The sequence below is a fragment of the Drosophila ananassae genome, chromosome XL (assembly GCF_017639315.1).
Source record: "Drosophila ananassae strain 14024-0371.13 chromosome XL, ASM1763931v2, whole genome shotgun sequence".
NCBI lineage: Eukaryota > Metazoa > Arthropoda > Insecta > Diptera > Drosophilidae > Drosophila > Drosophila ananassae.
This window is the reverse complement of record NC_057931.1, coordinates 8,428,163-8,657,815: the sequence shown is the minus strand read 5'-3', so window position 1 is coordinate 8,657,815 and position 229,653 is coordinate 8,428,163. Positions and strand designations below refer to the sequence as shown.

Here is a 229,653-nt window from a genome sequence, read left to right as displayed (position 1 = left end):
GCACCACAGCTGCCGGACTATAGCTGCGAGAGCGGATGAGCTGCGAGAGCCAGAGTTGGTGATGCGACCAAAAGCAGCAGGGTTGGCTGCGTTTGCGCAACAGAGACGAAGAGAGAACAACGCCGCCACGCACTCACATGAATGTACATGTACTCATCTCATCTGCTCTCTTGCTCTGGCCCCCATTGGAGGCTAAGCCATGGGCCCCAACCAAAGAGGCTGTCGGTCTGTGTGACTCAGTGCCAGTTGTTCTTGTTGTTGTTGTTGTTGGTTGTGATAAGCCGCTGTTTTGATTCTCAAGTCAATGAAATTATATTATTCTCTGCAATAATATCTAGTTTAAGAATTAATATATTTCTGGCACTTGCTGAACCTACAAGTCATATGCGAAAATGCAAAAAAAGAAAGAAAGAAAGAATGGCAAAGAGGGGAAAGTCGTCTATCTTTTGTATTTCGCTTTATTTGTTTATTTTATTGTAACGGTTGCAAACACATGGCTATAAATAAGTGACAATAGTGTAGACTTATTTATTTGCGTTATTCGTTGACTAATCTTTAGTTTAAATAATTGCCTATTTCGGGCTAAAATGACGCATAAAAGGAAACGGCAACATACGGCGATAAACACGCAACGCCACAGATAAGAGGGGGGGGAAAATGTTGTTGGAGATGGAGAGAGCGCAGCATAAAAAGAAAACAAGAGACACACACACCCATGCACCCATACACCCATACAGTAGCGCAGTTACACAGACAGTGGAGTCAATGTTTGGGCAACTGGTCAAAAAGGAGTGGCTCCAACGTCGGTGACGTCGCGCCCAACCACAGCCCCAGCTCCTGCTCCTCTCCATCTCTCCAACTCTCCATTGTATCTGTTTGCCGCATTTGGCTTTGCCTGTCTCTTCTTCTTCTTTTTTTGCCTTTTTTTCTGCAATTCGCTGAAGAAGAAATTGAAATCGCAAAGAAGAGCGCAGAAAAGTCAGAAAAATTGCAACAATTCCAAAAAAACTCAATTGCAGAGAAGGTCTTGAAATTGGAGTACGAGAGTAGATTTTATGGTGGGAACAAAATAATTTCAAAAAACATCAAGTTTTCTAAAGGAATTTATTAAATAAGAGTTGTAGTACAGACAGAGATAAGATTAGAAGAATTTTAAGATAGATTATAAGATATATTATGAGTATTTTATTAAATAAGCTTAAAATAAATACTTTATAAGACTTTAGACCTTCTTTTCTACTAAAATATTAAGTTCTAACTATAACTATATGATTCATTAAAGTATCTTAAAGATTCTTTATGTTTATTTTACTTTTTCCATAAAAAATAAACAAAACCAGACCTTATTTGTTTATTTGCTTTATAAACACTTCTGTTTTGAAAATGAATTTTTAATAAAATATCTGTTGAATATTGTATCTGTCGTTTTCAAGGTGACTCATTTCCAGAAGAACCATCTTTCATATGTTTAAAGTTTTAACTGAAAAATAAGAATTCTTAAGGTTTTCTGTCGCAAAAAAAAAAAAGAAAAAGAATAAGAATTCGACGACGTCATCGAAAAATTCCACATTCTTCAATCAACTTGCGAATATCTTTTTTTTTTATGCTTCTTCGCCTTCCAGCGAGCTGTTCTTGAGAGAGACTCCAAGATAGTGTGTGAATGGGACAAAGATAGTGGCAATCTTATCGTGCCGCTGCTTGTATAGCTGTCTTTTGAAAATTGCCCCGACTAACGGTGAACAACATAGAGAGCCAAGAACGGACTGGAATACTGGCAGGCTGGCAGGCAGGCAGCAATTGCTAACAACAGGTGGAAATTGGCTTTGAATTGCTCCGAATATGGCTAGTTAGCATTAGTGGAGACTATCAACTAGTTCTCCACCTCGATCCTCATTTCTCGAATCTCGAATGTATCAATTATGTGTTTGGTATTTAGCGTTGATCTGGCCCCGGCTTAATGGCCATAACTTGTGTGTCTCTCAGTTTGTGGGCCACATAACTGTGGATAAGTGTTGAAAAATGCAGTGTTGGGAGGGATTTGTCTAAGGGATCTGCTGAAAACTTTAAACAGTGTTGGGAAGGATTTGTCTGAGGGATCTTCTGAAAACTCTAAGCAGTGTTGGGAAGGATATTATAAAGCATTTTCAAAATGTCTTCCTTTTTCTAGGGATCTGCACTTGAAATAAGAGTTTTGAAACTTAAACCTTAACGGTTTATCAGTTCCAGATCTCAATTCAATTAAAAACCTGTGGGGGAACTCCAATTTATTCTATTGATGGATCATAATTTCTTATCCCATGTCTTGGCCTCTTCAAGTTCGTTTCTTGACTGTTTTTTTGTCTTCGACTCTTAAGTTGGCCAACAAATCGCTGAAATTTCCCCAGGCCAATAGCTTTGACTTTTTTCTTCGTTTTTGTTGACCTTGTGGCTGTTGAGGTTAAGTTGAAACAGGTGAGAGAGGAGATGCTGGTGTTTATTGAAACTAGAAATACTTAAATGGCCAAAAAATACAAAAAAAAAAGCGCTTTGCTGTTGTTGACTTTGAAACCGCTATAAAAAAATATACATACATTGTATATATGTTTCTATATAGCCATGATCAACGACCTTTCTCCAAAAGTACGTAACTAGTCACGTTTTCTACACTCGCAGAAAAAAATAATAACCAACAACTTGTTAAGCGACTTGGGCCCAAAGCCATTGTCAAGGTCATTGAATGTGAAAATTTTCGTAAATTTTTCGCAATTAATTTGTTTTCTTTCATTTCCATTATAATTTTGCACACGCTGCTGCGTGCGTGTGAGTATGATTGCCATTAACATGCACGCACATGCACGCTGCCAGAGTTGCCATACCATACCCCCTTCTCTCTCTCTCTCTTAACAAACTTGGCATTGCAGTTAACCGCTTTTGGTCAAAAGTTGCAAACACATTTTCACTCAACTCCTCCTGCGCTTTTTGGCCATTTCGGCTTCGCATCGCAATTGGCCATGGCTGGAAAGATAATCGTTAATTGCCGTCTTAATTAGTTTTGCGTGTTTTTTTTTTCAACTTTTTATTTATTTTATTTTTTTTTGAGGGGTAGAGCCTCGACGCACTGCTTAGAGATGTGCGTTGGCGTTGCGGGATAAACAACAACAAAAACAACAACAACAAGTCAAGGCCATGGACAAAGCTGGAAAAATATTTATAAATCTTTGGCAAATATTTCCCATTAAAATTAATATAAAAACTAGCTATAAATTCGTGATGGGCTTTCACGATCTATGCCATAAATGCCCGCACGAATATGTTAATACTACATAGATCGCCGAATTCCACAACTTTGCTAATTGCTACGTTAATTGCATTTCAGACATTGTTGCACCTGTCGAATTTTCTGACAACACCACCCACTACTATACGGGTGTGTGTGTGTGTGTGTGGGAGTTTCCAGACGTCTCGGGAAAGTGAAAGAAATGCAATTTTCGCGTTTTATTTGCGTGTTTCAATTTTTTTTTTCGCGAGATTTCACCCGATTGCATTGGGTGCGTACTTGCTATCTCTTTTCCACGCTACACTCTCTTTTTTTTTCTCCATCAAACTGAAAAATTAAATAAATTACCGTTAATAAATAAAATGCATTAAGTGAACTTTTAAGTGACCTTAGTAAATTGGTTGAATAAAAGAGTTAAAAAAAAAATAAGATAAAATAATATAATTAATAAAATATGCAATTTTCCAGAGAGCCATCCAGCAGACGTCACAGCCTCACGCCCATTGATTGGGAGAGCGCTCTGTATGGGGAATAACGGGAGGTGGAGAGATCTTGGAGACCAAGGGAGCATCTCAGACTGAAAGGTGCAAAAGCAATTGTACTTGATGAGGCCTGTCTTGGCTTTGAGAGAGTGTGAGTGCGAGAGTGTGTGTGTCTGAGACGTTGTTCATCTCGTTCCAGCCAACACCTTTTCCCCAGTCGTATATCTTTTATTTTTTTTTTTTCGCTTTGGTTAGCTTCTTTTATTTTCTTTTTTGTTTAGTTTCTTTCTTGACTGGTTTATTGCGGCGTCAGCTTTGGCGAGACGTTGAGAGTTGATGGCAGACCGGCTTGCCATTTACCTTAGTTGTTGTTGTTGTTGCGCCACTGCAGCAGCAGCAGCAGCAACAGCAGTAGCAGTAGCAGCTGTGCTTGTTGTTGTAGCATCTGATTAGCTGCCGCCTGGCAATGAAAGAAATGTGGGCAAAATAACAAAAATAACAAAAAAAAGCTGCAAAAACTTCACGTGGGTGCCAAGCCGGTACAGCAACTGGTAAAGCGAATAGAGCGAGAGGCCAGAAAAAGCTAAGAAAGAGACAACTGCAAGGATCAATATTGAGATTTTAGGGTTCATATTTTTAAAGATTTTATTTGTTTCTTACATTAAAAGTTTATGTATTTTGTTAGGATAACTTAAAAATGTATAATACATAAGCCCACAAAAATTAAGTAAATTAGTTCTATACAATATATTAGTTTAAGTAATAGTCTAAAAATAAATGTATTCCTCTCCAATGATCCAGATCCATTTAAGCTTATTGGTCATAATTAAATGCACATAAATTAAGCACATTTTGTTACATTAAGCGTTGACTTTTTTATTTTTTTCTTATTTTTGTATTTTGGTTTAGACCAAATCAGGGCAGTCTCTGTCGACGTCTTGCATTTAAGGCTAAAACAACATATTTGCATGGTGAAGTAACCTTAGCCAAGAGACAGAGACAGAGACAGTTATAGGAGATTAGAAAAGATACAAAGATACAAATTACAGTGGGATTTGGCTCTAAGCTCTAATAAAAATTTAAAAAATAATGTATTTATATATTTTTGTGTATAAGAATTTAATTTAAGGTTCTATCTTAATCCTGACACTATTTAAATTTAATTAATATTTTTAAGCTATTAAATTCCACTGTATTTAGCAAAAAAAAAGTCAAGAATGTGGGTTGCAAAAATACAAAACTACAACCTAAAAGTGGTTTTTAATGAAAATTTCTATATATGCTTGTAGGAGCATAGACTTTTCTACGATATTCCATTTGATGTGGCATGTTTCTAGATTCTAGTGAGCATGCAATGGAATATTTATGATGGTGTGTGTACACTTTAGCCCACATCCAGCCATACACACCCATTTTTCACTTCCCATTCCCATACCATACCATATACCCGTACTATTTCCCATTCCAGGTGCTGAAATTATTCTGTTGTCTTCTGCATTTTCGCAGGGTTGGCCCGTTGCGGTCTATTGCTGTCAGATGGGTGTATGTGCGTGTGTGAAAGAAACGTCAATTAAACTTAAACGCAACAACAGCAACAACAACAAATAACAAACAACAAAAAATTATATGGGAAGGTCAGCTTCAAAGACCGAAACTTGCAACACCCTAAATGCTATGCCAATTGTAGAGTATTCACTTCCAATCAACCAAAACCCATAGTTTAGTTTAGAATCGTATAGTACATAAAATGGAAAAGTTTCATTACAATAGCTTGGCTAAAAAGAAAGTTACAATAGGTTGGGTTCCAATGTTAATCCTTAAAAAAAAAGAGCAACCTTTTTTTTATTTGACATTTTTCCTTGCCACTAATTACACAAATTGAAAAGCGCAGATGGAGAACACGTGAACTTCTGCTTGCAGTGGGTGTGTATGGAACACACACGTGTGTGTTGTGCCACGCCCAGATGCCCCGGCTGAGATACCCATTCCGGGTGTCGTCCGCCGGAATCCGGATTGAGCCGGGCGCAAAGCGGAAAGCATTGCGTGAGGCCCCACCAGAAATCATGGGTGGTGTACTCTGCATAATGCTCTCCGGGTACTTAGGCCACTGATGGTGCCAAGTAGATATATTCCTTATATAGTTAAGAAATCCGTCCCGCCCCATTCCCACTGGTTGGTTAGTGGGTGTGACATGCGAAATGTTCATTTTATATTTCATTTTTTAAAGCCTATTAAAAAGTTATGACTTTTAAACCTGAATAGTTTCAGTCAAGTGCTTTATTATTTAAAGATTTTTTAAAAAATAAGAGTTTAAGAGTTAAGTTTAAAAGATAATATTTAAAAAATTACAATACTTTCTGTTAATGAACTTGGCATCAGAACCTTTTTGCAAAAACCGGTTAAGGCTAATAATAAATTATCAATTAAGAGTTTGTCAGTGGAAACAACTTGTTTTATTATTCACTTTTTTTTTTATTCATCGCCTGTCTGAGATAGTTACAAACCGGAAAATTGTTCAATGAGTAATCGATTTTGTAAAATAAATATTAGCTATTTTGTCGGGCTATCTTGGTCAGTGAGTTAGTCATCGAGAAGTGTTATCTATCAACTTGGTTTATGCTTACTTATTGAGATTATTATATTTTCATTTTGTTTGTTTAAGAAATTCCAAAGGAATGATTAAAACCGAAAGTGAAAGAATATCAAATGCATTTCCCGCATATTAGAATTTATAAAGAAAAAAATAAACCCTATAACTTTTTGCCCTTATCCTCTGAAATGCGGGTTCTTCCTTTTAGTTATTATTATATTTTTTTTTGTTGATTGGCGCCCAAGTCGGGTTATCAGAGCCATAAATTCTGTAATAGTGACGGACACGTAGGCCCCATTACCATTTCTCAGCAGCCAATAAATTTTAATGAAATATATAAGTGACTAAAAATGTGTATTTATTTCAATAGCGATTAAACAAATCGTTGATAAGAGCCGTTTTGTTCTGAAAATAAACAGAGGTCGTCTGACTCGTAAAAAATTCTAACACCTGACAGATTTCAATCTCTCAGTTCGAGGGTCTTTCAGTGATATTCTACATATATAGTTTTTGGGGTTTATAGTATTCTTCAATTGTTCAATAAAATGAGTCATTCCAGAGGCAACCCTTTTGGGAAAATGTGAGAGTGAAATATGACTCGAAGAGGTTACAATATACTGCAGTTCTTCTATGACTTGATTGGCTATTTAATTTTTAATTAAATTGTAACTTGATAGTCTTGGGAACTATTCTTTAAGACAATATATTATTAGCTTTTTTATATAAATATTATTTTAATTTGTTAGAATACTCATTGAGGATGAGTATCCAAAATCTAGTTAAAATTCCTATCACTAAGTTAGAGTTCGACTTCGGAGTGACTCAGAGACTTGACCGAGGCAATTCCAGTGTACTACGGGGCCAGCTCAAAAGCGATTCCATGTTTTTCAAATGAATCATCGTCCCACAAACGTGAAGTACATATATTTCTGGGGTTACTTTGCATATGAAACAGCGCAAAAAAAAAATCCACAAGCAAAATATAACAAATAAACAAGATGATGGCGAGAAAATAACAAAAACCTAATCTCAAGAAAAACAAAAACAAAAGATTCAAAAAAAGTTTAACAAGTTAAACGGTAAAGTCACGATAAAAAAGAAAACAAAGTAGATTTTGTGGTAAAAAAAAATTATAAAATTATAAATAATTGAGATGGTGGAACCGTTTGGCATAAAAACACACAAACAGGCTGAAAAGCGATCATTTGACCCCTTAGTGTTACTAGATTCTTGGACACATAACACCTATTTTTAAAGCGATTCTTGTATTTGATTACTCAACGGATCAACATGATATTGTGGTCTATTTTGAAAAGTAACTAACAAACTGAGTGATGGAAAAACAAGCTTTATATTTCAACCTCCGCACCGCCCATTGTTGACAGTTACGTTTGAAATTGCTGGCCATTTGGATTGAGAATGAGACTGAAGACTGAGAAGACTGAAGACAGAAGAAACAGAAGCAAAAGCAGTAGAAGAATTGCTTCCAAGCAGCGGCGTCTCAAGATCCCAAAAAGAAAGAACAAATAAATAAAATAAAAAAAATAACAAAACTTGTTTCCCAGCAACGGAAGAAACAGGCTAAAAAAATAATAATATGGGGTTACAAATGAGGTTATAAGACTAGAAACTTTTGTTATTTATATAGTTTGTAGTATCTTAGTTCTATTTGTAGAACCCCTGGTGTATCATAACTATTTTCTAATGATAAGCAATAGGAGAAGAAACGGTTCATAGACGACAGCCTGGAAATGGAGACACACATTCGAAACGTGAAGATTCTTTTATTTTTTTTTATATTTATTTTTTTGTTTATTTCTTTGGACGAAAGTCTGATTTTTTTTAACGGCAAATATTTGTTGAATAGATCTCAGAGAAGCATGATTGTGTGCTTTTGTCTTAAATATTTTTTATTATTTTATTTTTGCGTATATATTTGTGTACTTTTCACTTTCGCAATATCATCAGTAAGACGAGACAAATCGAGGGTATTGTGTGCGTACAAATGACATCAAAATAAATTCACATACAAAACTGATAAAAAAAAATAAATGAGAGAAAGAGTTGAAAAAAAAGCCAGCACAATGTCAACGTTTTTGGCATTTTTTATTTAATTTTGTATAATTTATTTGTTTCATACACACACACCCTCAAAACTGGCAAATTTTGCAAAATTTTCAAGCTTTCAGTTGTACATATATTGAGTTTTATATAAACATATACAGCTGTGTTCATTGAAATAGCAGTGCCTACAACCTGCACGTTCAAGAATGGAAAATACTATTATAAACACAAATTTGACACAAAATTTATCTATAACAGCTTAATGTATTTATTTTTAAGTAAATCAAAATTTTTTCCAAGCTACATACTTAAATATTTAAAAAAATATGGCTAATAACAAAAAAATAAGTATACATTATGATGATCATTGAAATAGCAGTGTTAAATTAAAAATAAAACAAAATTCTCAATAGCTTATAAATAACTTAATTATATTAAAGAAAATATTTATTAGTTCCTAATATTTGGTTGTAAACCCCTTATTAGCTATTACAGCCTCACACCGACGTGGCATTGAGTCCACCAGATCCTGGCACCGTTTAAGGGGAATCTGGCCCCATGCCTCCTGCACAACTTTCCAAAGCTGCGGTTTAGAAGTCGGAGATTTCTTGGACACATACCGCTTGATGTCCCCCCATAAATTTTCTATGGGATTTAAGTCTGGAGATTGTGCTGGCCAAGGCATTACGTCAATCTTTTCTTTATTGAACCACTCCTTGGCCAATTTGCTGGTGTGCTTTAGATCATTATCCTGTTGGAATGTCCATTTTAATGGAATCTCTTCCTCAGCAAACGGCAGCATAACTTTTTTTAGTATATCTACGTATACTCGTTGATCCATGATTCCCTCTATCATGTGTATGGGACCTACGCCACTATAAGAAAAACATGCCCAAACCAAGATTTTTAGGCCCCCGTGCTTCACGGTTTTAAGCGTATGGTTTGGGTGGTATTCAGTGTTTGGGGCTCGACGAACATACTCTCTAGAGCCTTTTCCTCCAAAAAGCACAAGTTTTGACTCGTCTGTCCACAGGATATTACGCCATTTCGATACTGGCCAGTTCAAGTGGCTTTTGGCAAACTCCAACCTTGCTTTTATATGTCTTTTACCAAGCAATGGAACCTTTCTAGGACTTCGTGCACTCAAATTTTGGTCTAAGAGTCGTCGGCGAATAGTCACATCACTGATCTCCAAGCTCAGGTCCGCTTTTATGTCCCTAGAGGATGCGAAAGGATTCGCTTTGCTGAAGCGCACTATACGGCGGTCCTCTATGATTGTTGTTTTGCGTTTCGCACCGCGTTTTTCTGGCTTGGAATCATGATTTATGGCATTCGAAACCATCTTGGCTGAACATTTTAAAATGTTTTGAATTTCCTTGTAAGTTTTACCCTCCTTTCGTAGCCAAACAATCTTTTCCCTTTCTTCCTTAGAGCAGTGAGGTCCCCTACCCACTAAAATTAAAATTTTTTCAAATTTGTAATGTATTGCCATAAAAATTACAATAATGAACTTAATTAAACTCACTTTTTACAAAATTACAAAATATTTTGTAACTTTTCTGGAAACAAAATCAAAAACTGCTATTTCAGTGAACAGCCAAAAAGTTGTGCACATGGCCAAAATTATCGATAAAACACAAAAATGGAGATAATCTGGCGGGATTTTTTTTCTTTTCTTATGTCTATATTCCATTCTACTAAAAGAAAGTTCAAGTCATCAACTATCAAAAGGGAATATGGCAAAAAAGAGCTTTATAGTGCTGCTCCTGTCGCACTGCTATTTCTATGAACACAGCTGTATATAATACATATATATTTCAGTTAAAGCCATTGACATTGAGCTGTCTCTCTGCTGGCATCGTCATCATCGTCGACGACGTTGTCGTTTTTGGCCGTTGGCATTTTGAATGGATCGAAGCTTTATCGGTTTTATCCCAAAAATGTACATCCAACAAATGTGGACAAAATAACAACAAAATATCATCAATGTGTGTGTGTTGATTGTTTATGGACAAAATGTAACGAACTATTTTGAAAACAACTAAAAAGCGGAAACTCAAAATGTTGACCATATATATATTTTTGAATTGGAGACAGACAGACATATATGTTTAGCTCGATCGTAGGCGTAGCTATACGTAATCCCCAATCTATCCAAAGGGATATATATATATATATAAACATAAGAAATATATTCTATAAGGCGTTGCATCCGCTGTTTTTAATATCTCAGGAAATCAACAAAAAAAAACAAAACTATGAAAACATGTTCAGTACATTTTGTGGCGGTTTTTCTAGTTGGTTTTCCAAATTTGGTAACGAAAATTTTGAGTCGATCACCTTATTTTGTGTATTTCGTTTCTTGACTAGACCATAAAAATATCTAAAGCAATTGCAATATGGAAATCCGCTTGTTAAGAGTCGTTTTGATATCTTTTTTAAGGAAATTCTCAATTAAGAGATATTCTTCTAGGACTTTTCGATATAGAAAGTCTTTGTATTAACAAACCTAAACCAAATCTATGTATATTTTGCATTGAAACCATGCCATGCTTTCTTCAAAATAAGCTTGATTTTTTTAAAACATAGCATTTCCTTATTAGGATTTGAATGGGTTTCAAGAAAAATCTCTGATTTTAAACATATAAACTATGCTTTGAAAGCATGCTTTTTTTTTTAGAAAAAGTAACCATATAAGGTGATTAAAATTCTTTCGAAACATTTAAGGAATTTATAAAAACATTCCCATATTTAATTTCAAGATAAGTCTTTGATTTCCTAACAAAAAAAAACTCCAAATAAATACATTTACTTTTTATCCAAAAATAAAAGTACCGGGACCCACAAAATTCGTATATATTAGGTAATTTGATTTAATCCAACTGGCGAACCGTTGCCCATTCAAATCTTCATCAGACAACACTTATCTGCCGTGGATCTCCCTTGCATTTTAAATGGCAAAATTTCGTTGCTTTTCCGTCCGTTGTTCACATCAAACGGCAATCTTATAATGCCACAAAAGAAGACCAGGCCAAAACGGTTAACGGTCAGCGCGTTGCGGAAAAGAGAGCGACAGATGAAGACAGCGGCGAAAGAGACGGGTAGATGCCAAAGAAATGAAAGACTTTCACTAACTAATTAGAATTTCAGTGAACGCTGGACGACAAATAAAAATGAAAGAAATGCAACAACAATAGGTTTTATGATTATTTTTAGTTTTTCAATTATTAGGCAAATTTTTGCGAAAGTCAACTTTGAATACCGTTACTCTCTGTTGCGGATGCACTTAAAAAAAAGAAAGAGACGGCTAGAGATGGAGCGAAAGAGAAGGGAAATGGGAACTGTGAGATTTGAAAAGACATGGATATGGGAAATCCTGGATTTGGCAAGGGGTCTCCCCATAAAATTTTGAAAAATTTCCAAAAAATATTTTGTTGCCAGTTTTTGATGCAGATCGATGGGGAATCGATCCACAAATCGTTTAAGGTACTTCGCTCGAGGATCGGATGAGAATTGGCAAAGATATAGCTATCGATGTGGGTCATATAGGGAAATCCTGGATTTGGCAAGGGGTCTCCCCATAAAATTTTGAAAAATTTCCAAAAAATATTTTGTTGCCGGTTTTTGATGCAGATCGATGGGGAATCGATCCACAAATCGTTTAAGGTACTTTGCTTGGGGATCGGATGAGAATTGGCGAAGATATGGATACAGTTAGGGGCCCAGAATTGTCTCATCACAGATTCTCGGCAAAACAGTCTACTTATTAATATCGTCAATTGGTGAATCATCTATGAGATCACAGCGAGCCATTAATGAACGAACACATTTAAGAGCACAGAAAAGGCAGTCAAATATGAAAATTTGGCTTCGATTCAATGGAATAATTTAATTCGTGATCGGCAGTTACATTTTAATGATTTCTCAACTTAATTTCAGAAAGACCGAAATACAAAGTATGGATGGAAACAATGTGTCTTAAGCTTCGCTTATCACGCTTCTCGTAGACTGGAAACAGACCGCAACAAATTGCATTTCCATTTCAGCATTTACAAAAAAGAAAACGAAAAGTGGATGCAATTTGCTCGAATGCATTTATCTTAAAATTCATGAAAATAAAACAAAATCAAAGTCCATGACTCATCCATGGTTTTTGCACTCCACCACTTTGTTGTTAAATTTATTTTGTGAAAGTGACACGTGCGGTTGTTGAGCCTGCATCCCTTTCTGCAAAAATTTTTGGCAAAAAAAATATATATATATTTGTGGAAAGGCAACAGTAAAATGATTCACCCGGATATCGAGGATATTTGGGTGTGAGTTTATAAGACATAGGGGTGGCTCAATTACCACCCCAAATGGGAATGCTCAGGCCAGTTTTGCAGACAGTTCAGGGTTGGGACTCTTATTGGGTTTGGATATCACTGGAAAAAATATTTGTATGATAAATTAAGGTAAGTATTTAGTTAATGAATGTGAGAGATATTTGTAAATTCTATCTATTCTATTTTATAGCATGGAGCTGCAAGACGAGGACCGCGACTTGTGGTGGAAGCTAGTAACGAACAACTGCTTGTAAAAAATTAGTAAAGTAAAGGAGGAAATAAGAGCCTGAAATGGGTAGAACCGACTAGTTTACCTAACTTAAAAATAAAAACTAAAATAAGATAAGCAAGTAGGCGATCAACGGTGGATTTTGTGCGTCTATAACCACCGCAAAGTAAGTATGGATGTGACCTGCCTAGATCGAAGATGAAGGCAGATGAATCAACAATAATTTAATTTAATTCAATTCCCTTTTTTTTTCAAGTGCATCTTCTTATGGGACTGTCATTGCCAAAATGAGGGTCGCTGCATAAAAGGCTCAACCTTGAACACCAAAAATACCCGCCAATGGATCTGAGGGTGGCTCTGGTGGTGCACCAGAGCGGTGTGGGAGTGGGGGTGAGCCATTCCGTCCTGGGCCAACATTTTCAAACCTGGAATCTGGAACAAGATCCGGGGGTGAGATCAGCTGTTGTTAATTTGTTTTAGGGGTGGTGGCAGGGGTGGTGCTATAGGTCTACATATTTCTGGTGGTGCCCGATTACTGTAATGTAGTGGTGTTGGCAGTTCCATTGACTAATCACTCATTCAGCCTCACAAGATTCTCCGGGTTTTTTCCGGTTTAATATTCCTCAAATAAAGAAAAATAACCAAAAAACCCGTCACTCGATAAGAAGAAACTCTGGAATTAATATGCTTTCCATATGCGTTTGAAAGATATGAATATGGAAGAGATATGGGTGTGTTTATACGAAACTCACATCCCATATATGCCAATCCATAAAAAATAAAAGAACACAACTCAAGAGGCCTTCTCCGGTTCCCCGATAAAGTCAAGTAGGAATCGAGGCCCCACCCTTTTCGGGGTTTAGGGAATCTTTTGTTCAAAATTGCATTCAAAACGAAGGGGAAGTTGAGATCGTCGACCCCTGACATCATAAAACAGACCTTTTAACACTTGGGGTTTCATTTAAGAAATCTTAGAAAGGAATATTTAATTTTTAGAATATTTTCAAAGAGTTTCTGGCCGGTTTTGAAGTACATTTTTGAATATTATTACGCTTATTTATAAAGTGTAATTAAATTAAGGAAGTTTTATACCGAGAAATGAAAGAAATTAAGAATTTAAGAGCTCCTTTTAATATTATTTCATTCATTTATGTTTTCTTCTTCTCAAGAAAAGGCAAACACTTGGGGTGGCTTGTAAATGCCATTAAAAATTTTGTTACTCGGAGGGTTAAGACACTTTCCCACGTCGCCGATCCTGGGGGGGTGTTAATTTATGACAATTCCAAAAAGGGCGTGGCAGCCAAACACTTCCGACGCCAACTCAAAAAAAAACGAAGAGGAGAAAAACTTTTCGAAAAAAATTGAAAATAAAACAGAAAATCGTAAAGGAGCCAGTCTCTTGCAGTTCGTTGGGAAAAGGGTTGCACTCAAAAGGCAGTGACTCATCCAGGGTAGACTTTCTCACTCATTTATGCGAAATTCTATACAGGTATATGAGTATATACATATCTATATGGTAGGGTATATATGTATATAGATATGTGGCTGATAGAGACAGTCAGGTGTTTCCATATCAAGGTGAACACTTTTTGTGATTAGACATATCGAATTTTTTTTCTGGTTTCAGTTAACTTATCAGCCAGTCACAAAACCATCAATAATAACATTCCTAACGGCTCAATATCGCTCGATTTCTAACAGTAAAAATATGTTCCCTTGAGACGATCTCGGTTTTCATGGGAATAATGTCTAGAATAACCTTAGAAAAGCAAAAGAATTGATTTATATTTCATTTTCTGAAGAGTATTAAGAGCCTTTGAGTGTGAAACTTTTGAGATATGTATTTTTGAAATACAAATATACTTATTTTAAAAACGATATATCAATTTAATGGTTCTTATCCCAAAATATGTGTGCAACATGTTGCATGATTCACCCAATACGGGCTTGGAGTGGAACATACCAAGAGGAAGTTGACTTTGCGAACCCAACACTCTAAAAAAAATATAAAAATTTAAAGGAAAAACCAGAAGCAATCCATAAGATATATTTTTATGACTATATCCGAGTAATATCTGAATAATATACTCGTAAAACTTTAAAAAAAAGAGAGAAAGAACAGTGTATCCCCATGATCAGTGACTCGAACTCAAGCGGAAACGGAGCTCGATTAAGAATGCAGCTCACAGCCGAAAGAGAGATTGCAGATGAGGGAGCGAATTGAAATGAAATAAAAGGGAAAAGAGCTGTTCCTCGGCACTCCCCCACTCCACCCCCCACTCTTTTGCCCAATCACCCAAATAAAGTTGGAAAACGAAACACGAATATGTGTATTCGTGGCGTTCGATCGAAAATCGTTATTATTCAAATCGCATTCGAAAATATCGTAGGACCTTAGCAGGTAGACGGACGCCTCATAATCGATTCCCATAAGACTCTCCAATTTTGCGACCATAAACGGCTCCAAAATGGACAGACACTCCAAAGCCAAAGGAAGAAAAAAAAACAAAAAAGAGAGTGAAAGAGAGGGGCTAGCCATAGCAGAGGGAAAGGGGAGGAAGCCGCAGAAGGAGTGGGGATGGCAGTACAGTGGAGCCTCAAATGAAAGGATTATGATCATATATATTTTAGAGGATAATCTGTATAGAACAGATTTTAAGGATAATCTTTATTTTTTTGAGAAAAAGTACATTTTAAGGACATTTTTCTGTAGTTTTGGGTGTGTTTGCTGCCGGCTTTTTTGGGCTGGGGCGTCGACTCCACATACACACACACACACACATATATACACCCCGACTCAGACACACTCACGCAATGTCGTCGAGACGGGTGCGGGAAGTTCAAGTTCAAATTTATTTTTATTATTTCATTCTGGTCTCTCTTGTATCTTTCTCTCTCTCTCTCTGGTCTTTTCCGGTCTGGTGTAGTAAGCCTGCAGGTGGGCGTGGGGGAGGGAGCGAGAGTGAGATGAGAGCACCTACATATGTTTGGAGCCGAGCTCCGAGCCAAGCGCAGCTTATGCTCATGCGCCCACTCTTGGTGGCTCTTGTCATCTATCTGTCTCTCTTGCCCCCACTCTCTTGATGCAGCGCCAGAGACTGCAGTTCGGCAAATGCAATGCCAAATATGGTTATACGCATCAGACACAACACCATAACGGACAGTGGAGCCTCCTCTCTACAATTCTCTCTCTCTCATTTTTTGTTTTTTTGTGGAATATGTAGTTTATGTTGCCCCATACCTGGAAAAGTGGCCCCCTCTAGCACATGCACATTGATTTATAATGCAAAGTGATCGATTGGCGGCATTTTATGGCTCACCTGAAAAACGGGAAGTGGAAATGGGAGGTTAAAGGTGTGTGTCTGTGTGCGTTTTTGTGATTTATGTGGGTTTTTTTTTGTTTGTATTGAAATTGAGCTTTAAAATTTAAGCTACAATTTGAGATATTTTATCAAAGTCAGACTTTATCGATCTAGTGCGAGTAAGGGAGATAGATAGACAGAAAGAGACAGAGACTGGGTGCAAAAAAAAGTGAAACCCATTTTCGGAGGGGGAGGGGGGGTCCACCGGCTCTCCTCGGTTTTTGAGTCTAAAAAAGGGCATGAAAATTCGTCGGTCCAAAAAAAGCATAGAAAAACGGTAAAAACTAACTCACAGCGCAGAAGCTGCTGTGTGTGTGTGTGTGTGTGTTGGAGGTTGTAACACATAGATACTATATACGCACATATAGTACATAGCTGTTGCAGCAGATAGAAATCTACAAATAGTTTTTACATAAAATGTTACAAACTCGAAATTATGTAATGCATCCTTTGACCTCTCAATGACCTTTCACACCCAAAACCACATCTAATTAACTTAACATAATTGTACGCTTTTAACAGATGCAATGCCAAAGTTCAAAAGGTTAATTCAGTTACAAACACACACACAGATACAAACACATACACATACATACACATACATACACATATCCTTATCATTATCATCAATTGCAGCTGTTTTCATTCTGCAATTACTCTTTGCCACCCAAAACTCTCTCTTTTCTTTTGCTCTCTCCCGCTTTCTCTCTCTCTCTATCGGTGTGGGCTGCATCTCAGGGGGTGTGGTGGGTGGTGTATTAGATTAGCGGTGCAATTTTAACGGTGGTGGTTTTAAGACCAATTCGAGAATTCGCCGCAAATTTCAGGGGAAAACTTACCCCGACGGATGGATGATGGGAGAGAGAGTGAGAGAAAGGAAAGGTAGCGAGTACGCCTGCGCTGCTTTAGCTCTAGCTCCAGCAGCAGCACGTGCAAATATTCACATGTGTTATTTGCCGGCTTCTCTCTATATAACGTTACATGCACATATCTCTTTCTATATACCCATCTTTGTCTTTTGTCGTATACCAACATATACATATGTATATGTGGTAACCCTGCTTGACCCGAACCGACTCGACCCGACCTTCTGTTGCTGCCCCATCTTGAAGGCTAAAGTGCTTTAAGACCTTTTTTTCTTTCCAGAACATTCTTAAGACACTCGCATACATATTTAATAATTTTGAAGAGGATTCTATTCCATTTTCATCATAAAATCGTAAAGTTTTTACAAATATTGAAGGTTACCCCAATTTCAGATGTTGTAACCGCCAATTAGTTAACTTTATTGCCTCTTCCTCTATGCTTTTTTCAATTTTCATGTAATTTCCTCCTATCAGCAAGGTCTGAAAACTCGATTCTCGATTCTATCCAGAAGTCAATCAGAAACTGACATTTATGTCGGACATTTAGTGATCAATAGATGTCCTAGAGGTGGGGAAGTACAAGTTTTGATAAAAAAAAAAAACAGAATTGATAAGAATTGTATAGATATTTTTGTGAAAAATATGCTAAAATGGAATATTTTTGTTAATCAAGCAGAGCATGTCGCTGTTGTCTCTCTCTCTTGTTTGCAATACCAAAGTTTTATGGTTCTACGTGAGTGCCCCATGGCGTATCTTATCCAACCCCCCAACCCAGACCCTTAACATTATTTGCGTCACGCTGTCGCACCAATTTCAACTGACGCAAACCGAAATATATGTTTATGGGGGTATCTACAAAAAAATTTACGAATTTTTCTAGAATATAATGCTAAATATATCAAAAAATTCTATGATCAAGACTTGTGGTTTAAGTAAGAATATTAAAATAGTTTTGAAATGACTTAATATTACTCTATGATTTCATGTATTGCCCCTTTTTTGAGTAATGCCACAGTTTCACAATCTCAAGTGTTCAAATATTATGGCCCCCACTTAGCCAGAACCGATATGATCCTATATATATATGGGAAGTACTATATACTACTACTAAACGTGGTTATAATAGTTTTAGGGGTCATAAGAATAAATAAAACGACTTAATCTAATCAAGTTGGTTCTATTTCGCTTTATCAACGACATGGTGACTGGGTAACGGTAAAGTTATAGGCGCCCGATCCGTACCATTTCGATAAGATTGTCATGGGTATTGCGTAACTCGATTGGAATACCATTGAAAGTAAGTTTTTTTTTCGATTAAAGACTATAAAGGAAATGAAACTAATCAGGTAATGATGATGAATTTATTTTTGATAACAAGTTGTGGTCAATGGGGGATTACTTTGGTGATTAGCCCTGAAAATTTTTAGACTTTGGATTAAACAAAAATAATTAAGAAATAAAAGTATTCACTTTCAATACCAAAGAGTATTCTAAAATTTATTGTATATTTTTGTGAAATTTATTTCTTTCTCTGCATTTTCCGCGTGAACGAATTTCAATTAAAGCCAAGTGATCATGGATTTAATTTGATACTCTCACGTATTTAACAAATTACTTAATTGTTTCTTTTTTATGGCACTTGCTTCTAATAGATAAAAGCGACACATTTCGCCAAATAAGGGCACAAAATCGAAACGAAGCTAAAATAAAAGCAAAAGCAAAGCTCATGAAAATGGAAAAATGTAGACCGAAAACGAAAATCTAATTGCAAATGAAAACGCGGCGAGGTCAGGGTCTTGAAATGTAAATGGAACAAGGTTGATTGATTTCTTGGGGTAAGGTTTAGCCCCTAAGGGAATTACTATTTTGTTGTTTTAATTTTCAGTAAAATATTAATAAATTTTATTTAAAAAGTATATTTTAATAGTAAATTAAGACCTCCAGAAGCTTATTTAATTGTTATATTTTTGAAAATGAAATTCAAAAAACTGTTAGGCCTAGCGCCCTCTACCGGTACTTTGCGGCATTTTGTTATAATGATCTGGCAACCTTGTTGGTTTATTTTTTTCGAATCATTTTGTTTATTTTTAGATTTATACCTAAAATGTATATATTTACCTTTAAAACTACGTCTTATTTTATAAATTTATATCAGAAAATAAAAAGCTGTGTTGTAAAGTGAAAGAACAAAATTATTTGCTTTTTAAACACTTCTATTTGTCAGTTTTATCTTAGATGCCTTTTAAATAAGTCTCTTCTGTCAGTTTACAACATAATTTTAACCTGGTTGAGTTGTTAGAACTTTTTAAAGAATTCTTTTAAAAATTTCAAATTTTTTCAAGTTTTTACAGCAGTTAGCGGTAGTCTTTACATTTTCCCACCATTTGGCAACACCGCGGAAGAACGATAAAATTTCCCCAAGCTCGATTAATTTCCCTCCCTCTCGGCGAGCTTATCGGATGAACGCCGCTTTTTGCAAGTGAACATCTTTTTACTTGTCTGTTTTGGAGCAGTTCGCCGGCGATACAATCGCCGATCTCTTCTGACCAAAGGTGCACTGGTGCGTCATGCAGATGTGGAGGTTCATTGGCTGCCTACTGGTCCTGCTGCTGGCGGGAAAGACCGTCGGCTACGACAAGGAGATGACCATTTATGTGGATGCCGGTCGGATCGAGTGCCTCTATCATCCGGTGCGTCAGGGCGAAACTATCGATTTTGAATACCAGGTGATCGATGGCGGTCACGGCGATCTGGACATTAGCTTCACCATGATGGATCCCATCGGTCTGGTAATTGTTAGCGATTACAAGAAGCCGGAGAACATCCATCGCCACGAGGTGACCAAGGAGGGTGGCGATTATCGGTTCTGTTTCGACAACTCCTTCAGTATGTTCAACCGGAAGACGGTCTTCTTCGAACTGATCGTGGAGCGGGAAGGCGACGAACACCTGGGCGATACTCAATGGAACGAAGTGGACGAACTGGCTGGCCTCTCTCGCGAGGAGTACTACGACATGAAGGTGCAGGACATCATGGACTTCATTGGACGCATTCGTCTCCAGTTGACCAAAGTCCGCCAGCTGCAGGATGTGTTGCGGTCGCATGAGGCCAGGGATCGGAATCTGGCGGAGACCAACTTCCAAATGGTCAATAACTGGTCGATGCTTCAAATAACGGCCATGATCGGTGTCGGTCTGCTGCAGGTGTTCATGCTGCGTAGCATCTTTGCCACGGATGGCAGGATGCATCATATGTGGCGCAAGCTGGGCATTTGATGGGGATCTCCATCCCGATAGCCGATAGCTGAAAGCCTCTACCAAAGATGTCGTTGCCGGGAGCATTTATCACACCACCGTCACTGGAGGAATCCTATATCCTATTCTAGTTAAATCCTAAACGAAAACGCCTCTTCGACCCACAACACTTGCCATCAACCTTAGTCATTAATTCTATATATAATCCGTTTATATATATATATATACATATAGCGTAGGCCCTCCTCCTCGATTCATATTTATTCTAAATGGTGTGTTTGGAAAATAGCGCTGTGTGTGCGTGCGTATGTGTGTGGTTGTGTGTTACAACAAAAACAGAAACAGAATCAGAATTAGAAACCGAAAAGCAATTGTTCGATATTAAATTTAAAAAAAGAAAAGAAAAATGTAAAAAATATAACTTGTTATCTAATTCTTAGATGGAAGGTATTAAGTCTTCAATATAAATATTGATAGTTTTCAACTGATAATAGCTACGTTTTTAAGGCAACGTTCCACTTTTCTTTTTTTAAGCCTCTCAAGAGATAAAAGTTAAAATCATAACTGGAAGTATTACCAATATTCCCTTGGGCCTCTATTTTTTATCATGTTGAACTTTAAACACTCGGTGTACTCTGCTAATTACTCAAAAGTGCAGTTGAGTGCCAAGATAAGGGGTACAAGGGAATAGCTTGTTTCAATTACTAAATGGCTATTAAAATAAAACAATGTAGCTACAAAAAATGCACTAACTATTAAACATTTATGTCTTTAACTTTTCACTTTCATCTTTCGCGGTAGGATGTTTGTATTATGATTTTTAACTTAATAGTTCTATTGTTATAAAGGTCTAGGCTCTAGTTATTCTATTAAAGCTTATTAAACACAATTTAGTTTTTGGGAGAACCTCTAGGCTACCCGCATCAGTTCGACTTCTAGGCTTAACTTACTTCCGGTTAGAAGTTTTTCATAAAATACTTTCCCTCCCTCCGACATATTTTTGTGGAAAATTATTCAACTAATACTTACCTCCATTTAAAACCCTAGTTTTAATCTGGAGAAGTTCCAAGTCCTATGTTTTTTTGGAGAAAAGCCTTTCAATTCTAAATCTATCCTATTTCTATCTTCAAATTTATTGAAATAACATTGAATAATGTTTTGGAAAACAAAGTTTTTGAAGTGCTTTTCCTTTTGTTTTGGAAATAAAAACAATACTAATCTCTCATCACATGAAAAAAGAAGAAATGAACATGAACTACAAGATAGTTTTTATATATTCACAAAGAAAAGCCTTAAAACATCCTTTTCCAATAAGAAAAACTGATATCCTTGAAGAAAATACTCCTTTTTTTTGGGAATAAGAACTTTTCACTCGATTTCTTATCCCATATTCATGGAATATATACTACCTTATTGAAAAGAAATGTAGACCACTTGTGACACTGTTAACCCACTTCTGAACCACATCCTTCTCCAGGCTTCCTCTCCAGGAAAGGTGCACTCGTTGATTTTTCGCAGTTTTCAATTGTTTAATTCGCTTAAAAAAAAAAAAAGGTGATCAGATCCATGTTATTACTAGCATATGGTGTTTATTGGCGTTTCCGCGTGAAAACTCGCTTGCAAACAGGCAACGTGGACAGTGGCAGTGGATCCTGGCGCGGTCAGGAGCTCCTCCTGCCAATAGCGACTGCTGGCTGCCTCCGGGTCGTGTGCAGAAGGTTTCTAGGAGTAGGTTAACGATGATTTAGACTAGGCGGCCTTGTTTAGACGCTTCTGGCGCTCCAGCAGCCGGCGCTCACGCTCGAACTCCTTCATACGGAGCACATAGTCCTCGTACTCGCAGGTCAGGTACTCGTGCTTCTCGTGGGCACACTTGTACACAAACGGGAAGGTGTCCGTGCGGCAGGCCTGATACTTGATGGCCAAATGGGCGCAATAGTCCCGGGCATCAAGTGGCAGCTTGGCTGACTCCATCTCCTCCTGGGTGGCGATCATAACACGCTCCTTACGGCCCTCGAAACCCAGCAGTGGATCAAACGTCGGCACCACATCCGGTCCGGGGAAGACATCCGGTTTCAGGTAATGATTCAGTGCATTCCCCATCCTGGAAACGTTTTCAGATGATTACCAAGTGTCTGTATTCATTGGAAATTGACAAAGTTAAATTACGTAAAATGTTTTTCTCCGTTTCTGTGGCGGCGCAGCTGTCAAAGTTCTTCTTCTTGCCGTTGTGACAGCTGCTGCGGCGCGATGCTGCCAACTTGCTAGCAATGTTTGGCGTTTTCAAGCACTGGCTGGTCAGCTGGCGGTTTAAAAAACTTGTGTTCAATTCTAGTTTTAGTTTCAGCATTTAATTTGAAAGTTATTTCGTAAAAATCCTATAAATAGGCATTTTAAAATATATATAGAAACAAAACAAAAGATTGTTGGAAGATTTTTAAAAGGTGTTGGGTTTATCAAAGTGTCAAGGTCTGCTATGATTTTACTAGAAAATTTTAAATTCTTTTTTCTATTAGGTTGAAAATAAAAAAACCCTAGAAAAAACCTTTATAAATAGCGTAAAATAAAGCCATTACTTTGTTATCCCTTGAAGTATGCTTCATTTTTTTTTAAAACAACCAAAAGGATCAAAAAGAAATTACTTTACAACACTGCTTGTATCCTTCGGATTGTCCAACACACTTTCTAAAAAAAAAACTTTCGTTTTCGTGCTGCTCTCTCTCACTCATCTCGCCGCCGTCGCGTTTGCCGTTTACCGTTAACGGTTAAAAGTTATTCGTTCTCGCTTTCGTTTCGGTGGCTAATTGTTGTTGTTGGTGCGGTTGGTGGCCAAAAACCATGAAAAAATAAGCCCAAAGGATAAAGGATATAGGCATAAAAGGATCCAAAAGGAGCCAAGAAAGGCTAAAAGTGCAAAATAACCACCGCAAAATGGCAAATGGCAACTGGCATGGCGGAGAAATGGCGAAAAGGAGCAATCCAAATGGCAAGAGCCAAGGCCAATGAAAAATAGTTGAATTCCTAGTTATTTTAAATACCCTTTTTCGTTCCCAAAGCAACCCAGTGCAATATAAATTAGCCAAAAAACACAAACCGCTTCTAAATAATCATAATCATTCAGTAATTAAGTAAAAAAAATTGGAAATAAAACTCATCAAGGAGAGAAGAACCGAATCCGAATCCGAATCCGAATTGGAATCCGAATCCGAAGAGCTAAAAAGAAAAAATATCGATTGGAGGAGAAAACACGGATTTTGGCAAAATTCCGGGCGCCATGGTGGGCCTATTGAATCCCATGAAGTACGGCGACCATTTCTACGAGCTGTACACGAACAGTACGCGCAGGTAATCCCCGCCAGTCGGTCAGCCGCATCATCCCAGCATCCTACTCAGGACACAGGACTCTCTGAGTGCATTTTTTTTTGTTTAGTTCGTCCAATGCAACACCCCATCCTGGGCCAGTTGCCCATCCCCCTTAAAAATTTTTGAATTCCCGGGGTGGAAAAATCGATCGCTGCACTCGCCACTCGTTTCTCTCAATCTGGGTCTTCAACCCTTAGTGCTCCGTTATTCCCACAAACACACACAAACACACATACAGTTAGACAGTTATTTGGGGGGTTGAAAGTCGTACCGGAAGTGGACAGTCCCGCTTAAAACAGCTGATTGGGAAGTCCTTGCCAAACAGCTGATTGGCAAGAGAGTGCGGGGGAGGGGAGGGGATAACGGTATGAGGGATGATGGATAATGGAGTGGAGCGCATCCCGTTGCGACCTGCATTAACCCACTGAGAGCAGCACCTGGGAAACTTCGTGGGCGTTCCAAGGAAAGTCCTTGAAATCGCAAACGCCCACGCTCCTTTCAGCTACAAGTTCGATTTCCTGGGCCAGAGCTTTAAAGCTTCTCCGTTAAAAAAAAAAAACAAAAACCATCTTAAAATTAAAACTATTTTTAAAATTAAGCCAAACTTTCTCAAAGTTTCAAAGCTTCAGTTTTAGTTCAGTCGCAGTTTCCACTTCGTTCTCTGAAAAAAATTAAAAAATATTCAAAAAATAATGTTTTCCAAAAGTTACAAGTGGGTTTTCGACTCGAAATTTTCAATAGAATTCAATATTCAACAAGTTATTGTTGTAGTTTGTTGAGAAATTCATTAAATATAGGAAAATAATTAAAAACCAAATTTTCTTGATAATTTTTTGAAAAATATTGAAATTTTATCTTAAATTTTTTTTCCAGAAAACTTCACAATGAACGGAAAGCCCTCACAAAGCGGAAGAGTCGGAAGGAGAAGTCCGCTGCTGCGATGGCGGCTGCCGCCGCTGCTGCGGTTCTGGAGGGGAATGCCGGAGCCGGAGGTCTAGTGAATCCTTTGGATCCACCTCTCGTCAAGGAGCAGATGATGATACTGCCTTCGTTCCCGGTGGCGCACATAGAACTCGATCCGAATGCCTCCAAGTTCGCCGTCTTCTCGGCCATTCGCTCCACGGTCCTGGAGGCGGAGACCCGCTATGCCCTGTTCCAGGAGGGCGGCCCCAACGGTGGCCACTCCGGTTCCGGGTCGAAGAAGTGGCGCGGCGGACCGCTTAGCTCCTCCTGCTGTGCCATGTGCGAGCACAGCTGCATGGCCAGCAACATCCTGGACTGCTCCTGCCACGCCCAGCTGGCATTGGCGGCGGCGGCAGCTGCACCCGCCGGCGGGGATGGTGGACGAATGGCTCCGGGCGGTCCGCCAGCCCCAGCTCCAGTAGTCGTTGGCGGCGGACCCGGGCTGCCCGGAAGCGAGAAGAGATCGCGACGGGATAGCGCCAATAGCGATGCCGATTCCGATACGGAGGAGCCCGCCGAACGGGAGCCGGTCTACGCCACTGTGCCCCTCATCGTGGGCGCCGGGCTGAGGAGTCTCTTCGAGCTGATAGCCGACGCCCGGCACGTCCATCCCCTGCTCTGCACCAAGGCGCTGAAGGCCCTCCTCGACGTCATCCAGGGCCAGCAGCCGGAGAGCTTCAAGCTGGAGCCGGAGGAGCTCATTAATCCGCTGTATGACCTGCTCCTGGATCTGGCCACCATGCCGGCGGCCCTTAACTCGGCCACCGGAGCGGAGGCCAATTGGTCGGCCATGGCCTGTGCCGCCCTCCTCGGCCTGTGCATCGCCCGCGGGGACACCGGCAAGATGCTGAAGGCCATCGCCGCCATGCTGATGACGCCGCGCCAGCTCTCGGCCCAGATCGTCCAGCTGCCGGTGGTCCTGGCCACTCTCCAGCACACGGTGATCAGTGCGGCGCTGAACAAGCCCACCCGACCGGACTTCCACAGCCACGGAGTGCCGCACAACTCCCTGATCGACGAGGTAAGTGATGGGACTGGAGTTAGGGAGTCCTTTTCATGACCATGAGATTCCTGTTGCAGTTCCCGCTGAAGCTACCACATCTGGGGGGAGCAGGAGGCCCCACCACCGCACCGGCCATGGCCTGTGACGGTGTCTTCGTGTATCTACTGTACGGCGGAACGCTGCTGAAGATCGGCACCGGGTTCGGGGGCTCCTACAAGGGACATGTCTATGCCCAGAACGAGGACTTCAGTCGGGAGCGCAACGCCTGGCTGGGCTACAGTGGCGGGCAGTTGTACTTCCGGCGCACCTGCCGACGGAGTGCCGGGGATCAGCTGCAGCTGGTGGGCCTGGACACGCTGGCCATCAAGGCGATGAGTCCCCTGAGCATGCTCCACATGCGCGAGGGCCTCAACTACGTCCTCTTCACGGATGACGACTCCCTGCACGCCATCTGCAGCAACCGGGATGTAAGTGGGGGTGATGGGATTGGGATTTGGGATGTGGGATTAGGATACTAATGGCTGGACTCGTTGCAGGACACTCTGGTGGTGAAGAAACTGAATCTCTACCACAACAGCTACAACAGCGATCCGCCGCCCTTCGAACTGCCCCTCCAGCTGGCCCGGAAGAAGTTCCGGACCCTGGGCTATGCGGCGTTCGAGGACGAGCTGCTCAACCAGCACCAGATCCAGCGCATCCAGTCGGCGCACAACAGCTTCGAACCGAAGCTCCCAGCACCGTGCCGGGACTCGGACGTGGACGTCCTGGGCATGGCCTGTGGCAAGGAATTCGGCCTGGTCCGGGCCAGCAACGGACGGGTCTACTACTACGGCAAGTCGGCGGCCCTCGGCCTGAAGTGTGTGGGCCGGACACCCACCCTAAAGCTCACCGAACTGATCATCTCCAAGGCGGCCAACATAGTCCATGTGGCGGTGGGTCATGACGGCATCCATGCCCTTCTGGTCAATGAGGATGGAACTGTTTACTTTGCGGGGACGGCGCGACGGGGAGAGGACGGAGACAGCAGCAAGAATCGGCGACAACCGAAGGCCGTGAAGCCCAAGAAGATGACCAAAATCGATGGGCATGTGGTGGTGCATGCCGCCTGCAACAACGGCACCTCCGCCTTCGTCACCAAAAACGGGAAGCTCATCATGTACGGCAAGGACACGGCCCACTGCGACGCCATGGGGTTTGTCAGTGAACTGCTCGACCAGCACGTGACCAAGGTGGCTCTCGGCAAGGCCCATTGTGTGGCCCTCAATGCCAAGGGGCAGCTCTTCTCGTTCGGGCTGAACAACAAGGGCCAGTGCGGCAGGATATTCAACAAGTTGCAGCCGGTCAAGGATGTGCCCTCGTTCGCCTCATCCTCCTCGGCGGCTGCCGCCTGTTTTGCATCCTTGCTGCCACTGGACAAGCGCCTCAAGCTCGACTTCTCCACGCTCTGTGACTACGATGACCACAATCTGGTGCAGGGCCAGTGCCGGGTGTGCGTCATCTGTCGGGAGTGCACCGGCTACAATGTCAGCTGTGTCTCGGCCTTGAACGTCCCCCTGGAGCAGCGGCAGGCGGGCAGCATCTGTCCGTGTGGTCATGGGGATGCCGGGTGTGCCAAGTGCGGCCTGTGCGCCTCCTGCATCGCCCTCCAGGACAACGAGAGCAGTAAGATGGTCACATAGTCCTCTATCTCCATGATTCTAACACTTTCCTTCGTCCTGCAGCCAAGATCGAGATGAAACCTCTGCCCAGCGATGTCCAGCAGCGACAGCAGCGCTCCAAGACCCTCATCATGCGCCGCAAGGAGCGCAAGGGTGAACTGGAGACTGGAGCGGCTGGCGGAGGAGCTGCCACGCCCACCGACCTGGACAAAGATCCGCCTCGAGTGGCGCCCCTAGCCCCACAACTGCTGCAGCTGCCCAGTTCCTCGCCGGTGGTCCAAGTGGCCTGTGGACTCCACCACACGGTGGTGCTGACCCTGGCCGGGGAGGTGTACACTTTTGGGAGCAACCAGTACGGTCAGCTGGGCAGCGGCGACCTCCAGCCGGTGAGCGGTCCTGTCCGCGTCCAGGTAACGGGCGCCATCAGCCAGGTGGCTGCCGGGAGCAACCACACCGTTCTGCTGACCTCCAAGGGCATGGTCTACACCTTCGGCAACTACCAGAAGGGCCAGCTGGGTCGCCTGCCCAGCGATTTCGGTCCAAAGCCACAAACATCGTCGTTATCCGGCCAGGAAGATGAATCTCCTGTCGGAGGAGCAGCCCCAAGTGGCGGGGAGTCAACCAAGGACTCTGTCCTGCCCGGTGGCTCCAAGGAGCTGCCACCACTGAGTGGACCCATTCTCACCCAGCGGCAGAAGTTCCTCTGGAACTGTTCACCCGGAGCCGTGTTGTAAGTGGGAGGAATCCTCCAGAGGTCCTGGTTCTCGGGACTCTACTGATCTCTTGTCCTTTTTAGCGGCCTGGGTCCCAGCTACGGCAAGAAGGTAACCTGGATTGGCGCCAACGGAGACCAGACCTTCATCAAGATCGACGAGTCCCTGATCACCGCCCAGATGCTTCCCAAGATGCACGTGGTGGCCAACAAGAAGACCATTCGTGAGTAGCCAGAGAGAGGGAGAAGTGCATCCCAACTAATGATTCCCCTCCCGGAACAGTGCTCATCCCCAGCCTCCCACTCTCCTTCCACACGCTCTCCATCAACCGGCGGGATGGCAGCTGCACGGCCCACTACCGCGGCCAGTCCAACTTCGACCAGCTGCTGCACGCCCAGCCGCCGGGTCAGTCCCTTCACGAGATCAACCGGAACGTGGACGTGGTGGTGACACCAGTCGCCAGTGATCCACCAGCAGCTCCAGCCACTGGCTCCTCCTCGCTGTTCACCGCCCTGGCGGGCACGGCCACGGCCGGAGTGCCCATCAACGAGCAGATGTCGCGGAGCATGCACGAGGCCAGGAATCAGATATTCGAGGAGCAACAGGTGGACGGAGGTGGAGGAGGTGGAGGAGCAGCAGCGACCAGTGCAGGAGTAGCACCAGCCGGGGTGGCCTCTACTCCTCGCCAGCGACGGGGTGGAAGGCCAAGCCGGCAGGAGGCCGGAGGCTCACATTCCCCGGATCCTGTCCCGTCGCCGCCCCAACTCGCCTTCGCCATGGATCCCACCTACAATGTGCTGTGGGTGTTTGACGGCGTGGGCAGGAAGCTGCGGTGCCACAATGTGGTGGCCAGCGACATCAACGAGAACGATGGGGTGAGTAGAGTAGATTTTGGTAGCCTCGCCCTCTAATCCAACCCGTAATCCCTTCCAGAACTCTGCCAACTACCGGGCACTGCTCTCCCCGGAACTATCGCTGCCCAGTCGCCCGGACTCGCGGGTGGCCAGGTCGCAGGCTTCACTCAATCTCCTCGCCTGCCTGGACATCCTCACCTCGGCCCAGGACAACATCCCCGGCTGTTTCGAGCAGCCGCTGCCCAAGCCCACCCAGCAGACGGCGGAGGCGCAGAGCGGTGGCGACTACCAGGTGGTCAGTCGGTTTGACAATTTCGGCGGCGGCTGGGGCTACTCCGGACACAGTGTGGAGGCCATTAGGTTCGCAGCGGACACGGATATCGTGATCTGTGGCTTCGGGATGTTTGGCGGCCGGGGAGAGTACAGCTGCAAGCTGAAGCTGTACGATCTGGGCGGCGATGGCGGTGGCTACGAGAAGGAGGGCGTCCTCATCAGCGAGACCAAGGAGGTGCCGTACGAGTGCGGGGCAAGGAGCAAGCATCACATCCTGCTGCCCAAGCCAGTGAGTGCGGCGGCCGGTCGGTGGTACCTGGTCTGGGCCCGCATCGCAGGACCCTCGTCCGATTGCGGATCCTGCGGCCAGGCCTCCGTGACCACCGAGGATCAGGTGGTGTTCTCCTTTAAGAGCAGCAAGAAGGCCAACAACGGCACCGACGTCAACTCCGGCCAAATCCCAGCCATCCTCTACCGGCTGGTCACCCAGGACTGCAAACAGACCCCGGCCCAGATGGATGCCGATCCCGTCCAGCGGATCTCTCGCGCCTTCGCCAACAGCGTCAGTCGGGAGTGCTTCGAGAGTCTGGTGGTGTTGCTCAGCTGGTCCTGGGACTGTTTCAAGACCCAATTGCGGGAGGAGCGGGACAGATCCCGGCCCCTGCAGCTCCAGCAGTCGCTGCAGTACCTCGGCTACGTCATCAAGTCCTGCCTGCGACTCCTCCGGAAGTACACCAACGAGATCTATCCCCAGAAGAGCTCTGCATCTGGATCAACTGGTGGCTCCAATGCCCTGGCCAAAGGAAAGACTAAAGGTTGACTCTAAATTTTGGATTTATTTCTGAAACATTTTCACATTTTTCGAAAACCTACAATTTTTTTTTAGCATTATTTTCTGAATTTTAAAGAAAGTATCGTATTAGTCTGAGGAGTTCCAATTCAATTTTGGAAATTCTACAATTTCGAAAAACTAATAATTTAAATCTTAAAAAAAGACAATTACAATTTCGAAAAACTAAGAATTTAAAATTAAGAATCGAAACATCCCCAGATCTGAAATGAAAATTTAAAACCTAATCTTTGAATTTCCAGAAAAAAATCAATCGAAAAATCAACCGATGTCGAAGTATTTTGGTGACTCCTCGCCCTCTATGGCGCCGGCCACCTCCAGCAGCATGGGGATAACATCCTCGGGAGCCGCTGGGGCAGCCTCTAGCTCCACGTCGGGGGCGATCGCCACCTGCTCGTCCTCACAGGCCGTGAGTGGCACTCCGATGACGCGAAAGACGAATATGGAGAACATCCAGTTGGCTGAATGTATCGGTAACGTCCGTGCTCTCCTCATTGGGATCTTTTGTGACGACATCTTCAAGGACATAGCCACGGATGAGGGTAAGGATTGGATAAAGGATCTCATAATACATACCTTCTTCGCATCATCTCGGTGCAAGGAGCTAGAATAGTACTATCCGGGAGGGGGTTCAGGCCAGTAAAGTTTCTTATCCGGGTGGGGGAGTCAGATCAGGGTTAGTCACATCCAGTGGGGTTACTTATCCGGGGTCATGCTATATGTGTACTTGTTATCCGGGGTCATGCTTGTCCCGAAAATAGGCTTGTTCCGATGCTCAGGGGTAGATCTTATCCGCGACCTTATATTGTTTGTTATCCGGGTGCATGCCTTTGATAAGTATCGGATAAGTGCGGTCAGGCTTATCCGCGATCTTGTCTTGTTTGTTATCCGTGATCATAACTTTGATAAGTATCGGATAAGTTATCGGATATCTTATCCGCGGTCAGGCTAGTCAGCATATGTATCGGCATTACAATAATGGCAATTATTATTGTGGAAATTGATTTGTATCCGCTGTATAACTATTATCCGTGTTAGTTTTTGGCAAATATCGGTTAAGGTACTACTATTTTGTGAGTTTCGTTGAAAGATATTATGGCTCTTATCGATACTGGGGGGCATGGATAAGAGGATACCATCATGGATAAGATGGTAGACACCAATGTAGGCCGTCCGTGGTATCGGGGGGGAGTTGGATGAGTATATTACTTCTTGAGTGTCTTGAGTACTCGGGGTACTCCCGCCGTACTCGGGGTACAGGCCGTATAGTGTTCCGTGGATATTAGTCAACATTAAATCTAGTGAAGCGATTGCTTCTCTCTGGGTTACACTACATAGTCCTGGAAGACTATCCGCTCTTAAACTAGGTTGCGATCTTATCCGATCCTTAACTTAAGAAGTTGTGAAGTTTCACTAACTTGTGTGCCTCTGGGGAATATAATCCAGAGCAAAGTGTCCAAGGGTTTTACAATCATAGTGTAGAGAGTGTACTAAGGAAGGTATTAGTTAGTTTTGGATTAAATATTAAGAGTATTACGAAGTACCTGTGCATTTAACAGAGTCCTTTTGGTTTTCAAATACAAAATATATAATATAGTGTGCTCTAAGGCGTACAATTTGAGGTTTTTCGAGGCGTGTGTTGCTTTTGTACATCTATTTAAACATAAATATTAATTAGTAATAGTAAGAGTTGGTAGATAGTCTCCATACCTTCTGGGTTTCAGTTTAAACTCGACAGACATTTAACCAAAACTTGTTACCAAATAAACTTTTGTGTCAACTATTTTTTGGGAAATAAATTAAATTATTCTCAATCTGATAGACCTCATACATACCCTTTAGAGGCAGAGTGGGTTTACACAATTTAGTTCAAATGTTTTAGTTCAAACTGCGAATTTAATTTTCACTTTTAATTTTCGAAACTTGAAACTTTTATTTCCAAACTCACCTTTAATTTTTTTTTTGATTTTTTTCACTTTTTTATATTTTTTTTTTTCACTTTTTTAAATTATTTAGAAAATTTCACTTTATGCTTAAGCCTAGAATGGGAGATGTTGTCGCCAGGAGGGCGAGTGTGTTACTGATGATTTGGGAGCTGGGGGTCGGGCTCCTTCCGGATTTCATGGCAAGTTCGGTTTGAAGGTTCGATCCAAGGCCTACTACTCCCCGTTCCCCAGCCTACTTGTTATGGAATTTAAAAAGAAATCCCCTTTACAGGTTATGTCCTGGTGCTGGAGATCCTGGACGAGTGCCATCTCAGTTTTGTGGCCTGCTTCGACGCCTTCTATCCGACATCCTCGCTGAAGTGGAACTGTCTGTGCGACCTCCTGGCCCAGATGGACCGGGGGGCCCTGCACTCCCGGCTGTTGAGCGCCATCCTGGCGGGTCTCTGCTCCCCCAACGTCAAGCTGAGAGCCACCTTCTCGCTGCTGAGTGCCGCTGGGAATGAGAGGCAGTCCATCATCAGTCCGAGTGACAACTCCGGCCTGCCCATGCTCTCCTCGACGGAGGCCCATCCCTATCCGGTGCTGGTCGAACAGATGATATACCGGACGCAGCAGGAGAAGAGCGACTTTCTGAGCAACTCCTGGACGTTTAAGGATGTGCTGGTGCGCCTCCTGGACATCATTGCCAGTCCGATACGCTCCCGGATCGAGGCCATCTACAGTAGGAGCTTCGGCAGTCTGGGCGGAAGTTATCCCGGCGCTGGGAAGGAGTGTGGCGTCAACCAGGGACTCATCGACAACTGTTGCCATCTGCTGGCCCGGGTGCTGGCCGAGATCGTCTACCAGACGGCGATGGGCGAGTACGACAAGATGTTCCTGCCGCCACGCACTCTCCACTCCACGGGATCGCGGTTCGCCCGCTGCGACGTCAGCCGGACCTGGAACACGGGCAACTTTGGCCCGGACGCCATCGCCTTTTCGGTGGACCGACCCGGAGTGGCCATAGCCGGGGCCATGATCTACTCCGGCTCCGGTAGCTACGACTACCAGCTGGAGCTGCTGTTCGACAATACGGCGGACCTGCAGCCGCAACACAAGTGGGAGACTTTGGAGTCGGTGTCCGGCACCTACGACCAGGAGATCGTCCACAACGACCTGGCGGAGATTAAGTTCGATCATCCGGTCCACATCAAGGAGAACGCCCGATACGCCCTGAGGCTGTGCTCGCAGGGAGCCAGGACGTGCTCGGGGGATGCTGGGATGCCGGCTGTTAGAGGACCGTGTGGCACCCAGTTCCACTACTATGCCTGCGACTTGAGCTTCAATGGAACGACTCCGGCGAGGGGACAAATACCCTGCATCCTCTACTACAGTACTCCGGTGAAGCAGGACGTTGGCGGGCCGGCAGGACGCGGAGGAGGAGGAGGAGGAGTGCCAGGAATATCAACTGCTGGCGGCGGAGGAGTCGGAGGCGGCGCACCATCCATCCCCGAGGATAGGCAGATCCTGTTGGGCCCCCATGAGGTCTCCACCAGGGATACTGCCCTCCAGATAGCCGCTGACATCACCAAGAAGTGCACCGAGCTGCTCATCCTGGCCAGGAACGCCATGGCCGCGTCGTGCTCCCCCTCGGACAACAGTTCGAATCACACCCAGACCATCGACTCGGAGCACAACATCACGCCCATCGAGGAGCACATGGACATCAACTGGGCGAACAACTCCCGGACAGCTGCCCTCCCGCCCACTGTGGTGGTGGATCCCCAGCTATCCACCGCTAGGGACCTGGGCAAGCGCATCGAGTCCTTCTCCAAGGGCATCATGGAGACCCTCAAGTTCGACAAGCGCTCCACGAATCCGTTCGAGATGGAGATCGAGATTGGAGCCACGGAGATCGGGGTGGAGGACACGGCGGCCGATCTGAGGAACGGCCAGAGCCAGAGTCAGTGCCAGAGTGTGCCCATCAATGGGAATGAACGGACGACGGACTACGACCTGGCCGAGCAATCGATGGCCCAGCAAGTCCTGCACTCGGACTCGGAGGAGGCGCCCCTGGAGGCGGCAGCCAGTAGTGGTGGTGGTGGCGGAGGAGAAGGCGGCGGCGGTGTTGGGAATGTGTCCAGCCATGTGGCAGCCGTCCAGCTGCTGGAGGTCTTCAATCGCTCCGCCTCCAACATGTTCCACATCCTGCTGCCGCTGGTCTACGCCCATATCGCCAATCTGGCCTGCAGCGACCCGAAGAGCTCCGTCCAGATCCTGGGCCTCATCAAGGAGATACTCCCGCACATCGCCGCCCTGAATCAGTTGCATGTGTCCAAGGAGCAACGGCAACCGGAACCGGCCTTGTTCCCCACCTCCGGCTCGTCCAGCTCCTCCAGTTCCTCCAGCTCCACCACCAGCAACCACTACTGCATCGTGGAGAGCGACCATCCCTACCGGAGTGCCAGCATCAGTTGCTATCGGGTCGAGTTCCCGCCCTGCGTCCAATGGCTCACCATTGAGTTTGATTCCCAGTGTGGCACAGCCCAGCTGGAGGACTATCTGTTACTGTCCATCCCGATGCGACCACCGCCGTCGCCATCCCAGATGCAGGCCGGCTGCCAGGCGGAGGAGTACTGCGAACAGATGGATGCCCAGGACAGAAGGCGGCCGGGAACGGGAGGTTCTGGCTCGGGCGGAGGCACAGGGACTGTGAAGTCCGCCGGCGTCCAACTCACCATGGCCAGCTGCTGTCGTTCGCCCGGAAACCAGCCCGGAAGTGCCATTCCCCTGCGCAGTCAGGACACCACCGAAAAGGAGTGGATCATGGTCAAGAAGTTCAATACGTGAGTATCTCGGAATCCTCTTCTTTCTGTTTGAATCTCATTGGTACTCCCTGACTCCTTGGAACAGCGCCTCCAATTGGCTCCAGAACGTGCTCATCCTGCCCGGAAACTGTGTGGAGTTCTCCCTGGAGACTGCCTCCTTGTACGCCCAGGATCCGCACAACAATCGCTATGGATTCAAGTGCCTGGTGGTGGGTTACGACAATCCCACAGCAGTAAGTCTCTATTCTTTCCATTCGCCCCGTCTCTTTCTAATCGGTGTATGTCTGTCTCTCTCAGATCAATGCCAGCAACTCGTGTCTGATACGGTTGGAGCAGGAACTGGCCTACCTGGGCGGCATGTGCAGTGCCAATCTGATGAAGAAGGAGCTCAACTTGCCAGGTAAGTGGAGGAGGAGCAGGACTTGCAAGGAGGCACTATCATATGACATTATGACCTGACTTTCAGACGACAAGGAGGTGGAGGACGTGAGTGGCATTGAGGAGACCATCAGCGCCCATCATGCCCTGCTCTCGAAGGGATTTGCCTTGTCGGAGCCCCACCTGACAGTTCATCAGGCCCTGGAATCATATCTACCTATAGGGTGAGTCTTGTTTATCACTAAGGATATATTTCCAGGAGACTATAGATTTTGGCATTCGATTGATTTATTTTTTAAATATATCTTCGGTGCTTTGGAAACACCTCCTCAGACATCTCTACTTGCGACTATATACAGGGATATTACGAGTTAGGAATACATAATTATATACTCTAGATCTAGGCTTGTTGGCTATGGTTTTGGTTACAGCGAAAGGTCACTCATCGTAGGTGGTTCTGTATGGGTGGTGGTGGCGGGTCTGGTGGGTCACCCGATCCTTTAGCTTCTGGTAGCTTCGTTTATGGTTATGTCTTTCCAACTTGGCTTCTACAAATCAGTCTTGAGCAGGCCAGCGTTTTCGATTTGGTATACGATTTGGGTCTCCTTGTAGGTCCTCGGCTCCGGCTGGACCACGTCCAGCTTGCGACGTCTACGTCGCTGCACGACTCGCCACCAAAGCAACAGCACGAGGAGGATCAGCAGGAGGCCAAGGAGTACGCTTCCCGCCACAATATACGCCGTATAGCTGCGTTCCCGGCACTGTTCCGGGATCAAAGTACGGAGTGGCATCACTCCAACTCCGCTGACTCCTCTTGCTCCGATGTCCAGGGACTGGAACATCAGCTGATCGCTGTGCTGACGGAAGAACTCCGAACGTGGCAGTGGCGGTTCAACGCTCCTGTCCAGCTGGTCACAGCTCCAGGTATTCTCGTACCTCAAGTCCCGTACACTGAGAGCGAAGCGGTCATCGAACCGTAGTGGTTGTCCGGGAACGGTCACCACTCCTCGATCATTTACCTCCGTGGCCAGGGGATCGGCTCCAGGCCGGGTGCTCCGGATGGTGTTGTTGTGGAAGCGCAGCTCCAGCCGTTCGCTGAGCTGGTAGGAACGGTGGACAGTGAGGCTGCGGAAGGCTATCTCACTGGTGGCCCCAAAGTCGTTGGCCCGGAGTGTCACCGCGTCCCGGATCTGGGCCTCCAGCCATTCCCCGTCCACGGCAGCAAAGTGATTCTCACTCAGGCTCAACTTAGAGACAACTGGAGGTGGGATAATAGGGGTAATTAAAAGGGATTTAAAAGGATTCGAATACGATTGGACCTACGTTTGAAGGAGAAGGCATGGGAGTGAACCTCCTGGAAGTGATTCCCCTTAACACTCAGCTCATGGAGCACCTCCAGTTCGTAGAAGGCGCGAGTGGGCAGGTTCCCCAGGAACTGGCAGTTGGTTATCGTCATTTGCTCCACGGAGAACTTCTTGAAGGCCTGGCTTTCGATCCGCTGGATGGTCACTCCGTCGAACTTGAGCAGTATGGCACTATTTTTGGTGGTGGTGAATCCGAAGGGCAGCATCTGGTCGATGCGTCCGCCCACGAATGAGATCTCCTCGATGTTGCCTTTGATCGCGTGCGATTCGATTAGCCTGAGGTTCGTCTGTTCGAAGTCGACGATCAGAGCCTTGTTGCTGGCATCCCGGGGCACACTCAGAGCGAATTCCCTGAGCACCAGCTGTCCAATTTTGCGAAAGGTCACCTTCCTTAGTCCTTGGGTGTCTGACAAGCAGTTGGCCTCCACGACCAGGTCGGGGCAGTTGCGTACCTCTACTTGGTAGAAGGATCCGTGTAACTTTGGCAGGACCATGGGCTGTAAGTGGAAGAAACTGAATAAATAAACTGAAGGACATGCCAGCGGACAGATGAACTCTTACGGACAAATGAACACAAAAATGAACTCAATTGACAAATTAATAAAGTGTTTATATTTAAGAAGTTGTCATAGAATTAGATTAAATGAAGTAGAATCTTTAAAAGAAATACCTTTAGGGACATGCCAGGGGACGGATAAAAGGACAAATGAACTCTTACGGACAAATGAACACGAAAATGAACTCAATTGAGAAATTAATTAAGTGTTTCTATTTAAGAAGTTATCATAGACATCATAGAATTGGATTAAATGAAGTGGAAGTGAACATTTGGGGACATGCCAGAGGACGGATAAAAGGACAAATGAACTCTAACGGACAAATGAACTCGAAAATGAACTCATTTGACAAATGAACTCTTGCTCTTTAAGATAAAATGAACAAAGACTTAGATAAAAATCAGTAAAGTAACTGAAAAGTATGTCTCATTGCTTATATTTCAATGCAAATATTTAATTAAGGAACTATAAATAAATATCTTCTATAACTTCCCATAAAATAAAAAAAAAATACTCTGAAACTGAAACTGAAACCTATTTAAGGACATGACTAAAGACCCCCTACCTTGGGTGTCTCTCGATAGTGACTCACCTGGTTATTGTTGTTGCAATCACAGGTAAAGGTGGTATCGTTTTCGGTGCATGTGACCTTGACCAGTTCCTCCGCCACCGCCCCCATCACCGGTAGCAGGAGAAGGAAGAGTGCCAGTGTCAGCCACTTGTAGTCCATGGGTGGATCCTTGGGATTTCTGATATTCCGCATGATCTCGACAGACAGGCCCGCCTCTGGCTAATTATTCACTCATATTAATCGGTCGTGTTGGTTCTTCTGCTTTGCCCGCTTCTTCCTCCCTATCCGACGTCACTCTTTGTTCATGTTTTCGTTCTCTTTTGGCTCTGTCTGTGCTCTGGAAGCTCTGGAAAAGCTGATAAGAGCGATTTCGTTCCAGCCTTATCTCTGAAGGTGTTTCTTATCTGCAAACATTTCAAATCGTGAGAGTGTGAGTGAGGGGAGAGATCTACCATATATTGCTATATATGTAAGTGTTGAGTGGTTCCAAGTTTTCTCTAATGGGTATTACGAATGAGTATTTTTTGAGAAATTCTATGGTATACTTTTAGGGGTATGCTTATAGAGGTTCGCGCCAAAAATGACAAAAAATGAAACCCACAAATCTTAGAGGTCTATAAATTAGTTTTAATTACATTTTATATTCTTTGAACACCAAAATTAATTTAATTTTTTTTAATAATAATTTAAATTAAATTTTTAATTTAAATTTTTTCAACACCAAAACTGTACCGAGATTCTACAAATATTTCAGTTAAGGGGGCATGCGCAGTTGGAGGGCCAAAAAATAAGCATTTTTCCCGAATTTTTTTCTCGTAAACTATTGAATTTTTTTGAAATATCGATTTATTATGTGAAAGTACATCATTTTAACTTAAATTTGAAAAAAAAAGTAGAAAATATTTAGGGGTTTTAAAGTTATGCCCCATCGAAGTGAGGTCCGTCCAAAGAAGACGAGTTGCAATGACCAACACTGTGAAAATCTGAAACGTCTGAAATCACAAAATGAAACGGATTTACATTTATTGAAAGTTTATCTAGTACTTAATCGAAGGATATTAAAAAAAAAAAATATTTGACAAAATGGCGACCTATCAAAGTTGGAAAATCGTTTTTCGTTAAAAAAAGCGGTAGTTTTTCAGCTGTAAAAAAAAAAGTTTTGCATAAAAAAATTAATCCTTCGATTAAGTAATAGATTATTATGTAAAAAAAAAGGCATGCTAAATTTCAAGACAATCGGGTCACTAGTTTTCGAGTAAGAGTGGTCACCGACTTCAAAAACGAAGTTTTGAGAAAAACGTGTTTGAAGTTTCAATTCACCATTACGCTTACCGGACGCCCCTCCCTTTCAACATGTGTATCTCAATGTATTTTCACCAGATCATTTCAAAATTTTGTGGACACATTTCTAAATGTATATACGTTAAGGAAATGCAAAAAAAAAATTCGATTTTTTTAAAATTACAAGTGGCATGCCCCCTTAAAAAGCTATTTCTTATCTTTTTTTTACTTATCATCTGCAAAATTTATATAAAAAAGTCAAGTTTTGATAGCTTGTCGGCATTTTGTCGTAAAGTCTCGTAGTTATTTAATTTAAGATCCTTAAAATAAAAAAAAAAGTATAATGTTTCTTCCTATCCTTTTCATGATTTCTTAAATTTGTTTTCTGATTTTTTCCATAAAATATATTAATATTTGACTTTTTCGGCTGTGTTTGATTTTTATTTTACTCTTATATTGTTTTGATATTTTTGGTTTAAAAGGAAGTTCTTGCAAAATGGTTTCAAGTAAGTTTTTTGATTCTATTTTTATACTAGACTAGTAACAGAAATTGAATACTTTAAGTCTAGAAGTGTAATGCCAAGACCTTGGTTCAAAATGCCCCTAAATGATCGATTATCAACTCGGATATCGTAGATGAATTTCTGTCGATCATAATCAGTGAGATCTCTTGCCCAATGATCACAATGATTGCAAACACTCGTTTTGTAGAGGAGGCTCTAATTGAATCACAACACCCTCTTCGCATTCCACTCTCGATCACTTGACTTCACTCTTCCACATCCACATCCACATCCTTCTCCGAATCACGTCTGCCCCGGGAAAGTCGTTAATTGAATTCGGAGGTCGTATAGCAAACATAGAGCTTGTAGGCCCTACACCGAAAGAAATTTATACTTTTTCAAGATTTTTTTAAAAAGAGTGGGCCCAAGTCCTTAGTTTTATATAAATGTAGTGGGAATGTCAAGCACATGTAATCTAATATAAGCTCTATTATTCTCTATAATCTTAAAAACCTGACAACAAGTTTATATTTTTTTTTGGTCACACGTTTATATTCATTGTTTATAAAAACTCAATTTACCCAAGACCTCGAGTGTCCAGACATTTCAAATATTTGGACGAGAGTTTTGAAATTCAAATATGACGTAAATAAACAACAATATTATTTATTAATGCATTTAACAACGCAATTAGGGTTAAATACCTTATCTACCTCCTTATAGGATGAGACTTGCGACTTTGAAATAAGACTTTGAGGCTCTGATAATTTGATGATAAGTATTATGAGGACAATTAGGTCCTATCTAAGTAACAGTGCATTCTTGGAAAAGCTAAATCAATTATTACTCATTTCCGGTCCACTTCGACAACAGTAGAGTCCCTTTTAAAAGACCTCTATAAAAAAAACTGAGTAATATAACATGTGATTCAAATTGTCAAGATTAGAATTTATAAATATTTAATCTAGCTAAATGGGGGTGGGGGGGGATTTCTAAGAAAGTTATGTCCAGAGGAACACTTCAGAATCCTAAAAATATGCAACAAAATCTTGTTTTAACAGAAAAGGAAACCCTTGCAGTTAGGTAGCAGCTTATATTATTATAAATTTATATCGGATCGTATATAGTTGGCCGAATATATATACTTAATGGGGTCGGAGGTGCCTCCTTCACTGCGTTGCACACATTTGACCAAAATTATAATTTATAATCTGCAACTTTACTAAATATTATATTTTTAGATAAATTTTAGGTGGATCTCACATGTTAGAACTTAGTTATATAGTATTCCTATATTGTCATGCTGCAATTTTTCGTCAAATTTTCTTCAATAACACATTAACATATTTATATTCAAAGGGTTTCCTTTCGGAAAAGTGCATTTTAATATCTATATTACGAAGTATGATTTGTATTATGATGTATGAAATATATAAAGTTATTTCCGATTAAAAAACCGTTCCATGCCACAGTTCGGTAAGAAATGGTTTGTCCCCTTCTACAGAAGTTATATACAACCGATGTGTACTAAAAAGAGGCACTATCTTATCACTTAATAGATAAGATAAGATATGAGTGATAAGATACTTTCCAGTATTTTATCCTGAAAGCTGTTCTAAGCAAGCTTTTTTTCGATGGAAAACTGTATCTTTGGCAAAATTGTCAACCGCTTTTTATTTTGTAAAGACCGCAAGGGAAAAGCTTCTTTTAGCCAAAGGTCTAACCACTTTGGCAGCAAAAAGAAAACAGTTTAAGAGTGACTGAGGGCACTTGATGGGTTAATGGACTTCTGGTAGTGACTTTCTACTACTTGAAATAAATTCGTTGTATTTCTTTTAAAAAATATTGAATTATATGGAAGACTAACAATTATCGAAAGCTTAGTTTCTAAACTTGAATAAATGAAGTCTAATTGTTTAAGAAACACCTTGGATTTATGGCCCAAAGTCTAAAGAACCTGAGTCACAACTACAAAAAAAGGTCTTTAGGTCTGGACTTTTATTTGCTTTTTTTTTGTTAGTTTTTTCGTTGTGTTTTTTAAGTAAATGTTTCGGAAAGCGCTTTAATGGCAAACTAAAAACAGATTTTTATTTCACGTTTGCTTTTCTCCGTCGTCATTTAACATTTAACCTTGAAATATCAAAAAATATATAGCGATGACGATGCGATGCGATGTGATGTGATGTTAAGGGGAGAGACTAATACAGAATGGATATGGTATGGATGGGATATATAGCGATGCCTGTTTGCCAATTTGTATCGGATACTTGTTAATATATATTCTCATTTTATTTTATTTTATTTTTTTTTAGCAAGGGGGCGTATGTTGGAGCTAATTTAGATTCAGATTCCCGCAGGGATCATTCAAAAATGTCAAATTCTTGTTTGGGGCTTGGTTGGATCTCTATTGTGATGCCGCGTGGGGGTACGCGGCATTGCCTTTTACGCAATTATAGACCGGGGGAGAGATTCTTTGGAGAATTGCGTAGAGAGTATGTGCCTCAGATCCCTCAGATTCTTCAGGCATTTCTCTGCAAAATATTGCAGTTTCCCTTTTTCTGCCACAACCTCTCGCCGCTTTTTTTATTGCTTTGAACTTTATGGCGGTTTCCCAAATGCACACACCACACACACACACACACACACACACACACTCACACACTTTCAAAAAAATATTTCAAAAATATATTCACATTTTTTTAAACAAGTTTAAATGAAAGAAACTGCCTGTATATTACCAGAGTAAATAGTAAGCGACTAGCGTCTCAAATTTTAAGTAAAATACACGCGATCATCGGTCAGCGGTTCTACTTGTTCCACGTATTTTATTTATTTTTTTTGGTTTTGTTGGTTTTTTACTTTAGTTTATTTTATTTTTTGTTGGGTTTGTTGTTTTTGGTGGTCGGTCAACCGGTGTCAGCGCGTGCAAATGACAAACTGAGCGCCAAACCGCCAAACGCCAAACGTTAAACGCCGTCCACCAGCGGCACGCTGCTGAGCGCCACAAACTTGAGCGGCAGAGCCCATACATAGTGCTGCCACTTTAGCCTTTTTCCCACCAAAAAAAAATAATATCTAGTTTTTTTCTACACCATAATACCTGACCAATGAAAGGGCAAGTGTATAAAGTACACACACAGAGATTAGATAGACACAAAGCGCTTACTTACATTTGTATATAGAATTCATTATCTTGCGTGATAAGATATAGATTCGATTTCAAATGAAGTGGATGGCCACGCCCCTTGCTCCACAATTCAAAACGAAATTGACACAACAAGTGTGACTTTATCTGTGACTCATAAAATATTTTTCCAAGGGGTATCCCTCTAAAATGATGGGTTTTCACTGTATTCCCACTTTGGCACCTTCCGACGGGCATATCTCTGCCAATTCACATCCGATCTGAAAAAGGTGTACCATTTTGTGATCAGGGAACTCAGTAGCTCCTTTCCTCATTTAAAATATTGCTTAAATATGGTTTTCAAATTTTTCGATTTTTTTCCAAGGGGTACCCCTGTAAAATGATGGGTTTTCACTGTATCCCCACTTTGGCCCCTTCCGACGGGCATATCTCTGCCAATTCTTATCCGATCTGAAAATTGTGTACCATTTTGTGATCAGGGAACTAAGTAGCTCCTTTCCTCATTTAAAATATTGCTTAAATATGGTTTTCTAATTTTTCGATTTTTTCCAAGGGGTACCCCTGTAAAATGATGGGTTTTCACTGTATCCCCACTTTGGCCCCTTCCGACAAGCATATCTCTGCCAATTCTTATCCGATCTGAAAAAGGTGTACCATTTTGTGATCAGGGAACTAAGTAGCTCCTTTCCTCATTTGAAATATTGCTTAAATATGGTTTTCAAATTTTTCGATTTTTTCCAAGGGGTACCCCTGTAAAATGATGGGTTTTCACTGTATCCCCACTTTGGCCCCTTCCGACAAGCATATCTCGGCCAATTCTTATGCGATCTGAAAAAGGTGTACCATTTTGTGATCAGGGAACTAAGTAGCTCCTTTCCTCATTTGAAATATTGCTTAAATATGGTTTTCAAATTTTTCGATTTTTTTCCAAGGGGTACCCCTGTAAAATGATCGGTTTTCACTGTATCCCCACTTTGGCCCCTTCCGACGGGCATATCTCTGCCAATTCTTATCCGATCTGAAAAAAGTGTACCATTTTGTGATCAGGGAACTAAGTAGCTCCTTTCCTTGTTTAAAATATTGCTTAAATATGGTTTTCAAATTTTTCGATTTTTTTCCAAGGGGTACCCCTGTAAAATGATCGGTTTTCACTGTATCCCCACTTGGCCCCTTCCGACGGGCATATCTCGGCCAATTCATATCCGATCTGAAAAAGTATACCATTTTGTGATCAGGGAACTCAGTAGCTCCTTTCCTCATTTAAAATATTGCTTAAATATGGTTTTCAAATTTTTCGATTTTTTTCCAAGGGGTACCCCTGTAAAATGATCGGTTTTCACTGTATCCCCACTTGGCCCCTTCCGACGGGCATATCTCTGCGAATTCATATCCGATCTGAAAAAAGTGTACCATTTTGTGATCAGGGAACTAAGTAGCTCTTTTCCTCATTTAAAATATTGCCTAAATATGGTTTTCAAATTTTTCGATTTTTTCCAAGGGGTACCCCTGTAAAATGATGGGTTTTCGCTGTATCCCCACTTTGGCCCCTTCCGACAAGCATATCTCGGCCAATTCTTATGCGATCTGAAAAAGGTGTACCATTTTGTGATCAGGGAACTAAGTAGCTCCTTTCCTCATTTGAAATATTGCTTAAATATGGTTTTCAAATTTTTCGATTTTTTCCAAGGGGTACCCCTGTAAAATGATGGGTTTTCGCTGTATCCCCACTTTGGCCCCTTCCGACAAGCATATCTCTGCCAATTCTTATGCGATCTGAAAAAGGTGTACCATTTTGTGATCAGGGAACTCAGTAGCTCCTTTCCTCATTTGAAATATTGCTTAAATATGGTTTTCAAATTTTTCGATTTTTTTCCATGGGGTATCCCTTGAAAGCGCTTCGGGTACATCCATTTCTGATTGAAATCATGGTTTGGAACCCGTTTCCCATGTTTTGGCTTTTTTTGTTAAAGCTATTTGGGCATCGCTGGGGCTTCTCTCTGGCGATCGCTCTCGAAATCTCACCAGTTCTCTGAGTGACTGAGAAACGAGCGCCAGTTTGGCTGTGGCAAGCTTAGAAAAAACTAAATAAATAAGAGAAAAAAATCCATAAAAAATAAAAGAAAACCACAAAGTAAAAGAATTTTTTGCATATAGAATTTTTGTTTACTGTAGATGAAAGAGATGAAGTTCAATGGGGAGGTTGTGTCGAGGGAATATTTGAGTTTTGAGTAAATGTATCTGTATCTGTATCTGGAAATGTATCTGAAGCTAAAGTATGATGTTGTTCTGCTGCTGCGACTGTGATTGCTGGCGGCGTGCGCGTTTAATTGAACGACTCCACGCATCGCTTGACACTTGCTCATAAAATAAGCCCCAAGCCGGAGAGGAAAACCGATCCAAGAAGGCCTCAACGAAACCTACAAAAAATACCCAAAGGCGGTAGAAAATCAAATCAAATTTACTTGGGGGGCAAAGTCAAACACGAAGCACTTAGTGGCGGGCTTGTTAAGAGCCGAACTATGTAAATAATTCAAAATAGTACACTTGAGATCGTCAGAGCTAACAGAAATATGACCTTTATGAAGGAGTTTTTCTTAAAAAACTCAAAGCCCACCAGGAAAAATAATATGAGTAATATGAAATATTATTAAATATCCGATCGAAGACATAAGGCTTAAATAATTGAGTGAATAATGACATTTAATTTTTATTGCGATTTAATTGTTTACATTTAAGCGTGGAGAGATAAGATAGGGTGTATTTTTGTACCTGTAATAGGGAATATCGTACTGAAAGCGCAGCTAAAAAATTATACAAAAATTCTTAAAAAACAAAGCTTCTTTGTAATTATTTCGCAAAGTGTATCAATTGATTTTCGCCTACTGGGAGGGAGGATTGTGAGATAAACTGATCGAATCACTATAAACTGAGCGAATGCCGCCGTCTCACCGACCATATATGAACATTAATAACTCGAAAAGGCTTTTAGAACGAGCATTTGCATATCTGGCAACAATTTATGGACAAGATGAAAAACTCAGTTCAATGGCAAATCAAGTTATACAGCATTTTTAAAATGCAATTTCAGCACAACACACCGCCCGACTGGCAGGCGCTGCTGCATTTTATTATTTATTTGCTTTAGTGTCTCAACAATTATCGCAGAATTGGCAATAAAAAACAAAAAAAACAACAGCTGTGTTGGCTATGTGATTAATATTTATGTCTCATAGCCACAGGGACAGTGTTTGATTTCAGTCTGTAACCGAGAAATCGGTCATTTGATATAGGATATATGACGACAGGCCACCCCCAAGTCAACAAATGGGGTATTACGAGAGACACCATTTATTCCATTTGATTCGTCATGAACTTCTTGGGGAGTATATATAGGTTTTAAAACGATATTTTTCTATATAAACAAATAGTTACACTTCATACCAGGTAGTATTGAGGGTTTCCCTAAATATTTAAAATATTTTATTAAGATATTTGTATTTAAAGATGAATTATTATATTCATACCCGGTACTTACACATTATTGTGTTTTTTCAATAAATAATATTCATATTCCTAACTAGCTTTTATCAGTCTAGGCTTTATAGATAAAAAATAAAGAAATTAGAAATATTTGTATGTTTTTTAACGTAAAGTATTCATACCCGGTACTTGTAGAGTATTTTTGTAACTTTTAACCTCTTCCTGTGGGAAGTACCGACTATCATACGCTCTAAAAACTTACCTTTTCTATAATATTAAATCCCCCGACTATAAAAGAAAACAATCCAATAATTTGCTTATAAAAAAAAGAATATAGTTTATTAAATTACAGTTCAGTGTATTATATAATTTATTTACACAAACTAGCTTATTATTATTTTTTTTTATTCTCAATTTTCAACGTTCTGTCTCTTGATTATCTCTCTCTCTCTCAAAGGTTAAAACGTATCGCCAGAGAATCTTATTAATATCACAAAGATGCGTTTTTTTTTTAATAATAAGTATTATAATAGGTCAGGATGCTGTTGCAGCTGCATCCGTTGCATACTTTTAGGCATCCGCATAGGCAATCACATCACCGATTTGAACCGTAACATCGCTACCCCCCGAGTGATCCGATCCGGAGTCCATGTGCTCCATGGCTGCCAAGCTAGCGGCTCCATCCAGGCACTCGAAGCTGCGGCTTCCGCTCGGACCGCGACTGCCACTGTAGGGCGGTGGTTGTTGCAACGTCTGCTCCTGTTGCTGCTGCTGCTGCTGCTGGTGACGCGGATAGTTTTGTTGCACCTGTCTTTGGTTACGCAATGAGGTTAATTGATTGGGATGAAACTGTGGCATGGCCTCCAGGTCCTGTCGCAAGTCCCGCACATGACGCTGCCACAGGGGGACAACTTCTGTGGCAACACCACTGCTGCTGGCTGTGGGTACACTTGCCCCCGATGGTGGGCGGCTGGTGGGTGTGGCATCTGGTGCGGAGCGCCATACGGGCGTTGAATACTTGACGACAGTGCTGGGTGGTTGTTGGGGCGGGGCGAGGCGTCGCATGGGCGTGGCATACTGATAGGCGGGTGGTATGTCGTTTGCATCTTTTTTGAGAAAAAAAAAAAAGAATTTCGAGATACTTTTGACTTTGCTTTTAAATATTTTTTTAGATTTGAGTCTAAAATAGGTTTAATTTATTTTAATTTTAATATTTTGTTTCATTTTTAGACTCAAATTATATTTTTTTGGAATAGGTATTTTGTTAGTTATTGTAGTTAGTTTTAGTAATTAAAATTACAAGTTTTATAGAAAAGATTTGTGTTATTGGGTTATGGTTAGATATACTTGTAGATTAATAAATTAATAGATTAATAATTAGATTAATAGAGATACCAGAAAGAGATACCATAAGAGATAAACTGACCAAAAAAATACCCAAAAAATGTATAGAAAATAATAAGAGATCCATCACCGTTTCAAAAATACTGGGACTTAAAACTAGGTTCAGTTGAGGTACCTTTCTGGGTTCATGCACGTGGCTTTCGGAGTGTGGGTTGCCCGGGCCCGGGTGTTTGTGGATCATCTTCTGCCAGTTGCAAGTGTTCAAGTGCCGGACTAATGTTCTAATTCTTTTTTTTTTTTTTAATTTTATGTTATTTGTGCTTGTGGAATATATATATGTTATTTAACTACTTGAGTGCTTTCGCTTTGTTATCCTTAAATATATAAGATAATTTTTTTTTTTCATTATTAAATTTTTAATAATGAAAAGGTTTTTTTTTGGAAGTCATGTCTGTGAGTTATTGGACGCAATTGTCAGATTCGAACGACTACACATAAATACATATTTTTTATATACAATTATATAATTGTTAGACTTGACTATAACCATGATTATTGCCATTGCTGTTTCTGTTATGATCGTAGCCCCCAGCTACTGACTTACTGGTATTGAATGGCTCGGCATATTGGTTCTCCTCCGGATTCAGGGGGTATGAGTAATTGGAGAGGAATTCCGGAGGCTGGGAACTGTTGGTGTTCTCAGGTATCAGGCGTAGCTCCTCGTTCGGTTCGGTGTAGATCGGTTCGTTTGTATCTCGCAGATCGGGACTGGGAGCGCTTGGTGGCGGTTGAGTTTGAATTTCCAAATTTAAAATATTACTTGGATGGTACTTGTTCAGATGATCGGTAAGCAGATTCTTAATGTTTGATGGAGACTTGGACGGTAGACAGCTGAGGATGTCGGTGATGCGATTTAAACAGTCGGGCCTGCTAAGGGTTCCCTTGTTCGCCAGTTTTATGATGGCCTTGCACACATCCTTATATTCCTCCTGATTGGAGAGATTGTTTACCTCGTTGTTGACCAGGTTCAGCTGCGATTTGCTCCAGCTGCATTTATCGTTGGTGCTCTGGCGGCGGCAGGCCACTCCGATCAGTACCACCACCAATGCTATCACCGCGACAACGGCCACAATGCCCATGGCTATGCCGTTGCTGCTCCACACATTTCCGCTATGCTGGTCGCTCATCGATCGCTCCGACCACCTCCCATTGATGCAGTACTGGGTGGCATTGCTATTCCTTCCAACGCCACATGCCTCATACAAGTACCGCCGCCAATTAACGCTGGTGGCATTGAAGCACTTCCGATCGCTCTCGGCCAGGGTGCAGAGTATCTCGGAGTCCAGATCATGGTGGCTGAGACTGGAGATGTAGGTTCTGCTATCGCAGGTGCACTGCCAGCCCACGTGGATGTCGTGGATCAGACAGGCATCGATATCGAGGCTGCCCGGTTGCGGATCCTTCAGTCGATTATTCTGAAAAGTGCAATTGAAGCCCACCGATCGGTTCTTGATTTGGAAGGTGTCGAAGCGATCGAAGCCGTTGTTGTTCATCTCCACGTGAGTCACATAGTTGATGATTATCCAAGACTTCTCCGTGTACTTGACAGTGTTGTTCAGGATGTAGGCGTTGGCGGCATTCACCTGGATGGCCCCCGATTGAATTCGTTCTACTCTGCAAGTCGAACAATTAAGGATGTTAGGAAGAGTTCGATGAAAGAAATTTTGTGGCGACCGTGACACTTGATACGTACTTGTTGCCCGTAAAGATGAGAATACTGACACCACTTTGACTTATCGCCTCGCCCTCAATCGTCCCGATTTCATTGTTCACCATGGAGACCTTATCGCTGAGGAGCTTAGCCGTGAGAGCCTTAGACTTGATGATCCTAATGTTGTTGTTCTCGAAATTGAGCTCCTTGATGGTCGTCACATCGAACGCCCCCTGCTCGATGCTGCCGATGGTGCAGTTAATGATGCTCACCTTGTTCATCGACTGGTTGAAGCTGTTGATCTGGGATATGCCGGAGTTCTCTATCCACAACTGTCGGATGGAAAAGGGATGTTAACTCATTTTGTATTAGAGTGTCCTTGTGAACTCACATTGACATAGGTGGCGGTGGTCTTGGCACCACCCGAGTGGAAGGCATTTTGCTTTAGATCGCACTTGTCCACATTCCTGATGGTGCAGTACAAGTTGGTCATCTGTAGGGACTTCGGGAAGCCGACCAGATGGGTGCAGTTCTCCACTATCAACTTGTAGTCATTGCCTGAAATTTTTTTGGATGGTTATGATGGTTATGATGGTTATGTGGTTATGTGATGCGACCTACCTTCGATGGCGTGGGGCTGCAAGAAGACATCCGACAAGTTAAAGAACCCAATTTCCGGGAATCCACCAAAGTTCTGGCGAAAGGCATGCTCGTCGATCTCCACCTGGTCGTTCTCCTTGGTGCCATAGAAACGGATTGCATTGACCTGATTGTCCCTGAGTAAGTCGGCGCATAGTAACAGCTTAATCTGCGACTTCAAAAACACTATGATCGATCTGTACTTCTTTTGGACAAAGTACTTGGAGTCCCAGACAGTAGATAGCTGTGGAGTAGAGATCATTTGAGTTTAGTTATGGCTCATAGGCTTATAGGTTAGGCATCTGCACTCTACACTCTAAAGAGTATAAATTATTCCTCCACTCAATTGGGGAAGTTGGCACCCTGTTTTGCTGGAGCTGTCGTGGGGATCGTGACGGTTGACTTACATTTCTTGCGGTCTGTGTATAGCCCGCACTTTTGCCAGTCTCTGTTTTATTTTTAAACGCAGTGTCTGCGACATCAACAATAGGAGGAGGAGCAACACCAACAGCAACAGCAACAGCAACACTAGCAACAACTAAAGATGACAATTACAACGGCGACAACGGCAACTTGACCGCAACGCGTTCATTGCTCCTCCAGCAACAAAAAAAAAAAAAATAAAATAAATAAAAAATCCAACAATCTTCAGTTGCAGAAGCTTTCGAACTGAAGAATGGAGAAGCGAGAATCGAGAATGTAGAACGAAGAATGAAGAGCTCAAGAACTCGAACTCGAACCCGGGTGCAATTTTTCCATTAAATTAAATGAAAATAGTTGGAAACTTGAAGGGCCGACTGCGAGACTGCGAGATGGATGGATGGATGAGGATGGTACGAGAGTTCCTAATGATCTTGATGATCTTGTTGATCAGTGGCGGTCTTCTCTCCACATCTCACTCATTGAATTAATAAATCTGGGTATTACGAAAGGCCAGTTAGCTGTACTGTAACTTTTAAATAGATTACTAGTCTAGTACCATGTTGGTAAACAAGATAGCGTTTATAAAAACCAAAGTATATAGTATAGAATGAGTTGTTTTGTATTTTTTTTGGACGGGCCTACGTGATTTGGTTTCTGAACTTTACGTATTCGGTTTGCACTTGATATTGCGATATAAATTATAAATTATTATTATTATATTATATTTGAAAGCATAGTGATGACTTCAAATGTGAATCATACCAGAAACCTTCAGGGGTTTCTCTTGAAAAAGTAAGAGTGATAGATTACAGGGGTTCTGTGGTGAAATAGGACTGGGGCCTGGACACTTGGCATTATAATTCAGACCTCGTTCTTATTTTTTTATTCGATTCTTGCATTCCCAGTCGGGCCACCTGTTTTTTTTTTCTGTCGTTTTTCGTCTTGTCTGGCCTCGGTTGGGGGTTCAATGTCTCTGCATTTGTATCTGTGACTTGGTATCTGTATCTGTATCTTTGTATCTTTGTATCTGTAGCCCCAACTGCAGCCGGCAATCTTTTTCTCTCTTGGATCGCACTTGTTGTCTCCGTCAGTCTGTGTTTTGTTTTCTTGCCCAGATTTCTTTTGGCCTTCTTAGCTGAGAATTATACGAATACCTCTAGATTTTTTTCTTATTTTCTTCCAAGATTTACACATTCCTATACTCTTTCTCTCTGATTCTTCGCGCTCTGTTTGCCACCATCCATGGTGGCTCTGGCTCTGGATCTGGCTCTGGGTCTGGGCCTGGGTGCAATTTTCTTGCAATTGCTCCAGTTTCTCTGGAGGCCCTCTTCCGCCTACCGCCTACCGCCTTCCGCCTACCGCCTCCTTATAGAGGAAGTCTCAATTACGTGTGAGTTTTAATTTGCTTGTTTGTCTGACAGATAGCCCACCTCCCCCAACCCTCCCCCTCTCCAAATCCCCATCCATCCATTTGGTTTCAAGTTTATGAGAACCATTCCTCCAAATGGCTGGAAAAACAAACAAAATCCAACCCCAAAAACCAAGATGAGGAGAAAAAGTTTATGAAGTTCGAATTCGTCAGATGATATTTACATATAGGTATGTCTGTCTGCCAGTCTTTTATTTCAGTGTAGAAATACTCACAAAAAAGAATCTGAAACCTGGAACACTATATATAGAGACTTCGTCTAGTCCGCGAGCGGCGACAACTTTCGAGATATATATTTTTGGATCCGAATCGAAATCCGGCGGGGCAGACAAGCGGAAATAGCTGCCGTCGCCTGGCTGGAAGTGCCGGGCAACCAAAAACAACACCAGCACATAAATAACCAAACAAAGCCAATTAAAAATAAATTATGATCTCGATCTTAAGCACTCTCTCTCTCCTTCGAGAGCCCTGAAGTCGCTGGAAAAACTCAAAATGTCACATGGCCGCAATGCCAATCACATGGCCGGAAAAAATTGTACCTCAGGACTTTCCCAAAGATCCCTTTCTCAAGCCACACACACACACACACACTCCCACCTCATAGATGCAGTTTTTTTTTATCTCATAGATAGAAAACCTCAACACGTTCGATGTGGGATGATGAGTTATGTACCTACTACGTGACTTGAGTTCTGGGCAAAAACAAAAAATGCAGAATTCCTTCCTCTGGTTATCTTTTTAGTTTCTAGTTCTTTTTCGATAAGAGCTTCTGCTTCTATGGGGAAGTTCTATAAAGGCTTAAATAATTGCAACGCACTATATACGCAACGCGTTCTATAAAGGCTTAAATAATTGCAAATCTAAAGCGAAACTGGTTGATAGTATCAGATAAGACCGAATCTTATCTTATTCTAAATCGAAACCCTGCCATCAAAATGAATGGATACTGCTTTGGAAGTTATAATTCTGAAGCTTCTAGAAGAAAAATTGCCTTTTAGACCACCATTCTGTATACAAATCTTGTTTATGTTCCAAATCAAATTATTGGCAAGATCTAGTTGGCCTCGAATGCAGTTTTTTCCCCATTTTCCTCAGTTTTTTTTTCGTTATTTTTTTTTTTGGTAAAAAAAACCCACACACACCTTGTGGCATTCCATCGAAGAATGTTTGTTTTGAATTCTGGGTGTTTGGGTTTATTTTTCGGAGCAGACAGAAAGATACAAGTAAGTGGTTTAAGTAGCCATTCCAAATGGAAGTCCTCACCTCTTCGCCCACTTCCATCCATCCATCTATCCATCTATCTATCTATGTTTGTATCTTTGTATCTTTTTTGTTTTGGAGTGCAATCTGAAGATATGCAGCACAGCTGCTGACACTATATAAAGATACTTTGGCTTATTACTGTCAATCTATAAATTAATCCTCAGGGCTGGAACTGAGGGGGGAAAATGCATTTCCATTTTCCATTTTCCGTTTTCCATTTTCCATTTTGTGAAGCTTTCTGTTTAGTCCACTTTGCACATAGAACTGGAGCGCCCACGCGGCAAATAAATAAATTTCGGTTTGTGTATCTACAAGATGACGACACACACACACATGCCACACACACTTAGATACTTGAGTATCTCAAGATCTTGGAAGAAAGTGGCCCTGGGAGGGGTGGGGTGGGTGGTATGGACAAGTGTCACCCGTTGGCCCACATCCGCTCGAACCAAAAAAATATCTGAAAACAAAACCAAACAACAGACATCTCTCATCCCCAGTCCATTCAATTACTAAGGAAGTGCAAAATTTAACAACTACATAGATGTATCTAAACATATTATCCACATATGTGGATAGAGATACTCTGCCAGATACAGATACTTGGCCTGAAATAGAGTTTGGTATTCATTAACTTGTGCTAAAATGTTAAAATGCTAAAATGTTGAAACAAATTACCAATTGTATCTGACTGAGCAATTTTCAGCCGTATCTTACGGATGTCTAATTGAAACGACCTTGATCGCTTATATTTTTTTTTCTCCCCTCGTCTCAACTCAAAAAATTGCTAACCAAACAAGTTAAAATTGCAAAATCTATATGCAAAATGCAATTTATCTCTACACTATTAAGACTAAAATTTATATGAAAGGCTCTAAGTTATTATCGAAAAATAATTGAAAAAATAAATTTATTTGTGGGGAGTCGAACTCGAAGCATATTTCTCCATTTGCATTTGTGACTCAAAAAAAAACACAAATACGATTTTGTTTATTCCGTAAACCGAAGAATGTGGAATCAGACCCATCCTGTATTTATTTCTTGGATATCGAAGGGACCCTCCTTATTTTTTTTTTTTTTCCTCCAATTACTTGCACTTGCTGGCCCCCCCCCCCCCCTTTTTTTTGTTTTTGTTTTTATTTCGAAGTGCGGGAGCAAACGAGCCGAGTTTCTCAAAAAAAAAAAAAAAAAAAAAAAAAAACGCACACCTGACTCATTAGCATAACCTGTTGGACTGTCTGTTTAAGGGGGGTTAAGGGGGGGGTGGAGACTGCCACGGGGGCGGAAAAGGGAGTGGCAGCACGTCGGCGCCGCCTTCTTGTTTCATTTTCATTTTCATTCATTTTGCACGCATTCAAATACAGGAACAATAATTATTTCGCTTTTGTTTACATTCCCTTGGCGTCAGTCAGAGTTAATTTCTGATTTTCAGATTTTTTGATTTTCTGATTTAGCGTGAAATTAATCAAAAGTGCTCAGCTACGCATTTTTTCCACCACCACCCCGAGAAAAGTGGCTGAAAACTTTATATAAATATTTTCAGACACATTTTCAGACCCCCAACCTACGTGTTTGTGTTTTTCTAAAAATTTCCAGGGTCTTTTGGGGGAAATATTTTACAAAATTACGTATGGTATATATATTTTTTCTTTACAATAAAAATGTGCAATTGGCCATTTTTGCAATGGTTGCAAGTTTAAGCCAACTATTTTCATTGAAAAAAGCTCTATAAATTAATCATAAATACTTTCGATAAGACTCCTTCACTGACTATCATTAATAGAAAGCTAGTAGCTCATAGAAACTTATTAACAGCTAAAATTATAGGCCATATACTTGGCAATTGACCAATTAAAATCAGTTAATTGTGAATTATAGCTAGTAACTTGTCATTATAGCTAGATTTTTATCAGCAGAACAGCTAATAGAGTGATAAGAAGATCGGCCTATCCGGTTTACAAACCATATCTGAGTAACTGCCTTTTTTGAGTCTTTTTGATAGAAAACTGAAGTGCAAATATTTCAAGATATTCTGCTTATGAATCAGATATAAATTTATAAGATTCCTGGCATAATCTGCTTATGAATCAGATATAAATTGATAAGATATCTGGCTAGAAAATCAATCCGCAAATTGTTTATGGCTCTTCTCTTGAGAATCGGATAAGAATTGGCAAGTTCTTATATTTTTTTTGTCAAAAAAAAAAAATATATAAAATATTGTGAGTAATCAGAATATTGGCTTCAGATTGATATTGATTCAGAAACTCACCGTTTTGTTTATCTGGAAATCGCATTCTATCTTAACGCCGACACAGCCGCAATGGTGGCATATATCCACGCTGGTATCGTATTCCTGGGCCTCGCTCCTTGGCAGGCGATCGTATCTTTTTTGATGAGTACTCGGAGTACTCCCGGCTAGAGGGGCTACTGAAGCCACCAATAAAATTATTACCGACATTCCCATTATTTTCCACATTTCTGAACAGTTTTTTGAACAATTTATGGCAGTGACGATTATATTGTGAATTATTTGTTGTGTTTTTATTTATTTTTGTTTGCGGATTTTATTTTTGTATCTTGTATCTTGTATCTTATAGTATTTCAGAGCACAGCACTATTTTTTGTTGCTCTTCACGGTAGCCACTCTCCAACACTCTTGATTTAGACGGCGAGTGTCTCAAAAGAGATCTCCACTAATATGCATATTTATGATGTTCTTCGTCATCCACAGAAATATTTTAGAACAATAAGAAAAAAATACAAAAAAAAACAATATGATATGCCGGCGCATAGAACGCACTACAGAGCTCGTCGATGTCTTCGCGTTGAGTGTTCGAAGCGGATTGGGAGACTATCGTACTGAAGAGTTCGTTATGATAGCGTTAGCAAGATCGTTCCGTTTCCACACGTTCCTATGATACCTCTCTCTGCTCTCTCTGCTGGCTTTACACTGAAATTATACAATTTTTCTCCTTTATTTTTACTCTAAAGTATGAATAATGATTGAACTTACAAAACAATAACTAAATACTTTGATTATTACTGAAGGAAGGTAGAAAAATGTTAAAGGCATGACATCATCTATTTTTATAGAAGACTTCCATATTTTGTGGGTTTTACAACTTTTTTTTATATTTAGCTTTAAATAGCTGACAATAGTCTGAATTTGTAACAATTATTAGACAGATTTTTACCATTTCTTCAATTGCTATTTAATAAAATAAAAAGGGTAATACTTACTAGGTTACAAGTTTTTATTTTTAGATATTTTTGCAATTTCTACTACTACTAGGTTGAGCTTGAAAAAACTAAAAAGGGTACAAAAGTTATATTTGAATTGAAACTATTTTGAAGTTTAGCCTTATTTTCTTTAACTTTACCCTATTTAAAAAAAATAATAGGAGTTAATATTGAGTTTAAAATAACTGAAAGGAATATAACTTAAAATTAAATTGTGGAAATGAATAAAATATATGAAAGTATGTGATATAAAGATAGGACTGAAAGATTATTTGAATTTAATAAAGATTAAATTCCAGTATAGCTTAAAATAGGTTTATTTTTTGTTAAGTGTATGAGCACTGACCTTTCTTTCAGAGAGTGGGAGAGAGAGTGGAAGACTCTCTTCTCTGAGAGATCACAGCTGATCTCTGTGCTCTCTGCGGGGCTTTTCGATAAATTGAATCAGCTGCTTTTTTTTTATATATTTTTTTTTTATTTTTTATTACATATCATGCTGGGTCGGGTCTGGTCTGGTCTGGTGTGGTGTGGGTCTATAGATACATATATGTATGTACATGTGTTGAGACTAAGAAGACTAAGAAACAGGCCCGGCACAAAAGATAGAGATAAACCAGAGGAGAAGTAGCTGAGAACCAGAAACGTATCTGAAAACCACTCAAAGACTCGATTTTCGATCCATAGAAGTGTGTAGATTACCGAACTATCCAAAAGCCATCTTATCTGCATCTGATGTCCGTAGTAGCCGTAGCTATTTATAAGTATTTGGCATTGATAGATACTATATACTATATCGTAAAGTATCTACATCTGAATGAGTCAATGAATGGAAGGAAGTGCTGGGAAATTGTTTATTTTTGAATTGAAATGGAGAGTTTTTTTTTTAAATTTTTATTTCTCAATGAAAAAGATACTTGATCATTAAACTCTTGAATTAATAAATAGTATTGTATCTTTAAGTTATTTATTTGTATTTATTTCAGTGTAGTTAATTGTCATATGTTTCTCTCTGTGTGTGTGTGTGTGTGTCTCCATTGTGTGTGAGTTAGCTTCAAAAGCTTCTGATTCTGCTTCTGCTTCTGCCATTCTCCGGAGAACTAGTTGTTGGTTGACTTTTAATTGGCCCCTCGTCGGGGTCTGGGGGGCGGTGGGGGGGCAATAAATTTAATTGCAGCCATTAGAGGCAGACAGCAAAGAGCCGGCTTGTGTCTGTGAACAGTAACCCCACCTCCTTCACCCTCCCCGGACATTGCAACAAATCAATTTGCGTTCAATTTGGATGCCAACTGCCACTCTGCCACTCTGGCACACTGCCACACGAGGCAGGAACGAAAAAGAGCCGGAAGTTGCACCGCTCCAACCCGCAGAGATACTGTTTATATATATAGGATTGTAGATACGATCGGGGGAGGAAGAGATACGGGTCCGGGTCCTCCGCCCACGGCGGACTCTCAATTATTACGTCGTTGGATCGGTGATTTTCAGCAAAATTCTGTCTCGAAAATCCTCCCCCAGTTTTCAATAATTTTCAATTTTAATTGATTCGAAAGAAGGGTGTCAATGGTCTTCGAAAAAGGGAGATACTAGTTTTTTAAATAAATTGAAACAATTGCCACAAGTACTTGACACAAATAGAACTCTGAAACAATAAAATCCTAAAAAAGAATTGATTGGAAATTAGGGATCATAAATCTATAAACCTATAAATTAATTGAGATTTTATTCATTTCAAAATAGTAATTGTCTAATAGTGTGCACTTTTATTTTTCAATATTATTAATTTATAATTAATTTATATATTTTTATTTTTCATTAATGACGTTAGTTTTTCCCCCCAAGTCCCCCCAAGAGTGAGCGATAAGAGAATTGACGAATGTCACGACACACACACACTTGCCTCTCTCCCCATTGGAGTTGCCCTTGTCGGTTCCACTCTCTCTCCCCCTTTCTTTGTCTCTTTCTCTTCTATCTGTGTTATATTATATATATATGACGAGGATTCATTATCCGAGTCTTTGACCGGACTTTCGGCGAAACGTTTTCTGGCGCGTGGCATGTTGATTGAATTTCACAACTCGACTCCCTCTTTAATTCATGTCGATCCCTTCTCAATTCCTTCTGGAGATTTCAATATTAATTACCAACTCTGTGGTAATCCCCTTCTCAGGCATACGCCTCAAAAATTCGTGAGAATATTTATATGTTCTATTATTAGTTAGTGCCTTAAGTTTATACCGATCTCCTTCCAATATTTCGGTTACTAAAAACGGTCCTCTAAACTTAGGGTCTAATTTTGTCTGATGTCGCTCTTCGTTTTTAAGCAAAACGTGATCACCGACTTTATGTCTTACAATAGTAGCCTTATCTTTATCAAATCTAGCCTTATCATATTTGGCATTCTTTTCCATGTTTTGCTTAGCCATTTCTCTAACTTTATCAATATCAACATCGTTCTTATTTTCAACAACAGGTACGAGACCAAACGGCCTTGCTTCTTTGCCAATAAGTAGTTCTAAAGGGCTAACCTTAGTCACTCTATTGGGCGTACAATTAAGAGCCAGTTGAATTTCGCATAAAGCATCTTGCCATGACCCCTGACCTGTCTCAACCGCTGTTAGCATGGACTTTAGAGTACTCATAACTCGCTCTACTTGGCCATTGGCCCGACTAGCACCCGTGGCGATCAGATGCAAATCTATCTTTTGAACCGAACAGAAATCACGGAATGCTGTGCTTGAAAAACTACGTCCCTGATCTGCGATCAGACGAGAGGGTACGCCGAACAATGATATTTGTGATCTTAATGCCTTAATACAGCTCTCGGTGTCTAGCCTCGATGTATGAGATAAAAAGACAAACTTCGTGAAGGCGTCTATTGACACGATTATGTATTCCTTCTGTTCACTTTTACCACTAAGCTTCCCTGTGATGTCGATGTGGACTGTATGCCACGGGATGTTAACCTTTGGTATGGGATGCAACTCCGCTTGTACCCTACCAGATGGGGGCTTTGACAATCTGCATGTAATACAGTTGTCGACAAATTTGCGAACGTATTTGGACATCTTGTCAAACCAATAGTATTCGTACATTTTCTCAAGGGTTTTTTCCCAACCAAGGTGCATAATTGACTCGTGCACATTGTTTACAGCTGACCACCTAAATGGCTTTGGGATGATAGGGAGACAACGAGTCCTTCCGTTTCTTTGAATTTTCCTATACAGCGTTCCTGCCCTTAACTCGTACGTTTTGGCCAAATCCTCAGAAAGATCATCGTTACGCAATTTAGAAACAATAGACGACGTTTCTACGTCTCGTTGCTGCTCAGCTAACAACCATTTGTCAGTAATCTCTGCTAAATTTATATGTTTTTCCACTGTACCTTTTGACTGGATGCGATCTTTTGATATGGGATTTCGAGACAGAAAATCTACATGAGCCATTCGTTCGCCTGGCCTATACTGAATGTCAAACTTAAAAGATTGCATGTACGACCACCACCTATGGACTCTTGGAGTCAGTTCCACTTTTGTGCGAGATGCCTTGAGAGAATTGCAATCGGTAAAAACGATAAAATGTCGACCATACAAGTAATGGCGAAAATGCTTAATAGAATTGAAAACTGCAAGTGTTTCCAACTCATACGAGTGATAACGCGATTCCGCTGGCGAAGTCCGTTTACTAAAGTATTCGATAACTCGTGGCTTGTTTTCGATTTTGTGCAACAAAATTGCGCCATAGCCAACGGCACTCGCATCTGTATGAAGCTCAATAGGAAATTGTGGATCGAAAATAGTAAGAACAGGTTCACTAGTCAGGATTGAAATTACCTTCTGTCGTATTTGCTCGTGCTCTAATTCCCATGAAAATGACATGCTTTTTGAAGTTAGAGCATAGAGTGGTTTCAGTAACTGTGAAAACTTGGGTACAAACTGACGAAAATACGAGACCAGTCCAATAAATTGTCTCAGTTGAGTCACAGATTGCGGAGGCGGTAAATCTGTAAGAGCTTGTATTTTTCTAGGATTCGGTCGAATTTCACCTGCTCTAACTTCGAAGCCCAAATATTCTACACAAGATTTAAGAAAGGAGCATTTTTTAATGTTGAAAGAAAATCCTGCTTCGACGAGTGCTTGTAGAGTTATTTTTAGCCTGTCGAAAGCTTCCTCCTTTGTGCGTGCAACTATCATTACATCGTCCATATAAACGATGACATATGTATGAGTCAGATCGCCTAGGGCACGATTAATGGCCCTCTGGAATACAGAAGGCGCATTTTTAAGCCCAAAAGGCATAGCCAAGTATTCATACTGCCCTTCTGGGGTTACAAACGCTGTCCGTTCAATAGAGCTTGGATGTATTGGGATCTGATGGAAGCCACTCGCCATGTCAATGCACGTGAAAAACCTAGCATCACTCAACCTAGCTATCTGGTCAGATATAAGTGGCAATGGGTACTTGTCGGAAACGGTATTGGCATTAAGCTCACGATAATCAACACACAGACGGTCTGTACCATCTTTCTTGCGGACAAGTAACATCGGACTCGCGAAAGGAGAGGAACTGTGTCTTATTATGTTTGCTTCCAACAGCTCTTGAATGGAATGTCTAACCTTTTCTTTTTCTTCCACACTCAATCGATAAGGGCGTCTCTGAACCGTCTTATTCTGATCAATCAAGCGAATCTCTAACTGTCCCGTAGTCACGCGACTCTGTGGTATACCATTTATAAAAGAATTTGAATACCCCTGTAATATTGAGAGCAGTTTGTCTTTATCCTGTCCATGTAAATCGGTATCGACACTAGCCAGGTCAGGAGTGCATTCGGAGACTACGACAGGTAATACAGACTTTTCGTTAAACATAGTAAGCGCGCTTGATGTAATTGTCACGCCGATGCCCTGGCTCAAAATTTCCCGACCAATCAGAGCGTCGTATTTGATATGATTGTCTAAAACTACGTGAAACAAGATTTCGAAAGAATGCTCACAAATTAAAACATTCGCCAATATCTGTAAAGTGCTGCAAACAGAGTTGCCACCTATACCCCTCAATGTCACTACGTTGTTTATTCTAGTGCCGGATAATCTCAGTGATGCAGTCTCTTTGATGAGTGAACATTCGGCTCCGGAGTCGAAGTAAAATTGGAACGACTCACCAAACTGCAGCAACGTTCCTAAGGGCTCAAGTACTGTGCATATGTTTACGTCTTTGATGGTATTGCTCTTCATCGGCGGACGCTCCTGACGATCTGGGCACACAGTAGATACATGTCCAGCTTTTCCACATTTATAGCAGGTCACGGATGATCGATCTTTTGCTCCAAATTGTTGATTACGGGGCTGCTGACGCTGAGTTGCCTCTTTATTAAAGCGACATTCCGCCTTCTTGTGTCCGGGTTTGCCACAATTATGACATGTGATGTGAGACATAGTCCTGACTCTTTTTCCTTGGGGTGCTGATAAGTTGTCACTCGAATGCTGGTTCTGTCTAGTGTCGAACGAAAAGGCTTTGAGTTCCTGATGCAGCTCGTTTCTGGTTTTGATATCCGTCGTAAAAACCAAACGGCGCAATCGTTTGTCTATCCCAGCTGCATGTGCCAACGTAACGGATACTGCAATCTGCTCGACGCTAAGTGACTTCCAGCGGGCCATAAGTGATGTGACCATTCTGCTTCCATACAGCGACAAGCACTCTCCTTCGTTTGGGCGTGCATTTAGCAAATTCATAACGGTTGCGGCCAAAGTCTCCGTTCCAGAAAAATATTGCAAAAATAATTCTCGGAACTGCGTCCACGTAATGCCGGGAAAACATGTCTGCGAGAGCCAGTGAGATGCGGTGCCTTCCAGTGATTTGCTGAGGGACATTACAAGAGCGCTGCCCACTAGCTGGTTTTCGGACAAGATGTAGTCAACCGTTGAACACCAGGAGAGAGCGTCTGATCCTGCGCGATCAGGGTTGAACTTTGGCAGAACAATATTTTTGGCATCTTTTGGTTCATTTTGAGAGCACTGCACTTGTTTTATTAGCTCAGCGAAATTATGATTTTGCATCTCCAAAATTGACAAAAGATTTGCATCATCGGCTGGAGGCGGAGGTAATCCCACTTCTGATGACGAGGATTCATTATCCGAGTCTTTGACCGGACTTTCGGCGAAACGTTTTCTGGCGCGTGGCATGTTGATTGAATTTCACAACTCGACTCCCTCTTTAATTCATGTCGATCCCTTCTCAATTCCTTCTCACCCTCCAATACACACGCACAGTGTGGTGAGTTATGACGAACACTATCTGTCTCACTCATGCCCACGGCCAGACTACGTTGACAGAATTACGTATCTGCCTCGCACGAAAGAAAGGGGAACCACAAAGAAATAAAACAAATGTGTACCAACAAATAATCGTTATAATTTGAATGTTTAAATTATTCTGCGACATATACATATATGTGTATGTATTGTATGTCCCCCCAATGCAACTCTTCCGCATTTTGTAGCACGATAAAAATGAATTCAATGAATGAACGATTACATTGCCGCAATGGGGAGCATAACCCACCACCTCCCTCTCACCTCTCCCCACTCCCCCTATATCTATCTCACTCACTCGCATAATGCAACTTCCAACGGGGGGATCCGCAACTTGTTTCTATGCGCTCCATTTCCATTTCTCTACACTGGACAAAATTTACTCAACTACATATTAAAAATATATATTTTTTAACTCATTAAACATAATCAGTTTTCAAATTAAACAAGTCTAATAAATAAGTAATTATTTTATTCAGGTTTCAATTTCTCGCAGTGTATGTGAGGGGGGAGTAAAAGGGGTTACCATTAAGTGGAAACGTGTTTCCCACAGGTACCTCACGCACACGCCCGATCACGCACACACCCATGTGGCCACAGTTGGCTGCTGCCCTTTGTTTTTCCTCTTTTTTATTTATTCTCTACTTTGCTCTGTATTTTCGGTTCTATTTTGTTTTGTTTTCAAAGTGCAGGGTCGCCTGCAGGAGGAGGCGGGGATGGCCCCAGTAGGCTTGGGGTACTCGGTTTCCCGGTTACCCCGTTTCTCTCCAATCCAACTCTCCAATTCTCCGATCTCCTTCCCGGCCCTGCCATTATCATTTTCGTTGGAATATCTCCCATCCTCATCCCCACCCCATCCCACCCAACAAAAATTTCCATTTTCATTTTCGTTTTGTATTTATTTTGTCCATATTGTTTTATTTGCTTTTTTTATGTAAATAAAATAAGGCATGCAGTTAGTATGTGTGTGGTAGTATGTGTGTGGGGTTTAACATTCCAAGTCTTATACGTATGTAAGTTAGAGTACCCCCCTTACCCCCCGGAAGTAACTGCAAATTCCAAACTTTTGGGTTTGAGATAACTTTTTTGAGATAAGATAAGAGGCATAAGCAGTACTCTTGATATGGACATATGTATGATTATATTACGGACGTGATCCTTACGTGATCCGACATGTATGCCTCACAAACCTCCTCCATTCACACAAACACGTACGCCCGTCCCGCCGTCCCGCTGTGCCTGCGATGCCTTGCTGTACGTGCTTCTTGACCTTTGACCCTCTGCCCTCTGCCCGATCTCTATCACTATCTCTTTCTACGCAGGCAGCAGCTCAGCAGCACAGCAGGCAGCGGCGGTCTATCTTTGATGCTGACCACTTGATGGGATTCTTATTCGATTCACTAATAGATACATATAATACGATCTATGAGATATAAGATACAATTATAAGATTTCAAAATAATAAAGGATACATGTATATTTTTTTTGCAGATCCCAATCAAATGAGAGACAGTTCCTCAAGGACTTTATTAGCGGAGCACCTGGCTCCTCGGGCGCTCGACTGGCGGCTTGGTTGCAACCAGAATCGCGCTTGGATCCCAATAGGTGAGTAAAGGGGGGCTAGGATAGAATCTTCTATCTTCAAAAAATATAATATAGTAGTAGAGTGATATAAGAGTGATATAATAGGATATATGATATATCCTTTATGATATTATAACGGACGTACGGTTTTGTCGAACTATTAAGTACAGTAAACTGTCCCTAACACTGCACGGATGGTCTCTGCCGCGCTTCCTCTGTCTACTTGGGGACGGCTGGGCTCAGTCGAAAGGGGCGTGGGTGATGGCACGGCAATCTAGACCAAGTACGTTACGGATTTTCTCGTAGACAGAGATGGGGAAGTTGGAAAGGAACGAAGGAAGTAGGCTGACCCTGGGTGGTTGATTCTACTGACCATGATACCTGAAAGACTGGGTGTTGTGGTCTTTCTTCTATACCCTCCCTACCATGTAGACGTTTCACCAAACAGTGGGGGTCTACCCATGTTCAACTGCAATGTTCGGATCCGAAGTGCTCCAAGTGAAAGATATTAGTTCATGTTCATTTCGTATAATTAAATATTCGCAAAATTAGCGGTACTAAACTACAATTACAACTAATCTTCATAGTTTGGGATAGAAAGGCAGAACATAACAGGGATTTCCCATTGTACTTATCTATATGAATTTACTGTTACTCTTCGTTTTCTTTACTCACTCAGCTTTACAGATTCTGCATCCATCGTTGGGCCCAAGATGTCGTAGGTGATCTTTGCTGTGGACTTAATGCTATTAGAGAATGGTACAATGGGGAAAAGACCTGGCTGATCTCTCTTTCAAGGCTGGGTGGGTTTGCTTAGAGACTAAATTTAAGGATAAGGTCCTACACTAATTAATTCATACTCGTGAATGACTGCATCTATGCAATAACTTTATGAAATTCCATTTATAGTACTACAATAATGGGAATTGTTATTATGGTTGGGAGTCGATACTTTTGTGGCGCAGCTATCGAGGTTCGCCGTGAAGATTACCATTATTGTTGGGAGTCGATACTTTTGTGGCGCAGCTATCGAGATTCGCCGTGAAAATTATTCGCGTCAATCTGCTCTAAATACAATATTGACACACATATATGCTCGCAGGCATGGTCATCGTGCTTAAAGCTAAATACTTGGACATGTGGGTCCTATGCCGCTCACAAAATCATGACGGCAGCTTGCTTCACCAAAGAGAAAACCTAATCGGGGGGCGGCGGCATCCGTTGGTTGCTACTGCAGCTGCTGAACGACACCTTATCGCCAACCGGTGAGAAGATAAGAATCGGGGTACGGTGCACTGATGGTACGATGCGGCTACCAACCCATGTGCGTCCCACTGATTCGGCGGGGGGGTGGCTTTGGTGGTGCTACGGCCTCCTGACTGATCCGACGTCCGATCCGAGGCCACTTGCCACACGGAGAGCCTATCAGGCTGATCCTGGTCAAATGGGATACCTGACAAGGGATTGGTCAGGTTTTTAAACTTGCACTAATTCAATTATTTGGGGTCTCACCTTAAGAATTTTGAACCCACACACAAACACAAGTAGTTTTTATTATTATAATGTCTTAAATTTGCTGCCTGAATGGCCTGCACTGCTTTCACTGTATAGTTTCTTTTTCTCTCTACACGTGTCCGCGGGATCTTCTTATTATTTCACAATATGTACTCGAGGCTCTTCACTCGGCAAAAGATCAGAATGAAATGATTTCTGCGAGCTTGGGGGAGTACAGCCATTCCCTGCTGCACTACAGCTTCCCAACCTAACTGTAAGATCGAATGATTTTCTACCTACTTTTGGTCAGTGGATGCGTGGGTAACAGGGCTTTGCGTATGTCTCTTTCAACTTGGTTTCTCCCTTCTCTCTCCACACACTAAGGGTAAGAAATATTGGCCTGCCTAGGAAGTCAAGTATTTTGTATTTTTATATAGGGTGCTCGCTACACACCCCTCCCCTACAGTTTGAATCGAGGGAAACCCTTGCATTAAAACTGGATAACACTAAGCGAGTACCCAGTTACCAAATATCTTTGGCATGATATTTCCCTATTTCCTTGCCATTCATGTCCTCCAGCAAGTAACAAGATTGGCCTAGTTTCTTCTTGATTCGGGCTCTCATTCCAACTGGGGCAAGCTTGGCGTTAAAATTTTCAGCTGCCTTGCTTAACAAGAAATTTCTTTTGATGACATTTTGCCCTACCTCAAAGGTTCGCGGTCGACATCTCAGATCGTAGCTTCGTTTATTTCGTTCATAGGCTTTCGACACATACTTATCTATGTTCGATCGGATTTGTTGGATTTCGTCAGCTCTGGGTAATCTAGCACTGCCTTCGGATAGGAGGTTTAGATTACGTAACAGCTTAAAATCTTGGCCGTGATTAAGCATGTGTTGGCCGAAAACTGCGAAATAAGGTGAAATTCCTATCGATTGGTGGATGGAATTTCTAAGAGCGGCATTTATGCTACTTAAGAAAGTATCCCACTCGCGTTGGTCTGTTTTGATATAAGCTCTAAGGGCTGCGTTTATTGACCTATTTACGCGTTCCGCTGCATTAGACTGTGGGGCATATACACCAGTGAAGATTTGTTGCACACCAAAATGAGAAAGAAAGTCAGTGATTTCGCGGCTCTTGAATTGAGTTCCGTTATCGCTAACGATAATTTCGGGCACTCCAAAACATGTAAATATGTCCTCCTTTAGGATATCTATTACTGTCCTTGAGGTGAACTTCTTAACAGCTTTCAAAAATGTAAATTTTGAGAAATGGTCGAGGATAATCAATATGCCTATGTTACCTCTTTTTGTTCTAGGGAATGGTCCTATGAAATCGATGTACAAACGTTGGAAAGGTCGTTCCGTTGTTGTACGAGCTCCCATTGGTGGCTTTAAAGGTCGGTTTGGTACCTTGGTCGTTTGACACACCTGACAGTTTTTGATATAATTTCGAACGTCTGTTACCATGTTGGGCCAATAGAATCTTCGCCTAATCTGATCTAAGCATTTGGCTATGCCGCAATGAGCTGAAGCCGGCTGATCGTGTGCTGCATATATAACTCCGACACGCAGTGAATTGGGAACTAACAGTTTCCAACGATCATCCGCATGGTTGTTATCAGAAAACTCGGTTCGGTGGTAAATATAACCATCCATGACTTGAAAGTCTGGTAGATCAGAGCTTTTGAACTTTTCTATCAGTGAAGTATATTCGGGTGACTTGAATGCTTCTGCATCCAAATCGATTTGCGGGAGAGTTTCATACTCGAGAGTGGAAATGGCATCTGCGACCGTACCTTCATACGTTCTTGAAAGGGCGTCGGCCACAACATTCTCGCTTCCTTTGCGGTGAACAATTGTGAACCCATATCCCTGCAGTTTGATAGCCCACCTTGCCAAACGTCCATTCAGGTCGGATTGGTTCATGAGCCAACGAAGGCTTGCATGATCTGTAACTACTTCAAATACATGTCCTTCAATATACATTCGGAATTTCTGAATAGCTAAAACTACGGCTAGGCATTCCAGTTCTGTCACAGTGTAGTTACGCTGTGCCTTGTTTAGTTTTTTAGACATGTATGCTATGGGACGCTCCGATCCTGAATCATCTTTTTGGGCTAGGACCGCTCCTACACCATATAAAGAGGCATCACATTGCACGATGAATGGCTTTTCATAGTCTGGATGACTCAAAAATGGAGCAGAGCACAGTTGCTTCTTGATCTCCTCAAAAGCTTCTTGTGCCATAGGATTCCACTGTAGGGATTTTCCTTTTAGGAGTTCGGTCAAGGAAAATATGATCGTTGAATAGTTAGGAATGAAACGTTGGTACCAACCAGTCATTCCAAGGAATCGTCTGAGTTGTCGTTGGTTCTGAGGGATTGGAAATTCTTTTACAGCAGCAATTTTGTCTGGGTTGACTCGTAAGGTTCCTTCCCCAACTATATAACCAAGGTAGTCTACCTGTTTAAGACAAAACTGGCTTTTGTTAATGTTTATAGTTAGTCCTGCCTTCCGCAGTTGAGTGGCTACTTCAGATAGGTGTGATAGATGGGATTCGAAACTATTCGATAGAATCAACAGGTCGTCTAGATAAACTAAAACGTTCTGCTTGAGATTGTACGGAATTACCAGGTCCATTAACCTGCACATTGTTTGGGGTGCATTCGTCAGTCCGAATGGCATCCGCTTGAATTGGTACAATGGTCTGTTCGGTATGGTAAAGGCAGTTTTTGCTCGAGAATCTTTGTCGAGGCATATTTGCCAAAAGGCGTCTTTAAGGTCAATCTTGGATATGCAGTGAACCGGTGGGAGACGGCTGAGGAGTCCTTCCATTATAGGAATAGGATAGGCATCCCTCACGGTTACTGAGTTTAGTTTCCGAGCATCCAAACACAAACGAACCTTGCCTGGCTTGACATGAAGCATAACCGGTGAAGACCATGGTGAACTAGGTGCTTCCTCAATTACGTCCATTTCAAGCATGCGATCTATTTCGTCACAAAGCAATTTCTCTCTTGCGGGCGAAATGGGGTAAAAGCGTTGTTTGATTGGCTTCGCGTCGGCTACTTCAATATTGTGTTCGATTAACGACGTGTATCCTAGTCCCTCTTTTTCGAACGACGGAAAAGAGAGGATAACTGTCTTTAGTTGTGCCTGTTGTTTGAGGCTCAGAGGCGGTTGTAAGGAATCTGGTACCCTAATTTCGTTTAAGAAACTGGAATGTAAGATGGAGATTCCGAAACGTTTCCAGAAATCTATTCCACAAATTAAGTCTTGCTTTATTGACGGTACTACTAAAAATGAAAATTCGGCTGATATTGAGTTGTAAGTTAGCGGAATTTTAACAAGACCGAATACGGACTGTGTCTGTCCATCCGCGGTTCGGACTACTCCTTTTAAATTCTTAGGGAAAGGGTTTTGCGATATAACTTTTTGTGCTAAGCTTCCTCCTATAACACTCTTGTTAGCACCGCTATCTAGCAGTGCCAAAACTTCCTCACCGAAGACTGTAAGTGAAGTGAATGGTCGTATATCTTCGCCGTTTCGTACAATTGACGAGATAGTAAAACTTCGCAAGTTCTTCTTTCTGCACCAAAATTCGCGCATACGTTGAGACGATCTTGCACTTACTGTGGAAGAACAGGGGTTACTAAATAGTTCTTCTCTGCGCTTCTGGTACTCTTTGAGACGAATATGGTAGGGCTTTAGTGGTCTAGAGACTGTAGAACTGTTCAGTGTGCTGGTGATACTGGAATTTGTTGCTACTGGGTCCGAGGCTACTGGCGGACATCCCCTCTCGGATTGCGGCGGATATCCCTGGCGGAGTTTTCCGGGTTCGCGTTGCATTTAGAGCAGCTTGGCTTGTACGTATCGAGCAAGCCGCAACCATAGCAGAAAATTCGCCGTGGCTTAAGGCAATCATGATATCGATGACCTATCTCCTCGCAATTCCAGCATTTTACTTTCTCGGGTGATCTAATGGCCAAGACTTCGCCCGGACATTCCTCTTCGATTTCGCCGGGAGTATCCTCAAATTCTTCTTGAGCACATAGTTCGTCTACGAAATTCCTACGCATAGTTGGTCGTGTTGTTGACCGAGTACGAAAACTACGGTAAAACTCTTCGTGCCTATGACATTCTTTTCGTAAACTTGCTAAATCTGGGGTATCTACATGTAGTAGTTCTAGTTTAAGGTCTGGTCTTATGTTGTTCCTAACCTCAATAGCTATGTCGCCATCTGACATTGGTTCGCGCAATGAATCGGATATAGACAAGATTGAGTCAAGAAATTCATCAAAACTCTCATTTGTTCCTTGCTTTCTGCGTCTAATAGCGTTTTTAATATCACGATCTGATCTCTGGTCCTGGTATCTTTCCTGCAAGTGACTGCACAGCTCGTACCAATTCATGTGTTCGGAAGTTCTATGGATACGCCAATAAAATGAAAGTGCTGGTCCAGCGAATAGAAGATGAGCAAACTGACTAAGCAAGGGGAAATTACCATTAAGGCACTGGGAAGTAAGACAATTGACTCTGTAAATGAAATCTTCGACAGGAAGGTCATTGGTCGTACCACTGAACTTGATGCGCCAATTGGAAATGACATTAGAAATCCTATCAGGTTGTTCTAGTTGAATATCATTTGATCTAGCATTTGGTGGTCTATATCTCTGACTGTTGTTGCGTGCATTGACATTGCTGGCATTGCTGACTCGTGGTAACGAAGGTGCTATATCGTTATCCCATTCAAGTTGGGCTTCTTCTTGTTGGTCTCGAGAGAATATGTTTAAATTCCTAATAGCTGTAGTTATTTGGTCACTAATCGAGGCTGTCATACTTGCTCTATAATTCTCCAATGAACTGGAAATAATTCTCTGAATACGTTCCTCTTGCATTGAGTTTTGTTCCCTAGAGATCCTATCCTGAATGGGTTCACGTCTAGGGTTCGAACTACCCGCTCTTGTTCTCTGATTAATAGTATTTGAGCTATTGGAAGCCTGTGATCTGGTATTCATACGAGATCGTGGAATGGTTCCAGAATGATTTGGGTTAGATTCCTGGTCGGTCTGTATATTACTCGGCATTCTACGTTCGGAAGGAGTACACTGTCTATCTATCATCAAAGCTCGAGGACAGCTTTGCCTGCAGTTCGGACAGGTATCATTGTTTTCCAGCCATTCTAACAGACATGCTTTGTGAAACTTATGCTTACAAGGAGTTTCCAAGATACTATCATTAGAGCTCGTATCGTTACAAATGGCACACAGCACCACACTCTCCAACGGAGTGGCTGCTATATTCTCGGTACTTCTTCTAACCGACATTGTCGCACAAAGTATACTAACGGAAGTTCGCGATAAATGATTTACTTAAGATTCACTACGTAAATAATATATTCGATAATAATTTTAGAGGCTTACCCTCGGATCTTCAAATTGCGTTGATTATTATATTCTAGGGCAGTAGAGATTTATTTTCACTAAACGGAATACAACTATATGAGATGTAGAGGAGGACTATTTCGATATGAACCAGATATAGACAATCTCACTCTTACTTTTGCTGACACTAACTAAGCTGACATGGTATAACATCGAGTTGGGCTCAATGATAAAAATCCTATGCCTGTCATAGTCGCCTTTTGATTCGGATTCGATTAGAATCCATGTTTCTTTGCATACTTTATAACCACGGTCTGTGTCCGACTGCTCTCAGAGTCACAGCAATCCACTGGTGTACATACGCAAACGCTGACTCTACTTTATATATCAAATTTGGGAATTGGCCAAAGGAAAGGATTCAAAAAGGAATGAAAGGGAAGAGTGGGGCTTTTTGGGCTGATTCGTATAACCCACGTTGCTCGGTTAAATATACACGAATCTCGGCCCTTACGCTGGGCGCCAAAAATCTATAACGGACGTACGGTTTTGTCGAACTATTAAGTACAGTAAACTGTCCCTAACACTGCACGGATGGTCTCTGCCGCGCTTCCTCTGTCTACTTGGGGACGGCTGGGCTCAGTCGAAAGGGGCGTGGGTGATGGCACGGCAATCTAGACCAAGTACGTTACGGATTTTCTCGTAGACAGAGATGGGGAAGTTGGAAAGGAACGAAGGAAGTAGGCTGACCCTGGGTGGTTGATTCTACTGACCATGATACCTGAAAGACTGGGTGTTGTGGTCTTTCTTCTATACCCTCCCTACCATGTAGACGTTTCACCAAACAGTGGGGGTCTACCCATGTTCAACTGCAATGTTCGGATCCGAAGTGCTCCAAGTGAAAGATATTAGTTCATGTTCATTTCGTATAATTAAATATTCGCAAAATTAGCGGTACTAAACTACAATTACAACTAATCTTCATAGTTTGGGATAGAAAGGCAGAACATAACAGGGATTTCCCATTGTACTTATCTATATGAATTTACTGTTACTCTTCGTTTTCTTTACTCACTCAGCTTTACAGATTCTGCATCCATCGTTGGGCCCAAGATGTCGTAGGTGATCTTTGCTGTGGACTTAATGCTATTAGAGAATGGTACAATGGGGAAAAGACCTGGCTGATCTCTCTTTCAAGGCTGGGTGGGTTTGCTTAGAGACTAAATTTAAGGATAAGGTCCTACACTAATTAATTCATACTCGTGAATGACTGCATCTATGCAATAACTTTATGAAATTCCATTTATAGTACTACAATAATGGGAATTGTTATTATGGTTGGGAGTCGATACTTTTGTGGCGCAGCTATCGAGGTTCGCCGTGAAGATTACCATTATTGTTGGGAGTCGATACTTTTGTGGCGCAGCTATCGAGATTCGCCGTGAAAATTATTCGCGTCAATCTGCTCTAAATACAATATTGACACACATATATGCTCGCAGGCATGGTCATCGTGCTTAAAGCTAAATACTTGGACATGTGGGTCCTATGCCGCTCACAAAATCATGACGGCAGCTTGCTTCACCAAAGAGAAAACCTAATCGGGGGGCGGCGGCATCCGTTGGTTGCTACTGCAGCTGCTGAACGACACCTTATCGCCAACCGGTGAGAAGATAAGAATCGGGGTACGGTGCACTGATGGTACGATGCGGCTACCAACCCATGTGCGTCCCACTGATTCGGCGGGGGGGTGGCTTTGGTGGTGCTACGGCCTCCTGACTGATCCGACGTCCGATCCGAGGCCACTTGCCACACGGAGAGCCTATCAGGCTGATCCTGGTCAAATGGGATACCTGACAAGGGATTGGTCAGGTTTTTAAACTTGCACTAATTCAATTATTTGGGGTCTCACCTTAAGAATTTTGAACCCACACACAAACACAAGTAGTTTTTATTATTATAATGTCTTAAATTTGCTGCCTGAATGGCCTGCACTGCTTTCACTGTATAGTTTCTTTTTCTCTCTACACGTGTCCGCGGGATCTTCTTATTATTTCACAATATGTACTCGAGGCTCTTCACTCGGCAAAAGATCAGAATGAAATGATTTCTGCGAGCTTGGGGGAGTACAGCCATTCCCTGCTGCACTACAGCTTCCCAACCTAACTGTAAGATCGAATGATTTTCTACCTACTTTTGGTCAGTGGATGCGTGGGTAACAGGGCTTTGCGTATGTCTCTTTCAACTTGGTTTCTCCCTTCTCTCTCCACACACTAAGGGTAAGAAATATTGGCCTGCCTAGGAAGTCAAGTATTTTGTATTTTTATATAGGGTGCTCGCTACAATATAATAGTAGAAAAAAATATTAAAAAAAATAAAATAATCTCCTTGTAGGTGCGAACTCAACACCATTACGGAGCCATTGCGTTACGGATGGCCCACCCAGGTAACGGTGACTATCCGGGATCAGTATGGCGATGCTGTCCTAGTGCCCGAACTGAAGGTAGAAATAAAGGCAATACCGACGGGTTCCGGTCCAAATGGTACAAGTGGAACGGGAGGATTTGGACCCCCGGGAGGATCAACGTTGCGAATGCGACGGGCCTCCTGCTCGGCCGGGGATTTGGGCGGAATGGCGCCGCCACCGCGTCTCAACTATGAACCGACCACCAAGGAGAAGATGTGCTTCAAGGCCATCACCTTCATGAAGCCCTTCACCAACTACTCGTTCGAGGAGCTGCGCTACGCCAGTCCGATCCAGACACGGATCACCGAATCCCTAAATGCCCGCGACATGGAGGATGGCACGTTTAGTGTCCAGTGGACGCCCAGTTCGGTGGGCAGTTACTGCCTGGCGGTGACCATTGATGGTATACCATTGGAGGAGGTGTATCGGGTGGAGGTCAAGGAGGGTGTCCTGCCACCGCCCACCCAAAAGAACAGTACCCAGCGCAGGCCCCAGGCACCCAGTAAACTGCGACGTTTTCAGGTTAGTTTCAAGTTTTTTTTCAGTATTAGTATTAATTTTTATGGGCCAAACTACATATGTATGTATACTAAATGGAGTGCCATGATGACGTCAGCATCACTTATGTCTTTACTTATATTTTTTATAAAAATTACCAATAAATTTTTTTTAAGCACACACTTCTTTTTATGTCTCAGGAAGAATGATTTGTTAGAACACCACTAGAAACACTTCAACTTTTAAAATGTTTAAGAAAACTAACACAAATTAAGCAAAATGGGGCCTTTTTATACAAAATGAAGGAAGCTTTCTTAACCCTTATAGTGCCAAGAATATAACTGTTATACGCAATGAAAACTTTCCAACACTGGTTATGTTTTTTGTTTCCAGGCTCGACATAGTTCTGGTTTAAGGATCCGTTCGCATCCCACACTACAGTCCGAGCAGGTGGGCGTGGTCCGGGTGGGCGGGATCATATCCTTCATCGATGAGATCGAAAACGACGATGGCATCTGGCTGCGTCTCTCCACGGAATCCATCCGCCAGCACTGCACCATGGGCTGGTATCCGACGGAGGCCTGGTGCTTGCAATTCAATCAGCATCTGGCCCGGACACTTCTCCAGCCGGTGACCGACAAGGAGTTGGCGCCTGCGACGCAGAAAACCAAGCAGTCGGATAATCCGGAGGAGGAGGAGGAAGAGGCGCCGCCGGAAAGCCCAACAGCCAGTGGCGAGGCCAGTCCGGAGCCGGAACATGAGCCCAACCGGGAGCCAAGTCCCGTAATGAGTCCGACAAAGTCCAAAAACCGTAGTTTTCTGTCCGGTTCCTCGTCCACGAACCCATTTTTGTATCCCGCACGTCCCGAACGGGATCTGGAGTTGGATGAGGAGGCGGAGCTGAAAGGGCCATCCCAAGAGGGCCATCTCGAGGAGGCAGCCAACGCGGAGGAGGACTCCGAGGATCAGCAAAAGGAGCAGGAACAGGAAGCCCTGGCAGCCGTCGCTACGGAGCTGCTGCCGGCCAATATTGGCTCCGCCATAGCCGGGGTGGTGGGCGGAGGCGCCATCAAGTTGCAGGCCCTGCAGAAATGGTTCAAGGGCGACGCCGTCGAGGGAGCCCAACCCCTGACTCCGTCCCACTCGCCGCCACTGGCCGGGGTGTCTGTGAGGGAACTGGTCCGCGCCATGGGCGGCCAGGAGGCTGCCCCGCGGAGCGGTAATGGCAATCGGGGCAGGGACCGGGACCGGGATCGAGACAGAGACCCGGACCAGGAACCGGAGTTCAGCCTGGCCAGCATGCGGAGACCCAATTACTCGGCCAGCCAAACAGCCGCCCTGCTCTCCACCCCGAAGCACACGCCCAAGCGAAGTGCCGCCTGCATCCTGCCCACGGACGCCACCAGTCTGGAGGATGAGCTGAGTCTCCTGCAGATCACCACCACGGGCCAGGGGGAACAGCAAAGCTGCGAACTGCAGCTGGCCACCACCTCGACCTCCGCTACGGCATGCATATTGTCCTCCAAACGGAGCATGGGTCCCATCAAGAGGGCGATGCCGCCATCCTTCGCCGAGAGCATCAGGGCCGTATTCGCCGCCCTCCTCTGGCACGAGGGCATCGTCCATGACGCCATGGCCTGCGCCAGCTTCCTCAAATTCCACCCCGGACTGCCGAAGGAAGGTGCCACAGTGGTTACCCGACGGGGCGAGGGCGGAGATGCCCGGTTGCAGCTGTCCAGAGAACAGAAGGCCCAGCAGCGGCACTCCGTGGAGGTGGCCAATGCCGGTAACTACCTGAACATCCGACCATCCACCCTGGAGACCCTCACCAAGAGCGGCAACTGTTCGCTGCACAATCGAAGCAAGCACCGGAAGAACCTCCTCAACCAAGGCGGCGAAGATCCCGCCCAGAAACTGCAGGCTCTGCCCGAAGTGGTGAGTGTCCTGCCGCCGGCACTGCGCTGTCTGGTTTATCTCTGGGAGCAGATATGTTCGGGCTGTGTCCAGATCGTGCAGTCCAATGCTTTGGAGCAGAGGGAACCACGTCTACTATCGCCCGGCGGTAGTCGGGACACGAATGGTGGCGACGGAGACACCGACTCCAAGGAGGGCAAGTCGGGCAGCGACCATGGAGCCAACAACGAAAAGGAGCTGGGCAGGAAGTGTAAGCGGAAGAAGAAGGACGACGGCAGCTGGTGCGAGATCTGTGAACTATTCCTGCCCATGCCGGTCACCTATCACATGCGGATCGCCCATCCCGGATGCGGAAAGTCGGCCAAGGGCAAGGGCTACAATTCCGTGGGCATTTTCTGCGAGGGCTGGGCCGGCAACTGCGGCGAAGGCGGCAAGGGGGCCTCGTCCTGGTTCCTAATGTGTGATCCTTGCCGGGATCGGTATCTATCCTCCTGTCGCAGCGTCAACAACATCAACAGTTCGGCCCGCCAGCAGGAGTCCCTGACGACGGAAGGTGAGTCTCTAGAGTCTAGTTTCTGTTCTTCATCCTAATAGTCCTAATCCTCCCTCCACTAGCCAACGAACTGAATCTCTTTGGCGTCAAGTCCACCACCTTGATAGCCAATGCCGAAGTGTACACCACCATGCGGGAGAATGCCACATTCCTGTTGGAGCTCTGCTCCAGTTCCAGCTCGGCGACGGTGACCGGAACAGGGACTGGTATCGTTTCGGCATCCGTTTCGGGCAGTGGCACCAAGCGATCGCCCCAACAGATGTCCTCCGGCATGCCCGTGGTCATTGAGCACCATCACTCCCAGTTGGGCAACTCGGATCTCAAGCCGAGCACCAGTCGGTGCAGCCGGATGGCCCGGCTGAGTGGCAGCAAGTTCTGTGCGGTTGGCGGCGCCTTCCGGAAGAGTTTCGTGGGAGCACCGCCGGCGACGCCGGAGAATGTGTGGCTGGCGCCGGAGAGCTTCGCCTGCCTGGAGTGCCTGGGCACGGCCGGCCACGAGGATCTGCCCTACGAGATGTTCGGCCTGGGTCCCAACTCCAACGACAATGGATACGACAGGGTAAGTGATGAGAGATTGGAGGAAACATTATATTTTTCTATAAATCAAGGATTCTTTTTTGGAACAGCCCTTGTCGGAGATCTCATACGAGTCCTGCGAGCCCAACAACTTCGATCTCCTGTCCGGATCCCTGGCGGCGGGTGGAGGAGCTGGCACTTCTGTCAGTGCCGGCGGCAACCTGTCCAAGTTCCATCGCAGCTACTCCATGGGTCAGGGGTGGGCGGCTCTGGCGCAGCAGCAGCACCAGCAGATGAGCCACCACCCGCAGCAGGCGCCCCCGGTGCCGCTGTACGCGCCCCAGCAACAGCAGCAGCAGCAACAACAACAACAGCTCCACCTGCAACTGCAACACCAGCAACAGCCCCTGCTGGAGGGGCAGCCCAAGGTGATATATCGGCGGAGGAACAACTCCACCAGCGAGGGCGATGGGTCGCTGCTGATCTGCTATCCCTCGGAGCACTTGCGGCGCCTGGTGCCTCAGAAGCTACTGGCCAGTGTTTCGGTGTTGCAACAAGCAGCGGCAGCAGCTGCAGCTGCAACAACAGCAGCAACATCGGCTGCCGAGGGCTCGGGGGGCAAGGACCATCCAGTCTCCCAGGAGGGCAGCCAGTTGCTGACCCGTCCGGCCATGGCGTTCATAACCCAGAAACACGAGCTGGACAGGCTCAGGGCGGCCATGAAACGGAGTCTCCGGATAGCCGCCTGTCGCATCTACGCCCTCCAGGCCCTCAACTGGCTCCTGCGAAGCGTCACCCAGGGCGTGTGCCTCCACGACCTAATGTGGTGGTTCGTCAGCTCACTGACCCCCACCGGCGGAGGCGGAGGTCACACACCGGAGGGCAGCAGCCGGGTTGCGGAAGAGTCATCAGAGTTCGCCCTGGAGCATCCGGTGGCCTACACCCAGATCAGTGGCAAGTTCGCCCATTTGATCACCCAGTCCCTGCACGTCCTCCTCCAGTCCGTGGCGGATCTGACGCTGCATCTGCCCCTGGGCTCACCCCTGCAGCGAGCGGCGATCCAGTGTTTTGGCATCCGTTTCCGGCAGGCCGATCACCAGTTCCTGCACAGCTCCCACGTCTTTGGGAACATATCGAAGATACTGTCCAAATCGGACGAACAAAACGACGCGATGGCGGTGTCCACTATCCTGAAAGCGGAGAATCACTGCGATGCGGAGCACAATCAGGTTAGCTTGGCGCCAACAGGTGCCTCTGGAGCTGGGGCCCGGGTTCTCTGCTATACGGATTTGGCTGGAATGTTTGAGGTCACTGTCTCCTCGCGTCCCGCCATGGCCGAATCCCTGACAGACAACTCAACGGAAACGTTCTGGGAGAGCGACGAGGAGGACAGGAACAAGTGCAAGATCATCGAGTTGTCCCTGACGAAGCTGAACTATGCCTGCCGGTATCTGTTGGTCCACATCGATAATAGCCGGGATATACAGGTGAGTGTTGGAAGGATTTTGGGAGGCAGAAGCCTTCTTGGTACTATTTCATCCCAATTATTCCCATTCTTCCCCAGAACAAGGTCCTCAATGTGGTGTTCTATGCCGGGCAATCCCTGGGCGACACCAATGTGCTCAAGTCCGTGGATGTGGATCCCAAGGCCTGTTCCTGGATCTCGGCCAAGATAAGCGACGATAGCTGCACCCACTTCCGCCTGGAGCTGCACGGCCCGGAGAATACGCTGCGAGTCCGTCAGATCAAGTTGCTCGGCATGCCCACCAGCCATGGTGTCACTGGAGTCCACGAGGACGATCACAAGCACCATCCGCCGAGCCACCATCATCACCAGCAACCCCACCTGCGCCTGAGCCATGCCGCCCGCATCCAGCAGCAGATCTGTGAGGCGGAGACCCTGAGAGTCTTCCGGCTGATAACCGGCCAGGTCTTTGGCAAGTTAATCAGCAACGTGGGCTCGGATCTGGTGCCGCCGGACTCCGCGGGATTAGCGCCGCCCAGCAGTGCTGGGGCCACCAACAGCACCTCCCTGCTGGCGGACTCTCTGGACCTGCGGGAGCATATGGTGGGCATACTGTTCTCCAGGAGCAAGCTGTCGCATCTCCAGAAACAGGTCATCGTGCACATCGTCCATGCCATTCGGAAGGAGGCGCAAAGAGCCAAGGAGGACTGGGAGCTGGCCAATCTGGCGCACGTCCTCAAGCAGCCACCCCAAACCCTGCAAGCCCCCGCCCCCAATCCGGCCCCAGCCAGTGCTGAGAGTACGCCGGAACGGAGTCGAGCTCCGGATACCTATTGCTTCGAAATGTTGAGCATGGTCCTGGCCCTTTCCGGCAGCGTTGTGGGCCGCTCCTACCTGTCGCAGCAACATGGACTACTCCGGGATCTGCTGGGTCTCCTGCACACCGGAAGCGATCGGGTGCAGCGCCAGGTGACGGCGCTACTGCGTCGCATTCTGCCGGAGATCACCCCGGAGAGCTTTGCGGATCTTTTGGGAGTACAACGACTGCCGCCGGCGGACTACAGCATCGCCCATCAGAGTGCCAGTGACTTCGATATGAGCCGCCTGGGCATCCTCGACATATTCCTGGCCGTGATAGCCAAGTCCTTGCAGCTGCAGGTTAAAGTGAAGACCACAGCGGGATCCGGGGGAGGAGCTGCTGGAGCCGGAGGGGCAGCCACTTCCTCGCTCAAACCAGGACAGCAGGAGAAGACTCCGGCTTTCGTCCGGCTATGCAGTTCCCTGGATCTCTCCGTGCAACAGCTCCAGCGCTCGTCCAGACCACCAACTGGCGAGCACGCCTCCACCACCGATCCCTTCCAGTTCGACCCACTGCCGCCGGTGCCGCGCAAGGAGTCCAAGAGGAATCTCAATCAGCGCTGGTTCCTCAACGGTCTGATCTCCACCAAGCAGGCGGAGAGCATCATCGGACTAATCCGGGATCTGGCCAGCGTAAGTGCCATAAAAAATAATTATCCAATTATGTTTTAAAATTAAAATTAACTTTCAGGGAAAGCTGAGCGAGAAATGGTCCCAAATCACCAAGGCGGCCATCGCCGAGTCCGTTCTGAATCTGACCCGTCTGGAGGAGATCTATCGGACGCCGGAGCACTGCACCAAGACGGCCACCCTCTGGCTGGCACTGGCCAGCTTGTGCGTCCTGGAACGCGACCACGTGGAGAAGCTGTCCTCGGGACAGTGGTCCAAGCTGTGCGACACCCGGCCACTGTGCACCAATCACGACGACGGGGAGACGGCGGCCATCATTCAGTGCGAGACCTGCGGATCCTTGTGCGGCGACTGTGATCGCTTCCTGCATTTAAATCGCAAGACGAGAACCCACAAGAGAACGGTGAGTAGTGATCTGAGTGCCAGGATACAAGGACACTAATGAATTTACTTTCTCCTCCAGGTCTGCAAGGAGGAGGAGGAGGCCATAAGAGTGGAACTGCATGAATCCTGCGGTCGTACCAAGCTCTTCTGGCTCCTGGCCCTGGCGGACTCCAAAACTCTGAAAGCCATGGTGGAGTTCCGGGATGGCAGCCACACCATCATCTCTGGGCCCCAGGAGGCGGTGGGTCGGTGTCGGTTCTGTGGCCTCACCGGCGATTCGGGTCTGCTGGAGATTGGAAATGTGTGCGCGGATGCCCAGTGCCAGGAGTACGCGGCCAACTCCTGCCTGAAGACCAAACCCTGTGGCCATGCCTGTGGCGGCGTGGCCGGAGAGAGAAAGTGTCTGCCGTGCTTGCAACACGTGTGCCATGCCAGGGAGAATGAATTGGCGGAGGAGCTGAGGGATCCGAAACTCACCCAAGATGCGGATGACATGTGCATGATTTGCTTCGTGGAGGCAGTCTCCTGTGCTCCCGCAATACATGTAAGTTTTCCTGAATCCCAGGTGGATCCATTTCTGATATCCTTAACTTACTTTTAGTTGGAATGTGGCCATGTCTTCCACTACCACTGCTGCAAGGCGGTGCTGGAGAAGCGCTGGAGTGGGCCACGCATCACCTTCGGCTTCTCGCTGTGTCCCATTTGCAAGGCGGACATTCAGCATCCCCTGCTGGCCGACATCCTGGAGCCCATCAACTCCCTAAAGCAGGATGTCAAGCGGAAGGCACTGATGAGGTAAGATCTTTGAAAGAAAATCATTACATGAAGGTCTAAACTTGGAAATTCTTATCCCAGAATCAAGTACGAGGGCGTGGTGAAGGACACGGAAAGCAAGGACATCAACATGACCCAACTGGCGATGGATCGGTATGCCTACTATGTGTGCTTCAAATGCCAGAAGGCCTACTACGGCGGCGAGGCACGTTGCGATGCGGAAATTGGCGAGAAATTCGATCCGGAGGAGCTGGTCTGCGGCGGCTGTTCGGACGTGGCCCGGGCACAGATGTGTCCGAAACATGGCACCGATTTCCTGGAGTACAAGTGCCGCTACTGCTGCTCGGTGGCGGTGTTCTTCTGCTTTGGAACGACACACTTTTGCGACACCTGCCACGACGACTTCCAGCGGCTGACGAACATACCCAAGGTGAAGCTGCCCCAGTGCCCGGCCGGGCCCAAGGCCAAGCAGCTATTGGGCGACGAGTGCCCGCTCCATGTGATGCATCCGCCCACCGGCGAGGAGTTCGCCCTGGGCTGCGGTGTTTGCCGCAATGCCCAAACATTTTAGCCACATGCAGGATTTAGATCCAATGATCACAAGGAGGAGGACGACGGCGACGATGAGGACGAGGACGAGGATGACGACGACGACGATGATGACGACGAGGATGAGGTGTCGCCACCCACATGGATGGGTCTATGGTCACACTCCGACGACTCCCAGACATACCTGTAAAGGAATCGTAATCCTTCCTTACATTCCATCACACATCGGAAATGAAATATAGAATCTGAAGCGGCTATAGTTATTTTCTAGGTTAGCAGATATTGGTAAAAGGATATCGTCAAAGGATATCGGAAATTTAAAAAGAGATTAGCAAATAGCATATTAGCATATTCTTTTCACGGGCAATATTGTTTTTAACACGCGAATCTCCCAAGCAAAATGCGAATTAGAATCAAACTCACACATTTTTTTATATAAATATATATATATATATGTGTATTAAATAATTTATATTTATATTGATATTGATATTGATATTGTTTCATGTACAATCTCCGGAGTCAAGAAGTATGTGTACATAATCATCTCCCAGCTCTACAAACTCTGGTTCTACTCCTTTCACCTCCAAATTTCCCTTTGCGTCCCAGGTCCTTGTTCTTGCCCCCCCACTCCTCACCCTTTCTTACACTCCACGAACAGAGGCACACTATGCGATATTTATATATATACATTATTAAATGCAAGATAACTAAAATATATTTATTACGATCGTAACGAGCGAGAAGGATGCAATAAAAAATCAATTCTGAATGTAAAATAATCATGTAGTTCTTTATCGGACAAAGGTGGGAAATTTTATGACTTTAAATGACTTTTAAGAGAAACTTTAAACAAGATCGGATAAAAGATCGGATTATTTCTTGATCGGACAAGAATTGGCAGAGCTATGTACATCGGAAGCTGGATAAATGGGGGTTTTGCGGAAAACCCTCATTTTCATGGGGGTACCCCTTGAAAAATATCGAAAAATTTTAAAACCGCATTTAAGCATAATTTTGAATGAGGAAAGTGGCTTCTGAGTTCGCTGATTACAAAATGGTACTTTATTTCCCGATCGGATAAGAATTGGCAGAGCTATGCACATCGGAAGCTGGATAAATGGGGGTTTTGCGGAAAACCCTCATTTTCATGGGGGTACCCCTTGAAAAATATCGAAAAATTTTGAAACCGCATTTAAGCATAATTTTGAATGAGGAAAGTGGCTTCTGAGTTCGCTGATTACAAAATGGTACTTTATTTCCCGATCGGATAAGAATTGGCAGAGCTATGCACATCGGAAGCTGGATAAATGGGGGTTTTGCGGAAAACCCTCATTTTCATGGGGGTACCCCTTGAAAAATATCGAAAAATTTTAAAACCGCATTTAAGCATAATTTTGAATGAGGAAAGTGGCTTCTGAGTTCGCTGATTACAAAATGGTACTTTATTTCCCGATCGGATAAGAATTGGCAGAGCTATGCACATCGGAAGCTGGATAAATGGGGGTTTTGCGGAAAACCCTCATTTTCATGGGGGTACCCCTTAAAAAATATCGAAAAATTTTAAAACCGCATTTAAGCATAATTTTGAATGAGGAAAGTGGCTTCTGAGTTCGCTGATTACAAAATGGTACTTCATTTTCCGATCGGATAAGAATTGGTCGAGCTGTGCCTATCGGAAGCTGGCAGAATATCGTATCTGGCCAAATTTCTCAACATCCGATGGAGACTTTAGCGAAAGTCGTTCAAATCTGCAAAAAATATACGTGTAGCATACTTATCAGGATATCCCTTGCGCAAATAAATAAGAAAATCGGTGAACTTTTTTTAAAAACATTTATGTATGTATTTTTTTTTTCTTTGTTTCTTTCATTTATTGTGTCTTAGCATCTGCTCAGCGCTTTCTGAAAATTGCTTTCATTTTAGTTTTATAGTTTTTGGTTTTGGTTTTCCGTATTAGATCGATCCTTTCTAAAACCTCAAACATGGTGTATAGCCTGTCTGTGTACTGATTCCTTAAGGTGTTTCTCTCTGTGTGTGTGTGTGTGTGTGTGTGTGTGGGTCGAATGTGGCAATAATCAATTAACTATACACATTAACTGTTAGGCATTAATCCAGCAATTCTCAAATAAATATTACAACTATTTCTGTTTATTTTTTGTTCATATTTTTTGCGGCTTGTTTGGTAATTTCTTTGGCCCAAAGACGAGCCCTATAGCAAGCTTTTCAAATGGTATAAACTACCTGTATATATACATATATATATTGTTTTTTGTTTGTATATATATATATAACGGTAAATCTGCACAGCAAAGCCATTTTGTTTATCTTGCTTGATGTCCTTTTTCTAAGTTTTGGTTTTTTTTTTTGGTTTTTGGGAGGGGCGGGGCGTTATGAAAAACGCAAAACTCAATTGATTTGAAACTATTTTCTTTTTTTTATACATATTCCTATTAATTTTGGTTTTTAATTTTGTTATTTTATTATTTTTTTTTTATTGGAATGTTGCGATTGCAATATGTAGTATTTTTTTTGTGGTTGTTAAATTTGTAGTTAATTCGCTCTTTTTTGTTGTTTGTTTGTTTGTAAATATATAAATAGGCAGCTTTTCGATTTTTTAATATTTCTTTTGTTTTTTTGTTGTTTAAACAAAGGGCGCATGTACGAAGTAAGTTTCAGTAATCATCAGTTTTTTAGGTTTTTTTGTTGTTTTGCTTTTCAAATTGGTGGAAAATGTTTAACATTGCTTTAACGCGTTTTGTTCTTCATTCTTCTTGTTGTAAAATTTTGGTTCTTTTTCGTCTAAAGTCTAGAGCATAATGCTAAATATTTTGTTTGTAATTGTTTTGGTTTTTCGTTTTTTTTTTTCATTAGCAGTAGTATGTATTTTTGTCATTTATTACTTTTTTTGTTTAGGTTTTTTTTTAATATATTTGTTTTGTTAGCATTGCAGTGGGTCTTATTTATTAAAGGATATAACGAAAATGAGGCGCGTGTTTTCTTGGTTAAGGCTTTTCTCTATCATTGTATATAATTTATATAATTAAATTATTTTTCATTTTCCGCTTAAGGGCGTTGTATACGGTATTCGTTAATTGAGTTGTTGTTTTTGTTTTTTGCAAGAATTAATTATGTATTTTTTATGTATACTCTTGAGTGTCACTTAGGTTGGTTTTCATTAATATTTGTTTAGAAAAAAATTCTGGCGTATAAAAGCTTAATTTTGTTAGGTTGTTCTCGTTATCGTTATCTCGTTATTTCTCTATGTGTAACTAGAGGTACCCATACACATACCTTATGTATAAGCATATATACATTTACATATATATATCTATATATATATTGTATGTATATATATAATATTAATATGGTTTTATCAGTTTCTTTGGCGCCAATCAGCGAATTACTCGAACCATTTCTATGCCTGGCGATCTATATATATAAATATCAGACTGAATCGGGAGTTTTCTGGGCGAAATTGAAGGCCAGAACATCACCAATAGCATACTTTTCTGGTGAGGATGGGTGTGTTATTTATGAATTTGTTTTTGTTCTTTATTACCTGGGTGTATATACATTCGATTAATCAATTATGAGCGTGACATTTGCAATTCCTCGTATGTATATACAGCTCTGATCTAAAATTTGTAATTGCACCATTCGTAAATTTCGTTTTTAGTTATTTTGTAGTTGGCTTTTAATGCTCTAACTCTAGGTTGTAGTGTTGCTAGTTGAATGCTGTTTTAGTTACTTTTTGGTTATATTTATAAGGCTCTGTGTAGTTAAGATCTAAAACCAAAATATATGGAGTTGTTTTGGAAGCAAGAAATCTGAGAAACAGTACGTGTATAAATTAACGAGAGGGAACAATGTCAAAACCAATTGGATTACTAGGCTATAGGTAACTCTGCTCGGCTATTATGTATCAGTGCTTCATCTGAGTATAATCGGAATAAGGGGTATGCATGGAAAGTATTTGGAAAACAATCTAAAACTTTGATATAACCCTTTTAGAATTTGTTACTCTTTGGTTTTACCTTCTCTGGCCCTAGGGCGTTACTCTTCAGTTGCCTAAACTCTATATATAATTTATCTTTATATTTATATTCATTCAAATTTTTAGTTATACAATATTTAAAAAAAAAAAACTATTTACAGTGAGCCAGCTACATTCGTTAAACTTTCAACTACAAATTAGCGCCTAAACGTATGCAACAAATTTTCATTCGCTATCCTTTTTAACTTTTTGATTCATTGTAGAGTATTGGAAATACGTATATGTTTAAGTGTAGGTGAGTGTAAGTGTGGGTGAGTGTTAGGTGTGTATATTGTGTGTGTTTTAAGTTTTAATACCACTTGAATTGCTTTTTGGTTTGACGAGAGGACCCTCCGGGGCTCCCAAATGGGAATGGGAATCGAAAAAATCTACAATCTAGAACTAAGTAACTTTTTTAATATTTCATTATTATAATTTGTTGTTTTTCTTTTTTTTTGGGAGACAGTCCCGCCCAGTTTGTTGTAAACCCCAAAAAAAGAAAAAATTCCTAACCCCCCGAAACTCCTCTACTGTACAGCTTTTGCTGGAAGACAGTACATATTTTAGTGTATTGCTAATGGCGGGATCTGCCCCGGATCTCTACACACTATAAGTATCAAATATCAAATATATATATCCAACTAGGCGAATCGAAAAAACATTGTAACTGAACGATATTCAAGTGGACATTAACTGATTCTTAAACATAATGAAACCTTGCCTCTAAGCTGCCCAGGACACGGATCCTCTCTACTTATAGCCGATACAATATATATATATATATATATATATATATGCTATAGAGTACGGTATTCTAACAACACTTTCCTACATACATTCTTGTCTTGTCCATCTCGGAGAACTCTGGTATAAACTATATAATATATATGCCAAGTGCAAGCCTTTCAAAATGCCAGCATAAACAATTATCTAATTTCTTTTCTAATTTTTTTTTTGTTTTTGGGTTTTTCTTTCTTGGTTTCAATTGGTTTTGGTTTAGCTAATTTTTTTTTTATCACAAAATATGTGTATATGTGTGTGTGTGTGTGTAGTGTAGTGTAATGTTTGTGAGCATGTGTGGGTAACATATCCTTTTTCTAATTTTTTTAAATAAATTATTTACAAATGATCCAACAAATCAATTTTTTTTGATATTTGCTAGAGATTTAACTTATGGTTTGTTTTTTGTTCCTTTTTATTTTTATCTATATTTTAATATTTTTTCTATTCTGTTTCTGGTTTTTTTTTTGTTTTTTGTATCCTTAGGTCTGTCGATTGTCGTTTCGTTTAGCGGCCTCATACTATAGTTCTAGCTCTAACCTGCCACCTTACTTAGACTTTACTGTGTTGCTGAGTTAACTATTGGTTTGGTTTTTAGGTTGAGTTTCCATCCGAGTCTATTAGCCTAAAAAATATATATAATATATATGTAATATAGGGAGCCAAGCGAGTGCGAGTGCGAAGTGCTCAAGCCGCGTTCGAGTTTCGTTAAGTTTAGTTTTTTTAGTTTTTTTTGTTTTTTAGTTTTTAGTTTTTTAGTTTAGGACGGGTTAATATCCATATCTGTGTGAAAATGTGTGTCTTCTGTACATTTTAACTAATTGTTAGCCATTTTATAAGTCATCTCTCAGCAAGCTCCCATCTCCAAAAGATATATCTATGACTTTCAGATCGATTGTTGTGTCTATGTGTGTGTGTGTGTGTGTGTGTGTGTGATCTCTATATAGATCCTTTTCTACAATTATAGGCTATATACAATTCACGGGCATTATTTTGATCGGTCTGTTGGTTGTTGGTTGTAAGCATTATCTGGTTTTTTGCCACCGTTAGCAGTTATCACAAAATTATCCATATTTACATACAGCTATATCTGTGTCCTTGTCTTGTGTTTGTGTGTGTGTGTTAATGGATGTCCTTTGTATATATATATATACATATATATATCTGTATATAAAGGTAAATAATTGCAGTAAATGTAGCAAATTCGTAAGCAATATGCTTGCCTTAATCTTTATCGTTTATCGCTAATGCTATCGTAATCATAATCATATAACGGTTAGAGTATCGAATATCGAGTATCGAGCACTTCCATTCAGAGTGTGTGTGTGTTTTAGTGTTTGTGTATGTGTGAGAAAAAGAGAGGGATAGCTTTTATAGAGATAGCTTCTTTTTTAGCATAAAAGATAGTTTTTTTTTTGTATCTCTTTCCATTGCAGGACATTTTTCCATCATCCCTGGTTATGGTTTGAAACTTGGATAAGTTGAAAAATTTTTTGAGAACTTGAGCTTGAGTTTCGAAAAGATCTCTCCAGTTTTTTTTTCAAATTCTCAAATAAAATTAAAGTTCTTTTCATGGGAAAGCTTAACTTTTGGAATGATAGAACCATATCCTGCATTGGACTTTTCAGATCTTTGGTTTACACGAGAGTATGTGTTACTTTTCTTGAGAGTTTTGAGGTTACAGGCTGTATCTTATTATGTAATAGACTAACTAAGCGTAGGCGTAGGCTTGCGAGTGGGCGTGGCTGGAGCCATACTCCTCCTCCATCTCCTGCTTTAGCTGCTCCTTTGTATTATTGCTGTTCCTGTTGGCGGCCACTGCTCTCTAGAGGCTAGAGGAACTCCCGTTTGGAGCTTCTCGGTCCACTGCCAGTGGGTGTGGTGGTGGGCGTGCCACTGCCACTGCCCGGCGGCGGAGTGGGCGTGGTTGCGGCCGTGGGACTGCCAACCGTTCCACCTACACCCGAACTGGATGGCATTTGGGCTGCCGTAAAGTCTTCTTCGAGGAGACGCAAATGCAGCAACTCCACCGCCGCCGGAGGGGCCGATGTTGGGGATGATGATGATGCCTCCGGTTGATCCGCTGATGATCCTGATGGCGCTGCCGACGCTGGCGTCGTCGTTGTCATGCCAGATCCGGCGACGCCCGTGGGAGCTGCGGTCGCGGTGCCGGCCGTCGAGGCGAGTGTCTGCTTAGGAGGCGCCGGTGCTTTCCTGCTCTTCGAGCGTCGCTTCTTGAGCATCAGCGGCCCCAGGCCGTTGCCTCCCGCGCTCGACACAACTGGGGCGCCGGGATTTAGCAGACCGCTGCCGCCAGCGCCAGCTGCCGTTGACGTTGACGTTGCCGTTGCCGTTGCTCCCGGCGATGAGATGGTTATCACAGTGTCCACTGGTGTGGTCACCACCGAGGGTGCTGTCGGTGTTCCAGCTCCCCCTGCTGCTGCCGCTCCTCCGGTTGCACCACATCCGGTACATATCTCATCGCCAGGCGTTGTCTGGCCACTGCTATCCGGCGCAGTCGGACCACCACCACCACCACTACTGCCCGTTCCCAATCTCTTCACCAGCTCACCCAGCAGATCCTCAATCCGTCCGATCCTCTGCTGCATTCGCTGCAGCTCCAGTCGCACGTCCACCTTCATGTCCAGCACGGTGGCAATGAGATCGCGCTGTGCCAGCGTTGGTGGCGTCTCCCGGAGACCCGTGTCATAGGTGTCCGAGGTGGTGGCCCTGGAGCTGGCCATTTCTATCTGTCGCTCCCTTTCCAGTGCCAGATTCCGTTCACCAGCCGGAACTCCTCCAGTGGCGGCGCCTGACGACGAACTGGTTGCTGCCGCTTGTCCAGCTCCACTACCGGCTGCTCCAGCTCCTCCTCCTCCTCCTGCGGCTGCTGTGCCACTGCCACCACCGCCTGCTGCTCCTGTGGCACCTTCGATGACCACACGACTGTCGCGACTGGGCGGGGAGGAGTCCACCTCGCCGCCCTCGTCGATGGTGTCCTGGCGGGCCAGGGTGGCCTGGCTGGCCTGCAGTTTGGGCGCCTTGGGGAAAACCTGCAGGTGACGTTTTAATGGAACGATGGGCGGATGCGGATGCAAAATGCGGGATAGAGACAGGCAGATAGAGATAGATACAGAAAGAGAGAAGGAGATAGGTAGAAGAGGAGGCAGGCAGTATTGTGGTGGCAGGTTGCAGGTTGCAGGTTGCAGGTTGTTTTTTTTTTTGGGGGAAAAAAAAGGTGAGAAAAGTGTTTGAGTTTTTTTTCCAAAGTTTAGTTTTCAAATTATTATTTTTAGTTTTTGCATTAGATCGTTGTTGTTGTTGTTGTTGAAGCATTCATTGCATTTTTGTAGATTTTTGTTGGTGGCAGGTGCAGAAAAGTGCATTCATTTTTTTGTTGATTCCAATTTTCGGATGCAGTTGCAGTTTAGTTTTGTTTTTTCCAAATTTTTTGAAACAAATTTTGAGTTTGTTGTTGTTTGTTGTTTGTAGCAAGGCAGGCAATGTTTGTTGTTGTTGTATTTGTTATTCAGATTTCAAAATTTTAGAGTTGTTTTTTTGTTGCGAGAGCGAGTGGGGAAAAAAGTTAACGAAAAAATATATAAAAAAATATCAATTAATTGTTTTGTTCTTAATTTTCAGTTGGGAATTATAACAATCAAAACAATCTAAAGGCGTTTTGCTTGGGGGCGTGGCAAGGGGTGTGGTGCTGGGGGTGGCTCTAAGTTTCAAAAAAAAAATTCGGTCCATAAGCGGGCAAGCTAACAGATTATTCACAAAATTAATTAGCCACTAAATACAATCACTAAGTTTATCACTAGCTATGTTAGCATCGACTCGAACCGATAACCTGCCCGCTCATTTTGCCTATCGATTGTCGAACCGATAACAGTGGATCGTGTGCCAGTTTTTGTGTGTGGTACAGCCAACTAAAATAGCTTCAAAATCAAACTAATTGTTCGAAAACTTACTTTGCTTAATTGTAAATGCTTTTCAATTCGATTGCACAATTGTTCAAAAATGTTCAAAATACGAAATGATAATCGAAATCATAATTAACATCGAAATGATCGATATATACACATTATATATATATCAAAAGTGAGAAGAGCAAATGAAAGGCATAAAAAAAGGAGAGTTAAAGAATAGTTATTATTAAAACAATTTAAACCCAAAGAGACACACAAACAAACAGTTTTCTATTTTGTTTGTTTGTTTTTTGGTTCGATTTTTTTGGTCAGTGTGATTATCCAAGTTTAGTTAAAGGTTTTCAAGTGCAAATATATATTTTAGATAGAGAAAAAGTTATGTTTTTTAAGTAGTTTTTAATTAAAAGTTCAAACACTTCAATTAGTTTGAAAATTTTGTTTTTTCCGATAGAATTCTCAACTGATTCTAGCAATGACACTCTTTGCACTTCAAAACCCCTCTTAAACTTGTTTTATTTTGTTCGAGTTAAAATTGTTAAATAAAAATGTAAGTTTCAAATCAAATTGAAATCCGAGAATCCTTTTTTTTCTCATAAACTTTAAGTATTTTTGTGTCTGATGTTTAGATATTTTATGGAATTATGGGTACGAACGACGGTAGATCGCAGATCGCTGATATAAGTTGTATTTTTATTTTTCGCTGATCGGTGATCATCCATACATCCATTTGAATATATGTAGTTATTTAATTATAACTGATAATTACTTTGTTGCCTTGTCCACCATTGCTACTCGAAGTACTACTCTGCCGCGCTTGGGCGGTGCTCTCTCGGAGACTTTCGCGGGCGCTCAAACTTCTCGAGACGGCTACCTTGGCGCTGGTTTCGCTAGCTGAATCGACGCTTGAACTGCCCAGGAGGCGTCCCCACTTGCTGGCCCGTGTACTGCGCGCAGATGGTGGACCCGAGGAGGGCGAGGGGGATGGCGATGGCGAGGGCGCGGCGGCGGTGGTTAGGATGCGAGCGTCCTCGGTAAGTGTCAGTTTTGCTGGTAGCTTCTTGTATATGTTGCAGGGATTTTTTTTTTACATTTAAATTTTATTTTTTTAATTTTTTTTTTTGGTAGCAAGCAGTAGTGGCAGGCGATTTACGAAATTTTTTATTCGAGCGAGATAGATATATAGACAGAAGAGAGAGATAGATAGATAGAGAGAGAGAGAGAGAGAAGGAAGAGAGGTGTGTTGGAAAAGGGACAAAAGGAATTGGTACATAAGGACATTCGGTTCCATGTGTTTTGGGGGAAAAGAGGGGGGAAAATAATACAAAATTTTCCGTTAGTAATTTTGTTTAATTTTTGATCAAGAGATTTGTTTTGTTTTTATTTTTCAATTTAAGCCAAATTCACAAGAATTTTGTACAATAAGAAACAGAAAAGAGAAGAAAGAATAGACAAAGCCAGAAGAAACACAGAAGACACGCACACAGTAAGCGAAGAATTACAAGCCAGAGAGTATAAGTGTTTTTTATAAGAGTGGGTGTGGTGAAAAATGGAGGGCATATGGTGAGAGTGGTGAACAGTTATTTATGCATTTTATGCGAAAGCATGTTAAAGAAAGACAAAGACAAAGAAAGACATACAACGAGCATAAGTCACTTTGTATACAGATCAGTTGTATATAATGTATAAAATATATATATATATTATTTTATATATAAAGCAATTCAACGATTAGTAACTACGCTAAAACAGTTAACGATAACAGTTAACGGTAACGGTTAACGGCAAACAGTTGTCTTGCCCCACTGGCCAGTGCGCCAGTGCCTGTGGTTTTTTTTCGCCTGTGGGGACTTTCGACTCTGGCTGGAGCTGTGAGAGTTTTGGTGGATTTTGTGAGGCTTCGAAAGAAACGTTAGTTACGGTAAACGGTTAACGGTGAAATATACTAGGGGGAACGAAATGAGAAAGGAACACAGGCGGGTTCGACTCCGCTCAATTTAAATTTGAAAAAAAAAATCAATTTTAAAATGAATTTTTAATAAAATAAATTGTATTTATTTATCATTTCCACATAATATGTGTGACTAGCAAGGCTTTTGTTTAATTTTCTTAATTAGCCTTTTAATAGCACCGAGATAAGAAAACTTAAGTCACTCATACGCAGTGGAAATGATATTAAGAGTGAAACCGATTTATCGATTAATATTTATCGATTAAAATTTAATTATCGCTTAGTTATCTTTGCAACAAAATAAAAAATAAAGTAAATTTAACTACCCAATAACCAACAAACAACATAACATTAAAGTTGAACACAGAACATGAAAAGCAGAATGCACAGCAACATAGACATAGACGAAGAGACAGCGAGACAGATATATAGACATAGATAGAGATAGATAGATAGCGTATAAAGGGGATATTCTATTCCCCACACACTCACCTTAGTACGCTCGACCTCGCCGTCACCTTTTTCGACATCACTTTGACCGGAACCGCCCACCAGCTCCTTGCTGCCGGCCTGAACCTGCGGTGTACGACGGAATTTGGAGAAGATCTTCCGGACAAGATGATCCTGATTCTGGGGCAATTGCGGCTCATTCTTACGACGTTCGGCCAATTCTTTTTCGCGCTTCACATCGGCCACCTTGCGAAAAATCAGTCGATGTCTGAGATTGTAGGTGAGCACCAGATTGCGTGCAAAGCTATTCGCAAATGCCGAATAGAAATCGAGGACTTCGAGCAATTTATCACGTTTGATGGCATGCAAATCACAATAGGTTAGGGCGCGCACATTGGCCGCGCTCTGGCCAACGGCCGAGTCCTTCCAGAATTGATCGCCGAAGACGTCGCCCTTGCCTGAAAAGGATACGAAAGAAAAAAAAAAGGAGCAAAATAGATCTCAATTAAAGTGTTTGTCAAAACTATCGATAGTATAAGAGTTTCATCGAACTAATTGTCTTTTATAAATGATTTTTTATCGATAGCTATCGATAGTTTTGCATTTTTTTTTCATTTTAAGCCAAATCCCTATTGGTATTCCGGTTAACTCACCCAATATTGCCACAACCTCGTCGTCCTGTATCACCTCCAGACTTCCAGTCACTATGAAGCATAAGCTGTCGATGCTCTCGCCGGTGTGGTACAGTAGATCCCCGGGCGCCGAGTGCGACATCATGAAGTGCATCGCCAGTGCCCGGAGACAACCATCCGAGGCCAGACGAAATGCCGGATGCTCGTTAAATACTTTGCGATTTAGATGAACACATATGTCAGCCTTCATATCTTTCGGACAATAGTTTAGTACCTGCGAATTGTGAACGATTGTGGTTCGATTTTATTCGATTCGATTTGAATCGAATGGACGAATTGGTGATGGTCTTTTTTTGAATCAGTTTATTCGATTAATCGATAAACCTCTAAACCCTATACATATGTATATTCAAAATGGGGACTCTTTCTTTCGGGGTTAACCATTTAGAATTTGAATATGTGTTTGTCCAGATTCTTTGTCTGGGAAGGAAGAATTCTTCAGCTCTAGTGGCTAACATTGGACACGCACACACACGCACACATACACTAATACACATACAACATTGATCGAGTGTCACTGTGTGTGTGTGTCAGTGTTTTACATTTTTTTTTCCAGTGTTCTTCTGTGGCTGTGACTGTCACTGTGTGTGTGAGTGTGTGTTTGGGGGGGTGTAATTGTGATTAAGTGCTACTTCCGGTATCGTTAAGGAAATAGGAAATTTTGCACTCAGTTTTGGGGTTATGTGGAGATTTTTTGGGGACTCTAATTGCGGCACAAACTACAGTCAACGAAATAGGTATAAAGGTCAGTTTATTCGGCTGGGCAGTATGGCATTGCGCCTCTTTGTAAACTCTGTTCTGTTCTTGAACCAAACATTAGTTTGTATTTTCAATCAATATTGACACAATCGCCCCCTGATCATAGAAATGAAAATTGGGTGTGGCGGGAAAATGGAACCAGATTATTAAAATTTTTGGTTTTTGGGTTGCATTTTTTCTGGAAACCAGGGGACGGTGCGCCGTTTGGTTCAGGTTCATCTAAAGGCATGAATTTGACGGACGCTTTTCGTTTTGGCACGGATTTCGCTCACGGGCAGAGAAAGAGAGAGAGATAGAGAGTGTGATAGAGATCATCGATTAGCTGGGTTCTGTCAAATATGATTTCGATAAATGTATAAGGCTACAGATGACAGTATAAGACATAATCTTCCGCATAACCCAGCCCATCCACAGCTTACCTTAGACCTCAATCTGTGGGTGGGTGGCTTTGGCCTTTCTGTCTTTCGTAGTTTGCTTTTTTATTTTTTTAATTTTTTATCTTAGACCTAGGTATGCGAGGAGTAGTAGCTTTAAAATAATAGGAAAACAAAGCGCAGGAGTAGAGACCAATAGTTTCTTTTTGTCGGAGAGTGGAGGAGAGATAGAAAGAGATAGTACAGGTGGTGTGGTGTGGTGTGTGGTGTATTATTCAGTGGTAGTATAAGAGTGTGTCGAGCAAGAGTGATTCAGCGAGTAACGAGTAGCGTGTGAGAAGTGACAAATGACAGATCGGTTGAGCGAGTAAAGAAAGCGAGAAATAAACTGTGAAAACTGATTGAACTCTTTTTTTAACTAAATCTTTGTTTTTAGTTTCAAAACTCTTCTTTCAATAAAAATATATACAAGTTAGTTGAGATTAAGAAGGTTTCGACAAACAAAATTGAGTATTTTTTCGAAAAATATCAAATGAAATAGTCTCTCAATCGAGATTGGACTAGGAAGTAGCGAGTAAAGAGTTGAAACGAATAGCTACCAACGAGTAACGATTGAATGTTTCATGTAAATTATAATCACGACGGGTTTTAACTTTTAAAAAAATATATATTTAAACTTTATTAGGTTTCATTCCGATCTTAAGTCTAACAAGGCATTATATCTTAACCTAAGCTAGATTCCGACTGACCAGGCTTGAGCTGATTCTTTTCCTTCTTGGTTCGGGATCTTCCCGAAGTATATTACGAATTGAATTCCGAAGAGAATTTCCCGAATGGGATTGCTGTGATCAGCATGGAAAATTTGGGTATCAATACGGATGCTTAAAAAGGGGAGCCGCAGTGGCGTGATTCTAGCGGATGTTTAGTCTAATGTTGTTTTTGCCGTGGCCGGCTCAATAGGGGGAATTTGTTTATTTCATTTCTCAAGCTTGGTCTTCCGTTAGGGTGCTAGATGCGAGTGTGGGAATGTTTATATTATAAAGACTCAAAAGAGCTTGGTGGCAAGTGCCCAAATAATTGTTTATAATATTCATATAAAATATGGCTTAAACTTCTAGTTAATTCTCCCCCTCCTAAGATGAATCGTCCCGATTCATTACAATTGTGCGGTGAGGGAGGTGATTTTATTATTAAGTTCGGCAAATGTTATTTCAATATTTCTTTCAGATTCAACTTCTGCAATGGCTTCTGCAGTGGTTTCGTTTTTTGGAATTTCTATTTCTTGTTCAATATTGGTTCGTTTTAATTGAATTTGTTTTAGCATTTTGAATATTATTTTACGTGATTTATATATGGCACAAAGGATAAGTATTACAATTAATAATATGAGTTCAAGGGATATTTTTGTATTTCCTATTTTTACAAACGGGTTTATAATGCTTATGTTGTCTAAACTTAGTTCGGAATCGTTGGAAAATATGTAATCTGTTATTATATAATTATTGTATTTATACTGTGATATATAATCCAACATTTTCTGTTTTTCGTTGATGTATTTTATATTATTGATAATTATGCTTTCATTAAATAAAATCAAAAATGCGCCATTTAGTTTTGTTTCGTTTACAATATTTTCTCCAGTGAGGAGAATAGCGCCTTCATCTAAATTTTCAAATTGTTTATTTTTTTCTCGTATTTTTGAACAGTTTGCCTTTTTTCCATTTAAGAGATTTATAAAACACGAGCTCTCGTTTGAGAGTTTACAATAGTTATTGAATATTTCTTTTTTAAAGTTTGTTATTTTATAGAATTTTCCATTACAGTATGCTGTCTTATCGTCTATTATTAATTTTCCATTATTTTGGGCAATTGCCCTTGATGTGTACAAGCTACAGATATTGTTTATAATTGGGTATTTTATGTATATTATAAGTAGGTCTTGGTTTTTTATTATTTTAAAAGTGGAGATGTCTAACAGATCTGATAGTACAACTGGTTTATTTTCGTGTCTAAATATTTCTTTAATATCTTGTTCGTTTAGTATTTTCGTATTAAAAATGTCTATTTTTGCTAAGGTGATTGTATCGATTAAATTTTGGATATCAAGTGTAATTAATTGTAGTCGGTGTTGTCTTACTTTTGTTTCTTTGTTAACAACGATTGTGTTAAGAATTTTGGTCATAAGTTGGACTTCTTGAAATATACGTGAATTTATTGTGAATTGTTTGTTATTGTTTTCTGTCAGTTCGTTAATTTTGTTTTCTATTCTTATTAAGTCGTCATGGTCTGGTGTACCTGCTAGCCATTTCCATGCTGTGCCCAATTCGTTAATGCCCCTTTTATTTCTTGATGGTATTAATTGGGACATAAGAATTTTAATAATGTTTAGATTTTGGGAAATGTCCCAGTCTGAATCTGAGTTGCTGTTGTTAGTATTTTTATCTTCTATTCTAATTATTTCTTTGTAAAAACTTAGGTTTGTGATATGAAAGAGGTCCTCGAATGAGTCATACGTCAATACATCGTTTTCATTCTTCAGTAGTAGGTATTCGTTGTTAGTGTAGTCGATTATTTCGGAGTGGCAAGTGATTATCAAAATGGTGATGATAAATGGTATTTCCATTTTCTGTAAAATATGGCTTATTTAATGTTGTCTTTATGAATAACTCGTTTCCTATTATTAATGATTACTTTATTGGGTAAATTTTCCTGAACGACTTGTTTTTTAAATCTGGGACCTAATTTGTTTCTTTCTCCGTGTATTTTCTCGTATACTACTTCTCCTACATGATAATTTTTATCTAATTTATTTTTATTATGATAATCTAACATTTTAGTTTGTGCTGTTTGTAGTTTTAATGGTAAGTCACTGTGATCTATTTTGTTGAATAAAATGTCGTATGGTTTTTGATTTGTTACTGAATGAATTGTCATATTGTAGCTTTTTGCTGCTCTTATAATAACTTCGGAATATTCTAGGAGACGGTACTCATCTTTAATACAACGAGCTATCTCAGTTAGGGTTGAATGGGCTCTTTCAACTTGTCCATTCGAAAGGCTATGTCTGGGGTCTGCGTAATGGATTGAAATACCAGAACGCTGTAGGAAGGATTTAAATTGTGCTGATGTAAAGCTAGGTTCGTTATCTGTCATAATCGTTTTAACTTGGGGAAATGTTTGAAGTATTTCATAGACTTTTATATCGATATTTTTTTTGTTAGTAATTTCTTTTACAACGAGGTATTTGGAATAGGCATCAATGCAAGTTAAGAAGGTTAGATTTTGCGCGTAAAAAATGTCAATATGTAAGTGTTGGCCTTCTATTTTTGGAATGGGGGCTTCTCCAATAGGTATTTGAGTCGGGTTTCTATTATATTTGTTCGTATTACAAATTTCACAATTTGTTATATATTCTTTTAATTTTTTGTACAGATTCGGCCAATAGTATAATCTGGTTATTTGTTTATAATTTTCATCTAATCCTCGGTGCGCTCTACAGTGTGTTTCCTCTATAATTATTGCTTTATCGTCATTATTTGTTATGTCTACAACAAAACTTTTTGTATATACGAATTTATTAATGAAGTTATTTTTTAATTGAACTTGAATTTCATACAACACTTCAGGAGTACAATGAATCCCTGTATTAATATTGGGTTGTAGATATTCTTTAAGGACTGTAACTAAGTTTTCTGGTTGATCATATTCAATAATATGACGTTTATTTTCAAATACATTTATCTGTTCATGAATTGTGAATTTTCCCTTTGCTATTAAAAGTTGTTGTTTAAATTGATTAAGTGGTTTTTTTGTTTCGCCTATAATGTTACTAAAGCTACTTTCGGCTGAGTGTTGGGTTCCGTAATCCGTGGATTCTACGTCTTCATCTTCTGTAATATTATTTATTTCAATTCGGGACAGTGCGTCTGCTACTACATTGGTAGTACCCGGTTTATACAAAATTTTTGGCCTGAAGCTTTCTATGTAATTGAACCATCGTTTTAATTCCACATTTGGGTTTTTATCCGAAATTGCGTATGAGAGTGATTGATGGTCTGTATGTATTTCAATTCCTGATACTCCGTACAAATAGTTTCTTAGGTTTTTTAATGCCCATACTATTGCTAAAAGTTCTTTTTTGTTAGTCGCGTAATTTCTTTCAGTTTTGTTAAGGGTTTTTGATATAAAAGTGATTGGGTATCCGTCCTGAGAAAGTACTGCTCCTATGGCTACGTCGGATGCGTCAGTTGTTAATGTAAATTGTTTTGAATAGTCTGGTTGGACCAGTTCTATTTGGCAAATTAGGTGTTCTTTGAGTTCATTAAATGCCTGTATTGCAGTCTCGTCAAGAGTAATTAAAACATTTTTTGACATCCTCTTGGATATTTTTCCATTGGAACCTTCTAATAATCTAGTCAGGGGTTTGGCAATGGTTGCATAGTTTTTTACAAATTTTCTATAATACCCAGTGAGACCCAGGAAGCTACGCAGCTCTCTGATATTTTTGGGAATTGGGTAATTCGATATGGTGTCTATTTTTTGAGGATCGGTTTTAATAACGTTTTGCGCTACTACATATCCTAAAAATGAAGTTTCTAATTTAAAAAATTGAGATTTTTCTAATGATATTTTCATATTGGCTTTATGTAAAATATTAATGATTGAATTTAGGTCTTTGAAATGTTGTTCGAGGGAGTGAGAGAAAACAATTATGTCATCCATGTAGACATGGCAGAATTTACCAACATGTTCTCGAAGTATATCATCCATTGCCCTCTGGAAGATTCGAGGTGCGTTTGTTAACCCGAATGGCATTCTAATGAATTCGTACTTTCCGTTGTTAATTGAAAATGAAGTTTTTTCTACGTCTGATTCTTTCATCAAAATTTGGTGGAAACCTGATTCTAAGTCTATAGTACTAAAGTATTTAGCTTTTCCTAGATTTGATAAAATGACTGTCGGATCTTGCATGGGGTATCTATCTGGAATCGTGCTAAGGTTTAGTTTCCTGAAATCGATGCATAATCTATGTTTAGGGGTGCCATCTTCATTAGTACCTTTTTTTGATACTACAATTACGGGTGAGTTATAAGGACTTTTGCTGGGTCTAATGATTTCATCATTAATCATTCGTTGTATTTCTTGATTAACAAATTCGTTTACTGCTTGTGAGTATGGGTATTGCCTTGAGTAAATCGGTTTATCGTTTATTGTGTCTATTTCACAGCGAACGTCCGTCCGGAATGGTAAATTTGTATTTATTTCTGAATGTACTTTTTTTATTGTGCTTATTATTAGTTCAATGTAGTTTTCTGTATCGGTTTCGTCTATATTGTTTTTTACATTGTTTATGCCAAAAATATTTTCGGCCGTGTTATCTATATTCTTTATATCGTTTGAATCGGATTTTACATCGGCATCGTGTTCAGTGTCTGAGTACCCTGAACCACTTGAGGGGTAGTTGTCGGAAATCTGACTTTTGGTGCATTTGGAACCTGAGTATTCCAAATTTCTTGTGTCGGAATGAACATCGACGGCGTGTTTGGGTTTTATATAACCCAAACTATTAGATTTGAAATTGTCAGAAGTATCGCTGATGGTGCTCTTAGAACTTAAGTGTTTCGAATTGTGTGTGTCGGATTGAACATCGACGGCGTGTTCGGGTTGTATGTACCCCAAACTGTTGCATTTATAATTTTCGGAAATATCGCTGACAGAGTTTTTGGACCCTGAGTACTCTAAAGTGTATATGTCGGAATGAGCGTCGACGGCGTGTTTGGGGCTTATATATCCCAAACTTTTTATGCTAAGTGAATTCTTGCTTGACAAATTTTCGTAGTTAAAATATTTGTCTAATATATATTTTTTTAGTGGAAGTATGGTTGTTTCTTTGTTTAGTTCTAATAAATTTATTTTTTCATCATAGTGCAATTTTTCGATTTTTCCCTTACATTTTAGTGTGTCATTGTTCGTGTCAATGACTGCTCCTATCTTTTTTAGTAAATTGTATCCTATTAATAAGTCTGCCTTTAGGCCCTCTATTTCGTAAAAAATTTGTTTTGTTTGAAAAATTGTTATGTAGTGGCATTTTTTTATTGTTGAGTATCCATTAACCGTGGATACTCTTTTGTAAATGGGCAATTCTATCCCGTTTTGGTAGGTACCTTTTTTTATGTAACAGGCTGTGGCTCCTGTATCTATCATAACATTAAGTTTTTTATTAATTTTTTTGTCAAATCGTAATATGTGTGGCAGACCTATTCTTCTCCTAAAAAATGTTCCTCTTTGATATTATTTATGCGCATTTGTTTGTTTCTAGGTTGAGCAGATGACTCAATTTGTGCGCGTTTAACTGCCTGTTCTGGTTGTTGGAATGAATTATATTGGAGGCTATTTGTAGTTTGGTATTGTTCACCATTTGGGAATACTTGGTTACTATTTTTATTTTGGATTTGGATGCTGGAGTCCACTTCCATAGGTTCGCTTCTGTTTTGGTATGTATTATTCCTTTGAGTCCAAGTATTATAACTTGGATAGGGATTATACCGAGTGTTATTGTGTTGATAGCTATTATGGTTTTGGTAGCTATTACTATTTTGGGGGTTATTTTTATTTTGGGAATTATTATTATTCTGAGGAGAACTTCTATTGTTATGCTGATAATTGGGATTTTGTCCGTTATAATTTTTGTAATTGTCGTTGGTTCTGTTCAGGCGCAATTGATTGCCCTGATTCTGACCATCAGATCTATAATATGGTTCGTTTTGGTTTCGTTGGTTATCGTTATAACGGCGCTGAGGTGCGCTAAAACGATAAGCGAACTGTGCCCTCATATGATTGCTCTCCATTTCTTGAACTCTAGCTAGAGCGTTTGGTAAGTCTGGAGGATTTAGGGAAAATAACATGCCAGAAATTGGGCCGTTTAGGCCAGTTATGAATACCCTCAAGGCATTTTGTCTATGTCTGAGGTTTGCTTCTGTAGTTATTGGATTTTCTTTTCCGTACGTCATTATGGTTTTATTTATTAAGAGGGTTAACTTTTTGTTAACCAAATTATAAAAGTCCATAACAGAAAATCTGTTTTGTGTCAGCACGCTTAATTCTTGTTCGATTATGTGGATTGGCCTCTTGTCGCTAAAGACAAAATCGAGTCTGGCCAAAATAGCGTCAAAGTTCAATACGGTTCCATGGTTTGTTAAAGCGTCATTGGCTTTGCCTACAATCTTGTTTCTTAAAATGGTTAGGGCTACAAAGTACCGACGACTTTTGCGGACATAGAGTCCCATTGCTGTTTCAGCGGCTTCTCGCCAAGCTACGTAATTGTCTAAATTTCCAGAAAATTGGGGAACGGATTTGACTATTTCTAGTGTTTCGTCGCATGGAATGGTATCGTCAATCTGTTCGATTTGGAATTCGGTCACTAAATTGGATTTGGAATCCAAGAGAGAACGTAACGTTTTTATTTCCTCATGTAGTGGTGTTAGGTTGTTAGCTATCAATCGGACAATTAGGTCTGATGTTAGTGTTTGTTCAGGTGTTTGTCGGCTTAAATTAGCGCTATGGCTAGTAGATGGACCGTTTGAGTCTGTCATTTTAAAGTTTCTTAAAGCGTTTATTAATTCTTCCAGTATTAATCACTATTTAGCAAAACAGCAGGCAATTTTTTTCTTGAATTTAATTTAGTATATAATTGGTATATTATATGAAATATATATAGACATATTTTGAGACGGGGATTTATAAAAACACAATAGAGGAGGAAAAAAAAAAAGGTTACATATAAATTCAATATAGTGTCGGTGTGTAAAATAGGATTTACATTGATGTGTTTTTTATTTTTAATTATTTATTTTTTTTATAAAACTAAACAATAATCTATCTCACGTTTGTGATTTTTTTTTGGTGTTCCTCTGATGAAATTGCTTTTTTTTTTTTTCTTCCTTCCCAGTCCTTTTTCCGTTGAGTGGGGGGTCTTCTGCCGTTTTTTTTTTTTTTTTTTTTTTTTTTTTTTTTAAATATAGGTTTTTGGTTTTTAATTTATTTTATTTAATTTTTTTTTCACTTTTTTCGAGTTTGTTTAAGTTTTTACTTTTTATTTTTAATCTTTTTCTTTTTTATCTTCTTGTTTGTCGGGGTTGTTTGTTGTGTTTGTGTGTTTTTTTTTTTTTTTTTTTTTTTTTGTAATTTTATTTTAGTTAATTTTTTCACTTTGTTCGTTTGATTCTTTACTTTTTTGGTGGTTCAAAATTTATTCATTTGTATATTTTGTTTTTGTTCTCTTTTGTGTCACTTTTTTCTTGAAAAAATTCCACTTAGGGCGTTGAGGGTTAATTTTTTTCACTTTTTTGAGTTCGTTTGATTTTTCACTTTTTGGTGGTTCAAAATTTATTTAGTTTGTATATTTTGTTTTTGTTCTCCTTTTGTGTCACTTTTTTCTTGAAAAATTCCACTTTGGGTGTTGAGGTTATTCTAGTTATTACCGGTACGTGATATAAGTTTTTTTACATAGAAACCTTTATTTTTCAGGTCTATGATTTTTATTTGAGGCACTCGCGAATATCTTTTTTTAATCGATATTTTTAATTAACGCGTGCCCCACGTTGGGCGCCAATTATAATCACGACGGGTTTTAACTTTTAAAAAAATATATATTTAAACTTTATTAGGTTTCATTCCGATCTTAAGTCTAACAAGGCATTATATCTTAACCTAAGCTAGATTCCGACTGACCAGGCTTGAGCTGATTCTTTTCCTTCTTGGTTCGGGATCTTCCCGAAGTATATTACGAATTGAATTCCGAAGAGAATTTCCCGAATGGGATTGCTGTGATCAGCATGGAAAATTTGGGTATCAATACGGATGCTTAAAAAGGGGAGCCGCAGTGGCGTGATTCTAGCGGATGTTTAGTCTAATGTTGTTTTTGCCGTGGCCGGCTCAATAGGGGGAATTTGTTTATTTCATTTCTCAAGCTTGGTCTTCCGTTAGGGTGCTAGATGCGAGTGTGGGAATGTTTATATTATAAAGACTCAAAAGAGCTTGGTGGCAAGTGCCCAAATAATTGTTTATAATATTCATATAAAATATGGCTTAAACTTCTAGTTAATTTGTATGTGTGCGTATGCCAAGTGCATTAGAGAAAGTGATAGGCTGAAGTGCTCCAAGCTCTTTGAAATTAGCTATCTATGTACAAGGACACACTGTCCGCGTGTTTTTGAAATTTTATTTACAAAAGCATTAATGGTAATGGAGTTTAAAAAACATTGAATGTAAATCATTTTCGAATAATGTTAACCGCTGAAATAATTCTTGAATGAATGTATCTTTGTTGTCAATGATTTTTCTGAAGCTGTCTGGCAACAAAAAAAAAATACTCAAATACGAGGAATCTCATTCGTTGGGAGAACCTTCGTCTGGAGTTTCCTGAACTCTACCATAATGGTGGTACACACTGGCGCACTTTGAACTTACCTTCTCGGTGTCCAGGCCCTTGGTCATGGCCCAGGTGGAGACGACATAGTCCATAACGCGTTCGCTCAGCGCCTTGGGCACTTCGTGCAGTTTCATGAACTCTCGCACATTATTCAGCATGTCGTGGTACTTGGCCGTGGCTGAGGTCATCTGCTGGATGATGGTGGTCACATGACCGAAGATCGTCGCATACAGCAGAGCTATATCACACAAGGGAAGACAAAGTTGTTATAAAAATTGACAGACTAAGCAGCGATTGCACACAGAATTGGAGTTCGTAGTCGAGGGGTTTCCATTCAAAGCAACTTTACACGATCAGCTAGACAACACTTTCAGAGATGTGTCAGGGAGAAGAGAAATTTAATCATATATAATCTGTTTTTTTTTTTATAAATTTAATTCGAATTTTTTGATTAATTTCTTTCTCCGTGTACGAGTGAAGTTTGCATGTGATGTGTAGTGATGTCGAAGTAGTGTGAGTGTTATTACACTAATCGCTTTTTTCTACGCACAGGTGCGCGGCTAGAACAGTAATAAATGCCACAATTTTTGGACGAGCACATAATTAGACAGAGACAGAGACAAAGATGGAGTCTGGCGAGTGAAATGAGCGCTACACCGAGTAGGATTAGCTTTTCGCCAAATCAATAAGCCACTTTGTACATATTTTTTTATGCAATGGCTGGAAAAGCTAATCCTACGCAGTGTTTTGACTGATTTTGTTGATTTTGTTGTACAAAGTACAGCACAAAAATAACACATTTCTGGACTAACGAGTTACTGCCAACGAGTAACGGTTAGGGGGTAACGAGTAGAGAGAGGAATACGCAATGCAACTCACACATGGCGAAGAATTGTGCAACTAGATGACGACGTAGCAGAAGAAGGAGGTGGAGAAAGAGATTTGAGACTCTTTTTTTTGGCTCTTTGGCGATCAATCAATGATTGAATGGAAACAGGGGTGTGGGTGAGTCGAGTGAGTTGCTCTACTGGGACAAATGCACGTGGTCTAATCGAATGATCGAAATGAAGCTCTACACAAGTTGGAAAAAAAAAAACTGAAGAATTTTAAAGAAAAACTGGAGCGATTTATTAGTTCTAGCGGCGCAAGCGAATGGCCTAGCTTTCAAATGGTATCGGTATCGAGATCGAATCGATTGGAACCGGAATTCAAAAGCGTGACGCGTGTGCGGGTCATATCAAGGATATTGGACGCGGCAACGGAACGTGTTAAGGACACAGCACCTGCAATGATCATCATGCAGATGGTGAACACCTTCTCGTTGTCTGTCTCCGCGGCGACATTGCCAAAGCCCACCTGGAAAAACAACAGAGAAAAGAGACAGAAACGGAAACGGACAGAGAAAATAGCCATCAAGTATAGAGTTTAGATTGGAGTGATATTGAAGTAGATATAGTTATGATTATCCACTTACCGAGGTCATGCAGGTCATGGTGAAGTATAGGGCCGTCACGTACATGCTTTTCCGCGACGGCCCGTTGACTAATTCCGGCCCGGTGTCGTTGCTCCAAATATACGAGTACGGGGACTGCGTTACATTCGCCAGTTTCCACAGCCAGCTGTATTGGATCTGAAAACCAGAGGATTAAGGATTGAGGATTGTAAGGACAGTTTTGGAGGGATGTCAGTGGATTACCCCGTTGTCGGCATCACTCCTGCCGATCGAGTACCAGATGCAGGCCAGCCAGTGAGCCACCAGCATGTAGAAGCAGAGCAGCAGGATCAGCATGGCCGCACCGTACTCCAGGTAGCGGTCCAGCTTGCGCACCACCCGACCCAGCCGGAGCAACCGGACCACCTTGAGGGCACTGAACAGGGATCCGATCCCATCCTCGTCCCGGTCGAACGCGTTGAACACGTCGTAGGGCAGGCAGCTGAGCAGGTCGATGATGAACCAGGACTTTAGGTAGTTCATCCTTATGACTTTCGGGTCGCTGACCACCTCGCCACCAGGACCCACGAACGTTGTGTGGAAGTTTAAAACTAAAATAATCAAATTAAATTAAATTTAAATATTATTGAGGATAAAAATGACTTACCAATATCTATAAAGAATATAACATCGACTATCGAATCGACCACGAGCAGGGAAACATCCTCTGAGGTTTTATTTTTAAACGCTACATTGTATGGCACCTGAAAGTGAAAATAAAAGTATCAGGATCTTAATCGGTATCCTTGTTGATAGCTTGGACAGGATTCGTATACAGGTGCTATTATCCAAGCAACAGTTGTCTGGATTTCGCTTGTTTTTGCCCCATTTGCTGTTGTCTTAACTGATGCCCCAAGTGGCAGTTACAAGCCTCTTAACATGGCTCGTCGTCTTGGCACGGCTCGGCTCGGCACGGTCCGGACTGAGGTTGGATTACAAGCCACGAATGCCGCTGCTTATGTCCTGTCAAGTTCTTCCCTCCGCCTTCCTCCTTCAACCAAGCATATTAATTTAAGCACATAAAACATAAGCCGCCCTTCCGTCCTCTGTCGGTTTGGGGGATGACAGGCTGACTGCCTCTGAGCAGCCACTTGGTCATGTAAATGTGTGCACTTGTCTGCCTTCCTGCCCCCAGCACCCGGCCAGCCTCCTACTTGCGGACTCATAAGAGTCAACGGACTCATAAGAGTCAACATTAATGTCTGGGAGGGAGGGTCGTTTGCCGGGGAACTCTTCACTTCAGGCACAAGACCTTTTCAATCCGATTCACGTGTATATCTGTCTAATTATCTGGTTGGTTTATGGTCTGACTCGCCTGGTCCTTAGTACATCTATTAGCTTTAATACAAGCCTTGAAAGGACAAGATTAAATGGCTGCAGGACCTTTTCATTTAACCCCAAACTAGGTTGCGAATATCTCTTTTTATTATGTCTCTAGCATTTCTTTTTATTTGTAGCTGCAGGAGTCGCAGACAAAGTTTTGATTTGTTAGGGGCTATCCATTTATCTTAAAGTTGCAACTTGCAACAGCCACAACAGCCACAATCCGCACGGAAACACAACAACTAACAACAAAACAAAAACAGAATGAAGATACAAACAACAAATACCGCAAAATGTCATTAAACAATAAGTAAACGAAAAGTGTGTGTGTTCTCCGATGGAAACCGAAACAAGAAAGTGCAACTTTTGCGTTTGGATGGAGGGGCAAGAAAAGGTGGCATGTATCTTGGGGGGAAAGTGGGCCAGGACTTTCACGGAATGGTAGGAATACCAATCCGAATCCGAATTCGGATCTATGGGCGAATGACAAAGTTGTTTGGGACGCAATTTAAGCGAAAATGTTAACATCTTGTTGACGGAAATAGACACAAATTCGAGCAGACAAGCGACACATCGGCTTATGAGAAGGCGTCGCATGTGGCATGTGGCATGCGGCTGTGTGGCACGTGGAGACATGGAAGTCATCATGCCATAAGTAATCCCTCCATCACTACGCCAACCAGACCAGATCCCTTGTCAAAAAGTATGTTGATTGTGAGAAAGTAAAAACAAATGTATCTTCTAGGAACTCAAACAACGTTTTGAATATAAATTACTGCCTGACAAGAGAAACTGACATGGGTTCGGAATAAATCGCAAATCTATTACTTTTCACTTACCATGATGGCGGTATAAAATGTTAAACACAATATCACCCAGTCCCAAATTGCTTTAAATGCACAATAATGCAGGAGTATGTGTGGCGGGGTCTTGGGCGCTTCCTGTCGGTACTGTGGCATGATGTCCGCGCTCAGCGACATCATCTGTTACATATAGATTAGGATTATCATGGGATTAGGAGGAAGAATCAAAGTCACTTACATGCGCCAGGTTGGACTGTTTCGTGGGATCCTTTAGTGTGGGCAGATGGGCGCTGAACTGGCGACTCCGCGTCACCGAGCGGGCCAACTTGGCGAACTTCGAGAGACCTAAAACTGGCAAAAATAGATTAACCGCTACGAGGATGCAACACGCACACAAACACCAATTAAAAGTGAATAATAGTACATTCAAAATAGAAATAATGAATAAGTAATAGTCACAGACATGGTTTGAGTGAGATATAAAGTGAGTTGTGTTGGCACATCGAATTGTTTGGTTTGGTTTTGGTTTCAGTTTGTTTGGTTTAGTGTTCATTTTTGTTGGTTTTCAATTTGTTGAAGCGTATATACAGGTGTGTGGGATTGTGCGTGCATTTATGTTATATAGAGAGAGAGAGAGTAGATACATTAAGTAGTAAAGTGCAAGTAAGATAGAGACATAAGACACTTCAGTGATAGCCCCACGTTGGGCGCCAACATTGCAATAGTGAGGTTAAAAATGAATAATATTTTTGTAGCATTCACTTACCTCCTTTGGTGTCTTCGCTGTCGATGGGCTGCTTCAGGGCCGTAATATCCCGGAAGGTCAGCAGGAACAGCACCACCAGGTCCCGTTCGTTCCGGATGGGCGCCACTTGCAGCAACAGCCATAGCGGGGTTTCTGTGAAAAGGGGCAAGTGGAGCGGAATTAATAACAATTAAACGATAAGTACGGGCTGCTGCTGATTGCGATAAGGGCTGCGACACATCCCCCCATATACAACCGCATCCGCATCCGCATCCCCACATTCACCTTCATCTCCACACCGGGTCACACTCGATTGAACTGCTTGCACTAACGATAGATACTCTCATACGTACCGACGTCCATAATCCCCACTCGCATTCAGGTCAGAACAGACAAAGGCAGAGGCGAAAAGCACCGGAGCACAAACATTTCATTGGATTGCAATTATTGATATGGAACGCTGGATAATGGATGCTGTTGGGATTCTGAATACTCGAATATCCCAGACAATGGTCGGCACATGTAAATTACGTTACAGTATACAGTCCGTTTCATATGCAATGCAATGCAACAGCTGCACTTTTTCTCTTCAAAATGTTTCCCTTGCATTCATGCCACAAAATTATTATGTGCATAAATCGAATGATTTAATATTAATGGAATTTACAGCCTACTTTAAAACTTATTATTAAAATTTATCCATTAAATCATACAATTTTTTACTAATATTTGTGTAGTTGGGTATATTTTAGTCGCCTACTGTTTTCGAATGTAATAATTGCCGCTCAATTATCGCTGGTCAAGGACTCTCCGCTCAAGGGATATTTGTTTGTCAGCGTATATATCTTGGTATGTATTTGAGAGCGAATGTGTGTGTAGTTGAAGGGATAATTATTCACTAATTGCAAGCGCAATTTGCTGCTTCCGTTTCCGGTAAATATTTATGTGTGCTCCTGATTGTTTCTCCTGATTTTGCTTTTCTGTTGATTCTGCTTCCAGAATCCTGGTATTCTATTTCTAATTCTATACTATTTCTATTTCTGTTTCTGTTTACTCTGACGCTGAAGCGATTTAATGACATTGAATAGATTTATTGGTTTTGGCCAAAAACACCCGCCTATCAGAAGCCAACCGTTTTCCCGCAGATTCAATTTTTTTATGATTTTTTTTCTTTCAGGCTTTTGTTTTTTTTTGCGGTTTTATGGCTCGTATATTATTTCGCCTTGGCCCGAATCCAAAGTCAAGCAAATATTTTTGCCTAGAATTCAATTTCTGTTCTTGTACTCAATTGAGTTCTCCAGATGTTTTACATTCTGTGGCACTGCACTCGCTTGCCACTCATATATTGCACCGCCACCTTACCACCTTACACCCCCACTCGGCTGGCACTCATGCAACAGGAAGTTGCACAGGTTCCTGACTCTTTCAGCTGCGGGCAGACTGCCAAGTTGGCCTCACCTTGGGTTTGTGCCTTGCCGAAATCCGAAAGGGCGCAGCCACATTGCAAATCTGAAAATTGATACTCGACGGCGTTAATTCACGAGTGGGACATGAGTCGGTTGGGTCTGGCAATACACACTCATCTACTGGCGACTCGACTTCCACTTGATTTGGCTTGGATAGGATAGCATTACAGGTGTCTGGGGCCTGGCAGTTTGGCAGCTTGATTGATGGGTCTCATCTTCTTAAGGCCACCCCCCCCAAAAAAAAAAACAAAAAATCCCATTACCGTGAAAGGGTAAAGGGTTGCTGTGGAATGAATTATGAAGGTCTCAGAGTAAGAGAATCATTTGGAAAGCCTACCTTTTAATATGGACTTGGGAAATGGGGGTTTCAAGGCTTCTACACATCCTACTAGCAACTAGTACTTCTACCCCTCAATAGGCCATAATAAGGACTTTGTTTTCGGTACTCACTGTTCTTCTTGTAGAGGAGAATCTCGAACTGATCCTGTTGCTGGTTCTCCAGCGTATACTCCAGCCGTCCCACCGTCTCCTTGTCTGTCAGCTCGCCGTACATGAAGCCGCATCTGGTGAGGGGGTAAACGTAGAGAGAGATGGACAGAGCAAACGAGGTATTATTCTTGGCTAGCTTTAGGTCTGATGCATGCCACACACACACACATATACACACAACACATACACAGTTACATATCACATTTGCAACTGAAAATGGGGTACAGAGAAGCTATGACTGGGAAATCGGAGAAAAACATGCCAAACAAAACAAGATTGATGCATCTGGGCGAAAATACCAAAACCGGACTGGGACTGGCATTTCATTTTTCATTTACAAAACGAATAGTAAACAAAAATATCCATTTAATACACTTTTGTCAAGAGGAAAAAGGGTTTCGCAAAGGATATTACTTCCCTAAATTCTGTTTATCTTAAAGGCTTTTAAGCAAAATACCAAAATTAAAGCAAATAAATAAGCAGATTGGTATAACTTTTGTATTATTTTTCAATTATTGTATTTAAGTAAATATTTTATGTCCTGTTCTTTCAGCTTAAACATGGCCATAAAAAGTTTGCCAGGATAAGGGAACAAAAAAAGTGTTGCATGCTTTTAGGCCACCGCGTTCGATGACGTCAGCAGGGAACGAATGAAACCGAAACGAGCACGAAACCAAAGTGCAGGGCAACAAAAAAACAAAACAAAAAAAATACAAAAGAGGAAAGGGGCGTGAACAGTTAATTTCTGTTGTTTTTTGTTCCTTTTTTGTTGTTATTTGTTGTTATTGTTGGTGGTGGTGGTGGTGTGGATGGTGGTGGTGTAGATGGTGGTGTTGTCCCCACCATTGTTTCGTGCCCTGACAAAAGTTCAACAAACTATGCTACAGCAAATCGGCGACGTCACGGGCCGCGGCAGGCCGCCACAGCGGAGGCAGCCCTGAAATTGGGTTACAAAGCAAACAAACCAGGTCCTGGATATATCGTTTTGCCTCCGCTTTTGCTTTGCTTATGCTTATGGCTGGGCATGGCATGGGGGGATACACACACGGATGCTTTTCGAGGAGGAGGAGCAGGAGAAGCCCTCAGGAGGCACTCGAAATTCTATTATTCTTCGAGGGTCCACAAAAGCCCTCGAAGCCGGAATTTTCCGAGGAGATTCTTTGTGGTAAGCTGACAAGAAAATCGGTTCAAAATATATATGTATGCATATTGGGAAACCTTTTAAATTCCATATCTTCAACTAAATAATAAAACAAAAGGCATCCTAGACTTATTTCAGCAACGTGTCGTATACGTAATATTTATTGAAAAACGTGAGGAAGTAAGATATACTAACTCTTAGTCCCACTTTCTCTTTTAAATATCATTATTAGAAGTGTAATTACTACTTTTTCTATCATAGCTGAAGCGGGTTTTCGTTCTGGCTAACATGGCGTATACGTGATCTCTAACAAATACAAATGGGAAAATTTTGGAAAAAATTTAAAAAATATTTTGTTGCCAGTTTTTGATGCAGAATCATGGGGAATCAATCCACAAATCGTTTAAGGTATTCCGCTTGAGAATCGGATGAGAAATGGCTGAGACATAGACATCGGTAGGGGGATATAAGGAAATCCAGGATTTCGTAAGGGGTACCCCTTGAAAATTTTGGAAAAAACTAAAAAAAATTTTGTTGCCAGTTTTTGATGCAAAATCATGGGGAATCGATCCAGAAATCGATTAAGGTATTCCGCTTGAGAATCGGATGAGAATTGGCTGAGATATAGACATCGGTAGGGGGATCCAGGATTTTGTAAGGGGTACCCCTTGAAAATTTTGGAAAAAATTAAAAAAATATTTTGTTGCCAGTTTTTGATGCAGAATCATGGGGAATCGATCCACGAATCGTTTAAGGTATTCCGCTTGAGAATCGGATGAAAAATGGCTGAGATACACCAATAGGCCAACAGGTCGTATGCGTGATATGAGTCAGTGAGAAGGAAATAGTGGAAAATAAATAAATAAGTAATTTTGAAACCGAAATTCCCCGTTAAATAGCTTGAAAACAGAATTTCCATTGGGGAATTTCGAAAATTACTTTCTGCTCCGCTCTGCTGTAAATGCCCGTAAAGGCAAGTTAGTAAATTTCATTTTGCAAGGACCGTCATGAGGAACGCCTTGAGGTATACTGTGAAAACGAGTTCCGAACGAGACTCTGAAGAAATTGCATTGAAAGCGCACGCAGTTAAGCAAACATCGAGGGAAAATCCATTTTCCCTCCTCTAGTTTTTCCTTCCGTCCTCCGTTTCTCCCCCTCTTTCTTGGCTACTTTTTTTTTTCTGGTCAATGTTTTTCCTGCTTGCCTTTGGCCGTAATTCCTCTTGCTCACACGCGACCACAGCAACAAAAAAAGAGAAAAGAAAAAAGCAAAAAGAAAGAAAAGAAAGAAAAACAGAAAACCGAAAACAAAAAACCAAAAAAGGGAGGAGAGCAGAGAGCAAAAGAAACAGCAGCAACAACGACAACAAAGTGGGTCACACTAACATGGATGATTGAGCGGCGGAGGGAAAGGGAGAGAGCATGAGTGCATATGGGAAAAGTGGTCACACTGGTCGAAAAAGAGGGGGGGTAGTAATAGGATGTTGGGAATTATTATATTTAAGTTAAGGGTTCTATACGGAAATATTTTCTACACAAATAATAATAATTATATAAAATTATTTAACATTTTAAAATATTTTTTATCAGTGTGGAAAATATCTCTAGCTAAACGGTAGATTGGCATAAAAAACTCGGGGTTTTTTTTTTTGCTTGTAGGATTGGGGAATTGCCGGCTGATGCTGCAGGTGAAGGGGTGCAGGGGTGAAGTGGGGGCTACGCGGGCTTAGGTTTTTTTTTTGGTAAAGTGGGGCACTCCCTTAACCATCCACCCCCCCCCCCCCCCCCCCCATTTTTTTTTGTTTGAGAGCTTCTAGGTCTGTTTTTTGGCCTGTAAATTACAAACAATCCTCGGGAGAATCATTGGATACACTGGCCTCTGGGTCGCGCTTGTTGATTTATGTGCGGGCAGGTGCGGGGGGGTGGGAGAAAGTGAAAGTGGGGGAGGCTCCATGCCCCCCCATGGCCATAGTTCCAGCCAAATTAAGGCAAACAAATGCAGTTAACACTTTTGCAGATGCTGGTTACGCCACTCCCCCCTCTTCCATCACCACTTTTTAGCCCACACCCCCCCCACTCCACTCCCCTATCAATCCACTAACGGTTTGCATAGAATATTTGTTTGGTGAGGACCGGAAGGCAATTTGAAACAAAGTAACGGTAAAATGGAAATTCAAACGAAAGGGCTGGAAATAAAAGAGAAAGCAATTTCCCAAGGGGGGTGGGGCTGTACCCTCGCATGTACAAACATATTCCTCCATTTTGGAATTAACATTTCGGGGCAATTATCCTTGCAACTGCAGGACATACATCTCCATTATGTGTTTATGGGTGGGCGGGTGTCAGTGTGCCTCTGTTTGTGTTGCATACTTTGTGGCGCTTTCCTCCTCATTACGCGGCAACCTTTCACTCCATTTGCATTAAGTTGCAGCGAGCAGCAAAGTGCATTAAGTTCGACAATGGCTTTTTAATGCCACAACGGTCAGAGGGCCAACAAACAATACGTAAATACGTAAAATAAATTGAGAAATAATAAATGGAAAATGGAAAATGGAAAAATAAGCGAGCGAAGAGCGAAAAATAGAGAGGCAAGAGAGGCAGGCAATAAAATGGCTAAATGAACTTCACATTCAATGGCCGTTGTAAGCAGCTGCGGATAATCCGTTAAGCAGATAAAGATGGCCAAGGGGGCACGGTGGCAGGGTGGCAGGGGGGTAAATACAAGCTGTTAATGACGGGATAGAGAAAGCGAAAGTCAGACAGAGATAGACAGACAGACAGACAGACAGAGAGAGAGAGAGTTAGAGAGAGAGGGGCTGCTGGAATCTCTGCCAATCCTCTTAGCTGTCAAGGTTCCCATAGGGTCCTGTGCTGTCCTGTCCTGTCCTGTCCTGACATGTCTGCCTGCCGCTTTCAGCTTACAGTTTGAGAAGCACTGCTCTACAAAGCCAATATTTGCATAAGAAATGAGGAATTAGCAGGTAAGTGTGATGAAAAATCAAGCAAAAGAGAGAGAGAGAAAAGTAACTATGAGTCCTATTACTCCTAATATCAACATGCACATGCATTTATTTTCTAAATTTTATTTTTAAAATCTTTACAGAAAAGAGATTAGTAGTATTATCTCCATTTTTTTTTTATTAAAAAAAAAGAGTTAAGAAACATCAAGAGCTTTAAAGGACATCAATGGAAACAAGAAGAACAACAATAAGAACGACTCGAAAGAGGATGAGAGAATAAATCGGCAATACGTACACATACCTGCACGACTTCTGCATGACCTCGGCCCGGTTGTAGCCGCTGATCTTGCAGAAGGACTCATTGCAGTAGACGATCGGGAAATCGACGATTTGTGCGTTGGCCAAAAGAAACGAGCTATCCGCTGGAAGAAGGATACCAAAAGATAATGATTAATAAGGATAATAGGCTTAAAAGAGAGTTATTAAAAGGACATAACCTAGAAGTAGAAGTCTTCTTAAAATACATAGTTTTTAGAGAAGAATAATAAGATAATCAATTATTTTAAGTTATAATTTTAGTCCTTTTTTATATCCCTATCCCCTAATCCTTGCAACTGTCAGTTAGTCAGTCAATAAGTCACTCGGATTATCAAAATATTTGAGCTTAATTGGAGCACTTCAAATGTTGTCATTCATAATCAGAATCAGAATCGGAATCAGAATCAGAATCGTTTTATTGACAAACAGACCGCCCACTCGTTGAAAAATCGAGACTAGTATATATACTAGTAAAGTATAGCATACTTAGTTGCTTAGTGAGTCAGTTCAGTCAGTCACTAATGGCGGTTGTTATGGCTGACTTTGTTGCGACACTGAGAGAAATGAGTTTTAAGAAAATATTATATATAATTCTAACTTAAAAATAAATATTTAAAAGGGGGTTTTGAGCTTACTTCTGACAAGTATTTATTTAAATATAGTATATATATTTTATTTTTATTTTTTTTTATATTTATTTTCTCTCAGTGTCCTTGTGCAAAGTCCTCGTAAGCAGGTAACATGTGTAAACCACGCGCTGGCATCGCATGGCAGGAACAGAAACACGGCTACAAATACGGATACGGACAGACGGACACCCGGACATACGGACATACGGACACACGGAACCTGGCATCGACCTGTGGGTATTGGCCCTGTCTCCCCTCCCTTCCTTTTTTGGCCATTAAGTCTGACTGCCTGTTTCACTTTTTATTTTATTTGGTTTTGTGTCCTGTCTGGTTATTTTCTTTGTTTCTGGCTTACATTTGTATTAATTTCAGGTAATTTTATTAGTCCCCCGGGTAGCTGTGTACTTGAACAATAACTAGAATATTATTTATTAAAAGGTTGCTTAGTATATCCTTCGATATCCTTAGTCCTTGCTGGCTTAGAAGAGCAAATCAGTTGGCATAACATGTGCACTTTTTATTGACATTATATGGGGGGTGGGGGGGGTATGAGGGAAGTTGCATGCAAATGTTGCATGTGGCGGGCAGGAGTGGCACGATCGTGGAGCCTGCCAGGACACCAGGAGAGGAGTCAGGCACACTAACCCACATTGACATGGACATGGCCAAGCCAATGAATATTTCTCAAAATGTATTCGCATGCCACTGCTTCTGTTGGGAAGTGGGAAATGGGAAATGGAAAATGCATATTTATGTGATACACTAACACACACTCACACACACTTACACTCTCATACACTCTAACGGTAGCAAGGACATACTTTGTAGTGTCAACAGTTGCCGTGACTGGAAAAATGGTGAAAGGACTCTAGGGAAGTGGGCAGTTAGGGGGTGTGGCTATCTAGTTACTCTCTGCATATGACTATTACAAAAATAGACAGAGACAGAACACGAACATGAGAGAGAGATAGAGAGATAGCTAGTTTTAGGCTTTAGGGTGGACCTGCTTTGCTCTTTAAACTGAAATTGGAAAAACCCTCAAACTTAATTACACAAAACAGTTACTTTTAGATAACAAATTGCAAATTGCAAAATGTAAACTTTTAAGAGCTGTAGGGTTAACTTTGTGATATGAAATATTAAATTACGCATACGCATCGTGGGCCGTTGGTTGGGAATTCTGTTTGAGGAATTAAAACTTTTAATTTGAAAAGTAAACCAAAGGGGAAACCTTTTACTTTTTTTAATTATGTAGTATTATATATCATATTTAAGTAAAAGTTTTGAAACCTAAAGAATTAAATTTATTTTCCATCTAAAGTGCACTTATTTTTAGGGACATATGGCCAACTATCCTCGCGGTTGAAAGCCTTTTCCCACCTTAACCCTTTCACAGCAGCATCTCCATTTTCTACTTCTATTTTATATATTTATTTTTTATTTATTTACCTTTTTTTTAATGCTTTCAACGGCTTGTGGCATGAGGCATGCGGCATGCGGCTGTCGGAGTGTGCGTGTCTGATTCCGCCATTATGTCAGCGTCACAATGTTTTCTTTTTCATTTTAGCTCGACTTGGAGAAAATGAGAGAAGCGGTGGGGCATGTGGAATGGGGCTTTGGGGGCATAAAGGTTGTGCCACGGCTGCGTTGCAAGGATAAACATGTGTGTGTGTGGGGGGGTGTGGGGGTGTCCGTGTCGGGGGCGACACTTAATGGCATTCAAAGCTGGCGGACAAAGTTTTGCAATTTTCCTTGGCCATTTTCTGTCCGTTCGCGATTTCTTTGTAAGCCATCCTGCCACCGCATCCTGCCTCTTGCCCCTCCCTCCCTTTTAACCCGATTGGCAGGGGAATGTGGGAAAAATGTCAACTGGCAGTGAGAAACTGAGCCTGGAGGAGCTGTCCGGCGGGAAGATCTGATTGGGAGCAAGGTTTCTCCGGGAAAACAATTTTTCCATGCCTCCCCTGGTGCCCCCTGGTGCAACACCCTTGTCTTGTGCCACTGCCACTACCCACTGTGTCCTTGCCCCTGTCCCCAGAATAAGATGTGTCCTGTGGCAGTGTCCTGTCCACTAAACAAAGGGAAACTCTTTAAATATTTAAATAAAAAAGAAATTCTTAAAGGACTTTGGCAGTTCAGGGTTGGTCCTTGAAGGATTTGCTTTCTTTTTCTTGCTAATCTATCAAGGATTAAACAAGGATTAAATCAAGGACTATTGAGAAGAAGGTACATTTTTGAAGGTGATTTGATAGCTCTGTTTAGTCTAATAGTTTGCAAGTTTCTTAGTTTTTAAATTAAAATAAAATATCATATAAAGTATCTTATAATTTAATTAAATAACTACCCCCCCTTACACTCGAAAAATAACATCAACAGCTAAATAATAAAGCACTCAAAACGTCAAATCAAATAATAATTCTGGAGAGGGGAGATGAATATTTTATTGGTGATTGACAGGCGAGATGGACGGCCAGGACGGCTAGGACGACCAGGACGAACGAACAACATCTCCCTCATGCACTTAGCCCCCCCTCTCAGCCTTAGTCCTTCGTCCTGATTGCCCAATTATTTATGAGCCCCGATCAAGAATGATGTATTATAAATGTCAACATCATCAGGAGCAGCAGCAGCAGGAGCAGGAGCAGGACCAATATCCATATCCTGGGGGGAGCGAGTCTGCTATTTAATTAATGATTTTTTGATTTTTATTTGAAAGGCAAACAAAAGGCTGGAAGCGAACAGTCGAGGTCCTGCCTGGGGTTGCCACTTAAAGTTGCACAAACTCGGTTTATGGTTAAGGGGTTTTGGTATTAAGATTTCTGGGGAAAGGACTTTTGACAACTCAACCTGAAATGTCAACAAGAAACAAAGGACTCTATGGATATGGATTCAAGAAGGGGGGACAGGATAAGGGGCAGATTACGTGGGTCCAGTTTTGCTTTTCCTGTTCCAGGCAGGCGGTCCGTGTTTCTCGATGATTGATGAGGCCTCTTGCCCCTCCCCCCCAGTGGCATGCCCCACCTCTATTTTTTTTTTTTTTTTTGGCCAATTAGCCGTGCAACATTTACAGTTGTTTGTTGAACTGCAAAAGCAGAGAAGCAAAAAAGAAAAATTGGTAAGAAAAGTTGCTGCTGGGCAGCCAGTGTCGTTGATTGATTTGGATTTGTGCGGTCGACCGCAGCAGGGCGACAAAAAAAAAAACAAAAAAAAACCAAAAAGAGTCCCCACCACCTAAGTGGATTTGCCCAAAAGGGCCTTGACCGTTGAAGAGGGGCCAGGGCTGGGGGCCAGGGGATAGGGGGGTGGGTGGCTGTACCTCCATGGGATATAACAAAACTAGTCCATTAACTAAATACACCCCAAACACACACAGAACGAGGAGGGAAGGGGGGGACTCACTAGAGTCTTCGGTACACATGCAAATGTGGTTGCAATTTCGCAAAACTTTCATTTCCGCTTGGCCAGTGGACAGTGGGACGAAAGTTCAAAAAATGCCTCTAAATTGGTTAGACTTTCAGCTTAAAAAAATTTTGTTTTATTAGTTAGTTATCAGAAGCAGGCTTTAAAATCTGCTAAAATATAGTTGTTAGATAAATTTTTATCAAAAAAAAATTTAACCAAAATAAGATATTTGTGTTTCGTTACCAAAACTGTCTAATATTTTGTAAAAAGGAAGTTCTTTCGTCACTAATATTAGACTTTAAACTATTGCTTTTGATATAAGAGTGATTTCTTATAAGAGTTTTAATTTTAAAACCAAAAAGATCTCAAATATTTGATATCTTTAGTAAACTGTTGAGTATTTTTTATTTTAAAATGGCTTTCGTCACAAAAATTGTAGCTTATTTACTTTTTGATCTTTTTGTTTAATATTAAAGAGAACATATGCTTAATTTTAAATTTTTTAACCATATAATTAAATATATTTAAAGTTTTAGAACTATATTTTTAATTCTTTATCTTTTTATATTTATTTTTTACCTATTTTTCCCACTGTTTCAGCCATTTTTTTGGTTTGTTTTGTTGCTTTCCGTTTCCCTCCCGCCCCCTCTTAGACACCGCCCCTGAAACTATTATCCCCTCATATCCGCAGCCCCCCTTCCGCCCTGTCTCTGGCCAGTTTTGTCATTATTTTTTTGTGGTTTTTGCATTTCTTCCTTCTTCGTTGGTATTTGTTGTTGTTGCTGGTGGCCATTGTTGGGGACTTGTCACACACACACACTAACACCCCAACACACTCACACACATATGGGCACTCACAGAATCATTCGGGTCTTGGGTCTCCCCCCTCTTTCAATGACATTAGAGGCAAATGGCGAACGTTATATGGTTCCTTGCAATTATCCTTTATGCCACACACCCCTCCCTCAGCCTTAGTCCTTCTCCCTCCTCTCCTCCTTACTTTCTCCCATTTTTCTCCTGTTTTTTTTTGTTGAACAACCCCTTCGTTTTGTCACAATTTTCAGTCTCCGGCGGTCTGGAGCTGCGATTAGGCCACAGATTGCCAGCTGGTCGTGTCATTTTGGTCCTCCACCTTGCCCCCTCCCCTCTCTCTTTTGCCCCACTCTCCCCACTTTCTCCACTTTCGCCTTGGGTCGAGTGCATAAATTTTATTGTCCGAAAAGTACTGAGGAAAAAAAAAGAAGGCTCGGCGGACATTGCGATTTAATTACATTAGCGACAGCTGAGGGGAATGCACAAGAGAAAGTGAAGAGAAAGTGGAGAGAAGGAGAAAGCGAGAGGGGGAGAGGACAAAACACACACACACACACACACAGAGAAAAAAAAGCAAGCCACGTTGATTAGGCCAGGCTGTTACCGCTACGACTCCTTGGGGCATGCTTCAAAAGAATTGCAACAAAGTTCCCGAACCAAACCCTCTCACAGAGGAGTCCTTCCGTCCTTCCGCCCTCCCTCCACCCCCTCCCCCTCTGCCTCCCTGTGTCGCATAATAGCATTTATAATAAACCCCTCTTGCCATCTCTTTCTCTGCTTTTTTTTGCGGTAGTCGTGCTGCCTCTGTCTCTTTATGCGCACCATTTGGCGTTTGTTATTAAATTTGCATAATTAAGTGAGAAGCTGCGAGTTGCCGGCAAGAAGCGAAAACCACTCAGCCACTGACCCACTCAACCACTCCAAAAATCCACCCTAAACACCACTCAGTTGAAAAATAAGAAAGAGAGGGAAGGTAAGAAGTAGAAAGAGAGGGCTAGTAGGTAGCCTATTAATTGCATTTATTGGGAAATTATAATAATTAAGGGGCTAATAAAAAGAAAATATTTATTTTTAAATATTATTTAATTAAAATATAATATAATAAAATATATTTTTAAGAAATCTTTTATTTAAACTTCCTAAAATAAATAAAAATCTATAAATATATAACTGAAAAGCTCTTCTTTCCCTTATTTTCCCAGAAGAACTCCTCTATTTTTCCTTTTATTTTTTCTCATCATATGTTTCTGAATCCAATTTCTATTTCCATTTTAACACCCCCTACTCCCCTATTACCACCCCTTCTCCCTTGGCTTGATTACTTTTCATGTTCTGTGACTGCTTTGGTGGACATTTGACTTCAAGGTCAAAAGTGGCGTTTTTCCAGAAAAAAAATAGAGGGGGTAAAGAATAAGGATATGGGGTGGTAGCCCCACTAGCACTACCCCCTGCTCTCCCGAATTTTCATTTAATTCTACGATTCTCCATTCTTTGGCTTCCATTCTTCCAATATTTTCAGTTTCAAAGTGCTGGAGGCACTGAGAGAAAATTAAGAGCAATATCCAGTAAGACAGTTTAGAATTAAAAGGATTCAAGACATGTCCTTGCTCCTAAATATCTCAAATATTGAACCAAAAACTGTACTCTCTCTTTAAAAAATCATGCATATCTTGGCCATTTCTTTGGTCTTTTATAGTATTGGTGACACAAATACACACACACACAGAGACACACGTGTGTCTATATATGTGTGTATAGAGAGAGAGAGAGAGAGAGACACAGATATGGACACAGACAGCCGCAGAGATGTTGGCGCCAATGGCTTGCCACGCTTCGCTACGCGTCGCATTTGCTGATGCCACATTAAAGTTTTGGCCCCGTCACCGTCATACCATGTATGTGTGTGTGTGTGGTTGAAAGAGAGGAGGGGGTAGAGGGAGGAAGGAGGGAAAAAACAAACAAGAATAGCGAAAAAAGTTGATTGCGTAAACTTTCAACTGGGTCCAAAGGCCCAGCAACAAAGTGGCCGGGAAAAGCAGCCAACTTTTCCCCCTCCAGCTTGCCAAGTGCAAGAGCGAGTTTTAGTTTACACACACACACACACACACACACACACATCTCTCTCTCTCTCTCTTGCCCTCTCTTGTCTCACTTTTGCATTTTGGCAGCAACTTTTTCGCTGCGTTGCGTGTTGCCAGTGGCCCCAAAAAGCATGCTACACTTTTTTTCTTCGCCAAGCAAATTAGCCACGCACTCACACACCCTCAGGCGGAAAAACACACACACACACACACATACACACATAGAGTGAAAAAGAGAGGGCAACAACAAACATGGCTTGGTTGGAAAATGCCACTCGACACGCGATTTTTTTTGTGAATTTTGTGAATTATCCTTAACCGCATCCCCCATAACTGAGTATCTTCCACACTGCAGCTCCTAGTTGGACATCCTTCGGATAAATATCCATCCAACCAACTGTTAAGTTGGCAACGCATCCTGTCTGCTTAGAAGCTTAAATTGAAACACACTGCCACTTCTTCAATTTAAAAAAGGAGGAGTGGAGGAGTATTCGAGCGGCGCTTTCTTCAACAATCGCCAACCACACAACCCCCTGATTATTTTCAAAATAATTGGAAAATTATTTCAAGGCCGTTTTTTCTTCAGGACTTTGATGCAGATTAGTGGGGAATTCATTCAGAAATCGTTTAAGGTATTCCACTTGAGAATCGAATGAGAATCGGTAGAGATATAGACGTCGTAAGGGCCTATAAGTGGAGTTCTTGGATTTTTTAAAGCGATACCCCACAAAATATTGAAAAAAATTTTAAAAATATATTGTTGCCAGTTTTTGATGCAGAATCATGGGGAATCGCTCCAGAAATCGTTTTAGGTATTCCTTTTAAGAATCGGATACGATTTGGTCAAGATATGGCTTTCCTAGTGGCTCATTCCAAAGAAACCCTCTTTTTAAAGCGAAAAATTTTGAAAAAATTTGAAAAAATATTTTGTTCTCAGATTTTGATACAGCTCGACGGGGAATCGATCCACAAATCGTTTAAGGTATTCCGCTTGAGAATCGGATAAGAATTGACTGAGATATAGCTATGGCCCTGCGCCAGATGGGGAGATCCCAGATTTTACAAGGGGTCGCCCCACAAAATTTAAAAAAAAAAATTCAAAAAATATTTTGTTGTCAGCTTTTGATGTAGATCAATGGGGAATCGATCCAGAAATCGTTTAAGGCATTCTCTTTAAGAATCAGATAAAAATTGGCCGAGATATAGCTATCCTAGTGAAGCATATTACAAAACCCCACTTTTTGAAGGGGTCTGCCCAGAAAATGTTGAAAAAAAATCAAAAAAGAATTGTTCTCAGAATTTTGATGCAGATTTGTGGGGAATCCAACCAGAAATCGTTTAAGGTATTCCGCTTGAGAATCGGATCAGAATTGGGGAAGATATGGGCATCGGTAGGGGGAGATAAGGAAATCCAGGATTTCGTAAGGGGTACCCCTTGAAAATTTTGAAAAAAATTTAAAAAATATTTTGTGCCCAGGTTTTGAAGCAGATCGATGGGAAATCGATCCACAAATCGTTTGGTGTATTCCGCTTGAGAATCGGTTGAGAATCAGCAAGGATGTGGGCAAGGATATGGGTCATCTAGCAACAATATCGAATACTTGTCCTCCTGGAAGGCAGCTGCTTCTCGGCCTGAAAAACACGGCAATAAAAAGCCGTAGAATATTGGCCTTCTTTGCCGTAAGCGTGTTCCTGTCAGGGATTAGATGGTGTCCTTATTTGATGTGGTCGTCCCCCAGGGGAGGGCCCAGGCCCACCATGCTAGTCTTGGCCATGCTAGTCTGGTTTCATTCTCTCATTTCGTCAGTTGGCCAAGCGAGTGGGCCAGAGAACACCTGGCCAGAAACCGACAACCAAAAGAGGAGAAGGGGCAACAACTTAATCCAATTTGAGTGGCCAAAAGGCGAAACTTGGACTTGGTGGCCGAGACCCCTCTCTGCGTCTCTCTGCCACCATTCTGTGACCATTCTTAAATGGCCTTTTACTTAATGCTAAGTGTCGTTTGACGGCTGCCTCCTCCTCCTCCACCTCCTCGATGGACAGCAATTTGGACACGCGCTCTGTTGTCTAATTAAAGCCATTTGGTTTTTGGTCACATGTCCAAGATATGGCCACCACTGTCACTATATCATGGCCATAAAGGTTATAGCACTCCAAGTGCTCTAAATTATAAAGGCAATTCTTATAAATTACGCAAGACGAAAGTGGATGAAGTGAAAGCCTCCAAGGCGTTTCTCAATCAATTGTCGCCACCTGGCCGAAGGGGGCTGGAGGCTAAGGGTCAGACCCTGGCCAGGTGGCAGCGTGGTCAGGTGATCAGGTGTTTGGCCCTGGCATTGAAGGCCCCTAAGGTGGGCATTGATTTCCATGGAATTTCTGGCGCAAAAGGTCAAAACGGCACGCAGCCCTCAAGTCCAACTGATTTGTTCTGATTTTTGGAAAAATTTGTTCTGAGGAACTAAAACTACATTGATCCTGAAACTAAATTTCATGTTGCAAGTTCCATTATTAAATATTATATAAAATAAATGAAAGTAGAAACACTTTGGCTGGCATTCCTTGACACTCCGTTTCGGGGGCGTTTGATTGGCGGCCCCGATTGTTATGATTACAGTCCCGGCGGCAACACGGCGTATGATTAATGCGGATCCCCCACTCGAAGCCCCTGGCACACAATGGCCAAATGACACGAAATCTGTGCCACATAGCCACCTTGCCACCAAAAAAGTGTATATTTAAATTTGGCTCTCAGTGTGTTGGCTTTGATTTACTGTTGCGTGCGAAAGTCCGTTGTCCGTTTGTCCATTTATCCGTAGTTCGTAGTCCTTAGTCCGTAGTCCGTAGTCCATGGTCCGTGTCCATGTCCATGTCCATGTCCGTGTCAACAGTCCTCGGCTCAGGAGCTGCTTTTTGGCCAGGTCAGTGCGGATTATTATTGTTATTGGTGTGTTGGTGTGATGGTGTTGGTGTTTGTGTTGGTGTTTGTGTTTGGTTCCTGCCCCCCATCCCCCAGGCCGCTTGCCACTTTGACCTTCTCGCAAAATGGAGGCAGCGACTCCTCCGACTCTGGGGTAATGGGGTGCACTCGCGCATTTCCGGCCACCAAAAAAGAAGAAGGGGGTAGCAGCAAAAGAAGAAAAAGAAAAAAATTAAAATAAAAGGGAAAAGGAAAAGAAAAAGAAAAAGAAACAAAAACAAAACAGGTCAAAGACGCGAAACGTTAAGTGTCGAAAACTGAAAACGCAAGCAAAGTAAAGCAAACGAAAGAAAAGAAAAGGTAACGAATGCGGAGGGGGTGTCCCCCGAAACAGAAATCAATAAATGTAATGGCAACCCCCCTTTTGAGTCTCTCTCTCTCACTCTCACTCCCTGGCTAACATGGTTATTTACACGAAAGAGTGACAGAAACAACATAAAGGAGGGGATACAGAGGAAGGTAAGGACTATCCATACCCAGTACTTGGAAAGGATGTTGTTTTAAGATCTGGTTTTTAGTTTCTGTAGGTTTGTGAGGCAATGGGAAGTAGGGGGATACTATAGATACTCAATCAGAAGATACTCAACCCTTGATAGAACAAGAAGAAAGTAGGGACTATCCATACCCAGTACTTCTAGAAGTAAAGAGAAAGGAGGATTTGGTTTTCAGTTTTTATTCGATTTTCAAGGCAAAAGGATCGGGTTTTTAGTTTCTTCAAGTTTTTATAGAAGAATAAGGATCTGGTTCTTAGTTTCTGTAGGGGTTAGATACTATAGGCACTTAAAAACAAAAAAGAAGTAGTTTCCCCTTGGCAGATCAAGCTGAAAATAAGGACTATCCATACCCAGTACTTGGTTCTTCATAGGTTTTTAGGGTAAAAGGATCTAGTTCTCAGTTCCATAAGATTTTCTGGAAAAGGGATTTGGTTTTCAGTTTCTATAGTAAGTAAATAGTAAATAGTAAGGACTATCCATACCCAGTACTTGTACTTATACTTCTATAGATTTTTAAAGGAAGAAGGATCTGCCTTCCAGTTTCTATAAGTTTTTAGAGACAGATGGAAGTAAGAAGATACTATAGATACTATAGCTATACAAGCCCTACTCTTTTCTTCTCCCAGAATACAAGGCTACCCCCTGAATACTACAACTACTGGGTATCAAAAAAAAGGAAAGAGAAAACAGATCCGAGACAAAAACAAACATTGAACAAAAAAAGGGAAAAGGGAAAAGAAAAACACAAATGAAAAATGAAAATCAATAATAAACACACTGACATCGCATCGGAATTGGCGCCCGGGCAGAAGGACAACCGTGCCGAGCCGACAAGAGGCAAGAGGCAGAGGCATGTGGCAGACAATGATTGTACATAATTGCAATTGTTCACCGATTGGCCTGCGTGTGGGCGTGTTCCCACTGCGGCTTGTTGCATGCCACCAACAACAGCCTGCACACAAATTAGTACTGACTTTGTATGCAACTCTTTATGGGAGTGTGTGTGTCCTGATGTCCTGATGTGTGTACTTTGCGTCAACATCCGCGTGTGTGTGTGTGTAAGGTGTTTCAGTGTGTGATTATGCTGATTCCGGTTGACAGTTTCTCTGTGCAGGTCTCTGTCCAGGCCACCTTTTGCGTCACTGCCTCTCAATTTTATCGGCATTTTAACCTGTCTATTGGCTTAATATTACATTTGGGGATAACTGGGTGTCCGGGGAGAGTTACGAACGAAAACAGGTCAGGTCACAGAGTCCTTGATCACTTGCCTGTCCAGTTGCTGTCACATTTCGTTTGCACTTTTCATCTCACAATCCAATCCCTAATTAAAGCCCGAATTAAATACTCATTGTTCCTGATTCCATCTGGTAATTTGGTTGGAATTTTGGGCTGCAAGGCCTCTGGTGGCGAAACAACATGTTGTTTTTCTCCCAAAATCCAAATTCCAAAAACCAAAATTCTCATTCTCATTAAAAACTGTTTAATCTTAATCAGTGGCTTTTGTTTAATAATTTTGTAGTTTATTTAAGGCTGTCCCATGAACTGAAAAACACTCTTAAAGTTAAAGTCTTATCCCCATAAAGTTAAGTAAAGAATAAAAGTGCCTTCTGGTCTCTGTTGGCCTTCTGATTCATCACCTTTTGGGCCATCGTTTATGCATTCAATGCCCCTTGGCATCTGACCTAAGCAAACACCATCCCATCCATCCCTTCAAGATTTTGATGGATATCGCACGTACCTAGGGCCACCACGGGGCGTATGCGTAATTAATTGTAAACAGGAAGTCAAAACACTTTCAAAATCGTTCTTTTCCCATCTTCGATGAAAGTGCACAGCAAAAAAATGGGTAATCGAGATAGAAATTCATTTTTGACAGATTATTTGACAGATAATTAGTGTGACCAGATCTCAGAAACTACTGCCAGTGTGGTACAACTTTTTTATTATTTTTTTTTTAAGTTTTCAGACTTTTTCTTCAAATGTATTTCGGTTTTTTGGCGACAACCGAACGAGCCAACTTCAAAGCAAGACGCCAAGTGGCATGCCCCATTCCCTCTATGTGTTTTTTTGGCCACTTTGGTGGCTTTTTTTTGCCTCTGCTGCTGTTCTCTTGGGCCGTGTGTTGTTTTTGTTGCTAATGCTGTTTGGCTTGCTGACGAAGATCAAACAGCGCGAGTCCTCCTAGGGGGGGGGCAAAGGTCATGGGCGGGGCCAAACAGCAATGTGCACTCGAGATAAACGTGCGAGCCAAACCGCAAAAGTGACACAAACCCCCCAAAAAAGAGGCAGCAGGAAAATAAATAATGAAAAAAAAAAGGGCAACAAAAAATGGTTGGTGTCTTTTAATCCCTTACCCCCTAATCCCTGCCCCCTCCCCCTTTACAGCCACGTCCCTTGGCAACTAAACCACTGAAAAATGCTAGGCGGGATTTTTGTGGATTTTTGGTTTTTTGGTTCTGTCGCTGGGAAAGCGGCTTTGGCGTTCAATTTTAATGAGTTTGTTTGCCAAACAAGGACAAACAGAGCAGAATTTTTGCCTATTTGCAACTTGTGGCCAAATCGAAGCCAAGTGTGTGAGGCAAAGTGTGAGGCATAAAGTCAACTAATTAAAAAATCGGACTAAGCCAGTGGCCGCTGCTGGTCCTGAACCAGGACCAGGTCCAGTGTCAGCGGAAAACTGGCAACCCAAACAAACACCATGGTCCTGTGAGCCTTTCCCTGATTTTTGGCCTGATGGATTTGCCTTTATGGCTTTGTGATTTTTGTTAAAGAGTTGAGCGAGAAAGCTACTCCTTTAAGGACCTCCAGACACAGTTTATGGCTTGGCGTGCAGACATCGAAATGAGGGAAGCACGCACTTTATGAGAGGTCCTGGCCCCAAATCTCCCACCATATTCATAATATATATTATATATTTTATATTTATTCCCAAGCTGAGCCTCAGACCGCTACCCAATCGCTTTTTATTGGCGCTTGGCATGAAAATCACATTAGAATCTATTGCCTTTCACCTGACGACCGACCCATTTTCCTCCCAGGACATTTGCATTCCCGCCCTAATACGCCGCACTTTTGTATGTGCATTTCCTTTATGGCATTTGTATCTGAGTTTCTGTATCTGTATCTGTAGCTGTGTATCTTTCAGGTCAGAGGGAGCTGGCAAAAGGCATTGCCTTTTCCCTTTGCTTGGAAATCCTTTTGGAAAATGGCTTTATGTCTTCTCGCTCAGTAATCCGCTTTCGACAGTTGTGGAGCGGAAGAGTGGGATTCCTGGTATATACCAGGAATGGAACTACTATGCCTGAAAAGGAGGGAGAAGCCTCCATTCCTCCCCTCCATTCATGGCTGTCAAGTCACAGTTGGGCCTAACTAAATCTATTGATGGCTCCTTTTGCCAGGATTCCAATTGCCAGGAAGATTGGCCAAGGAATAGGACTACGGGACAACAGGGCAATAGGAGAGGAAAAAAAGGATACTGCAACCTACCTCACAGAGGTTTAGCAAAAAGGATACCCTAATAATACCTTATTTGATTTAAAACCAAACTGGAAACATTCAAAGGGAAGGAGATAAATTCTACTTCATTGAACCGGATAGAATGGCAGTGCTTCTGGCCTTTTACAGGACATTGCAGGACATCCTTTCTGGCCATGATTAACCGCAGTTGTCCAGATACTTTTCGGCCATTTTGCATTGCCGGACAAATGCAGTTCACTCTGTCAGTGGCATCCGAACGAAGTCCATCAATTGTGCGTCCATTTATGTCACTCAGTCTCTACCGTTCTCTCTCTTATCCCGCCCTCTGTCTCTTTCATTCGCCGCATATCGCTTTCCTTAAATCCTCTTCTGTCCCTTCTGTCCCCATCCAAACTAATGAGCTTTGTCGCTGCACTGAGAGATAATAATGGGAGAAGTACTATATGAGTACTGAGTATCATTATCAGTATTTTTAGTCAGTATTTTGCATTTCTTTAGATGCCTAAGATGGTATTTTATCTTTTTTCGACATAATTGTTATTAGAGATACTCTGAAAGTACCGGGTATTATTATTAGTACTATTAATTGTTAAATAAACACATCTTTACTAAAGAAAGTAATGCCTGAGATACTTAAAGATTGCTTAGTATCTTAAAAACTTTCTTCAGATAGCATTTTTCCTATAAGATATCTTAGTATTTTAAATACTATCCAACAAGAAGTACCTGGTATCATTATCAGACACATTGTAGTAGAGTTCTTAAGATCTCTATTTATCCAAATACCAACTCTACCATCCTACATCATCACTAGAGACTATAATACCAAAGTTACACTTAAAGTACCGGGTATTACTATGAGTATTTAATATTTTAGTGGAGTTTCCAACCTTTAGAAACCCTTTTTACCAACCTAACCTTTCTGGAAATCTTTAATACGATATATTTCTCTCTATGATGGATATTTTCAGTAGATATACCATTTACTTTCAGTGCTACCCCCATGGAGAATAAAGGGGGGGCTCTGTTAATTATCTCATAGTTCTGTTTCTGTTTCTTGTTGTTGTTTATGGCTGCAGTATTCGGGCCATGTGTTGCCTGATTTCTGTCCTTGTTATGGCTGATGGCTGATGTCCTGATGGCTGAACATTTCCAAATGGTAACTGGCTCAACTTCGAACAGCAGCAACTGTTTTCGATCCTTTGGCAGAGTGGTGGTTAGTGAAGTGGAGAGAGAGTCCTTTGGAAGTCCCTTTTTGACTGCAGCTGAGACAGAGCCGTGGTTAACCAGGCACACAATCCGATTTAAGGTGAGGACTCACCCCTTACACCCAATCCCACTACCACTCCCACTTCCACAATTGGCCTGGCCTAATTGAAAGTGTTGCCATTGACCGCAAGCCAAAAAGGGATTTCAATGTCGGCCCTCAAATTGCACAACACCTTCCGGGCCCTCACACACAATTTCAGAGAACGGACAGTTCTCGGTCACATATGCAATCATATACGGGTATGGGTAGTATGGGTGGCTCTATTTATAGTCCTCCCATGTCCTGGCCCTTTCTCCATCTCTCTCCCTCGAGATTTTCCCTCCAGCATCCTGTTCGCACTGACAACTTAACGGAAAATTCATTTCACACTTTCTCTCCGTTCTGCCACAATTTTCCTTTTTCATGCCAATATAAGCCATCGAGCGGTGGAATTTTTGAATAAAATATTTAATAAAATATCGGATATGGGATATGGAGAGGAGTATCTGGAAGTACTTACGCTGCGAATTGGAGCGCCGGATGATGTTCTCGAGGAATGTGTTCTGCGGCGCAACCAGTCCACGTCGTCCGCCTGGCATTTTGCCGGCTACACGCTACAATCCTCTCCTGCTTGCCCAATCCTCTCCTGCTATAGCTCCTCCTGGTGTAAGTTTTTAGTATTTTTTTTATTTTTTTGGTGCGGGACTAGCACCACTTCCGTTACCGTTTCCGCTTCCACTGACCAGTGACCAGTGACAGCTAGGGCCGGGACTGTACTGCTGGCTGCTGCTGCTCCCCTTCTGACAGGTGACAGGTTGGTGACGAATGACAGATACCACCACCAGATACCAGATACCAGATGACGGATGACAGTTGTCAGTTGAGAGTCTGAGAGGGGGATGGATAGATGGTGTGCTTCTCCGTTTCCGTATCCGCTACCGGATCCAGATCCTCACTGATCTCTTGCCTTCTTCTTTTGTGTTGGATGTGGATTTGGGTTATCTAGCTCATACGGATTCCGCGGCTGGGACGCCGGGCTTTCCTGCAACTTGGCTGCCCCGAGCGTCCGTCATTCTCAGGCTGTCTCACTCTCTCACTCTCTCTCTCTCACTCGCTCACACACTCACACACACACACAGGCACACTGGCACACACACACAGGCAGAGTTGAGTCCAATCCGATCTGAATCACACAGTCTTATCGGTTGCATATGGCACTGAAAGTGAGAAGAAAATAAAGTTATATTACTATTATTATAAATTCAGTATTTTGTTTGGTATTTAAGTGTGAAGAAAGAGAACGGCCACTCTAGATTCGATAGAAAAACGTCAAACATGAAAGGCAATTGGCATAAAAACGTCAAAAATGAAAGAAAATGACTTGAAATCAAGAAATTCAAACAAAAATCCAATTATTTTCCAAAATAATTAATAAAAGCAATCAATTATTAGATATTCCATCTTAAAATTCACTTCCAAACACCTCATTAGCCAATAAATTATTGAAACTTGTGACTTGCAATCGAAAGTAATTGATTTAACACGACGGCAGAAGCAATATAAATTGAATTAAAATTAAACAACACTAGGACATCAAGTCCTTTGCCCCGATAATCTCCATAAGGAGGCCATGGAAGTAATTCCACTAATTGAAATCCAATCAGATAGGGCGTTAGGTGTGTAATTACTTGAAAAGAATAATAATAAGAGTGTGATTAGTCCTTAAATTAATGACAATAATGACAATTGGAGATAAACTAAGAGAATTAGTTAAATCAATTAAATGGGACAGGCAGGGCTGCCACCCGAAATGCAAATTTGCTGTCAAGTTGCATTAATAATGCATCTTATGCAATTTGAATTTGCCAACATTAAGTATACGCAACGTGCAACGTGCAACCAGCAACCAGCAACGTGCAACTAACCATACCACCCCGTGTTGCATTGATTTGCGCATTTGTGCAGAACTTGTGCTAAATTTTGCTTCGAGTTTCGCAATTAATTATGAAATTCGAACAGACAACAGGGCGTATGCTTAATGTGCACAGTCAGGCCATATCCTGCCAGTTATATAAACAATAGATTCTCTCTCTCTCTCTCTGTATCCTGATTAACAACTCTCCGATGAACTGCCGTCGAATTAGCCAATTACCACCAGGACCCACAATAAAATAGAAGCTTTCGCACCAAAATTCCACTCACTTTGCATCTTTCCAGCAGAAGCAAAGTGACTAATTAAAGACGACAGCCGTACAAAGTTGGCACAAAGTTGATTCACTTGTGCAACATGCACTAATTACAAAGTGCAGGAAGTTCATCTGGGATGTCTGCCAAAGGACCAAGCAAGGAGCCAGCTATGTCGACACAGGAACAGGCTCATTAAGATCGGATTGAGAGTCGGATAGTCGGGCTATAAGCCATAAGCCATGGGCCATGGGCCACCTCCCAACAGAAACAGGAGTATTATGAATGACAACAGACATTGTCAGGACATCGTCAGGACATCGTCAGGATAAGCGGAAGCTTAAGGAGAAGTCCTGGCTGTCCTGGTTGAGTCAATATCACAAAATAACATTACAAGTGCCTGGATAGGCATTTAATTTCACAAATCAAGGTAATCAAGGCTTTAAAGTAACTTAAAAAAAGGACAAGAGGACAGGGATTTAATTTAATAGATATTTTAGGACTGTATTATACTATATTTTATAGTTACTATCAGTTAATGTAGATATAAGCCATATCACTTCAAATCTTTCATAAATGCTAGGAACAAAGCCTCTGGACTGGGCCTCTGTTTCCTAGACTTTTCTTAAAAATCTTCTACAATCCCATTAAATATAGTTAATTAAAAGCAAGTAAAAACCAAACCACTTTTAAGTGGATCTTAGATAAATTTTAGGGAAAAAGTAGTCCAAAGACAAGGGACAGTCGGGCAAAGCCTCTAATTAGGAGAATTTCCCTACCAACCCATCAATTAGACACCTGAAACCCTTTACAATGAAACCATCTACCTTTGACCCTTTCTTTCCCTTTAAATTGGCTCTCAAAACTCCCTAAAACGCTTTCAGAAACCACGCAGAATAGCGAGAAAAAGCCAATTCGTTTTTAATTTTTTCCTGGCAGTTTAATTCAAAAGTAAGTGCGACTAAAGTTACCCACTTAATATCCAGCAATCCCCCTTGCAACTGTTGCTGGAGCAGCTCCCAGGCACTGGCACTAGGACTGCCACTGTTACTGTTACTGGCAAGTCACCCCTTTTGGCACCACCTGACAGTAAGCCCCTGCCCGGTCCCTGCCAGGACCTGCCTGTTGTTTCTACGCTGCTAGCTGAGCTCAGTAATCTTTAATTTCATTAAAATTCAAGCAACAGAAACGACAGCTTCTTTGTTGCCTTGTTGCCATGTTGCTGTTGCTGGCATAAGTGCTTATTAGAGAGGATCCTGGAAGTGGGGCAGGATGGTGAGGTTGGCGGGGCGGAGGAGCTCTCAGGCATTTATGAATTTTCTGACTTTAATGCGTGGCAGGACCTCCACTGGCAGTGGCACTAGCAGCATTAGCAGCTGGCCCAGTTGAAAGAAAGAGAGTTTCTCCCTCCAACTATACCTTCCTTTATTATTGGTCCTGGATCCTGGGGCCTGGTACCTTGATCCTGGCACTCTTATAATGCATATAATTAACTGCAACTTGCCGAGTCCTGTTCGCCGCAAGGATAATGGACGCAAATTCATGGCTGATCTAAAAGTTAAGAACACACAGACTTGCAACAATGCAACAGAAAAGTCAAAAGACCTGCCACCCACTATGAGAAAAGTTTTTTTTCTTTTTAAGAAAAGAACAAAAAATAAAGGAAAATTCTGAAAAGTTTTATTTGAAAATGAAAGTTTCTTTTTAAAATGGAGATTAGCTATTATCTCTATGCATTTTATTTGAAAGCTAGAATGAGTTTTCAAGTTTGTTCTTTGGCTGAAAAGACTTTAAAGAAGGAGTAGCCATGCCAGCCGTACGATATGCGGCAGCGTCTATTGCTTAAATGGGCTTTTAAGACATTTCCTTTAAAGGTTTCAGTTCTTAAAGCAAGAAGTTATAAAAAATTACTAAAGATAAATACAAAAAAATAATGAAAATATTTTTAAGCAATTTTTGAAATATTTTACTTTCCATAACCCCCTTTCTTGGCCCCCCTTACTTTGTAAACTGAAAAGCCAATTGCAGTTTTCCCGCTGACGTCACAAGCCAAAATGAATGACCCAGAGGGGGGAGGTGGACTGAGGGGAAATAGGAACAGAAAGTCAAGCCTCTCAGCACTCGCCTATTTATAATAAATGGAATGTCGCCACGCCCCTTAATACGCTGGCATCTCCTGCCTCCTGCCTGGCTGGCTGGCTCACCTGCTCCTGATGGGCTTGACACACTTGCCACATGCCACCGCCCCATCCTAGCCACGCCACCGACAACCCACTGCACCTTGCAACACATGAAAAACGAGAGGAGTTTTGATGGCGAGGCAGAAACGGGCCAGAAACCAACTACAACTATTTTGGACGTAAATGTGGCAGGCACTGTGGCACTGAGAGAAAAGTTTCTCACAAAACATATATATATTAGAGGCTACTAAGTACTATACTTTTCTGTCAGTGTACTGACGTTGGCGACTGAGTGGCCGACCACAGAATAGAGAGAGGGGGCTAAGGGGGGGAGGAGGGAGGGAGCAACAGAGCAGGACAAACGGTGCCACAGGATGACGCTCACCTTGCCCCACAAAGCGCAGCATCAGCAGCATAGGGGGGGGAGAGTGTCGACTCTACATTTTAATTTGTTGCAGCTCTAAGAGTTCGTCCCTCCTTGCCCCCGTGGGGCAAGAGAGAGAGAGAGAGAAAAAAAGTGGCAGTGGCAGGCAGGACTCGAACCACCCGCTCATTTTATGGCTCACTTCAAGTACGTCATAAAAATTAACATGAGAGGGTCAGGGAGGGTCAAGGGGAGGCGGCTGAAAAGGATAAAGGATAAGAGGGCGGGTGTCCTGGCGGAGGTGTAAAAAAGCGACAGCAAATCAAGTGGCACAGGATACGACTCCTCCCAGGTCCCCAGGACTCGTAAAACACAAACCAGAATGACATTTTTGAAGTTTAAAGTTTTGTTTTTTTTTTTGGAAAAAGGATATCCAGATATCAGGAGTTCTTAAGCCTCTATTTCTGCAGTACACATATATCCTTTCTGGTAAGGACACTCTCACCCCGCCCCTCACCACCCCTCATTCATTTGGATTTAATTTCCGGTCCTGCTGCGTTCGTCCTTCAAATATTAATAGAGCTCTGGCATTATTAATGAGATGGTGTCATCAAGAAAATGAATCTGCCCCTGCCACCAGGCCATGCCACCTTCCCACCTGCCACCTGCCACCTGAATACTTGTGCCATTGTGAACTATTCAAAAATTTATAAACTTTTTGGCATTCACCCTGGAGTCCTGGAGCTTACAGGATAACGATTCAGTTCCAAGATCTGGGAGAGAGTGAGTGTCTCTGTAAGCCCTCAGAGGGAATTGTTCATGAGGATAGCCAGGAACTGAGAAGGACTAAGGACTAGGGAATAGAGTAGAGACTCAGGACGAAGCTAATTACTTTGTGGCATCCACAGGACTGCTTCTGACATTCCATTAAATGCGTTTCGGGGCGAGTGCAGGTTGCCGTTTTTTTTTCTTTCCAATATCGGTGCTGTCTGGCCGGCATATTTTACGCTCGACGAGCAAATCATTGCTTACGAGTTAGCACCCCCCCTGCCCTGCCCTGCCCCTTGTGATATAATGCCACAATGTATATCCCATTCGGAAAGCACAATTGTTGCAACAATTACACAAACACAAATGGCAACGGGAGGAGGCGGGAGGCGGGTGGAAAACCAAAACAAAGCCGCAACAGTGGAACGAGAGACAAACACAAAGCTCATGGGGACAATAGGCCGGGGCTATCCACCCCTTATAAGGCTCACCCTAGAATGGTCCACCCACCCACAGAGTCCACCCCCCCCCTTAGGAGACAGACAAAAAGGAGGCAGACGAAGAACAGACCAAGGATGCAAAGGACTCGGACTCGGACTCGGACAAAAGAGGACCCCGAAAGCTACTCAGCAGTGACTTGATTCGATTGCAAAACGGCAATCTGGTTAGCATACTTATAGGCGCTTATGCAAGGGCCACCCCCCTAAGAGTAGGGGTGAACTTTATTTTCATCAAATGGCAACCCAATCTAAGATCTATCTCTAACAAATATTGATTTAGGATTTGTCCTTTCACTTTATTGCTAATTCCATTTAATTGGCTTTCAAATCCAACTATAAAGTGTTTAAAAATTATTACTTTCTGGCAATTAATTTCTGAAATTGATCCAATTATGTAACTGCCATCTGGGTGACTTTTCACCTCCATTTGTTCACTCCACCTGGCTCCAAAAAGGTAACCCATCAGAAGCCCTCGAAGTCAATATAAAGGGGGACGGGGCGGTAAACAAAGAAAGGTCCTTTTTGGACCAAAAAGGTCGTCCTGGAAGGATTCCAAGGAAGCGCACTCAACCGGCGAAGGCGAAATGCAATCATCTGTGGTCAAAGACCCAAGGACCAAGGACTCCCCCGCCCCGGAACCCAACCGCCGACGCATTTGGCGCCTTGGGCCGGGCTAATTGATTGACATTTCCTGCCCTGCCCTGCCCAGCCCAGCTCAGCCCGAACCCTCAGATCCTCCTTGTTCCAAGAACTAGCTCGTCCTGCTCCACCTCCGTATATAAATACGTGTATAATATACACCCTAGTCGGAGCTACTTGGGTATGCGCATAAATACATATACTTAACCTTGATTTTGCCAAGTCGTCAGCCCGCGGCCCGGGGCCTCCGACAGAAACTAAAAACTGAAACTGGAACTGGAACTAAGACGGTTATAACTGCTATAGCTGCGCCCTAAACTCCACAGAGAGAAATGGGTGGTTAGTATAGGTAATTTAAGGTGTTTTGATGGGAAACAGGAAGAAGTAGTATGATTCAGTTTTTAAAATTGATTTTTCTACCAATAGAAGGTTTCTTTCGAGTTATATGCCTTAAAAAATACTGTTTTTAGGCTTTAAGTACCGGGTATTAGGTATCTAGACAATCATATGAAAATACTTCATATTTCTAAGCTTACAGCAAGTTTCTGTAGAACACCATCTAAATATATACCATAAAAATACTATCGATTTACTCTGAAAGTAATATAGAAGTAACGAATATCAAAATTAACCAAGAATCTAGACAGACTTTACAAAAACTGATCAAATTATGCTTTAAATTAGAATAAAATATAAAGAAAAGATTCTGGATCACCAGATACCATAAAAAATACTATTTTTTACTCAAAAAGTACCGGGTATCAATACAATAATCTAGAAACACTGAAAAAAAGACTGTTAAAAGTCTATTAAGCCTATTCTTTGGTATTTTTATAACATTAAACTACTATGGATGATCATATATCATATTCTTACTCCGCAAATACCGGGTATCTATACTTCTATAAAATACTATTTATACCCTACCAAAATACCACTACAACTTGACATTTTCTTCCTGTGCAGAACCTGAAACTGAAACTGGGCCTGACTTTTGCGTGCCAAGTTGGGGCGCCTTGGCCGGGCTGCCAAAGTAGGGCAGCCATTTCATTAACCCAAGACAACAATAACAACAACAATAACAACAACAACAAAAACAACAATAAAACAAGAAGAAAAAGAAGAAGAAGAAAACAGAAAAAGAAAGTCTATTTTGGGAAAAACGAAGTCCCCTCCCCTGATTCCCAAGATAAATATTTTAGTTGAAGGAGATTGCATTGAGAACTCGACTCTTTTCGAACTCGATGTGTTTGGAAATCCTTTGGGGAAAGGAAGGAAGGAAGAGCCTTTCGAAATGCAGGACTTTCTTCGGGCCTTAATGCCTAACATTTGTCTTAAGGACGAGAACAGGACACTGAGTGAGTCATTTTTATTCATATTTTGGTTGTTAATTAGGCGGCGTTTTTTGGCCAAAAAGCATTTCGGCGTTCTGCCATATGAAAAAGAAATGGAGATGAGTTTGTTCATTAAATTAATGGAGCTATTAAGGACCTCCTTTGAGGGCCTATCCCTCTCTCTCTGTCTGTCTCTCTCTCTCTCGGTCTCTGTCTCTCTTTAATTAAATTTATTATAAATAATTGAAATTTATTCAATTGCCACTTGACCTAATAAATTTCTGGCCTTTTGGCTTAAATCCCCCTCTTGCTGCCCGATAGCCATTAACTTCTAACCGTTAACCGTTATCCGTTATCCCCAGCTAACGGTTATTTACTCTACTCTAGTCTACCTTACCCCGTTACCGTTATACCTTCTTCTTCCACTTCTTCTCTTTTTCTTAGCCCTATGGCTGTTTGGGCCAAAAGCCCACGGGCCAGATGTGATTTGATTTTATTGTTGCGGCGGCTTATCAGCTTTTGGCCTTAGCTCACGGCTCACTTGGCAGCCTTTTAGCCCGCTTTTCCGCATTTTCCGCATTTTCCGCATTTCCATGCCTTTTCCTAGCCTTTTCCCATGCTTTTTCCCCTTTCTCTCTGACAAATTCAATTTGATCTTTTTATCGATTAACTTGGTCTAGGACAGAGCCCCCTTCTGCCACTGTGTGTGCCTCTTTGTGTGTCTCCGTCTCCCTATCCAATTAGACTCGGCTGCCCCGAAACGAGCTCTGCAATAAAACACCAACAAACACACACACACATTTTCCCATTTCCCAGGCATTTCCCAGGCAGGTGCAACAACACTCTGCCACAGTTTTTTTTTTTTTTATACTCTTGCATAAAAGTTTTATCCCATCATTGGGGCATCTAAAATGGGGCATGAAAAATTCTATGACGCGGCAATTAACTTGCCACAAAGGCTCTTAATCTTCAGAGAGTTTCAGATTTTTGGTTAATAGTTTCATAAAAATAGTAACTACTAGCTACCTTGCTTTGTAAGCGACTTTCCAACACTGAAATTTAATATTTTTCAACTTTTTTAAGAAATGTGTTCCGAAAAACATAAATTTTTTAATTTCTTGCCACAAAAGTTCTTTTCTTCAGAGAGTTTCAGATTTTTGGTTAGTAGTTTCAATAAAAAAGCGAAGTTACTAACTACCTTGCTTTTTCCAGTGACTTTCCAACACTGGATTTTAATAATTTTCCATTTTTTGAGAAATATTTTCAGAAAAATGTAAATTTGTTCAGTTTCTTGGCCAAATTATTTAACTTTCTGTTGCCTGTTAGCCATTTGTCTTGCTTCTTGCTGGTGCTGCACCTGAACCTGCCCCTTGGCAGCTTAGCCCCCTCCCCCCAGCAAGCAGCAAGGTCAGTGCGGCGCACGTAAGTATGCAACACATAATTTGGCCGCTTTGCATGCAACTTCGTTCTGCTGCCACACTTAGTCAGGGGAGTGGCAAGCGTATCCTTGTGCCGGTTGCCTTCTGCCTTCCCTCCCTCTCTAGACCTCTCTCTCTCTCTTTCATTCTCTGGCATATCCTGGTAACTCCTCTTCTTTCAAACGCCCCCCGCCAAGACCCAGTTGGCACGCCCACACCCGAATATTCTTAAAATAGATGCAGCAAGTCCCAGACCATTCGGCTCTTTTGTTGCCGTTTGAAGTTTCCCCAAGTTTTTGGCTGTACACTGAGAGAAAAAAAGGAGGGCATAGAGAGAGATATAAAAATAAATAAAACTTATTTCTTTGGTAATTAAAGACTCTCTTTTATTCTTATAATTAGTTTTTTATTTTTAAAATTTTAAGATACAATTTAAGTTGGCATAATTTTTGCCAGTGTAACCAAAGAAGTGACTCAGTTTACTGTTATCCCAGCTCCAGCTCCAGCTACCACTCTCTCTCCCCCCTCCCCGTTCCCCCCTCCATCTCCTGTCGATGGCAAAATCGAAAATCGAAAGTGTGCCAAGAAAGAAGGCGAGAAACGAGAGACAGGAGACATGAAGACGCGCGAGACGCGAGAAAATGAAAGAGAGAGCAAGGAAAAAATGGCAACAAAGGGAAATTGTGTCATAAAAAGTTTTTCGATTGCGCCACGCGCAACCAAAGCAACACTAACATGCCCCAAAACTAGCAACAACAACAACAACAACAGTAGCAGTGGGATTCACTTGAGAACTTCAGGGCAGGGCTTTTGTCTGCCTCTCAAAAGCAGGAGGCGTGGCAAGGAAAGCCGAGTCCTCAGACTTGGCCAATTTATGCTGCTACTGTGCTGCGGGGAAGGAGCGGGGGGAGTGCGGGGGTGCTTCTGCTTCCTGGCATATTTACTTGTCATGGCTAAAAGCAAAGCTTACGCCAAAAAATATTGACATAGTAAGAAAACGCCAACACAGACACACACACACACACACACAGGGACATATGATAAGCAAACAATAGGCCAAAAAAGCAAAAAAAAAAAAGAAGAAAGAAAGAACAAGAACAAAAAGAGCAAAAAATAAGAGGGATATCTCTTACCCTTACCTTTCACACACACACACTGATAGCGACAATAACTGTAATAGTTTTACAGCGCCCGCCGAAAAGTATGCTGCGACATTTGGGCGGTCGACTCAGTGGCGTCTACAGTTTGGCAGCCACTGTTCCCCAAACAAAAAAAACATGAAACTAGACTTTTAAGCAAAAAAAAAAGGGGAAAAAATTTTAAGGATTATTGTCATAAATTCACTTTAGATGTCATTTCTGTGTTTATGACTTGCCAGCAGCAGTCTCTGAATTTAAATAAAGGATCTCTCTTATTTTATTACCTGCAAGTGAAATGAAAATGTTTTATTCGTTTCTTGTTGTTATCCTTTCATGGCCCCGCTGTCCAAACAAACTCAATTTCAATTTAATTATTTCGATAAACACTGAATGCCATTGTTATGAATTTGCGGAGCTTGCAAATATTTTTATTCCTCGCTTCTGTTTGTTTCCAAAATGTTTGCCCAGCTTTTTTTGTTTGATTTTTTTGTTTTTTTTTTTGGATAAAATATATGAAAAGTACACCCACCAGTTTATAAATCAAGTCTAGCTTATTTGTTTTGAATACAAGTCCTTTGAAAACTAGCTTTAAGTCTTATTGGATTGGTTTTTGAACCGAAAACCGGATAGAACTCTATTTGAAAACATTATTTTGCCTTTAAAAGTAAAATTATGTCTTATAGAACTCTAAAAATATAGATAAAACCTATCCCTATCATAGTTGTATAATGTATAGAACCCTAGATATAACTCTTTTTGTAGGTATTACTTTGTATCTTTCTAAAATGATGTCTCAAAAATCCTGTATAACTTCATAGAACTAAATAGAAACTATGATATATATTATACCTCCAAATATCCCATTTATATCATAGTTATATGAACTCTACTGTCTTTAAAGTGATGTCTTGAAGAGTCCTTTATGGAACTCTGTTTAATTGTACTATATAGTCTCTAAAGTATATCCCATAATTTTCCTCTTTTTTTTATTTTTTCTTTACAATTTTAAAGTCAAAACAATATTCTTTCTAAATCCTTACTAGTTATATGTAGTCTAGAACTCAATCTATTTAATATCTGTCTAAAGAACTACCATCTCTCTAGTACTATCTAGTCCTTAAAGTATATCCCCTACTCCCCCACCTATCTCTAATATTTATTCTTTGAAATATTCTTTAAAATACTGTCTTGAGAGGCCCTTGGAAGAAAGTTAATGGCCATCAGCTACAGGTAATCATTTATTAAGCCTCTAGCCGTGAGAATCACTGAATGTCTTTGGTTTTTTGCATTTTTTTTTTAATTATTTGTGCGGCTTGTTGGCTAAAAGCTTTCCGGGTGGGCGGAAAGGCCGGATAGCTAGGAAGGAGAAGGACGGAATTCATAAATTAATGCATGGCGTGTTGTTGGCTATTAAAAGCAATGAGCAAGCACATGAGAGGGCCGAAACAGATAGAACGGTACAAACTTGGCATACAAACAGCTTAGGGACTTACCAATACACACACACACACACACACACACACACTGACACACTGACACTCTGACACACACAGACATACATGTATGTGTATTATTTTGGCCAGGACATTAACATAAAAACAACATCAAGCACAAGGGCCAAGAAGACCAGAAACCAAAAAGCCAAGAACTGGGCAGAGAAACAGAGAGGCAGAGAGAGAGAGAGAGAGAGAGAGAAAAAAAGAAAGAGACATAAATAAATTTACATATTCTGCACGTGCTTTGGCCTTTTCCAGCTTCTTCTTCAGTTTCTGGTTCTTCAATTTCTTCTCCATCTTCTTCTTCTTCTTTGGCTTCTCAGTTTTCGGTTTTTGGGATTTTTGGATAACGGTTTATGGCCAACAAGACGCCAGGGATAGAAAGAGAAAGAGAGTGGCCCTCACAGTGTCTGTCAAACTGTGGCCATATATTACATACATATGTAATTGTCCTGCCGCCCCTCATGCCAATGGGGGCGTGGCATGTTAATAAACATGTTTTGAAACGACAGCTTCACAGGATCTGAGAGCAAGGTCAACGAGGACAAGGACACAAGGACAGTAGTCAGCAGGTGGTTTCACTGTACAAGGATACCAAGAGAGAGATCAAAAGCTGGCAAGTGGCATGCCACAAGGATCTCTCATCTCACATCTCACATGGACCGCAAATAAATGCCAGATTCTCAGAAATTAAATGCCAACCGAAGGATGCAGGATAAAGGATATGCGAGGTTCTCGGAGGAAGTATTCAGACGGACTACTCCTTTTAATTGAAACCATATCCGTAATCCTTTATCGCAGAAACCGTAAAAAAAAGGACTATCAATATTTTTATGAGCCATATATCATTTCCTTAAAAAATAAATAAAAAAAAAGGATAAATCATTGCATCAAGTGGGGGGGAGAAAGGGTAGCAGCAGGATAATGCAGTTAGGAAAAGGACGAGAAGGACGAGTGCAACACCAAACGGAAACGGAAGTCACGGGGAGCAAAGAAAAAAAGTAACGAAAAATGGCAAATCGAATGCCAACGGATGTCCAAACATAAAACATTTGCGGCGGGTCAGGGGTCAGGGATCAGGGGTCAGGGGTCAGAGGTCAGGGAAAAAGCAACAAAACCGCAAGCACGACCATAGCACCGAGTGCCCGAGGATGCAAAGTCACATATTTTATGGAAATCCGCTAACAAATATTGAAATTTTCCACCTGCCCGCCAAAAAAAAAAAAGGAAAAAAATTAATTTGCAAATCTTTTTAGGGTTTATTTTTGCTGTTTGATTGATTATTCTCGATAGGGTCCGGCAGGACTCGCAGGACTCTCACACACACACAGGTTTCTACACCTCATTAGGTTTTTTTGTGGAAATTGTAACAAAAAACATTGAGAATGAAAAGAAAATTTTCAACTTTTGGCTTTCTGAAGTTGGAGAAAAAATTTTAAAAGGATATAAATTGATTTTAGGGTTTAAGGATGTCCTTTAGGGACATTTCGAGTTAAAAATAAGTAAAATAGTGTTAAAAATCATGTCTAGTCATGTTTTAATACCAAAGAATTGAAAAGGATTGCTGCTAGTTTATCGAAAATATCGATAATTTTAATATTTTAAACAAAAATTTATGTTTTTTAGACAAATATTATTTATAAATATTATAAATTTGTATAATTAATTAATCATATTCATTAAATATACACATTTAATACAAAATACTATGAAAATATCGATTATTTGATTCCTAACCTAACTTTTAGAGAAAGTTATACTATTTTTGAGAAAACCCTTTAAAGAGTAGATTATTTTCAGTGTTTTATTTTACTTTTTTGAAATATATATATCCTTTATCCACTATCCGATTTGTCATTTAAATAAAATTTTCACATTTTCACCTCAAAGTCGAAAAAAATCGGGTCGGAAAATGCGAAAATGGGAACAGTGAGCGTTAAAAGTCAACTGCCAGCAGGATTTCAAATAGGGATGTGTGTGTTGTGTGTATTGTGGGTGGGTGTGTGTGGGTTTGTTTGTTTGTTGCTTTTTTTTATTTATTTTATGTTAACAGCAAATTGCGGCGCCCGTCAGCTTGGACTTTCTTGGTATTTTATTTTGTATTTGTTGTATTTGCTGTGGGTGGTGGTACATTTTTAATGTTTTTGGCTCTTTTCATTTGTCCCACACACACACACACACACCAACACACTCGCACACCCACTCTCACATACATATTGAAAGCCACACATGCGTGACAAAATCGCTGGGCTCTTCTTGTAAATTTTTCCTTTTTATTTTATTTATTTATTTTCAGCGTTCTTGTCGCTTTCTGGATTGTGGAGAGAACTGGATAAAGATTTGCTTTCTGCCATTTGGCATTGTTTGCATACTTAGAGGGGCCCCCCCTCCCTCTTTGCATCCGGATCCGGTCCTGGCTCGGCAATTGCTTTAAATATTTAAGTAGTTCTTCCCCGCTTCCTGTTGCTGTGTGTGACTCACAGTATCTGTTTCTCTCTGTGTGTGTGTGTTGTGGGTGAGTTAGTGTGCGTACGTGGCCGTAAAGGGCATCAATATCAATCTTGTGTGGGTGTCAACTAACACCAGACCACCCCACTCCACCCAACCAAGCTACCCTCGCACAGGTACAGGTGCTGCCCAAAAAAAGGGATAAACCTTTTCTTCTAAGAAAGCAAAAAGAAAATGGAATGAAAACAACAACAAAAAAGGGATAAATAGTCTTTATTTTAAGAAATGGTCTTAACTATAGCCTAAAAAATACATCGTTTTAGTTTAAAAACTTATAAAAACTATTATTTATTGTTAAATTAAGTATTAGTCTAAACATAAAATATAGTCATTAAATTACAAAAAATCTTAAATAAAACACTTAAGTTTAAACAAAAACCAAAACATGCCAATAAGTAGGCAATAGAATTTTAAAAAGGCCAAAAAAACGAAGAAAAATGGGAGGAACTAAATTTAAAAAAATATATTTAATTAAAATGAATATTATAAAATAAAATAGTACAAAAATATAAATAAAAATGTTAAATTAAAGGCAATAATTCCCGTTATTCGCAGTGAACCAATGACTGTCAAACTGTACGTGTGTGTTGCGGTTGACACTTATGCAACCGCAAGGCAAAGTGCGTGTGTGTGTGAGTGTAAGTGTGAGTGAGTATTAGTGTGTTGCAAGTGCTGCACTTGAAAAGCAAGCAATTGTTTTCAGTTGCTAGGAGTTAGTTGTATTATTTTTTTAATACTATTTAGTTGCTGACATAATTGCGCATTCAGAGCGAGTTAGTATTGTTGTTGTTGTTGTTGGCAGGACTGCTTATTCTTTTTTGGCTGACATACATTCCAAGGAACAAAAACAACAACAACAACAATGGCGGGCTTGGCAGCACGCAAATTTAACTTCGTTTTCTTATGCTCTCCTCCTCCTCCTCCTCCTGCTGGTCCTCCTTTTCTTCTTCTTCTTCTTATTGCTTCTGGCAAGGAAACTTCGCTCCAACTTGGCTCTATCTCTCTCGCACTTGCTGGCAGAGATGGAGCGACAACGGCAGACAACAATTACAATTAGAAGTATGTTTATGCCGCTCTCTTTCTCTTGGCCATAGCCATCCCCCCTTTCCATCCCATCCCATCCCGCCACCCCTTTCCATCCTTGCGTATTACTTTCTCATTTGCTTCTGGTCCTTCTTTTTCTTAGTGTGTGTGTGTGTGTGTGTTTGTGTCTTATTCTCTGTTGTTGTTGTTTTTTGTTTTTTTTTGGGCCCTAAAAGAAATTCAACTTCATTACACAATATTCGCCCTTTTGTGATTACCTTTTGTTGCTGTTGTTGCTTTTTTTTTTGTTTTTTGATTGCTTTTATGGTGGATATTTAGTGTTGTTATATTCCTTAGCCGCTTCTTTTGCTTCGGCACTGTGTTTTGCTTGATTCTTAATTTCTTCCTCAATTTCGCTATTTTTCATTTGATTACTTCTCGTTCTCGCTTTCTCTTTCACGCTTTCTCTCCCTCGCGCTTTCTCTTCCGCTCTATTGCTCTATCTTAACGCGTTTTCCGCATTTCACTTTACACTGCAGTTGTTGTAATTATTGTTGTTTTTTATTTTTATTTTTTGTTGTTGTTTGGTTGAAGGAGAAGAAGAACAAGAAGAAGATGAAGAAGAATAACATATTAACGGCAAACACGAAACGCAGCACACAAACAAACAAGAAAGAAACAAGAAACACGATGGGAGGCAGCGTGCAACAATTGCCGACTGCGATGGCGGCGGCGGCGGCAGCGGCAGCGGCATCGGCGATTTGCGATGGCGGCGGCGGCGACTTGCGATGGCGGCAGCGACGACGCCGACAGCGACAGCGACGGCAACAGCGATAGCGGATTCCTGGGCACGTGCGCGCCCTCCCCTCCACTTTCGCTGCTCGCTTTCTATCTTCCTCTCTCGCTCGCTCTCTCTCTCTCTCTCTCTCTCTCTCTTTCTATCTCGCTTATCTCATCTCTCGTTGCAATTTCAAAATCGCAACAATTTAAAAAAAAAAATTAACAACAAACAACAAAAAAAAATTACGGAAAAAAAATATACGCAACGTAAGCACACAGAAATGACTGGATTTGATTTGCTCCTTCAATATATAACTGGACTTTCGAGGACCGTTCGACGCGAGAGTTGCGCGCGACTACGCACCTAAATGTCGACTACGAGTCCGTTGCCAGCTCCGGTACCGAAGAACGGATAACGGGAAACGAAGAACACAAGAACGAAAACCACGGACGGAACGATTGTATCCGACAGCTTTTCCCGAGCGAGACTTTCAAAACGGCGATGAAGCTTTTGTGGCGCCACAGCTTAAAAGCCAAGCGCGGCTTAAGTTCCTTTTTGGCGCTAAAAATTTCAAATATGCCAATCCCCACGACCAGGTGGCGCCAGCTTGGACATCCTGCTTCAATATTTAAAAGTTCCTCCTGCAAAAAGAAAAGAAAGTTTTAGGGAAAGTTTGCCAAGAAAGGATTACAAGTTTTTCCGCTAATTTACAAACTTTCACTTTGGCTAGGAAAAGGCTTTTCGCGATCACTTTATATTTAAATTTCGATTTCCTGTCGAATAAGATAAATCCTTTGAAAGTCCTTTTCCCATTCCCATTCAATTCCTTTTAAAAATCTGCTGAATCTTTTCCTTCATATCCTTGTCTTTTAATGGTGGTTTCTATTATTTTTTGTTCTATCCTTTTGTTCAATATACTGTTATATATATTACCCTTTGCAAGGACATGAAACCCGACTACATTAAGCAAAGACACGAACCGGAGCTGAGTCATTGCATGCTGAACTTATCCTTGCTTACTTTTTTCAGTCTTTTTGAGAAAAACTTTCACTCAAAATTGAGTTGAGTGTAAAAAGAATAACTTTTAGTACAGAGTGAATATTTGAGAGTCCTTTTGAGTGAAAGTTAAGTAATCCTTTTGAGTAGCTTTAGGAAATCCTTTTTAGAATAAAAATCAGTTGGATGATTTTAGTTGCCTATTTATTTGGGCATTGTTTTTGAATCTTAAATCTAAATTTATTATTTACTACTAAATATATTTATTTGATATTTATTCAAATTTTAACTGAAATGCTTTAGATTAAGGACTAAAAACTAAGGACTAAACTCCCCCTAAAAACATCCTTTGGTACTTTTTGTAAGGATTTTTATCTTATCCAAAAACCTTACCTATTCGGAGTCTATTATCCGAGTTATAAACCAAGTATTTGTAGGTTTAAAATTTTCTTTATTATCTAATACTAACAAATTTGAAATAAATAAAATTACAAAAATATTAAAATTGCGGCTATCTTCGTAGAGATGAACGTGGTCCTCCTAGTGATCCGCTTGTATTGAGGTTGACTTGAAATTTTCATGAAATTAAAGGGGAGAGGTCCTATTCTTTGGAAAGGTTAGAGTTTGTTGGGAAATTTTCCTAACGACTTTAAATTTTGATTTATCTAAATGGTATGCCTGGATTTTTAGGCGTCTCAGTGTGAGCTATGTTTTATCAAAAATATAGACTTTGAATTTTGAAAAGATTAAGTCATCTAATGGCTTTTTGAAGATTCGAAACCATAAATTTGGAAGAAAATAAACGAGAGATGGTGTGCCGTACTATTTTAACATTAGAGGATACTATAGATGGCCAAAATTAGAGCCCTGTTCCTAAATAAATCACGGCCGTCATCGCTATTCGTTACTTTCGGGAAATTTTAAATAAGAAAACTATAAATTTTGAATAAACTGAATGGTAGGCCCCACTTTTTGGGGCGTGTTTTGAGAAGCTATGCTAGGCCAAGAAATTCCAAAAATTATATAGATACTATAAATTTTGAGATGATAGTCATCTTACAGGTTTTGTTAAAACTGGAACTATAAATTTTGAAGTAATTTTGAAGCTATGCTATACTAATTAGGGGACATATTAGGGGATACTGTGCATTGAAAAGGCTCCAGTCCCAGTCTCCTGCAAATCCCGGTCGTCATCGCTATCGTCCTTGTTGGAAAATCTTGATCCTTCATCGCCTAAGTCCTTGTCGCCATTCATTATGAAGTCGTGGTACTTATCGCCACTGTCACTGTCGCCTTTGATAGAGAGATCCTTGCCATGTATATCCTCATTGCCAATATCCTTAAATTTTCGATCATCGTCATTCATAAAGTCACTAAAGTTGTCATCATTCTGTGGGAAATCATCTACATTTGTGGGAAATTCATAAAACTCGCTGTCCTTTGGCTTCTTCGTCGTTATCCTGATGTTGATGCTGCTGCTGTCGGAGCGCTCCGAAGGACTATAGGCTCTGGACGGAGGGATAACAGGCATCAACGGCCTCGGGGTTGTGAGCTCTATGGCGTCATCATCGTCATCCAAGTCACATCCATCCTCCGCCGTTGGCTGTGCCGAGAGTGGACTTAAATGCTCCACTTCCGGAGTGTATCCTGGATCGTCCATAGTCTCGGAAGGCAATGCCACTCTGGCAGCCGTCGCGGCAGCCTCGTCCAACTTGCGCTCCTCCTCCAGCTCGCATAAGATGGTATCCAGCCTGGTGACCTCGATGACCGGCATCACATTAATCGACTGGTCCACCAGCATTAGCTTCTGATGGTAGGCATCCCTCTCTCCTTCCAGCGCCTGGCCCATGGCTCGCACATTATCCGGTAGTCCTGGAACACCGCCGAGCGGTCCGAACAGGTGACCGTGTCCCAGCTCCTCGTCCGGATTGGCGACCCGATCATCATCCAGGTCATCGTAGATCCGCAACTGGCATGCCTGTCGCCTCAGCATATCGATGGCAATATCTCCAACTTCACTTTTAGATACAGAGGACATGGAAGACAGGGAATCCGACTCCTGAAATGGATCGGATATTAATGAGATTTCCTTATCCGAGTCGTAGAACGCTCTTCGGCGAGTAGTCCGTGGGATGGGCACATAGTCCGCCGAGGTCATCACAGTACATCCGAATCTATTCTGGCGCTTCGGCGCCTCATAGATCTTCACCATCATTAAAGGTTCCATCTCTTTGGGTTGCCTCTTGGACTTCTTCTGCAAAGTTGACTTCTTCCCATTCCTTTTTGTCCTTTTTGTGGTCTTCCTCCATGTTCCCCTACCTGCATCTGTCAGCCCCCCCTTAGTAGCGGGTTGGCGGGAAGGGTCTCCTGTCTTGATTTTGGAAGCTTTCCTGCCTCGAGGAGTAGCCGGTGCTGACTGAATACTACTCGTTCCTGATGGGGATGCCCTCAATCCGGCTTGGGTACCTATACTCCGGGCTAGAGCGGTACCACCTCTACGAAAATCCGACACCTGACTGCGGATGATGACCGGGAACGTCCTTGATCTACTTTGAAGAAGAGAGCCTGATGCCTTCTTCCCCAGTCTGGTCTGTTGCTTAGACTTTCCAGTCTTCCTCACAACCACTGGCTTGTCCGATCTATTTGATCTTGCCGTCTGGAGGTCCTTTTCAGCCTCCTTATCCTTCTTGGCCTGGAGCGCCATGTTCAATCGATCTATGAGAGTAATCCTGGGCTTGTCCATGTTCTTCTTTCCAGACTTGGGAGCGATGGGAGCTTTATCATTTGGAGCTGGTTCTGCTGGGGGATCCTTGAATCTGTTTACCCTGGCCAGGGTGGCTTTGGTCTGGCGCACTACTATGGGCTTTGTGGCCTTTTTCTTCGGCACTTTCTCCACTTTCTCCACCTTCCCAGCAGCCTTCTCGATATCCTTTGACTTCATCTCCATCGCTAGGACTTCTTCGCCCAACTTGGCTACAGACTTCTCCAGTCTCGCCAGATCGCCCAAGTCGTTGGCTATGAGGGATAGGCCGATGACAGAGATACCCCTACAACTGGACGAGGGATTGGCACTCAGACGGCTGCCGCGAGTCAGACTGCACAGTGTTTGCGAGGAGATCCTTTCACTGGGCTTGACACGGATGCGAGGAAGTGCCTTTTCCAGGTTCTGTTCTTCTGCTTCCTCCTGCGGAGGAGCTTCTTCCTGTTCCATTCTATCAGCATCCGTGGCAGCCTCAGCTTCAGGCTCAGCATCAGTCTCAGATATCTGGGGATTCGGCAACTCAGGCTTCTCTTCTTTTTCGGAAGACTGTGTCTCCTCCATTTCTAAGACTTCCAACTTCGGTGGCTTGATTTTGAGAGGCTTCTCCGGCCTTTCCGGCTTATCCGATGGCTTTGTGGATCGCATCTTCGATGTCTTGGTTGGCTTGACTTCCTTCGGTGGCGACTTCCTTACTTCCTTAGTTTGCTTCACTTTCGATGGCTCTTCTACCTTTATCTCTGAAGGTTTTGCTCTCAGCTTTGAGGTCCTTGTCGGCTTGACTTCCAAAGGCATTATCCTGGAAACCTTTCTTGGTTTCACTTCTGTAGCCTTAATCGGTTTCTTATCCGAAGTAGAGATGGTATTCTGGTTCTTATCTTCTACTGGTTTTTTTGATCTCATCCTTGAGGTCTTGGTCGGCCGGACTTCCAAAAATTTCCTCATTCGGTTTTGCGGCTTCACGACCTTCGCTGCGGGGAGTCCTTGGCCCGTTGATTCATCCAGCAGCCTGCACAGATCATAGGAGACTGACTTCTTGCCCCTCGAGGCAATCATACGGCGAACATGGTTCAAGGACTCCTTGGAAATCATACGGGTTGCCAGCTTCGAAGGACCTCTGGCTATCATTGAAGGAGTACGTTCTGTAGTCTCCAAATCGGTCTCATCGATGTTTATCTCCTCGTTGGAGCCAATCCTCTCGGGGATTAGGCTAATTGGTTCAGAGATTAGCTCGGAATTTATGGGACTTAGTTCCTCCATGGGCGATGCGACCGGAACTATTTCAGAAGTGGACATTTCCATCGGAGTTTCATCAAAGTATATGAGCTCTGAGGCTATGGGCTCTTCAGGTTCCATATTTGAATTCAAAATTTATGTTTTCTGTAGGCAGGAGGTAGTAGGGAAGAGGTAGTAGTAATTTTTATAATTTACCTAATCCTTGTTCTATCTAAAACAGAAGCAGTGAGAAGAATCCAGGTATCCAATCACAATGTTCTAAGGCAGGATCAAAAAATTATTGAAATAAATCTAATAAAGAAGTTATTCAAATTTTACCTTGAATCACTAATCAAAAGTCTCAATAAATAAGGGAATTTGCTTTTTCTGAAGAGGATTGAAGTCTGATCAAAATCCTAGTACTGGAAACCAGAAAGAAGCTTCATATTTGAAAGGCTAGATCGAAAGTGAGTGAAATCTTTACCTTTTATCAGAAAGCAAAATGTTAAATCCAAGTTAAATCCTATTATCCAAGTAGAAATCACACGAAATCCAATCGTAAGTCCAGGAATCCAATTACAATCGCAATAGGAAAATATAGAAGCTGGTGGAAAGGATGGAAATATTAAAAAGTTACCTGGAAAAATATCCTTAAAGGATTAAGAACAAAGTCTCACATACAAATATCAATATCCCTGGCTAAAAGCTTGAATCTGAAATAGAAAAGGATTGAAAAATTAATGATTTGTTTTCGTCGAATGACCTTTTTGGTCGAAAGGCAAATAAAGCAGAGAGAGAGAGTGAGTCCTTTCTAATCAACGTGAGGACCTTTAAATGCAACAGCCAATCTGACAGGCAAGCTGACAAGCCGACAATCCAATAATCATTATCTTCAAACGTGTATCCACTCGAAACCAATATGCACAGACCCACCCACTACCCACTCACACCCACATCCTGCATCCTGCACATCCTGTTTTTGGATGCACTCTCGAAAAAGCAGCACAAGGATTATGGAAATTGAATTGGTTTGGTCTGACCAGACAGGATTCGGTCGACCCCATGTGGGTAATTTAAATAGTGGAAGTACCGGAGAGGCAGACTGCTGCTGCCCCAGAGTTCCCAAAAATATGAAAAATAAAAGAAAAAAAAGGACATGTCATTGCCATTGTTTGCCGTGTGTCCTGTTCTCTATTCTATTCTCTATGAATTGTAGAGCAAATAAATTGCTTCAACACAAATCTCACCCAAAAGGCACTGTTTTAAAATGCATTCAACTGGCCAGAGAGCAGCCTGCTTCTAAATCATAAACAAATGCAATTAAATTTTGTAAAATTTGTGGATGCAACATGTCTGCTATCTGACACTTGCCACGCAGCTGTGCTGTTATTGATTTGTTTCTTTAGAAATTCCATAATTGCATTCAACATTGGATTTAGAATTTTCAATGAAATTTATAAAAGCAAGCTAATAAAGAAGGTAGCCCGGGAAAGGTGGGCATTTCAGCCTCTTTTCAAAAAACATTCCAAAACATTGGATTTCAAAAACAGATACTACAGACCTCGTGGATGGAGGAGGAGGAGGCAGGGCGAGGTCACACATTAGTCCCCGTATTGAATTTAGTTTTTCCGGAATTTTCAACGTATTTGTTTGGCCAAAACGGACGGAGATTCGATCGGACAATGGCACGTAGCTGCGCGGCAATTTGGTTCAAAATCGAATTCGAATTCACGCGAGACCGCACTTTTGTTCACTTATTGAATGTTTTTATTCACACTCACCAGAATTAAAAATTGTTAAATTAATAATTATCACAAAGTTACGTCTTATCACTACAGTAACTGGATGTTGAATGAATATTTTTCAGGGCTTGGCTCTCAGCTCTACAATACCGAATGTGAAGTTTGATTCCAAGGCCTACTTGGGACCATAGCCTACTTGATTTAAAATATTTGAAAAATTGCCCAACAGTGACTAAGAAAAAGTTCCTTAAGAACGTAAAACCCTAGGGACTATATGGCCGAAAAAGGAAATTTTGCACAAACTCTATTTCCATGATATGTTCACTTTTTTGGCATAACTTTTTGACTTTTCAAACTCACCAGGTTTATGAAATTCACTCACAATTATCACACTTAATCAACCGTCTTTCTTACTTAACTTTTATAGAAATCCGAACCGTTTAATTAAAACTCGACTGGATTAGAAATCGTAAGAAATTGTATTACATTGTTACGACTTAATACTATGGAAGATAATAGTTGAATGAATATCTTTCAGGGCTTGGCTCCTAGCTCCAAAATCCAGAATGTGAAGTTCGATTCCAAGGCCCACTTGGGACCAAGTCCTACTTGATTCGGAATTTTGGAAAAATTTTATAAGGAACATGGACAAAATTTTATGAAATACGTTAGGAAGGGGCATGGTTTTAAACATTAAAAAATATATTATTACAGCAACTCTTTGAAACCTTCCTAAATAAATGCATTTATTTATGCCACTGTGTTTCTTTAATTTATTTATTAAAACGACTATTTTAACTTTTAAATTTAAAGGCCTAAAGTAAACCCCTTTCTCTACAAAGATTCTTCGCGGAATACCCTTTAAAAAACCCTATAAAAAATAAAAATATCTTGTTTTCTAATAAATTTTGTATTAAAACTCTGGCCATCATCAGACTTTATTGAATAATTCCTTAATGCCAATCCACATTCAAGAAAATAATAGAAAACAAAAGCCTGTTCTATTTGATCTATTTCGTGCCACTTGGCGGATAAATAAAAAGATTTCCACTTTGGCTGCCAAAACCAAAAATTGCATTTCCATTTGTTTGTTTTTCGAAACGCTTGATAAACAAAGAAAATTTGTTTGAATTTTCATTTGAATTTCCACTGAAATGTTTTGAAAGAGAAAAATGCCCCAACATGCTTTCCAGTCAGCGCACTGAAAAATTTCAAATATTATTCTACCCATTAAGAATTTTTTCTCTTAAATAAGATCACAAAACAATATACATTTTTTGTACAATTTTATTACAAAATATAGTTTATCAAAATATATAATACTTGGCAAATAAGTTCCTATTTATGCTTCCCTTTGTCGATTATTTTCCTGTCGATTGGTCCAGTTCAAGTTCTAGCTCTGGATATTTTGGACAATATCCCTTACAAGTCATCAAGAGTGTGTCATACATCTCTCCCTTAAAGAATAATTAAAAAATTTAAATAAATAAAAAAATATAAAAATAATACAAAAAAATTAAATACTTACGAGAGAGAACGCCTTCTAAATATTTATCAGATATTTATTATTTATCTAATATTTATTATTTATCAGATATTTACTAATTTTCATTTCTAATTTTGGATGTTGCTTCTGCAAGAGTTTGAATGGAAATACAAATTTTCTGTGGGGCTCTAGACCTGCTTGAAAATAAATGTGACATTTGGTAGTCCAAGGCCTACTTGAAGCAACATTTTTGATAATTTTTCAAAAGAGCTCTGCCAACTTAGTCTGATTTTTATTAAATTGAAATAATTTGAAAAACCTTTGGTACATTTTCTCTTAAAACAGCGCATGTCTTCATAGTGGAAAGCAAGAGCCACTTCTAAGAGAACTTGCCCCTTGTGGACTTGCCTCGTGCCTCGTATAAATAGCTGTTGGAGTGCCGCTGTGGCCGCAGTTTCATTTTGAACTTGCGGCGAGGCGGTCGTTTCCAAGATCCCAAAAGGAAAGGACCCTTTTCAAAATACGAAAAGGACGACATCGTACGTAAATCTAACGGTATTCCGCGCGATCCTTTTTTTCAAAAAAACCTTACTGGCGTTTTCCAAATTTTTTTTATCTTATTTTTCTGTGTCTCTAAACTGAAAACAAAAAAAATAAAAACAAAACTAAAATTTTAAAATAGAGAAACAAGTCGAGTGCCAAAAAGTATGCTTTAAATTTTGAATGGACAGTCGACCTACGACATTATCCTTGTAGAGCGCGAAAAAGGACAAGGGACGTGCCTTCTCTGAATGAGTTTCTCTGTGAGTGTGTGTGTGTTGGATTTTGGGTTTTTGGGGTTTTGGGGTGTGCGTGTAAGTGTGATTTTGTATCTAAAACCCAAAAACTATACTAGATTAGACCAAAACCCATGTCCCATGTCGCGAAACACTAGATTTTTCAAATCAAACACAGAAAGAAATAGTTTTTTCAAGGAATTTTTGAATTTAATGAAGATTTAAGGGCTTATTTAAGGCAGTTTTTAAATAAATAATTTAAGATTATATTTGGAATATTTTAGAAAAAATAGATAGACCCAAAAAAAAATATCTATGTTGGGAATTTTTATGGGAATTAATATTTCTTAATAAAAACTTTATTGAAAACTAAAAAATATATTTAAATAAAGCTATTAAAACTATAAATTATTACTTGAACTAAAAACTATTAAAAGAAATATTAAAAACTAAATAAAAATAATAATACCTAAGCTTTGCTTTAAAAATCTTTTTAAAATAAAAAATTTTACGAATCATCCTCCAAAATAATTCTCAGTGCACCCAAAACGAATCGTGCTTTTCCATTTAATTGTGTTCCCTTGTGACAAAAATGGAATAGGAATAGGAATAGGAATCGGAATGGAAATGGGAGTGGGATATAGGAGTGGGTATGTGAATGGGATACCCTGTCCTGGGACAAGGATGTGGAGCTGAGAGGATGTCGATTTGGAGGAGAATGGTACTTCACTTCGATTCAATTCGATTTGCCGTAATGAGGCTAGTCCACGGCCATCCCCCCCCCATGCAATAGTTAACATATTTTTATGGCCTGTTGTCGCCAAAGTGTCCTATCGCCCCTCCCTGCCACCCTATCCTGCCGCAGGCAGTATGCCCCATGCCACATGGCCCTCGATGGCATCGGTTTCAAGTGGCACTGGAGCTGTAGCTCCTCTCCGGATTGCTCACTTGATGGCCCAAATGTTTGTGCTCTTGGGACTTGGGATTTTGGGAGGTCAAGTGTTGCTCGCTTTTTTGGGCAATAGGGTTCGGGTCCATTTCAACTGGCCACCCCTCCCAGCTCCCCTCCCGAATCAATTGCTTACATCATTTCTGGGCCTAACAGAGACATATTTTGCCAACAATTACAATAATCAAGATCATAAAGAGTTGGCCATCTCGAGGGAACAATAAATATTATTTTTAGAACTCTAGGTTAGGTGAGGGAAATTAAATATCCCTAATAAGGCAGTCCTAGGCAGTATTGAAGTGCCATCTGCCAGGATAAGCAAGGCTATTAAGTGCCTGTCCTGATCCTGTTCGAGGACCTAATGTCCCGAGACATTAACAAAGGAGTGGAGGGGAAGTGCTTCATTGATGGTCACGCTCGCAATCAATCGTGGTTGCTCGAAGTTTTTTTTTTCCTTGTGGCACAACCTCCGCCCCTGACCATGCCCCTGACCATGCCCCAAACCATGCCCCTAACAACGGCTGGGAAAGTGATTCATTAAAGCAATTAGCAGACAGTCCAGAGTGCAGAGTGGAGAGTGTCCTGTTGCCAGGATGCAGGACTCGGGCAAACAGTTAGCACCACTACATAGAAAACATACTTCTCTTGCAGACCGACAAGAGACAGCCAAATGCTCATTGAAATTTACGATTATGCTGCAAAATTATTAAACAATATGACCGCAACAGGAACCGGAACACAAACCGAAGCTGAAACCGAAACTGAAACCGAAACTGAAACTGAAACTGAATCTGAAACGGAGGAAATTAATAATCAATCCGTTGGGACAACATCAGAGCAGGAAGTGGCAGCCAGTGGCGGTAATCTAACGGTTAAACTACTCCAGGCCACCACCGGCAACGTGCGACACCTCCTCAATCGCACCCTGGCGACCGTGACAGCCGTAGCCCGCTCGAATCCCGCCCAGCACGTGCCCTTCCGCCTGCCCCTGCCACTGGCCCTGCCCCTGCCCGCTTTACTGCTCCAGGCCCTCGACGCTGCGGACGTGACCCGGGGCCAGCACATCGATCAGACTACACCGCATCCAGTGGTGAGTGGAGCCGGAGAGGACCTCCTGCCGCATGTCCTGGAGGCGCCACCACCACTAATGGCATTTAATGCCACAGTTGGCCCCGCCACCATCACAAATCCTTTGTCCACGGACCGGGTTGCTGATCGGGTGGAGGATGTCTACAGTGCTTTGAGCGGAGCCATGCCCACCGCCGGCAATCTCAGTGGTTTCATCGAATCCTCGACAACGGCGGCCAGATCGGTGCTGAGCAGCGCCCTGCCCACGCTGCCCACCCTGCCGGCCACCACGTTCCAGGCCCAGACAGTGGCCACCTTCATCTCGGCCACCGGAGGCAAGAATCGCCCCACCACCATAGTCCTTTATCCAACGGGTGAGTAGTCCTTGCAGGATTTTACTTTTATTTTTAGAAATAGTAAATAGATTAAGTTTCTTGTTAAAAGAACATGGCGACCGTGACACTCTAGTCACTTAGTATTCACAAATCTTTTCATTTTTTCTCACTTATCATATTTAAAACTTAAAATAAAATAACTTGAATATTAAAACACCATATTCAAGTCTTGAAATAAATGAAAAAACATAAAATTCCCCTAAAATGAATATGAAAAAGGAAATAAATTCGTAAAACTATCCACACCTGGCCTTCAACCACTTCCAATTACCATGACACCCATTGTTTATTTATCTTTCAGTCGTCAGTCCCACCATCAAATGGCATTTGAAAGTTTCTGGAATTCCCCTGCCATTCATTAAATCCCACTAATTATAGAAACTTATGGCTTGACAGCCTCTCTGACATGTTTATGAATTTTGAATTTGAAATTCCTTCAACGAGTGTCCTTCAAATGTGTTTCTCAAAACTTAACACAAACGATGACATTTGTAAACTATGCATTCCAATTAGGAGAAATTCAATTAAAGTGGCTTTATTGTGGGGTGGACTTGAGTGATAAGCTCGATGGAACAAAAAATTTATCACCAACTCTAAGCCAGTTTCCGTTTATTAAAAAGACTCCTAACTGGCTGGAGTTAATTAGGAAGGTTTGTCGACTGAATGAGCGAGTGAATAAGTGAATTAGTGACTGACAGAAGCGAGGATGCCTGTCTGTATTCATCCCGAGGACATCCCCAGGCCGATAATCAAATCAGTGCAGTCACTCACCCATCGAAGTCGTGTGCCTCAAAATCTAATCCTCCAGAGTCGCTTCCTGCGAGTCATCTAGGAACTCGGTGGCAATTAGTTGCCTCGTTGCTGGCGTTAATTTGCATGAGCTGACACCCGAGTCCTCATTATCCGCATCGACTCCGATGGCTTCGCCTCAACTTATTTTTTATAGTTTTTTAGGTCGTAGAAAGTTTGGCAGAAAGCCTCATCCGCATCATAGCCAGAGTCAGGAACAGAATCAGAATCAGAATCAGAAAGTTGGTCCTGGGAGTTGGGTCGCAGCAATTAGACAAGTCTAAGTCGCAGTAATTGCAAAGAGTCGCACTCAACTGTAGCTGTTGATTGTTTGGGGCAAGTGTCGCCTGTCAGGAGCTACATTTCTCTCAACTACACTGGGAAAAAATATATACAACAAATATTATAATTTCCTGAAATAAAAACAAAGATTTCTGAGGGATTTTAATGATTTACGATTATAGAATTTAATGAATAGACTTTAACTCTCCATCAAATATTTTATTTTCGAATAAAATCTACCCTTTTTTTTCAGTGTAAAAGTATAGACAGCTGGCGCCAAAGTCGCTGCCCCAAGCCGCTCACAAATTAGAGCCTTAAAGGCTGTTGGGTTGTCGTCTTTATTAAGGGAGGTGCTCTCCACTCCGCCTCCGCCAAAATATCCTTGCCCCTGCCCCAAAAAAAAAAGAAAAAAATGTTGACAACATTGTCGAATCTTCGCCAGCCTCCTTATCAGAATCATCCTGCCACAGAGCCCCGCCCACAATGGAAACCCACTCCAATCCGCTTTTCCGACATCGAGGAGCGACGACGTCAATGTCAGCGCCCTGAATGGCCTGTGGGCGTGGCACTCGAGTTCGAACCACCCACCCACCGCCCCCCCTACTCTTAACAGAAGAAAGAACTTTTCGCAAAAAAAAATAAAAATAAATAAATAAATAAACAAAAAAAGTGCGTAAATTCATCCGATAAAATGGTGTAACAGGAATGCGATGTCCTGCGTCCTTGAGCCTTCATCCTTCAGCTCCAATTGATAAGTTAACAATGCATTCTACTTAACGGATCCACTCGAATGCCACTACCCTACTTATTTTTGTTTAAATTCATTTTTTTATTGTGGAGGAACTTGAAGTTTAACAAAGGGCGCTACCGCATAATGTACGGCTAGATATAAGAGGATAGCTACAAGAATCTGGGCCTTCTATATAGTTTAAATTCGTAACAAAACCTATTCATTTGATTTACTTATTCATCTTATAACCACAAACAATTTATTTGTTATGTAATGCTATTTATTTGAAAGACCCTGACTTTGATCTGTGTCCTGTCAACCGCAGCAGGATGCGAGTAGTTTTGACTTTGATCCGGGCTGGGAACTTGCAATGTCCTTGCCCCGAAGACCGAATCGAAAAGTGAAACTTTGCAGGCACTATTTTAATCTAAACTATTTTGTAAAGTGAAGTCGTCCTGCCGGTAAATGCCTGAGGTTATTTAACTCGAAGGACTATAAGGATACCCCCAACCTACCCCCCTTTGGAGGGAGGTCGATTTGCGTACTTAACTCGCTTGTGGACTTTTGATGGGAATATTTCGAAATGTAGAAGTCACTTTGTATGGGCGCATCATATACTATATATATAGTAAAGTATGTATATTTAGTATATATACTAATATATAAGCAGTTGTATATATGTATGTATCTGTGTGTTTAGTGAATAAATTTCTATAGAGGTCCTTTGTTGTTGCCGATGCTGCCTTTTGTGATGTGCCTTTGTAGCGCATTCCACTGTCGACGTCAAATATGCAAACATTCAATTTCCATTCAAAGGCATCATCGATGGGCGTGGCAAGAGGCAGGATCAGGGAAGAGGAAGGAGGACAAGGAGGGCAGACAGGAGCAGGACTCGCGTTTGTCTGAGAGGACCCAGTCCCAGTCCCAGTCCCAGTCTCGGAGAAGCATTATTTTTATTGTATTTATTGAATATTTCAAGCATCAAACGATGCCTGATGACTCAGCTTGAATGGCAGATTCCTTGCTGCCTCCTCCTTTTGTCCTTTCTAATCCAGAGTCCAGGCAGAGTCCTTCCGCTCTCCTCCCGTGCCCTCCCCCCTTTCGCCATCAATTTGTGTAAATTTGAACTGTCACTTTGAAGGCGTTAATTGGATTCAGTGGCACTGACTCCCTCTGACTACCACCTCTCTTTCCTGCCTCATCTCAAGGGTTGGGAGCAGGTCCTTTTGCCCCCAAGGACCTCCAGTTGAGGACAAAAAAAAAAAAAATAACAACGCTGGGAGCAAATATTTTGTGACTGCAACCCAGATCGAACTCTCGAATTAAATCGAATGATGTCGTTGGTTTAACATCAAGTACTCCTAAAAACTGGATATCCTTATTGTATCGGGTGAGGGGTGGTTGAGGGGATGGGTGGTAGGATAAGGATAAGAAGCCAAGATCCTGAATCCACAAAGATAGCAATGGAACAAAATTTGTCGATAAATTGCTCGTTTTCAGCGCATAAATATTTATGAGAGTTTTAGGGAAATTTTAAAATCCAAGAAAATTGAAAAGAAAAATGGGGATTACTTGAAGCTACTTCTTTTAAATTAATTATAAATATTAAAGTTTAAACTTAAGGTATAAAAATATATATATTTTTAAATTTTTGTTTTTTTTTGTGCTATTGTTTTTGGTTAAAAAACACAATTTTGGCCATGGATTTTGTGGCTTAGATTAGAGCATCCGTTCTAGGAGGGTGGATGGTGGTTGCTGGGGTGGTTGGATTTGGAGGGAGGGGGTGGCTTTGGAGGATGCTAAATTAGGTCGGAAAAAGGCCAAAGAAGAGCAGGGCCACTAGTCTCCTTTATAAGGAGCTACCCAGGTTGTCCTGATCCTGGCTAGATATGCAAAACGACAAATTGAAACCACGAAGCCCGCCGAATAAATCGCACCAAGTCCTCTGGTTGTCTTTACTTAACCCTTGACAGGCCAAAGGGTATTTTAAGATAAAGAGTATAATTTAAAAAATATGTAGTAGTTTAAACATTAAATTATAAATAAAAATGAAAACGAAATAAGAAGTAGACTCTTATTTAAATAGGGATATTTCTGGGATGATAGTAAATTATGAAAATATTATCTTAAGGACTAAGAGACTAGTACTGATTTAAGGAAATATTTATAAAATTAAGAATTAAAATAATAAAATCCTAAGATAAATCCTAAGGTCAGCCAAGGGTTAAGCTGAAAGGCTAAAGGAGTAGGACTTGCCTTCGAGGCTCATGACTAAAAGCCGAAATTAAAAAGCCAAACGAATTGTGAATGAAGGGAAATGCAAATGGCGCGAACGGAATGCGGCCCAAAGCCTTTTTGGCCTTATTCTTCTTACTCCCCCTCCCTGTCTACCTTCCCCTCCCTCTCCCACGCTCCTTTTATGTCTGTGTAGATAAAGTGTTGCCTACTTTTTTGGGCGGCCATGCGAATTCGAGGCCATGCAAATGAACCGGAGATGAGCTCCGGAATTATGAGCTCTGCCGGCAGTCGGGTTTATTGTGATAAAATAAACATATAAATAAATAATCCAGACCCCGGGGACCTGACCACAGCAATTAGGCAAATATGTACAACGAGTGGGGCAGTACAACCATGCCCCCCAGGAATCCTGCCGCGGAGGCGTTGACAGACCAAAATCGAGGCGATTAACATTCATGCAACATTTGGCACGAACAACATTTTACGGCTGTGGTCCGGTGGGGGGCAAGGTCACCAGGCCAGTGGGTGGAGCGGGTTTACCCGATAAGATAATAAAATCTTTGGTGTCAGCTCAGATAGCTCAGAGTACTAGTTTTTATAATTTTTTTTTTCAAATTTAGTGTCTCACACACTCTGGAGTGTTTAAGAAATCTATTTAATTTCTATTTTTATGCGTTTTTCTGCATTTATGCAGTTTTTAGTACGAATTTTAGAGAGATTTTTATGTCTCACAGTTGATGTGTCGATTTTCCAAAGGACACGTTCCTTTTACGACCAACCAGGGTGGTGCTAACCAGGTTATTGTTTTCCGGATTACTCCTCAAGGTTGCCTTTAAGGTTTCATTTAAGTTTGGAAAGTGTTGAGTGAAAGTACTGGCTTTATGACTATATTTTAGTTTAAATAAAATGTTAAAAAAATATTTAAAATATTTTATAAGAAATATATGATCTGTATCTCATTATAAACTATTTTTTCCTATTTCTAGTTTCTCCCGAATCGATCGTTATACCGATCGTCTCCTGCATTTTTGGCTTCCCCATCCTGGCCCTGATCGTGATCTGCTGCCTCCGGCGGAGGGCCAAGCTGGCCCGGGAACGGGATAGACGAAGGAACTACGATATGCAGGACCATGCCGTCAGCCTGGTCAGATTTAGTCCAATACATAGGCTTAGTGAGTTTGAATGTTTGTCGTGTAATGTGTGTACGAACGTTTTTTTCTTTCTTTCTTTCTCTTCTTTTATTTGTTTTTAATTATCCTGGCTCTCTAATTATTCTGGTTATATGTATATCCTGTGGGCATTATCCGGTTAACTGGCTAGCAGCCCATCGCCGATCGAATGACTTGTCCGCATTTTCACTAACAGAGTCAAAGAAATAAGTCCATTCCGTACATCCCATCCATCCCATTCTACCATCCATTATTATCCTTTTAATCCTTTTTTGCATCAAGCACTGGAATATGCACTCTTTTTAGCCATCTTTTCTGCCATTTCCACCATTTATCCATTTATCCTCTTGATGTTTGCCATGCCGTAGCCATCTAGAATTACCATATAACCTTGTCTGCCGCCGATCGGCTATTGTTCTTCTCCTCCTCGCCAGCATAACGTAATTTTAAGTTCACAAACAAAACTACAAAATACGAGATAAAAACCTGAAATCCAAAAAAAAACAGTGAAGCACTACAGACAGATAATAGTAAAATGCCCGACGCATCATCACCATCATAATCAGAGTGTGTGCTTCCCAGAGCCCGCATGGCCGAAATGGTCTCTGCCCCCACGTCCTTGTACCACTTTCAACGCCCCCCCTATCAGCCTGCCCCTGCCCCCTTTTACCTGCCCCTTCTGGCACGCCCTCCAGCCTCGCCCACTCACCTGAGCCACCAGACCGGCATTGTCAGTCGCAACGTTGCCAGTCCACTGCAGAATCAATTACGAATTCCTACTGAGCGCAACATTAGCCACATAAGGGGGGCCCTTAATCTACACAGGCAGAAACTGATTGGTCCTTTCAGTTTTCAAATGGAAATTGACTTTCCTAGCTTATCCTTCCGATGCATCCTTCCGATCCACATAGCTCTGCCAATTTCTATCCGATCGGGAAATAAAGTACCATTTTGTAATCAGGGCTCGAAATACCTCGATTCCTCATTCAAAATATTGCCTAAAACCCATTTTAAAATTTTTTCAATTTTTCCAAGGGGTACCCCCACGAAATCTATGGTTTTCGCGATATCCCCCATCTGGCCACCTTCCGATATGCATAGCTCTGCCAATTTCTATCCGATCGGGAAATAAAGTACCATTTTGTAATCAGGGCTCGAAATACCTCGATTCCTCATTCAAAATATTGCTTAAAAGCCATTTTAAAATTTTTTCAATTTTTCCAAGGGGTACCCCCATGAAATCTATGGTTTTCGCGATATCCCGTATCTGGCCACCTTCCGATGTGCATAGCTCTGCCAATTTCTTTCCGATCGGGAAATAAAGTACCTTTTTGTAATCAGGGCTTCAAACACCTCGATTCCTCATTCAAAATATTGCCTAAAACCCATTTTAAAATTTTTTCAATTTTTCCAAGGGGTACCCCCATGAAATCTATGGTTTTCGCCATATCGCGTATCTGGCCACCTTCCGATGTGCATTGCCTAAAACCCATTTTAAAATTTTTTCAATTTTTCCAAGGGGTACCCCCATGAAATCTATGGTTTTCGCGATATCCCGTATCTGGCCACCTTCCGATGTGCATAGCTCTGCGAATTTCTATCCGATCGGGAAATAAAGTACCATTTTGTAATCAGGGCTCAAAATACTTCGATTCCTCATTCAAAATATTGCTTAAAAGGCAATTTAAATTTTTTTCAATTTTTCCAAGGGGTACCCCCATGAAATCTATGGTTTTCGCGATATCCCGTATCTGGCCACCTTCCGATGTGCATAGCTCTGCCAATTTCTTTCCGATCGGGAAATAAAGTACCTTTTTGTAATCAGGGCTTCAAACACCTCGATTCCTCATTCAAAATATTGCCTAAAATCCATTTTAAAATTTTTTCAATTTTTCCAAGGGGTACCCCCATGAAATCTATGGTTTTCGCGATATCCCCCATCTGGCCACCTTCCGATATGCATAGCTCTGCCAATTTCTTTCCGATCGGGAAATAAAGTACCTTTTTGTAATCAGGGCTTCAAACACCTCGATTCCTCATTCAAAATATTGCCTAAAATCCATTTTAAAATTTTTTCAATTTTTCCAAGGGGTACCCCCATGAAATCTATGGTTTTCGCGATATCCCCCATCTGGCCACCTTCCGATATGCATAGCTCTGCCAATTTCTTTCCGATCGGGAAATAAAGTACCTTTTTGTAATCAGGGCTTCAAACACCTCGATTCCTCATTCAAAATATTGCCTAAAACCCATTTTAAAATTTTTTCAATTTTTCCAAGGGGTACCCCCATGAAATCTATGGTTTTCGCGATATCCCGTATCTGGCCACCTTCCGATGTGCATAGCTCTGCCAATTTCTTTCCGATCGGGAAATAAAGTACCTTTTTGTAATCAGGGCTTCAAACACCTCGATTCCTCATTCAAAATATTGCCTAAAACCCATTTTAAATTTTTTTCAATTTTTCCAAGGGGTACCCCCATGAAATCTATGGTTTTCGCGATATCCCCCATCTGGTTACCTTCCGATAAGCATAACTCTGCCAATTTCTATCCGATCGGGAAATAAAGTACCATTTTGTAATCAGGGCTCGAAAAACTTCGATTCCTTATTCAAAATATTGCTTAAAAGCCATTTTAAAATTTTTTCATTTTTTCCAAGGGGTACCCCCATGAAATCTATGGTTTTCGCGATATCCCCCATCTGGCCACCTTCCGATGTGCATAGCTCTGCCAATTTCTATCCGATCGGGAAATAAAGTACCATTTTGTAATCAGGGCTCGAAATACCTCGATTCCTCATTCAAAATATTGCCTAAAACCCATTTTAAAATTTTTTTAATTTTTCCAAGGAGTACCCCTATTATAATATCGTGATATTGGACTTATAACTTTTTTTCCGAGTTTCTCATCCTGTGGCACCTGGCATTGTGGCAGCGAATGAAAGGAAAACGATAGGAAAGCGGCAACAGTCCGTTCCCCAAAAAGAGGCAAAAAAAAACACGGAGACGACTGTTGCCAGCCACTCAATAAAGCGGAGCACACGCACACCAACACACCCGACGTGCGCGTGTGTGTGTGAGCTGTTTTACATGTGTTTGTTACCGTTAGAGGGGGCTAGTGGTGGGAGCCTGCATTTGCATTGCATACCTTTGGGCGCTCGTTGCCCTCGTTTGCATATCGCAGAGAACACAAAAAACACAAAAAATGGGCCAAGCGTAGCAAGGAAGCTACAGAAACAAGAAAAACAAGAGAAAACTAGCAAAAGCTCGCCTTTTTAGCAATGCGGCACGCTACATCCCCCAACTACTACAGCCCCCTCGCCCCACACAACAGTGCTGTCGTAGCTGACAAGTCCACTAACCCGCGCTGTCGTGTGAGGATTTCATTGCTTTCTGCACGCACGCACACTACCGCGCACATAACTGTAAATTTCATATTCCGAGCGCCACTTCAGCTCCCAAAAAGAAGAAGACTACACTGTGAGAAGGTTTTGGGAGAAAAGATTTTAAAGCTTAAACTTTGTTAAAAAAAAAAATTAAAAAACTTGATTGTTTAATTCCTGAAAGAATTAGTAGAAAAAAAAATCGAATATAAAAATAACTAACTTAATAGATTTTACATTTTTCTAAGCTATAATCCACCTTTTAAAATTATAAAACAAATAACTACTAGATAACTAAAAAACTTTATAATTATGCTTTTAGTTTTATATATTTTTAAACCCTTTTTTTTTAATTTTTTCTTTCACTGTACATTAAAAAAGCGACAATGATGAGGGTGACAAAAAACAAAGGCCTCCAACCGCAAACTGTCGCTTCTTGGCCCCGAAAAAAAAGGAAACAACAACAAAACAGTTTCCTTTAAATCCTCCCAAAAGGACACAGAGACAGGAATATGAATATATATATTTTTTAAGATTTTAGGGACTAAAAGGAAAAAAATATAGGATTTTAGAAACATTTATTCTTAAATTTTTTCTTAAATAAAAATTAAGATTATAATAGAAAGTCTATACAGTAGCACTTGCACTTCTCTTGTGGCACTTGTGGCATATCCTTGATTTCCATTTATTATTTCCTTTCAACTTGTGGCACGTTTTCAATTGTTCGCCTTCAGAAATCAAAGATTTCACCCAGCATAGTTCATCCTGACATCCTTGACAGATCCTTTTGTTATCCTTTTTGGCTAATCGATTCATATTCCGTTCCATAGATTACCGATCGTCGCGAGCTATCAGTCTACGTCCTGAACGAAGCCTAAGCCAGGGATTCACGTCCTTGGAACTGGACACCGTGCTGGAGGAGCGCTGCAGCGACGTGGAGCAGACCCAGACGGAGATCCTTAACTCCGAATCGCCCATGGACACCACCTCCTACAAGATGTCCTTCTCGTCGAGCTAACAGTTAGCCAAGCCCGTGCCGGTACAGGACCAGGCACCCGATCCCTTTCCCACTGACATGGGCCACCAGGTGGTGGCCACCACCAGACCTCATCCCAATCTCCATCCTCCTCCTCCCGCGTCCAGATCCCCGCAATTGCTGCAACCGCCGCAGCTGAGGAAGGCGGCAAGTGTGAGGGAGGCAGCTGCTCCCCATGATCCGGCCGCTCTGGCCAAGCGTCGGAGTCGCCTCCACGAGCTGAGGGCGGCCAGCAGTAGTGGCGCCGGCAGCAGTGCCAGTGCCAGTGGCAGTGAGGCAGCTGCCGCCTTTGGGAAACGGGAATCGAAGCGGGACAAGTCCCGCAAGGGTGGAGGAGCTGGTGGAGGAGCTAGTGACTCCCCGGCGATGCGGAAATCTCACTCCCTGGACGCCGCCGAAAGCTATTCGCTGGCCAGCATCCAGGCACCACTTTGGGTGACCCTCACCAATGCCAGGACCATCGAGGAGCTGGCCCAGCAGAAGCTCTAAAGGAGTCTAGTCTCCCCCCTTGACTGACCCGTCCCCCACCAAAAAAAATTATTAAAAATGAAATCACCTCCAGAATCCTCAACCCCGCCTCTGTAAATTTTAAATGTTTAGATGGAAATTGTAATTACAATTTAGTGGCATTACTAAAAAAAAATCAAACAAAATCAAAATCAAAAAACACAAAAATCTCAAAAAGAAAATCATAAATATTATATTTTATTCATTGAATAAAGCTAAAAAAATTAAATTAAATGTAAAATTAAATGGAATTAAAGACCAAACGAAATAGTCCAATAAATAAAATTGAATGTGAAAAGATAATATAAGTTTTTTTTTTATTATGAATAAATTTAAAAAAATGTTAATGGCAAATTATTTATTTTTTAAGGTTTATTTATAATATCATACCATACTTACTTTAAACTGTTTTTTTAGTATGTATTATTTTTGAAAGTAAAAATTTCATTAATATATTTATAAGAGAATAACACAATTTTATTAAATTTCTTTTAATTTTTTATTTAAATTATCATGTATACATTAGAAGAGCTTAAAATACAAATTTAATTTCTTTATCAAAATACATTGTTATACAATTTCCTTAGTTGTTGTCGCTTGCATGCTTCTTGTTGTTGGGTTTTTAATTCTGTTTTTAATCTGATTTTTTAATTATTTTTCATTACTTTTTTTTTTTTTGTAATTTTAATTTTTATTTTATTGAGATATATAGTACAATCTAATAATTATATTCTCTCCCGGACTCACTTAGTTAATTATGGGTTTTAGTTTAGCTTTGCACACACCGCATTCTAGTTATAGTTTTGTTCCATTTTTCCATTTTTATATAATCATTACATACATTCAATATATATATATATATATATATATATAATTCTTGTTGTCTTTGTTTTTCATTTGTAATATTAATTAATAGAAAAAAATACTAACAAAAAGAAGAGGTTGTCTTGGATATATATCTTCACATACATGCGCAGATCTATCATATATATATATATATTTTTTTTTTTTATAAGGGCTACACATAAATCTTGCATATAATACAGTAAGAACTGCCACACACACTTAAAAAAAAAACAGTAAAACAGACGATACGAAATTGAAAATTACAAAAAATCATAGATTGTGGAAGAATTCTTCTGTTCTTTTTCCCTTTCTTTTTGGCGAAGAGAGCAGCAAATTGAGAAAAAAAAAAATATACAGTCCTCCCTCTCGCCCTTCTTAATTTTTTCTATTTTTTTTGTTTTGTTTTTAATTAAGGGTTAAAAAAACATTAAAAAATAAACTACAAGTTGAGCCAAGAAAACAATTGAAAGCACTTTGCCCTGTGTGTGTGTGTGTGAGATTTGTTTTTTCCAGTGTATATAGTTTCGGGTGGGGAGTACGGGTCTATGGGTCCAAAAGGTAAAAGGTAAACGGATAGGATAAACGGATAAAAGATACAATAAACATCACTTGCTGCTGGCAGTCATCTAATTTTTTGTTCTTTAAAATTTCCCTTATTTTTTTTGAGCAGTTTTTCAGAAAGGGGGGGTACTGGTTCACCTTAGAAATTTATAATATTTCTATTGCTTTTTTCTTCTTTGATTCTCGACAGAATTTATGCAAAAAATCTCAACAGTCAGTACATTAGAATATTCATAAATCTCTTGTCTTTTTTTAGGTGGTGAGGGTTGGGAGGGCTAATAGGAGGGGGTTTTTGCTTAGAAACATGGAAAATCACATGGCAGAATCGCCAACAAACAATTCTGTGTGTCTCTCAGGGATTTATGGATCAATTATACAATCTTATTTAATTTAAAAATAATTATTTTGATGGCGATTTTGCATTCGGTTCCATGTTCCATATATTATTGTTGGATGGTATTGCTTTATTTGAGGGGACTTCCATTTCCGGTTCTATTGTTTCCTTGCTTCCGGCATTTCCGCCATTTCCGGCACATCCTTTTCCTAGATCTCTTGCTCTATCCACTATCCCTCTTCGTCGCCGACGATCATCGGTGCCTCCTACATGTGTATCGTGGCCGCCGTATAGCGCGCCTCTCCACGCCTCCAGGACCATTGGCTGGGACGGAACTATATAGAAGATAACGAAAATATTAATATATATCATAATATATAGAGTATTTTAAACAGAAAGATTGAAACAAATAGCTAATAAACATAACTAAAGATTGCTTTTTGTTTTAAAAACATAATTCTTCAGAGAAAAAGAGATCTGATCAGAGAACTATATCCATATATCTCTGTAATACTGATCCAAAATTACAAGAAAATAAAATATATAACTAGACTTTGAAGCCACAAACCTGATGTAAGTGCTTGGACTGCATGGAATTGAAAGAAACATACAGATCAGAGGTTTAATAAGCTATATCCTTAATCTATATCCTTAATCTATATCCTTATATATATCCTTAATCTAATCCTAACCTGGATAAGCAGCTGACCGCTCTTTGTATGCGGATTGCGGTACGCATAGAACAGCCACAACGTCACCGCGAACACCAGACATATGGGCACCATGAATCCAAACGCCACGCCCACACTCTTATTCTCCGCCCCCGCCTGAGAGAGCTCGGCATTGCCCGCCTTGCCCTCCATATGGGAGCCATCGATGGTCACCGCCGGCCTCAACTTGTTGACGCCACTGGGCGATTGTGTGCTAACCACCGTGGACTCTGTCACCACGGAGCTGGCAGTGGCCGCCGTCGACGTGGCAGCGGAATTCGCCGGACTATCCGACTTGCCAGTGGCGCCATTCTGATCCTTGCCGGCATTGTTGCCCTTCTCCCCGAGGGCGGGGCAACTTTCCAGCACACCCACCGCCGCGGAATTGCAGCCTAGAAGAGAAAGGGATTTGGATTAAAGACTAGCCTTTGGAGAGTCTCTCCTCTACATACCCTTTTGTTCCCATTCGTGCTTCTTGCGATCGGTACCCGTGGAGCATCTGTTCAGCGCCGGGCACCAGAGACACTGTCAAGATACAAAATTTATTTCCAGATTAGTCGGATGAGCTAGAGGACTAGCTGTCCAGAGCACTCACCTTAAACGTTGTGTTGTGATTGATGCAGGATTGGCAGTCGTTGTAGCCGAGACAGGTGGGCAGGGCTGTCAGACGGATGATGGTGGCGTTGCCGATCTCCTGATGCTGGAAGGAGACTCGGTGGTACTCGTAGATAGTCTTACGGCGGGCAACTGGAAGTCAAAATATCATCCATTAGAGCTATATAGATCAGAGTTCCAAGGAATACTAACAGTAGAGATGCTTGTCAATGATGTAGGCATCGGAGAGGCCGACCTTGACGGGATGCATGGTGTCCTGGATGGCGTTGATTTGCGTTGGGATCTGGTAGTAGCCGAACACGATGTCACCGTTCTTGTGGAGCGTCACACTGAACGTAAACTTGCCGTAGCCCAGATTGTCCTGCAAAGTGACGTTCTCCCAAAGGGCCGTGAAAGAAGTTCCTGGAGATCAAGAGAAGACAGAGTAGAGTTTCAGGTTGAAAAGTGACTGAACTGGACCGGTCATTAGCTGGCCACTGGCCACTGGCCACTTGAGTCGGAATACATTTGAATACATAATTCCCTTTTGTTTTTTGGAAGCATATAACCTGATCTTTGAATGACTCACCATTGTCGTGCATCCGGACAAACGAATCATTGGAGATGCTCGTGTCAAAGTTGGCCATCAAAGGAGCTATGTACTGGGTGGCCGCCAGCCAGGAGTGGACATACTCCCCGGTGTAGAGGAAGCCGCCGGTGGCCACCGTAATATTCCGGACGTTGTGCCCATAGAAGGGGAAATCAAACTTCAGCTCCACGGTCATAGCCCGACGGTGGGATGAGGAGAGCATACTGTTCACGGATATGTTCTTGAGCTGATCCCACAGAGATGCGGCCTCCGCCTTGCTGACATAGATCGTACTGTTGTAGTATTCGTGGTTATCGGTGGTCTGCTGCAGTGACTCGTTCTTCACATTCTTCTCGATTTCATCCTCGGACACATCCACATCGTCCACATCGATGCCGGGCGATACTGTCGGCGAGGCTGTGGTGGAGGTGGTAGTGGTGGTGGTAACACCACCTCCCGCCGACGCTGCGGAGGCACCCACCTTCTTGGGGTAGCCGGATGGGGAGGCCAGCAGTTGGGTGGGCTTCTTGGCGGCCACATTGATGGAGGTGCCTGTGCCGATGGCCGATGATCCGTCGGCGTTCTGGACCGTGTAGTCCTTGCGTTGTCCCGTCCCGTTGACGCCCACGTTGTGGACGTTGTAGGAGACACTGCCGTCGGACGACTTGCCGCTGTCCACGGTGGTGACCGTCGTATCCGCCGACGTCGCGTTGCCGGCATTGATGCTCTGGTACTGGCTCTTGGCGTCTGGAGTGGCCGGTGGGGCGGGGGGTGCCCGGCGTTGGCGATGCAGTCGCTCACCCGTCGTCTGTAGACTCTCCACGCCGGCGGCATGTAGGTAGGGCAGTGATGGGTCGGAGATTTGATATGTATTTATGTTGGCTGCAAAGAAAAAGGGGAGAGTTTTAGTAAAGAAATATTTTTGGAGACTTTTCGGACTTTGGAGAGTAGGTTCGGACTTGTTTTAAGCCAAATTCTTGGCAGCCAACTGTAAAAAAAGGGAAAATATTCAATAACAAATATTTTTGGAGACTTTTCAGACTTTGGAGAATGAGTTCTAACATGTTCAGACATGTTTTAAGCCAAATTTGTGCCAACTGGCTATAAAAAAAAGGGAAAACTGTACTTTTGGAGACTTTTCAGACTTTGGAGAATAGTTCCCGACATGTTCAGACATGATTAGAGCCTAAAACTCTCATTAAAAGTTGCAATTAACTGGGAATTCTTGACGAAATTGCTTTTTTTAATTGTTTAAAAAAACAATTGCCACAAAAGCCATTAAGAACCGGCAAAGAAAGTTGCCAATTAAGCAGATAACTTGTTTACAAAATGGAGGGTTGTTTACAAATAGGTTCTCCAACAATTCAATTCTCACATATTCTGTATCTGTATCTTTATTTGTTTTTTATTTTATTTTAATTTTTTTTTTGTAAAACCGAGAATGTGTCGCAAGCCTGGAAACCGCATTCCGTGCCATTTAATGTGCTTATGTTGTAATTAACCTAACCGTTATTTAAGGCCCCCTCTCGATATCGATTTTCTATTTCCAATCTCATGACCCAAGTGTGTGTATACTTTTTGTAGGCAATGTACTTTGCACAAAAGTCCCCTCTCCCCGCTTCTGGGGAAGCCTCGGATATCGATTGCAATTTGCCAGCCAAGCGATACGCCTCCAAGGGGGGTTCTCAATTGTTGTTATTATTTTTAGGGCATTTGGCAAAAAAAAAAGGGGTTTTTTAAGAATTTATTTTCTACTTAAGATAGAAGATAGAAGTCTAAGATGGAATTATGTTCAGTAACTATCGATACTCTCTCTATACTCTACATACTAAGATCTGCAACTATCGATATACTATATATAGAATTTAAATTCTATCGATAAATTTTAAGAATTTATTTTCTATTGGAGATAGAAGATAGAACTCGAAGTTAGAACTATAATCTGAAACTATCGATATATTCTACATAATATGATCTGCAACTATCAATATAGAAAGACTATACTCTACATACTAAGATCTGTAACTATCGATAACTCTTTCTATACCCTACAATTAATCGTAGATCATTAAAGATTCTCTTATTTAATTATTCCAGTTCCAGTTCCAGTTTTCAGTTCCAAAGTCACCTCTCCAATCAAAGTGCAGCCGAGAGATCTTAACTTGGCACATATATAAGGCCATAACTGACGATCAATGATTCAGAGCAGCCTCAAAAGGGCCACCACCTGACTGCCAGCTCCCGATAGCTCTCCCCATACATCGTATATAGACACAACACCCCACATATCGTATATAGCCTCGCGTGACTGCACCCGATCCGATCCAATTGAACCCAGAGTTAATTGCTGTAAGTGGCGCTTTCAACTCTTGGAAACAATTGGCGTAAATTTATGCGGCACTTGATTGAAAACCGAAAACGGTTAGATTTTCCAAAAAAAAAAAAAAACAAACATTATTTCCTAGGAGGCTAGGGGGCGTGGCAATTTGCACAGTGACCTATTTTTTTTTTGGGGGGGAAGTCTGATTGCCAGATGACAACAAGGTGTGAAGGACGAAAAAATCAATCAATGGCAATCCAATATACATTTCTTTAAAGATTCTATAGAATATATCGAAATAATATATAATATATACATAGAAGCCAAGTGGATGCGTCATTTTGTCATCAATTGACTTGAAAAGTGACACAAAAGTGGAAGGGAAAGAAATGCGGTTTCGTGGTTCAATGTCAGTCAGTATTGTTTTTAATAAAAATAATATTTTTTATTAATTTATTATGAATAAGCCTTGCGGGGAGTCTATTTTATAGGTTTTTCCAGAAATGTTTATTACTTTTAAGACTTGAATCCTTATAAACTAGATCCTAACTCTCGTAACTCAGTACTCTATAGAAGAGAGTTCTTTTCTTTCATTTTATTATTATAATATTGTATTATGTACTATAATATATTATGTTGCAAGAATCAAGTAGTTCCCTTCACTTCCATCCTTATAAGCTAGATCCTAACTCTCATAACTCTCACAAATTACACATTATCATGATTATTTTAGTAAGAATATGGGGAAAAAACCCCTATAATACTATATAATCTTGGAAGAAACAAGTTGCTCCCTTGAGATAGCAGAGAATACTGTGCACTTCTGCGAATTATTCATTAAAAACTTGCATTATTTTCCCCCAGAGTCTAGATGTGTTTACGTTTGAAACAGCTTATCGCAGTTACGCTTATCTGGAACGTAAACGGGGTATTGTACTGTTCTGTCAATAAAGTAGAAAATTTATTGCCTTTTTGTACTTTTCGACAAATATTTGCGTTTTGAGGCAACAAAAATTAGAGCTATAATAGAGAATATTATAGATCGTAATAATTTTAATAATATATGTGTTTAGTTTCCTGTTCCAGAACTGTCTGTGGTGGTTTTTGGAAACCTATTGGGGGTACCTAGTTCCCTATTTTGGGCCAAAAGACAAACAGTTCTTTGTGGCCGTTAGGCGGAAAAGCTTATCGCCGTCGTCACATCACCTGCGGCACAGTTCGAAGCCAAACAAAGGCAGGTCGGTCGGTCAAAGTGAAGCTTTTTCTTTTTCTTTTTTTTGTTTTACTTCCAAGAATCGAACAACAGACGCAATAGATGGATGAACTGGCGCTAATGATGTTATTTCTTTCAGTTCCCATGGCTTTCAAGACCAAAACATTGACAAACGATGCAGTTTCAGTTGCAGATCTCAACAATGCTCTTCGGTTGTCTGAGAAGCTTCTTCTATAAATGGTAATGAGTTTCGGGGGATCTGAGATGAAAGAGCCAACTATCCACTTGTTTTCATAATTTTTTTGAGACTTGAACTTCAAAGATAAGAGCTTTTTAGAAAAAACGCAATAAGTAATACTGATTATACTAACAAACTAGGTGGAAAAATACTACAAATAATATTTAAAATACTTTCAAAGTTAAGATATTTGAAATATCATATTTTTCCGATCTATAACTAGGCTCCTAACTCAAAATATCTCTATATTTCATATCTCTTAACTCTTATTATATATTTCTTTTATATTTTTTGACTTTTGCATTATTTCTCAAGATAAAAAAATACTAAAAATATACTTCCAAAGTTAAGATATTTGAAATATTATACTTTCAAGATCTTTAAATATGATCCTAACTCAAGAAATCCCTCTTATAAGCTCCAAGAACCTGATTTAATTCATATTTCTCTCATATTTCTTAATTTTTTCATTATTTCCTCTCTCAAAAATGAGAATTAAAAACTCCAACTCGTCACAATTGTTATCTTGGAGATTTTCGACACCTGGTGGAGAGGTGGACGCCGCCGAGAGTTGGGAAACAGGTCGTTGGTCGTTAAAAGTGTGACTTTAGTGGATAGTTGGGGTCTCTTTCTTTGTCGCGGAAGAGACACTGAGGGGAACAGCAAACCAGTTATGATTGATCATCATCCAAGTAGGGAGTACCTCGCTCCACAGACTGGCAATTAAGTGGCTTAGATATCTGGAGTTATCTCGGAGATAGTGATACTATCTGATAGGAGGCCTCTTTAAATAATAATCCGCAAAGTGCAGTGGTAATTTTTGTCATAAAACTCCGGAACTTTGAGACTTTGTACTGGAATGGGAGGGACCAACTACTGGGCCTCTGTGAAGGAGTGATAACTCCGGACTCTGGACGAGATGGAGCCGCGCGGAATGCGGGCTGGGTGATAAGAGGCCTCTGGTGCCAGTAGCGGCCTGGGTTGGGGAATTCATAAAATCCACAACTGATAACTGCCTCGGGAGGGAAGATCGGTTTGCTGTTCGCTGAAATGTTGGCCATTCCGAAATGCAAATGCACTTTAACTGATGGCAAGTGAAAAGACTGGAAAATAAAGCAAACGATAAGCTGACAAAGAACACTGGAGCGCACCAACTGAGTCAACAGAAACCAAAACATATATCTACTTTATACTATATTTATATATTAAACTGTGCAAACACTTTGGAGACCAAAAATAATGGCAACCGGCTGACTTTTGGCTAAAATTCAGAAACGCAGAAAATAAAAAAAACCTAAAAACCTAATTGCGACGTAAGCGCTTTTTTTGTGGCTTTTATTTCTCTCTTTTTTTCTCTAGATTGCGTTTATCGGCTAATGGCATTTTAATTTTTTTAAATTTCAACTTCAGGGGGTAGTCTTTATGGAGGTAGTTTTTATATTTCAGACTGTAGATCGTTTAAAATCTAACAAAATATCTATTAGAACTGAAATACCGGTTCATAGAGCAGGTATTTTATCTGCAATATCTGTTTTACTATCGATAACTATCGATTAAATGTTTATTAACCATCTCTAGACAGCAATATCATCACATCCTAAAGAAAAATAGACAAGAAAAGGATAAGAAATAAACTACCGGTTCATAGCTCAGGTATTTTATTGTTAAAATCTCTAGTATAATCGATAACTATCGATTAATCAATTAACCATCTCAAGACATCAATATCTTTAGATCCTTAAGAAAAATAGTCAAGAAAAAGGTTAATAATTATAAATTAAAGACTAATTTGATAAAAAATATTATTTTAATGATATTTTTACAATTAATTCTAATTATAATCATTTAATTAAGCTCTTAACTTAGTTTTTCCTTCTTCTTTGGCTATTTTTTGTTTCAAAACTAAAAATATACAATTTTGAAAATGAAATAATTTAACAAAATCCAATCTTTTTTAATTTTTAAAATTAAAACTATATTCTAAACACTTTTTTCTTAATTTTAAGCCTTATTTGTAAAGCTATTTATTATTTGTAAACCCAAAAGAGTGGATTTTCACCAACTGGGCACAGAAAAATCGTCAAAAACCCTGTTTCTTGGAAGCTTTTTGTTACAAAAGTGTGTTTGCGTAGCTGTGGGGCTGTTGCAACAACAAATTATTTGTCATTTGGTGGGCTTTGGTGGAGTTGGGGGGGTTTTGGGGAAACATTTGTCTCTCAATATGGCTGGCAGATGGTATTAGGGGTAATTACAGTCCTACGAATTGCCCAACAACTGTGTGACTAACAAAGTCCATCAACTATTAGTTATAGTTTCGAAAAATCACAATTTCTTGGATCAGAATGGTGGTTCAGCAGCAGCAGCAGCAGGTGCAAGTGAGAGGGATGCAAGTGCAGTTATCCAGCAGCTGAGAGGCCGGCACACAAACACTCTTACAGCGTTGCCAGGTTAGTATTTTGTTATATTTTAAATAATTTTAATTTTTTTTTTGTCATTTTGCAGCGTTTTAAATTGGAAATTGCGACAAAAAAAAAAAATATAATAATGAGCCAGTCATGCGCCTTAATCAGAGTGCGCCACAAATTTCAATTGAAAATATGCAGGTTGTTTTCAGTTTTTCTTATTTTCTCTGTGTTTTGTTTTGCGCTTTTCATCTCTTCTCTCTCACTCTGTTCCTCTCTGCGCCCTCCCGCCCTCTTGGTGGCATGGTGGCGACGTCGCAGATGGAAAATTGTTGCACGTTAAGTGGAGCATGGCGCATCAAATGAATGCGGCGCACAAAACAAAAACTCGAAAATAAATGCTGCAAGGTGGGAGTTTATCATTTTTTTCTTATTTTTTTTTTTTTGATGGAGGTGTAGTGGGGAGGGGGGGAGTGCTATTTTCACACTCGACTGCTCTCTTGTACACTCTCGATTTTGTTTTTGTCGCTCTTGTTATTGTTGTTGTCAATTAACGCAGCAGCGCAGCTCACACACATAAAAAAAAAGTAATAATATAAATCAGAAAAAAAAAATACAATATGGCAGAGGTAAAAAAAATTTCACCATACGAATCACAAAAAAAGAGAAAAAAAAATCCCCAAAATGATGATTTGTCTTTTTTGTGTACAAACAACGGGCCATAAATACCCATCACTATGTACCATATACCATATAGTGGGGGTCTCCTGCACGCACTATGGGAATTTTATGTGCTTTTGTGTAATTTTATTATTTTTTTTAATTTTTTTTTTCTTATTTGAACTGCGTACAAGAAAAATAACAACAACCAGATTTACAGCCAACACACACACACACACACAGACACAACAAGCGAGGTGGATAAGTCAAAAGGTAAAAAAGAGACAAGACCAGGCAGAGAGAAAGAGTGAGAGATAGGAAAAAAAACGACAAAAAAAAGAGTGTGGGAGAAGAGGCACGGATTAGGAGTTCTTTTCCGGATACGAAGACGGACACTCCGGTTTAGTGACACTTACACCAGGCCGCCGTACTCTGGAACGCACCGCACACCGCTAATAGGATCGCAATTTGCGCGCACGCACTTCTCGCACCGAATTTCTTCGCCATTTTTTCCCGTGCCTGTTAGCAACCGTCCGCTCTTAGTGGAAATTACTTAGTGGGAAAAAAACACGAATCAACGACGTTTTTCGTATTTTTAAACACTTTTTTCCCGCTCTTTCCAGCACTGCTTTTCAGTGTTTCAAATAATTTATTATGATCTTTGTAACACTAAAATCCTGGCGTGGCGGGACTGATATTAAAATTTGGTATTAACTTGCATAATATTTTTCAACAAAATAGCAATATAAAGGAATATTTAACTTGAAAACTAAATAAAGATAAAAATGTATGTTCCTTATTAAATTTCATTAAAACTATTTAACTTTTTTTATTTATAAAAAAGTATTTTATTGGTTCTTCACTAACAATTATATATTTCTCTAAAAATAACTTTTTAAAACAAGACCAAACATAAGGATTATAAAAGAAAAGGTCTTTTAAGACTACAGGGAATATGTAATTTGCGAAACGTGCGAAAAAATACGAACCGGTAAAGTAGAATTCTTCGATATTCTAGATACCGATAACCGATTACTTCAGATTCTAGTATTTAATACCAGAACCACTGATACCGTCACACAGCAGAGGCAGCTGATTCACGACCGCTGCACCGCACGGAGCGCTATACAATCCGCAGGCCGATGAGCACCCGGACCGCCTCCGGAGCCGTAACCGCAAAGAGAACCGTATCCGTAACAGAAATCGAGTCGAAATCCGCCCGTTAGCCGCCAGCCATCATGCCCCAGTGCAGTGTATAAGTGAGACGCCGCCCGCCGTCGTCAGGATTCCCGATCCCTGAACACCAGCAACAGGTTGTGAATCATTCCTCCCCGAGAGTGACCCGGAGGACTAGTAGAATCCCTACTCCGCCACCCCCCCCATCCCACCTTACCGAAAATTTCTGCAGGATGCATCAGCGCCGCAACGGACACGGCAACGGATCCTGTCGGGATGCCAGCGCGGAAACGTCATCGACCGAGGAGGACACTGGCAAGATGAAGCTGGAAAAGAAGCCGCGTCGCGGCTGTTACTTCTCATTGGCATTCTCCATTGGCTCGATGGGATTGGCATGCAGCAGCCTGTGGCAGATCCCCAACACCACCGATCGCATCACTCTGCAGCGCGGCCTCTTCCTCACCTCGCTGGGTTTCATCTATTTTGTGTCACTGACGGATTTCTGCAACAAATATCTGCTGGAGACGGAGCGCGGCCAGCGGTTTAGGAGCAAGTACCGCCTGATGATGTCCGATGTCCTGGAGATTACCAACAAGTGAGTGGCTGCCCAAGGACCCAAGGATGCGTGTGGGTGCAGTTGCGTTGGCGGCGCTGCTAGTGTGGGTGTGTGTGGGTGCTTTATTGATTTTTACTCTGCGGCAAGTGCAACACCAACAGACCCAACACCCACACCCACACTCCCAGTCGCAGTCGCAGCAGCAACGGCAGCCGCACGCACTCGTTGCACTGGTCATGCGTGCTTATATATAGATACATCCATAGATATAGATATGCCGCACTCACTATCACACACTCGCTCTCATATAGTATATAGTATCTGGTGTCCGTGACATTGCGACTCCAAATTGCGTTCCTTGGAGCAGCAGAGAGGAGAGAGAGGAGCGAGGAGCAAGGAGCGACGAGCCAGGAGCTTGATTTATTTCATCATCTCTGGTACTCTGGTACTCCGGCACTCTGGCAAGCGGGTCAAGGTCTCTCCCCGGTAGGATGGAACGGGTTTTCGGTTCAAGGCCTCAATAGCCTGTTTCTCCCGCCGTCTCCCGTCTTCCAAAAAAAAAATGTGAATCATTTAAGAATTTCTTTCTATAAATATTAGAAATAATATTTTTTTATTCCATCCATTCAAGCGATTACTTCATGGAGGCACACCTGTTGTTGTTTTTGGACGTTGGTGGGGGTGTCTACGGGAATCCTTGCAATCGAGCCCAAGCACCTCTCCCCCCCAAAAACCGGTTATAACCGATTTCAATAGCAACTCAATGATGTAAACAGCGATTCATTAGCCATTTCCAAACTGCAAGTGGCCACTCGGCAGGCACTCGGTCCTCCACCCTCCACCCTCCTCCGTAGTCGCAGGTGTTAATTAAACCGAGTGTAGAATTGTTTAGAGCGCTTAAATTGGTTACTGCCCCCCCACTACCCACTACCCACTACCCACTCCCTTGTGGGTAAACGAGAGCACCAGAGCGAGAGTATACAGGTGTTATACAACCCGATCTCTGGATGGGAATCTCTGGCCTCTCCACAGATAAATCCGGATAAGTCCCACCAAGAGAGACTCATATATCTTGATTAATTTTGATTTAAAAACTTTTTGCTTCCAGGCAGAGAGCAGCAGAGACCCCAAGACTAAACTACAAAGTGCAGAATATTCATTTCATAAGAGAGTACTTATATGTGAGCCCGTATATATATAGCCCGTATAGCCGTATAGTCATTCCGGTGCGATCGGTGTAAGCACGCGGGCCACACTCCACATCCGTGTCGGTGATAAGGCAGTATCAGTTCCCCCCCTCGGCGGTAACTGTCTGTCTGGTGGACTAACCTGTCTCCCCGCCATCTCGGCCATTCAGGCTTCGGGATCGCTTATCGGAATCGATTGGGGCTATAGCTGATAAGCGAAGGAGCTCTGGAAAAATACACTTCCAGAGGCCCAGCACAGCTTAGGGAAGGGGCTAAGGCTAGACAACCCAACTGTCATTATAAATCTCAGTTAGAGACTGTTTGTTTATTTATTTTATGGCCTCTACGTACGACCCAGTAACCGATTTCCAACTCAAATTTCTTCCCTGGCCCCATGTGGGCCTTCCAAAGTAAACACTTTCAAAGTAAAAGTAGAGCGCATTCACACCTTCGGGGGCCCAATTCATTTAGGCGGAACCGGGTGGTGATTCTAATTGGAAATAATGCCACCATTCGACGCGGACTTGGGTTCGATTGGGCGGCACGAATCGGGGTAGTGATGGGGTGATGGGGCGCGTCAAGGTTCAATGGGTGCTTTGCACGGTATTCTGGGGGAATACTATTACTTCCAAACTAATTGATTCCACAGCCATAACTGCGCCTCGCCCCAGGGCAGTGACTGCTCAGTGGAAACAATACTGGGACTAGTTTATCTATTATTACACTAAAAATTATCAAATTAGAACTCCAATTATGGCTATAATTTGGTAATCAGAGGGGTTTTATAATCGATTCTGTAGATATATGTTTTATTCGAGTGTTTTGAACTTGAAAAATGAGTTTCATAGTTATTTTCCTTATTTTTGTTATAATTTTTAGATAGAATACATATATCTATGATGTAGAATGGCTATAACTTGATAATCAGAAGGGCTTTATAATCGATTCTATAGATATGTGTTTTATAATATTGTTTTGAATTTGAAAACTAAGTTTCAGTAGGTTTCATAGTCATTTTTATTAATAGATCATAATATTTTCAAAAAAGGTACTATATCTATGATATATATATGCTATAACTTGATAATCAATAGGGTTTTATAATAGTTTCTATAGATATATCTTATATTATACTGTTTTGATTTAAAAAACTGAGTTTCAGTTAGTTTCATAAACATTATTTCATTATTTTTATTAAAATATCTTATAAAAGAAACTATATATATTATATTACTATAATATAACTTGATTATCAAAGTGGTATTATAGTATTTTCTATAGTTATATGTCAAATAATATTGTTTTGATCTCAAAAACATACTATCAGTTGGTGTTATAATAATTTTTATTAAGAGATTGTAGTACTTACATACTTATATAACTAGTGCTATGCCTATGACACCCACTGTACTCGTTAAGAGTGCCAATTGTTGTTTTTCAATTAGCCCGCACTGAGGCTGCTTGAAATTCGCACTCATTAAGATGATGTTTGATCAGCTTGGGAACTTTTTCAAAAACAAAAACACTATAAGTTAGAAACAGAAATAGTCTGGCCCAGAATCAAGGCAGGGAAATGATTTAAAATGGGGAGGAAATAGGGCATTGTTGGTGGATGAAATGGGGAGAGGAAGGTCTGGTTCCCGGCCACTTCAGAGCTATATCCAGTAGCTCCATTAGCTGGGTAGCAGTCCCCCATTATCCCTCGCCAGGACCTCCCCTTTGACATTGAGCAATCACCTCCGCGGGACTCAGCAGGCCACCCCGTGACCTTTGGCCAGGTGAAGTCATCGCTGTTCGCCGATTTCTTATGTCCACACTCCCCAAGCCCCTAATTAGGTTAGGACTAGGACTGGGACTAGGACTAGGACTAGGACTCTCTGATAAATATTTACTGACAACACGCTCCCGCTCCTGACAACAAACACAGAAAATCTATAAGCAATTATGGGATTATTTTTCAGGAGCTATCGGGTTTCATATATCTGTATAGCTTTTCTTTATTTATTTTTAAACAAATCTGTTGGTAATTACCGCCGAACTACTTCTAGGGGGTTTCTGATTTCCAGTAGCGGGTATCATATAGCTCTGAAGCTTTTAAAGCTTTTCTCTACAAGCTTTCAGGCTTTTATTCAAAGGATCCTTTATGGAACAGTCTTTAATTATATTAGATATCGATTATATCGATATAGAAATCGATTAAGCAATTGGTTTTCCTTCCAAACTCCACTATCCAGTTTCCAGGGTCCTACTTAGCATTGGGTGTCAAGTACCGGGTATCATAATATATAACTAACAAGCTTTTCAAAGCTTTTCTTTACCTTTTGTCCAAAGAATAGGTTAGGATTTATGATAAATAGTTTTTAAAAAACTATATTCGACTATATTCTATGGGGTATGGGTTATAGAATATCTAGTATAGGGTTTAGAGTACCGGGTATCATATAACTAGCAAGTTTTTAAAGAGTTTCTTGAAGAAATCTTAAAAAAAAACTATCCCTAACTAAGTTAGGAATTATTTTAAATATTTTTAAAAATCTATAAAGCAATTGTTGGACATTTTTAATGGAGAATCCTGTAAAGGATAACTAGTACCGGGTATCATACAGCTCTCAAGCTTTTGAAAGCTCTTCCCTAAAGCTCCCCAAAGCTCCGCTTTTGAAAAAGGAACTTTTTTGTTAATTTATTGCTAGTTTACAAACCAAACAAACTTGAAATTTCGTGTTTTTTCCGTTTTAGAATTTTTAAAAGTAACCAGATTGGAATGCCACGGATCCAGGGGGCAGGACGGATGATGCAGACGGTGGGTTAGCTTCGCTCTTCTCGGCTTCTCTCGGGGTGGTGTCCACAGACACTGGGTCTCATCCGGCACAGGCTTGGAGGTCTACGGCGCCGGGCGCTCCACTACCGCCGGTTCTTGCCCCTCGGCTTGCTCTTTCCCTTGGCCTTGGCCTTGGACTTGCGAGAGGCCCGCCTGCCCTTGACCTTGCCCCGGCCGCCCTGACCCCCGGCGGCCAGGAAGCCGCTGGAGAGGGAACTGATGCTGATGGAGGTGCCACTGCCGCTGCTGCTCCCGCTGCCGCTGCTGGGCGTTCCACTCGCGGCACAGCCGGCACTGGGACTGGCACTGAGCTCATGTTCCGGCCGGAAGCTCACCGACTTCCTCACATTGCTGCCGCTCCGGCGGTGGGGGTCCGAGGATTCGGCCAGCTCCTCCTGCTGGACATCCTCGTAGGTGACGGCCCGGATCATGGGCTCCTCCGGCTCGACCGCATCGCCGCATGCCGGCAGGACGAAGCTGCCGGTGGACGAGCCGGTGCCGCAGTCCGCCCGGGCCTGGCCCAGGAACACGGGCGTGTGGTAGGAGATCGGTATCCCGATGACCGTGTTGAGGCGCGTCGGGTGCGGCCGGTAGTTGATCAGCGAGGAGCGCATCTCCGGCCGGATCTGGGCGCGGGGCCACAGGGAGCTCAGGCCCCGTCGACCCTCGAACACCGAGTTCCCGGCCGCTGTCCTGACTCCTCCCGCTCCCCTGGCCGTGTCACAGGCCCGACAGATGCCGCCCAGGTGGCGGTACTGAGCCGGCAACTGTTCCGGATAACCACCGTCGCCAAACGGGGACGTGGGCTGAGCCACTTGCTCCGAGCCGCCGGCCACCCGGGCCCGGCGCCTCCTGCGGCGCCGCCCGTGGCGCTCCTCGGGATAGGGCATCTGGGCCAGCTTCTCCAGCATCGGCATATACTTGGCCTCCAGTTTCAGGGGCGGTTCCTCGTACGGAGCGTTCAGCACCGCCTCCGGATCGAGGCAGCGCCTCGGCTTCTCGTTCGGCAGCTCCTTGGCGGGTTCTTCGAGCAGCACTGGCACTCCGCCTAGAGCCACCAGATCCGGGTCTGCTGCCATGCTCTCCACACCCGCCTCCTGGCTACCCTGTTCCGCTGCAGCAGCTGCTGCCGCTTCCGCCGCTGCTGCCGCCGCCTCAGCTTCGGCTTTCCGCTTTGCCCGTCGCAGGGAGCGCTTGGTGGGCGCCGGAGGACCATTGAGATTCCGCACCATGGGCCGGTAGAGGTAGCGCACCACCTGCGGCTTCCGGCCCCGCTTCAGGGGTATGGAGACAAAGTACTGATAGCTCATGTCCACGCCGTCCTCCATCGTCTTGGGCACCTTGTGCTGCGACATTTGGACGATCTTCCCGCCGGCTCCCAGGATCTCGTTCAGAGGACGACGCTGCGGAGGCGGCTGGGTGGCTCCACTGGTGGGCAGACGTTGCTGCTGGGCTGTGGTGGGCCGTTGGATCCTGTTGAGGGACACGGGCACAGGTGGTTTAGGGGCAGGACCCTTCACTAGTGTCCTTTCGTTTCCCAGATTCCCCGGATGTCCTTGTGGATTCCTTGCCTTCTTGACTGGATTCTTCGGCACATTGACGAGCGAGTGGTTCTTGGCCAGGATTTTCATTTGATTCTTCCGGGTGTCCTTCGGCCCCGGGTCCTTGGGGTGTATGTTCGTCCTAGTGATCTGGGGATTCTTCATGTGGTTCATCAGCAGATAGATGGAGGTCTTGCGGGTGGGCGGAGCCTCCTTGGGCGAGCTCTTCACCCGGATCCTCGACTGGGTAACCTCCTTGAGCCGGTTGGTCAGGTGGCTGGTCACCACCTGGTTGGACGACTTGCTGCCCTGGGAATGGGCTGGCTGGGATGGGTGTTTGGGTGGGCGCTTTGGTGTCCCGGCGGCCGTCTTGACGGGCGTTTCCCTACGGCTCTGGAACACGGAGTGTAGCTTGGCCTGCAACTTGTCCCGTTCGTCCAGGTGGCCCTTCTCCGGGTCTGCTTGGACCTGCCGGCTCTCCGGCAGAGGTGGCGGCGGCGGATTCGCATCCTCGTCCAGCGGCTCCATGGTGTGGGGAGCTGGCTCCGGTCTCCGGACACCCATCTCCGGCAGTATCTTGATCACCGTGGAGGTCAGCTTGATGGCCTTGGGACCATTGCCGCCCATGATCCGCTCCACCGCCCGGGCCACCCGCTCCGAGGTGGCACTGCCGGTCTGGCACTCGCTCCCGCTGGTGCTCAGGCTGCTGATCTTGCTGGAATTGGTGCTGGAGCTCGCCTCGTCGGGGCTGGAACTGTCGCTGGGATAGCCGTGGCACAGTCGGGGGCTCAGGCTCTCCCGGGAGGCCTGCGACTTGGTCTCGGGACTCGGAGTGCAGGACAGCAGCCCGGAGGCGTACCGGTTCTCGAAGTCGTGTTCCGGCGGCGACTGGGTCCTGGGCCGGCGGTGATTCATCTGCCGCCACTGGGCCTCCTGCAGCTCCTCGGCGAGGAGCATCCTTCCGAGCCGAGCATGGGAGTGCCCGCTCTCCTGGACGTGCGGATAGTTGTTCAGACTCTCGTAGCTACTACTGCTGCTGGTGCTGCCGGTGCTCCGGCTCTCCGTCTGGCCACCTTTGCTTCTCCGGGCTGTGCCACCATCCCCTTCGTCCTGGGAGGTGTCCTGGTTGACGGAGTTGTCCTCGGAGGAGGACTCGCTGCACTGGATGAAGTTCTGCACCGGCATCATGATCCACTTGACCTCGCTGGGGCGACGGGGGGCGGCTACCCGGGGCGCCGGCAGGGTGATCTGTCGCCTCCGGAAGGCGCCTGTTATGGGATTCTGTTGCATCGCAGTGGCTCCCCCGCCGGTGGTGGAAACCCTTCTTCCCAGCGGACATCCTGTTCCGACTACTCTTCCCACATCAATAATCCCGCCTAATGGGATAGTTCCTCCTCCTACCGCTCCACCCACTCCTCCTCCGCCTCCTCCTCCAGTTTGGATGCCTTCCTCCACCGGCAAGCCCCTCGTCCGGGTTGCCATTCCCGGTATAGTCCTCTTGGGCAGAGCACCATTAACTCCACCGCCACCTGCTCCTGTTCCTGCTCCTGATCCTCCTCCTCCTCCTCCTCCTGCTCCTGTTCCTGTTCCTCCTGTAGCTCCACTTACTCCACCTCCACCACCATATGGCCTTCGAGTCCTTCTCGCTGCCGATCCTGAGGCCAGTTCCGGTTCGTTGCGAGCTCCTCCCGGTGGCCCAGCCATCCTCGATCCTCGATCCGGCGGATTCCGGCGTATTGCTCCAAAAAATTTCGACATGTCCATTTCGCTTTTTATGTCCTGGAACTAACTTGAATTTTGCAATCGGTCTTTCTTCACTCGAATGGGAATTTGAGGGGATTTTTGGGTTTTTTGGTTTTTTAAAAAATTTGTGGTCTGCCTTCTGGGTTTTCTCAATGGTTAAAAACGAATTTGATTGCCTTTTTCTGATAATTTAACATGCCGATTGATAGGAGAAATAAATAGCAATGACAGCTCCTCGAGAGGCAACTGTTCTGCTATTTTTTTCCCAAAGGAGTTATGATATTTTCTCAAAAGAGTAGTTTTTAACAAAAATTTGAAGGGGATTTGAATCAAAACACAGAAAAAAGCATGCTTTTTGATCAAAAACATGATGAAACATGTCCAAACTTGTTCAAAAACATGCTGAAACATGATTAATCCGATTTTTAAGGGTATATCTGGTGGGTATCAGGTATCAGGTAGTTCCTTGTCCTCAAAAACAATTCAAGGAAGTTTTTCAACTTCAAGAAACAAATTTAAAGGGATTTTTGAAGGGAAAATTGAATATAACTCGAAAAAGCATGATTTTGAAACTAGAAACATGATGAAACAAGTCTAAACATGCGGAGAAACATGTCGAAACTTGCTGAAAAATCTTTTAAAGAGAGAAAAGGGGTATCAGGTAGTTCCTTGTCTTCAAAAACAATTCAAAAAAGATTTTTAACTTCAAATGATAGTTTTTAAAGGGAATATTGAATTGAAAATTGATTATAAATCGAAAAAGCGTGCTTTTTGAACTAAAATCATGATGAAACATGTCCAGAAACATGTCGAAACTTGTTAAAAAAGTTTTGAAAGAGAAAATGGAGGCTTGTCTTCAAAAACAGTTTAACGGAGATTTTGAAAGGAATATTGAAGGGAAAGCATGCTTTTCAAACTAAAAACATGTCGAAACATGTCCCAACACCTTTCAAATACGTTTTTCAACTTCAAAGAATAGTTTTGAGAGAAATATTGAAAAGGAAATGGATTATAACTCGAAAAAGCATGCTTTTTAAACTAGAAACATGATGAAACAAGTCGAAACATGCGGAGAAACATGTCGAAACTTGCTGAAAAATCTTTTAAAGAGAGAAAAGGGGTATCAGGTAGTTCCTTGTCTTCAAAAACAATTCAAAAAAGATTTTAAACTTCAAAAAATAGTTTTTAAAGGGAATATTGAATTAAAAAGTGATTATAAATCGAAAAAGCGTGCTTTTTGAACAAAAAACATGATGAAACATGTCCAGAAACATGTCGAAACTTGTCGAAAAAGTTTTGAAAGAGAAAATGGAGGCTTGTCTTCAAAAACAGTTTAAAGAAGATTTTGAAAGGAATATTGAAGGGAAAGCATGCTTTTTGATTAAAAACATGATGGAACATGTCCAAAAAAGACTGAAAACATCTCAAAACTTGTTCAAAAACATGCTGAAACATGATTAATCAGATTTTTAAGGGTATCAGATAGTTCCTTGTCTTCAAAAACAATTCAAAAAAGATTTTCAACTTCAAATGATAGTTTTTAAAGGGAATATTGAATTGAAAATTGATTATAAATCGAAAAAGCATGCTTTTTTAACTAAAATCATGATGAAACATGTCCAGAAACATGTCGAAACTTGTTGAACAAGTTTTGAAAGAGAAAATGGAGGCTTGTCTTCAAAAACAGTTTAACGAAGATTTTGAAAGGAATATTGAAGGGAAAGCATGCTTTTTGATTAAAAACATGTCGAAACATGTCCAAAAAAGACTGAAAACATATCGAAACATGTCCCAACACCTTTGAAATACGTTTTTCAACTTCAAAGAATAGTTTTGAGGGAAATATTGAAAAGGAAATGGATTATAACTCGAAAAAGCATGCTTTTTAAACTAAAAACAAGTTGAAACATGTCGAAAAAAAGGGAAAATGGAGGTGTCAGGTCTTCAAAACTAATTCAAAAAAGAGTTTTCAACTTTAAGGAATAGTTTTGAAGGAATTTTTAAAAGAAAAACTGATTATGACCCAAAAAAGCATGCTTTTTGACCAAAAACATGTCGAAACCTGACTATCAACCTCTCAAAAGGAAAAGCGATGTGTAATTTCAGAATTTCTGAATCCTCAAAGATAGATCCTTACCCAGAAACCCATATCCCCCATGAAGATACCCTTTCTTCCCCAAGATCCCCCTTTTGGAACCCCAGCTGGCCATGTTTTTCCTTTCAGGATTTGTTTCGAGCTTGAAGTTGGAGGCGAAATCGAGGGCTGTGGGCTGAGGAGAGAGGTTGAGAGGTTGGGAGCGGGACATTGAGTAGCAGTACCAGGTAGTTGCTGGTGGGGATCGAGGCGTAGGATGTGCTGCCCAGCGATGATGTGCGGAGCGGGCGGGTGTTCCGGCTGTGCCGCCTGCCCGCTGATGCCGCCACCGTCGTGCTGTGCCCAGATGGCGGACGGGTCGTGCCCGCGACGGCCCCTGGAGAAGCTGATGCCGGCCAAGAAGCCGATCTGCTGCCCGGTGCAGTCGTGCGCCCTGTGCGCCCGTGATCCGGATCAGGCATGCCGATGCACCTGCGCCCGCAACAAGAACATCACCGAGGCACTGGCCTGCCTGTTCCGGGTTAGCAAGTACCAGCTGATATCGACGCTCTTCCAGCTGGCCTACCACGAGAGCCAGCCGCTGCCGCGCTTCCCCCGCGACCGCGAATGGAACGTCATGGAGAACGTGAAGGCGCCGTACACGGAGCTCCACGATCTCAAGATCTATGACAGCATGTACGATCGGTGCGGGATGCCCATTAATCCGCTGGACGAGAGCAACATCTACAAGATACTCCGGATGATGTTCATGGGACCGGTACTGGTGCCGGAGCAGAAGGCCTACCTGATGGGGATGCTCCGGAAGCTGAACGATCGTGCGATCTGTCCGGTGGATTTGGACATTCTGCTGGCGGCGCTCGAGCAGATCCAGCTGGAGGAGCTGGTCTGCGGCATCATCGATCAGGATGCGCGGGCCAAGCGCTTCTACAGCGGCCGGCACTGCACCGAGCTCTGCAAGCTCTACCAGAAGGTGGTGGCCACCGACAAGAACGCCGTCATCCGGAAACGCCGCCAGGCCAAGTCCAAGGCCTCTGACAAGGATGCCGATGGCAAGAAGAAGCCGCAACGGAACAAGCCGCCAGTCAACGTCCAGGTCTACTGCACCCGCCGGCCAACAGAACCGACGGAGGACTCCACCGGGCGGGCGGAGAGCACTACGCCGGTGCTACGGAGCGCGGCCAGCTCGCTGCGACGCTCCTCCGTGAAGAAGAACTGGCCAACGCGATTCAGTCAGGTGGACAAGCAGGGAGACAGGACGACCCCGCGCCGGGAATCGCGCAGCTCCGGCGGCTCCCCGAAGCGCAACAACCCGGAGATGCCCAACGTGGGCAATCGGATGCAGGGCGGGGACCACGGCCAGTGGAGCAGGAGCAGTGCCTCCTACCTGAAAGTGTTGCCTCCTACCTGAAGGTTTCTCCATCCCAGCCGGTGCATTAAATTCCAAATTTCTGTCAACTCGGACTGGCTTTCACTTCCTGCCCCCCACCAGAGATGCAGTTACTCCTACAAACTATATTTATTTCACATTACATGGCAGTCAGGGATGTCAGGTGGTTCGTCGCTTGCAGCGCGGACTGGGCAGGTACTCCTCCAGGACCTGCTCCTCCAGCAGGCCGCTGTAGGTGGCCGGTATCACCATCGGCTCCTCCGCCAGACAGCGTCGCCGACTCAGTCTGGAGCCCAAAGAGCCGTGCTGCTCCTTTTTCGATTTTTCCGTCGCTTTCTCGGATGACCCGCTCTGGGAGAGGATCTCTGATGCCACGTGCTTGGCCCGCAATCCGTCCAGGAACACGGCCAGGGGCGTGGGCGCCGACGATATGGAGGTGTTGGAGGACTCCCCGATCAGCGGCGAGGCGCCTCCCGTCTGCCTCTCCCGGCGGAGCATCGACGTCGCCCGCTGGCTCGTCGACGGCCCGTTGAAGTCCAGGTCGGAGGAGGTGGGTCTCCTCGCCTCGGTGCCCCCTCCTCCCCGCCGGACATACTCCCGGCCGCCGTACGCCGGCGACGGATGCAGGGCCAGGAAGTTCCAGCCCTGGCTCTTGTGCGACCCGCTGGGCTGGTAGAGATTGCCCTGGAGTCTGGGATTCGGGCCCATCGGTGGGGCCATGGGAGGTGGCATTGGATGGGCCATGGGATGGGTCATAGGGTGGGCCATGGGGGGCACCATTGGGGGGGTGTGCCGGGCCAGGAAGACCGACGCGGGGGTTCTCGAGTAGGGGGCATCTCTCTGATAGCTCCTGTCCGGCAGCTCCACTGGATATGTCCTGCGATTGGGGATGTCCTGGGACATGCGCCGCACGGACGGATGGCGGTCGTACTCTGTGGGATGGCTGGCCAGGTCGATCACCTCCTGGGAGTAGTTCACCGGCTGGTAGGAGCGCATGGGGGGCGGAGCTGCCCTGAAACTCCCGGGGTATCCCGGTGGCTCCCTCGTCTCCTTGTCCTCGGATGTGTTCCTCGACCGTCGCGATGTTCCGCCCAGGGCCTTGACCAATCCCCTGAGACCCTTGGCCGCCGCCGTCATAGCTCCTGTCCGATCCTTGCCCGGCTTCTCCACGAGATTGGCCTGGTACTGAGTGGATCCCTTCCGGCAGAAGTACTGGCTGATGTTCTCCGCCACGGGATAGCTGTTGGGCGGCCGGAACTGTTGCTGGAACTGCGGGGGATTGCTCCCCCATGGCTGGGACAGATGCATGTGTCCACTCGCCTGCCGGTTCATGCCCGGATCGGGACTCCATTGTCTCTGTTGGGGATAGTGTTGCTGCTGTGGCGGCGGTGGCGGCGGGTGATGCTGCCGGAGGTCCTGCGGCCGAGGATCCTCGACCATGTAGGAGCAGTGGCAGGGCGCTGCCTCCATGCGCCGCTGACGCTGCTCCTCGTGGAAGACCTTCGGCGAGGGACGCTGCTTGGAGAGCAGGGGACGCGCCGGGTTCAGGGGCTGGCGCTCCCAGCGAGAGTACTCCCCGAACATGGACTTGTTGGGCCGCTGGGGCGGAGGCGCGTTGTTCTGGGGCGGATAGCCCCCGGATGGTGGCAGGTACGATGCTGGATACGGGTCGGGCGGAGCTCGGGAGCAAGCGCAACAGCATCCGCATGGGCACGGACCCTGGCTGGGCAGACGGGCCTCCTGAGCCGGGAGCTCCTGCTCTACGGGCTGGTGATGCCGCTCCTGGTACACGTTCCGGTCCACTTGCCGCTCCGGCTCTTGCTCCTGGTCCTGCTCCCGGTCCCTGTTCCGGTTCTGGTCCCTGTTCCGGTTCTGGCTCTTGGTAGACACCTGGTCCCGATCCGACGTCCTCTCCACACTGGCCACCGAAGGCGCCGGCGCAAAGGGATACGCCACGCTCTCCGTGTTGGAGCTGAGCACCCGAATGGAGCGGTTGGAGTGCAGGGAGCGACAGCTGCACCGGTTGGCCAACTCCTTCCCGTCACCGCCCTGGGTCTCCGTGTAGTAGCGCCTCCCGGTCTTCAGGTTGGACTTGTGGTCGGAGGGAGTGACAATCTCGATGGATTTGAGGTCGCCGCTGGTCTTCTTCCGGCTGCCCTGGGACTGGACGTGGGACTCGTCATCCTCCGGATACATGTCCGTGTAGTTGGTGGCCAGGCTGGCGTTGCAGCTGCAGAATATATCGGTGGTAGCCGGAGTGAGGCAGCTCCGGTCGCAGCTTCCCTGGACTACCTTCCGGCTTACCGATTGGCTTTCCGTCCTGTCCCGTGAGATGGTCCTCTGATCCTGCCAGCAGATGGTGTTCGTGTCCTCCGGGTCCTTGAAGCTCGTCCGATTGCTGTTCTCCGCCGTGCGGTTGGACGCCCGGGACGCCTCCTCCATGTCGTAGCGCTGATTCCGGCCGGGGCAGCTGTACTCGTCGCAGGATGCCGTCCAGTCCTGGCTGCGTCCTGGCACCTCCGGAGGCGGCTTTATCGCCTGGGTTCGCTGACTCTCCTGATCCTGATCCGGATCCGGATCCGGGCAGAGGCAAGTCTCCTCCTCCGAGTTGCCGTCGTGCGGCTGGACCTGGAGAGCAAGAGCCTCCGCATAGCCGGCGGAGGGCTTCGGCTTGGTCTTGATGCTGTCCTGGGCGGGGGACTGGGGCCGTGGCCGCTTCTGGGAGATGAGGGTGGTGGCCCGAGCCACTTTCAAGGACTTGGCCGGCGCCTTTCGGGCCGGAGGCACTTCGTCCTTGGCCTGGAGCTTCGCCTGGGATGGCAGCTTCGAGGTTTGCTTCCTAACCTTGGGTTTGGCCTTGATTCCCGGCTTCTGACTCTCCGGAGGAGACTCCTTGGGCGGGGCTCTTTCCGGAACTGCCTTTTCGCGGTTGGGCCTCTTCGCCTTCCGCTGCAGTCGCTCCGCACTGGGCCGGGGCCTGGCCACCCGGCGCATCAGCTGGTGGAAGTCGTTGATCAGGTAGGCGCTCCTCGGCAAGTAGCCACACCGGCTGTAGCAGGCGTCGTTGGAGAGCCTCTTGTGGCACTCCGACTCGCTGGACGGATCGGTGTCCCGATCTCTTCGAGGCTTTCTTCTCGTCTTCTCGTCCTTCTTCTGCGAGGCCAGGGAGGCTGGTAGTCCCGACTCTTGGGATTGGAATTCCCCCTGGTGGGAGGCTTCCGTGCTGGACGCTTCGATCTTCTGAGACCTCGGAGGAGGTGTCCTTCCCCTGGTTGGACGGGATTCATGCTTCTGCTCCTTTCCTTCCGAGGAGCTATCCTTTTTCTGTCCTTGTTGGTGCTCCTCGTCCTTGGACTTCTGTTGCTGTTTGGTCCTTCGAGCCTCAGCTTCCTTCTTTTGCGATTCTTTGGACTCCTCCTCCTCCAGCTTCTTTCTGCCCTTCACCGACTCCTTGGACTCCTTCTTCTGGGCTTCCTTCTTGGACGCGTCCTTCTTGGATTCGTTGTCCGGTTCGCTTTTGGAAACAGGCTCCTCCTCTTGGCAGATCTTGAGGGTCTGCGGGAACTGGAATATTTTCGTCTCCTCGTCCGGACACCGGCAGTTGATGGTGCCGCGCTGAGGCAGTGCCTCCACTTCATCCGGGCAGTGGCAGTCGTCCGAGGGTGCTGGATTCCAGCCGGCCAGAGTCCGCTCACTGGTTGGTGTTCGGCAGGGAATGGACGGCGAACTGCTGTCCCTACAGCACGGATTGAGGCAGGACCGGTTGGAACACCTCGACGCATACGGACACGGATCATGCTGATGGCAGGGCGTGAGGGTGGTGCTGCTGCCCTCCACCGTCCGCAAATCCTCCTCCACCTCGGCCTGCCGCGACTTGTTCTTGTTCCACGCGTAGGGTTTGGTGCAGAAGAGCGGCGGCTTCGATGGTCGGGAACGGTTCTCCTGGTTGGGACACGTGGGATCCGTACACTGTTGTTGGTGGCCGAAGCGCGGCTGGTTGGGCGGATGGTTGAGGTAGTAGAGGAGGTGGCGGCCGGGCTGGGTGCAGCGCTTGCAGAGGCCGGTGAAGCCGCCCAGGATGCCCTTGGGCCGGTGCAGGCAGGAGGTGCACTTCATCGGATCGGCCATCGCCCTGAAGACGATCTTCTTCTCCACCGGCCGGGAGAAGGTGAGGCCGCAGCTGGGACGTCGGGATCGGCCACAGGATACTCCCTCACGATCCTGGCTAGATCCCCGGCACTCATTGGTTCTTCTCGGATCCTTGCGGGATCGCCAGTCATCCGTGTCTGCCTTCCGCTCCTTGCTAGCTCCTCTGTCCTGGCTGTGTCCTCGCCGCTCCTTGCTGGCTCCTCTGTCCTCGCTGTGTCCTCGCCGCTCCTTGCTGGCTCCCCTGCCCTCATGGTCCGACCTCCGATCCTTGCTAGATTCCTTTCGTTCATGGCCTCCTTTCCGCTCCTTGCTGGCTCCCCTGCCCTCGCTGTCTGTCCTCCGATCCCTGCCAGAGCCCTTGCCGTCGTTGTCTCCTTTCCGATCCTTGCTGGATCCTCTGTCTTCGTGGCCTGCTTTCCGACTCTTGCTGGAATCTTTCTGGCCCACAGATGTCTTCCTCCGGCTCTCCTTCTTGCCCAAGCCCTTGCCATCCGCGTCCTCCGCGTCCTGGACGGCCATTGCTTCACTCCGCTGGGCAGATAGCGTTACCCACGAGGTGGTGGCGGACTCCTTCTTCGTCACTTTCGCACTCTTCGGCGGCTTGCTCTTCTTATCCTTGGGCTTGGTACAGACGCAGGTCTGGAGGGTTCCTTTCAGTAGCGGACACATCTGGGGAGTGCACTTCCTCCGCTCCTTCCTTTCGACCGGCTCCGGACTGGCTGCCAGTTCGGCCGGCGGCCGGCACGGTGTGACCACTGCCGTGGCTACCGCATCATCGCCCAGGGCACGCTCCTGGCCACTGCCCGGCGGACGCTTCTCGCAAGGACAGCACACGGTGCCCTCGCTCCAGTGCCGCATGGATATTCCGTACAGGGGACAGCTCTCGGTCACGGTCGCCTCGTAGCTGGCCAGGATGCGGAAGAACTCCGGCGAGATGCGGCGGAAGAGGGCCGGATCGAGGCGCCGCTGCGGCACCTGGCGTAGGTCGTACTTCCTGCGCAGGCGCGGCAGCAGCGGCTCGGTCCGGCGCGCCGCCACACACTCGCTGGCCATCGGCTGGCCATCCGCCTGGAAGAGGCAGCCGCAGGAGGGGCGATTCCGGCCCTTCAAGCAGGAGCAGGTGCGTGGCGGCGCCGACGGCGAGATGGCCGGTGGCAGTTGATGCAGTGGCGCCATGGAACTGGCTGGCGGCGGGGGATTCCTTGCTACTCCTCCGTCCATGCGCTTCTTGTCGGCGTCACAGTTGGCGACGTCCGGATTGCAGAGGAGGAAGGGATTGCGGGAGCGGGTCTCTTGCGTGGGCACACAGGTGGCCACCAAAGGCTCTGACGCCGCCGCCGCTGCTGCTGCCGCCTCCTTGGCCGCCTCCACCTCATCGGGACTGGCGGGACAGCCGCAGTAGGGACGACAGTGGCGGCGAATGGGCAGCAGGCGACGCCGAAAGAAATCCTGGCCAGCGTCCGGGGTGCAGCGGCACTGCTTGCACGAGCACTGGCCCAGCAGGAGTTCGGCGGCGGGCGCGGGCGCGGAGTGGCGGGCGCAGGTGCAAGCATCTCGGTCCGCCAGGCCGTCGCCCAGCTCAGCCAGCTCCTCGGGCGTCAGCTTGTCGAGGAAGACCTTCTGCTTGCGGAACCAATCGGTGGCCAGATCGGGCACCAGCATGCGTTCCGCCTTCCGGCAGTTGCCGCACAACAGCTGCTCGAACAGGGCGCACCGTGATCCGCTGGCGTCCAAGCTGGCACAGCCACCACAGCCGGAAATGGCACTCTCCTGGGCGGACAAACGACGTCCCGTGGTGGCGGCGGCGGCGATCATGGAGGGGAAAGCGGAATTGGAGATGCCCGGGGTCAGGAAGCGATCCAAACAGGCGCCGCCCTCCAGCAGATGGGCCAGGTACTGGCGCATCGTCATCTCCTGGCCGGTGTCCTTGGCCTCCATTTGTGATCCTTGCGACTTCTTCGGGGTTGGCTACCTAAAATTTTGAATTATTTCCGGTTGAGTTTTAAGGTTCAGAAACGAAAGCTCAAATTGGGGAAATTATTATAATTTTGAATTAATTTTTGTGTTAATTTTTTTGACGCAAAATGCATAAGACGCGGCACAAATGCCCTGACCTGACCTGACCCATGCACTCTGCCGTTTTTTTTTTCCACGAAATTTCACCGAAAATTTTCTCAACAAATTGTATTTTTTTTTTTTTAAACTGTCACTTGCTTTTGGGATTTACCTTTTCCACTGTCATCCTATCCGGTTTATGAATTATTTTTGAATTCAAATTAAGTTCTAACGGAAAGGTGGCAAGCCTCGGCCTGACAGCCGATAGTTTTCAGCAAGTCTGGCAACTCTGGTTAGCCAAAAACCCCAGTAGCCTGTGTCCTTTCGAGAAATTGGTCTTTTGGGATGGGAGTTGGAGGTATTCCTCTGTCCAGTTTGGTGTCTCCTCCAAAACCGACTCTCTGGTCTCTAAAAATTATAAAAATTTAACTTAAATTGGCATTAAATTAATTAAATAATTAAAAATGAATCATACAAGGGGGAGATTTGGGGCTTTAAGGTGGTGCCTACATGTCCTTCTGTTGGAAGATGCTCTGTGGAGGGACAACCGGCTCCTCCATTGAGCATCTTTCGATGAGGCATGTGGATCTGATCTAGCCTGGTCTGAGGCCATGGTCTGAGTGGCAAGACATACATATAGACTCCATCCATCTGAAACTCCCTGAAGAGATCTGTAATCTTTAATCTTTTCCCTCTTACAGAATCGTGTCCGCCATCCAGGCTTCGTTCTCCTTCCTGGTCGGCCTCATCGTCTGCAAGTCCACCTGCACCAAGTCCTTCGTGTACGCCAGCCACTTCCTAATGGAGGCCTATGGATGGTTCGGCACCGCCTACTTCATGTACGACATCTGGTCGATGTACAAGGTGCACACCCAGAAGATCGCCGACAAGCTCCATCTGCTGCGCCTCACCAAGGCCAAGGCGGGCCAGGCGGAGCTGAGCAACGGCCATGCCAGGACCAGATCCTCCAACGGCGGCAACAACAACGGCAGCACCCCGGGCACTCCCCACGAGATATGCGACTACGACGGCGCCTGTGTCCAGATCCCGAAAGACGGCCGCTGGGACTTCCTCAAGTACGTCCTGACCCATCCGGTGATGATGATCCATCACGTTTTCATTGGAACCTTCGGCCTCCTGGTGGTGACGGTAAGGGATTAGTCTCCATTCCATGAATATAACTAATTCTTACCCCCTTTCAGTACATCCGTGGCGGGGGCCACTGCATCTACAGCTACATGTTCATGATGGAGTTCTCCACGCCGTTCGTCTCGCTCCGCAGCATCCTGAGCACCATGCGTCTGAAGGAGTCCCGGATCTACATCGCCAACGGCCTCCTCATGCTGGCCACGTTCTTTGTGTGCCGGGTGTGCATGTGGCCGTATGTGATGTGGCGCTACAGCCTGGCCATTGAGGCGGCCTCCTTGTGGTCGGCCATGTGCGGTCTTCCACGCGGCTGTCTCGTCAGCATCGCCATTCTGTTCTTGCCGCAGCTCTACTGGTTCCACCTCATGGTAATGGGAGCCCTCAAGGTAATCCTATCTCTTTCTTATTCGAGAGTCATCTTATAACCCATCTCTGTCTGTTTCAGGTCTTCCTGCCGAAGAAACAACGACCGCCTCCCAATGGAGCACTTCCCGCCACCGAGACAGACACGCCCACCGCCCTCTTGAATGGGAAAATTAGTGCGAACTAAAAAAAAAAACGAAAAATTGTATTTATTTTTGTTTTGAGGCACAGTTCCAGCCAGCCGGCTTCCATTGCAGAGAGGCAGAAGCTCTTGCTTTTTAGACCTTTACCTTTATACCTTCTAATCCCGACGAATAACAACGAACGCCCTGATCCTGGGACGACGGAACTTTAGTTTTTAAAAAGACATTAAGTACTAAATGAGGAAAAATCGTTGATGAAACCAAGAACAAAGCTTAATTATAGTTACAACTAAAACCAAACGCAATCGAAGCGAATAAACTAGCCCCCCTCCCCATAACCATATTGAAATAAATGTTGCATTCGATCCTTGCTACTGCTTCTGTTAACAAAAAAAAAAAAAAATCACAAAAACGAGATGAGGAAACTATTAAGAAAATATGTTACTGTGTAGATTGAAGATGGCATTTGCAGAGCCTTGAGTACTGTTGAGATTGTACGGAGGAGTAACTATTAGAGTGTTATAGTTGGGGACCGTAACCGTATACGTTTCTCCAACCAAAAAGGCAGCTCTTCCTAGACATCCTTGCTTTTTTTTTTTTTTTTATTAAAAATAAACCGCACAAATGAATTATTTAACTGCCTAGAGATTACACAGATTCATCATGAACTTCCTTTAGAGGCTATCCTCGTTATAATGAACGCATTACGGTCCCCTCCGATCCTGATTGATGAAGGTCCTGGTCCTATAGGGAATGTATGTAAAACACTAGCACAAAATCAAATTTTAATTGAGCTTACAACATTGTAATTATATATGTAGTTAACTATTTAAATGTAATATATATATATACTATATATATATGTGTATTGGCGAGATGTTAAATGATGGACATGGATTGTTGAAAAAATTGTTGATTCTAAAAACCGACAGACAGACAGGCAGTAGGCGCAGGCAAGAAGATTAGTTTAAGGATGCTTAGTTATGTGTATTTACAAACTTAACCCACAACTTATATACCAAACTGTTTACACACAGAATACGATATTTAGAATTATGCCGGCGCGTATGTATTTCGAACTATATAGAACGCATGTAGATGAGTGTATTTTTGGAGTGGCGCCACCGCCCCACGGGTTGAAATAAAGTTGCTACAGTTTCCCCAACGAATTATTATCAGGGTTGCCTCAGTGGTGGTGTTTACAGGGTGGCTCGCTTACTGCTGGGCAGGCTGTCGCCTTCGTCGTCACTGCGATCCGCCCGCCGGCGCTTCTTCTGGTGCTCCTCCACCAACTGCGAGGTGCGTATCTTATTGCCCGTCATCTGCAGCCAGTCGATATACTATGAACAGAAGATATTATGCAAAATGCCAGATAACAGAAGTGAGATGATCGTACCTGGCTATTGGTGCGCACTCCCGCCTCGTGCAGCTTGGCTTCGATGTTGTCCAAACGGTGTTCGGACTTGGCCTGGTTGCTGTCGCTCTTGGAGATGTCGAGCAGGTGACGCACCCGCTGGCGCAGTGTCTCAAAGATGATGCGTCCCACCACATGGTTGCGGTCGTAGGGCGTCAGATACCGCCCGAACTCGTAGAAGTACGGATGCAGGCGACCCAGCTCGATGTGAGTGGTCTCCGCCTCGCAAACGGCCTTGTGTACGTTTCTGTAGATCTCCGGTATGGACACAGTGAAGTAGGCATTGTTCACTTTCAGTTCTTTTATGTACCAGAGGGGCAGGTTGACCGTACGGTTCGGTTCCAGGTCATCGGAGTCGGCACCGGAGTCGAGGAAGCCTAGAAAACAGATTCTCTTTACTTTTCAGGCGACAATGTCGAAATTAACAAAAATTACATACCCATACGTTGAAGTTTAGTGTTTACCCGGCATTCTACCTTCTCCTGTGTTACAAAAATGTCCTCTATGGAGTAGTAGTTGGGAAAATAGTTCATACCGCCGGTTGTTTGATGATAAACAAAAATAAAAACAAAAAAACATCAATTTGCGCGGTTGACAGTGTTGGAAAGCAACAATCTTAGTATGGTATACCAAATTGGTTGAATTTCAGTATTCAGTATTATTTTTAGGTTTTATTTTAAATATAACCGGTTCAAATACCGGTTATAGATAATCATTGGTTTATTAGACAGATTTCATGAGATTCTTTTGAATGAAAACATAACCATGTATTTCTGTTTTCTTCATAAAAATAACAAATTAACATGAAAAATATCATTTTAGTCTTCTTCTGTTTGGCCAAAAATAAAGGGACGCTTCTGATTACAGCTTCTTTTTCTTCAACAGCTACTTCTTTTCTTACAGCTTCAACACTTTCACAATTTAACATCGATGGGTCTTCTTCTGTTTAGCCCGGAATGAAATTTTGAAATAAAAACTGCAGTCTTCTAATGTCGTCAAGAACCAAGTGCTCATCCGGATTCCATATAGCCGTTTCAGTTTTCTTGCCAGCTTTTCTCCCAGAGTCCAGAAGTCAGTGTAGTTTTGTGTAGATTTGTGTGAAATTAAATAACAGCTGCTCTAAGCTACTCTGTTAATATAATTTCTCAAAAAAGCGTGTAAGCGTATTCCAACTGCAAACGGAACCAAAAAAACTGTGTAGCTCAAGGAAGCGGCCAAGTAATTCCATTTTAGGGTAGTCTGTGGTCCCAGGTTGAATTCTTTGTTAATAACTTCGGCCCCGTAGTCATCGAGGTGTAGTTCGAAAGCCACAGTCGAAACGACTGTTACGATGACGGCCAACGCGAAAGAGACCCAGTTGTTCTTCAGAAAGTTCACAGCTTTTTCGGTATTCATCTTGATGTTCGTTAGAAGTCACAATAATATTCAAATCCTTAACTGTTTGATCGAGGTTATATTCTCTTCTCTTTTTCAAGTTGAGCTTCGGGTTTTTTTGCTGAAAACCTTGATTACTTTTTACTTTTTTGAAAGTTTTTTTAGTTTTTAGAGATTTGAAACTTTTAGAAAATTGATCCAGTCGGTTGCGATACTTGATACACAATGAGTTCAGTTCAACGTTCAACGTTACAATCTCTTGACATTTCAGCAAAGGCTACTGGGTTCAATAAGTTTTGGTTATTTTTGAATTGGCCACAGCCGACTATGATCCTTTTAGAATTTAGTATTTTAGTATTATATGTAGGCAAGCACCTACAACTATCGATAACTTTTAGCTGTTGTTTCCGCTTACGGTCGCACAAAAAATATTCTTTAATAAAAATCATATTATTTTATAGATTGTGACACTTTATTTATCAGATTTTTTGGTTAAAAATATTTAAATAATAAATTTTATTATCAATCTTCCTCTGACTGTGCTTAAGGGAGAGCTTTTTGGTATTAAAATAGCTATATCTAGATACAAACCCTATAAAATATAGAGAGTAGATAATTTGTTTATATCAATCTGTTTATTTAAAGCTTAATAATGTCGAAAACAGCGGGAATTTAAATTTTGGCGCTGCATCGAACTGAAAATACCAGAAAAGTTGACTTAAATACGATACTTTTATCCGATTTGTATATTCCGGTTATGAATATCGATATTTCGATATAAATAAATATTTTCGACGTCCCTGCTGTCGAGTTTTGTTTTTGGCGGAGGAGAAATCAGAAATTACGGGCAACCGCAGTGGTTAACAAATTCTCAGTGCTATAGAGCCGACGACTTTATTTATGAACCTCACTTGTTTCTGACTCCGATTCCGATCCGGATCGAATTGTGCGGCGTGCGTCAAAGATAAATATCTATATATTTTTTTTTCTGTGAGAACAAACCACGACTGGCAGCCGCCTGGCAAAAAGATCTCCTCGAAATCAAAAAAATTATTTTAAATAAATTAACAACGAAAAAAAGAAGAATCAAAAAGTGAAATTGCCTTTTGCGGCATCTCGACACTTCACTGCTGACACACAAATTACAGTACAGCGAAGAATTTTCATTAAAAAAACAAAAGAAAATATATAGAAAAGGAAAATAGAATAAGAACCGCTGTGTTTTTGTGTGTGTTTGTTCGTGCGTGTTGCTGTTGTTGCTAGTGGTGTGCGTGTGTAGAGTTGTTGCGCCAAAAACAAAAAAAAAAAAACGTTCCAATCGGAATTCTGGCCTGCAAACGGAACAGCTGGCCACAACAACAAATAACAAAAAAACAATAACAACATCAATAGCAGTGTCAAAACGCGGCCAAGAACTTTTTTTTTAGCTGCTGAAAAATGGGCGATTTCGATCTAAACGTGGACAGTCTCATACAGCGGCTGCTGGAAAGTAAGTTTACATTTTCTTCTCCTCTCTAGACCTCCCCTGCCCCCTCCCTCCTTTAACCTTTCACCTTATTTATTTACAATTATTTTTTTTTTTTAATTTATATCCCCGTATGTGTGTTTGTGTGTGTGTGTGTGTGAGTAAGAGCGGGAGAGAGCTTCTTGCCGGAACGGCTATTGCATTTTCTAATTATTGCACATTGTTCGCTTAAATTGCAGCCTCCCGCTGCCCCCCACCCCCATCGGCATTACCCATCTGGTCATGCCGCCGCTTTGACCATTTGAATTTGACTCTTGAATCAATTAATTTTAATTGATTTTCATTGCTTCTCTCGAAAACAACAAACTGCGCTTTACATTCGGGTCTTGTTGTGTTCTCTCATTAGCCTTTACATAACGGTTACAGGCCGATCTCTGTTAGTGGCGCCATCTCCCTCTCTCACTCCTTGCTCTCCCAATCCTCTCATCCTCTCTTTTTTTAGTTTTTTTTTTTAATTTATTGCAAAACATTTGTCCGATTCTAATGACGTCATCGCTTCAGTTGCCTCTGATACTAAAAAAAAGTGATACTGATAATGCGGGTGATTCAAAAGCAGCCGGAGAGCCAAGATATCGACAGAGAGAGAGAGCCGTGAGAGAGAGAGAAGTCAGGAGAGGGAGTCACATGAGCCTGATAAGAGGATCCCGTTCATCGCTATTAGAGAAGGTTGTTCGGGGATCGTGTCACGTGCCCATCACTAGGTTATATACAACTATCGCAGGAGCAGACAGTAGATATTGGCTAAGGATAACAAAGATATAAAATAGTTTTATTTTTAATATTATTATTAATGTTTTTAGTTTATTTAAAATTAAATTTAATTTTTGTTTATAAACCTTAAAAAGAAAGTGTTTAATTGCATTTTTCCTTGTTTTCTTTTTCAAAATTAAGTCACAAATCATTTCTGATTGTGTCTGTTGTACTTGTCAGCCTTATGAGTCTTAAAAAACCGGAAATTAATTTAAAAAATGGAACTTTGTTTTAAAAAACAGTTACAGGTATTTTTAAAATGATTTAAGATGTTTAAGGAAAAAAGTGTTAAAGTTATTTTACTTCCTGCTTAATTATAAACTAATTATAAAATTGAATAAAAAAAATGTATTATTTTCCGTGAAAGCCAATAACTACTGTGGCTAAGCTTAGATGTCTTCGGCAAGGGGGTTGTGTCATCAGCGTCATCATGCAACCTTCCTGGAAAGCGTAAAAGCGCTAAATAGTTTACATTTTTGCAACCTCCCTGTGTCTCCTGCCCCGCCACGCCCTCGCCCCCTCTTCTGTTTTGGTGGCAACATCTCCGAGGGTTGCTTAAGCCGCTTAGTGCTTGTCTCGCTTTGCGAGTGTCAGCCAATGTCGAAGATGAGTCGGTGGGTGGTGGGTGGTAAGTGGGTGGTGGTGGCAAGTGGGTGTAGGTGGGTGTTAGATCGTGGCTTTGGCTTTCGCCTGACGGCTGACGGGGAAATTGCATTTGAATATTGCGCTTTTCGGTTTTTGTCCATTTCCGCAATGAGTTTCTTTTTTTCTACCTCTCTCTGATTCTGTTTTTTGGTTTCACTTTTTTTTTATTTTTTTCTAACCAAAAGATGACACGACCCAAGTACAGTGGAGATTGCCAAAAGGAGAGAATAAGGAAAGGAAATATTAAATATTAAATACAAAATATTAAATGGTAATATTTTTATAGAAAAGTTACCGATTTTAAGGAGGATTTAAGATTAAAAATTATTTTAATAAAAAAAAGGTCAAAGGAGGGTTAGATAAAAAACAAAATAAAATATTAAATAGCAAGAATAGTATAGAAAAATTCAAATTTTTAAGAAAAATTGAATATTAAAAAGGAACAACACTACAGTCCTCTTAGCCAGTCTCCACTGTCTGTGTCGCAAAAAACTTGGATGACAAATTGGATGAGAGACTCGGGACGGATACTTTGGGTGAGATGATGATAGAGTTAGAGATGGCGAGGGGAGGGTGGTGGTGGTAGGGGGTAGGGGGTAGGTGGGGCAGCAGCCCAACCCAACCGAAGCGCTTCTCAAGGTCGTCGAGTGGGCTAGGTCAGGGCACAGCCAACCAGCCATCCAACCCACCAAACCACCAACAACTATGCCATTCTTACCAAAAATCTCATTAATTTTGTTGTATGATGTGTGTTTGTGTGACGTCAGTGGCAGTGGCAGTGGCAGCATCAGGATACAAATTTCATTTTTCAATTTTTAGGGCACTTTACTGTCTCTACCATCTGTCACCCCCCCATCCCCTTCCCATCCGCTATCATTTTTTCAAAATTAAATAAAAAATAAAAAGCAAGCTCCTCCCGCTGCCTGCCCTCTATCCCCCCGGAATGGTGTGTTTTTTGTTCAATTTTTAAGTTATCCCCACCTTCTATACATTATATACTATATATATATATATGATCTATGATCTACGATCTATGCAAGATTTCAAAAAGCAAAAAGAGGCGGAAGAGCACGCCCAGAAGCTGCTCATTGCCCAGCAGTTGGCGGCTGCCGGCGGTGCAGCTGCCGCAGTGGCTGCCGCATCCGTTGCCGTTTCCGCATCATCGCCGACGGCCAGTAGTAGTGGCATGTCTGGGTCAGGATTTGGTTCCATTGCCGGTTCATCTGGAGCTGGTTTTGGTTCTGGTCCTAGTCCTGGCTCAATATCTATTTCCGGTTCCGGTTCCAATGATCCTTTGGACGATCTCACCGAACAACAGCGTCGTCTGTTGCAACAATACTCGATATCGGCGCCCAGCGAGACCATGATATCCGCCGACGGTGACCAGATCACGGTCCACCACCCACGCGAGGAGCCCAAGAAATCGAGATTGAAATTGCGCGATTTTTTCGTCGCCGAATTTGGTATTAAATCTAAGCTTTAAAAAAAAATACTACAAAAAATATTAGAAATTCATCTGCTAGTGGATTGTGTTGTTCGTCCTTAACGCCAGAACGCCAGAGGACTAGGACACCTGGCGCTTGTTTGTCTCTCATTACTATTATTATTTTTTTGGGCCACCATTTCATTCCAGTTAGTAGCTACAGTAGTTAGTAGTTAGTAGCTTAGTAGGATGATCACATTCCCTCCCATCCAGATGTTATGGCAGCTCTTAAATAACTTTCAAGTGATTTACAAACTTTGCTTTGTTTGTTTACAATCCTAAATCTTCAAAAAATAATAAACTCTGGCAGCTAAAAATACAAATAATTAGTTCCCAGGCACTTTCCAACTACAGCCTCTATTTTTTTTCACCTCAAATATTAAACACTTTACACAATTCCCCCTGATTTCATTTCTGTTTAGGCATTGCAATTTACTATTTTCAGTGTCAGAAGCCAGAACCCCCCAATGCCTATTTGTTTTTTTTTTTTTTTTTTTTTTTTGATTATGCAACCAATTTGTAAGCCCCCAAAAATCCAAATCTCTAATTGTTTTCACACAACGACCTAAAATCCCCACCAATCGTCATCAAATGTAATGCGAAACAAATTATATAAATCAAAAGTGAACTGGGTCTCTGCGAATATATATCATACTATATACTATATATTCTATATATTCTAGAGAGTAATGGAGGGGGAGGGAGAGAGCTCTCTACCAATTGTTGTGTCCAAAAAGGGAATCTCGTTGAATGTGACACGCGACATCGCCAACAAACAATATAATATAATATATATATATCCCCACCGACCTGGTGATAAACAATAATCATAAACTCTACAAAAATTGATTGGCGTCGAGTGCGCAAATAGTCAAAAAAAAAAATACAAAAAAATATTTACCACTGACATGAAAAGCGGAAATATTGCGGATAGACATATATAGTATTTTTAGTTTTTTTTTTTTTTTGGGTTTGAAGTTCATTCACGTGACCCGATGACTTTCCTAATCAGTGCCAGCTAGAGTGCCAAAGACAGTCAGAGTATCGGAGTATCCTGGCGAAGGTTACCGTTGTCACCACACCATTACCTTTACCATTACCATTACCATTACCATTACCATTACCACCCGGTACTGGCATTAGCATTAGCATTAGTATTAGCATTACGGGCTCACCTTGAGCTCCCATGTCGGCCCAGTGAACTCCTCTACCAGAAAGGAGGGAGTCACTACAAGTGACAGAGGTACACTATGGAGTAGGGATTGAGGTTGAAGAGTTGGGATTTGGGGGAGAATTCAGGTTCTAGAGATGGTATTTTTAGATTATTTTTTAAATAGGTTCTATAGATCTTTTTCGATGGCAGATATTTACAAAAAATATATTTTAAAAGGGTTTTTAATACTATATACTATATTCTGCTCATTTTTGGCCTTCGCTATTTAAGTTATAATTCTCAAGTGGTTCTAGCCTTGCAATCCTCGAAGAATTATGATTCTCAATAGGTTCTAGCATTGATTTTTTAAGGAATTATGATTCTCATTTGGTTCTAGCTTAGAAGATCTGCAGAATTATGATTCTCAAGTAGTTCTAGCTTAGCAATCCCCAAGAATTATGATTCTTAAGTGGTTCTAGCTTAGCAATCCTCAAGAAATATGATTCTCAAGTGGTTCTAGCTTTGAAAGTCTTCATAATTATGATCCCCAATAGGTTCTAGCTTTGAAACCCCTAAGATTTCTTAAGAAATAATAATTCTGTAAGCTTCTATAACCTCACCAGCAACAAGTCAGCCAAAAAACCGTAACCCCCGAAGTATTCTTTTGCTGGCTAGTGCTATTGATTGGCTGACTCCTCCAATGCCGCCACATCCTGCTCCCCAGAGTGATGAGAGTGTGCCAAGGCTCCCTTTTGGCGGCCTCTCCGAGGGTTCCGTTTCGTGCCTTGACAAATATCCTTCGTTATTTTGATGCAATTCTAATGTTTGTATAATATTTGTATAATTGAGTTGGTTGACATTTCCTCTCCACTGCCCCCACTGCGCCACCCCTGTGTGTGTCTGTCGCCAGAAGTCGCATGTCAGGGTTGTCATCACTCCACGAAAAATAATACTCTCTAATATTTGATTTGCAAAAACACTTCCAAGTAATGTGATTATGAGTTTTTAGTCAAACTTTAAGAGGTTTCTGAGGGGGAGAAGTGATTAATTATCTGAATAATAGGCAGGGGGGGCTTCTGAATGAAAATTGGAAAAATATAATCAAGGGAGGGCATCTTCAAGGTGCAACGCTGATTGAAAATAGAATTTGAATGTCGCAGCCTTCGAGCGAGTCAATAATATTAATAAAAATAAAAAAATTACAGAAAGCCAAAGCCAAGATGGCTTAGATTTAAGGATAAGAGTGGCTCTTGTATCCTTTAAGTGGTTTTTGATTAGCCTTGGGGCCTAGTTTCTGGCAAGTAATCAGTACTTTTTTCAATTTCTTCCCTCAACCACCAAGGCTTTCTCTCAAATTGTAGATACTTTGGCGGAATACCCAATTATGTTAACCGCTAGTCCAGTCGAGTGTCATAAACACGGTCTAAATAAGAAAAAAAAAATAAGAAAAAAATAATAAAAAAAAATAAAAAACAGCCAACGAAACAGAAATCCACAAACAAACAAAGCAACCTGCATCGCAAAAGGGGGATTCTCTGAGGAGGGGAAGACATCAAAAGTATGTTCATTAAATACAAAAAAAAAAGAAAATGAAAAAAAGATATTGTATCTAAAAAAAACACAGAAGAAAATAAAACAAAAACAGAACACTCGCTTCATGCATGCTTAAGCACAGTGAACCCAAAGCATGAAGTACAAAGCACTAAGACTAGGCACTAAACACTAACTAGGCACTAAGCCATAGCGGACGTGACTATTACACTCGCCGAAATTTATTACAAATAATTTAAAATTTAGAGGGCTTTTCATTTTGGCCCCAGGAATTGTCGTTTTTATTGTGACAGCTTGACAGGTGGTTACTTTATTTTTAATTAGTAAGTTTATGGATTTTTTAAATTTTTTTAAATTTGCGGGGGGGGGGGGGGTATATCATGATTTTGAGCAAAAATTGATGAAATTTTTTTTTTGGTTAGTTTTTCTAAAATTTCGATGCAGATCGACGAATATGAGTTTTCTGATTCATAAATGGTATTCCGTTCTAGAATCGGTTAAGAAATAGCTAAGATGTGCACTCAAACCTACTTTAAAAATTTCGATTTTGAAAAAATTAAATATATTGAAAACGTACTTTCAATTTTTTAATTTTCCGATTGGAAAAATGTGCATAACTCAGCTAATATTTATCCGATCCAGGAATGTCATACCTTTCCGATCTTAGAACTTCGAGTAGAATCATTTTCTATCAAAACCTGGAAATAAAATTTTTTACCCGTTTTTCGAAAATTTTCAAAGGGGGTACATCATGATTTTGGGCAAAAATTTATGAAATTTTTTTTTGGGAAATTTCTTAAATATTTTAATGCAGATTTATGAATATGAGTTTCTCGATTCGTAAATGGTATTCCTTTTTACAATCGGTTGAGAAATAGCCAAGATATGAACTAAAAACTAGGTCAAAATGTTTGATTTTGAAAAAAAAATAACCTATGCCTGATTTTTCGAAATTTTGAAATGGAAAAATGTGCATAATTTGGGTAATACTTATCCGATTCGGGAATGTTATACCTTCCCGATCTTAGATCTTCGAGTAGAATCATTTTTAATCAAAACCTGACATACAAATTTTTGAGCCATTTTTCGAAAATTTTCCAAGGGGGTACATCATGATTTTGAGCAAAAATTTATAAAAAATGTATTTGTCAAATTTTCCAAATATTTTAACGCAGATCGACGCTTATAAGTTTTCTGATTCATAATTGGTATTCCGTTTTAAAATCGGTTGAGAAATGTCTAAGATATGAACTAAAAATTAAATGAAAATATGAGATTTTGTAAAAATATTTTTTTGCAGTGTAGTGAGTGGGGAACAGCAGTAAGCGGCGCTTCTGCCACTGTTTACAGTTAATACAATTGCAAGTGCTTTAATTATAATTTCCCCAGTGCCCCCCCTCCACCTCCACTCCCCTCCAGCCCACCTATGTATGTCTGCCATATCTGGTTCTATTTTGGTTTTATATTTTCCTTTTTTTTTCCTTTTTTTTTTTGCGAAGAAACACACAACACGTCATACGATATGACACTATAATTCTCGCCAGCCGCCCACCTGCCACCTGCCCACCTGCCCTATGGCCTCTGTTCTCTGGCCGCCCACCTGCCCCGCCCACACATTGCGTGCACTTGGCGAATAAAAAGAGAAAAGAGAGGGAAGAAAAGGTAGAAAGGAGAAAGCGAAAAAGAAATTGCCGTTGTGGCTAATGACACGTGTGTGTGTGTGTGTGGGTGTGTGTGTGTAGAGGTCCTGCCTGAAAGGATACTTGAGGGCTTAACGGGATACTCGACCAAAAATTTTGAAGGTCACCTGGCAGGCAGGCCTGACTGCTGATACTGTGGGCCATCCTAGGGTGGCCTTATAGCTCACCAAAAAAAAATGGAACAAAATTGTAATTTCTCGCTTACTTTTTGGGTGAAAAAAAAAAAACAAAAACACGCCCCAGACTCGTGTCGGAGAGAACTTAATAATACATTTGACCTTTTGGCTTCGTTTCTGGGCCGTTACTTTTGGCCTGGTTAAGACTGGCCACTGGAGTTGAAAGCGATTGTTGCACACTTTAAGGCGTTGTGGCGTGCAGCAGAATGTGGCAAGCAGAGGTCGTCTTGGGGGGAGGGGTTGGTAGGGGAGTGGGCTGGTCTTGTAATGGATTCCGGAATGATTGAGCTTTCGGGTTGCTGAGCTTGGCTGAGGAGGCTCTTTCTTGGCTCTTGGATTTGGAATTTTCAAATAAATAATTTCTGGAATTTTGACAAGATAAGGAATGTTTTTGGCAAGGATACGAAAGGATTTTTATTTTTTTTTTTTGCTTAAAGGTAGTGGTTCAAGAAGACTTGAACAGAAAATATTATTTTACTAAAATATTTTATAGATTATATCACAAAAATCGCTCATTTCTCTCTTAAATAAGTCTTTTTTAACTCAAACCTTCTCTAAATAATAAAATTAAAATGAATTATTATTCATTAGTCCTTCTAAAAAGTTTCTTTTTAACTTAAAACCCCTTTACTCTTTATTTTTTTAAATTTAAAACAAAAAACCATATCCTTTTCCTAGGTTCTAGTACCTAAAGGACCTATACTTTCATTAAAAGTCCTCTTTGTTCTCAACTATTATTTCTAATAAAAAAAGACTAACATAGACCCGTGATTAAATTCCCTTAGTTAGTTTCCCCTGATTAGTTTTTAGTAATTCCATAAATGTGTAAAAAGGTCAGTTCGGCTTTTATTTTTATTTTTAGTTTCAGTTTCAGTTTTATTTGTTGGATGGAAAGGAAGGAAGTTCGCAGCAATTAGGGTTTTGTTTTTGGCTATTTTTTGAGTGAGTGGGAGGGAGGTGATGGGTCAGAATTTTCAGCTTTAACACCTTGCAACAGCATGTTGAACAACAACAAGTTGCAACAACAACAAGTGGTAACAACAACAATAACAGAGAGAAAACAACGAGAATAGCAAGAATTTTCGCAAAACGCCAACGCAGTTAACGCCCCTCGAGTCTTTGACGTCACGAGGTGAGGTACTCCCAGCCCCAACCCCCACCCTCACTCGCCCTTTTCACCTTTTGGTTGTCCCTTCTCTTTCTCTCTTAAGACTTGCTGTTTCAGTCACTCTTCTGATTTATTTTTAAGTGTTTTTAGGACTTTATACCAATTTATTTTAGATTTAAAATTATTTTTTTTATTTTAAATATTTTAAACTTTTTTTTTTTTGAGTGTTTGCTGATGCGGTCCATGATTTATGATGCCCACACACACACACACACATCACCCACTATTACACCTACAAGACGACCCACGCGCACACAAGACACTTCCACTTCCAGAGAGGTGAAATTTTGGGTTTTGGGAGGCAGGAGGTCCTTCCCCCAACCGCCCTGGGGGGTGGCTCTAATTGCTGACACATCCCATAAGCACCCCCAGAAGCCTCCAGTACCCCTAGCACCCACCTAGCACCCAACTAGCACCCCTAACATCCATCCCCTTTCAGGACGAAGCATGCAATTTTAATGCCCATTGGCATTAGAGGACATGGGCCCCCCCCTACCCTTTGGCCCACAGAGACCGCTCCTGCAATTTTCATGAGTCAGAACCGAGAGAGAGAAAGCTATGAAAGTATAAATCAACAAAGTTTCCACCAAAAGTGGAAGAGTTGCCAAGTGTTGGCCAGTTTTCTTGCCTTACTTTTTTGGGGAGAAGACCCAGTTGTCGCAATTCTGCAGATTTTGCATAAAACATGTCCAGGACCTTCTGGCAGGACTCTCCTTAAGGCAAATTCCACTTTAAGCTGCTTACAACGAAAGTGTGTGCCTCAAAGGACGAGCTTCAATAAGAACAATTTACTTCTAATTGTTAAAAAAAAAATAAAGAAAATATATATTTTGTTCCTTCCCTGAGGGTTTCGAACTCTGCACCTGACTCTCTGTGACTTGGCAACCCTGGAAATTAATTGCGTTTTCAAATGCAGACTTGGCTTTGTGATTTTTCAAAAAAAAGCATCCTTATTGGTACTGCCACTTGCCACTTGCAACCACTAGCCCACTTAGTGCTACCTGCCACGTGTCCTGCCACTGAATTTCAGGCATTTTCTCAACTTATTTTTAAGGTTCAATAAATAAATTCTGCCATGTGCCTTGACCTTTAGGCCCCGGCCCGGCCCAGTAGAGTGGGGTGGTGGGATGGGCAGTGGCCCACAGTGGGCGTGGCTGGGAGCCGGCACGGGCCAAACAAATTGCGGCAAAAAAGCAGATGTCTCGGGTTCTTTCCGGTCACAGCCCGCATCATTATCAAAATGCGGTCGTCGGACAGGCAGCCAGAGAGGATCCTTGAGGGAAAGGCATTTTATACACTGAGAGAAAAGTTTGGGAAATTGAAATGTCAGATGCATTTAATAAATTAACTTTATTTCAATGTCAAGGTTGCCAGGTAGCACCCAAGTCACCCACCTGGCACCCACCCTGGAAAGTTTTAATTTTATTTTTTATACAATTTCTTATTATTAAAATTTTTTTTTTAAATAATAAAACTCTCCTTACCTGCCACTGCATTATTATTATTTTTTTTTTGCCAACCCACCCCCTTCAGTAACTTGACACCAAAATGAAAACAAAACAAAAAAATACTTTCAAGGCGATATGTAAATGAAATGAAAATAAAAACAATATTAAGGCTGGGACTGGGGGCTGTCCAGGGGGCGTGTAGTTATAGGGCGGATCTGGTGTGTTATTTCTGGGCTCTTAATATTTTTGTTATGACTCTTAATTAGCAAATAGCCAATGCAAATGTTTATTCAATTGCCCGGCCTGGCCCGGCCCGTCTCGGCCCGAAGGGACTCACTCTTGCCACGGTCCAATTGTATAAACAATTTCGACACAACAGGCCGGAGCCAATTTAACGGCCGATTCGATGGGGAGGCGTTGCATATTCGGCTAGGAGAGCCACTCGTTATGCAACTCTTACACTGTTTACTCACAAATTTTAAACAAAAAACAAAAATAAACAGGAGACAGATAGTCCTTGAGGGTTTTGGATTAATAAAGAGACTATTTAAAGGGGTTTTTAAAGGGGTTTTTCGAGATTAAAAACTAGAAAGAGGGCAGATTCAGTTTCCTTTTTATTTTAATTTATAAATTTAGTAATAGTAGTACTTCTAATTTTCATATTTTATTTACAAATTATAGCTTGAAATTGACATTTTTTTAAGATTAATTTTTAAAAGGAAAATTATATTTTTTGTAAATAATTATAATCCTAAAAAAATCATATCTAAAAGGGCAAAGATAGGCATACATTTTTGTAAAATTGAATTTATAATTAAGACTTAAGACTTGAAATATATAAGTTTTCCTCTTCAAAAATTTGTTTATTTTCCTCAAAACTATACCAATTCCTTCTTAATATTTCAACCAGAAATATTACAATAAATTTTTCAAGTAATATACATAATTAACCCGAATTTAAGCTCATTTCTCAAGAAATTTGATGAAAAATTTCACTTGAAGCGTTAAACCGAATCAACTTTCGGGCAATGTGGGCTGGTATGCCCAGTGACTTGAATCAGTTCCATTAAAATGGACGATTCTTGCACCATATTTATGCGGCCAACCATAAATTACAGCCCAAACATGGAAAATATATATATTTTTCTTTTGTATATATATCTTTTTGAAGAAGCAGCTGATAATTGGGTTAATCGACGACGACCCTCACACACAGCGAGTGTGTGAAATGCAATGGCTATCCAAAAACTTAAGAATTTCAGAGAGTCAGGAAACAAAATGTATAGAAAGTGTTCATTACTCATACGCCGTGTATGCCATGGCGGCAGTTTCAGTCTCAGTCTCAGTCTCTCTTTCTTCCTCATAGCCTTGCTATTGTTTTTTTGCTATTATTATTGTTGTTGTTATTGTTATTGTCAATATGGAATGGCTATTTTTAAGGTCGCCCTGAGCAGTACGTGTGCTTCTTCCAATTATCGGCGATAAGATAAGTTGGAAAAACGCTTACAACGCCACCAAAATAAAAATAAACCAAAGAAAGACAAATGAATCATGGGGGTGGAAGGGTAATGGTAATGGGGGGTTGTTCAGTGGGTGGTTGGCTGGCTGGTGGGTGGCTAGTGGGTGGGTGGCATGAGGTTGACAACAATTGGCAAAAAAAAAAATAAAATAAAAAAAATGTTTCTTCCGCCTGCCGTCGTCGGTCGTCCACGACAACAATCATAACGAGGCGCTAATTAAGCAAAAGCTTCAAGTAAATAAAATGGAATTTGCACTCGCACTCGGACTCTCAGATATAGAAAACACACACAGAAGAACATCCCGTAGAACATCGTCGTAAAGGCCATCCCGACCTAGCCACCCACCACCCACCACCCACTACCCACCCACACCTCCTCTTACTCGCATCTCCTTCAAATGTTATCGCAAAAATTAATTGTTATGATCTTGGTAGACAGTTGTAATCGATGATCTATTTACTTTACTTTTTAAACAATTTAATCGATTTTTATCGATTTCAATTCAAGGAAATTTGGAATTTTTAATACATATTTCATTTCCGGTTTTCTCTTTGTGCTATTTTGGCTTAGTTTTGTTGGAAATTTTGATAGTATTTATGGAATTAAATAAAATATTAACTATATAGTTTTTAAAATTTAATAGTTTTTTATTTTTAATGAATTTTAGGCTTACATTTAAAAAGAGAGATGAAAATGATGACAAATAGTTCCTTATAATTCTCAACTAATCAGAAATAACTAAAATATCGATAACAAAAGAAATATAATATCGATAAGAAGCCAAAAAAGTCAAAACTCCTCCTAGAAAATGGTATATTTCTTGACCAATTTAAAGGTAATCCCCATCGTCGATCAGGCCAGTCTTCCATGCTTTCGGGGAAGTGGCCGTTCTGGCCCCATTCCTCTAGAATTCCTGGGCCCGGCGTAGTTTCTGCAGCCACATCGCTCGATAAATGGCCAAAGGCGATGGCGACGAAAGCCAAATGAGTGCAGTTGTTGTTGCTTTGCGGGGGGTGGGTGGGGAGGTAGCCTTAAGAGAGGGGGTTGGGGGCCAAGAATTCAGGGAACTGCTTACAAAATCGATCGTACTAAGGGGGTAAGGTAATGGCATAAGAGAGAGTGTTTATAAGAGAGTGTGTGTAAGAGTGTAAGAGTGTGTGAGAGTGTAAGAGTGTGTGTGGCATTTTCAATGGCTGGCCGAGCGCCATTCAGCTGCCCCCCCTACCTACCCTCTGGCCCTCTGGTTTTCTTGCCTTTTGCTTTCGAGTTTTCCATTTTCCAATTTGCCAGGCCAGGCCAGGCCAGGCAGTCGAAAAAAAGCGTAAAAAAAATGAAAAAATTAAACAAAAGCAACAGCAGCAATATGCTAAAAATAAATGTTTATTTTATAAGATTCTCTTCTCGTTTTCTCTCCCATCTCTAGGTGCTCCCCCCCTCTTTCTCTCCCTCGTTGCCTCTCCCTTTCTCGCTTTCTCTGATAGCACCTTTTCTTCCCCAACAGACCCCCCTCACAGGTTCCACGCGCTCAAAACTTATTTTTTTTTTCTTTTTCAAGATTGTCATTGTTTGTTCCATGTTGTGGAACATGCGGGTGGAAGAACAGGAACAGGGGAGGATGACAAAGAAAAGGGAAAACAAGACAGATAAGAAAGGAAAAAGGAACATTTTGGGAGGAAAATTGGAAGGAAAACTCATGTTTTTTTCGAGTGGGAGTTTGTCTCTTTTTTTCAATTTGTTCTTTTTTGGTTGATACTAAATATAAATTATAATAAATTAAATAATTAAGACAAAAATTAAGTAAAATCTAAAAAAAAACAAGAGAAGATAAAAACAAGAAAATAAAGTATTTGTTTTTCTTAGAATTTCTTGTTTTGTTTATTATTTTTAACTTAAAAAAGTTTCTATTAAGAAGTCTAATTAATTGCTTAACTAACTAATTTTTAATTAGTAAAATAAAATATTTCCTTTTAAAGCCCCAAAGTTATATATTTTTGTATTTTAAACCAAAAATATAATTAAATCTTTATACTTTGTCCCTTATTTTGTTTTATTTTCTTTTATTTTATATATAAACTATTAAATTCCAACAATTAGGAGCAAAAACATATAAATTTCCATTAGAATCTCTTTCCTTTTCAATTAATTTAAATTGAAAAAGAAAATCAAACTATTCGCTTTTCAAGTACAAACTATAATTGGTTTCTTATGGATTTTTCCTTCTTTCGAAAAGGAAACATAAAAACCGAAAATCACCAGCCAGGTTGGGAAATAAAAAAAGTGTTTTGTTGGCGCTTCTGTTTCTGTTTTTTATCCAAAAAATCACAGAAATGGATGGAAAAAATTGTTGTTTTTTTTTTTCTGGCCAATGCTTTAAACAACATTATTTATTTATTTATTTATTTGGTTGCGTTGCGTTTGTTGTTTGCCTTTCGAGTCGACAATGTTGTCGCTGTTTTTCTGAATCAGAATCACAATTTTGGTTTTTTTTTTTTTTTTTTTTTTGTCAGAAGCACTGCCGTGCCAAGGCAGAAATTGATTTTTATAAATAGCGCGCATACGCAACGTGGTACGCACTGAAGTAGAAAGGCACATGTGCGTGTATTCCATTCCTCCTCTACATATTCCATGTTTCTATGCATTTTTTCTTTTCCTTTCCTTATTATTATTATTTTTTTTTCCAAGGCAACAATAGATCGCTTGAATGGCTAGGAAGTTGCACAAAAATGTTCGATTTGATTCGATTTGTTCTATGAACTGAACTGGAAAGTGCACAAATACGAGATGAAGAGGTCAAGGGGTTAGGGGGTTAGAGGGCATAAAGCCAAATTCCACAGAAAATGATTTCCGAGAAAGATACTTAAAAAAAAACCTAAAATAGCCCCAGTAATTGTTTAAAAAATAATTCTTTTTAATTTTAATAAAATTTTTTCAAGTGTAAGTGTTGTTTGGATTGCGATCTCTGCGTTACCTTCTGCGTTCTGTTTAATTTCATTTTACAATTTCAAAAGAAAAACAGATTCCAGAACAGATTCGTTGCTCGAATATTACGCATACGCCATGTGGTGCTGAACAATCCTGAAAAATGTCTGTAGCTGCTGCTTCTGGGTGGCTCTGTGATGTAAATGCCGTTATAATCAGCGCTAATGTGCTTAAATGGGGTCTTTGGGGTCGGGTTAAGGGTTGTGGGGTGGTGAGGTGGTGAGGTTCTTACCTAATGACTGCTGAGGGATCACGTTTCTTTCTAATTTTATTTCTATGTTTTTTTGCTTAAACTTTAGGCGAAAATATGTGCATTTCTTAGCCGTTTGCTTAGCCAATTAGGTTGAGTTTCTTTTGGGCCAATGTCGGGAGGAAGTATTTAGGTGGAATTTATTTGGAAATCACTTGAAAGCACGAACCTCCAGAGGAGGTGAGAGAATTTCTTAGAAACCAGATCCTTAGATTTCAATCCGGGTCAATGTAAAACGGAAACAATTACTGTTTTTTTAGGGGGGTTCTCTTTCTTTTTTTTTTTAGAAGAACATTTTCTTGTACATGTCCTTAATCAGCGTGTGGGCCTGGGCCTGGCCCTGCCCGGCCTCTCCTGTCTTGTACTGTCCCGAAGGCGTTGTGTTTTTGTGGTTATCTTTTGGTTCATTTGCTTGAATTTCAACTTGAGCACGCAAAGGACACTGTGTGCCCCAAAGGCGAATGGGCGTGGCACTTAATGGACACAAAAACAACGCCAGCTACATATATTCGACAGTAGATTCTCATTGCCAGGCATTACGGTCAAAGGTCGTGGGGCGAATTGCCTTGTAATAGTGGCTGTTAGAGGGACTGTGTGGTAGTGAACTAATTCCAAAGTAAAGAGCCTCAAAAGCACAAGATTTCGACATTGAACTGCGAAGGGGGAACCAAGATAGTGTCTTGAGAGAGAGACTAAAGCTATATCCTTAAACCTCTTTAATCACTTTCAAACAAACCCTATTAATTAAATTACAATTGACAGGCTTCCCTTTGAATGACATTGTTCCTGAAAACCACAATATCCTTGCCAGGCTTTAATCAAAACTGTTAATTAAGTTTTCGATGCAATCAAAAAGGGATATGTGTATATGGGAGATACATATATGAAATATTTAAGGACGAAGGAGCGGTGTTGAAATCAATTTCTCTGCCTGAAATGGAAAGCAATTTTACGGCTCAACTGCCGGCTGATGGCTTTCAACCTGATCTGCTGCTGAGCCTTTAACAAAATATCCTTCCGCAGGAGTCTAAGAATATAATTAATAATGGTTGGATGGAAAAAGTGCAACATTTTGAAGTAACTTTTACGTTTTTGGTGTCGATCAAGCTGTCTCTAAGCTGCCTTCCTCGCTAAGCCAACTTTGGCTTAACCCAGAAACCTTTATCCTTAGACGGCCTGAAAAAAAAAAGTTCCATTTTGCACTTAATTTGCTTTTGCTGAAAGTTTTTAGCCTCATCCTTTTGGCCCCGGCCCCGGTGCTGGTGCTGGTCCTGGTCCGTGTCCTGGTGGCCGGTGGCCGTGTTTATTCGCCGACTGTGTCCACAAAGTTTCATCTCTCGGCAGTTTTCCTATCTAAATGGCTTAACGTTTTCATTCAGTGCTTCCTGCTTCAGACTTTGGTGTTTAGACCAGGGCACTGAGAGAAATTTGCTATAAGATACCAGGTACTTTCATACATTTTTTTTCATAAACATAAAAGGATAAGGTGGGATTATGACTTTAAGATTATGAGTTTTTCTATATTTTCTATTTTATTTTTAAAGAGAGTATGATACCCGGTACTTTTCTAGCTTTTCTTCAGATAGAAGGCTATAATTGTACTAATTTTTGTATTTGATTTGGCCCGAGCTGCGGAAGTTGAGCTCCAAAGTTTCCAAAGAGAGGGGTTTGGGGCTTCGGGGACGAATGTTTAACTTCTGACAGAAGCACAGCAGCGACTGCTCCAGTTTACCTAACCCCTGGGAGATAATCGGGTCATGAAATGGCTGGGGAGGTCCTTTAACAGCGAGTGTGTAGTGGGGGGCATGGATCCTTTTTAACTCCATCAGGCTTCTCTCCAGCTCTCTAGTGACTTGGAACTATGTTTTCGATGAAATATTTGTCATTTAGAGAGTTATTTTTGTTTTCTGGAAATAAAGGAACATCTTTAAGGTCCCATCTTTAAGCCTTGATTGTAATCGCATATCCTTCTGGCTGGATCAATGCGCTTCTGTTTTAATCCTGTCTGATGAGCGCTTCTGCGGCAAAGTAAGTCATCAACTGTTGCACCACCACATGAAGGATGAATACCTCCTTTCCACACCACACACACACTGACATACGTTTTTAATTTGTGCCACTGTGTGTGTGGTGTGTAGTGTGTGGGTGGGTGGATATAATGAAAGGATACACATCCTTTTTGTCTGTTGGGCTGCCTGAAGAATTGTTAATCATGATGAACCAGTTAGACGTGACAGCAGACAGCATAAAGTCGGGAGAGATGGAGGGCTGGGTGACTGGGTGGCTGGTGGGTGACTTGGTGGGTGCCCTGGTGGGTGACTGGTGGGTGACTGGTGGGTGGCTGGTGGAACTGGCACACTCGCATGCTCTGCCCCGCCCTGCACTGCCTCATGTAAAATGCATGACAAACAAACATGCGCGTCTTTTTTGCTTACGCATAATGTTGCCACCACCCACTGAACCACTTCCTTATTCACTGCCCTCCGCTTTCCCGGCTCCTTCCTCGGTGCTTCCCTGCCATTTCCCATGCCCCCTTGCCCTTCCCTAAACATCCTCCGCTCTTCCTGATGTCTTCTTTCTGCTGACAAATGCCTGACAGTCTTCGCTTCGGCCTGGAGTGGAACATTGCGGAAATTTGCATATAAAAATGGGAAATAAAAGTCCCATCACACCCCTCCCCCACCCCTCCGCACAGCCATCTATATCTGTCCATTTCCCTGCAGCATGTGTGCGTCCCAAAGAGCGGCAGTTCCTCCTCGATTTATGTTTTTATTTATTGCCCAAAAATACATCCTTCAATTGATTGATTTTTAAGGCTCTGTAGCTCTATGAAAGGGGACAACTTTTGTATAAAAAGGATCAACAAATCACTGTTGAGGATCAGGTCCTTGCAGAGAAAAATAAAAAATAAAAAATTTAAAATTAATTATTAAAAACAGCGCCCTCCTCCTCGATTCTCATAGGTGGCACTTAAGTGGCGCCAAAAAGTAAAATAAAAAATAATTATATCTATTTTTTTTTTGAAAATAAAAATTTATTAATTAATAAATAAAAACAGCGCCCTCCTCCTCGATTCTCATAGGTGGCACTTAAGCGGCGCCAAAAAGTAAAATAAAAAAAGAATTATTTCCATTTATTTAATTCTTTTTTTTTGAAAATAAATAATAAATTTATTTTTAAAAAACAGCGCCCTCCTCCTCGATTCTCATTGGTGGCACTTAAGCGGCGTCAAAAAAGGAAAATAAAAATATTTATTGTTATATTAATTTGAAAATTCAATTAATTAAAATTAAATAATAAAATAGCGCCATTCTCCACCCTCCACCTTCTCCTCCACCTCCACCTTCTCCTCCACCTCCACCCTACTCCTCCTCCTCCTCCTCCTCCACCTCCACCCTACTCCTCCTCCTCCTCCTCCACCACCACCCTACTCCTCCTCCTCCTCCTCCATCTCCACCCTACTCCTCCTCCTCCACCTCCACCCTACTCCTCCTCCTCCTCCTCCACCTCCACCCTACTCCTCCTCCTCCTCCACCTCCACCTCCACCCTACTCCTCCTCCTCCTCCTCCTCCTCCTCCTCCTCCTCCACCCTACTCCTCCTCCACCTACTCCCTCCTCCTCCTCCTCCTCCACCTACTCCCTCCTCCTCCTCCACCCCACTCCTCCTCCTCCTCCTCCTCCTCCTCCTCCTCCTCCTCCTCCTCCTCCTCCTCCTCCTCCTCCTCCTCCGTCCTCCTCCTCCTCCTCCTCCTCCTCCTCCTCCTCCTCCTCCTCCTCCTCCTCCTCCTCCTCCTCCTCCACCTCCTCCTCCGTCCTCCGTCCTCCGTCCTCCTCCTCCTCCTCCTCCTCCTCCTCCTCCTCCCTCCTCCTCCCTACTCCTCCACCTCCACCCTCCTCCTCCACCCTACTCCTCCCTCCTTCTTTTTCAACCTCCCTTCTCTTTTTTCCACCTTCTCCTTCTTCTCTCTCCTTCTACCTCCTCCTCCACCCTTCTCATTCCTCCTTCACCCTCTTTCTTCGCGCTAAAATTTAAAATAAAAGTAAATAATAATTTAATTAATAAAAATAAATTATTAAAAAACAGCGCCCTCCTCCTCGATTCTCACAGTCAGTACCTAAGCAGCCACCAAAATTTATTTATTTCATTTTTTTTTGTTTTTTTTTGTTATTTTTTTGTTTTTTTTTTGTTTTTTTTTTTTTTGTTTTTTTTTTGTGTTTTTTTTTTTTTTTTTTTTTTTTAATATAAATAAATACTATTCAAATAGAAATAAATGAATAAAAAACGCCCTCTTCCTCCTCCTCGATTCTGCAAGATTCCTTTGGTGGAAAGGCGGAAGTAATTCTTGGGTTTTGGGTCGCCGACCGACCGACCGACCGACCAAGTCGAGAGACCCCATGAATTATGCAACACTTTACGGAAGCAGAGCCGTGCAACAGATTTGAGGCATTCGTGTGGCACAAACAGAAACTCAAGCTCAAGCTCGAACTCAGACTCAAACTCAAACTCAGAGCTATCTATCCGATCCCCAATCGGTGGAAGCCGCGCATAACTTAAACGGATTCCATACTCCGGGGAGTGCATGAACCCCTGGCCTGCATAATTTAGTGTCGGCGGCAGGTCCTCCAGCTCCTCTCTCTTCGTTATCCGACTTCCTTATCCTTTGCAACCTAGCAGCAAGGACCTCCGGCCAGGAGGACTATGCACATGCTACTGCCGTTCCAGGAAGACTGCAAGAGAGTAGGAAAAAAAATGAAAAAAAAAAAAGGAAAAAGTTTGTAAACGAACTTTGGCCCGTTTTGCATTTGATTAACTGCCTGCCTGCCTGGAAGGAAATAAAATAACATTTTACTTGAGATTCAAGTGGAGGAAGGGGGTTTCTTTCTTTTCTTTTTTTTTCTAAAAAATTAACTAGAGTTTTATTATTTAATGGTCTGCTTATTATTTAATACTCTAGTTCACTTTAATCTAATTTACTATAATCTATAGTTCTTGGTAAAGTGTTTAATAATCATTCTGGTAATCATAGTCCAGTACTCATTGAAGTCCAACAATCAAAATGATTACCAAACTAGTGCTATCAGAGGAGGGCTTCAATTCGAAAATAAAATTAATCCTTAGGCATTAGTTCTTAGTTCCTAAAAGTTATTTTAGTTTAAGTTCTTTATAAGGTATTATTTCTTTAAGTTCTAGAGCTATTAACTATTAACTAACTATTACTTTGTTAGTATTTCTTATTATTTTAGTTTTATTTTATATTTATTAAGTATATTAAGTATTTTTGTTATATGATACCCGGTACTTTGCTTTTAATTCTTGTAGAATTTATATACTTTAATGAGTTCAGAAACCAATTCTTCTCTCTAATACAAGTACCGGCTATAAAACTTATTTTTAATTTTTTATACAATTTCTTAACTTTAGATTCTAAAAAATAGATTTTAACTTCAAATTGAAGTATACAAGTAGTAGTTTCTCAAAAAATACCATTTTATCAGGCTATAGTCTCTCAGATCTTCAATATCTTTCTTTCTATATATTTTTAATATATTTGAAATAAACTCCTGATAATATCCCTCTAATATCCTAATTAAATAATAAATATCCTGGCTATGAAAAATCTCCATTTAAAACTAGTTAGAAAGGCAAACTAGTTAGAAGTCCAAAGCTTATAAAGCCATTAAATCGCGGCAATTATTATTGGCTTTGAATTATTGAACAGGACCTGGCAGCCCAGGATTCGCCATTGGGACTAGCCATATCCTGGCGTTCGTTCGATGGCTTTAATTAACGATTACGGAAAATCACAGCTGGGTTTTCTGCCTTTCTGCTTTTCGGCTTTGGCGAAAATGCAATGCTGAGTGACGGCCAGGGAATAGCTGTTGCCCAATCTGCCACAGGGCCACCGTGCCACAGAGCCACAGTGCCACCATGCCACGCCCACACAGTAGCCTCTTACATAGCACTTCCCTTGGGTGTGCCACATGGTGCTATTTCGTTCTCGACCCAAATCCAGAGAGTTGCCACACAACTTTCGGGGAAAGGACGATAGTGTCTCTGTGTGTGTGTGTGTCAGTTTCTGCCATTTTTTTTTTTTTTGGGAGCCATTGCTGGGCCAGCGTTTTGGTGTATGCAAATTTAATTAAATTTTTTGTACACGCCAGACCGAGAGGATAGAGAGACAGCCATAGTGGGAGTGGAGAGGACCACCGACCTAGTTGTATTCCCAGGATAAGGGATAGCTCTGTCATCTTCTCCCTTCAGCCGTCCCTAAAATTAATTGCAGGAAAGTGTGTGTGTGTGTGTGTGTGTGAGTGAGTGTGAGGGGGCGGCAAGGTTACGCCCACTTGTTGGCAGAGGCCTTTTGATACTGTCTTCGAGCAGGGACATCCTGTAATTATCCTGAAGGTCCTGGCACATGCACGAGTAAGCACAAGCACAGAAATCGATGTAAACAGGACGTAACAGAAGGATAGTTTAGTCTGAAAATAATATTTAAAAATTAAATAAGAAGAAAGTAGATAAGCACACTCCTTTTAATCACTTGTACTTGTATTATTAAGACACTTGAGTATGTCATATCCTCCCTTTAAAAAATATCCTGCAGCTACCCCCTTTCTCCGCTCCTGGTGTCGTCTTCTCATGTCTCCGTCGATAGTATCGTGCCGTCCAGATCTCGTCCTCGTGCTCGTCTCTTGCTAATAAAAATAAAAATTAAAATATTGTCAGCTTAAAGGCTAAGCTCTCTTAGTAAACATGCCACAAAATATTAGTTAATTATTCCTTAAAGACTGTTACTAATCAGATATCCTTGATGATCCTTACAGTGCGCAGCTGCCGAACTGGGAAACAGGTGCAAATGACCGAGGCGGAAGTGCGTGGTTTGTGCCTCAAGTCGCGTGAGATATTCTTGCAACAGCCCATTCTGTTGGAGTTGGAGGCGCCCCTGATCATCTGCGGCGACATCCACGGCCAGTACACAGACCTCTTGCGACTGTTCGAGTATGGTGGCTTCCCTCCAGCCGCCAATTATCTATTCCTTGGCGATTATGTCGATCGCGGCAAACAGTCCCTGGAGACGATCTGCCTTCTATTGGCCTACAAGATCAAATATCCGGAGAACTTTTTCTTGTTGCGCGGCAACCATGAGTGCGCCAGTATTAATAGGATTTATGGTAAGTATTTTATACTATTTTTTATTAAATAATATTCATATTTACATTTATTTTTTCAGGCTTCTATGACGAGTGCAAGCGTCGGTATAATGTTAAATTGTGGAAGACCTTCACCGACTGCTTCAACTGTCTGCCGGTGGCGGCGATCATCGACGAGAAGATATTCTGCTGCCATGGCGGCCTGAGTCCCGATCTCCAGGGCATGGAGCAGATCCGACGGCTGATGCGTCCCACAGATGTACCCGATACCGGACTACTATGCGATCTCCTGTGGAGCGATCCGGACAAGGATGTCCAGGGCTGGGGCGAAAATGATCGTGGGGTGAGCTTTACCTTCGGCGTGGATGTGGTTTCCAAATTTTTGAATCGGCACGAGCTGGATCTAATCTGTCGTGCGCATCAGGTGAGTCTATCTATTATTTTTAAATTTATTTAAGATTAATATTTATTTATAAATGTAGGTTGTGGAGGATGGATATGAGTTCTTTGCCCGTCGCCAGTTGGTTACATTGTTCTCGGCGCCCAACTACTGCGGAGAATTCGACAATGCCGGCGGCATGATGACCGTGGACGACACGCTCATGTGCTCATTCCAGGTGAGTCCTTACTATCATATCCCTATCTTAAGGATCCTATCTCAACATCCACATTCTATTCTGTTAAAGATCCTGAAACCATCCGAGAAGAAGGCCAAGTATCTGTACAGTGGAATGAACTCTTCGAGGCCCACAACACCGCAGCGTAGCGCCCCAATGTTGGCGACCAACAAGAAGAAATAATATATCCATCCGCTTCCATTTCCTTAAAGGTTCAACATAAAAAACAAAAACAAAACAAACAACAAAAAAAGTAACAAAAAAAATAATAATTTCAAATGGAAACCACAACAAAATAAACTTTTATATAGATACACACGTATAAATATATATATATATATATAATATAAAAAGAAATCGGTATATATGTATAAAATAATAGAGAAAGGAGTGGCGCAGGAGAGAGGGCAGGATGTGGCAGGACGATATATAGATAATTGTTACGAGCTCTGCGGATTCTGTGTCTAATTCGATAAACTTGCATCTGTATATACGTGTGGCTGCCACAGCAGCAGCAGCAGCACCACCACCACCAGTAGCAACCACAATCCCGCATGCACTGACCCTTGCCACCCACGATCCTCCATACACCTTCGTACACCCCCCCCCCCCAAAAAAAAAAAAAACAGCGAAAAAATTGCAAATAAATAAATAATGAAAAATACAGCGATGTTAAGCAATGAATTTATATATAGGCATATTAAATGTAAACTATATACGATATACTTATATATATATACACAACTTGCAGCCGAGAATCGAAGCCCAGAAAGCCTAAAAGGAGCGAGCAGCAAACGTATTGGGTTTCGGCCCACTGTGCGGCTATGCGGCTGTACAGTGGATCGAAACGCATTGGCTAGCTAACACTTTTTACGTTTTTGGACCCTGAGCTGAGCTTAGAAATGGATTTTTTTTGTTCTCCTCCTATCAACTAAGAGCGCATTGCAAATTTGTCTAACAAAAAAATAAAAAAAAAAAGAAAACGCTAAAATAGCTTAAAAAAAAAAAGAAACCTACGACTTAAGATTAAAAACAAAACAAAAAAAGGGAAAATAGTTCAACTCTGTGTGTGTATTTTATTTATTATTTATTATTAAATATAAACATATGTTCTTTTTGTCATTGTTTAATTAATTTATTCCCTATCGTATGTTATTATTAAAAATTATTAATTAACACGAACGAGAAAGAAACTATTCATCCTTAAAATATTAAAAATATGCTACATATATAAATATATTTTTTTTCATCGTTATACTAAGTTTAAGTGGCAAACAAGAAATACTAAAAACTAAAAACGAAAAAAAAAAAATATGAAACTGTTAACTGGTTAATGGGCATTTAACATTTAAGGCTTGTTTTCAATGCCTAAACTTTAAAAAAAAATCCAAAAAACCTAACTTTAACTTGCCTCACACACACACACACACACACACAAAATCAAGCAAACTAAACGAAAAACTAAAAAAATTTAAACGAATTTTTGAAAGCATTACTTCGAGTACTTGAAACACCAATTTTTTGAGCATGGTTTTATTTAAAAATTAAAAAATTTATTCGTTAGAGATTGTAGATTGGACGCAGATGATGTGAAGAAGAAGAGATCATATATATATATATATATTTAAAGGATATAAGAACAGAATGAATATACTAATTTTTTCATCGTCGTAACTTATTAGATTGTAGTGCCTTTTTTGCCTCCCAAAAAAAAAAAAAAAAGAAGAAATAAAATCCAGAAACGATAACGATCATGTAAACTAACAAAAAGGTTTATATATACAGATCATAAATATATATACAAAAAACAAATATATATATATATATACATAAAATATAAATTTTATATGTAACAAGAGGATCGAACCGCTTACGATCCTCAATCCGCATTAAAACTCATCGATATCGGGTATCGGATATCGGATATCGGATATCGCGGAATGCAATCCAGTCAATTAATTGCATTATGAAAATTATCGAAAAAGGACACGATTATCGCATTTCTCTCTCATTTGGAGCTAATCAGTGTTTCGCCCTCTCCGATTTCCGATTTGTTCTTCTTTCGGCTAACTATCGACTCCCAACCAGTCCCCAAATCTATATTCTATATCCTAGCTAAAAAAAAAAATAAAAATACAAGGATCAGGCTTTGTGTGTATTTGTGGATGTCAAGTTTACATAAACCTATACATATAAATAAATAAATAAATAAATTAATATAAATAATGAAAATACAAAGTATTGTACTACAGCGGAAAAGCCAGAAGACCCCAGAAAAAGAGACGGGGAGACGGCAGAGGGAGAGAGAGCGAGTGTGGAAGATAACAAGAGAAAGAGAAAGAGAGATTGGATAAAAAATTAATATATTTACTATTAAAGATCAAATAAAGATTAATTAAAACTTTATGTAAACGAAGCAACTGGTGTTTTCTTTTATTAATTTTTTACAGAATGGTCTTTGAAGTTTTTTTTTGTTTTGTAAAAATTTCAAAATATATTTCTTTTCTAGGAATCACATTATAACAAATTGAAGGGGATTCTGACACGTTTCCCCATTTATCCACCTTCCGATGTACATAGCTCTGCCAATTCTTATCCGATCGGAAAATAAAGTACCATTTTGTAATCAGCGAACTCAGAAGCCACTTTCCTCATTCAAAATTAGGCTTAAATGTGATTTTGAAATTTTTCGAAATTTTTCAAGGGGTACCCCCATGAAATTGAGGGATTTCCGAGTTTCCCCCATTTATCCACCTTCCGATGTACATAGCTCTGCCAATTCTTATCCGATCGGAAAATAAAGTACCATTTTGTAATCAGCGAACTCAGAAGCCACTTTCCACATTCAAAATTGGGCTTAAATGTGATTTTAAAAGTTTTCGAAATTTTTCAAGGGGTACCCCCATGAAATTGAGGGATTTCCGAGTTTCCCCCATTTATCCACCTTCCGATGTGCATAGTTCTGCCAATTCTTATCCGATCGGAAAATAAAGTACCATTTTGTAATCAGCCAACTCAGAAGCCACTTTCCTCATTCAAAATTGGGCTTAAATGTGATTTTGAAATTTTTCGAAATTTTTCAAGGGGTACCCCCATGAAATTGAGGGATTTCCGAGTTTCCCCCCTTTATCCACCTTCCGAAGTGCATAGCTCTGCCAATTCTTATCCGATCGGAAAATAAAGTACCATTTTGTAATCAGCGAACTCAGAAGCCACTTTCCTCATTCAAAATTAGGCTTAAATGTGATTTTGAAATTTTTGGAAATTTTCCAAGGGGTACCCCCATGAAATTGAGGGATTTCCGAGTTTCCCCCCTTTATCCACCTTCCGAAGTGCATAGCTCTGTCAATTCTTATCCGATCGGAAAATAAAGTACCATTTTGTAATCAGCGAACTCAGAAGCCACTTTCCTCATTCAAAATTAGGCTTAAATGTGATTTTGAAATTTTTGGAAATTTTCCAAGGGGTACCCCCATGAAATTGAGGTATTTCCGCGTTACCTCCATTTATCCACCTTCCGAAGTGCATAGCTCTGTCAATTCTTATCCGATCGAAAAATAAAGTACCATTTTGTGATCAGCGAACTCAGAAGCCACTTTCCTCATTGAAAATTAGGCTTAAATGTGATTTTGAAATTTTTCGAAATTTTCCAAGGGGTACCCCCATGAAATTGAGGGATTTCCGAGTTTCCCCCATTTATCCACCTTCCGAAGTGCATAGCTCTGCCAATTCTTATCCGATCGGAAAATAAAGTACCATTTTGTAATCAGCGAACTCAGAAGCCACTTTCCTCATTCAAAATTAGGCTTAAATGTGATTTTGAAATTTTTCCATATTTTTCAAGGGGTACCCCCATGAAATTAACCTTTTTAAATTTTTTTTAAATTTTCCATTGATGATGAGTAGCTTTAAAAATAGAAGAAAGCCTTTTGAAAAGAGTTGAGCCTCCACTAGAAGCTTTCAATGGCTGGTTCTAAGGATAAACTATCAAAGCGGCTAAGATTGTTCACAAAACCAGTCAAGAAAGCTCTCCTGCGAGTTCAGACAAAACTTAAGTCCTAAAAAAGCTCTATGCTCCTTAAAGCTTTTCGGAGTAAAAGCCACCAGAAGATGCCAGGATAACTGGCTAACAGAATCGTTGGGCGATGGGCCAGTGCTCGATGTCCGTAGGGGGGTGACTCGCTGGGGATAAGTGGGTGGGTGGATGGTTAACAGCTTCATGCTGACAGCCAGAAAGCCAAGTTATGTT

At 42.1% G+C, this 229,653-nt stretch overlaps 15 protein-coding genes and 4 long non-coding RNA genes across 31 annotated transcripts; 6 read left to right on the top strand and 13 right to left on the bottom strand.

Moving 5' to 3' along the window:
• Nucleotides 1-19,420: 19,420 nt before the first annotated feature.
• Nucleotides 19,421-20,919, top strand: LOC6504739 (transmembrane emp24 domain-containing protein 5). Its single transcript, XM_001966248.4, has one exon. The coding sequence runs from the start codon at nt 19,742-19,744 to the stop codon at nt 20,447-20,449; it is 708 nt and encodes a 235-aa protein (XP_001966284.1). The 5' UTR covers nt 19,421-19,741; the 3' UTR covers nt 20,450-20,919.
• A 1,072-nt stretch (nt 20,920-21,991) lies between these two features.
• Nucleotides 21,992-22,889, bottom strand: LOC6504745 (NADH dehydrogenase [ubiquinone] 1 beta subcomplex subunit 7). Its single transcript, XM_001966247.4, has 2 exons — nt 22,598-22,889; nt 21,992-22,532 (listed from the first exon to the last, which is right to left on the bottom strand). Exon 2 carries the CDS (start codon nt 22,529-22,531, stop codon nt 22,178-22,180), a length of 354 nt encoding a protein of 117 aa, XP_001966283.1. The 5' UTR covers nt 22,532; nt 22,598-22,889; the 3' UTR covers nt 21,992-22,177.
• Nucleotides 22,890-23,117: 228 nt separating this feature from the next.
• On the top strand, nt 23,118-82,343 carry LOC6504741 (E3 ubiquitin-protein ligase highwire). Its single transcript, XM_032453160.2, has 23 exons — nt 23,118-23,773; nt 24,665-25,775; nt 25,835-26,224; nt 26,294-27,419; nt 27,479-28,145; nt 28,212-28,351; nt 28,411-29,003; nt 29,062-30,070; nt 30,348-30,647; nt 32,323-34,876; nt 34,944-35,091; nt 35,156-35,258; nt 35,325-35,460; nt 63,989-64,102; nt 73,351-73,945; nt 74,315-76,388; nt 76,451-76,947; nt 77,015-78,391; nt 78,469-79,860; nt 79,919-80,260; nt 80,321-80,785; nt 80,843-81,036; nt 81,097-82,343. Exons 1-23 carry the CDS (start codon nt 23,703-23,705, stop codon nt 81,584-81,586), a joined length of 15,888 nt encoding a protein of 5,295 aa, XP_032309051.1. The 5' UTR covers nt 23,118-23,702; the 3' UTR covers nt 81,587-82,343.
• LOC6504744 lies at nt 35,507-42,497 on the bottom strand. Its single transcript, XM_032453159.2, has 4 exons — nt 42,251-42,497; nt 37,750-38,132; nt 36,560-37,097; nt 35,507-36,494 (listed from the first exon to the last, which is right to left on the bottom strand). The coding sequence occupies exons 2-4, from the start codon at nt 37,918-37,920 to the stop codon at nt 35,785-35,787; spliced, it is 1,419 nt and encodes a 472-aa protein (XP_032309050.1). The 5' UTR covers nt 37,921-38,132; nt 42,251-42,497; the 3' UTR covers nt 35,507-35,784.
• LOC6504743 lies at nt 46,450-62,726 on the bottom strand. 5 transcript variants are annotated; one of them, XM_044716990.1, is made up of 7 exons: nt 56,190-56,336; nt 55,219-55,899; nt 49,814-50,075; nt 49,584-49,750; nt 49,235-49,524; nt 48,086-49,155; nt 46,450-47,243 (listed from the first exon to the last, which is right to left on the bottom strand). In XM_044716990.1, the coding sequence occupies exons 2-7, from the start codon at nt 55,423-55,425 to the stop codon at nt 46,708-46,710; spliced, it is 2,532 nt and encodes an 843-aa protein (XP_044572925.1). In that variant the 5' UTR covers nt 55,426-55,899; nt 56,190-56,336; the 3' UTR covers nt 46,450-46,707. The 5 variants fall into 5 exon arrangements, 2 of the variants coding, with proteins under 2 accessions (XP_044572925.1, XP_001966281.2); XM_001966245.4 differs by lacking the exon at nt 56,190-56,336 and having other exon boundaries at nt 55,219-56,103; XR_006507623.1 differs by lacking the exons at nt 46,450-47,243; nt 48,086-49,155; nt 49,235-49,524; nt 49,584-49,750; nt 49,814-50,075 and adding an exon at nt 56,536-62,726 and having other exon boundaries at nt 55,355-55,899; nt 56,190-56,257.
• On the bottom strand, nt 64,594-66,176 carry LOC123257530. The gene is made up of 2 exons (XR_006507624.1): nt 65,594-66,176; nt 64,594-65,534 (listed from the first exon to the last, which is right to left on the bottom strand). It is a non-coding gene; the product is annotated as an uncharacterized LOC123257530 (long non-coding RNA).
• Nucleotides 71,869-73,335, bottom strand: LOC123257531. The gene is made up of 2 exons (XR_006507625.1): nt 72,869-73,335; nt 71,869-72,809 (listed from the first exon to the last, which is right to left on the bottom strand). It is a non-coding gene; the product is annotated as an uncharacterized LOC123257531 (long non-coding RNA).
• A 1,382-nt stretch (nt 82,344-83,725) lies between the features above and the next one.
• LOC6502321 (potassium voltage-gated channel protein eag) lies at nt 83,726-130,490 on the bottom strand. 4 transcript variants are annotated; one of them, XM_032453142.2, is made up of 16 exons: nt 130,341-130,482; nt 114,676-114,802; nt 110,242-110,354; nt 109,784-109,834; nt 108,347-108,478; nt 107,819-107,931; nt 107,617-107,760; nt 106,062-106,158; nt 105,659-106,005; nt 105,437-105,592; nt 105,246-105,318; nt 104,001-104,200; nt 93,361-93,613; nt 92,750-93,165; nt 91,076-91,363; nt 83,726-89,433 (listed from the first exon to the last, which is right to left on the bottom strand). In XM_032453142.2, exons 1-16 carry the CDS (start codon nt 130,417-130,419, stop codon nt 88,213-88,215), a joined length of 3,810 nt encoding a protein of 1,269 aa, XP_032309033.1. In that variant the 5' UTR covers nt 130,420-130,482; the 3' UTR covers nt 83,726-88,212. The 4 variants fall into 4 exon arrangements, with proteins under 4 accessions (XP_032309033.1, XP_032309034.1, XP_032309036.1 ...); XM_032453143.2 differs by having other exon boundaries at nt 114,682-114,802; XM_032453145.2 differs by lacking the exon at nt 91,076-91,363 and having other exon boundaries at nt 130,341-130,490.
• A 17,130-nt stretch (nt 130,491-147,620) lies between these two features.
• On the bottom strand, nt 147,621-153,390 carry LOC6502320. 2 transcript variants are annotated; one of them, XM_014904528.3, is made up of 6 exons: nt 153,226-153,390; nt 151,801-151,836; nt 151,608-151,727; nt 151,463-151,545; nt 151,340-151,402; nt 147,621-151,288 (listed from the first exon to the last, which is right to left on the bottom strand). In XM_014904528.3, exon 6 carries the CDS (start codon nt 151,262-151,264, stop codon nt 148,283-148,285), a length of 2,982 nt encoding a protein of 993 aa, XP_014760014.1. In that variant the 5' UTR covers nt 151,265-151,288; nt 151,340-151,402; nt 151,463-151,545; nt 151,608-151,727; nt 151,801-151,836; nt 153,226-153,390; the 3' UTR covers nt 147,621-148,282. The 2 variants fall into 2 exon arrangements, with proteins under 2 accessions (XP_014760014.1, XP_001966231.1); XM_001966195.4 differs by having other exon boundaries at nt 151,805-151,836.
• A 744-nt stretch (nt 153,391-154,134) lies between these two features.
• Nucleotides 154,135-154,623, bottom strand: LOC26514543. The gene is made up of 2 exons (XR_001408356.3): nt 154,394-154,623; nt 154,135-154,322 (listed from the first exon to the last, which is right to left on the bottom strand). It is a non-coding gene; the product is annotated as an uncharacterized LOC26514543 (long non-coding RNA).
• A 162-nt stretch (nt 154,624-154,785) lies between these two features.
• Nucleotides 154,786-168,721, top strand: LOC6502093. The gene is given in 4 exon segments (XM_001966194.4): nt 154,786-154,890; nt 156,728-157,518; nt 162,565-162,750; nt 166,960-168,721. Coding segments are annotated over 3 exon segments (1,653 nt in total). The 5' UTR covers nt 154,786-154,890; nt 156,728-156,746; the 3' UTR covers nt 167,655-168,721.
• LOC6502319 (plexin domain-containing protein 2) lies at nt 168,153-178,772 on the bottom strand. Of its 2 annotated transcripts, XM_044717028.1 has the most exons (8): nt 178,556-178,772; nt 171,307-172,188; nt 170,931-171,140; nt 170,719-170,870; nt 170,576-170,648; nt 170,106-170,515; nt 169,982-169,999; nt 168,153-169,748 (listed from the first exon to the last, which is right to left on the bottom strand). In XM_044717028.1, the coding sequence occupies exons 1-8, from the start codon at nt 178,644-178,646 to the stop codon at nt 169,680-169,682; spliced, it is 1,905 nt and encodes a 634-aa protein (XP_044572963.1). In that variant the 5' UTR covers nt 178,647-178,772; the 3' UTR covers nt 168,153-169,679. The 2 variants fall into 2 exon arrangements, with proteins under 2 accessions (XP_044572963.1, XP_001966228.1); XM_001966192.4 differs by lacking the exon at nt 169,982-169,999 and having other exon boundaries at nt 178,556-178,770.
• Nucleotides 178,773-179,183: 411 nt separating this feature from the next.
• Nucleotides 179,184-199,667, top strand: LOC6502095 (ceramide synthase). The gene is made up of 4 exons (XM_001966189.4): nt 179,184-179,910; nt 197,548-197,995; nt 198,049-198,378; nt 198,438-199,667. The coding sequence occupies exons 1-4, from the start codon at nt 179,549-179,551 to the stop codon at nt 198,540-198,542; spliced, it is 1,245 nt and encodes a 414-aa protein (XP_001966225.1). The 5' UTR covers nt 179,184-179,548; the 3' UTR covers nt 198,543-199,667.
• Nucleotides 183,712-187,404, bottom strand: LOC6502318. Its single transcript, XM_001966191.4, has one exon. The coding sequence runs from the start codon at nt 187,179-187,181 to the stop codon at nt 183,960-183,962; it is 3,222 nt and encodes a 1,073-aa protein (XP_001966227.1). The 5' UTR covers nt 187,182-187,404; the 3' UTR covers nt 183,712-183,959.
• On the top strand, nt 189,346-190,710 carry LOC26514822. The gene has a single exon (XM_014904554.3). It carries the CDS (start codon nt 189,512-189,514, stop codon nt 190,661-190,663), a length of 1,152 nt encoding a protein of 383 aa, XP_014760040.1. The 5' UTR covers nt 189,346-189,511; the 3' UTR covers nt 190,664-190,710.
• LOC6502317 lies at nt 190,753-197,034 on the bottom strand. Of its 2 annotated transcripts, none has more exons than XM_044717027.1 (2): nt 197,019-197,034; nt 190,753-196,763 (listed from the first exon to the last, which is right to left on the bottom strand). In XM_044717027.1, the coding sequence occupies exon 2, from the start codon at nt 196,727-196,729 to the stop codon at nt 190,802-190,804; it is 5,928 nt and encodes a 1,975-aa protein (XP_044572962.1). In that variant the 5' UTR covers nt 196,730-196,763; nt 197,019-197,034; the 3' UTR covers nt 190,753-190,801. The 2 variants fall into 2 exon arrangements, with proteins under 2 accessions (XP_044572962.1, XP_032309077.1); XM_032453186.1 differs by lacking the exon at nt 197,019-197,034 and adding an exon at nt 196,911-196,927.
• LOC6502316 (DNA replication complex GINS protein PSF3) lies at nt 199,461-200,530 on the bottom strand. Its single transcript, XM_001966188.4, has 3 exons — nt 200,352-200,530; nt 199,895-200,289; nt 199,461-199,838 (listed from the first exon to the last, which is right to left on the bottom strand). Exons 1-3 carry the CDS (start codon nt 200,443-200,445, stop codon nt 199,698-199,700), a joined length of 630 nt encoding a protein of 209 aa, XP_001966224.1. The 5' UTR covers nt 200,446-200,530; the 3' UTR covers nt 199,461-199,697.
• Nucleotides 200,531-202,066: 1,536 nt separating this feature from the next.
• On the top strand, nt 202,067-226,012 carry LOC6502096 (serine/threonine-protein phosphatase beta isoform). Of its 3 annotated transcripts, XM_044717229.1 has the most exons (6): nt 202,067-202,775; nt 205,247-205,669; nt 224,461-224,808; nt 224,868-225,211; nt 225,270-225,404; nt 225,474-226,012. In XM_044717229.1, the coding sequence occupies exons 1-6, from the start codon at nt 202,724-202,726 to the stop codon at nt 225,585-225,587; spliced, it is 1,416 nt and encodes a 471-aa protein (XP_044573164.1). In that variant the 5' UTR covers nt 202,067-202,723; the 3' UTR covers nt 225,588-226,012. The 3 variants fall into 3 exon arrangements, with proteins under 3 accessions (XP_044573164.1, XP_044573165.1, XP_044573166.1); XM_044717230.1 differs by lacking the exon at nt 205,247-205,669 and having other exon boundaries at nt 202,072-202,775; XM_044717231.1 differs by lacking the exons at nt 202,067-202,775; nt 205,247-205,669 and adding an exon at nt 219,647-219,662.
• Nucleotides 226,013-227,362: 1,350 nt separating this feature from the next.
• LOC123257564 lies at nt 227,363-228,420 on the bottom strand. Its single transcript, XR_006507665.1, has 2 exons — nt 228,159-228,420; nt 227,363-227,968 (listed from the first exon to the last, which is right to left on the bottom strand). It is a non-coding gene; the product is annotated as an uncharacterized LOC123257564 (long non-coding RNA).
• Nucleotides 228,421-229,653: the final 1,233 nt, after the last annotated feature.

Bases quoted from the DNA above. Each gene is read 5' to 3' on its own strand.
- LOC6504739 (XM_001966248.4), top strand. From the start codon at position 19,742: ATGCAGATGTGGAGGTTCATTGGCTGCCTACTGGTCCTGCTGCTGGCG.
- LOC6504745 (XM_001966247.4), bottom strand. From the start codon at position 22,531: ATGGGGAATGCACTGAATCATTACCTGAAACCGGATGTCTTCCCCGGA.
- LOC6504741 (XM_032453160.2), top strand. From the start codon at position 23,703: ATGGTGGGCCTATTGAATCCCATGAAGTACGGCGACCATTTCTACGAG. The intron at 35,259-35,324 runs GTAAGTGGAGGA...CCTGACTTTCAG, and splicing joins GAAGGAGCTCAACTTGCCAG to ACGACAAGGAGGTGGAGGAC. The intron at 35,461-63,988 runs GTGAGTCTTGTT...TTTTTTTTGCAG, and splicing joins GAATCATATCTACCTATAGG to ATCCCAATCAAATGAGAGAC.
- LOC6504744 (XM_032453159.2), bottom strand. From the start codon at position 37,920: ATGCGGAATATCAGAAATCCCAAGGATCCACCCATGGACTACAAGTGG. The intron at 37,098-37,749 runs GTGAGTCACTAT...TTCCACTTACAG, and splicing joins ATTGCAACAACAATAACCAG to CCCATGGTCCTGCCAAAGTT. The intron at 36,495-36,559 runs GTAGGTCCAATC...TCCCACCTCCAG, and splicing joins CCATGCCTTCTCCTTCAAAC to TTGTCTCTAAGTTGAGCCTG.
- LOC6504743 (XM_044716990.1), bottom strand. From the start codon at position 55,425: ATGTGGAAAATAATGGGAATGTCGGTAATAATTTTATTGGTGGCTTCA. The intron at 49,525-49,583 runs GTGAGTTCACAA...TCCATCCGACAG, and splicing joins CCACCGCCACCTATGTCAAT to TTGTGGATAGAGAACTCCGG. The intron at 49,156-49,234 runs GTACGTATCAAG...TTCGACTTGCAG, and splicing joins CTCATCTTTACGGGCAACAA to AGTAGAACGAATTCAATCGG.
- LOC6502321 (XM_032453142.2), bottom strand. From the start codon at position 130,419: ATGCCAGGCGGACGACGTGGACTGGTTGCGCCGCAGAACACATTCCTC. The intron at 107,932-108,346 runs GTAAGTGAATGC...TATTTTTGCCAG, and splicing joins CAGCGAAGACACCAAAGGAG to TTTTAGGTCTCTCGAAGTTC. The intron at 89,434-91,075 runs GTAATTATCAGT...CGTCACCTGCAG, and splicing joins ATGGTGGACAAGGCAACAAA to GTTTTCCCCAAGGCGCCCAA.
- LOC6502320 (XM_014904528.3), bottom strand. From the start codon at position 151,264: ATGGAACCTGAAGAGCCCATAGCCTCAGAGCTCATATACTTTGATGAA.
- LOC6502319 (XM_044717028.1), bottom strand. From the start codon at position 178,646: ATGGCGAAGAAATTCGGTGCGAGAAGTGCGTGCGCGCAAATTGCGATC. The intron at 170,871-170,930 runs GTTAGTATTCCT...TTTGACTTCCAG, and splicing joins CATTGACAAGCATCTCTACT to TTGCCCGCCGTAAGACTATC. The intron at 170,649-170,718 runs GTGAGTGCTCTG...GTATCTTGACAG, and splicing joins ATCACAACACAACGTTTAAG to TGTCTCTGGTGCCCGGCGCT.
- LOC6502095 (XM_001966189.4), top strand. From the start codon at position 179,549: ATGCATCAGCGCCGCAACGGACACGGCAACGGATCCTGTCGGGATGCC. The intron at 179,911-197,547 runs GTGAGTGGCTGC...TCCCTCTTACAG, and splicing joins GTCCTGGAGATTACCAACAA to AATCGTGTCCGCCATCCAGG. The intron at 197,996-198,048 runs GTAAGGGATTAG...ACCCCCTTTCAG, and splicing joins TCGGCCTCCTGGTGGTGACG to TACATCCGTGGCGGGGGCCA.
- LOC6502318 (XM_001966191.4), bottom strand. From the start codon at position 187,181: ATGGACATGTCGAAATTTTTTGGAGCAATACGCCGGAATCCGCCGGAT.
- LOC26514822 (XM_014904554.3), top strand. From the start codon at position 189,512: ATGTGCTGCCCAGCGATGATGTGCGGAGCGGGCGGGTGTTCCGGCTGT.
- LOC6502317 (XM_044717027.1), bottom strand. From the start codon at position 196,729: ATGGAGGCCAAGGACACCGGCCAGGAGATGACGATGCGCCAGTACCTG.
- LOC6502316 (XM_001966188.4), bottom strand. From the start codon at position 200,445: ATGAACTATTTTCCCAACTACTACTCCATAGAGGACATTTTTGTAACA. The intron at 200,290-200,351 runs GTATGTAATTTT...TCTGTTTTCTAG, and splicing joins CACTAAACTTCAACGTATGG to GCTTCCTCGACTCCGGTGCC. The intron at 199,839-199,894 runs GTACGATCATCT...TTCTGTTCATAG, and splicing joins GAGTGCGCACCAATAGCCAG to TATATCGACTGGCTGCAGAT.
- LOC6502096 (XM_044717229.1), top strand. From the start codon at position 202,724: ATGGGCGATTTCGATCTAAACGTGGACAGTCTCATACAGCGGCTGCTG. The intron at 224,809-224,867 runs GTAAGTATTTTA...TTATTTTTTCAG, and splicing joins CAGTATTAATAGGATTTATG to GCTTCTATGACGAGTGCAAG. The intron at 225,405-225,473 runs GTGAGTCCTTAC...ATTCTGTTAAAG, and splicing joins CGCTCATGTGCTCATTCCAG to ATCCTGAAACCATCCGAGAA.